This window comes from Aquila chrysaetos, chromosome 7, assembly GCF_900496995.4.
Source record: "Aquila chrysaetos chrysaetos chromosome 7, bAquChr1.4, whole genome shotgun sequence".
Lineage (NCBI taxonomy): Eukaryota > Metazoa > Chordata > Aves > Accipitriformes > Accipitridae > Aquila > Aquila chrysaetos.
This window is the reverse complement of record NC_044010.1, coordinates 3,980,732-4,189,475: the sequence shown is the minus strand read 5'-3', so window position 1 is coordinate 4,189,475 and position 208,744 is coordinate 3,980,732. Positions and strand designations below refer to the sequence as shown.

General features: G+C 45.9%; 6 protein-coding genes and 1 long non-coding RNA gene across 27 annotated transcripts; 4 read left to right on the top strand and 3 right to left on the bottom strand.

Moving 5' to 3' along the window:
- Positions 1-51,890: 51,890 nt before the first annotated feature.
- Positions 51,891-82,426, top strand: LOC115343603 (galactosylgalactosylxylosylprotein 3-beta-glucuronosyltransferase 1-like). 5 transcript variants are annotated; one of them, XM_030019761.1, is made up of 7 exons: positions 51,891-52,283; positions 70,579-70,865; positions 72,069-72,217; positions 72,543-73,081; positions 74,394-74,690; positions 75,193-75,300; positions 78,963-82,426. In XM_030019761.1, exons 3-6 carry the CDS (start codon positions 72,106-72,108, stop codon positions 75,277-75,279), a joined length of 1,035 nt encoding a protein of 344 aa, XP_029875621.1. In that variant the 5' UTR covers positions 51,891-52,283; positions 70,579-70,865; positions 72,069-72,105; the 3' UTR covers positions 75,280-75,300; positions 78,963-82,426. The 5 variants fall into 5 exon arrangements, with proteins under 5 accessions (XP_029875621.1, XP_029875620.1, XP_029875619.1 ...); XM_030019760.1 differs by lacking the exon at positions 70,579-70,865 and having other exon boundaries at positions 72,073-72,217; XM_030019759.1 differs by lacking the exon at positions 70,579-70,865 and having other exon boundaries at positions 51,894-52,283.
- A 2,174-nt stretch (positions 82,427-84,600) lies between these two features.
- On the top strand, positions 84,601-105,427 carry LOC115343600 (beta-1,4-galactosyltransferase 3-like). 4 transcript variants are annotated; one of them, XR_005932798.1, is made up of 9 exons: positions 84,957-85,324; positions 86,774-86,953; positions 93,844-94,079; positions 94,979-95,169; positions 95,361-95,483; positions 98,301-98,405; positions 99,382-99,964; positions 100,995-101,083; positions 105,362-105,427. XR_005932798.1 is itself a non-coding variant. In XM_030019747.2 (8 exons), the coding sequence occupies exons 1-8, from the start codon at positions 84,858-84,860 to the stop codon at positions 99,521-99,523; spliced, it is 1,071 nt and encodes a 356-aa protein (XP_029875607.1). In that variant the 5' UTR covers positions 84,601-84,857; the 3' UTR covers positions 99,524-100,015. The 4 variants fall into 4 exon arrangements, 3 of the variants coding, with proteins under 3 accessions (XP_029875607.1, XP_029875606.1, XP_029875608.1); XM_030019747.2 differs by lacking the exons at positions 100,995-101,083; positions 105,362-105,427 and adding an exon at positions 84,601-84,896 and having other exon boundaries at positions 85,270-85,324; positions 99,382-100,015; XM_030019746.2 differs by lacking the exons at positions 100,995-101,083; positions 105,362-105,427 and having other exon boundaries at positions 99,382-100,015.
- Positions 101,116-135,473, bottom strand: B4GALT4 (beta-1,4-galactosyltransferase 4). 9 transcript variants are annotated; one of them, XM_030019749.1, is made up of 8 exons: positions 135,380-135,473; positions 134,962-135,102; positions 116,354-116,824; positions 114,547-114,779; positions 110,824-111,011; positions 104,981-105,103; positions 102,278-102,382; positions 101,116-101,824 (listed from the first exon to the last, which is right to left on the bottom strand). In XM_030019749.1, exons 3-8 carry the CDS (start codon positions 116,610-116,612, stop codon positions 101,683-101,685), a joined length of 1,050 nt encoding a protein of 349 aa, XP_029875609.1. In that variant the 5' UTR covers positions 116,613-116,824; positions 134,962-135,102; positions 135,380-135,473; the 3' UTR covers positions 101,116-101,682. The 9 variants fall into 9 exon arrangements, with proteins under 9 accessions (XP_029875609.1, XP_040980711.1, XP_029875611.1 ...); XM_041124777.1 differs by having other exon boundaries at positions 134,962-135,112; positions 135,380-135,433; XM_030019751.2 differs by having other exon boundaries at positions 134,962-135,037; positions 135,376-135,428.
- A 6,757-nt stretch (positions 135,474-142,230) lies between these two features.
- On the top strand, positions 142,231-163,062 carry TMEM39A (transmembrane protein 39A). Of its 6 annotated transcripts, none has more exons than XM_030021037.2 (10): positions 142,233-142,499; positions 142,543-142,673; positions 154,494-154,687; positions 156,222-156,444; positions 157,844-157,927; positions 159,385-159,527; positions 160,000-160,348; positions 161,168-161,355; positions 161,878-161,998; positions 162,548-163,062. In XM_030021037.2, exons 1-10 carry the CDS (start codon positions 142,244-142,246, stop codon positions 162,779-162,781), a joined length of 1,923 nt encoding a protein of 640 aa, XP_029876897.1. In that variant the 5' UTR covers positions 142,233-142,243; the 3' UTR covers positions 162,782-163,062. The 6 variants fall into 6 exon arrangements, 5 of the variants coding, with proteins under 5 accessions (XP_029876897.1, XP_029876896.1, XP_040980906.1 ...); XM_030021036.2 differs by having other exon boundaries at positions 142,534-142,673; XR_003924437.2 differs by lacking the exons at positions 161,878-161,998; positions 162,548-163,062 and adding an exon at positions 160,468-160,529 and having other exon boundaries at positions 142,231-142,499; positions 142,534-142,673; positions 161,168-161,279.
- On the bottom strand, positions 153,108-156,279 carry LOC121233449. The gene is made up of 2 exons (XR_005932891.1): positions 156,195-156,279; positions 153,108-155,305 (listed from the first exon to the last, which is right to left on the bottom strand). It is a non-coding gene; the product is annotated as an uncharacterized LOC121233449 (long non-coding RNA).
- A 597-nt stretch (positions 163,063-163,659) lies between the features above and the next one.
- Positions 163,660-181,678, bottom strand: LOC115344123 (fatty acid amide hydrolase-like). The gene is made up of 20 exons (XM_030021042.2): positions 181,444-181,678; positions 181,305-181,361; positions 179,714-179,751; positions 178,323-178,463; positions 176,667-176,729; positions 175,372-175,492; positions 174,891-174,983; positions 173,742-173,902; positions 172,545-172,630; positions 172,244-172,327; positions 170,947-171,009; positions 170,728-170,805; positions 170,547-170,635; positions 169,764-169,800; positions 168,343-168,491; positions 168,066-168,128; positions 167,668-167,743; positions 166,941-167,025; positions 166,670-166,757; positions 163,660-166,075 (listed from the first exon to the last, which is right to left on the bottom strand). The coding sequence occupies exons 1-20, from the start codon at positions 181,597-181,599 to the stop codon at positions 165,965-165,967; spliced, it is 1,839 nt and encodes a 612-aa protein (XP_029876902.1). The 5' UTR covers positions 181,600-181,678; the 3' UTR covers positions 163,660-165,964.
- Positions 181,679-181,693: 15 nt separating this feature from the next.
- On the top strand, positions 181,694-206,933 carry CHD1L (chromodomain helicase DNA binding protein 1 like). The gene is made up of 23 exons (XM_030021035.2): positions 181,694-181,867; positions 183,476-183,588; positions 184,370-184,476; positions 185,733-185,847; positions 188,022-188,053; positions 190,194-190,275; positions 191,382-191,544; positions 191,888-192,043; positions 193,276-193,368; positions 193,833-193,929; positions 195,355-195,428; positions 196,532-196,642; positions 198,257-198,371; positions 198,814-198,967; positions 200,064-200,229; positions 201,561-201,706; positions 202,079-202,242; positions 202,954-203,162; positions 204,226-204,324; positions 205,080-205,150; positions 205,407-205,521; positions 205,771-205,879; positions 206,586-206,933. The coding sequence occupies exons 1-23, from the start codon at positions 181,771-181,773 to the stop codon at positions 206,662-206,664; spliced, it is 2,667 nt and encodes an 888-aa protein (XP_029876895.1). The 5' UTR covers positions 181,694-181,770; the 3' UTR covers positions 206,665-206,933.
- Positions 206,934-208,744: the final 1,811 nt, after the last annotated feature.

Genomic DNA, 208,744 nt, shown 5'->3' with positions numbered 1-208,744 from the left:
CTGCGCCAAGTATGGGTCTGGGTGAGAAATAAACAAATGAAAAACAGGAAATTGCAGCTTTTCACCAAAAATCAGACCAAAGACAAGGAGAGTAGTTTTGGTTTGGAGGAAAACCAGCCAGGAAACAGGGCAAAGGACTCCCTTAACTCACCTCCCTCCTCCACCCTGGGCTCTGCACCCTCACACAGCAGAGAAACCCCATCTCCTCCCACAGACATCTGCAAACTCACCACCTCACCCCTTTATTTTGACAGAGTCGTTTTTCAGAGAAATCAAGCCTCCAACTGTGATCCGACCGCTGCCAAAAGCAATTCAGGTTCTGTCTGTTGGTATGGTGACTTCTTTTTTTTCTTCTTCAAAAGCGTTGGATGTTACCACTTCACATACAAGAAAAAACACCAAGAGCCCTAGTGAAGGACCTTGAGCAATTATAACTCCTATTGTGTAGTTTATCACCGTAATTATCATCATTACCCCTGTTTTACAGCTTGCTGGCTGATGGGTTGAGGGGAAAATGATTTGCAGAAGGGTGCCAAAGAGATCTCTGGCCTGTCAGCTCCCAGCCTCCCGCTCCCACTCCCAAGCTAAGGGGGAAAACTGAGCTCTCGCTCCCAGACCGACGGTTGTTCTCAGGGACCCTCAGTGCTCATGAAACACTTAAAACTTCCTTGAATTTATTCTGGGCTTCTCACAGCACCTTGATGTCGAGCCGGCGCACGGGATCCTTCCCCGCGCCGGCGTGCCGCCAAAGCCATCGCGTGCCACAGCGCATCCTGCCTGCCTGCCAAGCGGCAGACTTCAAACGGGTCGGACAGACAACAGGACGCTCAGACCTGGATGTCTCGCCAGGCCGTCCCCCCCGCCGCCTGGGCGGCTGGCCGCCTTCTGTAGGAAGAGAAAACCCTCTCCCTGCCCCGTCGGGGAGGAGGTATGTCCTCCTGCACACGCCAGCCCTCTCCCGCGGGGCTGAGCCCCAGCACCGGACCGGTGAGGGGGAAGAGCTTCACCGCAGCGAGTAACCACACAATCTTCTTCGAAGTCCTGAAATCCCCTCTGCAGACACCTCCCTCCCTCCATGAACCAAACAGAATGTATAAACTCCCCGTGCTGGTCTCCTCCATCGCCCTACGTCAGATGGCGTCACTAGCAGGGTCTGTGTCCCCAGCCCTCGCCTGTCCCCTCTGCCTAGTGACCCACCACTCCCCCCCTCACCTCCATGCCCTCCCTCATCTTAGATACGGTTTCCCCGCTCCTCCCTCGCAAGCCTACCCAAACAGGATGTCTTTCAGAAGCGGACGGCTTCTTTTAAAAACCAATAAATTCAATCAGTAAAATCAACCCCTGTGCGTATAGAGCTTCCTCCTGTCACCGGCAAGGGAGCTACGGCCCCAGGCGCAGCAGGGAGCTCCCCGACATGGCCGCCGCGCGGCATCCCCTCCCTCACGCAGCCCCGCTCCGAGGGGCCTCGGTGGCCCGTGGGCCCGGAGCACGGGGACTCGTGCAGCCCGTCACCCTCGCCCCTTGGCGTTTCTCACAGCCTGGGAGGCATTTTCAGCTGAAAGCACCGTTTTCTGGAGTCGGCTCTGTGGCAGTTCCCTGCAGGGGGCTGAGGGAGGCGCCATCTTTGAGACCCACGGCGGTGGGTCCTGCTGGACGACGAACGCCGCAGGAATCGAGCGCTGCCGTCCGATTTTTGGCTATCTGGGGGCTGTGCTGTGCTGCCCTGACCCCAGCCAGGCTATGTGTGGGTGATGCTTGTCCAGGGCCGGGCCGCAGGACCGCCATCAGCCATTGCCACCGGGCTGCCGCAGTGAGGGAAGGGGAGAGACTGCCACCCCCGTGCCAAGAAAAAACAGCATTTGAAGCACAAGTGCAGCGAAGAGGTGCCAGAAACAAAACAGGGAGGATTCTCGCTTTATTTATAGACGCTCTTTCAGGCGCTGCAGTTTTTTGCCTGGCCACCCCGTGCCAGGTGCCCCACGGAGGGAAGGAGGACCTGGAGAAAGAAAATGGCGTGGCAGGCAGGGTGAAAGAGGCATGTGCTGCGGCGAGCGAAAGAAGGTGCGAGGAGCTCCAGGAGAGCTCTTGCCCGGCAGGCTGGGCTACGGGGGTGGCTTTCCCCGTGCCGGGACGAGGTTCAGCGAGAGGACAGAGGGGAGGTCGCTGCGGGATTGCCTGGGGAGCCCGGGACAGGGAGGAGGAGGAGGAGGAGGTCAGTCAAGGTAAGCGCGAACCAAACAAGGGAGGCTTTACAAACAAAGCGCTTCGTATCGGAGCCTGAAATCAGTGCTGAGCCAGGGGATTTTTCCGAGGGAAAGGGGCGATGTTCTGCTCCATAGAGGGAAAAATAAGAAGTGTGGATTTGTGCAGCCCAGGAGGCAGGGCAGGTCTCTGCAATAGTTAGGGTGAGCAGCAGGGCTAAGGAGTAAGCCAGCGGCCCTCCTGGAAAAGCTTTCACAGACGAGAACAGGCAAAGCCAGAGAGGAAAAGAGCTTGGGCCAGAAGTGTGGAAAGCAAAAAGGAGCTCAAAGCTGAAACAGCTGGAAAAGAATGGGGAATTTCTCTCCCTCCTAAAAAAAAAAAAAAAAAAAAAAAAACAAACCAGAAAAAGAAAAAAGTGAGTCTGCAGAATAAGAGCAACACCAAGCCAAGCCAGAGCTCTCACAGAAGCAATCTATCTGTAGAGATTACTTCCTAGTCCCCACCGCCGTACAAGCAGCATGATGGCCAGCTGCCCCACGGTACCACAGCCCAAATCAGGAAGTCATGGCCCACAACACTTAGTTTAATTCCTTCCCTTTGAACCTGTAAAAATAGGTCAGGATTTGAAGTTCGTCACAAAGGCCTCCCTGTCAGAGAGGGCCGCAGGTTCACGCAGGAAGGTAGGGCACCTTCCCATCCCGCTTCGCTGCCATGCCTCGCCCTTCGCCTTGAGAGCGGATATGGCAAGCCAGCGTTTGTGTGTTGAATGAACGTAGGACGGATAATGACTTTACAATTCTCTCTGTTCTCACAGACAAGGTATCGGTGACCCCAGAAGCAGTCAGAGAGCCTGGAGAACTGCTTTGGCCATTAGGCCTAAGTATTTCTTCCCCTTCTAAGAGCCGGGGGCCACGACGGAGGCGTCACACAGGCTATTTCTGGGCACCCATCTCTCCCCTCCCTGCTGCGTTTCCTTCATTGTGTTTGAGCTCTTTCCTATCCGTGGCTTTAAAATCTCCACCGATCTGCCAGGCGCCACTCAGCACAAAAGAGCCGGGGGGGACGGGGGGGACTGGGAGTGGAAGACCCGGAGAGGGGGAGATCTGAACCCCTAAAAATAGCCCTGCCGAGTACGACCGTTTTCCTGACACAGACGGTTCATTGTTAGACCCTGACACGCCAGTTCACCCTCCCTCCCCACCCCTCGACATACTCTCTTTCCTCTCCTGCCCCTCTCCGGTGCAGTTTCCTGCCTACTCCCATCTCCGTGGCCAAAGCTGGAGTGTATTGTGAAGCCTAAAGCCTGGCGTGGAGGCTTTTGTTTCTCGGAGTACACGTCGGACCACAGACTATGGGGCTACCCTTCAGCGTCCTTTGTCACAGGGCACCCACCACTCTTGGTTCCTCATTTCACCCGTTCCCAGCTACAAGCCCTGTCTCCCACAGCTCTCACCTCCCTTTCTGCGTTCCAGAGGACCCCCTTGCCCCGCATCATGACACACCTTCTTCTGTGTGTCTGTCTGCCCTGTCCAAGCTTTTTGTTAGCTACTTCACAGATCCCAGCACTTCGGCTACAAATGAAGGAGACAGCTCACACTTGCAAGCTGCCGAGCCTCTCTGCTGCTAGCTGCATACCCACGGTGTAACCAGGAGGTACACCAGACCTACCCCCAGAAGTACCAGGAAGGTAATTTTCTCTCACTTTGCTGGTTAGGACATAGGGCAAGGATCTACGGCCGGAGGACCTGCTGTAGTCACTGACATACTAGGAGCAGACATATACTCCTGTCCATTCTATCTCCTTGAGTATCATCCCAGATGCAGTGAAGTCTGAAGTACGAAAGTAGCCTAATATACCATGATATCCAGTTATTGACTATACACACCACAACTACAAAACATGCAACTACATTTTTAGCCAGACTGCCTTCTCCCACTGTTCACAGTCGTTTCAGAAGTGTCTTGCATACAGAAAAACAGAGGAGGAACATACCTCCCTTCCCTTACTCGGAGCACAAACTTGTCTGAACAGTAACGGCTGCTTAATCCTCTGTTTGTACAGCATCTAGCACAGAGGAACTGTAATTCTTGACTGGGGACTCCAACTGTTCTTTATTTAAACAACATAAAGAGCATTATTGAAAGGTTTTATGTCTCCCAGTGTAAAACACTATTGATAGCGCAGTAGTATATGACAGTATTATAAAACAAACATTCCGAGAAAATCTCTACCAGACAAGCCACACAGCCAGAAAAAGCTTCCTTCATCTCAGAGACATGTTCTGAACCTTCTCCAAGCATCTTACCAACAAGATGACCCATTTGGTGAGGCAGGAAGGCCACAAACCTCACACCATGGAGCCATTCCAAACTCACACAGGCCTTTTCAAGAGCATCCTGCCAGCAGCTTTTTGGATGACATGGAAGAGGCAGCTGGCAGCCCTGTGCTGAGTACAAGCAAGACAGCATGTCATAGAGAGAGAGGTAAGCCCATTGCTTCTCATGTCTTACCAGCCTGTGAACACAAGCAATAACCAGATTCTCAAGCAGAGCCAGGATCTCTAGGAGCTGAGAAAACTTAATCGGGAAGAAAATCTTGAGATCTATCTATCTATCACTTCAGACGCTTTTTGCTTAGTCACTATGTCCAGCAGCTATACTACCACAGCCTAAAAGAGAGCAGAAGACGTTCAGTATTTGTTCCTCCACATTTGCACCCCACTGGTTTTGTAGGAGTTTCCCCCACCCTTTATCCTATAAACACTGTTCTAGCAGAAATGAGAAATCTGTTGAGCCAGAGGCCTATCATCGAAAAAGAGAAACTATTTAGTCTCTCCTGCTCTCAATTCTGCCAAACAACAGCATTAGTAGTATACTATAAAGGACCCCACATATAATTTCTGACCAGCCCAGCTCACAATCATTCAGAGGACACTGACACCAACACCCACTTCACTGCCTGTATTTCCACCTTCCTATGTCCCTCTCTTATTATCCATTCTGCTAATCATGTTGCCATGGGAGAAGGAAGTTATGGGTTAACCTGACTGCGTAAGAACAGCAGTCCATTGCACTTGCATTAATTTAGTGGTGATGCAAGGCTAAGGATTGAGAAAGAATCTCTACTATAAGGACTAAGCCTGAAGGGAGGAAAGAAATTAATTTAGGGGTTCACTCAAGCAATAATCTATTTTGATCACTTTCTGCAGAAGATAAGGGCTGTTTTGTAATAATCTTTTTTGTTGAAAAAAAACCACAACAAATAGCTCAGGGGATGCTCACTATTTCAGGGATAAAAGCTGGCCTGTTACATGCTATTTTTAGAAGTCACTTAAAACCTGACTTCTTTTATTCTGGGGTCTTCTCTTGATCACTTGTGAGAATCATCTTTTCTATGAGAGAGTTATGTCTTGTTTTAGCACAAGCTTTCAACTAAGACTCCTTTTATTGTGTCTGAACGTCTAGCAGCACAAGGAAGGGTTCCTATGAAGAATCGCAAGCTATGATGATGGTCTCCAGCTAGGACAAACTGCTACTTCACCCTTTCTCTCTGTCTCTAGCAAGGCAAAGCACGATTTGGTGGCAGGAAAGGGGAAGAAAGGAAATACAAGTTTGCAAAAGCCACATGTCCCCTTCGCAAACACCTCTGCAACAGGGCTGTCAGCTGTGATGGGTAGAGTGCTAGCAGCTGTGGCAGGCAAGGCCAGGTGTTCTTGCAAGTGGCAGGCTCCGGCACATTTGTTGTTTCTTATTTCTACTCGCTGAGCTAAGTCCCTGTAAGGAAAGCACTGGTGGGTCTGCACAAATGATCTCCTATTGTCTTCCCTGCAACGCTGACCATATTCCCTCTCCCTTCTAGGCTTTCTCTTCCTGCCTTGCACCACATCCCTCTTCATGGTCAGGCATGGGCCTAGGTTAAGTGGAAAAACAACTTGCATTTCTACCATGCTCTCAAATGCTGGAGGTACCGAGCAGGGAAATCAGCTACGTAGGGAGACTCCTTCTGCCTGAGATTTGAGTGCCCCCTCTCTCAGGATGTATAATATTAAAATTCTCCACATACTCCCTCAGGGAAAGCCACATTTCTCCTTTAATATTTCCTTACCTGTGCCCTGGCTGTTCTAGCAGGAGGGGTTTTCTGTGGGGATGTGCCAGGTTGTGGGGGATTTTTTAAATTCTTTGGCACATTTGCTTTCTCTTTTCCTCTGCTTTCAGAAATGTCACCAGCCCGCAGTGCTGTCAGCAACATTACTTAGTTTGAATCCTACTGAGTCTCAACACCTCCAGGCAAAGGTGGCACAAAGTTATCTTCTTTCCATCACAGGCCAAAAGGGCTTGGCTTGCCTTCGCTCTTGACACCTCATTGTCTAAATCTGTAGTTCAGATTATTTCCTGACTCATGCTGGAGTTATATTGGGTGTGAATTATAGCAGAAAGTACTCAGAAGACTTCAGGCTGGAACCAATAATATTCTCTCTGTGCTTTGCAATTACTTGCACAGCTTAACAGGCTGCTTTCAACTTTTACGGCTAGTGTAGCGTCATTGTAGCTGGCCAATACGATTGGGACATCTGGGGACCCCTCTCCTGCGTAACTGGGGTGCCCATAGCAGAATAGGTGTCTTTTCTGTAGACAAGCAGAGGGGTTTTGTTATCTTCAGCATAAGCTTTGGCTAAGAAGCCTGGCTCCCTAATGCTGCCCTGCTATATTTAGACCCTCTTCTGGTGTGCCCACCCAGTGCTGTTCCCCTTGTTTGTTTCCTACCAAACAATGAGACCTGAAAGAATTGCTTGGAAAGGGGCCAACGCTCTTGCAAACGAAACTGTCAGGCGGCCAAGCTTTGCAACGGCCCTTTGTAACATACTGTACTGGGAAATGGGAAGCAATTGTCCCTCTTGCTTCAACCTCCAGTGTGGGCTTTTTCCCCACGCTAAGAGCTCTGTGGTGTGGCCCTGCTCCAGGGACTGTCTTTGAGGAGGTGTCAGAAGACATGGGGGGAATGCCAAGGGGCAACAAATCAGGGTGGCAAGGAGCAATGTAAGATCTGCTCTCTGTTCTCCCTCACCTCTAATCCTGTATTCCTGCCAGAGCGTGTTTTAGCAGCAGGTTGTTCCTGGAAAGGCTTTGCTATCTGCCCTGATTGTAGTAGAAGCTGCTCATGTACATATAGGGTTACAGGTGCAGTCAGATGCCCTTCTCACTCACCCCGTGTTTCTTTTCTGTGCTCTTGTGGTGCTTGGCTACCGTTTTCTACAACCTCAGCACTGTAGGGGGAGAAAAAAAGCAGCCCCAGCCCTACTGGTGAGCAGAAAAAGAACCACGTTAAGATTACTTTTGCTTGTTTTAAACAAATGGAGCCAAAGGGAAAAAAAACAAATGAGAAGGAAAAAGCCAGACAGGGAGAAGAAAGATTTCTTTAAGACAGAGGGGGCTGCTTGATTCACAGTAGCCTAAATTATGAGAGCCTGGAAATTGCAGATATGCATCCAAAACAGATTTTGTTCCATTACCTTAGGTTCCAACTTTGTTGCTTCTTTTGGCCTCCTGAGCCAAACCCTCTCTAGCCAGAAAAGGACATATGTATCCCTGAGGGAGATTCCAGGAACATCCTTCAGTTGAATCTGGTTTGGGCTTTTCTTTAGGCCTATAAGCATTAGAGAGGTCAAAGCTTGCAAACACACACACAAAAAAATAGATGCCAATGCTTCCAGCAAGGGAAAAAAGGTGCTGAGTACCAGCTGCACAATTTAGGGCAGGAGAAAGATCAGCTAAAAAGGTATTTGCCCAAATCAAGAAGGCATCTGCTGGTCCTGCCTGATAAGAGGGGTGTAAATCTCCTGTGAGGAAGAGGGGGAAGCGCACATGCCCCCAGTGCCAGAATCACTGATCACCACGTACACACTGTTCTCTGGCAAATTTAAGAGATGCTGGGACGAATCCAATGGTTTGAGTTATAGTTACGTAGCATCTTTTTTGTAACAATACCAAGTATTTGCAACTTGAAAATGGAACCAACTTTTAAGAACGGCTTAGGAGAACGCAGGCTGGCAGGAAAAATGCAGCTGGGGGAGAAATAAGTAGATAATATTTTGACACCATGGGCACACAGCAGCAATTGGCAGGCGTTGTAGGACAGCCATCTTAGGCAGAAATTGTGTAGATGAGTGGAGAGTACAGAGAGCAGTTCAAGCGTTACAGCAGGCAAATCAGGTAAAAGGGAGAAATTAATGCAGCAAGGAAAGGCTGCACTTCAGACTGACCCCTAGCAGACAGTGTCTATAGGATACAGTAAGCAGGACCCTGCACTGTTGCACTTCAACGTATCACAGAAGACAACTTGAATAACTCAAATGGCACTAAAAAAGAAGAAAGAGTCAATTGGGGATGGCCCTTGTCATAGGAAATAAGGCAGTTTCATATGCATCGGGTTTTCTGGGTTGTAATGTTATTGTCATATGTAGCAACTGTCTTAAAGTCCCAGCTCCTGGAGTCAGGGGATTTCTTGTACGAATCTCAGCTTACCAAAAAAGCAACATCCTTCATTAGTGTACAGGGAAATTTTAAAGACGCAAACCATAAAAGCTTGGAAAATTTTGGATGGTGGCCTAAAAACCAAAGGTCTGTCTCTATAGCAGCTCCTGATTTGGTGCATACAGGCTGGCCGAGAAATCTGGGATCCTCTTGGTTCAAATTGCAGTAATAAAGGGGGTTATTTCATACTTGCTGTTTATTGCAGAACACAGATCCACTGTGCTGAGTGACTAAAGATCATTTGTGGAGCCTTAATAGTCAACAGGAAATTATATTCTCATTTTGCCAAATCACTTTATCACGATGCCATTATGAAAAGACTGTTCATCTATTTTAGTGGTTGCTTAGGAGATGTGAGAGGGATTGGCCTGCAGCCATTTCCCTCTTCTGAGTCTCCCCAGGATAGTGCTGCAGCCCCTTACCTTTAAGAAAGCCACTGGGCAACTGCTTGAATGGCCAAGGAGATTTTTATATTCGGGCTCCTTTTGTGACCTGTTGTGGCAGCAAGGCCAGGTGGAGGAAGTCCTGTTCCAGCTGAACAGGAAACAGAAAAGCTTACCAGCAGGGAGAATCAGGGGAAGAACGTGGATTAATGACACCCTGAGAAGCTCAGGGATGGCAAGGAAATGGCTGCTGAGGTGGTGCTAATTCTCTGGGGAGCCCACAGCAAAAAGTTCAGTGGTTGCATGGTGGACCCTGTTCTGGGAGGAGCCTCTTGCAGAAACTTTTGTTTAGATGTTGTGAGAGGCTGAAAGAGTTAATGTCTCAAACACTGTGGTGGGGCAAGTTCTGCTTAAGGACTAACTCTGCCTAACAAGGAACCCCAGGTGAAAAGAAGCTGGGAGGCCGTGCTGGAAGGTGCACAGCTCCCTGCTCTGATGTGCTGAGCAAGGCAACTCACCGAGCAGGGAAGGAGAAGTTACTCCCCAAACGACCCCCAAGCCCAAAGGCTCACAAACCGCTCATGACACCTAACTAACCTAATGCCTGCCCGAAGGAGGGGGCAAGGATGATAAAAGGACACAAACTGAAGCCCCCTGTGCGTGCCCGCACCAGAACTGGACCCCTCGGCTGACTGAACCAACACTGGACTCAGGACCGGTGACATCTTTCTCTCCTCTCTTTCCCTTTTCCTTTTCCATAATCCCTACACCTCATCCCTTTAGTCATAAACCATTGACCAAGTCTGGGACTAAAAGCGGATCCAGCTGCCCCTGGGCCCTTCTCTGAGAAGGAGTCTAGAAAGCAAGGGGTCTGCTCTGAACCTCCTGACCCAACGGGAGGGCTCCCCTTATTTTCCCTGAACTGATTCCCAAATAAGCAAGGCCTGTAGTATATGTTTGGTGATGTATGGTTAGCACGTTACGTCATTTACTTACATAGTTTCATGCCAATTTTTGTTGTGAGCATACCAATTTTGGTGGTGAGCATGCCAATTCTTGTTGTGAGCAAATAAAAATTGAGTTTTGTGAGTTAAAGGATCCCTGGTGTGGTTTCACCTTAATCCTGACCTGGGAATCAGCAAACCTGAGTCATCGTCCTGAGAAATTGGGACATGACAGATGTGAAATGAATTAGAAGGACTGCTAGGGGAGGAATCATAGTTGACTTTTTTTTTTTAATTTTTTTTTTAGCCTTTAAAAGAAATGGATCTTCCTTTTAGAAAGTAAAGCTGTTTGAAAAAGGAATGTGAAATTTTGACACAGTGTATTAAAGGCCTAATCTCACACCAGCAAAGTGAGGCAAGTCACCAGTATAAACTCTAAAAGAAGTCTGCTGAAGTCAAAAAGCTTCTTTCCTTACAATTGGCAGCCTTTTCTGGAAGCTCTAGGAGCTTTTCTGAAATTTATTCATTATTAGTATGTTTTTGATTCAGTAACTTATGTTCTGATCAGCACTAAGAAATTCATAGCAAGTTGGGAAACTAGACTAGATTTTCTCTTTTGGTCTCACTATAAATGAGATTTGAAAGGCTGAGATCTATTAGCTCTAAAACCTTGTAAGACATATTGACCAAAAAGAAACAATTCAATTCACTACCTACAGATAACATAAGACCTTTCCTTGCTTAATCGGTTTTGATCAACTTATCTTGTATATCCTGCACAGCTACTGTGTAGCTTCATTATCTAATAAAAAGCAGAATTAAAATGCTGGCTTTCTGCATCTTAATTGAATTCCAATTCTCATCCAAAAATAGCTTGACACAAATCAAAGTAAAAAAAATAATTATCATGTAAATAAGCAAAGCCATTCACTATTTTCTAACATAACTAAATGCAAATTATGGATCTGAATAAATGTGAGGCATTAGATTGTTCTATTTACATGTGTAGAGAGCCCAGGCTAGCAAAAAGTTACCAAATTTAGTGGAAGGGCTATATTTAGTTTCAAATCAGGATGCTTTAATTACCAGCTAACAGGATGCAACCTTTTTTAGTTTAGTTTAGTTTTGTTTTCTGGTAATTTTTATGAGGTTTTGGAAATAACTACAAATGTGAAGCATAATTAAAATAGATTGCTCCAATCATCCTTTTTTGCTATCTGATATTTTTAAATCACACCATCTTGAACAGACATTATCGCACACCAGTCTTGTGGAAACTTTACAAATGCTTTTCTAGGATATCCCAGTTCATGCCAACTCACAGTTGTCTCCCTTTTAAACTATCATCTGGGCTACCCACAGCTGAGTTTGAGCTGGATCATCTCCTCTTTTCAAGTTAACTTTCGCAAAAAGTAACACAGTTTCTCATGTGTTTGCTGGTTTCACTGGCTCTTTATGGCCAGAGCAGAAGTGGATAGCAGGGGAGACCTCCAACACTTAGTAAGTGCTTAGCAGCCTCCAAGCAAAAGAAGAAAAATTAACAAAACAACACCTTTTGTGTTCACTATAGTCTAACACTACCTACTGTTTATTACAGGCATGTGAAACCACAGTCACTCAATACCTGAGAGTTAGAAAAAATTTTTTTAACTTGCTGCCTAAGCTTTGAAGGGCCACTGCATCAGAGTACAGCTCTTGCATCAGGGTTAGTTAGGCACCGCATTTCCAGAAGACCTTGGAGTCTCTGTCACCCCTCTTAGTCCTCTTGCTCTGCCCTTTCCTGGTACAATGCTTCCCGTACTTCAGCTTTTCATGCCGTCCTTGGGTTCCCAGAGCCCATTTGTAGGCTGTAGAACAATAGCAATTGCTGAAAATATGAAATGGGAGAAAAGAAAACATCTTGGTAAAACACTCACACACTGGGAGTAGGATATAAAAATAAGAAGTGACAGCTCAGCTCTGGGGCCCGAGGATCTATGGGTTGTGGATAAAAACTGCTTCTATTTTTCTTCTAGAGTCTTACCTCTTGTTCTGCTCCTGAAAAATGCCAATACGGAGACAGATCCTCTTTGTCATCAGTCCTAGGAAGCACATTCCTCCTGTGCTAATACCATCATACCTTCTATTACCGTAACATATTCTGGATCCTTCTCCCTCGTTTTATTTGGCTCCTAGATCTCAGTGAATAATTTCACAATGAATTGTTTATTCAGCAAATCTCGCTTCTTTTTCCATTTTTGAAGTATCCCAGAGCAGATTGCAATTTCCTCAGGTTCTTTATTATCTTATGTTACCTGGCAAGTTTTCTGCAGTTTCTTCCTCTCATCCATGAATCGACTGTGAACTCTGAGGGAGATACTTGGCTAGTCGTGGTTTCATGCATATGGGCCAGTTGTGATGAGTGAGACTGCACAGCTTGAGAAAAATCAAGAGCATAGTCACGTGCCAATGTTTGACTGCAAAAAGATCATCATTATCACTTTAAGTTGCTGTTAACTTTTACATCTGTATCTTCACTTAAGGAAAGTGAACATGAAAGAAGGATGCTGAAGGGAGAATCATTTAAATACAGGACTGCATGTCATTGAAGGGGAATAACTTTTTCATTATATTCAGACCAGGATATAGCCTCAGATATAAAATTCAGAGAGAGAAATGACAACTGAAAAATTATATTGTCAAGCTGCCAACAGCCACTTCATTTCATTGCTATCCTGGGGCACCCTGGTGTTTACCATGTCCCCAGCCCCTACCAATTTGTTGTTCAGTTGCAGAAGGTGACTGAAGGCAAGCGGAGCAGGTAGTCACATAGGGAAAAACCAAAATGATCCTTCCTCTAAACACCATGTGGGTGTGGGTTACCATAGTAAGGAAATCCCTTGAAAGGGTGTCCCAACATTGGTATAGTATGACGGAGGGCCCTTGAAGGGAAGTGCTTGTCTTGGTTGACCTCCTGGGTTGTGTGCTGGCCCCACCTTGATATAATGAGAGGGTTGGTGGAAAGCACAGGTTTGCTGCAGGCACCCGTCATCCCTGAACTCCTTAATTTACCTTTCCAGTGAGGGAAGGAGAGGCAAGGAGTGGAGAGGAATAGCGACGGTTTCTTTGAACAGGCACTGACTGAGAGCCAGAGTACTTTGGGGAAAAAGGAGAAAAAAAGGAACTCCACCCTTTTACCACAGAAACGTCTCAACCACATCCCAAACCCCGGCTAGCTACAGAGTCCTTCCTCGCATTGAGAAGCAGGCCAGATAGGGAGCCAGGAGAAGTGGGATGTACAGGGACCCGGAGATATTTTTAAACGTGCTGGAGGTCTGGTTGCATAGTTTTGGCCTGGTTTTGTTGGCACAAGGCCCTTTCTTCCCTGGTTTTGATAGCTCACACTTGCTGAGGAGGCCCTCCTCGTGTGTCAAGATGAAATTTTCTGGCTGACGAGATAGCTCTGGGGACAAGTAACCAGACCCAGCAGCTTTTCTAACCGTGCTTATTCTGCAGTTGGTTTGGTTGAGGAGACCCTCCTCTCAGACGTGCTGTTCCGTGCACAAAAGCAGGACTGTCAGGGAGGACCTGCTGTCAGCCTTCAGACAATATCACAGGTTTGACTGAAGGACTTCAGGCCAAGTCAGCCTTTCCTTCCCACACAGCTTTTCAGCCAGATCCTCCGTTCCCCATGCAGGAGGCAGACCACCACCATGCTGGTCACAGAAGAGGACCACAGGAGGTACTGAGGAAGCACCAACCTAATAAGGGAGACGAGCCGTGACTAAATGTTGTTTGCCTACTCAGCGTATGTAGAGGATGGACAGGGAAAGGATTGTGGCTGTATGCAGGGAGGGAGCTTGGGTGCCTTACACCTTTCGGAGGTGTAAGGCACCATTGCTAAACAAGAAGGTGAAAAAGAGGTGATGAAATCCTCCCGATTAGGCCGTGGAGGGAGCACACGCCTGTGCTGGCTCTGCACCCGGTGTACCTGGTCACCTTCCATCCACCGGGAGATGATGAGGAGGAACTGCAGGCAGGAGGGGCCCAGCCACTTCCCCACGCAAGAGAGGGCTGAGCTGATCTCAGCCCATGTCCTGCTGCGGTGATGTGGTATGTTGTGGTGATGTGGGACATCCTGTGACACAACTGGTGACAAAGCCAAGAAGGATTAAAAGTGCTAGAGAAGAGAAGCCTTGGTGTGTTTATTTTTGGTAGAAACAGGAAGGATGCTGGTGAGGCTAAAAAGAGCCCAAGCGGTGTCCTTTCAGAAGCCTACACCTAACAAACTATGTATTTTCCTACACATGGTAAAGGCAAGATCTCATCCTTTATGTAATAGCTTCCATGGAAGAGGCATTTAGTTAGATGGGAATTTCTTTGCCTCCTGCTGAGAAGAAACCCCATCTGGGTGGGAGCAGAGCTGGCATTTAACCATGAAGGTGGTGGAAAGAAGCACGCATCTGAGAAATCAAACACGTGGAAGGTAGCGAGTCCAAACTTGGCCAGAGTAACAGTGCTGTAGACCTTTCCTGAGGAAGGAAACACAGGACTTCTAATAAACACCCTTCATTAGGGACTTCAGTGTTCAGCTCTTCTGAAAGGGAGCACCTCCACCACTTCCAAAGTAAGCCACTCGAATGAATCAGCTGCTCTTGTAGGTTTTGTTGCATGCAGGGGGGATCCTTGATCCAAATGCTGATCACGACTTTTGTGCTTCACATACAAGTGCTGCTAGAGCTGCAGTCCTAAGCTAAAGGCTCCTCGTTTTTTTTTCTCCTACTGATTTTGGTTTTAAAGCAACTCCAAATGGCCAAGAGGGAACAAAGAGATAGTATAGCCTCTGTTGCTGATAAGTTAACTTTTTCTCTATGGACCTATATTAATTGCTTCTTTCATTAATGGTGTGAGCCGGTAGATTTAATTTTTGAACAAAATCATGGTTAGTAGCTGTTAGTAACATCTGAGCCTGCCTCTCTGGGCAAAGTACCCCTTTAGAAATTCCTGCGTCTGCAGTAGCTAAAGCCTTTTAAACATGTCAATCATTTTCCTCTGAGGAAAAATTAAAATCTACGCTGACGCTGTCGCTGAGATGGCTGCAGCAGGAACAGCATGTAAGGACCTCCACACTTGACACGGGAGGCATTTGTGGGATTTGGGACACAGTTTGACATCTAGTGGTAACGTGTGGTATAATCCCAGAGCTCACACTCGAAAGTGCAAAGGTCACAGTCCCAGATCAGGCAAGCTGGGGGAGGATCCCTCCATCAGCCAAGTACACACTTGTATGCTGCATATACAGCCACACACCTTGGTATTATGCATCTTCTGTCCTGCACTGACATTTGATGAAGGGAGAAAAACAGCGAAGAGGTAGGCCCAGGTCATATTTCATCCAGAAAAGCAACATCTTTTAAGATTTGTGTTTTGATCTCTTTGCTTATGATCTCTTAGATCGTTATGCATGCTTTTACCATGCTAATGAAGCAATAGCAGGAGAGTCTTAACTCAAGGAAAGCAACAGAAGTTGTCCAAATAGTTAATTCTGATGTCTGCTAGGTGGTTGAGTTTAAAGAAATTTGGGATATTTCAGCTTCAGGTTTGATTAGTGCCATTTATGATTGCAACCAGGAGAGTCTTGTGGAGCTGATCTGCTGCTGGGAACTGAATAATGAATGCACAGACAGAGCCGTCTTTATTAAAAGAAAATGTAGGGAAGAGCAAAATGATTCAGGTGACGTGAGCAGCAGCCCAACATAACACTTCTGGGGAGTTACAAAGAGATTGAAATCTTCTTTATTTTTTTACTTCTCCACATGTCCTACAGTCAGAATGGAAAAGTATCATTATCCCTTCAGAAACATGATTTTAGCCCAACCTACACTCAAAATCTCATAGGGAAATCGCATGCTCTCAAAAAGTTTGGCCTCTTTCTAGCTCTAAGAAACTCGGCTCGACTGCAAGGCTGAGCAGCTCCTCTGAACTTGCAAGATCTGCTTCTGAGCACTAAAATCAACCTGTGCAGATAGATAGGGGTCAGGCAGTTGCTCTATCTGCCTGGAAACATTAGCTTAAGTATGTATACAGGGATTAGTAAAAATTTACCAGGAATGAATTTGGTCCACTGAGTACAGCTGCCAAAACAAAAAGAATAATTAGAAATTATATTAAGAGTTCTGGAGCATTTAGGGCAATTGTTTCCTTTCTATTTATTTTTAGAGAGAGAAAATAAAAATAATGCTTAAATCAGAATAGCAATTACGGGTTAGAGCTGATGAAATGACATACCCTGTCCTCCAGATGTAGCAGAGCAGAGATACTCCATTCCCCCTCCTTCTTTGGGAAGTAACCCCTTTTTCTGTATGCATTAAGGCAGGGGTTAGTGCCCAGTCTCTGTAGTATCGTTACGTGAACCGTACGTGCTACAGTGCAAACCGCATTTGAAGTCCACTCTCTGGTGCAGTAAAATGATGTTTGCTCCCTGGGGAGCAATTTCTCAGTCTCTGGAGTGTGTTGGTGTGTGCAGTTTTAACTCCCCCCCAAGATGTAGCTCAGCTGGTCACCTGAAAATTGCCTTTTCCTCGCAGAAGCAAACCCAAGATTTGTGAGTGTCCAACAAATACATATGGGGATGTTCAACTAAAAGGGCCAAAAGCTTTGGCCCGCTTTATAGGCCTGCCTGCTTGGAAGTATTCCTCTGTTTAGTAAGTCAGGCAAAGGGTCTGGCTGGCTGAAGAGGCAGGATGGGTTGATTTCCCCTGGCAAGTGGATGGGAACCAAGCTTCTCCTCTAAGTCTCCAGGTTGCAGAAGGCTCCAGGTGCAAGAGGTAGAAAGGAGTAAGAAGCATCAGTGAGCACCGGTTTGTGGTAAGGGAAATCTACTTGCCCTGTTCTTGCTCTGTCCCATGGCCCATTCGCACACCATAAACAGCCACAAGGTCTGAGTGTAAGAGTATCTCAGTTAAGGCTTCAGACTCTCTTCACAGCCCTGTTATGCACTTCACAGCTGCTTGCTTCCTCAGACAAGCAGATGAGCTGGTATGGTTTCCCTAATGAGACCCTTAATTCTGAGGAGAGATACAGAGCACCCCCTCCCCGCGTGGAGCAGAGAAAATTTGCACAAGCAATTCCCTAAAAGCCTTGCATTTCACTCTCTTCACTCTATCATCAGGTTTCTATCATTCTTTTCTTTTTTTTTTTTTGTTTTTTTTAAACCTAGCTGCAGCCAAGAGCTCCTCAGGGCAGGAGCTATCTTTGTCTGTCTGCCAGGAGGGTGCCACAAACATTTGTGGCACAATACAAACAACATAGTAGTGTTGCCTCTAGAAACCAGCCACTGCTACAGAAAGAGGAGAAAATCTAGCAGTAACAGGACATCCAGGGCAAAAGAATCAGCATCCTGGCCAGTGGCAGCTCCAGTGTTTTCTAGCTGGTGTGGGGATCTTGAAAAAAATTTTGTAGTAGATATGTTTCTGTATGTATAATGTGATAGAGGTTTAAAGGAAGAATATCAGACAAGAACAGTGAAAGATTATTCATAATCAAGCTATTACTATAAAGGTGAAAGTAGATAGGGTTCTTTTGGGAAGTGGGGGTAAAAAACAGAAAAAATGGCCATTACTTCGTAAAAGACCTTGTAGCCTTCTCCTACATGTCCCATCCTTGCAATCAGCCTGTGTTGCTGCATGTCCATCTCCCAGCCTGGGGACAGCCACTGAAATCCCCACTGAAGACTACTGCACAGGAGCACAAATGCAGAAGAACTCTAAAATGTTTCAGCATTATTTAAAAAGTGTATTCATCTATGGGAACTCATTATGAGTACTCTTAACAAGTTTCCATGGATATATTTTTTTAAATAACACTTGATTATTTTGAAGAGTGGCAACTCAGATGAACCCAAAAAAGCCTGCGTAGGAGAAAGTTGTAAAGGTGAGTCCTTTACAAGGTAACAGCCATGTCTTCTGTCTTCCAACGTATAACAACAAAATGTTCTTGTCTTGTTAGTATTATCTTGATAATGACAACCAGTGCTGTTCTTGCTTTGTACAATGTTGTTGCCTTAAACACCTGTTGCATTGTGCTGCGACTGTATATTGCCTTAAAAAAAAATGACAAGGAAAGATTTTAGTGAAATTTATAAAATACTAGTGGGGCTGGATGCTGCTGTCCCTAAGGTAAGAACTGTCCTGGTCTTGGCCTTTAAAACAGGAGAAAGAAATAGGATTTTCATCCCTGCTTGTAGAAGTTCTCCCTTCCCCTTTCTTCTCCCATCATGTGTCCTCTAACAGCCAGATCCTATGGTCCTCTCCAGCTGGGAAGGTGAAATCCTGAATAATCAGGTGAGTGCTGGCTTCTGCTGTCCAGAGAGGGGAGGGATCCTGGTCGTGGTGTTTTACACTGCAAGTCTCTCAGCCTTCAGGGCATGCTGTATAGCCTGCGCAATATCAGGTCTCTATGCTCTTGTTCCTCAGCTGACCTCTTACAGCCTAAAAAACACAATAAGACAAACACCAGTTTATTTGTTATGGTGAAATGGCTGAAAGAAGCCATGTATCGCAGTGTGTCAGCAGCTCTGATGCCTTTTGCAGGCACAACAGAGCAGGGGCTTTTACAATCCATTTCTGGATATTGTTCCTATTTATCAGTAACGTCCCTTCAGCTTATAGCTGTGCTGGCTTCCTTTTACTGCCTCAGCCCCCCCGAGCCCACACAGACAGTGCAAGGCACAGAGCCGGGCTGGCAGGGCACACAGCAACCAGTGACCGCTACCCACTGTGCTTCCAGCATCCCCCACGACGATCCCGGCAAGAGCCCCAGCATCACCACAATTTAAACACTAACCAAACAGCCAGGTTAAACCTGCCCACGTTGTTTCTGGGCAACGGTTTCCTTCATAAACCCGGACCTCAGACACTTATTCTCCGCAGCAGTGCGGCTCACGGGCAGAGCCCACACTGGGGTACTGGAGGAGCAGAGCTTTCCGTGCACTCTGGCTGACGTTCTCCTTTACGCGATGCCTTCGCAGAAGTGCCATTATTGCGCTGGCGAGGACCTTTGCCCATCATGTGCCCGGCAATCCTTCCCCTGAGGTCCCGTCTCGCCTCCTCTTTAAAGAACTAAACTGCAGCAGCTCCAGGGCTGGAGCTCGAAACGTTTTTCCCGACAGATTTTCAAAGGAGCTGTCAGGGGAGGATTCTTCTCCCCCAGCTGTGCAATGCCTACGTCAGAGCTTGTCATCTACAGTATCTCTTTTTATGATCAGCCGAAAGGAACAGGCGCTTGAAGGGCATGGTTCATTTCTTTTTGCTGACTATAAAGGGAGTCCACGATGATGAGCTTAGCTGCAAACGTCTGCATTCAATCAAGTTGAGGGAGATGAATTCCGTGCTGGTGCCCAAAATTTTTGGAGGCTTTAAACATTTAACCCCATTGCTTAACATTCAGAAATTATTCCACATTTTTTAGGTTGGAAGCATTTCTCTTTTTTTCTGGCAAGCTCAGCCTCTCCCTTTTTGCACACTTTAAAAAAACCAAAACATCATCTTGGCATCATCTCAGACTAAAATGGTGCATGCTAGTTAATTGTCTAACAAAATTGATTGATTAATTTTTTATCTATCTATTTATAAAACTTTTAACACTATGAAGCGCTACAGAAATGCCATGTTGTTGTCAATAATTAATGAAGCAACATCTGGTGGGCGCAAAGATGGATCACTGTCCCACAAATTAAGGTACACTGTGTTAACTTGAACACTAATTTTAGGTGAGTGCAGCTTATTACAAGCCTTCACCAAACAGTTTTGCTGAAAGAACAGTCCTTGCCTCTGACAGCTTTTATTGTTGTTCTTGCTGCAGCTAAAATAAAATAGTAGCCCAACACTTTGTTTTCATCAGGATTATTATAGATATTCTTTCCTCTCACTCCATTCTGCTCAGTTTCTGGAGCCACCCCAGCGACTGGGATACCTGGTCTCCTGCCAATGTTCCACCGAGCATCTGTCCTGTGTGCCTCTCCAGCATCTTCCCCAAGAGGTAACTTCTGTGAGAGTGTGTGTGTGATGGTAATGAGAGGCATGTGGCTTCCTTTGATAAGTCCAGAGAAATGTGTTGTGCATTTGGGTTCCAACCGATCCCTCCTTTTCAAGGCTGCAGGAAGTAAATCAGTCATGTTTTAAATGATCCCACGCTCCAGCTGCTGCAGATTTGGAAATTGTTAATGAATGCTGCTCACAGCGTTATCTGCTTGTGGCCATATGGCTCTGTAGGGAGAAACTTCCATCCTGAAGTATTCTGTGCACCTTTCTGCTGTACCTGCAGTGCCGCTGGAAGGCAACTATCACCGGGCTAGAGGGTGACAAACAAATTGCGTTCAGTAGCCAGTGCATTGCAGCTGGACACAAGGGAGAATTTTTAATTTTTTTTTTACACAGGCTACCGGGGTAAATTTTGGTTTCTGTGCCAGTGTAGAGCAGACTCTAAAGGCCTTGACTCCTAATGATGTGTGGACAGCATTCTGCTTGGCATACTAATGCATGAAATTAATCCCTTCTGATCGTATATTCTGACTTAGAAACTCTGATTCCCTTCTCAAGGCTCAGCAACCTTTGGAATGAATGTCCATTCCGTCCGCCCATATTCCAGTGCCAAGTTCCTGCCCCCTGTGTGTGGCTAGTGTGGAGCTTTATCATGTTGATTGTAGACTAATAAAAAAATATGGGTTAAAAGGGACCTCAAACATTCATTTTATCTATCTCCTGCCCAAAAGAGAATTACCTGTATCTGGGCCATTCCTGGCAGATATTTATCTAAGTTTACCGTGATGGAAACTCACTCATCCCAGACAATCTACTTCAGTGCATCTGTATCCTTACCCATAAAACTTCAATGTCCAGCTTGAATTCCTCTTGCTGCAGTTCATTACGTGTCCTTTCCTCAGCACAGATATGAAAAAAGGATTACTCCCATACTTTTTGCAGTGGCCTTTTATGGGTTGAAGACTGTGCATCACAATCTCCTCCTCAACCAAATGTCATCTTCTCTAGATTAAGCTAGCCCAGTACTTTCTGTCGTTTCTCACAGATCTTGTTTTCTCCACCGTTGACCTTTGCTGGCACCCTCCTCCTAGACTCTGCCCAGTTGATCCACAAACGTTTTGAAGTGTGATGCCAGTTGTCGAGCTGCTTTCGTACCAATACTAGTGCTGAAGGATTACTTCCCAAGTCTTAACAGGAGTCTAGCCATACTTCTTAGTATGGTCTTACACATTTTCACAACAGTGTGACATTGATGATTCACAATCTTATTTTGATCTGGTGGAAACCCTTCCCACCCACCCTTTTCTCAAGTCCCTCTATACAGGTCTGTTACATAGATGGCAACAAACAGTTGCTTTTCAGTAACTAAGGGACTTGCTTCTCTTTGAATGTTACTGACTTTCCCCCTGGGAGAGATGAAATATCCCCTGTGGCTCCCAGATACACCTTAGAAGAGCAATCTCCAATATCCTCAAAATGATTACACCAATTTGCATAGCCGTTCAGATAAAGGCTTCTCCATGTGAGGTCCTTTTAACCCCTATATGAAACTTTCACCCTGTTTTGGCTGGCACTAGCTGGGTCTTGGCCCTCCCTGGCAGCAGAATGGAGCTCCCTCCAGCCATGGGCAGGTCAGGAAGGGCTTGGCTTGAGCTGCAGCATCCCATGAGTATGAGAGAGAGTTTTGTCGCCCGTCCTGCTGGAAGGGAGGACCCGGCATAGTTTAGAGGGAGAACACTTATGAGAGCCCCTTGTTAGAAAGCCAGTGGCACAGTTAGCGTATTATCTTCTCTTGCTGCTTCATCGTGCAATGGAGAGCTGCAACGGTCCCTTTAACATTTCACTGCGGCTTCGAGGAAAGGCCCCTCTGAGTGTTGTTCCAAGGGCTTCAGAGCAGGCCAACAAAAACAGGCAGGGATGATTAAACTACAGACCAGCTGAGGTGAGCTTGACACAACTGCTGATGTTCAGGTCAGCCAGTGCTTGTCTTCCATCCAGAGGCTTTTCCCTTTGACAGAGGAGGGTCCTGCCTCCAGTCGCACAGCTTGCTAGGCTGAAACAGGGAGACAGAGCTCAGAGAGGAACTCCTCAGCAGCCCAGGGGAGGCGGATAACATCCAAAGGGGCTGCTCCACCATTTTCATGATTGTTAGTGTGCGTACGTGGCTGGAGGTGAGCGCTCAGGGGAAGGTCCGTAGCAAATGCTGGCTCGATGGCTGTGTGAGGAGGACGTGGCAACGCTCTACACAAAGCAATAGGTGGGTTACTCCTCATCTCCACAGTGTCATGACACCACCGAGAACTTCCTACCTGCCTGCAGCCCCCCCCCTTCCCCTCCTCCTGGTGCTCAGCCAAGTTCTTTGTCCTCCACGCTCCCCACTCGGCTGACAAGAAAACAGCCCTGCAGCAAGGCTGAAGACAACGCAGAATTGTCAGCCTCCACTGCTGGTGTCAGGGTCAGGCCAGCTGGCAGACAAGGAATCATTTGAGCTCAATTCTTTGGCAAGCTAAATGAGCGGCGCTGGGATCGATCACACACAGGCCTGCAGATATTCATCATGGGCTGGATGCACTGTTCCCAGAGGATGGTGCTTCACACGAGGGGCATCCCTGTCTCAGCCTCTGTGGTTAAAGAGCTGGAGTTGGGGAGAAGACCTGAACTGTATGGAGAGACTTCCAGGAAAGTTAATGCCCTACTATCTTTCAAAAAAAACCTTTTTTTCTCAACAGAAAATCTCTAACTCTTTTAAAACAAAGTTAGTTGCTGATCTAATTCCAAATGCTCTCTGCTTGACTTGAAAGTGATTTCAGCAACGCTTTGATCTACACCCAAAAGCCACTGGGAATAGCACCAACTGCTCAAACAGGCCAAAGCCAAGAAAGGAAAGGACCCCTACACTTAAAAAAAAAAAGGCATCCTGGTTCCTAGGCCTCCACCAGAGTCACCCTGCACCCAGGCAGACTCACAGGCTCTTGGGAATGCTTCTGTTTGAAACCAGCAATACCCTCTGGAAGGTCGTGTGCTGTTGGGAATATTTCCCTTCTCTTTCTAGATCACTCTATCCAGCCTTCTAATTACAGCTGGCTAGATTATTTTTACAAATAAATTATCCGACTAATTCAACCCTTTATCCAGCTCATGAATCATTAGCAAACAGACTTTGCTTTTTGTTGCTCTTGGTAATTATTTCATGAATAGTTCATGCAAATAAACTTCAGTCTGTGGGAGGTGTCTGCAGCTTGCTCCCCTCTCCTGTTCAGGCCATGTAAGTGGCTCCCTCACCGATGTGCTGTGCTTTACCGCTCTCGAACTGCAAGTCAGAATGCTTTTAATTACAAGATTTCTCCTTCCTCGTGTAGAAAATACCCCTGCCACAGCTGTGTCCCAAACGTTACATGCCAGGCAGAACCCCATTCACACCAGTCTTTATGAATAAGAAACAAAAGAGAGTGGGGGAGGAGTGGAGACGAACAGCTGTGCAGAATCTGAATAAATATTCACTGATTCTCTTTTCTGCAGCATCTGCTGTCTACGTCTCCTTCTCATGTGCAAATAACACATGAAGTGTGTGCAGGGAGAGCTAGGAGACAGTGGTATGCCACATTTTTCTAGGGGCTGGCCCACAGAAGTTAACAAGTCCTAATAATGTTTCCAGACAGAAACAAAGATCCTTCTGATTATTATAATCCCTGTTGCTGCCTCATCTTCACTCCTTATGTTTTAGGCTCCACCAGCCCCATCTCCCTGGGGCATGCAGCTTGGTATATCCAAAGGAGCCAGAGGAATAGCAGAAGTTTTCATGCTAGAGCAGCTCTGTTCATCATCTATCATAGTATCCTCTCCTGAAAAATGATCAGACAGATGTGTTCTAAGATGTAGTAAAATAGCTAATGACAAATCTCATGTTTTTATGTATACTTTGGAAAGAAACGCCTTCCTGACAGTGATCCACTTAGACCTTGACACATGACAATTGGCAGCCATGGTTGTTTTCACCTACTCGGTAACCCTGCAAATTCTGCTTTTGCACAGGCTAACCTCTTCCTCTCCCCCTGCCTTTGATTCCTCCCTAATATACCTTGCTGTTCTGTGTTGAATCCAGAGCTGTTCTGCTGAGTGATGTGTATCCTTTGTGCCCATGTATTACTGCCTGCAGCCCAATGCAAAAAGAAAATGCTTTCTGCCCTTTACAAAAAAAACATCCGGTGGGTTGGGGGAGAGAATCAGAAGAGCAAAAGTGAGAAAACTTGTTGAGCTGAGATAAAGACAGTTTAATAGGTAAAGCAAAAGCCGTGCCCACAAGCATACCAAAACGAGGAATTCATTCGCTACTTCCCATCGGCAGGCAGGTGTTCAGCCATCTCCAGGAAAGCAGGGCTCCATCACACGTAAAGGTTACTTGGGAAAACAAAACGCCATCACTCCGAACATCCCCCTTTCCTTCTTCTTCCCCCAGCTTTGTATGCTGAGCATGATGTCATATGGTCTGGAATATCCCTCTGGTCAGTTGGGGTCAGCTGTCCCAGCTGTGTCCCCTCCTGACTTCTTGTGCCCCCCAGCCTCCTCGCTGGTGGGTGGTGTGACAAACACCCGTGTAAGCACTGCTCAGCAATAACTGAAAGATCCCTGTATTATCAACACTGTTTTCAGCACAAATCCAAAACACAACCCCATACTAGCTACTATGAAGAAAATTAACTCTATCCCAGCCAAAACCAGCACAACTTGGAATAATCAATTCACACTATATATAGCCCCTATATGCATTGCAGCCATTCACAGAGAGATTTCTGCCATGGTATAGGGATTTCTATTTCCCAGTAGCCCTAAGTTGGATGTGGGAGAGTGTATTGCAGAAGCCGTGTAGGGGCTTGCTGTGCCCAGTTTGTCAGTCCATAAAAAGCCATCACAGGCAGCTATCTGTTTTAAGAGGTTGTTTGGCTCTTTTTGCTTCCAGAGGGTTTCATTTATTATTGTGGTTAGAGTGAGCTGCCAGTACGTTCATCAAAGGCTTGCTTTTTTTTTTCTGGACAAAAACTGGGTTTTCAAAGGAACGGATGCTCATGAGAAATGTTTGTTCCCTTAGAGATTTTAATTCTTCAGAATAAAAAAAGCACTTGATTCTTCTCCAATTTTTTGTTTGTTTAGGCTGAGGAAGGGGTATTAAAACAAACAAACATTTTTCTATTAGAACTGAAATAGGATGAAATTGCTTGATATGACTGAAGAAAGATGGTCCACATGAAATGAAACAAATTATGATTCAGTGTTCATTCCTAAGTGAAACAAAGTTGGGGGCGGGGGAAACTTTGGATAAAAATGAAAGCTGTATATTTGTGGGGGGACTTCATGTGTGGAAAACAGCCACCATATTTTGCTAGTCCTAATGAAAGGTAAATGTATTTGGGTAAAGTGATGGGAGTTTATAGTTACTGTTCATCAATTTTAGTCCAACCTCTGGCTGTGCATTTCACAGCCACAGACTCCCTGTTGATATTCTTTTTCTAGACCTTTGGCTTCATTGAATGCAGAATGCTTTCAAAGTGTACATTGCAAGGAGTGAAACTAATAGCAAGATTGCAGACAGCTAAGAAAGCATGCCAGACTGTGAAGATGTTCTGGCATCAGAGCACTGATGTGGGACCCTGGCAACAGGATCTGTCAGATAGCTCTTACTGAGTTGTAGGCTCTTAGATATTGCAGATTACTCTTGTTCCACACACCCCCCTGCCAAAAAAAAAAAAAAGATCATAGGGTAATTTAATTCAGGTTGAAAGGGACCTCAGAAGGTCATCTTGTCCAATCCCCTGCTCAAAGCAGGATTAACTATGAGATCAGATCGAGTTGCTCAGGGCTTTGTCCAGTCTGATCTTGAAAACGTCCAAAGATGGAGACTGCACTTGACCCATCAAACTAAGGGTTAATAACCTGAACCATATCATCTTGAACCATACCATCCACTGTATGCATCTGTTCATCTACTCGTCTTCCCACCACAACAATATATCTAATCATAGCAGGAGAATGTGATGCTAAAAGAGCTGTTCAGAGAGGAACCGTCTCTAGCAGATAGCTACTCTGCCGACTGACTGCACTTCCCTGCTGTCTCACTGCAGGATTTGCATGCATTCACTGTTAAATATTCAGACTCTTTGGTGATAAACATGAGCAAGATCAAATAAAAGACTGAGCAGCTCTCCATGTCACTTTAAAATGCAGCATGTCTAGCAAACTCTCGAAGATGCTGTTTAATCCACAGGTATCTGCATGGAGTCCTAACCTCCTTAGACATTATTTTTTTAGATCCGTGTAACCACCTGTACTGCTTGCTGATAGGTAGGCTGACATCAAATACGTGCTGTGTAAAATTCAGAGGCACAACTGTTCCTAGTCCCAAAGATTCACTGAATGTTAGAGATTCATATTTCATACTTGCAAGTCCATTATAATAGCTCAATGCTTGTTATAAGCACCCGGGGAAGATCTTTGTGTATAGGAGACCTGTCTAACACGTGTGGTGTCACAAGTGAATGGTAAAGTTCTGCAAATTCCTCATGTTCATTTCTGTAGTCATGGCTATAATGGAGGCTGGCATTACTCTCCAGGCCTGGATTGGTTCTCCACCAATATCGATAACTTCAGGTGGCTTTCAATAGCCAAAAAAAGAAAATTAGGTGTGTCATTATTCACACAGCTGCCTATTTTTACTAGGACTAAATCCTGAACCAATTAGTGGACCATTCAGTATGGCTGTACACTGAGAAACTGTAGTATTGGACATGGGAGAGGACAATAGATGGAAAAGTGGATGCAAAGTCATCTTACTGCCTGTTTCATTACATGCTCTGTGAGACTGGCCTCCAGGTTGGTGAGGGTGATCCTTGTTGTCTAGAAGACACTCGGTGATAATGACAACAGTTACATTTTTCATTTATTTCTTGTCAATTGGCTCTAGCAGACAGCTTCAGCACATAGTCATATACTCTTTTATCTACACTGGCATATGCCAAGATAGATAGAGTCTAAGTGCCTGTATGTCTAGATTCTTCATCCTTAAGTCCTTACAGGAGCAGAAAAATCTCAGAGTCAGCAGGAAGGCTGCCAGCACTCAGTCCAAAGCTGCCTGTGAGGGTGTCTGCACTTCTGCTTTAGGGACACAAGGAGCCTGCTCCGCCTGCTCTTAAAGTCCAGCTGCACCTTTCAGGGATCCAGGAGCTGGAGGAGAAGAGCATGCCAAGAGGTGGCCAGAAGGAATCAGTGAGTCTTGATTTCCTAAAAGTTCTGGATTTTTTTTTCCACACGATACAGGGGCAGGGTTTCTCCCTCTCTTAAAATGATTTTTTTTTTAGGGCATAACAAACTTTTAGTCTGCTAATGTGTTTCATTCCGAGGGCTGGTATATTCACAGGGGTGATTCTTACACAGACAGAAATTTCAAAACAAAGGCCCTAAAGAAAAAGAGGTTTCTAATACCTAATCTGACTGCCTCTGTACATATTCTGGCACTGGTTTCAGGAATTCAGTGTTGGTATATATTTTTATGCCATCGTATTTATAAGACATTATGTTATGGGTGACCCATATATTTCATACGAAAAAAAAATCCTTTGTTAAAACATTTACAGAAGCCTAATGCTAAAATCCACCTACAGAAACGGTTACTGGCAAAGAAAGTCCTTTAGCATCCCCTTCTTTAACATGTCTCAGCCCAATAAAAGATATTCAATTTTCAGCTAACTGAATCCCACCTCTATAAATAAGAGACAGGTACTTTGAAAATGTGCAGTAACACAATAAATGCCAACTTTCTTGAAAGTCGCACTGAAAGTCAAAAGTTCACGTCTCTGAAAAGTCAAGATGGATGTGCACTTTCTGCAGCATAGAGGGTGTCAGATGTGTTACTTTTCCAGGGGGAAGGAAGAGATTGTACTTGAGATTTTCCATTTTAGTGCATTTGAAAGACATTTTTTATCCATTTACTCTTCTAGCATCAGTAGCAAGAAAGTGTGCATGAAAGAGATTACCGAAAATATAAAGCCATTCAATAAATCAATAGTGTGCTATCACTTGGAATATTGTGTTCAGTCCCAGTCACCAGCCATCAAGCGGTTGCAGTAGAAATGGAAGAAGTTCAGAGATGGGTGACATGAATGATTATCTGCTTGGGAGGCTGCTGCTAAAAAAAGATTGAGAAGGATGCGATCCTTTAGTTTAAAGAAGAGGCAAATAAGAATAGTTAGGTTAGGGAAATATAAAACAGCAAGTGGAACAAGAAAAGTAGAGTTAGCATTTCTTGAGACTCTTTCCATTAAGACAAACGCTGTGAAAATTCCCAGCCTGGGTCATTTTTGCAAGTGCTTTATTATATATTATTATAATAACTACTGCTTCATACAGCATCATTTAAAGCTGTGTACTTTATAGACAGACTTAAAGACAAGAAGCACCCACTCAGCATTCAGACTCGCCGTCCTGCAGGACAGTTGTAACCACTCTCGGTCAGCACAAGCCACCACAGAATGAAAACTCTGCAATCACAACCATGAGTTTCAATAAATATTTCTGCCAACATGTATGAAAGTACTGTACCCTTCTTCCTTCATCTGTTTGGTTTTGACTAACACTGCAATGAAGCACAAGTTTTCAATAACCTGATCGTCAGAGACAGCTAATCTAGGTCCCGTAACATTTAGGGCTCAGTGAGATGATTCCTTTGAACATGTCAGTGTTCAGCAGCTGAACTTTCTCTGCCACTACGGCAGTTTTTGCCTCTCTTTGTTTAGATGCTTCAAAGTCTTTCATAGTCTTTGGTCTTATATTACGTGGAGTCCAAGGGAGAGAGGGGTCAAGCCAACATAGCTACTTGGGACTTGCTTAGTTTATAGGAAGCATTGTGGTACAGTTGCTTTTGTTAGCAGGAGCTAGATTAAGTTGCTCTGGAGAAGTTTTGCATTCATATGTTCCTAAATTATTGCACATCTAGCTCCAGAATTTTCCAGCTGTCTAATTAGTAAAGTGTGTCCAATACGAAAGCCTGCAGCATTTTGCCCCCTTGCAAGCTAAACTTCTGGTCATATTCCTGGTTCTTCCTGCTGCAGGCTGAACATCTGACCCATAGGACAGTTTACTCAGTTTCCTTAAGTGTTATCTGCTATTTCTTTTATTCACGATGAATAATATCTTATTCCCTCAGCTGTTCTGCTGAAATAAAGAGAGCCACTAGTGATGGAGCAAAGTACAGCTACATGCTGGGGGAAGTGGTGGAATTTGTGAGACCTAGTTGAAAACGCAAATTTGTCATATTATCTCAGAGTCTGGTAGAATAACTCTTGACACTTCAGTCCTGAAGGCATGGAGCACATTTGCACAGGGAGGCTTGGGGTGCAAATCGCGCTTTGCTCAGAGCTTAGGCAGTATGAACTGTGGTGCCCATGTCCTGAGGTGGCTCCCTGCAAGAGCTCTCTTTGAGCACCACCGAGGCATGCTGCAATGCAACGCCGTGATTTTTTTTTTTGTCTGTAGTCTTCACTGGGACATCAGGACCCCACAGCTCTGAGGGCCAGGGAAGGTAAGAGCCACCCGACACCATATCCCCATCAGCGCAAGGTTTCACTCCAGAACCCCCCGCCACCATCAGGGAGCCCTAAGCTTTTGTGACAAATATGTTTCTCTTCAGCCACACTACTGTTAAACCTTTTTGCCTGTAGCACTGCTGACAATCCAGCCATGATTAATACTGTTCAGATGGAGCTGAGCTCCTCTTCCATTTTATCATGCAGGCAGCAGTATGAAAGGCTGAGGAAAGAGCTGATGTGCCCCTTCCTCTGATGTATTCTCTGTTAAATGCTTGACTCAGCTGAGAGGTGACCAAGCATCTCCCAAATGATTTGCATCAGAGCAGGCACCTGAGCTTTTCCTCAGCCCAGAGTGACACAAGTGCTGGTACTTGGTGACTTGATTCTCAAAATGCGTTGAATGCGACAGGGGAAGAGAGGAATCACAGGCAGGCAGAGAAAATGGTTACAATCTGGAGCAAAGAAATAAGGTACCTAAGGTACCTATCCTGACCTATGGTCAATGGCAATGAAAACTATGGCTTGCAGCAAGCTGGACAACAATATCGCACGTGGTTTTGCACAGAGGCTGTGTTGTGTACACACACTGGAATCAGATTTTAGACTAATTGCCATTTTACACACTGCATTTCCCAGATAAACCACTCATTGCCCTCCTGGGTGTTTACTGTTTGTTTGTTTATGCTGTACAAGAGCAAGCTGAGGCATATGAGCAAATAAGATCTCCGTCTGGTGTTGCACGTAGTGATAAAAATGTCAGAGATTGTGGCTGAGAGTCTAAACTAATGGTAAGCATGGACCAAGAGCAAGTTTCTGATAAAGGTATGTGTTGTGCTAGGGAGATTTTTTTTTTCTTGCTTTGGTTTGTTGCCTATTAGCCACTGCTGGAGGAACACCAAGCAGTGTAACCAATGAGTCTTTCCCTTACAGAAGAGGTGAGGACACTGGCTGGGTAGATGCTTGTCTTGCTTCAGGCAGAACCAATGCAGGCTCTCTCCCCGCAGCCTGCTCCGGGAGAACCCAACAAGCCCGCTATGGGTTGGGAAACCACTTGTCAGCTGAGTCAACTTCTCTTTCCTGGTGATCCCAAGGATTCGAAACTGATGGGTGAGATCACAACATCTGTGGGATTGAGTCTTTATAAAAACAAGAAATTTTTCAAGGCATTATACTGAAATTTTAATCTGTATTATCGCTCTCTCTCTATGTATATGACTATTAGCATTGCAAGATCTCCCGCCTCAAATTTATTATTTAGTATTTGATGTCCTCTGCTGCAAAGATCTTTCTCCCATCTAACTGTCTGTCGCCTGCTCAGCAAACGGTCCTCGTAACCCAGACCCCAGGGAGGCTACAGAAGAGACATCCTGTTATGATGGGCAGTTGCTCATCTGCCTCGGAAGCTCCTGCCTGCATGACTTAATACACCTCCCTCTGAAAACCCTTGGGAAGATGGACAGATGTCACTGATTCCCAGTCTATTGCTAAACAACTATGCATGGGACGTGGCCAGCACCACTGGCCCAATTGCAATGAACCCTGCAATATTTAACTAGAGGGAGAGCAACTCAGGCAAGCAAGACATTTAGCTGGAGCATAGAGGGAAATAATCTGACTTGCCTTATGGCTACTAGCTAAGGGACTCCCTGCCCTCCAGAGCGGTTGCACAGATTCAGCTGCGTCCTGGACTGTTTATCTCATCATCTTTGGACCAAAGTACAAGAGGTACCTTTTCCACTAACTCCCCACAAAACTCCCTGCAGCTGTAAAAATGAGAAGAAAAGACATTTTTGCCTTACTTTATTTAGTGTGTCTTGGCATTAAACATCATATCATGAGCTTAGTGAAGACAGACAGACTTGACAGGTGCCAAGTTCCAATGCAGTAGTGTTTATGGTTCTTGTAGGCAAAAGAGAAAGCCATCTCCAAAGCTAGCCTCTGGCACTGTTATAAAACAAGGATGCTGATACAATCCTGATACCAGATCACATACTCCACACCCTGAGAGTCAAGCTATAGAGCGCAGGAGTGAAAAACTGACATTGAACTCAGCTCATCACAGATAAGCTGCACTGATGTGGCAGCGTATATGGGAAGAAATGTTTCAGCTGCTCATGTTGCGGTGCAAAGAGACTCTGTAACAAGCAAAAGAAATTAGAAATTCTCATTGATATAATTGGCATTGATGAAACCTGGTGGGACAATTCGCATGACTAGAATGTTAAAATCCATGGGTTTAATCAGTTTAGGAATAAGCGAGCAGATAAAAGAAGTGGAGGTGGCAGTCTGCATTAAAGACATCATTACTTGATTTAGAGTTATTGATAATCCAGAACCAAAGGATGTTGAATGCATACGGATTAATGTGTTACCTAATAAAACCCAGGAGGCATGCTGGTACAGGGATGTTCCAGACTGCTAAATCATACCAGAAAATAAGGTGAGTTATTCTTTAAGCACCTGTCTCTTCTTCATATCTACTGCAGAAGGAAAAAAAGGAAAGCACTGTTTTAAGGAGTTTTGATTGTAAGGTTATATGCTGGAGCTGATAGAGTTTAAAGGTTTCTAAAATTACAGATGATAATGACTGTGAGATGATTACATTAAATGTGGGCAAACAGAGGGCAGTTGCAAAGAGCTAATTTCTCAACAGTAGAAGAAAAATACAAGCAAAATTGATGGGGGAAAAATTAGGCATGAAAGATGAATGAAAATTGGCAGGTCTTACAGAAGAGTTTGTTAGAAAAAAGTACAGCTTTGCAATCAACAAAAGACATGCTTTGGCTGAAAGCTCATCATCCTTATTCAGCTGCAAAGTCAAAGCAGCAATCAGGAACTGGAAAGACATGTCTGATAAATGGGTTATACTGTTTCAAGAAACAGACGGCAGTCAATATAAATTAGAAGTTATGAATATAGAAAACTGATAAAGGAAACTAAAGTTGAAAACAAGTGACTGGTAGAGCTAAGGACAATAAGGAGAATTTTAAGTGTTTTAGGAACTAAATAAATTCTATCAGTTGCATGGGTTCGTGACTAATGGAGGTAATATTTTATTATACATTGGAAAAAGGGAGACTGACTTAAGTACTTCTTCTGGTCTGTATTAAAAAAAAAAAACCATCATACGAGGATGAAGAAGTACTTTCTAGTCCATTAGTGTCTGAAGATATTAAACATCACTTACTAAGGTTAGGTATTTTAATGTTTCCACATCTGAACGACTTGTACCCAAGAGTCCTAAAGAGTTCACGGTGTTACCTATTGATTAGAGACAGCAACCTACAGTAAACAAATCTTGGCATGGAGGGAAGATCTCAGAAGACTGGAAGAATGCTAATGCCATGTTAATGTAGCAAAAGATGCAAGCAGCTTGTTCCAAGTAACGGTAGGTCAGATAGCCAGACGTCAGCTGCTGACAAAGTAATGAGCAGAAATATAATTAATGCCAATCAACATATTCTTACTGAAAGAGAACATGTCAAACCTGTTGTGATTTTCTTGGATTTGCAAGTTTAGCTGATGAAGATAACCGCACAGATTTCTGTTCACTTAGTAGCGCACGATATTCTGATTAAAAAATAGACCTGTGATGATGTTGGAACATCCGTAAAGCACATCATAAATGGATTAAGAATAAACAGCTGTAAGACCTCTAAAAAGAGTTGTCAGGAAGAACAACTCTTCAAATGGGGATGGTATCTCACACAGCTCCACAATCAGAACTGGGCCTGATGCCTAATGATCTGGAAGTAAATAAAAAATTGCAGCCAGCAAAATTTATAGAGACATAAAGCTTGGCAGAGTAGTAAATACAAGAAAAAAGACGGTCATGGACCCTGAATTGCATTCAAGAGCAAGTGGGTGCCTACAGACAAAATGCATTTTGATGCGGTTCAATGCAAAGCTAAGAAGAAAGAGCACAAGCCGTTCCTACCAAAAGTGCCTCTGCGCACACCGACTGAATAGGATGTAGTGGCTATGCCAGACAAGCAATGATCATCTTGTACCATCCTGTGATAAAGGGGACTAATATGAGCTTTGAATGCAGAAGGAAAAAATGTTTCTTACTTCTCTGGTGTAGAGAGGTTATTTTATGTTTGTGTAACAGTATTAGTGAGACTAAGCCTAAAATATGTTCAGTTCTGGCGTCCATCTCTTAAAGGATGCTGAAAAATCAAAGATGAAAGAAAATAGCCACTAAATGTTTAGAGTGCTGGAGAAAGTGCCTTACTCACTCAGTGTTTACTTGTGACTTAAAGTGCAACGTACAAGTACCTTCATGGGGAGAAAATGCCAGCTACTAAAGGAGTCTGTAATCTAGCAGAAAAAAACAGAGCAGAAGTCAGTGACTGGAAGCTGAAGCTGGACAAATTTCTGCTGTAGATGAAGCATGAATTTCAACAGGGAGGGTGGTTAACCAGGAAACAGCCACTGGCATAAGATACGGACGTCCCATCCTGTGCTGTCCTTAAATCAAAACTAAATACTCATCTAAAATAGAGATGTTTTCATCAAACACAAGTTCTTCCTGTCATTACAGTGGCAACGGAGTAAGAATGCAAAAGACCCGCGGTGCACAAAAGGTCAGACTGCTTGATCAAACTGTGATTCCTTTTAGGCTGAAACTTGGCAGACCCAGGAATTGCATTTGTGTTCACCTGGTCAAATGAGCCATGCTGTAAAAATCTGATCTCCAAGAAATAAAGAGAGGGTCTGTCCCTTTACTGACCGTCTGCCGTGGAAGCAGATGGGGAGCTTGAAGAATCACAACTAACACGGTGCTGCTCCTTCGTCTGTCTTCCTTTTTGCTGCCTTTAGAGGTTTGGGTAGCTATCCCTAAAAATCAGCAAAACATGAGCATAAGATCATCTGTGGTGTAATGTTGTGGAGAGTGTTGAACTCATTTCTCTCATCTGGAAGATTGTCTTTAACCAAAAGCCTTTGGTATTACTCGGTAATACTGCCTTGTGCTGTAGTGTAGCAGGGAAAGAATTTGTACAACGCAGGACCAGCAGAGCCACGAAACGTCTTTAATTCCCAGGACGAAACAGCACTGCAGTCCAAAATAATACTTGCAAAACAGTTTGGGGCTGTTTTAGTCATCGAGTCAGATTGGCTGCATAGCACAGACCATAGGAGGGTAAGAATTGCTTAGATTTGTGGGGGATCTCCACCACTGACAGACCACGTACTGGGGTCCACTAGCCAGAGGACACTGCAGCTCTTCTCCTATTTGAGGTATGAACGCCTGTGTACTGTTTCTCTGCCTGCCAGCCCGGGGACTGGCTCCTGCAGGTCGAACTGGCTAACTTCTCCCTGCAATCTCAGCAAAGGGAAAAGAATGGAAAAAGCCAAAGGGAAAAAAACCTCAATTCCGTCTTGCAGCTAATTATTAATCGTATGCGGTTTCCCAGCATTTCCAGAGTGGTTCCTTGGTCGCCTCAGGACTATGCCTTAGCCTTATGAATCAGAAAGAAGCTTTTCTCTTTCTCTTTCTTTTGTCACGTCTTTTCCCATTCTTTTGCCTCTTTTCCCCTCTCCATCATCATACACCTTCATTCCTTTCTCTGATCCTTCTTTCCCCAGCTCCTACTTTCCAGTTCCTATTCCTTGTATCTCCTTCTCTTCCATCACCTCTTTTGCTCCATACTGTCTTCTCTTAGTCCCTCTCTCACAGCTCTACAACCGCAGCGCCCTGACACAGAAAAAGTGATCTGTTCCTATAAGAATAATACAGCTGCAGCCCCAGCCTATTTAATGAAAGCCTTGAGTGTATGGCAAGAACGGCTTGTGAGTCCCTGAGGTAGAGGTAATATTTTGTATTAATATTTGATATCTTATTTAGGATGCTAAATCAGATGCATGAAATCTCCCGGGAAGAATTGAAGGCAGGGTTCTGTTTAAATGATATAGTGCTAAGCCAGGCTGCCGGACCACCCCTTCTTGTCTTCCAGCCAGACCTCTTTGAGCTGCCCTGGTTTTAGATGGAGCACAACCTGCTGTCAATCTGAGAACCAGGGGAATATTATTTATGAAGCCCTTATATTGCTTAGGTTAAAATTCCCTGCAACTGTGTCGTCCTCCAACTTTTGTCTTGAGTTATTTCTTTCTCTGGTGGAGTGCCTAACCCCAAATGCTGAGTCAGATCCCTTCCCACATACTTTAGATCAAGCAAAAAAGATGATTGTGCATTTTTTACTCTCTCTTTCACACACACACATGCAGAGGGGCTTCACCCCCTGTCTGCATCCACATATATGTGGCAGGAGGAATTAAAAAACCCCTGTCATTCACTGTTTCAAAATGCATAAAGCCAAAGTGATTTGGCCCCTGCTGAAGATGAAGAGTTCCCAGCTTTCCCCTCAAAGCTTCATCCAACTAATGCTTTTACCTTGCCTCGTGTTATCCCCAAAACACATATGTGCATCTTTGCCTTTCCTGCAGATGATCTGGAGTCCCCCAGCTCCAGAGCAACCTCATTCTTCCAGATCTGCTCCTGCAGCTCCTGGCTGAGCTCTTCTCTCCCCTTTCTGAAACTCTGCATCTTGAGGTGGCACCAGCAATTGCCTCTTCCCCTTCCCAAGCCTTCCCAAAAGGGAGGTAGCTCTGGGCATGTTTTTTCTCATTGCATTTTTCTGTACTTGGAGGGGTGAGAGGGAAGGTGGATCCATTCTCTATTTGTCTCTCTTCTACCCCTACCTCGAAAAATATCTCCTTTTTTCCTGAGAGAAGATGATGGGATGGGAGGGAGTAAGGAACAGGGGGCAGAGGCAGAACCTGCCTCTCATTGCGTTTTCTGCCGCAGGAGGCAGGCGAGATTGGGGAAGGTCAGTCCTTCATGCCACAGGCATGGCTTGTGTTCAGACAAGCATCCATGCTGCAGGACTTGTCTTCAGACAGGAATGACGAGGCTTGGGAAAAAAATGATTTCTCTGGCCTGGAGTTTTGGTCTCAAGAGGTCAGATCTATAAGAAGCTATGGTTTTTGTGTACTGCTTCTTGAAGCTAACATTCCCATCTACTCTGCCCCAGAGAAGCCCTAGCACAACGGCTCCTCACTGCGTGTCTACTACCCTTCACATAGGCACTTTCCAAAAATGCTGTACGTGACCGGGTTCCTTTCTTGAGGATGCAGTATCTCAGCATAAGAGCCACCTCAGCAAATGGGGCAGTGGGAGAAGGGAGGTTACCTGCCCCACAAACACCCAGAAGGGCAGTAACAGGAGTAGCGAGAAAAAAAAACATGCTTTTTTTTTTCCTTCTGGGCTTGGGCAGACTGACAGGCACAATGAAATGTGTGGGTGTCACTTGGCAGGTGTGAATCATTCAGGCAAGCTACAGTACACATATTTAGTTGTTTTAAACTGTCTTCATACATCAGACCTCGCCGCCCCTTACGCAGATTTATTGCCGCAATCTTTCATTGAAAGGATTAATGTCATCCAGACCTGGCTGCTTTGGACATTTGCATCAAGGCTGCCAGCCTGGTAGTCGACATTTCCTCCATGGCCATTTCTTTCCCAAGCCATTTAGGAGATCAATGCAGGGAAGGGGAAATTCTGGCATCCTTCAGGTGAAGCACTGTCCTGTCAGTAAAATGACTGACTTTCTGTGGCCCCTCTCTGCTAATACATAGTGCGATGCCTGGGCTGAGCACAGAAATCCCACCCAGGGTCTGGGGGCAGGTTTGGGGAAGAGGTATAGCCAGAGGTCTGGGCACGCATCCGGAAAATCACACATTCTCTTGTTAAACTCTCAGGCTGACTCACTGCGTGACCCTTGCAGGCAAATCACCTCCCTTTGCTGAGCTTGTTTTCCTGCGTGTGAGTTAGGGCTGAGGGCAGTGACATAGCTAGGTGCAAGATGGGGGGTCTAAACTTACTATTGTGAGCAAAAAAATCATTGTTGAGCAATTAGGCGTGTGTTTGTGTGTGGTGATTGGCAGAGTCTGGCATTAGAGCTGGCTTCATACGATCAGAGGATCTTTTTTTTTTTCCTGAGGAGTAGTGATCAGTTTTATCTGAAGAATAAATCGGAATAACTTTCCAGTTCTTCTCATTTCCTTATGGAAGCAACACAAATATTTTCCCACCCCAGAGGTAGCACTTCCCTCTCTCTCTCGTTCACTGCTGGCTACGCAGGAGCCGGTAGGCAATTAGCTTTCTTTTATCAGGCTGCCTGCCAGCAGTTCCTCAGCAGAACCATTACACTTTTGGGGAAGCAAAAAACCACTGCCACCGCGGACAGGCAGCCCTGCCTCCCTCGCTCTGCACGGTGCACCCGCACGGTTGCTCCCTGTATGCACGGATTATGTCCTCCCCATGATGAACCATTTTTACTGTGGCTTCTTCTTCGGTTTTTCACCTCAGGACTGCGAAACCGAGTGGCACCTTGTTATATGCGCATCCTTGTCTCTCTGTGTATTTAAGCAAGCCAGAGGATGCTGGCTTCTCACTACAACAAGCACAGACCTGAAGGCTCTGCAGAACTGTGTTACTGCCAGACAGCCTCTCTACAGTACTGTACCATAGCTCCCAAGGGCACATTTTCTTCCTGATATAAAATACACTGTTCTTCATGTCCTTCTCTTGGCTACTGCTCCCAGTCCTATTTTGGTCATATACATTTGTGCTATAAATGGTCTCCTAAAATCAGAGCTTATCAACATTGGCTCTGGGCTCAGAGCTTCTTTTATTGCATCAAAGGTGCATTGACATTCTTCCATCTAATTTACTTCTCTTCTTTTTGGCTTTTTTTCAGTAAATTGGTCAGAGGCACATGGTAATAAGCAAAAAGTTCAAAAATAGATCACTGATAATAACCTTCTACCCCTAAAATTGTCTTGCTTTTTGAAGCTAGGAATTCAGCACTTCCCCTAAAACTCCCAACTTTAGAAACTACTTGGTTTTGATTTTCCCAGTGCCCGTCGGGTACCTTAAGTATTGGCTTTCTGAACTAGCCAGCGTATGTTTAGCAGGGAAGGTAAAGAAGGCAGCAGCTGATAGTCATCCCCGCTTTGACTATTTAGTTTTTGAACTAATTTCACTGGGGTCGAACATTGCTTCCATCAGTTCTGTAAGAGATCATGTCCTCTACCTGGGCTGCCATACCCTCCACTTGGGCTGTAGAAATAAATCCATGAGGTGCTGGAAGGCTGTCTGTGGCCCCCAGAGTCCAGAGAGCAGTGTAGCCTTTTAAAGGTGGCAAAGCAGATTTGCATTTGCAACCCCTACCCCAGGGCAATCGGCCATACACACTGGCAAGGTCCAGTACGGTAATGTATCTGGCTCTGGTTTGCAGATCTAGCAGATCATTTAGGTGAAGCAGAAGGTAACTGGTGCTTCGAAGCAGAAGTTAGCTCTTGGGAAGCACCGAGTGCTGTGAAGAGACAGCAAAGGCAGTGATTCTGTTAGCTGCAGACACCAACACCTGTGCTGCTTCTTTTCTTCGCCCAAGGTTTGGAGGACTGCTGGTGGGGGGAAGCATGTCTTTCTGATATCACGCATTGCCCTGCATCGGTCTGCCTTTGCCTACGTACCAACACCTTGCTAAACTTGTTAAGGCTGGGAGCTCTTCCCGCTAGCTGTCCCTTCGGCTGCATACCCCCCATTCCCCCGATGGCTGTGTGCTTCCACCTACAAAAATTAAAAAAGGGAGGGTCTTGGTTTTTTCCACCTCTGAAGTACAGTTCAGAGCTTCCTGGGATTTCATTCAGGCCAGAGTCATAGTAAATCAATTTCCAAGATTCTCCTCCCTGCTCAGCCCAAACAGCTCTTGCCATTTTGCCAGTAGTTTATCTTCAGTTGCAGGTAGTAACAACAAAGCTCTTCCTCATTGCCAGCCCGATTAGTTTTATCAGCCAGCCTGCCTTGCTGCTTTTGTCTGAGATTTTCCCCTACAAGCTTCTCTCTCTTATCTCTAAACTGTGGTGGAAGTGTTTGGGGTTTAGCTTTGGACTGAGGTCCAGGAGGCTTTAGGCTATCAGCCATTCGATACATAAAATGGAGAAGTTCCTGCTGAATCCTGCGCAACCTCCCAGTGAACAAACAAAATGCAGGACAAAAATCACCTGAGCTCCATTCACCTGCTTACGTTTCTTCTTAGGGCCTCTCTACTAATTTGTCCATCCAGTGATGATCAAAAGACATTCAAATGGCTTTTCTTGGGGGTGGAAAACCTGGGAGTAGTCCTCTACTCCATCAGAGTTTCTCGCCTACTCAGAAATGTTTAACCAAGTCTTGCAGAGCTCTTTCTGCTGTAGTGCTGTGTAATGGAGCTCCCTCTGGCCATCAGGTCATATTATCACAGACAATCAGAGCGTATCAGTTTCACACAAAGCTCAGGCAGACAAGCAAGACAAGACAGTCTCCAATGCACCATGAATCTCTCACTCACATCACACATCATTTTGCTTTTAGCAAGACCACCCTGTCACAGCATATAATGTACAGTACCCATCTTACAGGGCAACAGTGAAAATCAGGTTATAGCTGTAAAATGTTTTATTGCTAAGGCCTATTTATTCTTTTTATCCTTATTCTGGATCAGAACATCTCAATATCTATGTTTCTGTGTTTGTTTCAGGGTTTTTTCACCGTCATGCCTCAGAAAATACTTCCTTCTGCTCAGTAACACCAGACAACAGAGTTTTTCAGACTGCAGGAGGGAAGGAACCGGTGTGCCACAGTACTGATGATCACAAGGCAAGGCAACGTGGCCAGGAACCAACACCGAGTGCGAGAGGATTCTTGCCCAAAGGGAAGTCACATGGAGGAGCAGGGTGAACCTGCACCCAGCTTCCTCTCCCTCTTTGAGACTGCAGCGAGCAAGGAAGGATCGTGTGGGATCACAGAGACGTGGTGGGATGTTACTCACAACTGGAGCCGTGGTCATGGATGAGTTACAGGTTGTTTAGGAAGAACAGGCTGGGGAGAAGAGGATAAGGAGTTCAGTCCTATGTAAAGGAGCTCCTTGACTGCACAGAGCTGCAATGAAATGGCCAGCCTCTGAATCAAGGTCAGCAGAGAAAGAAGCAGGAAGATGTTGTATTGGGGTTCCATCACAAAGCACCTGACCAAGAAGGGGAAGTGAATGGGGCTTTCTAAAAACACCTAACAGAGGTCTCCTTACTGCAGGCTCTGATCTTCACAGGGGATATCAACCACCCAGACATCCGCTGGGAGGGCAACAGGAAACCCAGGAATTTCCTAGGAAGCTCAAAATGCAACAGGGACAAAGCAATGTTCTTCTTTCTGCTCACAAACAGGGAAAAATGGTCACAGAGAGTAGTTTGGACCACAGTAACCATACAATAATTCAGTTTAAGATCTAGAGGATGGCTGGGAAGGTAAACAGCAGTTAATACTCTGGACTTTCATAGAGCAAACTTTGCCTTTTTTTAGAGACTTTCTAGGCAGAATCACTTGAGAAGCTGCCATGAGGGGTTAAGATACCCAGGAGGGCTGACTGATTCTTAAAGCAAAATTATTGAGAGCTTAGGAGCAAATGATCTTACTGGGCAGAAAGACTGGGTATTTCAGCATAAGGCCCACTTGGATAAGCAAGGAACTTCTCAATGAATTAAAATGCAAAAGGAGAGCACACAGGCAGTGGAGACAAGGAAAGACATCAAAGGAGGAGTATAGAACCATTACTTGCATCCTTGGGGATGAAATAATGAAGACCAAAGCAAATAAGGAACAGAGAGAGAGAGCCTGGAAACCTCAGCAAGAAATGTCCAGATGGGATTCATTTTAAAAAGTCAAGGCTAAAATATTGCTAGCACATACTCAGCAAGTAGAAGATATGTGAAATGTTTCTGGTAACAGCATAGGTCCTAGGGAGAGGAAGCACCAACTAAACAGAAGGTTTTAATATAAAAATTTGCTGAAAATGGTCCTTGTTGCTTTGGGTGCCTAACAAAGATGGGGAAAAATCTGACTCTGGCAAGAGTTTACATCAGCTGTTCACTTGTAGCACTTCTGGCAATTTCTGGAACCGGAGATCTGAGAAAAATGATGAGACCAGTCAGAGGGCTAGAAGGTCAAATTTACAGCAAGTATTACAGAAGTTAAATCTATATCTGTGGGATAATAGATGACCAAAAGCGAACACAGCTATTCATCAATAGCTAAAGGGCAAGGCTGCTTAAGGAGGCAGGGAGACAAGCTGGCATAAGTAGGAGCAAAAGAGGGTATTTCTGACTTGGTGTCAGGAAAGTTACGTGACCAAAGTTGCACTGGGTCATGGAAAACTTTCCTGTGGGCAGAGATGGAAGCTCTCTCTACTTCGTTTCATTTGTATGGTGGCCTCTGTGGTAGGTAACACAGAGTGATCTGTGCCAGCAGTGGGTGGGAGGTTTTGGAGTCAGGACGTGAGAGGGGCAAGGAGAAAATGGTGTCAGGTCCTGAGAAGGGAACAGTGCCACTACATTTGATTGCCCTGGGTTTCTGCCCACCATATACTCTTCCACCTTCACCTGAACCAAAACGTCCACCAAGGATTGCTGCAAGAGATCAGGGTTTGGCTCAGAATACAAACCTGATTTCTCGTAACCCTTATTTTTTGGTCTCATTGTAACAGAACTGATTTATCTCTACCCCGAATGACACAGCACAGCAGGAGCTACAAGCATCTCCCATGGACCCATTTCCCCTCTCCAGGCAAGAGCGTTAGTCAAGTCGCTGAGTTCCTTTACAGTAAAGTTCCATTCAGTCAGATGAAAGGGACACAAACAGGATTTGGATTAAGAAGGTGTTGGAAAGGAGTCGGGAAGGGTGCTGGATGTCTGGGAGAAGTGAATCCTTCCTCACTTGGGGCCATTTGGGGAGGAAAAAATCGAAGTGGGGCCATATAGACGTAGACCCCAGGAGCCAAGACCTGCACATTTGGGGTGAACTGAGAGCTACGTCAGGTAAGGAGAGGCTGCATCATGGTTCCCCAACCCCGTCCCCTCTCCCCACCACATTCACCCCCTTCCCGAGGGGGTGCCTACTAATTTTTTGCATCCTATCTCCTGGCTCTTCCACACTGGCCCTGCGACTGCAGATTTAACTCTTAACACACGCTTCAGAGAGAAGTGGCAGCTTTGGGTAGTTGCAGTCTGGTCAACTGGAAAGCTGCCCTGCCCGTGCGGATGGCAAAAGGCAGGTGATTCCCCCATCTCCCCCGGCCGGCTTCACACCTTGCGGTGCCCTGACTGAGTGTCGAGCTGCCAAGAGAGGAATCCCTCACTCGCCCCTGACATCTGCCGAGCCGTTAGAGAGAAGAGCACTTGGTAATCATGTGCACGCTTTGCTCTGTCAACACAAAGATTTGTCCCCCTGCTCCCCTCCCCAACCTCACCCCGCGGCTGGATTTCAGCCAGCGGAAGCCCTTTAGAAAATGGAAATGGATGCATCTTTCGCAGTCATTAGTGTGGATTGTGCTAATGGGATGTCATGATAAATACTGACAGTTAGCTGAGGGCAGCGGCGTTCACTGTGAGACTCCAAATGAGAGGGCAGCAGATGCTACAACGAGCTCAAAGCGTGCCTTTGGAGGGGGAGGATGCAGTGGGAAGGCAAAAGCAAGCTGGCGGGCAGGCAGGCTGGTGACGAGATAACAGAGCTTGCCGCTTCAAGGTCACCAGCCTGAGAGCGGTCCTGGGTGCTAGCAATGCTGCAAACGGAGAGCAAGGGGAGGGGGGTAAGGCCCTGCAAGGGGAGGGGATTTTGCGTATTAGAAAGGCGAGGTGCTGCTGAAGCCTCAGGAGGATCCCACGTTAACAACAGATGTTAGCACATGTGCGGGCAGCCCGGGAAAGGCTGGGCGAGGGGCTGCAGGGCAGGAGGGGATACGGGCAGGATCACGTAGGTGCTACCGAGCACCGCTAGCAAGGGTAGTTTCAGGGAAGAGATGAGATGCTGATGTTCAGGGGAGAGGATTACTTGACTTGCATTATCATTTGAGCTCACATGCACACGAAAAAATGAGCTTAGAGCTTTGGTACCTCAGGGAACTGACCAGCATAACTATAGTTAGATAATTATACCATTAAATCTATGCTAATACTACTAAGGCTGGTCATGAATTTTTTAACAAACCAGTGTTTCATTGGAAAATAGCAACTGATTTTATCAAAGATGAAACTTTTCTCAAGGACAAGCACATTTCAAAAAAAAAAAAAAAAAAAAAGAGACAGTAAGAGTCAGAACACACACTTACTATAGTGAAGTGTTTTCAGGACATTTCTCTCCAAGCATGATTTCCAGGTAAATGTCCATCCATGAATCAGACAGCCAAGGGACCTCAAATTGTGGATCCTCCACCCATGGCAGACACTGATCAGCAGGCTGCTAAGGAGCTCTTCCTCACTGCTCTGATTTATTTTCCCTAAAAAATCTCAAAAGGATCTGATTTTCATTGTGGTGCAGATCAAAAAACAATTTTTGCATCCTAAAGTTTGGTAAGGCAGGAAAAACTAGTTCAGTCTCTGTTGTTAGTATAATTCACCCTCGGGGAAATGCTGTTCTAGAATAAAAGCATTTTCTTACTTTGGAGTAATTACTCCTATTCCAGAACAGATTATGCACATGAGGGAGTTAAAATAACATAGCTAGAGCAATAACTGTTATTCTATTGCCACACTACTCAACTCCCCAGTATATTCAAGTCTTAAAGGATACAAAAGTACTTTTCTTATTGAGAGTATTAGCTCTCCTTAGATCAATGTTGCATAGAGATGCCCTATTGACAAAATTAGTCTTGCCTGACAAAATTAGACCTGCAAAGACAGGTGAAGGATGAACCATGACTTGTTCGAGGAGTTAACATCGACTTTACTTCTTGAGCAGCGCTGGGGTGCAGTATTGGTGTGCACACATGTCCACATATGGACACACATGCGTGCACACATACATGGAGCCTTTGTACATTCATGCTTATTTCATGTCCCTGGCCTGATCCTTGGCTGATTCTGAGATGGGAAGCGCAGAAATAATAACAAGGAGGCCTTTCATCACGGATGAGACTGAAATAAAGAGGGGATACAAGGTGCATGTGGTGTCAGCACATTACGTTACATCCACCCATCATTTTTCTCCCAATATTTCTCACTGGAAGTAGCTCTGAAGATACCACAATAATGACTATTGGCAGGATTTGTGTGGGCGAGGTGCTGAGAGCCAAACAAGCCCAAAGTCTGAATTGCCGTTTGAATCTCCCACGCAGAGTGGCCTCTTCAGCGCTGAGATGAGGTCAACAGATGGAGGAGGATGGAGAGGAAGGGAATTCCATATCAGTGCTCATGAGCTCATCCCATTTCTTCGCACAGAGACTATTTCCACCTGTTTGAGGTTGGGTGGGACTGCCTCTTCTTCTTAAAGGCAGCCCATCAGCATAAGTATAACCCATGCAGAGGATTGTCCAGGGGTCTGAAGGCTTTCTGAGCCCTCTTACAGCATTGTCACATCCCGTTGTCCCAGCACCACTTTGTGATGCTCTATTTCAAGCCAGAGAGTTTTATGTTGCAAAAATTACTTAATTGGCCATGCATTACAAGCACTCAAAAGTGACAGCTTAAAGGTTGAGATGCCTTTATCAAAAAGCCCAGCACAGTGGCCTTTCCATTTGCTAGTGTAGCACAATATAGCAATCACCAAGAGACCTTAGTTCATCTACAGACCCTTATATTTGCAGCCTGTTGTCCTGTTCAAGTCCTGGGTTTGCCCATGGACACATACTTCTTCACTGCTGATTGACGTGGAAACAGCATGTCTTGGCATTCGACTCTTTTCTTTTTTTTTTTTGCCACACCACTCAGCATGGCTGTAATCACCTTGGCCTGAACAGTGCTCAGGAGATTTCCAGAAAGCAAGTGAGGAATGTTAAATGCTCTGACTCAGTAATGTCCAAGCTCTCTCCCAAACAGAAACCTAAGCAGGACTACATCGGAGCGGTGGAGGCTGTCCACACTGAGGAAGAGATCGCAGGCTTAGAGGAAATCACGTTGCAAAGCAAACCGCACACCATATACTTCTCTGCCTTGACAAATTCTGCTCTCTCATCAACAGATTCAGACCTCCCATGAGGGAAGGCTCTGACCAGACTCAGCCTCGCAAGGCTGGTGTCAGTAGCTGGCATAGTCAGAGGGACCCATATACACAAGAAGACTGGATGAACAAACATCTAAGTGCATACCAGCAGAGACCAGCACGCATCTTTCTGCGTGTCCGTAACCCACAGCAGGAGGCAGATTCTGTTCTAGCAGAGGGTGATCAAAAACTTCTGTCGCATTTGTGAGCTCTCTTTGCATGCTTGTGTTGGAGGAGGCATGCGGCTGAACTCAGAGAATCCATAGGGATTCATGGCTGCCTCTCATTTAAAGACCAAAAATCGCAACTAGAGCTGTTACCCAGATCAGAACACCACCACATCAAGAGAAATTTCCCATCTGACCTCCAAGCGTCAGGCTTTCATACGGGACTTTACAGCTGCGAACTCCACCAAACCTCCGGCACGCTCAGATTCACATCCAAGCACTAACCCAGCGAGCAGGCGGCGGGGGGAAACACCAAGCACGGAAAAGTCCCGCTCGGCCGCTGGATGTTGCGCGGTCGCAGCGCTGGATGTCGCGGAGGGCAGCGCTGCCCTGGCATTTGCCTCTTTCCCCGCCTGGAGGTATGGGCTCTGCCCTCAAGTGTCCAGCGCCAGGAGGGGAGCCAGCCTTGGGGGCACATACAACTGACGGTGATTGTGTGTCTCCAGGACAAGCCCATACTGTGTGAGGCAGGTTCCAGCCTGTGCAGGCAGTGCTATTTGACCCTTACGCGGACCATTCATTCCCCCCGTACAAAAGAAAGTCTTGTTTAATTTGATGTCGATGAAAGACGGGGAGCGGAGCGAAGCTCGGAAACAGAAGCCACTTTCTCATATAGCGGAGGAGCTGGGTGACAACTGCCCTCTGTTCTCCACCCCCAGCCTCCCTCCGCCTCCCAAAGGGAATAGACAAAGGACGTGTCATGATCTGCTTTTGGAAAAAGGAGGACTTGACAGCGCTGTCAGTAGAGCGCTTGGGGAAAGCAGGGCCCTTCGCATCCTTCTGGACACGAGATTAATATTGGCTGTTAGGAATGGCGACGCAGACAGATCTGCTCGGTCGGTGTGTGTTGAGTGGCATCGTCTCCTCGGCGAGACCGGGGTCTGTACGACAAAGCTTTCAGAAGCTACTCCTGCATTAATTCAGGGTAATGACACAGAGGATCTGGCCTGTGCTTTCAACAGATAGCTCACTTAAGATGCAGTTTCTTATAAAAGCGGTTACTTTATGGAAAAGCCTTACTGAATTTAACAGAGATGAGACTGACAGAATGGCATAGAAATTATTCTTAAAGCTGACATTTTAATAGAGAGTGACTTTCTTTCTTTTTTAAGCCATCCTATAGAAATCAACCATCAGGATATAACTCTCTGCTCAACATTACAGGATGGCTCATAAATCGATTGAAAGGTAAATATATATTTTGCCTCTGCAGAACTTTTCCAGAGGGGCAGGATGCTGAAGTGCCATCCCCCAGGTGCGCATGGAGCCTGTGCCCAAACAGCTCAATAGTTCAGGGAGACCAGAAGGGCTGGCTGCCTTCAGGTGATAGCTATGTATCTTCAAGTTTCTTACCTGCTACTGAGGCTAGGGAAAAATTCAATCTGAATTTGTCGCCTGAGCTTGGGTTTCTTTAAACTTCTCCATCAGTACAACACTCTTTCTCACCACCCCGCTCCCATCCTATTCTCCCCCATCACACGGGAATATTCCCTGCTGCTGGGGTGAGTCCAAAGCTTGAGACTTTCTTTTCTCCTGCATTTCTTTGGCTGGTGGACAGGAGTGATTTAGTTTTGTGGGATCTGGGGAAAGGCAGTCACTCAAGCTCTCTCCAGCCTTTCATGGACAGACCCCATCCCTTGGGTGCAAGGTACACGCAGAGGCAGGCAATTGCTTAACCCACGCAGAAGGTGCGTGAAGGCTCCGGCGTGCACGTCAGCGACCCTTACACATGCTGCGTAACTGTAAGCCGGTTTCCAGGATTTTTTTGCAAGCTCGGAGTCCCGCCGCGGCAACAGTGCCTCACGGATGGCTAGGAAGGAGGCAGAGAGCCCTGGGAGCGCCGAGCCGAAGCCTTGTCGGAGGCTGCGAGCCCCGACCTCGCAGCGGCTCCTTGTCGTACCTTTGGAGTTGCGCTGCCGAAGGAGCCGCCTCCCAATTGAAGAATAACAGATGCGTTTACCATACATCAATCTGTCTCTGTCTGGGTCCTTACCCGGCCCCCATCATCATCCTATTCAAGAGCCTGTAAAGTATTTAAAAATAGCGTTAACACTAACAATCTCTCTTTCTTTCCTCCCCAGCTTGTAGCAGAAATAGCTTGATTAGTGTACGGTTCTGGTGCTTCAAGGGGGAGAGAAATGAAACTGCAGAGCTTGCAGAGCGGCTTTTCAGCTTTCTTCAGGCAGCAACTGCCGGCTGCTTCGCTGAAGCACAGGCTCTTCAAAGGATGGCAGGTTTTAGATCAAGGACTGCTTGTTCTGTCGCACATCTTCTGAGGCAGATTTACAACGAGGAGAGAGGCACTGCTGCAGCTTTGGACCTTGGAAGAGACATACCTGACCCCAACTCCCCACCTCCTGCCGTCACTCCTTCACCACCCCCAGAAGGCTGGGAAGAAAAGGAGTTGGGAAGGGGCTCTGTCCTGGGGACAGAGGACTGCCTAGGCAGAAGATAGCTCAGCAAGCCCTCTGAAAATACGATCAGGCCGTAGCCTGACCAGGGACTTGGCAGACAAGACCACCGGTGCGTCTCATCGCGTCCCTCAGATACGGATTTCAGTGGTGACTTTGAGGGAACCGCTTGTCTTCTCCGGGGCTCATCCTCACTCTCGGCAGAAAGGGGGTGCTACCTCCTCCGCTCCCAGGGAAGGTGTCACTCGCTTAAGTACCTGTGGTGTTTTGAGATTTGTATTTACAGAGGCAGCGTGATGCCGCTTCCTAGCAATGCTTTACGGGCCGTGTCAGCTGCGAGCACGACTCTTGACTGACCATTTCAGTAGGTTTCCCTCCTTTGCCTCCACATCCCTTCTCTGCCCTCCTCCAGGGCTGCTGGTGGCTCTTCCTCACCTTTTGTTGGTGAAATACACCACGGCAGCTGGGAACCAGCAAGGGCTCTGCTTGCTTCTCCCCTACCTCGAGTGCAATGAAGAGGCAAGTTCTCAGCACAGCTGCTACCAGACGGGTACCCACAGCCCAGCATCACACACTTGCCCACAGCAGAGGACACCATCAAGGTCCCTGCTGCAGTGTAGCCAAATCCCTTGGCAAAAGGGAGGGTGGGAAACGTGAACAACTCACTCCCCCAGTCCTATAAGGTGCCTCAGACACGCACGGTGCCACGCGTTAGTTGTAGGAGCAGCAGCAGGGGAGGGGAACCGGGAGAGCTGGGAGCAGCTGCAGCCACTCAACCCAGATGGAATAAGACCTCGGGAGGCTCATGGTGCTGAGGCACAGCTTACTCCTTTGCAGCACGAGTCAGGGAACGTTTTCCACAGCGGTTCCTCTCCTATGACTTACTGCTGCGAGACTCAGGGATGTGGTCTGTGGGTCTGCCTCAAGGCTGACGCAGCATCAGGCCCCTTAGGGCATGGCAGTGAAAAAGCAAATTGCAGGAATAAATTGCGTACAGATTGCAACAGTAAGCTACCCTCGCTGGCAGCATCTCTTCCAGGATCTCGAAGCGCTTACCGCTTGGGAAGGAGATTAGCTTTTATGGCAACCTCAGGATGGAGATTTCATGGAGCTCTTCGCATCACGTTGTGACACCCGGAGCACTGGTGTGCGGGTACCTGGATTTGTCTGGGCTGGACACAGCAGTGGAGGCGGTGGAAGGAGGAAGATCTTACCAGTGCAGCAACTCCACTCCCGTGTGACTGGGAACACAGACTGCCCCAGGCAGTGCTTTCAGGAGGGATAAAGAAGGTTATGGCACACTGGATCCCCCACTGTCCCCTCCAATAAATCTAATCTACTCTGGCTGTTCTAGCCAAGAGAAATGGCTCTGTACTGACACACCCCCCCCCCCCCCCCAGACCTGAGTCTCAGTTCAGACTCTTTTTGGCAGGAGCCAGCTCTGACCAGGTGGGGGGAGCATATTCCTGCAGGGCTGACCCTCAGCCCAACCATGGGATGCACTGCCCAAACTGTGGCTCTGTGTGCAGCAGTGAAACAGTCGTGTCAAAGGTTGTGGACACAAAAAGGGAGAGCCTGGAGCATGAATAAGCAAAGCCTGAGTGGTTTGGACTTCCAGAGTTGCTGGCAGCCTTGGAACTGATCTCTTCTTCCCGCCTGTGCACTCGGGAGAGATCCTCAGGAGTCAAAGTCCTTCTTAACCAACCTTTCCTAGAGAGGTCCTGGGGTTAGGGTGTTCACCCAAGGATCGTCTCCAACTCACTGACCACACAAGATATCTGTGGCTAATCGTGAGTCAATTATCTCCTCCGCAAGTCCCTTCCCCAGCCACGGAAGGAGGATAAAGTCTCTGTCCTGTCTTGGGGGATGCTGAGACTCAGTGCCTCGCAGGGGTAGGCAATCAATTTCTTTGGTGCAGTTTGCCTAAAATCAAAATCTGCAGAGCCAGAGCACCCCAGCTAGCTAATTCCTGGAGCAGGGTAATGCTTCTGCCGGTATTGCCTGAGTAATTCAGGCTTCTGCTGAGCCATCTGCGGGGAAGCGTCTCACCATTTCCTGACACCCACACGCTGGCTTTCAGCCCTGAGCGCACAGGACTCTTCTGGGCCGACCGTACAACCTGGGGACTTTATACCTCCAACATTGAGGACGGCTGGGTGGGTGGATGGATGCCTTCCTCCCAGTGAGGGCAACCTGGGATGCCAGGGCAGGATAGTGCCAGCCCTCAACACACTCGGTGAAGGAGAGCGGCGATTCATGCCGCACAGCCACGAGCACGGCGGCGGTGAGCGTGGCCGTAGGTCCTGCCGGGCGCCGAACCCGTCCGGCTCAGAGCATCCCTTTGGCAAGGGGAGAATCAGGTGAGGGAAGGCACTGGCACACACGCGCCTGCTGCTTCGCCCGTGTTGGGTTCGCCTCTGTGTTGCACTTTGTAAATGTCATTTGGGCTGTAAAATGTCACTTGATGTCTTTCTTTCCGGGGTGTTTTCAGCAACGTCTGCTCCAGAAACGTGGCCGAGACCTGCCAGCTAACCCGAGAAGACAGACTTCTCTTGTTCTTCTCCAAGAGCACTTTCCAGCCAAGGATCTCAAAACATTTTGCCCTGCTCAGTGCATCCCACAGCGGGAGCCTTGTTACCTGAAGCCAAACTTGATCAACAAGTCCCAGCCTGAGCCTGGGACTGTGCTACCTTCTGCGCCTCGTGGTTTGCTGAAAGCTGTGGCAACCTCTTCAGGAGAAACTCCTGGGATGTGGCAGTCACAACCCTCAGGAGAATAAGTGGGGGAAAGATGTGTGCTGCCCAGCTCTATGGGAGAAGGCTGGAAAGAAGTCTTTTAGAGCAGGGCTGAGGTTTGACAGCCCTCACTTCTTCTTCTGCCCTCTGTGCATTCAGCCCCAGCTGAGAGGCTGAAGAATTGCTTCACGCACCCCCCTTCAAGCAGCGTGGTGACTTTATGACCAGGAGAAACAGCTCATAAGAGAGGCAGGCAGGGGAAAACCGAAGCGGGCCTGTCTTCTGCTCCCACATAACCTGCTCCTAGGCAGAAGCTGCCGGACAAAGCGTTGGCCGTGGCTGCTCACGCGGCCAAAGCAAGAAATCACCCAGCGGCCGCCGCAGTGGGAAGCGGTTGCCCTAACTAACACTCCTTGCCTAGCCCAGAGCTAGAAGGGAAACTGAGGCACGCAGCAGTGATGTGAGCCATCAAGCAGCAAGCGGGGAGGCCAAAGCCCAGAAGCATTGTGGCCCCCCCGGCCCCGTAGGTTGCCATATCGTTCGTCAACCCTCACTGTCTGTAGCGATGGCAGGTGGCTTCTCCTTAGGGCGGCTGGAGCCTCGGTGGGGAGCGAGAAATCAACCCAGCACCCTTTTAACAGCAAAACGAGCCACCCGGGGATGGGGAGAAAAAAAAAAAAAAAAAAAAAAAAATCCCACCCCCTCGCTTTCACCGGCCCGGGGAAGGCAAACCTCCTCCTTCGAGGGAAAAGGCCCCCTTCGCCTTCCTCCCCTCCATCATCTTCATCTTCATCCCCATCCCCATCCCCATCCCCGTCGCCCCTTCCCGCCTGGGCTCGCCTTGTCGCCCCTTCCCCTTTTAAGGTGGCCCCGCGGGATCCGCGGCGCGCAGCAGCCGGCTACGGGCGGCCCTCGGCTCTTTCCCCCCCCCCTCCCGCCCAGGGTGGCCTTAAATCGGCTCCGCGCCGCCCGTAGCCGCATCGCAGGCGCCGTCCGAAGGCGGGCGCTGCCATCCGCCGACGGTCCCGGTCCCGGTCCCGGTCCCGGTCCCGGTTCCAGGGCGACAAGGAGGACACACCTCCTGCCCGGCTGTGGGTGATGCTTCCCCGGCAGCCCCCGGTGCGGTGCCGCCCCGCTTTCGGTGCTCCGGCATCTCCGCCGTGATCGGTGCATCTCGCCAGGTAAGAGGGAACCCTTCGCGTTCGGGTACCGGCTTGGTTTTTTGGTTTGGTTTTTTTTTTTTTTTTTTTGGGGGGGGGGGGGAACAACGCCAGGGATGCAGGGGTGACCTTGCGGTCCCATGGGTGCCCAGCGGTTGGCGCTGGGAAGGGGGGGGGGGGGTACCCTGCCCCGCCACCCGGGTCCCCAAACTTCATCTGCGCTTCACCGGGACCCCCCCGTCCTCGCACACCCTCCCCCGGGCACCTTCCAAAGGAGCACCATCCCATTCCCAGACTGGAATTTTCCAGCTGGGGGGAGATGCCCCCAGTCCTGGTGTCTGTCCCCCCGTGGCTGCAGCAGCCACCGAGTCAACGCTTGCCGGCATCTCCGACCAGGTTACCAAAAAAAAAGGGTCCCGGGCAAACCGCTGCCCGCCCCCAGTCCCCCTCCCCGGAGAGGTTTTATGGCTTCTCTTCGTGATAGATACCGGGGAAAACGAAGTAGAGAAGGGCAACGGGGTTTGTGTGCAGGCACACGCAACCCCCGTGGGAACCGACCGCGGGTGGGCATCCCCCGTGAGGAGCTCTGGAGAGATGGGCTGGGGAAGGTCTCCGTCCCTTTTCACCCCTGCCTGGCACACGGGGTGGCTGCCCAAGGGATGCGCTTGCTGGTTTTCTGGAGCAGAGTTTGGGGTGGATGTTCCTAGGTGAGTTGGAAAGTACTTTTTTTTTTTTTTTTTTTTTTGCCCTCCTGTTCCTGCCACTCGCTCGCCCAAGCCGGGGACAGGAGAGGAGGAATAGGCTCAGCAGGCAGTGAATGAGAGGGAGAAACCCCCAGGTGCTGCAAACTGGAGAGAAGCACCTGGTTCGTCAGTAACAACTCCTTAGGCAAACCTGCCAAGGGGCAATTTCTGTTTGCGCTTGGGAGAAGGGGTGTTCGGTTCAGCGGGGCAGCACCAAGCATCTCTGTAGCAGAGCAATAATGACGAGCAATAAATACCCATCCAGCAACTTGAAGCCCGCACAGCTCAGCGAGTGAGTGGGGGAGCATGAACGACGCAGCCTCTGCAGGTGCTTTCAGCTCTTTTCCTGGACCCGGAGGCCTCCTTGTGCAAAGCACGTATGCAGAGAGCATAGCAGGGTACAGCGGCTTCACGCACGAGTCCGATCATCCACCTCCGCTCGGGCTTAAATCTCATCTGGTGCAAAAAGGGAAAAATAGATGGTGAGGTTCATGCCTTGCATCCCCGGACCGCCAAACAGCCTCAGACAGGGCTAGGAACAGGGACCGTATAGCAAATTGGGAGATGGGTGCACAGAGACAGCAGGACGGGATCCTCGCAGAAGGGAGGCCATCGTTACTCCGAAATGAGATACCTTGGTAGGAGATTATGGGCAGATCGGTCTCAGGTAATGGAGAGGGTTACAGGGCAGGAGGGGGCCGCTGGCAGAGCTGCGTGTGACAGCCTGTGTCACATCTGCTTGCAGCCGCGCACGCCGCCAAACCCCTTCTCTCCGTGCCTGGAAGCGGGATGCGGGGGACGGGATCACATTCGGTCCCTGGCTTGCTCCATGGTTTCCTGGAAGCTATCTGTTAGCGGGCACACCTGGGACACGGACCGTACGTGAGTGCCGGCGGCCGAGCGCACGCCGTGCCGGCCCGGCGTGAGGCCAGGAGCTCGGTGGCTGTGATTCCTCGTCTCCCTCCCTCCCTCCTGGGAGCGACTTCAGTATCGCTTTTCGGGGCACTTCAGTCTGCACTGAGTTAAGGCTCCGCAGGGCAGTTAATGTACAGAGGTAGGTGCGCTGAGCAGCTAATGCATAGTATCGGATATTTCAGGAATTGGATGAGATCAAATCAAAGCTCTTGGCTTCTTTGACATTTTCAGTGTAGTAATAATAATAATTACAATAACTGATAAACCGTTTAGGCAACCTTGCAATCCCAAAGCAATTCAGCCAGCTGACACAGAGCACAGCTGATATGTGGCCACCTTTACAGCGAAGGGCCTCAGCCTGACTTGCAAGACACTTAGTAGCCACGGGATAGAAAGTAAAGCAGTTGGGCTGAGGACACTTGCTCCCACGGCAAGGATTTTTAATGAACGAGGCTCCCGCACCTCTGGGCTTTGTTACGGTGTCATTTGGGAAGACTGTTGCCTAGGGAGCTGCACAGAGCTATAGAGCAGCTAAATGTATGCGAGAGAGAATTTACTTCCACGACGTACAGCCCTTAAATTCACACTCTTTCCATGGTTTGGGAACGTCTTTGTGAGTAGTGCTTGTGTCCTCTAACCGCATCTTCCCTGCAGAGCATCCGAGGTGGTACTGGACAGCTCAAGGCTGTGTCTCCTGCGTACCCAGCATCCCTTCTTCTTGCCTGGTGCTTTCTGGCAGGCAACTTTTCCCTCCGCTTCAGCGGCAGGCCAGGAGATGTCCTTAGTATCAGAGAGCAAAGTCGTACCTAGCAGGCAGCCTGCTGGCAGGAGCCTGGAGTGGATTCACTCCGGCCGTACCCCCGGATGGCTTTCTTCCCCTCTTCGCCACGGTAATCACCTGCCAGCGGCACTGCCCTGCACAGACCCCTGTTTCTCAGTGCCTTCGCGGCTCTAGCCCCCCGCTGCCCCTCTGCCTCGGGGGGCTGGTGCTGCAGGCACGGTCACCTCCAGCTTCCCACCGATGCCTCGGGAGGCAACGTTGCTGTCCCAGCCGTGAGAGGCCACCTCACAACCCCATCCGTCTCCCAGAGCTTCTTCCAAGGTCTCTTCTTCCTCCTTTTCAGCACTCTCAATTGTCTTTCCTATTCCCAATATTTGGGAGCAATAAAGAGATCTCCTGACGTATGCTGCAAGCCTTCGTATGTATGCCTAGGAGGGATAAGATATTTAATAGGCTCCAAAGATGCCCTTTACTGAGCATGCAAAATTGCTCTGGGAAAGCTCTGCAATTATTCTGCAGGATGTACACAGGAAAGATGATATCTGTCCCCTTCCTCCTTGTACTTAATTGTTCCTAATAAAAGAAGAAGCCTAAAAAGGTGGTAATAAGCCAGACTGGAAGCCGGGTCCCACACGCCTGCAGGGCCCTGGAGAAGTCTAGAAGCGCTCTGCCCTTTTTGCTCCTGGCCTTTCTGTCTAATAATAAGCATTATGCTCGTCTGCGCCGCTTCCCATCCCGAGATCTCAAAGTACTCCGCATACGTGATTAAGAGCACTCCCTGCCCACATACAGAGCTGTTTGTCAGGATGACTACCCCCACTTTACAAGGGAGACACTGCAGCTGATAGCGTCAGAGCTGAGACAGCCCCAGATCGTCTGTCTCCCAGGCAAGGCCCCTGTATCTCTGAAAAGCACTTGCTGGGAAGCAGCTCAGCCTAACAGGACTGCGATTTAAAATCTACCGGTACCATAAGAGACCAATAAATACAGCGCGCGGATGAGATCTGTGGCTACCGACGTCCTCCTCTCGGGCGCAGGCACGAGTGCCTGAAGCCCGCTCTTTGAAAGGGACGGTGGTCAGACCCTACCGATTTCTCTGGGTCGGGGTATGTTTCCAAACTGCAACGCGACCCGTGGTGAGCACGCTTATAAAAACTTGGTCCTTTATCCTTTCATGCTGTTTTAAGCTGTGCAGGCTCGTAATTAAGAGCTTGAAGTCTCTTCTAGCTCACTCTCATGTGACATCAGTGCTCCCGAAGGTCCTTCCTTAAGAGCTCGAATTTATCTACTTTGCCAATGTTCCCAAGCGTTCAGTCAACTGCCTGGCTGGCTTCCCCTGCCGCGCAGTGGGGGGGGCTGAGATCCTTCTCCCCGAGATAGATAAAAAATATTGCACTCCGCAAATTCCTCAGATTTATAAAATGTGAGCTAAGTTTCCTCAGGAGACACGGCTTCCCAGGGCTGTGACACAGAACTGGGATCCACAGCCTCAGCACAGGGACCTTTAGATTTTGTTTGCTGGTCATCCCTCCTCTGAGCAGGTAATCCCACTAATGCCTGATGCACGTAGAGAGATTCGTTAAGATGGGGCTAGTTAGCTCGGGGAGACAAACGAGGAGGGACATCGGGGTGAAAAACAAAGCAATCAACAACATAGAAGAGGGAGAATGAATGCTTCTCTACATGGCTTTTCTTAGTAGAGGAACTGGATCGCGTTCAGGAAAATGTGAAAGGTAGCAATTTGATGATAAAAGTAAGTATTTTCACATGCTGTGCATACTGGCATATGGAACTCGCTGCTACAAGATGCTGCTGGTGCTGAGTGTAGGATTCAGGAAAATCGGAGACATTTTGATGGGTAATAGATCATTCATCACTGGACAGGACAGTCCATCTGAAATAGATCTAAATCTTCAGGCTTCAACCTCTCGCAATTGTCTAGCATAGGATTTCTTGTACCTTCCGAAACCCACAACATCGATCAATGTAAGAGAAAAAGGACAAAAGGAGACAGACATGTTTGAGTGAAGATCACTGGGGCATATTTTCATTTCCATGCAGAAGCAAAAAATATGTGTTTTGCAGCCTGTGTGCTGACACTTAGCTCTCACAGGTTTGGTTTCTGTCAGCTGGAGCAGGTTCAGGTTAAGTTCTGATGAGATTTGAGCTGGTCCAGTGGTGCTTACGCTGCCGTTTCCCCTGCCTGTGCTGTTGATTTTAATAGACTGCCAGCATCCTGGCAACTTTGTGTGGTGCTGGTTTATGAATACTGCTGCATTACAAAAGAAAATTGTATTGTCCTATTCTTTGGATGTTACCCCTTGGCAATGAGAGCAAGGGCATTTATTCCCAGGACAGTCAGCCTCTAGCCAAGCAAAGTGCTGGGATTACTTAGAGCTGAACAGGGTTAGCAGTCAGACAATCTCGGCTCCGGATAAAAGATTTTAGAGCAGCAACGTTGCCTCGTTCTGTAAGTTCACGTTTGTGGGTTTGTGTGTGGGAGTACGGGCACATGGGAACCGCGTTTTGCTAGCAAAGCAGGATTGCTCCTCGGCAGCCCTTGTGTGGGAGAACTTGGAGAAAAAGCCAAGGACCGGGCAGGCAGCAGCAGCTTGCAGACCCTGCTTCCCCTGAGCTGATGCTCCCCGTGCGGCACTGCAGGGCAGCCTGGCTCCTAAGGACAGTGTCTCTAAGGGCAGGGGTAGAGATGCGGTTTTAGCAAGGTCCTCTGTGACCGACTAAAATCTCCCGGTACCTCTTGCTAGAAAGAGCACAGTTGATCCTTGCCTGGCAGGAGCAGAGGTTGCCGGCTCCTCTCCCGCTCCGTGCCCCAGTCGTTAAATTAAGATAGTTAATATTCATCTCTGCCTGAGCCTTCCTCATTCCGAAAGCATGCTAAAAAACCAGCTGTAAGGGGATATTTCTCCTCTGACCGGCAGATTGAATTATTACGGTTATGTCCATAGCTAGGGGTCAGGCAACAGTGAAAGCCCTGGCTGTGACCACAGCTATTGCTGCCATGTATTACTGCCATTCATCGGGGCAAAACTGCGCAAAGTGCCACCTCGGAGACCAGTGCTGGGCGAGCCTGGGTGCCAGCAAGGGATCTTGTCCTCTCTGCGGTGCTGGGGTGCCTTCCTCACGGGAGGTGGTCCAGCCTGGCGCGCTCGTTGCGTCCTCCCCTCCACTTTCTCCCCGCCACGGTGATCTTAGCTTTCTCCCTCCTGCTACCCCGTCCCCTGGATCCTTCCCTCCCGCGGCCCTTCCCCCAGCCCAGATCCACACAAAGGTGAAAAGGAAGGAGGCACCGATGACTTTCCTGTATCTGCCAGCTTCCCTCTCCACCTCTGACGTGAATGAGGCCCTTCATGTGCTCCTCTTGAGCAAACACAGATGCTTTTGTTTTATGGGCTGGTGGGACGGGATGGAATTAATAAATCAGAGCGCCAGTGCTGTGCTGCCACATTCCTGCAATTTTAAGGCCAGATCACACACAAAAAAAGGCAGAAGCAAAATAGGCAATCTCTTCAGAGAGAGCTCAGATGCTTTGACTGTGCCTCCTGCTTGCTGTCCCACTTGGTCCCGTGCTCCCTCACCCTTGTTCATTCCTCCTTCTCCTTTCTCCCGCTCTCTCATTCCCATTAACCTCATCTCTTCTGTTCCCTCTCCCTCCCGCAGGAGCCACTTTCAGTCATACCTTAGTATCCCACCTACACCCATTTTTCTTCCCTCACCTCCCTTTCATCTAGCTTCCCTTACCCCCACCCCACACCAAGGTCTGCCCAAAGCTTGGGAATTCAGGTATGAAGTTCAATGTTCTGCACGCAAGCCCAAGAGCCAGGAAAGCTTCGGCTCTTATACCATGGACCGAAATATCTCTTTTTATACCTGCTTCCTCCACCCCGCTTCATGAGTTTCTCCTCATAAGGCAAATGGTGCTGCCTGAGAGATTCAATGAATGACTCTGGGAATAAACTACACAAATTATTACTGTTCTCCTCTCAGACACGGTATTTAACAGTGTTCCCGTGAGGAAAATTAGATCCCGCTCCAGAACTGGCGGGCCTTCTTTCTCCTTGAAGGGTAACCAGAAATACTTTGCCAGGCTTTGCCCAAAATTAATTTTTTTGAGCCAGATAGCAAATTTTTAACATCGCTACTTGGCTACCATCAGGTGGCAAGGGGCTAGGAGAAGATCTTTTTCCTCCCCTATAATTAGCTAACTGTATTTCGGGCTTCAGGAAGGCAGTGCGAACCGCGTGGTTAGTATAAGCTACTGTCAAGGGGCTGAGACACTTTTTATTCACTGCAAGGGTTGTTTTTTCTCTAATGAGCTTAGGCACTTGAAAGTCATTTCCCCAGAGTGCTTATACATTGTTGTGCTTATCTTACCTGTGGGGGAACTGAGGCACTGAAGCAGGTGAAATGATTTGCCCAGATCCACATACTTACGCATAGTTGAAGCCAGAAAAAGAACGAAGAAATCTTGTTTCACAGCTGAGTGCTTTATCCTCTGGCCTCGGAGGAGGCCAGCAAAGACCTTTATCTTGTTTAGATGAGGGGATAGTCATTCCAAGAGGATGCCGGGGCAAGGGTATATTTCTGTACTAATACGTGTCTTAATGAGTCCTGTTGCTAAGCGGCTTCAATGATAGATCATGCATCTTCTTCACTAAGCATTGAAATAATTTTTTCATCATTAAAGCTAATACAGAATCCTCAGAAACATCCAAAACTCACAGCAGGGGCTCAAATTAGCAAGCAAACAGAAACCAAATCCTGATTATCCCTGTGCACCTCTACACAGCCCACAGGCAGCATCTGCTGAAGTCAAACAGGAGCCCGGCTGAGCCGTATCTCGGGGCTGGGCTGGGCAGTCAGAGGCAAGCTGGCAAATCCTACCGCTCGCAAGGTCCACAGCAAGTTTCTTTCCTCCCTCAGACATGCGTGCCAGCTCCTTATCTCTGTGGAAAGGAGGTAGGGGTGCTAACCACTGACTCCAGGTAGCTGAGTTGTCCCCTGGCAGATCTTTAGAAAGGAGAAATTATTTGCATTTTGGCACATCTCAGCCTGGCCAGCATTTCTCCCCCACCCTGTTTGTTTTTTTCGCCCCCCCCTTGGAACCGCCTCCTCCATCCTACTCCCATCAACCTTTTGCAGCCTCTGTTTTGTCAACAACTAGATATTTCAGGTGTCCTCTCCAATCCAGCCCCCTGCTCTGCCTTCACTCGCACGTCTTCCATCCACGGTGGGATACCAGCATCTCTTGCGCTGTAGCAGCCCATAGGCTTCTCCATAGCTCCTCCAGTAATCCCAGTCCATTTCCCATTCTGGTTAGCAACTCTCATCCCATTTTCCATTTTCCTCAAACCTACGGCGCTTGGCAGCACGTTATCAAATGATAACAGGAGCTTTCTTTACAACAGAAATTATGTTTCTAGCTTCTATCTTAGAACAGGACTCTTGGAGCATTAAGGGAAACATAACAAACCTCTTATTACTCGATAGGCATCAGCAGCTCCATTACAAGGGAAGGCACAGGACACTGCTGAGCACTTTGCTAAGATCCAGTCATCACTGCTGACCTCTATGCTAAGAAGACTTTTGTGGGTGAATATAGTTTACCCCAAAGGATAATTAAAAGGATAATTAAAGGAAATTAAAAATTGCTCTTACCACCCCCACGAGCCTTCATGTATGGTGCTCCCTTCTCTTGTCACCCTCTTGACAACAAATCCAGTACTGCTCACGTATCATGACCAGTGTCCCCACTTGCGCTCCCAGTCACGTTAGCTTGCACGCTTCATCCCTCCTAGCAGCCTCTTCTGGAGGTGCTGCAGAGGACCCTTGTGACTCTCCTGTCAGCACCTACTCCCATTCAGCGGTAGATAAGCTGCCATCAGCAAGTTTTGTTCATAGTCCAGCAAGTCAAGCCACGCTTGGATTGTAGCTCCCTGGAAGTCAAACCAAGTCCTGTAGCTGTTGAACACTGGTGCAAAATAGTCACTAGGCATGATGTCTGCTCTTTTGTACTCCCTTCTGCATCGCACTTACCAGACAGCTAAAATCTGATACTAGGTATTTCTCTCCTAACCCTAATGTGGGTCCTGACCTGAGCATCAGGACAAACCCAAATGGCCTGGAAATTAGTTACAGCAGCAGAACCGGGAAGCCAGTTTCTTCCTTCTTCCTCCCCAAGAGGTTTTGGGATGTTTCCCCTGCCTAGGAGCTGTTGCTGGCCCTTCGGGGGTATGTTTTGCAGAGCTGGTAAGGGATGGAAATAGTTCACACATGCATGTGGGAAGCTGGGAATGCCTCACTTGGCTTGTTGACCTCCACAAACGTCTTCACAGAGAACTGCTGTTGGCCTTGTCCTGCTGTAGCTCAGAAACACCAAGGCGTCTGTCACGCTGAGGACACACTTACAAGACGGCCGATGACCGGCATGCCAGGCTCCAGCCAGAGATGCAGGATGTGTGCACGCTTGCAGGGGTTTGGGAAAGAAGAGGGTAGGATCAACCTTAGTAACATCATCCTAAGGTTAGCCCAGTTTGGGTAACACCCAACATCCCTTTGCTGGGAGAGAGTTAATAAGTTGAAGAAGGAGACTTGACTGCAGAAAGAGAGAAAAGACTGTTCACCAGACACATAATACACTGAATCTGTTTAAGGACAGAGACTGGGAAAAGCAACCAGAAGTGTGCTCCGTGGGTGGGAGATCATTGTCCAGCAAGGACAAATCAGACCCCTGTTTTAAGAGATTCCTGAGTTTCTAGAGATCCAGTTTCTAGTTCTGCAGCTGCCACTTTTACCAGCATTGCTGTCTGTGGGGAGACAACGCGCTGACCCAATGCTCAGAAAGCTTTTCGATAACCAGAGGGTGCTTTTCTCCCCCCAACACAAGAAGAGAGCCAGATACACCCCCAGAATCAGGAAAGATTCAGATCCACTTCTAAGATTTATAGCGGGAGCCCATTTCTTGTTTCAAGGAGAGACTGCTCTTTGTCTGCCCTGATGTTTCAGACCAACCTGATCTGCCTTTGAAGCGAGCTCAAAAGGGCTCTCAAAGTGCAGAGAAGGGTTCAAAAAAAGCCCGGTTCATCTTTGCCCTCCAAGCAGAAGTATCTGTCCCTCCCCAGCAGCCCTGACCGCAGAGATGTAAGAGCTGAGGAGAGGCATCTCCCAGTATTTTCTTGCTGGTATTTGTGCAAAGATGACACTCCAAGCTCAAGGGGCAGACAGAGCAGACAACTTACCAGCTTGGAGGGTAGCATCAACCCCTAATTGCATCCAGGTCTTGAGCAGCCTGAAGCACAGGCTTATTCACAGGTAAGCCCACGAGTACAATACAGCATAGGCTGACCTCCCTCCCAAGAGAAGCTTTATAGACACCACGTGCAAAGACCACTTTCAGCCCAGGTTACCTTCATGCGCAATCAAGGACCACAGCAGAGAGCAAGCCCTATACAAGCAAGCCCTATGCACTCTTAAGAGAGAGAGCAGAGTTTGTTTCTCGTGCTGTGAGCTAGTCTGCTCTCAATTCCCTCACAGCCTTCCTTGCCTTCCCAACAGACAAGCCTCTTCCATTTTAACGTGAGAGACGTGGAAAACCAGAAACCAAAACCTACACCTTTCCTTCCTGGTAGGACCGGATTGTTGTCAGAAAGGGGCGTTTGGCTTTTGCTACTCCTCAGCTCCATCCCTTCGCCCCAATGCATCCACCGTGTACTTTTCCTACAAAGAAAAGCTTTTTTCTACCATGATGTAGGGTTATCTTCTGGCAGCTGCTGCCGGTGCCTAAGATATTTCATCTATTGCACTGACTGCTCCCCTGCCATTCCCAGAAGGTGGGAATTGCATATGGGTCTCTTGATCTCAGATGCCCTGGCACCTAATTTGGATGTGGCCTGCCTGTGGTCCGGAGTCAACAGCTTCCCTGTTAGGACAGGGAAGGACAGCAGGACAGCCTCAGCAGGGCACCGGCCATCACCTTCCTGCCCCTTCTTTCCTTCGCTCCCTTCCTCCCTTTTCATTTCATATGCAGCAGGCAGAAGAATAAACACTGTAGTCTTCTGACTCTCTAATTTTCATTCCGGTGTTTCTTTTAATCAAGCCCAAGCTATACAGATCAGCTGTGGCATTTAAGGTACAAATCAAGCAGCGGACCATAACGTATATCTATTGCAAAAGACAATTCTCTAGGCGCCACTTTATTTCTCAATTCTACATTTGTTTTCAGAAGTGTCTGCACGACACTTGGATGCCGCACAGCAAGTGGCAAATCTAATGAGTGCTGATGATTTATTCGGAGGAAGAAATCAGAATTAGCATTTTGGACCATCTCAGCTTGTTACGGAGTGAGCGTATTTCACACAGCTCAGAGAGCTGCAACAGCAAAAATGTCCATCAAGGAGACCAAAGTGGTGTTTCTCCTCTTTCCACTTCTCACTTAACCAACGCCTGCATGATGTGGTGGCAACTCATCAGTGCTGGCCAGCTGTTAATCTATGGAGCGGCCACCCATGAAAACATTCTGCCCAAATTTGTTGTTTGCATGAGGCTTTTATTGATCACAAAATTCAGCCAGCATTCCCAAATAAAAACTCCAGGGGGTTGTTGCCCGTAAACCGCACGCACCCTCTGCCCACAGTCGTTTCCGTGCAATAAGGGGCCTGGACTCGGATTCTTCAGGGTGCCAGCACACACGTGTAACCATTAAAATGTCAGTATTTCCACAGGTTTTGGGAAGCTAGTAGACATCTTTAGCTATGTCTGTGTCTTAAATGGCATAATTGCTATTCCACTCATTTGCAGTGTGATTTCAGCCAGAGCAGCTTCTCCTTCGGTTTCTTTTGCCCTCCCTGGGAGTAACCGGGAAGTCGAGCAGGGAAGAGCATTTCAACATTGCCTTTGAAAAGTAGGAGGAAAACAAGCTGTCTAAATCAATCAAGAGTGTGCATTAGTGATAGTATGTTCCTCTGGAGGTCTGCATCTGATGTCATATTGACACATAGCTAAGATCAAAGCCCATCTCTGCACCCTGGCTGCTACCAGAGGAACAGCGTTGGCCTTTGGGCCCCGGACCTTTACAAGGAGCTTGTGATCAATGTGATTTCTTTTGGTTTTTTCCCCAAACAAGCACCTGTGAAATGTAATTATCCATCAAATAATGCCTAATGCTTTTTTCTCTGAAAAAGTAATTCTTCTCTGTCTTTGAAAATGTTCTGGAAGCAAATAGTATGGGTTCTTCCTTTCTGCTTTTGTAAGAAACCTGTAAAATGACAGCTCCCACTCCCACCGAACAGGCATCAGCTGTTAACTCAGTAGGGAAAGCTCTGGATGAAATGTACAGATACTTTGGAACAATCCGGTATTGTTTTTGCTTCCTTAGAATTATTTTGCCTCCTCGGAAGAAAGAAAGCTTTTTTTTCTTTTTTTCTTTTTTTTTTTGGGATAATGCAGATATTGGGCTGATTCACGCTGATACGTTTGGAATGATTATTCTGTAATAGTCATCAGCATCTAAAAAGGACCTCGGTTCTGCCAGAGCTTGGCAGCAGGGGAGAGAAGCTGATGTTTGAATAAGTCCCCGACTTCCCTTTCAAGAGAGGGTAACTTGAAGCAGAGAGGTCTCTCAGGAGAGAGCTGGCTTTCTCAGGAGACATCTGGTACCTCCTGCTTCTGTTTGGGCCTGAGCTGCCAATCTTTCTCCGGGTATTTCTGGCACCCCTGGATTACGGCTCTGCAGCGCAGGAAAATTGGGACGGGGCGGAGGGCTGTGTCCCTCTGAGTCACAGCCCACCCTTGCCAAAACTCAGGGGGATGGGAAGGCGGTGATGGGTCGCGTGGGTCAATCGGGAAGGACGTTTGGGTCCGGGCTGGTTAAAAATAGCCTGGTTTAGACCTCCTTTTCCAGGCTCTGGAAGGCTCCCTGCATAGCTGGGCTTTGCAGCCAAGTTCAAGGTCTAGTCTATATCCGAACTGGGTTATCTCCGTTCCTGCTGATAGCCCAGATAGTGCCTGGATACCCTTGATCTACCTGGGGATAGCGGGCTGAGCCATACACTGTCTCAAAAGTATTGGCTCCCACGGGACCTAGCCAGCAGATTTAATTAGCTTCGTCAACGTTTCTTTTTTGTTTTCTGTAGGGGTTTTTTTGCTTTTTTTTTTTTTTAACTTGGGAACAAAGCACTGTATAAAGCATCACCCTCCCCCACTCCGTGCTGCTCAGACACAAGCCACACGTCTGGGATAAGGATGCTCTCGGGAAAGGTGCCGTGTTGAGCTGTTTATGGACCAAGGTTGGAGGAAGATGCTCGACTTGGGTTCACGCGGGCGGTGGAGGGATGGGGGGGGGGTGTGTGCACGGCGCATTCCGCAAGGATGAGCCTGGTTTCTGGGCTGAAGGAACTGCAGTCCCATATGGCGAAGGGATCGGAGCTGGCAGGGAGAGGATGAAGCCTTTCTTTACATCTGAGGAAGAAGCACGGGGGCTTGGGAAGGACGGCTGTTTCACTGGGAGTGACTCACTTCCCAGGGAAGTTTTCCCCGCAGGAGCCCGCGCACCGAGCGACAGAGCGTAGATGGGGCTGAGCCTTGAAACCCCACAGCTGCTGATAGCTCCGCTCTTCCTGCCCTGGGGAAGGACCTGGCCATCCTTCCCCATATTGTTTTATTATTTGTAGTTCTCTGGTTTTTGTCTCTCCGGGGGGCTCGGTTAATTTTGCCTTCTTGCCCTCTGTCCCCACAAGCGGTAGGGAAGTGCTCGCCTCATTCAGACGGCAGGCTTCGCTTGCCCAGAGCCGTTCACGAGGTCTGCGGCAGAGGGACGATCAAAAACCCCAGCAGAAGAGCACCCTTCCACCTTCGGACAGGACCGCAGCGGTCTGCACTGCCTGTGCTACTGGGAGGTCAAGATCCCAGTTGTGCGTTTAGGAAAGAGCCTTTCCCTTCCCTGTTCCGTCATTAAAATTTCCCTTCCTAGAAAAAAATACTCTTCCTTCTTTTTTTTTCCTTTGCATTTCAGCCACCCAGTTCCAGCAGAGTTTAGGGGAGAAATTGCTATTTATTGAGCAGAAAACCAAACCTCCCTTTTCCTCTTCTGTTTCCCACCCCCACAAGAAATACAGCTGGATGGGAACCCTCGGGCACTGTCATTTAGATCTAGCCTCTCCTTTCCTACATCGATGCCATTCCTGCAGACCTGTGTCGGAGTCAGAGGAGTCCCTGCTGCTGAGAAATGTCCTGTTGTGGCTGTGTTTGCACAGTAATTACCCCTGCTTATCCCAGAGCAATAACCCATTCCACCCACTTCTGTGGTTCCTTGAATCCGTCCTCCCACTTTATTCTGCACGTCTCGAACAGGCAGGAGACTGCCCGGTGAGGGGAAGCGCTGCAGCATCTTAGCCTGTCTCAATTTTAAACAGTATTGAAGTTTCGGCTGAAGGCTCTGATGGGCCCGAGGGAATGGAGGGAGAGGGGACAGCCGCTTCCCGTGGTTTTCAGCAAAGCAGAGACAGAGCCGTTGCTGATCACCACAAATACTGGCGCTGCCATGAATTATGCATTCCTTGTTTAAAGAGAGGTCGCTCTCATCAATAATTGAAAGCTCCCTGCTCTGCCTTCAGCATCACGTCTCCCACACCGGGAGTTAGGGAACTCATGAAATCTGCATGGACTTCCTCAAGGTGGCTAGGGGCTGATGGAGAGAGGCAGCAAAACGCAGGCAAAACAAACCAAAAACCTTGCTGACGGTTTCGGTGCGTGAAATTAAGAGTCATCTGCACCTGCCGGCAGCTCTGCTTCAGTTCTGCCCCTCGCACCCCCTCTCTCCTCCCCTCTCCACGCCTCTCCCCTCCCAGGGTACGCACAGAACGGTAGGTTTGCAAACATGGTACAAACCAAGATTAGAGGGTGTTTCTTGAAGCTTTTGGCTCCATTAGCTGAGACTAGTTTGCTTTGGGTGCTTGCCTAGAAAATCTCTACACTGGATGGCGGGATGTTCCCAGGGGACGGTTTGAACAGTGAAATTTGTCCCTCTGGGAAGATAATGATCTTTAGAGTCTGTGTCTCAGACTACAGACATACAGTCCTGAGGCTGGGGTTGGTCCAACAGTCAGGGTCTTCTAAGCCTGGCTCAGACAGGCTGGCTGCCCTGATCCGGAGGCTGCAGAATCATCTTTCTTGCAGAGCAAACTTTTCAAAAGGTTTCGTTCTCGTGCTGAATCAGGCAGGTGGAGGGCAGAACTGAAACCTCAGAACAGAACTACCAAAGCCCATGTGATTCTAACCGTTTCTGAGTTATCAAAGAAGACGTAAATTGAGCAGTGTTTCGACAGGGCTCTAGGAAAATCACAGGCACCTGAACTCACACGTCAGCCGTATAAAACCCAGTCAGTTGGACCTTTCCCCAACTTTCACCTTTCTCTACCATTCACCCAACATGTCCTTTCAAACTGTTCTGCAACTCAGGGAGAAAGTCACATATGTGACCTCTTAAAGTTGTACCTTAACGGTGAGGCCGGCTGGGATGTTCTCCAGCCTGGGAATCCTTACCCCTCTCCCAACATCTGAGCTGCCCTGCCTGGAACAAATCGGACCCTGTTGGTAATTTGTCAACAGCAGATGAAGGGATCGGTCACATGCGATGCTCTGAGCCTCAGCCAGATCTTGCTTCTCCTCAACATCAATCTGGGGCATCCGGGCTGGGGCTGGGCTCTTCCCCCCATGTGTTTCTTTCGTTCTCTTCTCCCGTATCCTTTCGGATTAATGCCCCCTGCACGAGCACATGAGCTTAAACAGAGACGGGATGGCGTTGTGTCCCGGGAATTGAGAAATCTGACAAAGCAGCGTGAAGCGACAGTAGTACAAGAAACATTTTGTCCCTATCATACTCAGCTTTGTGCTCTGTGTGTGTGTGTTTGTTTATTTTTTAATGGAGAACAGAAGATTGATGGATGAAATTAAGAAGAGGGATGTGTAATTGGAAAACAGCTCAAGAAGGCTACAGGCAGCATATTGAAGGCATCCATCAAACATTCAGCTAATGTTGTTAAGGGTGTGTAGCACAAACAAGGGCTGCAGGAGACACTGGGAAAAAAAGAAAAGGGAAGAGAAAGTAGAATAGGCAGGACAGGGGAAATAGCAAGGGAGGAGAAGAGCCAGCAAGAGACTACAATCAATAATATTTGTATTGCAATCGCATCCAGAGACTCCTCCTGTTGGGATCAGTGCAGGACCATACAAGCACATTAAGAGACAGTCCCTGCCCTCTACAGCTAAAACCCAGGAATTACGGGATGATCGCTGGAGATGCATTTAGATGATCACAAAATTTTCTTCTGATCTTGAATCTCATTTAATAGCATCTACTCTGAACGGGTTTAAAGGCAGAAGGAAGGTAGCTGCTTGTGCCAAGAATACACACAGTAATGCCTGCCAGCCAGGCATGCAATTAATCTGAGCCACTTAGGGGACTTTGTTTTTAATTATAAAAAGTAGGTAAAATATGTGCAGTAAACCTCTGTAAGCCCCATTGGGGCCATCAGCAGGCTACCCGGAGGCATTGACATGTGATGGGTTTGGATGCTGTGTTTTCAAAAGGATGGGCTGATGTTTTAATGGACCACTTTGTGGGAAATATTCCATGCAGGGTAGACATTAAGAAAATGCAAAGGGCCTTTGTGTGGGGAAGGAGAGAAGACAAAGGCTAAAATTATTAGTAGGCCAGGGGATTCCTCTAGTCCTGGAGACAGGGAAGAAGAGAGACTTTTAAGGACTGAGAAAAGGCAGGTGAAAAATGTAAAGGAACAGAGAAAAGCAGAAGCATGATGGATGCAGGGGGTGGCAGTGGGGGAGAGAAGGTAACGTTTTAAAGAGAAAATAAAGTATTCCAGGACAGATCTTCTGAAAATGGGGCTAAAGCCAGCTCCTCTGTGAGGTTCACAAGTGACCTGGTGCTTTATGTGGGGTTTAACTTCTTCAGCATTGCATGCTTCGGAAAAGCAATAGAGAGAAGGTGCATGTAGAAATAAATGAGCAAGGAGCACCAGGGGTATTGCACACGCAGACAGCATCTCCACTTGTTTGCAGCGTTCGGGAAGCATGAACAGGGCTGGCTGTGAGGAGGAGGAGGAGAAAGAACTAGAAAGGGAATTCATTAAAGCTTTTCTAACTCTGATCCGCTCTCCTCTGTGCTCTCTTGGTAACACAGCTGCCACCGCCGCCTCCTCCTCTCCTTCCCTCCAGAAGCGACCTGAGTTTGCAGCAGTGGCAGGCCCGCTGCATAGAAACTGTGCAGGTATAATTAAGGCCTTTTATTAAAGGCAGAAAACACTGGCTGCCTGATTCTAGTGCAGGGACGCTTGTAATTGCAAGCGTCCTAGAGGAAGGAAGGAGCTGCGATGACCCTGGACCAAGGTGCCTGCTGCCGTTACGAGGCAGCGCAGAGCCCTCCTTGGATTTCTTTGGTGGCTCCGTTCTCACGGTCCCGACTGATGGGAAGCTTTGCTCTGTGCTGCTACGCTGCTAAGGGAAGGGATTTCCCGGAGGGCAAGCAGCCCCTGGTGTGGGTAACACCATCCTGCCCTGCGTCCAGCCTAGATCTGGAGCTTACCAAACACTTACGCCTTCGGCACTAAAGCTTGAAGGTGACTCTTGTACCTGCCCTGGACCCAGCCATCAGAAAGCAACGCAGTTATGCAGAGCCAGCCTGTTTGCTGCACAAGGCTCCTGCTGGCATCACCAAAACTCAGCCACACAGGTTCCCTGGCCCACTTCTTCGTCGGTTTTTCCGTAGCTTGAAAGTAGAGGAATGGGCACCGCAGTGTTCCCTGCGCGAGGAGGTAAGAAGCGTTAGAGATTATCGCCATGAACGGTTGGTTTGGGGAGCAGTAGAGATAGGTTCCCTTGAGGGATTGCTCCAGCGTGGTACTATCGGTGTCTAACAAGGAATGAGCTCGTGTTGCAGCAATTTCCTTTATAGGGCTTGTGAGTATCTGCTTGCCTGCCAGAAGACTTGCTGAGACATTCTAGTCTTCTGTCAGATTTGGCTGAAATGGGTTTGATGGTTATTGGTGGCGGTAGGGCACTGATGAGCCCTGCAATCACATAATCCTTGGCTTTTTCAGGACACCAAGGTAAAATGTCAGGGAAAAAATTAAAGACAGGTCTTAAGAAGGTCCCAGAGGATGAATTTAGAATAGCATCCCCTGATATCTTCCAGGAGTACCATGCGGCTGCTGTCACTGCAAAGCAGAGCCCTTTCGGACCAGTCGTCTGGTCTCACACAATTCTCTAAGGCTGAAGCAAGGCAATCCTTCCCCTTTGGACAGATGAGGAGCTGCTGGGCGCAAATCCCGGGCAAGCAGTTTCCTTTGCACAAAATGTGCCTATGTCCCTTTGAGGACCTTGGTTTTAGGCAACTGGCCTTCAGTACACCTAGAAAATCCCCGGCAGAGCAGGGATTTAGAGCCAACCAATTTAAACCTCCTTTCCGTCCTTTGTATCGGTGCGATGCCATCGCTCTCTTCCCTCAAACTGGCTTCAGCCTAGGAGAGCAAGAGGGCCTGGTGGGCTGTGCCGTTCAGCAGCTCTCCGGTTCCCAGGGCGTGCGACTGTAGTTTCCCAACAGAAATCTCTCTGCAGGAGGTTAATGAAAGTTTTATGCTCCCTTTCAGCCTCCTAATGAGCATCGCTGTGGTAGCAAGGAAGGAGAAGTATTTGGCATCAGAAAGGTAATCCCAGAGGAAACGGATTACAGATGTTACCAGGAGGGAGAGGGGAATAAAATCCAGCTATCAAACACCAGGCAGCCTGCTTGGAGCGATAGCAGAAAGTCCTCAGATGGTAACAAGTGACTTTGCTCTGTACCCTTCAGTGTTTCCGTGAGCTGCTGTTCTCCAGCAGCAGAAGTGGATCCCTCTTGCTGGAGCACTGCTTTTGTTGCTGGTGTGTAATAACAGTATCGGGAGATTTCATACGCAGAGAGGGACCAAAGCAGAAGCTAGAAGTTGGAGGAAAATGTTCCTGACTGTGCCAGAGCCATACAGAAGGCAGCACGTGCACTAGGCAAGCCCATTTGATGTTGGACTTCCAGAAGTCATCTCTGGGATCTCTTGCTTGAATGACTTACTGCACACAGGCTGTTAAGGGTCGTTCAAACAGGTGAGCCAGGACTGGGATCTCATCACACTATGACTTAAAACAGGAGTGAGTTATGTCCCTGAACAAGTGGTCTGCAATAGACGCCCAAATACATCTGTATTTTCCAAACTGATCATTAATGTTGGGTACTTTGTTGAAGGCATGGCTACCTTGAGAAGCCAAGGATCTGATTTCCAGACAGACTGACTGCTCATTAATTGTATTAACTAGTGGGAGCTGAAAGCGCTCAACAATTGTGAAAAATCAAGCACAGGACTACTGTAGCTTGGGCCATCTGTAAATAAGCCACCCCCTGTTGTCAATTATTCCTGATACCTTTGTCTTTTATTTGTCTTTATTTTCTTTTAGTTCCTCTCACCTTATAGAAGGAGTTTCGAAAACAAAGGTTAAATGTTGCAATTCCTCAGATATCATGATCATGTACATTACAGAAATGCTAAGAAAGAAATTTAAGTATTCTGAAGTCTGTGATTTAAACTAAATGCTGCAGTGACCAAACACTGCAAGCCAGGAGTAGAAAGGGATGTGGAATAATTAAACTTTCAGCGGGCATCACCAGTACTGTGGAATGACTGAGGCAGGGATTTTGTGGAAAAATTAGTAGGTGTGCATCCTAGCATGCATCCCTGATTGCCTCAATGCGTCTGCAAAAGGAGGATGAACTAAAACTGCAGGAGTGAAAGAAATGCTGGCTGTCTTGAGGATGCCTAACATTTTCTGTTTTGTCCACTTGCATATGCAGGAACACAAATCTTGCACACAGTTTTAAAAAATTCTACAAAAGAAGCAAATTAAATGGTCACCACAAAGCTCAGGATGAATACCAGCCCCGGAGAGGGGGCAACTAAAAGTCCTCTCTGGCTTCAGAATCAGCAACATGAACAGCCCTAAGTCAAGGACAGTGGGTTCATCACGGGGCAGCGGGAGGTTCTTTATAGCAACATAAATAGATAAAAGCTTCTATTCAATAGCACAGGAATTGGCCGGGGCAGCTGGACAATGATTCGGGCCTGCAATGTTAATGGGGCTCCTTGTAAGCTTATACTTAGACAAACGCTTTGCTGGATCGGGGCCCAACACTTATCATGCCTCCATCCAAGCAAGCCGAACTCAGTCCATTAACTTGGCCTCTAGACTTACTGTCCTAATGTTCGTGGTGACCGATATTTCGGAGGCCTTACTCTTTTTTTTCTGCTCTGAAAGGTAGAGAGATGCCTGGGCATTGGAAGCTCTCTGCAGCATGCTGAGGAGACGTAACCTACTGACCACGCTCCTGATTGCCTTGCCATGGGCTCTTCTCCTAACCTTGTGGCACCAGTACCCAACCACCCACTACCTCAGCCTGCTGAGAAGTAAGTGCAAGAGTTCTGCTGTCAGTGTGCTGGTGGTTGTGATAATGCCGGTGCGAACCCTCGGCAGGAGATGCTCTCTTATGGGACGGGTTAAACAAAGACAAACTTGCCTGAAGGACCCCTCAGGGTTTGCCTACAGCAGGCACACGAACTGTTCGTAAGAGCGCGTTAAACACGCACCTTAGGCTGGCTTTGGGGAGAGGATGCTGATGTGCTGAGCACTGACTCCAGATAGATGTGTCCCCAGCACTCCCTGGAGAGGAGGCAGCCCGGCAGTGATTAGTTCTCTAACATCTTTCTTCTTCCTTCCTTCCTTTTGTCCCAGAAGAGACAGATGAGAACGTGACTTCTAAAGCTCTCCTCAACGGTACATCTGCACTGAGAGAAGAAGGCCTCCCATCATGCATTCGGCAGCAGCAAAGCATCGGGGCAACGCCTAAAGTCATCCAGAATTACGTGTACTCCAGGCCCCCCCCATGGTCAGACACCCTGCCGACCATCTTCGTTATCACCCCTACCTACACCCGGCCAGTGCAAAAAGCTGAGCTGACCCGTCTGGCCAACACCTTCCTACACGTCCAGAACCTGCACTGGGTGGTGGTGGAGGACTCGCCCCGGAGGACCAACCTGGTATCCAACCTGCTGGAGAAGGCAGGGCTCAACTTCACCCACCTCAATGTGGAGACGCCCAAAAGTCTGAAGCTGGGGCTGTCCTGGATCCCATCCCACACCCCGAGGGGGACGCTACAGAGGAACCTGGGGCTGCACTGGCTGAGGGACAGCTTCAGCAGCACCCCACCACCAGAAGGGGTAGTGTATTTTGCCGATGATGATAACACCTACAGCCTGGAACTCTTCGAAGAGGTAAGAGCCGTAAAATTACACGGGACAGAAAAGCAGGACGCGGCCGCAAAGCCTCTTAAGGCCAGGTGCGCTTGCAAAGACCTCTAAGATAGGGCTGCCATGTGGACTTTTACCATCAGCTGGGAGAGAAGGGCTCTGGCAGGTTGCCTAGAGGCTTCCTCGCCCGCCCTGCACTCAGTGGGAGCTGGATATAGGCAAGATGCAAGCCTATAGTTATGCCAACCCAGCAGCCATGCTCTAAAGGGCTGAAAGAGCAAAGAGCACATCTGCCACGGTATGGGCTGCAGGCGGGAATAGCCACTCACGCACCATTGCGGCAGCTTGAGCCCCTTTTGCCAGGGGCCAGAGGATATATACTCCAGAATTTATACCTCTCCTCAGGGAGAGCTGACCTGATTTAAATAAGCACCGAAGACAAACTTCTGGCAAAGCATAAATCTGCACTGTTGTAGGGGTGTGATGGGTAGAGGATGTTAGAAAAGTTGACTGACTTTCTAATCCACCTTTTCTCCTTGGCTGCCCTTCTGTACTCTGAGTTCCAGCCACCACAACAGGGCTGTGCCCCTGGGATCACTGAAGCTTGCCCAGACTTCTGCTGGAAACCTGGCTTTTGTGAAATGCCAAGCCTATTGTAAACTTGCAAAAATTCAGTAAACTCCCTTGTCACCAATTTAAGCCAAACGGTACAGACGTATGCATCAGAACATATTTCCAGTTTTCAGAATTTTTTAGATCTCTGCTAAGCTTATCCTTTCTTACTTCTTGCCAGGTCCTTTCTGACAATTTCAATAAAACCCCACTCTTTTAGGCAGTAGCCATGGATGGAAGAACAAGGGTGGGGAGAATTTGCAATAAATGAGGACAAAGACGCACCAGTCAGGGAGGGAGATTACTTGCATGAGGGTGAAATTGGACTGAGTGGAGTTGATAATACGGAGCTAGAGGCCTGGTAGAAGTTGTGTTGGGCATTTACAAAAATGATAACATTTTACAAAAAAATTATAAAAGTTCAGAGGAGAACAGAAAACCAAAGGGGTTCCTTCTTCTGAAGGACTGAACGTGGGCACGGAAAAGCGGTGAGTTTGGTGTTCAGGGAAGAACGTGCTGAAACAGCCTTGTGGCTTTGCAAGCTGTAGCTCTTCAAGCAGTAGCACAGGTGAACAAGCGCTTGTGCTGCCCAGAGCTACGCGATTGTGTGGGAAGTCAACGGGGGAGGACAGGTGCCCATGAAAGCAGACGATGGTGCACTAACGAGCTGGGACAAACGCGGCGGGGTTGCATTCTCACAGCACCGTTTCTTTCTGGCACACAGATGCGCTACACAAGGAGGGTGTCAGTCTGGCCGGTGGCTTTCGTTGGGGGGCTGCGATATGAATCCCCAAAAGTGAGCCCAGCAGGGAAGGTGGTGGGCTGGAAAACTGTCTTTGACCCTAACCGTCCCTTTGCTATTGACATGGCTGGATTTGCTATAAGCATCAAGCTGATTTTGGAGAAGCCTCAGGCCAGTTTCAAGCTGGAGGGAGTTAAAGGAGGCTACCAAGAAACCAGTCTGCTGAAGGATCTAGTGACTATGGATGGGCTGGAGCCCAAAGCAGCCAACTGCACAAAGGTGAGTAGGACAAGAGACCTTGAAGAGACATTCTCCTTGCTGCGTCCTGGCTGCTTTTACAGCCTCCTGCCATGCTCCTCCACCTTCCACTGTGCCTGCCCTGTGCTGGCACGTGTCAGTGCTGAACAGTGCTGGGACAGACGGGCAGAGCCTGCCAAATTCTTCACAGGCGCAAAGCTCAGAGAGCGCTGAGGAACAGTTAGTGCTATGCACTCTATGTTAATAAAGAGCCCCAGATGTATAATTCGTGCCCAGATTGCTTCTCCAAAATCCAGGAGGATTGGAAGAGGGTCGAGTCTGGCATTTCAGTCCAGAATGATCCCTCCTCCTTGTCACTGATTCATGCATCTGTGAAGACTCTCCCAGGTTCAACCCCTTTGAATCATGATGTCCTTCAAACAGCTGCGAGTCCTGGGTTGCTAAGGTTCCCACCCGATGGATGCACTGCTCTCAGCGTTTCTGTCGCATCCAGAGCCCCTGAAATCTTTGTGATTCCCTCTAGGTGTTGGTCTGGCACACAAGAACTGAGAGGCCCACTCTGGTTAACGAAGGCAAGCGTGGATTTACAGACCCCAGAGTAGAGGTGTAAGCAGAGAGCCAGCTCCAGGGTGTGAGTACCTTTGTCTTTATTTGTTTTGGCAAGGTAAATAATCTGTACCTGTTTCCTTATTTATGCTATTATTTCCTCAAAGACTGCGTATATGACTGTCCCAGTAACTCCTCTCCCATGCCACCCTTTGCACAAGAAGTAGATCCTCATCTTTACCTACTTATGGTCTGCATTTCATACTTATTCAAGCCTCCTTGCAGTCCACATGGAAGCTTTGCCTGCACAGATTGAGAGAGAAAAGTGGCAGAAGAATCCCATGGTTTCACTCAGTAATAATGACAAGCCAAATTCCTTGCTCCCCCATTTCTGCCAGCTCGAAACTCTCTTTAGTGTGGGAGTTGTCCTACAGTGTGTAGAAAGAGATCGCACTCCTGCAGAGGAGCTTTTCCCCCAGCAGCCCTGCCACCCCTGCCATGCTCCATGCATCCACCTCCAGCTTTTATCCTGCAGGAACAACTGTGGTGTGGGTGCAGCAGGGAAAGGCTGATGGGACACTTAGACCACCTCAAAACAGGAACCAGCAAAGCGCAACCTGCACAGACTCTCACAGAGTTTGAGGGGCTTGGTACCAACATTACCAGAGCTAGGAATGCATCTGCTGGTGAGGAGAAATAGTGAAGGCACCAGCAGTACCTCTGTGGTCCACAGAGCCAGCGATCAGCGTTATGATCAGAGATCAGCGATATGTTCTCAGAAGTAGAGCTTGATGAAGAACAGGCTTCAGAGTAGCTGTGACCTCCTCCGCCAGCTGCCCTCTGATCCCAATGTCTGCCCTTGGCAGGTTCCTAGCCCCAAAAGAATAAAGGTCTCCAATTTGGGAGTACCCAGTTCTTTCTGGAATGACTCATACCTGTGGCAGGATACAGGGTGATGAATGATTTACTCCTACTTTGGAAGGTATTCCTGATCCCAATATACACCTCAGCTCAGCTCTACCAGTGGAAACAAAACTGACAGCTTTTTATACAGGCAGTCATGAGTATTTCAACTTCTGCACTGCTCTGCTGTGTGCATTACTAGTAGCTGCATACAGCATTTCCACGTCATCTCATCGTCTCTGAGTGACAGCCGTACAAAGAGTGCAAAGCAATCCCAGCAGCTGCACACCCAGCAGCAGACGGGAGGGACAGGAGTCACGTTGCCTCAACACAGACACCTCATGCCACCGCAGGGACCCTGGGGTAGTCTACCCATAGGGCACAAACCCTGTACTCTATCTGCCAGCTTTTCATTAATATCTCAGATAACCTAGCAACCCATAAATGATGCTAGACACCTATGCTTAGGCAGCAGCCCCTCTTTTAACCTGTGCTTCTGTGAAATCCACTAGCGGTGGATCCTTTTACATACCCACCCATGCTGGCTCTGCAGTAGGCTAAAGCTATAATTGCCCAAACTCAGCTCATAAGGACTCAGAATCCGGTTAACTGGTCTGGAGGTACCACCTACTTTGTAAAGGATGAGCAGGCTTATGAAAACTCAGACAAATTAGTCCTGCCTTGCCTACTTGAGGGGTTGGCTGCTCCACTACAGGTGCAGAGTGTGGATGTGACGTTTTCATAAATGTGCCGTTTATGTATCGGCACTTTTGCCCTCACCCTCTCTCCCCAGCCAAACACTCAGCCATCCTCCACAAGAAATGCAACGCACCTCCTATGGATTCTCATGGGAATGGCTCCCCATAAGTCATTTCTTGTGGGAAAGGGAAGCGCCCGGTCTGAGAGATCAAGACACAGCCGCTCATTCACCAGCAGGACTTGCACCCTTATCTAGAGCCATCCTCTCTGGTGCTTTCAAGCCAGAGTGTCGGCTGGGCCAGCTCTGTAGATTTTGAAGGAGCTTTCCACTTGCATTAGCAGAGAATTTGACCACAATCCCTTCTGCACCACCGTCTGCCATGTGGGCAGCTGCTCTGACCTGCCAAGTGGGCAGGTGGCATCCACTCCGGGAGACACCTGCAAGGTAAATTGCTTGACCGGGCAGTCAAGGAAATCATTAGATTCTCCCCCTTAAAGTTTTAAATTGAGATCTCTGCTGACGGTTACAGTGTTTTGGAGGTCCTTACTATCAAGGCTGCTGAGCTTCAGAACCTTGACAGACATGATCTAGATAAGCCACCACTGAGAAAAAAAAAGAAAAGAGGTAAAATTGCTCCCCTGAGGATGTTCTGTTCTTAGACACAACAGGGAGAATATATCTGTCTTTCCCTCCTGGCAATTAGCCCTCACTGAGGGTCAGATCGAGCCAGTCAAGTCCCAGACCTCCCAGAGGCCACTTTCCCCTTTAACGCCTGCAGATGTGAGCCAGGCAGACGTTGCCTGGTGCGGGATTTGGTGCTCTTGTTAATCTCTAGTTGGACCGCTTGCACGGCTGCTTGGCACACGTGCCTACTCGGTGGATTGCCACAGACACCGTGTAGAGGCACCCTCTGATCATGAGAACTGTGAAGATCGGGCTTCAACAGGTGCTGCGTAAATAGCAGTTATTTTGTCCCAGCTGGAATCCACTCTCTTCCTTGCCCGCGTTTCCTCCACCCTTAGCTGTGTCCAGCTGAGTCTGGGGGAGAAAACTCTGTGCACCAAATCAGAGCAGGTCTGCAAAGGGGGAGCAATAAGACACATCAGGGTTTTGCTTTTCACGAGAGACAACAAAAAGAAGAGCTCAACATTTAAAAAAGGAAAGTGTTTTTCTTTTCTGCAGTAGAAATTCTGCTTTTTTTGCTGCCCTGAGAACCACCGGGCAGGATCTGAGATGTGCTGGGATTGAGGATCGGGGGTGAGAGCCTCAGCTACTTCTCCAGCCTCTTCGTGCCACGTGGAGGAGGAGGAGGGACAAAAAGGGGGTCTCTGAGCCCATCTTCAGCTGGACAAAGGCTTTCACTGTGGAGATGCTGTGGAAAATGGCCGTAAGCCTGGTCTCTGCGAAACACTGTGGGGACATGCAGAGTAGGAAGGGGAATGTGGAGGATGGGGAAAATCCTTGGGATTGTCTGTATTGCAACAGAGGCCACAGAGCAGCCAAAAGCTGTCACAGCATACGTCCCTGCCGACTGTATTGAAACCTCCTCAAAACACAGGCTTTGGCTTCTGAGAGCAGGAGACAGAAATTAATTTCGCTTCATATTTTTCTTTGTTAAAGCCCTGAAAACTATCACTCAAGACTGGTGTTATACAACCTACCTATTCTTATTGCTAACATCTATTTACAGGCATCGGAAAGAGAAAAGTTTGCTTAGGTCAGCACAGGACTTTTGCTGCCTTGTGATATTTGGAAACAGGGAAAGTTCATCTGCATTTCAGAGCTTCCAGACAGACTGAACAGGGATCCTCAGATCTCACCCTCCTGCTCTTTCTTTAAAAAATCATCAGAGAGGTTAAAATAATGATTCTAGGGGGAGAAAACAAAAATCCTTCAAAACCTTTTTCCAATTCAGAAATAAAATCTCCCAGCTAGGACTCTGCAGTGCGGATAGAACAGGCAGCTCTTCAGCCATACCCCAGCCCAAAGCTGTGCGTGGTGTGGTTGAGGTTACCGATGCCTCCCTAGCGTCTACCCGAGCCGGGGGACAGCCTTGTTGGAAACGCATCTCCTGCCCTGTGGTACTGGATGTGGTATCGACATCTCTATCTCCTTCTTACCTCGTCTTGTGTTTGTTTTGACAGCGGCAGCGGGCAGCGATCGTTCCCGAAGTTCGTCAGCAACCACAGCAGCTGCGCGCCCTGCCTGTTCTGCCCAGCGCTCTGCTCCATCGCTGGAGGATGATAAACACCCCCAAAACGTCGCCACGCCGATCGGCTCCCACTGCCCAAAAAGGTGGTAACAAGCAGGGACAGAGCTGACGTGGTGCCCTGCGACCCTACCGCTCTTCACCCTTGACTTCGTGCACTGGCTCCGTTCCCCACCTGGGAGAGGAGTGCTTCCCTTCCCCTGCGGGCTCTGTGTTTTTAACCGTTCGTTAAAATTTATTAGACGCGCTCTCCATGCTCGGCTGTGCCAGCACCGTGGCTGAAATCCAGGATGGGTGCCTCTGAAGGTCTCTCCTGGCATATCGTAAAACCTGAGCTTCGGTACAGCAGCTGCGAGCTGCGGCGGTTCAAGGACAGCAGTTGTCGCAAAAGCACAAACGCGGACCTGTCGGCCTGAGGCTGGTATGCTCTCAAAACAGCTTTAAAACAAAGCTAGCCTGAGAGAGGCTCTCCCTCTGAAGGATGCACTCAGATACCTACGCGGATCAGCCTTCAGCGTTGGAGAGGGAGCTGTGCTGAAGCGCTTCATTTGGGGTTTGGAAGTTCAGATGGGATCCGGTGCCTACTGAGAACTCGAACTGCCCTCACATAAGGTTGTTTTGGAGAATAAGGTTGTTTTGGAAAATGCTGGCCCAGAGCCCTCTGGATAAAGTTCCTCTCCTGCTCAGGGAGACCCGGCAGGTACTGTACCTCAAAGACCGTGCCTCCATGTCTCGCTGCAGAGACCAGAAAGCAGGGGAAAAGATGGGTGGACTCGAAAGCATCGCTCCTAGCCTGGAACCCTGCTGCAGCACCATCAGGCGCTCCAGTAGCGTCAAATCACATATGCAGATTTGCTTCCTAGACCTCCAGAGAGGAAAACACCTCTCTGAGGTGGAGGTGGGTGAGAAGTGCTCAGAGAAGAGGAACCCTCAGCCTGCACCCATCTCCTGTGAGAACGTCGAGGAATGTGGAGAGGCACCGTCGGGAAACGTATCTTGAGCACATAGATGACAACTGAAACAGCAAACGTGACGAGGTTTTCCAGCTGAACTTTGGAAGGCATGTGTGGCACTGTGAAGAGAGAGGAGACAGTGTCATGTGGATGGGTTTCCCTTTCCCTCAATAAAACAGGGAGACAGCCAGGTGGAAGGCAGCCCACAAAGGAGGAGGTGGCAAATGAGGACCGAAGGAAGGATGCACTGGATTAAAAGCACAAGTGTTGGTACCATGTGTGTGCGTGGGGAGTGGTGTCGCTGTGACTTTTCCAGGAAGATTCCTTGAATGACCCAGAAACCCCTCTGAGCCTACCTTGAAAACCATCTTCACTCAGGCCGTGAGAAACAAGGCTTTAGGCATTCAAAACACATCGAGGATTTCACAGCTGGGGGAAAGTTATGAGCAATTGAATCATCCCCTGCCCAAGAAATTCTGGGCTGGCAGGAAACTTATTTATTTGTTGATTTATTTATACTAGAGTTGTTCTCTGCCTATTCCTTGTTTAGTTTTGGTTTTTAGCTTAGATCACCTGACATGTTCATGAAGAAAGAATATTTCCCCCCTCGCCCCGGAACAGTAGAGCATGGCGTTGATCGATGAATGTCCTATGTTCTGCTCTCCCTGGGGTTTCTTTAAAATGGTGTCTTAAACTGGCAAAATAATCAGAAACACAGCAAGGAGGGGAGTACGGCGAAGGGAATTAAAGTTCCTTTATGCGAGAGACGTGGGTGGCACTAAGTTTCTGGCTCCCGAGCAATGATAGCGAGGTAAAAACATGTGCAAAGGAGTGCCTCACTCAGCAGATAGTCCTCATGGGATCTCAGGAAGCCTCCGTGAAGGGGGGTCTTTGAAGGGTATCTGAGTCGGTCCGTGTTCCCTCAAATGGGAAACGAGCGATGGGAAATAGGAAAAATGCTATGGGAGGGGGGCTAAAGTACAGGAGGGGGCAAAGGGGATGAGATGCCTCCTATCAGGGAGGGAGGCAGGGGAAATCAAAGAATAGGCAGCAAATAGAGAAATGGAGACTGTGTTTAGTGAGGCTTAGACCAGGGTCTTTCTGGACGAACACACCCAGCACTACAAGGCCACCCTGCCAGCCGTCCCAGCGTGAAGAAATACTGAACGGGCCATGAAAACGGTGTCTTCTCTGGGCCCTAGAGAGGTCCTTACACAGCAAGGATCTGGCATGCTGGCACGGGATAGCATGAAGGAAGCCCGGCGTCCGCAAAACACTTTTAATTCTCCATTTGTCAGAGCTTTCTGTCCCGTTCTCTGCAGGAGGTAACAGGCCTTGCACTCCAGTGGGCTTTGCCAACCCATCCTGCCACCAGGCAGGTGGGCTCAATGCTTCCACCCAGTATTAAACCAAGCTTAAGTCCCCTTCATTGTGGTTTCGATGAATGAGCAAGAGCGAGGGAATAAAGGAGCTGATTTATCATCCTCCATTTTCTCCTCTGAGATGGGCAGGGTTTCTGCCCGAATGAACAGGAGGGGATATGGTGATAGATTCCCTGGCCTTTAATCTCGCGCGGGTCCTACATAGGGTTTTGGCACTGACGGTGGGCATTTGTAGCAAGGATCTATTCCCATTGCAAAGGATAGCCCCCCTCCCCCCCCCCCCCCCCCCCCGTGTTTTTAGAGAGTTCTTCTCTCTGCGTCCCTATAAGAAAGCAAAATTATTATTCCTGTTTTTCCCACTGGGGACCTGGATTCCAGTGATACGTACTACGCTGCTCATTCGGTGCCGGTCGGAGTCTGCTCTCAAGACCAGCCCTATCACACCATCTCCATTCTTGCCCCAGCCTGACCCTGTGGAGGAGAGTTTCTGTGAATCAAGAAATTCTGTCGGTCACGAAATTGTGCAGGACCAAGACCTTGTATGGACAGCGTGGGTGTACGCGGCTGATATTCCAGGCTAGCAGATGTTTGGACCTGTTCAGCACAAACACTCTTTTCCCTGTAGAGCAGCCTAAGGACAGCAAGGACTGCTGCTGGCCAAGGTGTATCAGCTAAGGGTGGGTGAGTAACACACACCACAAGTTACGACGGCTGTTTGTTAGCAGAGCTAGGTGGGAGAGCCCAGGAGGGGAGCAGCGCTCAGAGTTACAGGCTTCAGGCAAAGTGAACGCAGTGAATGCAATAAGGAGGGAAGCTGCAGATCAAGCCTGAAGTATCTGAAGAAGAGAAGGCATCCCAGCGCCTGGTTTTTACTAGCATATTAGTATCTGATATTCATGTTCTCTGAGATTCATCCAATTCACCAACCAATGAATATTACTAACATTTCCTGTTGCAGAAAATACTATTGACGAAGGAAAGAGAATGTCAAGAAAGTACTTTTTAATGGTTATTTATTTATATTGAATGGTACTAGAGCGTAATTAAATATGATGTGAATAGTACGATATTGCACCATTGTCTTGTCTTGCAGCGTTAGTGCTTACTCCTCTTACAGGAAAACACAGTGGACTCTGTAATGGAGAATGTATCAGTTTTAGTTGTTCTCATTTTAAGGGTACTCGCTTCAGTCTTCATCTGACCCAAATGCTACAATAGAAATTCAAGCAAAAACATTCCAGGTCCCTGACACTGGTACCTGCATTATGGAGATAGAGAGAAGGAGACAGGAGAATATAGCCTAAACTCTGTAGTCTCATGGCACCTCTAGATGTCATTTTGGTGACATGGTGACCATCCCTACTGAGATATTGCTCTGCAAAGGCGCTGACCACGACTCAGAAGTGAGTGGTGGCCAAAACGTAGGGCAGGCAGTCAGCTCTCCATCACAAGGGAGAGGGGAAAGGTGCCACAAGCTGTCTGCTGGGTGATGTTATCGAGGTCTGCTCTGCAGGGTGCACCGTATCCCCTCCAGCTCTGCTGGGCCAGGCAGCTCCTGCGCCCTGTCCTCCCCCCTGGGAAGAGCCAGGACAAGCTCTCCTGGCAGCACTATGGGAAGACATAAGGGATCTCCTGCAGGAATGCGGTGCCATAGTCTCTCCCAGTCGGTTCTGGGGGTCAAGAGACCTTTTTCAACTTCCTCCTGGAGGAGGATCAGTTGCTTAGGACAGCATGTGATGGGAAAGAGGCGAGGGCAGTAGCTCGTGGTCCTCTGCAATACAGCCCACTGCATCTTCTGGGCAAGGGGGGGACACCCAGGAGCAGCACCAACAGGGTAAGGAAGCGCAGGCTAAGTCCTTACAAGGTCCAGTCTAACCAACTGCACGCCGTTTCAGTCCCTGCTTCTGCCAGTCCCTGTAAGCTACAATCCACTGGGAAAAATGTATGAACTGTCATTGGGACAGTAGATGTCAGTGCAATGGGATCAGGTAGGGAAACAACTCTAAGTCTCTTGGTTCTTCCTTCTCTCTCTCCAGACCGGAGGAGAGTGGATGGACCTATTCGACAGGAGCCCACTGTTGGCTAATCCACAAGCCTGGGAGAAGCTAGTAGACCCAGGTCCTGTTTCTAATGCTCTCACTGATTTACTCTGCCATTTGGCCAAGGTACGTGACATCAGCTATCTGGGTTTTTTTAACAACAAGGGACCCACCTCCCAGAAACATGGAAGCACTTTTAAGACTCTTTTAAGGAAGCACTGCTAAAAATTTAGCATGCTAGAGTACAAGCCAAATCCATACCTCTGTAATAAAAAAATCACATTCACAAAAGTGTTGCTTAAAGTGCAATGTGAAGTTTACGAGCCAAGATCCTGCGAAAGGCTGAGAAAGAACTGCCGTGGCCAACGGTACCTGAAACATCCACCCCACTAGAAAACACAGTCACCCCCCAAAAAAGAGGGACAGCTCTGCTTGGCTGTGGTGGCTGGAAGCTTCTACAATGCCTGTACGAGGTCTAGTGCTACCTTCCTCTTCCCTTGATAGAAACCCTGGGGACTGGGAGGGCAGTGGATAAGACACATCGGCCGACACTGCACGAGCACCCTGCTTGATATCACTCTGTAACACCAGCACACGGTTCCTCCCCTCCTTGGGCACTGCATTTTCAAGGCCAAGCTTTCCCAGCCGCCCTGCTGCAGGCCCCAGGAGACAAAGGAGGAGGATGGGAAAAAGAAAGAGCAAGCAAGAATGAATCTTATTAAATGGAGCGAGGTACTTCTCTCTGTCTCTCATCATGTTCGGGGCTGATTGGAGATGAAATTGCACTTCGAGGGAGGGGAAGCCCCCTCCCCTGGGACAATCCAGAGGCTCTCGCACAAACTTAATTTCAAGCTCTGTTGAAGACGGTGTTTGTCTTTTTTTTTTTTTTCTTTATGCATTCAATTTAATTTCTCAGGCAGACGTGTGAAAATGAGAAAGGCAGACCTTTGACTGTGAAGACAGCCCAGTGCCTGCTTCTTACAGATCCAGTCTCACATTGTTTTCCTCCATCACTGCCCTCAATAAGTCTGTGCACAGAGGTTGCTAAAATGCCCGCCACCTCCCTTCCACGCTTCGGTGGAGACAGTTAAATTATTTTTTTTGCATTTAAGCAATATCTGATTCATTTTTAATTCAGAACACACCCCAGCTTTCCACACCTCTGTTTAAAAACAGGAGAGCTGTGACCTTGAAAAGGCTCGGGCCTGCTGGCACCATGAAGTTCTGATCTGAACTCTGCTCTCCAGTCCATGCTTGCTTGCTCTCTTGCGAGAAAAAGGCTCGTGGTGGTTTCTGATCCACCCATTTTGGTGACGATGGCTTGAAGGGGAAGGAGAGGAACTGCATTTGGTTTTGGAAGGCTCCTGAGGGAGACGATCCTGGAGATTCAGCTCTCCCAGCCCACACAAACACGTGCTCTTTGGCTCCTCTGCAGCCAGTTGATCTGGCTAATTGTATGTTAGTTTTCCAGTCTCAAGAGCATATACACACACAGGTAAGAATACAGGTCGGGGTAGGCTGTTGCCTTTCCAGCTGACCTGCTGCTCCTGCCCAGGATCTGACAAAGGGAGACAATTTTTTACAACTAAGCCCTGACTGCAGGGAATTTAGCAGAGCTGCCGGTGCAGGATGGTTCCAGTGGGTCCGGCTTCTCCCTGCCTCCGAGAGAGATGGAGGCAGACAGGCCTTGCCCAAGTTGTTCCTACATCGTGATTTCCTACTGTGACCCACGGGAGGATCGCAACCAAAGCATAAAGCATAAAGCATAACGCATAAAGCAGTACCGGGCCCTAAAACAATTGCTGTCTGCGACCCCAGGTCATGCCATGAAAATCTTGGTTCCTCTGTTTGTTTCATGGTTGACGCAGGGATTAATTCTTTCCTGTCCGTGGCATTGTACTCGCTGGAGATTTCGGCAGAACAGTAAGCGTTGCTTTGTTTTACGGAGGGGAAGACGAGCAGGGTGGGTTTGCGGTGGTCACGGAGGGAATGGCACAGGGAGAAGGTAAACGGTAGAGACTCGCAGCAGCGTGCAAGAAAAGCAACCTTTGCAGCAGCAGCATTGGGGGGGGACGGTTTCAGTAAAGCAAGACTTTGATACATTTTTTTTTAATTTTAAAAACCAATTAAGTTAAAATTAAATGTGAAATGACGACAATCCCGCTTCGCCCGGTTTGGGAGCCGAGCACCCAGCCAGCAGCTACGCCTCGGAGCGGGACGGGAGGCTGAGCTAAGGGGTGTAAAATTGCCTTTTTACAACTCCCCGCAGTGCAAACCCAGCCGCTGACTTTTCTTTGAAAGCCTGTAGGAATTTGTTATCTGCGAGACTTCTTTCCCTCTGCCAAATTTCAGTGAAAACGGGCGACGCGTTAAGAACCCGTTCGGAGAGCGGGCAGGCGGATGGAGGCACAGTCCCGTAAGCCCCAGCTCATTAAGAAATCAGCCAGTAAAGGGATGGGTGTAAAAGCCAAAATTTTTATGGGCGGTGAGGCCATGTGAGGAGGCCCCTCGCTGTGGAGGCTACGCTGCCGTAGTCCCTTCTGGCGTAGGTAGCGAGCAGCGTATTAATTAGCCACCTCTGCCCAGTTCAATAACGAATTTAGAGTCGGGGCAGCGGCTGTGGGTTGGGAGAGGAGAAGGGCCGCGGCACGGCTCGGGACTACAACTCCCAGCATGCCCCGCGGGGAGCACAGCCCGGCTGGGCTCCGCCCTGCCCCGCTTTGCATGCTGGGAGCTGTAGTCTCGCCGGAAGGCGGGCGAACGGCGTGGGGGCGGCCGCCTGATGGTTGGGTCGAAACGACCGCGGCGTCGGGCTGGGGGGGGCGGAGCGGAAGGCTGGGCTGCTGCGAGCCTTTGGGAGGCGGTCACAGCTGAGCCTGTTCCCCCCCCCCCCCCCCCCCCGCCCCGCCTTACGTGGGCCGTCCCGCCGGGCCGCACCGGCCGCCTGCCGCTCGGTCGGTTCTCTCAGGGGGCGCGTTTCCCGCCCTTGGCTCTGCCTCAGGGAGCCTGTCCGGCGGGGGTAGGCGTCAGGGTGCGCCGCCGCCGGTGGCTCTTCTGCCCTGAGGTGGCCTTGAGCGGCTGCTTCTACTCCCGCAGCCCGCCGTGAGGAGGTCGTAGCGGGTGGGTTGGCGCCGAGCCGCCTGACGAAGCCGTGCTGGAAGAGCGGGCTGCCGCCTCGGAAAGTGTGAGGAGGAGGAGGAGGAGGAGGAGGTGGTCTGGTGTGCCCGGCGATGTAGCCCTGAACGTAGAACGGCAGCTCGTGGAAGGCGGTTAAACTCCTCACCGGTCTGGTTCCAGAGCATGGGCTAAAAGCTATGTCCCTCTCTCGTGTCGAAAATCCTTGCTTTCTGCTGTTTCTGTTCGTCTTCCAAGCCATATTTATCCTGATACTCTACCGAGGTGGGCCTTCGAATGTGTTTCGTGGGTTTTTAGACTCGCATCGGGTTCTGGATTACTCCAAAACTCATGATGTGTATACAAACCTCAGCTTGTTCACCCAAGCTCCCAATGAAGAAGCTATGCCGTACTGCTCAGCGCAGTCACCAATATTTGGTAGGTATGAACCGGTAAGTGTTTGAAATAACTGCTTTGCTGCATGATAACGTTGAACAGTTTGCAAGTTGTACGTTTTTCAGACTTTTCCGCTTTTTTAAAGTGGTATCCTGATGTAATACTTACTCTGGCAAAACTTTCTTGTGTTAATTAACTCATTTTTATGGGTTATACAAGGAAAAGTATTTTACTGATCTAAAAACTAACAATATTAAGGATTTGGCTGCATAGAGATTGTAGAACGAGTGAAAACAGTGCATGGTCTTAATACCAAGTTAGTAACACTTTTTTTTTCTTTTTCTTGGCGGTGCTGTATAAAATATGCTAAAACTTGTACTTTGGTAAGTGCATAGTTTTGACGTCTGACTCGCTGTAACTTCTGAGTTCTTTGTCTCTGCCTTATATCAAGCTCATAGTTCAATATAAATTGATTAACTGATTAAGTTGGCTTTAAATATCGTTTGTATGAGCATGTAGCTTGGCACCTTGCTCTTCATGGTGATCTTTTTGGTCTATGATTGTTTCACATCCTTTAGACTTAGAAACTTCTCCTTTAAGGTCTGGTCACAGGTTAATTTGTATTTACACTAGGACCAAATTAGAGCTGATCTTAGAGGCAGCATTCATCCAGCTACTGCATTAAGTAAATACAGAGTCAAACCTGTAAAGCATGCTTGTTGATAGTAAAGTGGTGCATCTCTGGTAATAGTGAATCAGTTCGACTGAGCCACCCAAGAATGGATGAGTTCTGTAAGCATGTGCTTACCGCTGGTTTGGGGACACCTGCTTCTTAGAGTACTGTGTAGTAAGTTACCCTCATCTGGTTTTCCATACTACACAGGTTTCTGCATGTGTAAGTCTTGCATATAACTAGTCTTGGAGCACTAAGTAGTTGCCCTGCTGTTCTAGGAAAGCTGATCACCACATGTGGAGCACAGTTAAGAGCAAATGGCTGACCTTGGTTCACAGGTGGAAGCATTTTGGAAAGCCAGTGCTGTGGTTACTCTTGTGTCAAGTTGCTTAATTCAGTTAGAGGACTCTGCTGGGATGCTTTGGATGAGCCTTTTAAGACTGCAGTCTTCATAATGATGCTTGTTCTTTTGGGAAGTTTTCTTCCTTCCTCTGTTGCTGAAGTTAAATGAAATACATGCAATATGTCTGATGAAATTGTGTGATAACTTTTGGGTATATGCCTCAGCATTTCCCTTGGAAACAGCTCTACTAAGTAACTACTGAGATACTAATAGGACAGAGCCTTTTTGCACAGGTGCCAGTTCTAATGGTCTTAGTCTCTGTTCATCACTAGCTACAGCCCATCAGTTCTTTTGGGAAGCTACAATTCTGTGTTTCTGCCTTAATTGTTTTATTTGAAAAAGAACAGCAGAAATGTGCCTGTACCCTGCTTGTCTCCACTACTGATGAGAATCCACTGTCCTGAAAAGAGTCAAATGATAAAGCTGTGGTCTCTAAAAAAAAAAAAAACCAAAAACAAACAAACAAAAAACCAACCAAAAAAAAACCCCAAACCCAAAACTAGGTGCAATTCTGTGCAGCTTGCAGGCAAACCATCAGATAAGCAAGAGTAGTGACGTATATGGAGGCGGCAGACGCAGGGTAAAACTACACTAATCAATGCTCTTAGAGCTGTGAAATCTTTAATCTTTTTAAGACCTCTTCTTCTGCCCATCCCTGAGACTGCTGAGAACAGAGGGGATTGGCCTGTATGTCATACTTTAGAGCTAAAATGAGAATGTAGTGTTACTTATAGACAGAAACCAACAGTAAGTTCACTGGGAGGAAAAAAAGAAAATGAAGCAAAGTAATTGTGGAAGTTTTGCTGCATAAAAAATTAGAGTTGAGCATATGAAGCATTGTTGCTGTGAAGCACAAATTATTTGGAGCATTGATACAGATTCAGCTTAAGAAAAATGAGCGGTCTGCTACAACTTAACTTTTACTCAGTGATATTCCCCTTTAAATATGAAGTAAATTATTCCTTCTGGTATTACTATATACCAGCCTCTTCTGGGTGGTTTGGGTTTTTTTAACCCGAGAAATGCATGCTACTCTGCAAGGTAGTTGCCCTTTGTTTTGTATGTGATGGGCCCATATGAATAGATGTATAAATACTTTATAAATGTCTTGATTGGTTGTTATCATCTTCTCTCATGGGACTGATCTCTCTTGGAAGCGTTATATCAGAGATAATAATGTCTTTTAATTTTAATTTCACAAATTCCATTACGTGAGATTTCAAATCAATTCTTGAGGATTCCAATCTCCAATTCAGAGCTGGTAATAAGTCACTGTGTCCACTCCAAAGTGTGTTAAAGTAGCTGGAAGAATGCCAAATGGCTTAAATGGTTTCTTCATCAGGGCTTTTATGAAGTGCAGCACTTTTTCCACTTATATATATATAGTAGATCATTTCAATAACTGTTGGAATGTAAGATTAGCTTGCAGTTCATCTGTCTTTTTCCTACCTCCTGAATCTACAGCATGTTGGTTCTTCCAGGGCTGTGGAGCAGGAAAGTGTAATTGCTAAACACCTCTGCCTTGGACGAACTAGACACTTGCTGACTAATGTTACTTTTTTAATGCTTAGTGGTGTCCATTGAACCTTTTGTGACCAACAACTTGAAAAGCATTGTACTAGATATTCAGTGTCTTCATTAATATTGTGAATAAATTAGTCAAAGGTGAATAAATTACGAAAAGGTTAAAGTTTCTACACAAATATCCAGTTGCCTGTTTCTTCCTCCTTTGTTTTTGGAAAAAGCAAAGCGTTTATATGCTGACTTATATGCAAAACTTAACAAAGTAGCATTTAAATTCAAAATCTGACTTTCTCACATTGCACGCAAGATGTGTTGTTTTGGTTCATCTTTTCCTCTTACCAGGAAGTAGCTTGATGGTAGACGACTCAGATTTAAAGAGGTACCTTACTTTATGCATGGTATGTGCTGAATGAGTTGGTTTGGCCCTTGAGGACTTTAATAGTTGAAAGTTCTGACTGTAACTCTGCTGTTTATCATTTGCTCATGTTATGGAAGCATTTTTTTTCTAAGCCCTTCTTATAGTAGTTACTCCCTTTCACTCCCATCTGTCATAACCTTTTAATGACTGTGACCATCTGTTGTGGTAACGAGTAGCTCCTGCTACATTTTCTGAGGGATGCTCTTCTGCTAGAGTTTCTTCTCTCAGATTTAAAGAGAAGTAAAAAGGTGGTAATGCTGAGACTTATTTTCAGCTGCAGTTGAGGCAGCCTTGTATTCTGTCATTAGAAACTGGTGCTTAAATTAAGGCTGTTGGTCTGGTGGGTTTTTTTTTACCTTTCATTCAAACAGTGGTAAAAATATACAAATACGACTCTATTAATGTAGTGTGTGGTGCTGCACTTTCTCAGTGAGGTATTCATCCATGGTACTGTTCCTGTTCGTTTAGCTTTTGTAAGTTCTGCTTATTCTGGTTGAACTCAGTAATTATAGCTGCTAACTCTAAATGTGTAGCAAGTTATTTAGAAGTCATGTAGTTTCTTTCTTAGGATGGGATAGATCTGGTCAAAATCAATAGATCCCCCTGATAGTCAAATATCTTGCCTACAAAGTAAAGCAAGCAGGGAGTATGCTGTCACTGGCACCAGCTAACAATACAGACAGGGAATTGTGAGTTTTAAATCTACACACTAAAGTTTCATATTAATTAAACACCCTCCATGTGATGGTACAGGCACAGAAAGAGCGTAGGAACCAGGCTATGGAGAAGTTGCTTGGGCGTGTCAGGGTGTTGATTCTGTACCTTGTCTGAACTGGGATCCTGTGCTTTCTAGAACATCTAAGACAGGGTTTTCCTCCTTTCCCAAAGCTGTGCGTTAGCAGTTTTGTTTTTCCCTATTTGGTTCAGCCTGCAATGGTTCTGTTCACATCTGGGATTTAATTGGATTACAGTGCATTAGCCTTTTGTTAGTTGGGCAGGAAGGAGATCTGAGAGCCAGAATTTAGCTTGTAGCAAAGGATGTAGGGCAGCCAGAGGTTTGGGGCTATGTCACAGACTAACTTCTTTTTTTCCGTGGCATATACTAGATTGAATTTCTGAGCTGAGTTTGAGGTATGGAGCCAGGCAGGTTGGGAGAACATGGCATCTTGAAAAACCTGAAAAATGCAAATTTTACCCTCATGAATCATATGCTTGGGTATGGAAGGAGACAACAGGAGTGAAACCATTGCACATTATCTTACTCATACCCTTATGTCCAAATTTAGATTTCATTTTTTGGAATTTAAGGATTATCGCTACAGAATCTTACTCTGCAATACAAAGAGCCCCAATTGCATTATAGAAAACAAAACCATGCTTTTGTGGGAGAACAAAAGGGGTTAATTCCCTTTCTTATACCTTCCTTGGAGCAATGATCTGTAGTTGAAATCCAATCTGAATGTAACATTTCTTTAGCAAGCTCCAGTTGTCATCAAATCGGTGGTTAATGGTGCTTTAGTTAAAAGATCTGATAATCAGGCAGTTCATAAATCTAAAAAGCAACATAAACTACAGGTTAAAAACAATGTTGGACTGAAACATGGTGGTCTTAAAGGCAGAAGAGGAAACTGTCTGCATAGAAGTAGGTAATAACATCATAAAATGTTAATCATAAGTGTGACCTAGATTCATGGGCCCACAACGTGATTCTCTGAAGAACTACTCTTCTGTTTCAGGCACAAAGGTATGGCAATGCACTCCAGTTCCCTACTGAGGGTAACACAGTCAAAAATCAAATACCCCCTGCGTTTCAGATACCTGGGGAAGGACTGAAAAGTGATACTTAAAAGTCAGCTATTGCAAGATCTTGCTGACAAGCAAAATTCAGGTTTTCCTTTTAAAAACAAATGAACCAAAGCCAACCAACCAACAAAAACAAACCATGAAGTGGGATTCACAGTGGCTAGACCTTCTGTTCAGACCAACCTTCAGGAAATGCCATTATGTGTGTTCCTTGAGGAAGAAAAGGAGACACTTACTGAGTATAGGTTTACCTATCACAAATGTGAGGTATACCAACATCCACATACTAGCAAAATGTTTCCCAATTCTGAATGGACAGCTTGAATCTTATGCCAAATTTAGTCCCTAAAGGGCTCAAAAAACCCCAACCCCCCAAACCAGCGGAGGAATGTTGCTTCCTTCTGTGTCAGTTAAACAGGATGTGGGTGAACGCAGGCTCAATTTTCTTCGTTACAATTGTGGCAGAGACTTGAATGCAAAATGGGCTGGAAGAAGTATCTTCTGGACTCACCTGCTTAAATACTTAATTAGATGTAAGACACACCCATACCTTTCCCTGCTCAAATGAAAGCTATGAAACACCAGGCCTAAATATTTGCTCTTTCTCTCTCAGGCTTCATTATCAGAAGTTTTTTGAGAGAAGAATTTATTTCAGTGGTTTATGAGGGAGTCTGACTTCCAAGATACTGAAAACTTAATCTTTAAGACAGCCATAGCAATAACTATGAGCTTGGAAGGAAAAGAAAATCTTATTTGTATCTATTTAAAAAACAAAACCATCAACAATAAAACCCCAACAACTTGCCTCACAGGCTTCTGGTGCAAAAAAATATTTTGTCTTTGGGTAGCGTGGCCTGCAGAGAATTGTTGGTCCTACTTAAAACTGTCATTTGAAATTGTCACCTTTTAATTGTGATTTAGGTGAAGGTTTCTTCCTAGTTCATTTAAGTCATAGATTTTAATCTTGTTCTGCATTTGTGCTTTATTTTCTTAGAAATTGACAGTGGTTGGAAACCAGTAAGACACACTGATCTGTGTATAAATATAACTCTTCTGCTAGTTCTGGAACCTTTTCTCACTACCCAGAAGGACAGGCATTTAAATAATTGTAGAATTTGTTTATTCCTATTGTAACAATATGAGACTTGTGTTGAAATTGTGATTGACACTTAATATTGATTCTTTCTTACTTGTGACTTGTCAAGCTTTTTCCATCTGAAGAACGGAAGTATTCATATAAAAACACAAATTTTTTTTTTTTTTTTTGATTAGGTAAAAACTGTTGAACATACCCAGTATGTTTTGTATTTAAAATTGAGGTGCTGAGTAGAGGAACTGTCATACATAGTTTCTTTTGCTACCCTGTGCCTGTTCCTGAAAATGTAACATCTCTCTTCTTCCTTCTCAGTTCTGTCATCTGCTTTTCCCAAAATTTTGAAGTACTGCCTGCTTATCACAGCGTATATAATTAAATAATATAGCCAATACAGAACTTGTGGCATGTGATTATACAATCAACTTGAAACGTTTTTTAAGATAAAGCTAACATTTCCTAAAGCATTTGTATTCATCCAGGCTTTAAACTATTTCTCCCCCAACCTGCTGAATATCCTTTTGGACATCTTTGTCCTTGAATCTCCTCTGAAAGAGGCTTAGAGACTTTCTCCATATGGGTGGTAAAAGCAGATACGTCTGTTCATCTTGATTCCTTTTCAATGCTATTCTTACAGTGAATACATTTATTCAAGGATCCCATCTAAGCAACACAAGACAGAAGGTTTGCTTGTGTAGTAGGGAGCCAATACCAGAAAAAAGCAAACTATGCAGGAGCTTGGTGAGACTTGCTGGCTGTGCTGGGACTCGGGATGCCTCTGGCAGGGTGCCTGCCGTCCTGGTGCTGAGCCCGGCACCCCTCGGTGTGGAGCCGTGGGGAGGTGACCAGCAGGCAGTGGTGGAATTCATCGTGTGGGCACATCTGTGTGGTCGTGTTAACTGTTCTGTGGTGGAGCTGGTTTCTTCAGTAGTAAACATATATATAGGTTTGAATGAAGATTGAGAAACATCACTGATCTTTTTTTTTTTTTTTCTTTTTTTTGTGTCTCTCCTTACAGTTGGTCCATTAACCATCACCTTCAGGGTGCTCCCTAGTGAAAGAATGATCATAAAAAAAAATCCTTTTGTTCAGTCAGGTGGCCGCTACAGGCCACCTCACTGCTTGGCACGCTACAAATCAGCCATCCTTGTAGCATACAAGAACCAGGAGAAGTACCTTCACCATCTTCTCTACTATATTCATCCTTTCTTGCAGCGCCAGCAGCTCAGTTACAGTATCTACTTGATTCAGCAGGTAAATCTAAATCAGATGTGCCTGATGGTGTAGCTGAACTTCCCAGTTAAGGGTTAGGTTCTGAACAAGAAATGGGAATCTTCTAATGTGGAAGTACCATTTTACACATGGGTTTAGAGCAGGTTGGTTACGTGCTGTCCCATCTCCATGGCTGCTAATGATTGAAATATCATACCACTTGTTAAGATCATCTTTCTGCTATTGATTTGTTTTGCCTTTTTTTTTTTTTCTTCTAGAGGGATAAAGTTGTCATTAAGTGGTAACTTGTATTTTCAGCTGTTCAAGAGTTGGATGTGGTTTGTCTTGTAGCTTGTCAGTGTGGCTACTGAGCAAAACTGTTGAGACTAAATGCTAAAGTGAAGTTGGCTATTTTTAGTCTGTATCAGATAAAAACATCTGGCTTGACTCTGCTGTGGGGCAGCCTATGCAGTTCAAACAGCCGTTTTGAACTGACGTGGACTGGTGCTGCAAAAGATCAGTGGTGTGAGAGCAAGTTTTTGATTCATTAATTGAAACTGATGGTTGATTGGGAGGGAGGAGAAGCTTTTTTGTTTGACCAAGATCATTTTTTTTCTCATTTCTAAGCTTTAATAAGCAGTAGTCAGGGCAAAAGTGTTGATGTGCAGATGTACAGGGAAGGATTGACTTACTGGTCTCTTAAAAGTCAGCCTTCTTCAGGAGCCTGCAGTATATAGCCCCTGACCCAGCAAAGCTTACAATTGCTGAGAATATTGTGAAGAGAATGGATGAAATTTTCAGAGTCCGGGGCATGGAATTTGTAGCCAGTATTGATTCATTCCAGTGTCATTCATTTGAATAAGGCTTTTTGATTAACATAAATTTTAATTGAGTTATCCTCTTTGTTGTTTTGGTGAAGAAATGTAGGTTTTCTTTTCCAGGTGGGGAATGGTACATTTAACCGAGCAAAGCTGCTTAATGTTGGTGTCCGGGAAGCCCTGAAGGATGAAGACTGGGACTGCCTTCTTCTGCATGATGTCGACCTAGTACCTGAGAATGATTATAATCTCTATGTTTGCGATGAATACTATCCCAAGCATATGGCTAGTGCCATGGATAAGTTTCAGTACACGTAAGTGCCTCTATGTGCTTTGGATGTACGTATCCCAACTGGTTCACTTTCTGCATAGAAAGTATGAATGGGGACAGTGAAAGATACAACCTTTAAGAGGTTTTCTGTTAGTTTTGCAGTAGTGACTTCACCAGAAAAGGGTATTCTTGCCTTCAGTATTGAAGCTTTTTTTTTTTCTCCTTCTCTTTTAGTCTGCCATATAAGTCCTTTTTTGGGGGTGTATCTGCTCTGACTCCAGAACATTACATGAAGATGAATGGGTTTCCAAACACATACTGGGGCAGTGGTGGTGAAAATGACGACATTGCTACAAGGTACTAATGCACAGGACAGGCTTAAAATAGAAGGGAGCTGGCTAGTTAAACATGTAGCATTACCCTAAGAAAGGAACTAAGATGTTCCTTAAGAAGCTTGCAGTATCATTATAATCCAGAATGCTGTTGGCATTGGGAATGGTTAATGTCAGAAGATGTTCAGAATCTATGAATCCACTCGTTGTGTGCTGGGAGGACAGAATGTTACTTCACATCCTTGTGCCTTCACTCGCTCTGGAGTGCGTCCAAGGGGTTATAACCGCACGTGGTTGACAAGTGACTCCATTGACATTAACAGCCCCAAGGGAAGGGAGGAATCTGCAAGCTTGACAAATAAGAAAACCAAGAAGGTACTTACTAATTTTCAGACAGTTGGGAATGTAAGTTATGTTAAGGGCACCTAGGTTGCTCCAAGTATTACCTAATCACCAATATGTGGAATTAAGGAACACAAGGAATTCTAACTTCTGTCTTCAGTGCTGGGTGATGGAGAAGCCTGTGTACTACTGTGAGTCAGTGACAGCAAGATCTGATGTTTTTTCTTATACTTGAGTTGCCATGGCAGCAGCATGCTATAGAAGTGAATACAAAGAGTTTAGTTCCAGGTACTCAGCCTAATGCAAATTCTTCAAGTACAAAATCACAGCTGTAGCTTCTTTATTCAGCTTTGTAGTTGCACTGTGCACCTTCATCATCCTGCATTGAGGCAAGCTCACGGGCAGTTCATAAAACTAAACTGATGATAAAGGCCTTGTGTGTTTTTTGGTCTTGCACAGCATGACAAGTTATACAGTTTCAGTGGAATGTTCTCTTTGAGGACTGCAGGAGTTTTTACAAAGCACTATTCTGGGAATTGAAAGTCAGATTTTCTAACATACAATTCCTCCTTTTCCTTTCAGAGAAACCTAAGTAAAAGGGTGTATGATTGTTTAGAGATTCAGCATTTACTAAAGGAATAGAATGCCAGGAAAATAGATTTTTTACATCAAACACTACAATGCTGGGTCTATTCAGCTGTTCTTAGTACAGCTTAGGCATCTATTGGGGTTTTCAGTAGCTGTGGTAGAGAGTCATGCCAGTTATGCATAGGAGCGCACTTCCTTACAGAAATCTCCTAAGGCAAGTAGGTTATGTAGATCCCAAAATAGCCCTTTCTTGAAGGGACGTAAATCATGTGTCGTTTCTCCGAAAACTTATGCTAATGATTAGCAGTGTTCTGGCCCATAGGTACATGGAGGCCATGGACAGTGCCTGCTCATGATTTAATCACACACTGATGTCTAAACCTGCAGAAATTAGGAATGGGCTGACTGTTTTTGAATGGCCAGGTTGATGCACCTACTGGGATTTGGATTTTAGGAGGTGCTCAAGCGCTTCTTACCATGTAGCAACAAAATTAATTAGTATTTGAAATTGGACATTGAAATGTCAAAAAAAACCATCCTGTGTAAAGATTTTTTGCTGGGATACTGCTTATTAAAGCAGAGTTAGTGAAAAAACATGCTGGCTGCTATTTATATTATACAGTACTGCAGCCTGACAACTATTAGTCCTAGCAAACACCAGGATCTACCTTTTATTAGAAGAAAATACTAATTGGAACTACTTACGTGTTAACATTATCAACTACAGGAAGGTCTGTTGTTTTTTTCTTAACAGTAAATGAATGTATTAACTGTTTCATAATATGCTTTTAGTTTAATCTTGTAATGCAAAATCTGTAACAGCAAAGCTAGTTTAGTGTTCTTGCTTTTTCTTGTCTTTTTGACTGAATGTGCAATAAGCTTATGTTCAGAAAACAAACCTTGTCTAAAACTCAATCTGAAATAATAGTATGTCATACTGTCAATGAAGTGTTGTAATCATTTGATGGCTCTAGACTAGCAAATATTTTCAGTTCTGTAGCCTCTTTCAGCTTTTTAACATTCCTGCTTCAGCGCAGCTTGCCGCTGTACCAGATCTCCGTGGAAGGCAATCACACGTTGCAAATGTGCAGGTTAGATAACTGCAGTTGAGCAAACATTGATTCTTACATTCACAGGAATTTTCTCTGTGTAAGAGCTGCCCTGTGATAACAGAGGTTTGCTAGCCCTAGCACTATTACAGGCACTTTGGTAAACTAACATAGATGCCATCAGCAATGAGTTGCTTGAAAGTCACTCAGAATGCTGTTTTTAGGAGCTCTGTTCTGGAATTCTGAGCCTTCAGTTCACTTTTATCGAACTGTCCTGCAGCTGATCAGCTCACATTTGTTTGTCTGGTGCCTGTATTTATCACTAATCTCTTATGAAGCCAGTCCTCTAATCAGGCCAACTGAATGAATGGCACTTCTCAAAGAACAGAGAGAGGCTTAATCTGGATCTGAAACTCAGGACTGACTTCCTTTCAGAAACTGCAAGTTTGGTGGTTTGTTGGGGGTTTTTTTGTTCTGTTTTTTTTTTTTAAGTCTAGGTGATGGACCTCTAGGCAGTAAAAGCTCTGCTCTTACAAGGAAGTGAAAATAATGCCCAATTGTCAGATTCATGGGAATTGCTCTTGAATGCTCTGTATGCTGTTGTTCTTTCCCTGCTTGCTATAATCCTCTTTACCCTGTTGAAACATACTGCAGCTGGGAGCTTTCTAGCGCAAGCCCGGTTAGAACCTGCTAGAGAAGATAATGCGGCACTGCGGTGGTGTTAAACTTGCTCCCTTTGGCTTCTGCATTTTGCTTTGATTGCATTAACACTGAAAACGATCTCTGACTTTGAACTTCCCTATAACTAAGCCTAGAAATGGCATCTTTATGCCTAAGCAAATATTTTGTTTCTTTTTTTAAAGGATTCAGCTAGCAGGAATGAAAATAGTCCGGACATCACCTCACCTTGGACGCTACAAAGTGATGGACTACAATGAAGAGACAGAGACTCAAGAGCCTTGGAGAAGGTAAGTGTTTGGGGGGGCAGTTAGGAGGCTGCTCTTTGCCTTGTGGCAGGTTGACTGTTACCATCATCTTCCTCAGAACAGGTAGTAAGTATACCTAATGCCACTGCTTGTTTTTCTGCTTTAAAATGTGGCTATTTAAAGAAGGCTCCCAGTCAGTTTCAGCTAAATCATTCTGTATCTGTCTCTGCATTTGAAGGGTTCCACCCAGTCTCCTACTGCTAAGGACATGTGTTAGCTAGGAAGCTAACACATATCAGACTTAAGCATCAAATTATACAGGGAATAAAACTTAAAAAAAACCCACCACTGCCTGCCTCGTGAATAGGTAGAGTTCAGTTTGAAGAGGCACTTTGCTACAACTTCCTGTAATAAAAACTTGCTCTTCAATCGGTGTGGATTTACAATGTGCCATTAAAATAGCGGAAGGCAGTATTCTAGCTTGAAGACATGAGGAAGGTGCTGTGAGACCTTAGCAAAGACTCGGTTTTATATAAAAGAGCTGGAGGAGGGTGTTGGGTCAAGTGTGGCGCTTCTCATACTGACAGTGCAGACTTCCCTCTGTCACCTCAAAACCCAGGTTTCCATAACAACCCTGTATTAAAACCTACCTACAGCAGCTTATGTACACCATTGCTGCAAGCCTCGGTGTTGCACTCCCAGGTCTCTCTAAGCTGCTGACAGTTTCTTGGTTTTTTGTGGACTGTAGTTGCCATCTCCCTCGTCTCCCTGACAGGTTCCAGTGCAAATTGTCCTCCTTGTTTAGAATAGTCAGCATGAACTTACTCTAATCTGTTTAGTCTTATAAAATGCCTTCTCTCTCTAGTGTGTATGATGTGAGAAGAATTTTCTTGGGGCTTTTCTGCTAGCAGTTTTCATCTGCTAAGTACATGCCACCTCTGGAAGACTATTTCTTCTGCAGCTTCAGCTGCAGACATCACCTCTGTTGTTCTAACTGCAGGTATTGTTCCTTTTTCAGGCCTACTTCTCGACACAACACCAGAAAAACATGGAAAGATGATGGAATGAATTCATTAGAGTTCAAGCTCCTTTCCAGGACAAAGCATCCTCTTTATACCAACATCACTGTGGACATTGGATATGTTCCCCCATTTTCTTAAGAGAATGAAAACAAAAGCAGAGTTTGGGCTCAGCGTGGCAGCATGTGTATGGGCATTCAGCCTCTACCTCCTGTTGTGGTGTGGAGTCTGCACCACCTGAGACTAATCCTTTTGTCTTTCATGAATTTCACTTTTCTTCTCACTGTTTTAGAAGAAAAGGCCTCAAGAATAAGGTACGATAGCAAATAAACAGGCTGTGGCTTACTGTAAAAATTGTCAAAGCACTGTAAAACTAACTACTGAGCCAGACCCACCTCCCAGCCTTGGGGATCAAGGTCTCCTTGACAGTAAGCTGACCCAAGTTTTCTGGAACTGTTGTTCCATAGCTGGATAGCTCTGTACTGCTTTGTACTGAAGTGTTAATTGGGATGCAAGCCATTCTGTCAGATGGGCTTCTGAAGTGCTGTACTTGGAGAAAGTGTTGAAGCCAGTTACTGTTCTGTAAGTATCTTTTGTGAATCTGAGTAGAATAAATTGAGTTATGTGTTTGGATTAAGATTTTCTAGAATATTTATTACACTCTTACTAAAGGAGAAAGTTGCTCTGAAATGAGGCAACACCAGAGCTTAAGTCTTTGTTTTTTCTGGCCTGATCCACCTGTGTTTAAATGCTTCTCTTGTAGCTGTAAGTAATTCAGGCTGAATGGGACCTGAGGCTGTCACCTAGTCTAACCTCCTGCTCAGAGTAGGGAAATTAATCTGGTATTATTTCAGCTGTTGCTCAAACACTAATTATCTTTCAAGGTTGATCTGTCTTCAACATAAAATACTAGTTTTTCCTCTAAGTCAGGCAAACATGTCAGCAGTGGAGCTGTGACCCTGGCAGGTATGCAGTTGTACTTACCTGACTGTGAGACTGACACAGTCTGCTGAAGACTTTGCCCTTTCTGTAATCTTGCCTTCCCTATTAAGTCAGTCAGTAGCACTGCCTACCAGGTCCAGTTATTTTGCAAGCATGACCGGGTATTTTTGCTTGGTACTTGTAGGTACTAAAATTCCCTGTTCACTGAAAAGCTGCATCTATCCCACTAACACCTAAGGACTTATTTAAAGCTTCAGTCTTCTCTACAGTTGGAATGATGTGTCAACCAGCTAGAGAATCATCCTTCAATATTACAGTAAGCAGAAGTTGCTTTTTGTAATGTAATTAATGTATTGTGTCCTAAAAGAAACTCTCTCAAACCTGGCTTCATATTTACCTGCAAGGGATGCATAACTGACAAGCAGGTGTAAGGACAGTTAAGTATAATGCAGTAAAGAAAGTGATTTAATTAAGATTTTAGCAGAAATGCTGTAGCATAGTGGAACAGTTAGTTATCCACAGACTTTCACCAGTCTCCTAAAACAAGAATCACAAATAATAATGGCCTGGGTACGTATACAAATATGCACTCTGCTAACAGTGTGGTCCAAAGCATTAAACACCACAGACAGGAATTTCTGACACACCTGGCCACTGCATTTCCTTCCAGATCTCTCCAGAATAACACACAGCCTGCAGCCTACTGCAGAACCGAGACTTTTGTTTTGCCACAGGACACCTCAGCAGTCCTGCAGCAGGGTGAGCTGAGCTCATGAAGGACAAGAGAAGCCTTTTGAATGCAATGGAGTGTATTTATTGAGAGAGTTTTAACATCTCATCCATTACCATTATTGCCCTTCCCTCCCCCATAAGCAGTTTTTCCTCAGGCTGGAAAAAATTAGCCTTTCTCAGCAAGTTTGTAGTTGGTGAAGAATTCTTCTGCTTTTAATGAGAAAAGACTGGCCTGGTCCTTTTGAAGTCATGGGAGTGTTGGCAGTGCTAGGCAGCCTTCCCCCTACAACAAATAGGAAGTTTAAGAACAGTTGCAAGAACAAATGTTTTTTCAGGAGAGTTAGTTCAAGTCCTTCCACTGGACCAGCCCAAACAAGGACACTTTTGCAAATGTCCCAGCAGAAAGTGCATAGAAGAACGTGAGGACCTGTCCCTCGGGTCAGTCCATAGCCCCAGTCCTCACAAAAGGAAATGACCAATCAATTAGATGCTGTCAGGAAAAAAAACCACCTTTCTTCTGTGCTATTGAAGTACTCGTTCAAGCAGAGTGACAGGAGTCATCTGCTGTAACAGCAACCACAAACGAGATCTGTTGCCATTTCCTATAACCTGGGTGGTGCTCACCCTTATGAGATCTTGGGCTGCGTGCTGAAATCCACCGTGATGTTGACATATAAAGGGTTATGTTCCACTGAGAGCAGTTTATATGAACATGAGTTCAGCCCATCTGTTTTCCACGTTCTCGATACCTGACGTAGAAGCTTCATCCTGAGGACAAAGAGGAGAAAAATCTTCATTGACAAGCGTAAGAGAGGATTTTTTGAGCTCTTTCTCACTACTAGTAAACTTGGAGGCAGAGCTACTGCCTGTCTGTATCTACTGGGAACATAAAGTCATGCTTTTCCTGTCCTCAGCATGGACAATTGGACATGGGGAAAAAAGTCCTTTGGTTTAATCTCTGAAATCATATGCTCAAATCATATCCATGTAACTGTAACTTTGGAAGTTTCTCAGGAACATCACCCAGTCAGTTCTAGGCAGATCTCACGTACAGAACAGCAGCCGCCAGCTGTGAACAGTGGTGTCACAGGGCTGTCCCCCACAGCCCTCTAGGTACCACAAAACACCCGTTTGGCCTGGAGCAAAGAACATGGCCCCCAGGTGCCTGGCTCCTACCCACACACCAAGACAGTGCAAGGTGGAACACTGTTCCTGACTCACCTCTCTCCATTCTCCTCATTACCGTGGTCTCGTTTGTGGAAGATCATCGTGTACCTGGCTACATCAGCAGACGGCCTCACCACTCTCATCTTCTGCATCTCAACCCTGGAAAAAGCAATAGTGCATGAGCAAGATGTCAACTATAAACAAGCTCTTAAGGAAAAAACCAACATTTGGAGACTCATCTCTTGTGGATGCCGTGGAAGCAAGCACAGAGAACTGTAGGAAGCTCATCTGCATCTCCTCCACAACCCATTTTCCAGAGAAATGGGGCTCAGAGTTGTGTTTCTGGAGAACAGGTCCAGTAGGGTGACAGATACCCCTTTCTTTGAACAGAAGCAGGTAGCTACTACAGCAGAGGTCATGTAGAGCTTTAAGTACACATTATACAACAGAGTACATTTAGATTAGTATTGTCTGGTCTAGTTTGTACTGCCCTGTATTAAGCTAGGAGGTCTGTAGCAAGATTCCACATGTTTTGCAACAAGTTCATCTCAACTACTGCAGTAAAGCACCTATACTTGATAGTTCTCCACTTAAAAAAAAAAAGAAAAACCAACAACAAAAAAAACCAAGCTTGTTTTCTTTTTTAACAGTTGGCAGTCAGCTGCAAAATTTTTACTTGTTCACATAAAGAAAAATTTCTTTCTGAGAACAGTGCCAGAAACACTAAGCCCCATGCAGACATCAGGCACTTGACTGGAGCTTTTGGCCTTAAACGTATCTGTGGAGCACAACAGTTTTGCTCTGTCAGCAGAAATGGTTAACTTCATGACAATGGAATTAAGGAATAACCCAGGTCTTTGCTAGTCACATCAGCAGCTGAAAAGAGCAATAGGAAGCAGAGAACTGAAGAAACTGAGCCCCTTACAGATTTCCTGTGACTACTTGTAGCAGTAAATTATCAAAGAAATACAACAGACGATCTGAAAAATCTCTTTGATGCGCACCTTAGGAAGGGGCCCAAAAGAGACAATCAATCACATTTAGCATAGAGGCAAAACAGCAGGACCTAAGAGCACTCCGGCCCGAGTTCTTGAAGATACTGAAGGGGATGCTGCCATCTGCCGTCTTCGCCGAGGAAGGCTGCAAGGATCTGTCCGTACAACAACCCACCGAGACAGCAAGCCTCCCATTACCCACCACTGCAGCCTCTGTAACCAGCCCAGTCCAAGGTCCACCCGAGAGGGAAAGGCGTGAGCCCAGTCCAGTTGCAGCGTGCACTCTGGGTCATACAAATTGGTTGCCACACCAAGACCTCAGCAGCTGCAAAGTTACGAGGTGCCACGCACAAGCAAGCATCGCTTTTGATTCCAACCGTTTGCAAACATTGTAGAGACCCTCAGTAAATCCTGCGGATCTGCTGCCCACAGGAACATTTGAAAGAACACCACTACCACCTTTGCTCATTAACCATGACGCTTCTCGGGAAGCTGGGGAATAAGACGGTACCAAGCTATCCCCTACCACAATAAAAGCTATCTTCCCAAGAGGTCACAGGGAAGTTGGTGTCTCTAGCTAGGGGTAGGGAGGAAAAAAAAAGTTATGATTAAGAAGGGACAGAAATCCATGTCTCCAGCAGAGATTTTAGATTTCTTGAGGTACAGCTGACTGATCTGCTGAACTGACACAGAGAAAAAGTTTCATTTGGAAGTTCCTAATTTTAACAGACTTGATTTCACCAGTGTAATTATTTACCATTACCAAGGATAGGAATTTTATGTAAACAAACATTTGGGGGACATATTTAAGCAACTGAAAAGGACAAACACTTAAGAATGACAGAGCATACCCAAGTGACAAATTGACAGGCTCTGCCAGCAGAGCTTGCAGGGTTGTGGGTTTTTTCTGTTGGTTTTGTTGGTTTTTTTTCCCTTCCTTCACTAACAGCAATGCAGGATTAGAGGTTTCTTCCTGGGCAAAAGATCAACATAAAAGTTTTGTTGACTACTTTGTCCCACTAAACCTCTCAAACTATCAAGTTTCTCCTACTTTGACAGGCATGTCTGCAAAACAAGTTTTAACAAGAGCAAAGGGCATATGCATATATATGCAGTCTTTCTAAAACTAAAGTTATTCACTATCTTAACTATAATCAATACCACCTACATACAAACTAAGCCCTGCTTGGACTAAATCATGGGAGTCAATGAATGCAAAAAACCCAATCCCACCAAAACACACCCACACTCTTGCAAAGTATTGGAACACAATACATTTGTGTCTCTGGTTCGCTTGTTTTGTTTTTGTCTCAGCCACACAGTATTTGTATTCTTGCTTAGAAGCTGGTTATAACAGAAACGGCAAGATTGAAGTCTGGCATGCGATTTGCCAAAAAAAACCCCAAAACATAACAAAAAAAAACCAAAAAACAAACCAAAACCCACCAAACCACAAAAAAACCCCACCACCCTAACAAAACCCACACCCAACCAACAAGCTGTCAGGAGGAGGAGCAGGTCTCATGCGTGCCTAACCTTTGCAAAGAGGAAACTGTTCACAGAACTGCATCTGGCACTCCAAACCCCCACTGCAATACTGTTCTGAATTAAAGGCTCCTGTAGTGCTCCACCTTTGGAGGCTAGGTGTGAAGTCATGCCCATTTTTTTTTATGTATTTACTTTTTTTAAACCAATTCCTCCACCCTTTAACATCCATTTCCCTCTAGCTTTTTTTTTTTTATTATTATTATTTATTTTTTACCTGATTCGAAGGTCATCATCTTCTCCACCCCAACCCCAGTACTTGTTAGAGAATCCATTCACCTTGGAAAACTGATCTCTTGTTAGAGCAGTTACACCTCCAAAATATCCCCGGTACCGTAACCTAGAAGTACACAAGAAGAGAGAATGAAGAATTAAAAGTCAAATTCTACCAACAATGAAAGTATCACCCTGAAACTCTGGATCTAGACTTGTCTATCATAGAGTTCAGGGCGCAGAAATCCATGAGGTTGGTCTTGTTCACTTCCTCTTTTCACAAAAAGATGATTTGCTTTAGGCCAGAAAAAGTCAGCTCTCCAACTGAGAACACGGAGCCTTCTTCAACAGTTTCTCTCTCTCTTTACACAATTCCCCTTGCCAGCCAAAAAGATGCTTCACCTCAAGGACTCTGATGAGTAGAAAAGCAACAAAGCTACGCACTAATATAGTGGAAGCTTTGCAATAATGACAGCAAGCCACCATCTATCTTAAGAGCTGAATCTGAAAATCTTGGAATGAAATCAGATCCCAGCAAGGGGGCATGTGCTATGGGATATTGCAGGACTAATTCCAAGGTAAGGTACAGTGCAAGTTACTTAGTAACCTAATGTAATGGAGCTCAGCTCTAAAGGAGATTAATTTCTAACTTCTACCTTCCCTGTCCTAGAAACCGCATCTACTTTAAAAAGTTATTGACATACCATGCTTATTTATCTTCTTATACCATTTTGCTAATTGCTTTTCATGATAACCTCCTCTTTCTTGGCATTACAACACAGCTTCTACTACGTTGCCACTGCCAGCTTCAGAGGTGATGTGCACATGGCTGCAGATCACATTTTGATTTCTAGATGTATGTGAATCTAAACAGATGGACAAATTGCCAGGGCTAGAAAGTATCCATTATGGCAGTTTACATGCCAGACAAGCGAAGGTGCAATGCTTCTTATTATTTCTGTTTTACCATGAATCTAATTTAAAAACACCAAAAAAAATCCCCCCAAACACCACACACAACCTCCCTCAGACTTCTTCCTGGCTGATTTTTGCTCCCGTCATAGCATCCCAGGAGAACTGCAGAGGTTGAAGCGGCCTCTGGGGATCAAGCAGTCCAACCCCTCTGCTCAGAGCAGGGTCTGCTAGAGCAAGTTGCTGAGGACCTTGTCCTTTCAGGTTCTGAGCATCTCCAAGGATGGAGACTTCACAACCTCCATGGGCAACATGTTCCAGTATTTGACCACCCTCACAGTAAAAAAAGCTTTTTCGTATGTTTAAATGGAATTTCCTGTATTTCCATTTGTGCCCATTGCCTCTTGCCTTTCACTGGGAATGGTCCGCCTCCACCTTCTTCACTCCCTTCCATCAGGTATGTACACACATTGACAAGATCCCCCTCTGCCTTCTCTGCTCCGGGCTGGTAGAGCCTGTCCCAGCACTCAGCTTCTCTTCACATGTCAGATGCTGCAGTCCCTTAGTCATCTTTGTGGCTCTCCTCTGGACTTGCTCCAGTATGTCCACGTTTTTATTGTACTGGGGAACCCAGAACTGGACACAGCACTCCAGGTATTGTCTCAATGGTGCTGAGTAGAAGGGAACAAACACGTCCCTCAACCTGCTGACAACACCCCTCCTAATGCAGCCCAAGATGCTGCTGGCCTTTGTCACGAGGGCACATCGCTGGCCCAGATCCTCTTCTATAAAGCTGCTTTCCAGACAGATGGCCTCCAGCACATACTGGTGCATGGAGTTACTCCTCTCCAGGTGCAGGACTCTGCATTTCCCTGTGTTGAACTTTAGATTCCTGTTGGCCACATTCTCCAGCATGACACAGTTCTCCCTGGTACATCAATGACCCCTCCAAGATTTCTATCTTCTAAAGACTTGCTGAGGGTGCAGTCTGCCCTATCATCCAGGTTACTAATGAAGATACTAACTAGTACCAGCCCCAGCACCAAACTCTGGAGTAAACCACTAGTGACTGGCCTCCAGCTGGACTTTGCTCCACTGATCAGAACCCTTTGAGCCCAACAGTTCTGCCAGTTTTCAGTCCTCCCCACTGTCCACTTACTAGTCCATACTTCATCACTTTCTCAATGGGGATGTTATGGGAGACAGTGTTGAAAGCCTTCTTAAGTCAAGATAAACATTATCCAATACTCCTCCCTCATCCACCAAGCTAGTAAAATCAGAGAAGGCTATCAAGTTGGTCAGGCATGACTTGTGAAGAGACTGGCTTAATCACCTTCCCAGGGATTAAAAGGTGAGGTTGACCAGCCTGTAGTTCCTCAGATCCTCTTTCTTGCCTGTCCTGAAGATGGAAGTGACATTTGTTTTCTTCCAGTCCTCAGGAACCTCCCCCAATCATCATGACCTTTCAAAGAGAACAGAATGGCCTCACAGTGACAGCAATCAGTTCCCTTCGCACTCATGGTTACATCCCATCAGGTAACATGGTTTTACGGTGTACACCCAGTTCAAGTATTCCTTAACTTGATCCTCCTCTACCAAGGGTAAGTCTTGGTAAGTCCAGACTTTTCCACTGGTATCAGATACCTGGGACTCCTGAAGGCAAATCTTGCCAATAAGGACCAAGGCAGATAAGGCATTGAATATCTTGGCCTTTTTCTTGTCTTTTGTCGCCAAGTCCCCTGCCACACAGCAGGTACATGTTTTCCCTAGTCTTCCCAGCAGCTGACGTACCTGTAGAAGCCCTTCACGTTGCCTTTCATGTTGCTTGTGAGACTCAACTCCAGAGGGGCTTTGGTTTTCCTAACCCCATCCCTGCATGCTTAGACTGCATCTTGTGTGTCCTCACAAGTCACCTGACTCTGCTTCCACCTCTTTCATGCTTCCTTTTTCTGTTTTTCTTCCTCAGGAGCTCCTTGTTGCTCCATGCAGGCCTCCATTCACCTTTGCCTGACTTCCTGCAGGTGGGAATGGACCATTATTGAGCATGAAGGAGGCAACCCCTGAAGATCCACCAGCTCTCCTGAACCCTTTGTCTCTCCAGGTTCATCTCCCAAGTGATTCTTCCAAGCAGATCCCTGAACAGGAAGACAAGGGTTGTGATCCTGCTATCTGCCTCATTCCCTCCTTGTTTCTGACCTTCACATCCCTGACCAGTTCTTCCTTGTTTCTAAGTATAAAGTTTAGCAGAAGACCTCCCTTCATCAGCTCTGATCACCGGTGTCATGAAGTTATCACCAATTCACTTCAGAAATCTCCTTGATTACTTGTGCCCTGTAGTGTTGTCCTTCCAGCAGATACCAGGATGATTAAAGTTTTCCACGAGGACCAGGGCCTGTGTACATGAGCTTCAACTGTCATTTGCTGGGACTGTGATATTACTTCCCAAAAGATGGTGTTATCTATATAAACATACAAAAAAGATTGTTCTAGGCAGATGCAGTATCTTGTGCTCTACCTGTGGTTTCTTCTACCTCTGGAATGTTTACTCTTCCTTGCTCTCTCCCCTTTATCTCCTCTCCTAGAGGGGACTAACGATAAGGTAGGGGAGGTCCTATCAAGTTTTAATTATGCATTACTACCTTGAGAATTCTGCTATAGGTGCTGTAGAGAAATGCAGTGAACAGGTGGAATGGACAGCAAGGAGGTCCCATAAGCAGCAACAGCAGGGAAGTGCCCTCCCCAGCCGTGCTTTCAGGCTGCACTGCCAGTCACCAACAGTACCACATCCCCCTGCTCCAGCAGCCTGGTAGGGTTTGGGAACCGACTGCCCACCCACACATCCACATGTGCACCCCGCTGCTTGCTTATGCACCCCATTATTCCCCTACACCACTGGAGAGGCAGACACCGAAGGAGCCAGAGCTGTAACCAGGACAGTGCTGCCCACTCAACCCTCCTCAGGCAGAGCAGAACTGGCAGGGCCCAGGCATATCTTGCTCCTAGGTGACATCGTCTGCAAAAAATGCACCTCTCTAACACTGTTCAACCACCTCTTGCCTGAGGACAAGAGAATATCAGCTCCTTTGGGATTTTAAATATGGGACTGAAGAAACCATACAATAGAAACAGTCATTAGGAAAGGATGTAGTGCTGGTCTCAAGGAAATAGCTTAGCTAAGAGAAAGTTTTCCCACCCTTACCTCCAAAGTTTTAATAATATAAACCTTTTTTCTAAAGAATCTAAAACTGAGTTGTAGTTTATGTAACTAAACATAAGGTACTTGCTCTCCAAAGGAGCATGGCCGCTAAGATTATCACGCACTGCATCACCATAGAAAATATCCCCCTGGAAGAAAAAAACAAACAAACAAAAACCTCCAGGAAACCCACAAAACCCCCACATTCCCACCCAGGATATTTTGTGTTAATGCAGAACACGTATGACTTCAGTTTTCTCAACCTTGTCTGAGTGACATGTCTTAGTACGCTCACCTCAGCCTAAGCAAAACACTGAGGTCACCCAACTGGGATTTCAACCTGTGGTCTCAGCTCAGTTTAGGTATCATTCTTGAGCTCAGGCTCTGAATTCCTTCAGACGTACCCAGGAATTCCCTTGGAAGTAGAGCATTATTATCCCCACTTCCTGGATGCATAAACAGAGGCAGTGGACACAGAAAAAGTATGAATCAAATTCAAACCACCAGTGTCCTAGTGAATACTGGTGCCGGGCATTCACAACAAAAACATTTTGTCCGTACTCTTTAAAGCCAAAGCTTAAAGCTGACCTCTAACTAACAGCTCCTTTCCACAAACAGGAGAAACCTGAGGAAATTAATAGTAAGAAGATCCCTTAGTAAAAGCAAGAATCCATCTGCATGCTTAACTAAGCAAAACACTTGCAGTTACTAAGGCACAGGAGGTTAAGTAAAGCACCTCAAGCTGTATGCCATGTTATTAGCCTGGATTCTACACACCTGTCAATTAACAAAAGCAGCATTTCTGTTGCTTTGGTGTACTGATGATCCTGGAGGCCTCGGTGTTCTCTCTGCAAGACACAGCGCTCCAAAAGCCTGTCAATGAGCCTAGTTCATTTGTGCTTGTTCCAGTTTTCACTAAATGACTGGGAAGTGAATATTATTCTGTATAAGAATTTGCACATCCCACCTCTTTCTCATATATTTAACAAAGGAAACCCAGAAGTGAAGCAGAGCTTTACTTCAATGTACTTTGAGATCAGCTTTTGAAAAGCCCACTTCTAATTAATATTTAGACTGACATGACATAAGAGGTGAATCTTCAAAGAAACAAGTTCAATGAAAACACTCTAAGTCATTAAATTCACCAAGCTCAGAAGCCCTTTTTCTCTGAGGTGGACTGAACCTGACTTTTCACTTTAAATTATTTATATCATACTGGCACTTAGGGTACCCATTTAAAAATCGGAACAATCCTGTATTAGACACTGTCCAGCCAAATAATTAAAGGACAACCCTATCCCTTGGCAAATTCTCATACTTGAGTTCTCAATATCAGCCGTTACCTCTTCAACAGCAAAAGGTAAGTGGCAAGTTTTATTATAGTAAGATCACACCCTCAAATCACAGGACCAGGAGACTGCAAATGCATTTCTAGCTCTGACAGAAGGTCTCTGCACAACCTCTGGCATGTTGTTTTCCTCTCAGAACACCCTCTACCTCACCCCAGGAACCAGAACGATGACAATGATCATTTGTACAGGTGACCACGGGGCTGACTTCAGAGATGTCCATACAGTTCTCTTTTGTCAGAAGGCACTCCAGAGGGCAAAGCATTACCACCAGAAACCTGGTGCCAGGAGAGAGGGTAGATACCAGCATATGGCTCCATCAGAAGAGGAACTTTATCAGTAACATGGCATTGCCCAGTTGGTATTCTTTCCATATTCCTGGTTTCCTACCTGTATCCAGTATTGTTCCTGCCAACTACAAGGTGCTTTGGTTGTCTGTCACACATGTAAATGTTAAAGTCATTTTCTGGCACCAGATCCACATCATGGAAAATGAAACAGTCCCAGTTTGCTTCTTTTAGGGCCTCTAGGTATCCTACATTCAGCAGTTTAGCTCGATTAAATTTGGTGCTGCCAGCCTGTGGAAGAGAATGGAAAAAACCTCTGAAGAAGGTGTCAAACCTTTTGAACCAGAACTGCTCTGGGGCATTTGTCCTGATCACGTAGTTTGCAACCACGTTCATGCGTCACAGCCTTTACAGACATTGGGTACAGCATCAGAGTGGCCAACGATGCAAAGTGTTTCTTCAGTTACTACTTGTCATGAACAAACACAGCCAAGGCCAGGAGAGCCTACGGTTATCTGGGCACCAGAAGTATGCATGCTGCAATTTCACTACTATTTCTGCTCCCGTCCTGGAGTTCCCATCAGGCTACTTAACAAATGAGGCATCAGCAAGCAGTTTAGAAACTGGTGCTCCATACGACTGTGTCAGTAAGGCTTATAGAAGTTTTTTAAAACAAAAGCCAAAACCAAACAAAAAAACCCCCACCAAAAAAACATTATTCCCATACTAATTAGTTTATAGATGTCAGAGCACCTGCCACAGATGATTTATGCTTGTCCACTCAGTTTAAAGGACAGCAATGCTTAAAGAGTTCACTGTATTTCCTCAGGTCACACAGTAGGTGGCAGACTGGGAAATAAAAAGCAGGTCTCTTCATTATTAACTCCTATCTATAACCTAATTATTATGCTGCACAGGGACTCCCCCTAGCACAGAGCTTCACTTGACTTTTACTAGTCTTCATTGTTTGCTTTTGCTATAAGTTAGTGTGTCTTTGCTTTTCAAAAATAGCCTTTTTCACCTTTGAGATATACATATATACACACACACCTGGCAGTTTTGTAAGCTTACCGTGTCACCATTCACTCTGGAGCACGTGTCACACTTCACTATGGTGTGCTTATCTTGCTAGGTATTTTTTACTGGGCTGTACACACGTGCCAGCCTGTAGAAGGCTTTCTGCTCCTTGAGGACAAACAAGGTGGTGAGTTGCCTCAAGTTCCCACTTGGGAGTCAGAGGGCCAAGCTCTGCGCTCCCAGAAACTGTCAGGACAGACATTTTCCAGAGCTAGGAACCTGATGTACTTGAAAGAATAAAAAAGAAATTTTCAAGAGAAAGGGGTCATTTGCTAGAAGGTGCCTGGACTGAAAGAGGCTCCATGGAAGATGAGAAAGAAGCTGGCCTTCCCAGACTGAGGGAAGGTTAGGTGTAGGGAAAAGCAGTTGTATACAAAGCATTTTTTATTATTCTAAAAAGTAACGCTTTGCTCTGAAGCAGCAATTTGTTCACCATCACTAACAGCCATCTGCTCCTGCACAAAGAAGATTCATGGGATTTATGGCTCCATATCTGCAGTTAGGGAAATACAGCCCAGTGCCCACTCTGAAAAAATTGTGAGGGATAATCAGTTGCTTCCATTCTCAGTCAGAGAAGGACTTTTCCAAGAAAAACTTAGATGCAATTCACCCAAAATCTAGGATGTCAAATTTCTAAGTGGGTTTGGGTTTTTTTTTTGTGGTGGCGGTTTGTGGTGGTGGTGTTTTGTGTTTTTTTAAAAGTGTCCTGTATATGAAGATACCTGTCAGATAATCTTCTCCTGATGATGAAAACACAGGTTATTGAGTGAACAGAACAATTCAGGTGACTGGTAAAAAAACATGCGAAGAACTTCAGTTGTATTGGGTATCAAACCCAGCCTAGCTCAGCAGCAGCGCCTACCATCTGCTGCAGTTGTCTCCCCCTATCAGTACAGTCAGCCACCACAGCCCACCTCCTGCACGGAAGTAGGCAAACAGCAGCTAAATTGCTTTCCAGGAAGGGCAGTTTTCAATGTTAGACCATATACTGAACAAATAGCAAAGTTTACTCTCATCTTTTATTGAGGAGAGAATTGTCGTCCTCTGTTTCTATGGAAGAACACCACTGACCACAAGACAAGCTTATGTTGGGAAAGAAATTATTCACCCTTTAGGGATTACAAACTCACTTTTTTTCAGCACTGCACTCACGTATGCACACATTTGTGCAGAGAAACACGATTTTCAAGATGTTACAAGCAGACCATAAAGAAGAGATCTGGAGTATGCCCTTCAATGGCTCACAGAGAAAAACATAAAAGGCCCACTTCTTAACCTTCCTCCAAAGTAAACTCTAAATTTTAATAGTTAAATCCTGGTTTTAACTATTTATTTCCTCAAAAGATACTTAAAACAAGTAACAACATCACAAATGCAGAGTGAAGATGGATTTGCCATTGAAGAGTTTTGGTAGACCCACTTTCAGTCTTTGGGTATGCCTGTCCACATGGAAAGGCTAAGCAAAAGCTTCCAATCTTCAAGTAAAAACTCTGATAGAACAAGTCCCGTCTCAACATTGCTGCTCCCATCAAACAAAACTTTCATCCTTCTGTATTCTGTATTACCCATGCTAACATGACAACAGCCGTTCTCCACCTCACCTTTCAATAAATAAAGAGCGTATGCCCATTCTCCCAGTGATTTATTGCTAACCACCGCTTCCTAGCTCAAGTGAGCCATTATACGTATGGTTACAGTACATACCAATGCAGAAAAAAAGCCTCAGTTTTTCCACTCTACAGGCCACATGATGACTCTAAACAACGAAAGAACAGTCTATTCCAACTGAAAGTATATATCCTGCCATGACTTTTGTTGCTATTCTGCTGTGCCACTGAGGAAAAGTGTAAGCTGTCACCTAGAATGCACTGCCTCATACTGGTTAATTGACTCTGGCCTCTTTAAACAGAAGGGACGAGAAACTATTATTAATTTATCACCTTCTCCTCCTGCTGTCTGAAAAGTCTGTTTAGAGTTAAAGCAGAACACATAAGTAAATGATAGTAAAAGAAAGCAAACACAATAAAAGATCAAGAAAAAGACAAATCTACACTGCTTTTAGCTCATGTGACTAGAACATAAGCACCTTAGATGAAAGACAACATAACACAAGTCTGTATGTGCAAATTTTAGCTACTGTCTCAGCAGAGCTAGAAAGAATGCAAATAAAGAAATTAATAAATTTTTCAGGAACCAAGTGCTCTGCCATGACTACTTCTTCCCACGGCTGTTGCTGAGCAAGTAAAGCACCTACAAGCAGTAGCTGTTGTGTTTAGTTTGAGACAGCAGAAGTAAGTACAACCACATGATACACACAGCTTACGAAGCACGACAGCCAGCAAGCAGATGGGAGGGAAGAGCTAGATACAAACTGAGGCCTTTGATCCAAACAACTCCAAATTTAAAGACAGAAAGCATGTCAGCCTAGTTACGCTTCTGTATACTGCAAGAAAAGCAAGTTGCATTAGTAATGCAAAAGATGCTAACTCAGAAATAGTAAGTTAACTAGACTGAGAAATGGATACCAGTTAAAGACACTGTTAATACTTCCCAGCTTTGCTAACAGCAGCTGAGATCCTGTAGTGCTACCAGCAACGGCTGCAGGCACCGCTGCATCCCTCAAGAAGTAGAAGTGTTCGAAGCAGGCTTGGAGGACTGATGCTAGACAGGAGAGGCAGCAGCATGCCTCTCCTCGGACTGCAGAGCACTGACATCCCCACCCAAACATGTCTCTGCACAGTTGCCTCACCTGGTGAATAACGTAGATGCCATAGTCCAGCTGCTGCCTTTGTAGGAAAGGGTGGAGGTGCTCCAGGAGGTACAGCAGATGCTTCTCTCGATTGCGGTGTGGGATGAGGATGGCCACGTGCTGCAATGCTGAGCACTCCGTAGGGTGATACCGGCCCTTGACTACCTGAGGGTTCTCCTTTTGCACTTCTTCTAGTGTGAGAGTTGCTTTGAAGGTCAGTTTGCTGGCACCTCCTGTAGGAGAAGCACAAGAAGCTTTCCTGAGTCATTGCTGGTTGTGGCTAGTCCACTCACCTAATGAGGCACTCTGTAACCAGCATAAGAAACCCAGGTTCAAGCCCCAGCTGGTTTCCCTGCCTTTCCCAGAGAAAAGTACAACTACAAGGATATTATGTGGGCAGTGGAAGGAGAGGGTATTGAGCATTTAGTTGCTTAAACTGATTATAGAGTAGTGATGATAAAAAAATACATTAAAAAAAAAAAAATCAAGATAAGTGCCACCACACTGCAGGAGGATCGGCCAGAAACAGCTGCCAGGACAAAGCAGAGGAGGGGGAAGTGGAAAGAGACAGGACTGTGGCCATGAGAAGTCATCTCTACTTAAAGATTTAACAAAAGCATCACAGGCTTAAGGCTATACATTTGTAAGATAAAACGTACCAAGGCTTTCTGTAGCCAAATGAAATTTTCATCACTTCTCTTGCACTGAGCTATTGTTCCAGACCCTCCAGACTTGGCAAAACCATGAAAGAGAACAATGCAGGCAACTGTGATAGCTATGGCCACAGTGCGTTTACTTAAAAAAATATGTCTTGGGGGCAGGGGTGGGGGTGTGCAGCTAGACAGCAGCTTTTCGGACTACATCAGGAAAGAAGGAGGAATCCAGCTTCCCCAACAAATCCCTGATCAGGTTCACAAAAAGGAAGAGGAAGAAGACAATGACATGATACTGCAAAGCAGAAGCCTGGTGCTGCTACCAATACCAAGACCAAAAAAAAAGTGGACAATTAAAATGGCCAAACCAAGGAAAGAGTCACCTATTTGGACCTTCATCATAACTAGTGCTAACCCCAACGCAGCTGTGCAGTCCTTCAACTGTCAAGATAGAGAGATGAAAGTACATCTAAAATTGAAAGGGCAAAAAATTAAGGAAAGGTGAAAAAACTTGTGGTTGAGATAAAGACAGTTTAATAAAAAAGCAAATGCTGCACATGCGAGCAAGGCAAAAAGAGAAATTCATTCATTACTTCCCATTGGCAGGCAGATGTCCAGCCACGTCCTGGGAAGCAGGGCTTCAGGACGTATAGCAGTTGTTGAGAAGACAAACACTGTAACCATGAACATCCCCCCTTCCTCCTTTCCCTGAGCTTTTATTGCTGAGCATGATAAATGCTATGGTCATATGGTCTGGAACATCCCTTTGGTCAGTTTGGGTCAGCTGTCCCAGCTGTGTCCACTCCCAGCCTCTTGCCTACCAGATTTTAGGGGGCTGGGAATGAGAAAGACAAAGCCTCAACAGTGTGCAAACACTGTTCAGCAGTAGCCAAGTCACTGGTGCGTTACCAAAGCTGGTTTAGGCACAAAGACAAAGCACAGCACCATACGGGCTGCTATACCAGCCAGACCCAGCACAAGCACTCTGTGCCACAAGTCGCTTCCTCACCCAGAAGTGCTTACTGCAACTGGTTGCGTTATACTTGTTTCACAAGAAAAGTGTCTAACTGTAAAATGGCTAGGAAGAAAACCAAGTCAGCAGTACCAAAGCAGATGTAACTTGTTAGAAAAGAGAGGAAAGCACCATCACTTACGCAGGTACGGAGACAGAGCGGGGCAGTGACCCTGAAGTGACTTCACCGTGGGAACTGATTCAATCTCCTCTTCCTTTTGACTGTCCTCCAGGCTAGTTACCTTTCTGAAATCCTCCACCATGCTCTTAGCTTTAGAAATTTCATGTCTGGAGTCCACAAAGTAACTGAATGTGGCCCATAGCACCATCAAACACAAAGTGACAAGCACCAACACTTTGAACTTATAGAAGAGGTGAAAGACATACAAGCTCAAGGCCATGGCGCTCTCTGATCCACAAACTGCTTCCTCTGCTCTGATGCTGAGGCAGGCCACTGTGCACCCAGTGGGGATGAAACCAAAGGTCCTGAGAAGAACGTCACAGTAAGGAAGAAAAGCTGGAGGTAGGGAGGGCTGCCACACTTCCTGGGGTTTTGCAATTCATGGAGCTATGGTGCTGCTTGCTCTTCAAATGTCAGAAAATACAACTTAACCTGGACCAAAAAAAAAAAAAAAAAAAAAAAAAAAAAAAAAAAAAAAAGTGTTAGTTTCTACCACTCTCCACTCCTGTACCTTCACAGATTTCATGAAAATAGCTTATGACAAAACATGAAAGGAACAGCAAGTATGAACTACTGGTCAGAAACTAAGACACTGAGCTTTGGTCCTAGCTCAGCCACAAAACAGCTGCATGATTTTAGGCAAATTACTTTCCTGCTTTGTTCTCCACTCCCAGTCTTTTTCTCTCTCTCTCTCTCTTTTTTTTTCCCCCCAGACCAGAAAGTGCAACCGCTGCCCCATATTATGTCTGTGTACAGTGCCTAGCAATACACAGGATTTACTACTACTATTCCCACCAAAATTAACAAAAGTTGCAAGGCAAGAGGTTCTGCTGGCTATGAGTAAAGTTAGCTCCCCCCCATCAAAATGAAAACCACATCAATCTCTGCAGAATTAAACTGTTTTCTTCTGAAAGAGAGTATTATTGATGCTGTGCTGCTCTGCACAACACAGTGTGAGCCCCACAATACCTGACTGGCATCAGAAATCATTCCTCCGTATTTGCTGCCTGCCAGTACCACTTTACCCAGTATGCCCTCTCACATGCTGCTGCAGGAGGCAAATATTCCTGTCTTTCAAGGGGAAGGTTCGGTTTTTCAGTGTTAGGTCTGTGATGATCCAATCCTTTGTTCTGTTCCCTGCCTTCTTTCAAGAGCTCCACTTTCATACAGCCTTTCACTGTCATCATACTACGAAGTTACCATGCTAATACTTTTGTCTGTTATTATCATCTCACAGCAGAGAAAGAATGAAACTTCAATAACAGAGAGCTTTGATATGGAAAACACACAAGAAAATTGCCACCTGTGAGAAGAACAAGGACTGAGGCTAAGTGAAGCAAAGGCAGTGATTAAAGACAATGCACACGAAACAGACTGGATCAAAGAGAAGAAACACAAGAATGTGGAAAGTTATTTTATACCAGCTTTCAAAATATACATGAGACCCTGGAGAGATATCACAGGCAGAAGGAATACAGTAACTCCACATTCCCACTAGTTTAGCCAAGGTGTCTTCTGGGAAAGTTTGCTGATTGACAGGGATGTATGTGGGAGCCAGACCTAGGACTGACAACACGAACTACTCGATGTACTGCCCGAACTTCTCGAGGTTCATTGCGAATGACAAGCTGCTGTCCCTCCTGGCAAGCACTACACAGAGTGGCTAACCTGCTCTCTCCATCCACATGCAATGCACAGTGCTGCTCTAAGGAAGCGACAGAAGAGTTTTCAGTGCCCTTACCACTAACAGTGAAGATTCTCCACATCCACTTCAACCTCAAACAAAGAGAACAAAACCAAAACAAACAACAAAAAGAGATGCTACAGCAGAGAAGATAATTTTACTTACAAGGAAAGGGGGCAGAGGGGACAGGGGGGACAAAAAGAGGGAAGGGGAAAAAAAAAAAAAAAAAAAAAAGAGGGGAGAGGTTCTTGGGAAGGAAAAAAAAAAAATTTAGTATGCAGCCATACTAATAACCTCAGTTTTTTGAGGGGTTTTGCTGGGATTTTTTTCCCCATCTGGTCTTCAAGAACACAAGGCCAGAATCACCAAAACAAACAAGAAGGGAAGCCTGAGTTCCTCTTAGTCCTCCCCTCCTTGTCTCCCAACCCTCAAGACCACATTTTCCAATGAATTCTTTCTGTTCTTAGATAAATTACACTGGAGACCACATGGGCGTCTGCCTCATTGTTTTAAAAGACACAGAAAAGTTAGCTTAGTGCTCTCACTTACATCCTTTCCCCAGATTTTCCACACATGAAATCATCAGAGTAGTCTGTAAGGTATTGACAGCATGGGTCTCTACTACTCTCTACAGGAAACCTGAGAATGAACAGAACTAGTTTTTCTTCTGTTGATACCCATCAGCTCTGTTGTCAGAACAGGAAAGAAAACACCAGCAACAGAGCAACACCTAACATCCAACTGACCTACAAAATAAGGAAACTACACAGTTCAGGACAGCTATATACATCTAAAAAACAAACAAACAAACAAAAAAAGAGTATCAGCAAATCTAAGTTGCATGCTGACAGCACACACTACTTTCTACTGTCAGCTTGTAATAAACAACTGGAAAGCAATTCTGAGGGGCAGTCGGTAACACATTTCACAGATACAGTAAGCTTGACTACTTGACTACTTGTTTCTGAAGGTAATTCATTTTATAATACTAAGAGGAGTAAACCAGTATCCAGCTTCTGTTGTTCTGTCCAACAGAACAAACACAGACTTCAGATCCAAACACAAACAAGTCTCAGCCTCAGTTATAAAAATCTTCACACTCACTTAGCACACCTCTTTGGTGTATTTACATACATACTGGGGTAAAACCATACCTCCATCACTTCTCTCTCCTATACAGCCAACACTGACAACAGAAAAGAGAACTAGAAACTTTTTCTCCTTCTGTACCACGAGAGCTGTTCAACAAATTCTTACTACAGAATTAGCTGGCAGAGGTCTCACATACCTGTAGAAGAGCACTGCTCTCACTGCTGACAGCTACCCCAACAAGCCATGTTTCTGCAAACACTCAATACCCCTTTCACCACAACCCTGGGACAAGCAACATTCAGCCTCAATATCATGCTATGTACCACCACCGCTCCGGCAGGCGCCATACAGTCTTGTATTAAAAATACACATACGAAATAGTAATGTCTCAGAACCACCACACACCCCCCAGAGGAAGCCCACCCCAAGTATTTTGGGGCATCCTTTTTGACAATCTGCTACAGATGCCAGATGATGCTAACCCTGAGCAGCATGCATGGTGAGCCCGTCTGCACCAGCTCACCCAGCAGCCTAATTCTCTTTCTGGTACCTGTCACACAACCTTTGTTACTTACAGCACAGGGCAGACATGCTGACTGAGCGCTGGGGAGGGTACCACCGCCACTGTAAAACCAATTCTCAAGTCTCCGATCTTTCTGCAGCGCTCAGCAACTTCATCCTGAGTATTACAAACAAACCTGGACCAGAACGCAACCAGATGGAGAGATTAATGGTGATTAATACAGTCACATAGCTATCTCAAAGCTTGGAGATCAATGCAAGAACAGCAAGGATTTGTCCCCCTTACTATTTTCCCCCTCAAAAGGGCACACAAACCTTCTTTTGACCTGGTAGCCTTCCTACTGGTTCTGGGGTTTGTGAACAACTGTCCTAACACAGCCTTGGTGGTATTCAGAACAGAATTCATTAATCCAGAGAGATAAGGAAGATGGCCGCAATGGACAGGGATTCTCCACCTTCTACCCTTCAAGGGGGAGATGTGACAGATCTGTTCTACAAAAGCTCCATCACATTTTAAAAAGCGTGGTGGTCCTGCGTATTTTAAAACCAGAGGTTGAAATGGACCCCTCACTCCACTCTTTTCCCTACTAAGACCGACTACAGTCAATCATTAGTCTAGGGTCCTGCAAGATCAGAATCTCCATAAACTCCAAGTACTAGTTTGTTTTAACCACTTTTTTTTTTTTTGTTAAGTATTCCTGCAGTTTCTGTCACTAACCAATACTATTTATTCTGACAGTCTTTATTTTCCTTTTCCTCACAATAGCTGTAGGCTATAGCTGAAGTACTGACACAATATACAAAACACACTACTGGGAATGCAGGCAGATGGGGGCAAGGGGACTAAGATGTGAAAAAGCAACAGGAAAAGAGGGAAGAGGAAAATCTCAATTAAGGAGAGAGAGAGAAAAAGCACAGGGGCATTCACTTTCCAGCAAACAGGACCCTCCAGTTTGCCCAGGAAAACAGATGAGAGTTATCACTGTTTTACAGTTAAGAAAAATTAATCAAAAAGTTTGAAGTGGGCTCAAGCAGAAAATGGATTAAACCCAGTTAAAAATCTCCCCATGTTTCTAGAGTCTCAATTCAATCAGTCTCTGCAACAGGTATAGAGGAAAAGTCCCCTAACTAAACAGGAAAATAAAAGTAAGTAGAAGGAAATTAAATGGGAAAACTACATGAATGGAAGGGAAGACAAATGTTGAGATTTTCAATGAATATATTTTGTTTCAGCAATTAATTTTACTTCTTACATTTTGCTGAGTCTTGCTGGCAGACATGCCGTAATAATATAAAATTAGTAGCCATGGTGCCCTAAGAGGTGACAGTAGAAATATCATATTGATACACTTTGAGTTAAATAGTTCCAGTTTTTAGCTCAACTAATGAGCAGTAAACAGGATAACATTTGGTTTTGACTATTGCCAGCTGAAACATCAGTGCGTGCCTTTCAGCCCAGCATTACTTCCTAGTTTGCTGTCATTAGCTGTCATACCAGGGAAAGACTTTTGCAGGACAGAAGTGATTCTGAACCGCAGCTTTGTTCAAATTTCAGATCGGTTGCTTAGGACTCCAATTCACAACTGCAGCAACTGAGGACATAATGGTCCAAAATGCTTTATGCTATTATCCCACCGTATATCATCACCAAAACAATAGGGATTCAAATAAAAATGTCCACCACCACCCACCAGTTTATAGTCTGCAATACTTGCATACACGAAATCAGTGATAAGCTATATAAATGATCTAAGAACAGTAAATACTGTGGACCCCATGGGTAATATCAACACGTAATAATTAAATCGAAGACCTTGTAATTTGCTCATTGCAGGTTTCTATGGAATAATCTAAATTGCTGCCTTTCATAACTTCTCAGTTAGTGTGCAGTGTTCAGCAGGTGAAGCACTTCCCCTAAGGCAGGTAATCTCTCCACAATAAATCAAGGGTATCGTTGCATAAAGTGCGTGCATGAGGAGGGAATTTCCTTCTCCACCACCCAATCTAAATGTGTTCCAGATTAATCTGGGCTGAAAAGGACAACATAAAGTTAAGATACTGAATGACTATCAACAGATGTTTGCTAAAAATCAATTTCTTAAATTCATAGCCTCCCACTTTATCAGAAGTGGACTGCATCCTTAAAGTTAAGACAGTTGCTTGCCTCTGATGCACAGACTAGTGCAAATGGGCTATCCCCATAAGAAGTTATTTTTTTCCACAAATAAAATAAAAAAATAAAAATTAACTATCCATGGAAAAAGACATAATGAAATATCAGGAAGCAATCAGCAGTATTAGTCAGAAGAACAAGCTTCCAAAATACCTTTTTTTAAATATCAGGAAGAGCACACAGGTGTAAAATTGCTAAGGTACAAGATGTTAAAACTATGAACATAAACTCTGAACTTACTGCACTAACCTTGTTTCTACCCTCCTCCCCTACTATTCAGTTCGGTGATATCTCACACATACCAGTTTCCTTTGTCAGCTTTGCAAGATTCCTTTATAAACAGATGTTACTAAAAGTTCACAGTACTGGCCTCTGACAAATATTCAGACCGTACTGCTGTCAGCATGAATTACTTCCCATGATAACTAAAACCACATCTCCACTGAGTTCTATGGCAGTGACAGAATGTTGCTCTTGCTTAAAATACACTTGAGCACTTCAACAGAGCAGCATAAATACACATGCACAATCACAACAATTAGTCACTTTCAACTCATCACAACACACACCCAGAAGGGCATAATTCATGTTTCATAAACTTGCAGTTTGGTATTTTGATGTTTTCTATGTAGAATATAGTACGTATTTCAAAATTTGGAAAGCATCAAGATATTTTGGGTATCTTAAATGGAAAAACATACATGAATCAATTTACCCATCAATTTACCTTACATTATTACTTCATAGGTTAAAAGGTATTGTTTTTTTCCCTGAGACACAAGAATGGCATGTGCACAGAAAGGCATGTCTGTATCTACTAACAAACGATGAAGATCTGTACCCTCATGAATGAAGGCGACTGAGAAACACAGTGAAGAGCTGGCACTTCTACAACTCCTGCGAAAGATGGAGAACTCGTGAACTCAAAAGGACAGTAACTGGAAATAAAAGGACAAGCAAGAGGTTAAGCCTCAATAAAATTTGTCTGTCAGAGAAACATAAGGAAAGCTTGATCATTGCCCCTCTGGAGGGTCTACACTTGGGGAAGTAGTATAAAAGCCAGCATTGTAATACATCCATAAAATCATTATTAATGGAATAGTCTTAATAAAATACTGACTAGAATAGTCATGCATAACCTACTCCAACCTTAATAAAACCAAACAGCCATTCTGCAATTCAAAGGAAATAACGGAGCAGATGCTTTGCACTTTGTAACTTCCACTTAGATAAGATTAAACCCTTACCAATTAAGTACAGGTTGAGGACAGGCAAATCACAACCACAAAATGGTTGAGGTTAGAAGGGACCTCTAGAGCTCGTCTAGTCCAACCCCCCTGCTCAAGCAGGGCCACCTACAGCCAGTTGCGCATGACCGTGTCCAGATGGCTTTTGGATATCTCCAAAGATGGGGACTCCACAGCCTCCCTGGGCAACCTGTGCCAGGGCTCAGTGATCCTCACAGTAAGAAAAGTGTTTCCTGATGTTCAGATAGAACCTCTGGTGTTTCAGTTGTGCCCATTGCTTCTGGTCCTGGCACTGGGCACCACTAAGAAGAGCTTGGGTCCATCCTCTTTACACCCTCCCTTCAGGTATTTATACACATTGAGAAGTTCTTCCCTGAGCCTTCTCTGCTCCAGGCTGAACAGTCCCAGCTCTCTCAGCCCTTCCTCACAGGAGAGATGCTTCTGTCCCTTCATCATCTTCACAGCCTTTCATGGGCTCTCTTCAGCATGTCCATCTCTCTTGTACTAGGGAGCCCAGAAATGGACATAGGACTCCAGGCGTGGCCTCACCAGTGCTGAGGAGAAGGGAAGAATCACCTCCCTCGACCTGCTGGCAATACTTTGCCTATGTAGCCCAGAATACCATGTGCCACCTTTGCTGCAAGGGCACACTGCTGGCTCATGTTCAGCTTGATGCCACCACCCTTAGGTCCTTTTCTGCCAAGCTGCTCTCCAGCTGGGTGGTCCCCAGCATGTAATGGTAAGTGGGATTGTTCCTCCGACCCTCTGGCGTATCTGCCACTCTTCACAACGTGGTCCAGTCTGCAAATGTGCTGAGGGCACACTCTGCCCCATCATCCAGATCATTAATGATGATGTTAAACAGGACTGGACCCAGTATTGACCCCTGGGGTACAGCACTAGTTACCAGCCTCCAACTAGAATTCACGCTGCTGATAACCACCTTTCCGGTCCTGGCTGTTCAGCCAGTTTTCAATCCACCTCACTGTCTGCTTATCCAGCCCATACATCAACAGCTTGTCTGTGAGGATCTTACAGGAGAGAATGTCAATGGCCTTCCTGAAGTCCAGGTAGACAATATGCACTGCTCTCCCCTCATCTACCATCCCAGTCATTTCACTGTAGAAGTTTATCAAGTTGGTCAGCATGACTTCCCCTTGACAAATCCACACTGACTACTCCTGATGGTTTTGTTGTCCTTTATGTGCCTGGAAATGGCTTCCAGGATTAGCTGTTCCACCACCTTCCAAGGTATCAAGGTGAGGCTGACCAGCCTATAGTTCCCAAGGTTGTACTTCCTGCCCTTCCTAAAGGCAGTAGTGACATTTGCTTTCCTCCAGTCTTCAGGCACTTCTCCCAGTCACCATTATCGACCAAGATTATCAAGAGTGGAGTCGCAATAACATCAGCCAGCTCCCTCAGCACTCATGGGTGCACCCCATCATGGCCCACGGACTGTCCAATTTGCTTAAGCATTCCCTGACCTCTTAAGTAATCCTCTTGCACCAAGGGTACAGATTCCTTACTCCAGCCCTTCGCCCTGGTCTCTGGGACCTGGGATTCCTGAATCCCAGCCCTGCTAGTAAAGACTGAGGCAAAGAAGGCATTCAGTAGCTCAGCCTTTCCCACAACCTGCGTAACCAAGTCCACCATCTCACTGAGCAACAGGCCCACGTTTTCCCTCATCTTCCTTTTGTTACCTATGTACTTAGAGAAACCCTTCTTGTCATCTTTGATATCCCTAAATCATGGCTGATATATTGGTTGGTGGGTGAAAAAAGACCACCCAGTCAGACATTAAAACATGCAAATAATAATTCAACCAAAAATTCAGTACTAAACAAATCTTGTTATAAACAATAATCTGCAAGACACTGGAAATGTGGTTCTTCCTTCTTCTGGACCTTGTAATTCAGGGTGACTAACCCTCAAATATGGGTGGTAAAATGTCTGTGGTGCAACTAAACTCTTCTCATAGCTCTCAAACCTGACTCTAGCTAGATCTGACCTTCATCAAAGGTACCAGGAAACTTTCATCGGAATGTAAAGCGCAGCTCTTCTTGTGAAGTAAATTCTCAGTGAAGCATAACCAAACCTAGTTTAGAAAGTTATAGCTGACTAGAAGGGCACAGCACTTCAGGCCACAAGGTTAAAAACACCATGATACCCATTTCAAAATCCATGAAAAAAAAATTAAACAGAAAAAAACCAGTTATCCAAATATCAGCCAGAATTCCAAAATCAATGAAAAATGAGAAAGGTCTCCATCTATATGTAGACATACTCATATCTAGACAAGACACTTCAAATGCACTTCTAAACATATCCATGATCATATTGAGGCACATAAATACTGCATGATCTCCACTCTCCAACATCGTATCTGTACCAATAACTGCCCCTGTGCTTTGCAGCTTGTCTGCCAGCTCAAGTTCTGTAGCCTGCTACATTTTTTGAAATCCATGCCAAATCCTCTTTGCTTGCTCCAAGATTCCTAGCACTGTTCAGAACAGGCTACCTGTAGGAACTGATGAGAAACGCAGTGCTGTATGACTCCTCCATGAACAGGGGTGTTCAGTTCTGATCCTTGAGCCTGCTGGCACGAACACAAAGCCCTAACTTGCCCCTCTCCATCCAGGAAGGCCAAAATAGTAAGCGAGGTTCTAGCACGGACAAGACTTCTTCCAAAGCAAACTAGGAAGATCAGAACCCCATCCATTTTCATTCAAGGTTTTCCCCAACAGAAATACATGTGCGTTGGAGTCTGACACGCTGTGCAAGCACAGAGCAAGGGAGCAACGTAGGTGCAAGCTGGTTCCCCACGTAAGGACTGCAAGGTCAATCTACCCATCTGCCTAGCAGCCTGATTGAAGCCACTAGCATTACCAAGCTCAGAGATACCCAGAAATTCTAGACTAAAGGCCATTCTTTTTCATCTAAGCAAAACTTCTAGGTAGACAAAGACAATATCAGCAGGAAGACTGATTACTGGTAGCCCTTATCTAGATATTAGTGAAGGAAAGTAATCTTATAAACAGAATTTAATATGTAATTGGAGTTGATAAACACTCATTATTTTCCAAACACTTATTTTTCCCTGATACATTTTTAGATAAAAATTGTCATTATAACTATGCTAAAGCCTAGATTCACATGATTACTTATCAAAACAAGTTAACATTTAACAGTATAACTAATCAGTGAGAACACACTGCCTAAATTTTATTTTTCATGTGTTTGTACTTAAAACAATTCACCCTATATGGAACATCTGCAGGACAGCTCCAGAGAGATACTTTAATTTGATGCATGGAAAATTAATTTTTGATTTACACAAACTAACTTTCTGACTCTACCTGTTTCACAGTGCCCAGGAAGGACAAGTTTCTTATCATGCAGGATTTTCCAGAAGCCTCTGCAACCTCCTCAAGCTCACGCACAAATTCCACAGACAGCAGAACAGGTTCAGCAGCGAAAACAACTTTCAACAACTTTAAAAACCCTTATAAATTCAAGCAGGAAATGAAGCATGAAAAGAGTTCCTGGGGACTGCATTTATGAGCTCTGTACTATGCAGACTACTATTTAGTATTTTATCTAGGCCAAAACCAAAAGCAGCAATAGGTTAGCTCTGGGAGTATCTGAAGAAGTATACCAATCTTCATTAAGCCTTCCAAGAAAAAATTCAATTCTTTACAGCTGACAAGGTACAAAGATCACTGTACAGCATCAGCTGTTCTACGCAAGACCTTCAAGTTCTCAAGTTTTACAAGAGTCTAAAGCTGCTCCTTTCACAGGCATTTCCTTCTTTTCAGCAGATTAGTTTTTCAGTAGGGCATTAAGCTAATAGTTTTTAACACCTCTTTTATACAACACTTATAATCCTATTACCTCTTCCTATTAAAAAAACCACCAACTGCACTGCAAAATGGTGAAGTCATGGGCTATTAAAAAAAAAAAAAACAAACAAAACAACAAACAAAAGAAACCCAACCCTCAAACACCCTTTCCACTTCTCAGGATTTCAAGCCAAATGAAGCAAGCGCATTAAACCACTCACTGCTGCTGCCACCTCCCTCCTTCCTGTAGAGCAGTCACTCCAAAAAGTATGGAGAGTGCTACGCAAGCAGCAGGCACTTTTCATCCAGGAAACCCCACACCATAAAGAAACCTCTGTTACCTCTCACATGCTGCAGGAAAGAGTCAGCTCAAAACTCGCAGGATGACGGGGAAAAAAAAAAAAAGAAAAGAGCCAACACATCCCGCTTTTCCCCAGCCCTAAGAGGCTCCCCAGTGCCATCCCACACGCCGCTCCCTCGGCTCATGTCCCAGCCCGGGATGGCTGACAGCCTCTCTCCTTTCCTCCTAGCACAGCAGAACCAGGCATATCTTGACAGTGCACTGTGCCAGAAGCAATACTGCATACAAATAATTACTGTAACGAACCATCCGACTGGAAACAAAGGCTCAAGACTTTGCTCCTAAAAGCAAACCACAATTTCTAGTGCAGCCCTTTTGGTATCTGCTCCATTTGGAGATTTTTAACAATAGAGATGCCGTTCTTCTTACGTAGATCAAGCTGCCCACCCTCTTGTCCATACCTGTGGAGAAGCCCAAGCACTCCCACTGTACTCCTCTCTGTTATCACCCAGACATACCTGCCGATGACAGCGACGTGTACTTTTGCAAGGGTGTTTCAACCAGCCTGGCTCACCGACCAGTCTTTTCACAAAAGGTAACTTAACTATTACAAGGCTGTCCCTCACTGGTGCTTTTTCCACCACTCTGCCTCATAACACTCCTCTAGCAACCTCACAGAATCAGCAGGATGGAACCAACGGAGGGTGTCTCTTTGCCATCGTGCTCATCTGGGGCTCTCCCAGGCTACCAGGGCAGCAGCTCTGCAATGGTAGCTGTCTTTACTGAGCTCTGGTCTGGTACACAGCTGCCTGGAAAAGTTTTGCTGCCAGCCTACCTAAGCCTCCTCCCTAGCTGCTATATATTAAGCTAACAAACACACTTCCTTCAGTAGAGTTGCATCTACATTAGAGTAATTTATGAGCACACCTATGCCAGGTAAGGGTGGGATTTTCTCATGCTTCCAGTCAACATTACTGATAATGACAAAACACCATAAAAAGGATGAGGCCTGAGTACACACAGGCTACATGGCTAAGATGGATTGTCTTAGAGGTGGGGAGAGAAAGGATAGGTACAGCCTCGTGACAAGTGTTAATCTCCTGTAACTCAAACCTGTTTGAACTCTTTGTGCAATACGTACATTCCAAGCAGGCAGGTGTTTCAAAGCTTCCCCAGTAAGCCGCCTCTATGCCACAAAGATCTTACTTATTATTAGGACTGCACAAGAGTTTTGGGGAAAAACTTCCCTGTTTCAGACACCTAGTAGCATAGAAAAAAACTTCAGGACTACCGTGTGTCTTAACTGGTCAGCCACAAAGTCAGACCAGTCTGGATCTCGACCATCACTGTCTCACCTTCCTCTCTGCTCCAGTCCCCAAACTATACTTTCTCTGCACCGGCATCGGCTCTCACGCAAACATGGGGTTAGCCAGATCAGGAGGCAAGCAGTATTTCTAGTAGCCTTCTGTGATCCTCTGCCTACCCCTCCCACTGAAGAATGTCAGAAGACCTGGTTCTGTGATTCTATGACTACCAGTAGAAAAACAGTAGCTCAGCTTTCAGTTGAACAGGAAGGGTTATTTTGGGAAGATAACAATATACATTTCCAGGCACTAACGGGTAGCATTCTACAAACTGCCTCGAACCAGACAATTTTAAAGAGGAAAGGTACGAGTTAAAAAGAAACAGACCAAGGTGCATTTGTGGGGCCTGATCAGAATAACAGCCACTGCCAGCTAAAACATTCCAGTTGTGTTGAGAATACAAACAGATGAGCTGGCTCCACACTTTGTCTTGCTATTTATTACTTGATAACTGCTTGATACTCAATGTAAAAGAACAAAAGTACTGGCAGCTCCAACTCCCTGAATTACAAACTAAAAAAAAGATAAAGAACACATAACACACCAGGAAATAACCTAGATATTTAGCTTACATAACTTATTGTCTCCATGCGTGTGGGCATCACAGAAGAAGTGACTGCAACAGATGTAAATGAGGAAAGGCTTGGCAGGCAAATACAATAAATCCATTTCCTACAAAAGGAACATCATGGCAGAAAAGCACTGAAAGAGGACTCTCCATACAGCTTTAACTCAAACATGCAGGACAGAGAAGAAAAATAGGAGCATCTCAGAATCTCACCTATCCCTAACAGGGATGCCATTGTTCTTCCACCCAACATTACCACAAACAAGGAGCACTATTCCTGTGTTCCAACCTGCTCTGGTTTATGATCAAAGAGCTGAACAACTTGCTCCACAGGGAACACACTGGACAAAAGCAGCAGTCCCTGAGCACTGGTATGTGTGAAGCCCATTGTCCTTTGAATGTGTGTCACTGATTTTCCAGCTGCCAGACACCCACCCAGCCACTCTCTCACTTCCCCCCTCCCCATTAGGACAGGGGGAGACAATACGATGAAAAAGCTCATGGGTTGAGATAAAGACAGGGAGATCACTTACCAATTAGTGTCACAGGCAAGACAGACTTGACTTGGGGAAAATGAATTTATTGCCAATTAAAAGTAGAGTAGGATAGCAAGACACAAAAACTACACTTCCCCTCCACTCCCTTTTTCCCAGGCTCAACTTCACCCCCTCATTTCCACCTTCTCTACTCTCCACCCCACAACAGTGCAGGGGGATGGGGAATGGGGGGTCAGTCCATAACAGCTCCTCTCTGTCACTCTTTTCTCCTCACATTTTTCCCCTGCTTCAGCATGGGTCCTTCCCATGGGGTACAGTCCTTCACAAATTGCTCCAGCATGGCTCCCTTCCATGGGCCACAGTTTCTACCAGAAAATCTGCTCCTGCGTGGGCTCCTCTCCACAGGCTGCGGTCCCCGCCAGGAGCCTGCTCTGGCGTGGGCTTTCCATGGGCTGCAAAGTAGGCACCTGCTCCAGCATGGTCCTCGCCACGGGCTGCAGGGTGGACATCTGCCCCGCACGAGGAGTGCCTCCTCCTTCTCTGGACCTTGGTGTTCACAGAGCTGTTTCTCACTTTTTTTTTTGGTTTTTTTTTTCCTCTCTCTCTCTTCACCCCTCTCAGAGCTGCTGGGCAGCATTTTGCCCTTTCTTAAATACATTTCCCCCAAGGCACCACCAGCTTGGCTGGTGGGCTCAGTCTTGGCCAGCAGTGGGTCCATTTTGGGGCTAGCTGGAACTGGCTGTGTTCAGCACGGGTGCAGCCCCGGTCTCTTCTCACAGAGACCAGCCCTGCACCAACACCACTGCCAACACCTTGCCACCTACACCCAATACAGTATTTCATTAGCTGAAGTGAAATACCAACTTAAAAGTGGTTTAAAAGATCCAGTGCATTGCTTGATATGTAGGGCTTCTCAATAACTCATACCTATCTACTCAGAATATACATCATTTTCTGACTAGTACACCCAGGTGACAGAGTCCTCTCTACCCTGTACCTCCAGCCACAGCACGCACACACCTGTGATCTATACCTCTGAGCTTCGTTGTCCTCTACTGATGTCCAGAATAGTAACTACTTACTTCTACTGCCTCAGATTAACTGACTGACACTTTTTGACTGTTAATCTAGACAGTCATTCTACATGGCATAAGTATCCTGCCATAGCTATGCTAATCTATCTTCAGGCAGACAAACTTGAGGCAACAATTTCACCAATCCAGAAGAAATTTCAGTTCACTTAATATAGGGCCCTAGAAGAATCTTGGCTTTAGCATTACTCTTGTTGCAGTGCTTTACATCTATCTCAAATATTAGTGGATATACTTTTAACATATCCAGACAATCTGGTGAACAAGGAGCAGACATTTTTATATAGCCACATTTCACTTCTAAAACAGAGGCCCAACTCTTGGCAAACACCCAGTGCCTAAAACATCACATTAAGATTTCTGAGATTACCAAAGGAAAAGCATGTGCTTTCTTTACTAAGCAAGTACAGAGCCTTTGCTGCAAATGACTCAACATCATTATCAAGCACAGGACAATCGAGCAGGTGCTACTCCAATACTCCAGTACAGTTTTCAGTTTGCTAAGATGTAATGAACTCTTATTTTATGCTAGGAAATGCAATCTAACATCTCCAGGCCAAGACACACATTTATGAATGGCCTCTCTTGTTACACAACTACAGCTGAGCCACTGATCTCACTGTAAAAGACACAGCACTGTCAGACTGAGTGCAGTCAAAGAGATGGAGCAAGGCATACAGCAAACAGTACTGGCACAGCCTGTAACTACCTAACTGCTTACCACGTAAGTTGTCTTTTAAAAAAAATACAGCACAATTTAAAAACATCTTCCCCCCAAGGTCAGTGGAATATCCTGAAAAAGCACATGGTAAAACAGTTTTCTGTGAACACAGGAATCTCATGTATAATGGAAAGCTAAGGTCATGATTCAACTCAGCAATACCCTATCTTTTTCTGGCAGCTGCTGCCTTGCTGGAGTGGATGCCAGATGTCAGAGAACTTGTCACTTTACAAAAAAACCCCAACCAAACAGAAAAAAAAAAATTCAACGCATTTCTGGCCAAATTCCTCACTCACCTCTCTGCTGCACAAAAAATAACATCTGAGAGAAATACTATATTAAAACAGCACACATTCTTACTTTAGCTTTAAGTACTTCACAATGAATTTTTTTAACCAAAGTGTCAACCACCAATAGCTAAAGCAATACAGGACAGAAGTTGAAGTAAGCGTATAGACCTGTGGCTACTTAACACATTTATATTTTTCAGTTTACAAGTGTCTACAAACAAAACTGTAAATAAATGAAAACTAATAAAGTTGTAAATGTATTATGAATGCATAACTAAGAATAGAATCCCATTATTTGTTTCTTATGGAGGTACTTCAGCATGAGAACTGCACCAAAGACATTCCAGTTGAAGCTTCCTTAGGCATGAAGAGATTTTACTTTTTTTTTTTTATTTTATTTTTACAGTCTTATCTCAGTAAGGATTACAAATTGTCAGTGCCTACTGCAAAGACAGCTATCAAGACACTGTGTAGGCGGCATGATTTTGTTAAGCTATTAAATGTACGGGACCTTTTCAATGTTAAAGCACAGTTTACATCTATGCAGATTTTCAACCAATCTGCAGATGGATTTTTATGCAGGAGGAAAGTTTCAAACATACAATTTAAGAGCTCTAACTCACATCCTTTGGAAGCGTTATGGCCTAGAACAGCATTTGACAGAATTCAAAACTGTTCCAACAATTCTAGTTCAACCCAGCAACAAGCAATTTTAATCAAATGCTTGTGGAACTAATTCTAAAAACATATCCTCTGAGAATCAGGATACTATAAAACCTTTTGGACAAGCAGCGCAGTAAAATTCCAGGCAGTGGGAGATAGTGTATCACTCTTCCTCACACTCAGTTACTAATCTCTTTTCCCCATCTCACTGGATCTTGCTGGGGAGTCCAGAGAACTAAAGGTGAGATGTGATATGGACTCCTACTCTCCAACTCCCTCAGGGTTAAAGAGCTCCTGTTCCTCTACAACCCTCCTCCTCTTCACTCAAGCAGCAGCCAGGCTTTAGCTCTTTCCAGGAACAAGAGAAGGTCAAGGGGGATTGATACTTCACTCAGAAGCAGAGTAGGGGAAAGTGGCTCCTTTCCAACCCTTCACTTCTCATTACTGTGCAGGTGTTACCCCTCCCCATCTCACTGAACTAGCTGGAAGAGTTCAGAAGTCAGCTACAGGACTGAAGACTGAGGGGGACACAAGATTAGTGCTGCAGATGCCCCAGCAACATCGGATCCAAAAAATTTGCTATTATTTATAATTGCGTACATTTAGAATCATCATGGTATCAGTTTAAAAGGATTATCTGAATTATAATGCATGATAACTTTATCCCACAATTCACTGCCTGATGAATAAATATTACCCAGTTGTTGCTCCCAGCAGCAGCACTGCATATATGCTAAAAAAAAATATTTAAGGACACCAAGATGACATAATCATAGCTGTAAGGCATGTTACTTGTAGGTATGCCAAAGCACTTCCAACAGAAGAAAGAAAAGCACAGAGACACAATACTTATAAAAACCCCTAGATATGTCAAAAACTATAAAGAAAAAAGTGATGGAAGCTCTCTCCCATTGTTTTACAGTATTTTCAAGGTCCCATTTATACACAGTGCAAAAAACACAGCCTCTGAAGCAAAAAAACAGCTAGCCCAGTCGCACACCTGCTGGGTGTCTTTTGGACTAAGTATTTGCCTAAACAAGTAGGTTTTTAACGGAACTCTTTCATCAAAGCAGGCAATCATTCGACCAGGCTTCAGAATCCCCAGGCATACCACCTTCAAACTAGCAAAACATAAGTTCACCAAACTCATTCATGCAACTTAGATTTAGGATCATATAATAAAAAATAGAAATCAAGCACCCCTCAACTTCTCTTTTAAATGATATGTAGGAAAAAAATAGAAGAACATGGCAACTCAAACCAGAGCAAAAAAGAAAAATGCAAGCCTTCCTAAGTTGAAGTAACCAATTTCTTACTTCTAACTGAAAAGTATTTGTGAAAATGAAATACAGCTGTTACAAAAATGACAAGGAAATAACTACACAAATCAAGAACAAGATCGATCACACTTAAAGCATTTATCAAGAAAACTCATTTACAGTATCTTGGATGAAAGGTGATATAATTCAGTGTTAAAGAAAGGTTCATGAAACATTATCGAAGTTGAATAGTGACAGAGACTAATACGAAACCCCAAAGCCGTGCTTTTCAGTATTCTAAATTTAATCAGAGTATTTGTAATTAACAGAAGACTTACAGAGTCCTCACTGAGTTGCAAAGAAAAAAAAAATCTTTAGAGAAAGAACATCTCACATAACTACCAACCTTACTGATAAAAAGTGTAAATATTTAAAGAATGTGAGCAGATCCTAAAGTTTATTTCTTTGTTTGGTTTTTTGTTTGGTTTGTTTTTTTTTTTATGTTAGCCATCTCAAAGACATCAAACTTTCACCTTCCTTTTCTCTAAAACCCTCTGTTGAAAACTGAGCTCTTCTAAACCAACTCTGATGTCCTTTGGGAACTTCCTTAGCTGCTAAGTGAAAGGGTGGAAAGAATGTTAAATCCACACGAGATCTTCACTGTTAACTCTTTGACACAAGCAGGTATTAGTAAGGTATTCCCCTTTTTGATTATTGCTATCATAGTGCTGTGAAAGTCTTAAGTCCTATCAGAGCTATACCTTAAAGGCATTTGTATTACGACTCAGAAACCAAACCTTCTCAAACACTCTCACTAGTAGCCCCATTTCTGCTTCCCCTCAAGACCTGCAAACACATTTCCATCATCACCTGCAGCATTGTCATCAAATAAGGGCCCTCATGAACCTGTGCAAGTCCCCTCTCAAGCCCTCTGATCACTATTCTTGTCCAAAATAACACCTAGAGCAATGAGTGAAGAAGTTTATGTCTCATCAGTGAGAAAATTATAGTGAACAGAATCACTTGCCTGTGCTCCAGGTTTCTCCACATGTGAAATGGAGAAAATAATACCAAGTACTGAATTTACTTTGCCACAAAACCGTTCAAAAGCTTTTGTTAAAGTGAAAACACCAGTGCGCTACATCTGGCCTCCTGACTTAGGATCTCTGAGCCCGATAGAGTAAGTACTTCCACCTGGTATGTAATTTCTAGATAGGGAACTGTTCCCACTTAGTAACCCTACAATGAAATTATGTACCGGCAGGCTTATTTGCAGGATCGCAACCTCAGGTCCTGCCTTCGATGTTCACAAGAGATGACTGCAGAGGGATTCCCTGCGTACACAGTGGACTGCCTACGAAGCGATGAGCTGCAGAAATCGAGCCAAATTTTCCTCCACCTACCAGATGCTCAAAAGTACGAGGCACAATTAACCACACACACACACCGCCCTCTGCTCTTTCGCTAAGGGTTTAAAACTGAAACACCGTCCGGAAATTCGTTATCCCCACCACTCACTTCCACCTCCTCACCCCTCTCACCACAGTTTAACCCGGCCCCAACACCCCCAGCTCCCGCACCTCTCGCCGCCTGTTGGGGACAGGCCCTCACCTCACCGCCCGGCAGCTTCCCCCCGGCCCCAAACCGCTTATTTTTAACCGAAACTCGGTACTTACGAGGCCGGGACGCCTCTCACCCCCGGCGCCACACAGACGGACGGACAGACTGACTGACGAAACGCCCGCTCCCCGCGCGCGCCGCCCCCCTCCCCCCCGCCCCGGCACAACCGCCGCCCCCGCGCGCAGGCGCCCTGCCGCGCCCGCGCGCCCCCCTCCCCTCCCCTCCCCTCAGCGCCGCGTGCCGGGGGCGGGGCGCGACGGCCCGGCGGCTGAGGGAGCGGCGGGCCCGGGGCGTGAGGCGGCGGGGCCTGCCTTCCTTCCTTCCTTCTTTTCCTTCCTTCCTTCCTCCTTTTCCTTCCTTCCTCCTTTTCCTTCCTTCCTCTCTTCCGGAAGGGAGCGGGGCGAGGGGCCGCGGCTCAGCCCTTACCTGCCGGCCCGCCCTCCGCACCGCGCCGGTACCGCCGTCGACCCCCAGCCCCCGCCCAACCATAGAGCGCGGGGGATAGAGCGGCCGCCTCCCGCCATAGAGACACCCTCCCCCTCGCCGGTGGGATAGAGCGACCCCGCTGTGGACGTCGTGCGTCGTCGTCCCCTTCCCCGCCATGGCAGCCGCTCGGCGGGGCTGGGAGGAGCGGGCCTTACCATCCCTTTGCTTCGGGATTTCAGAGCAAAGTCGGGAAGCGTAACTGTATCGGCACAGATCAGAGGGTTGCCGGCGGCTCGGCACGCCCGGGGTGGTCGTGGCTGGGCGCCGGAACTCTCCCCAGGTCTTGCCGTTTGCGGGAATGCAGACATGCCTGGGGTAGAAGTGCCTGGGTTTTGGAAGCTGCGGGGGAGTTTTGAGGGCCGTGGGCATCGCAGCATTTGCATCGCTGGTACCTGTTGAGAGTTCCGCTTCCTCTCAAAGCGTATCCTATTTAGCGCTTATTTACAGGGAAATTAGATGGGGTTTGGCAGGAGTTCTTAGAATCTCAGAAATAGGAACTTAGAAGATGCCTGCGTCCAAAACCTGATCGCTCAGGAAAGAGAACGGTGTGCCCCTTCCCAAAGTCGAATCACAAAAGGGCTTTCTGCGTTGAACCCTAATGGAGTGCAAACAAAACCCCTTCAAATGTGCGTGGCCACATGCAGATGGCTGAAAGGTTTTAGCGTGTTATTAGTAAGTTTTCTTAATATTTGAAAAAAGCCTCAAAGGTATTTTTGCCTACAGTACAAATTAGTTCACTGTATAGATCAACCAAAGTTCGTATTGCTATAACACAACATTTGTTGTTTCTCCATGCAAAACTTCCCAGCGTAACTGCCCCTGCCCTCAAAAAAGGAACAATTAATTTAAATTATTTCGTCAAAGTATCAAAGCCATTTTGCTGATAACGGCAAGAAAAGCAAAAGGGGAGCAGTAGGGATGGCCACAGTGCTTCCCTGCTGAGTCTGCTTGGCTCTAGGGTAAGGCTGCATGCATGCCCGTCGGGAGCTAGAATATTCCACCCAGACCTCGTAACATTGCACGCAAGAGGGATCTGCTGTCAAGCACTAAAAAAGCCCGTCAAGAAAAAAGCAAAATTCATCTTTTGTGGGGAGAAATTACTTCTGTTAAAAGAACCAGAGAGGAGAAAACATATGTTTAAAAGTGTAAAAAATTAAATGAAGCAAAACGTTGCAAATGTTTTTGCAATAAAAAAATAGCCTCCGCTGACACTGTCAGAAATTGAATCTGAGGGAGAATGAAGTATAGTCTTAAATTCCTTCTGTTTGTAAATAGCGAAGTATGTTGAAAATACAAAATTAAAAGATGTATGAGTAGTTGTCCAGTAAAAACTGTATGAGTGACCCCTTTTCCAATGGTATCAGTCACACCTGTTGAGAGTTTCAAGTCAGGTTTTATAATGTTGCGTAATTGTCAAATCCAGATGCTACTTGCTGATTGTAATCAAATCTGTCAAAGCGGCATCCATCTCAAAGATAGTATCTGTCAGTGCTGTGAGAATCAGAGCTATAGAAGACACTCCACTGAGAGAGTGACAGCATTAGTCATCGTTTGACCCAGCCGAGACTGTACTGGCATTATCTGGCTTGTCAGTCCACGCGCATACCGCAGATTTAATTAGCGTGTATCTTCAGTCCCAACGCACACAGCAAGTGACATTCTCGCTCATCTTACAGGCCAACAAAGATAGGTAAGCAAACAGTGAGACATGAAGCTCTTATGGCGGTGGTCTCGCAGGATAGATAAGGGGAGAGAAGAGGTGGCCAAAGGTATGTCTGAAGATGCTAGAAGCAAATCGGGATATGCAGGGGATCTGCAAGTGCTGTGTGGACTTGGAGGTATCGGGGATACTGTGTTGCAGCGTATAAAGGATGTGGGAGAAACTTGGGCTACTGCAGTAAAGGCATCGTGGGGGATGTGGGAAAGAAATGCACTGAGAACAGCAGTTAACTCCATTTATGGCCCATGGAACACTGTGTTAAACTGATAAAAGCACTTCTATGGCTACACTTCTTTTATAACAGTCCCTCTGCATGTTTTCCTGCACAAGCGTTCTTATCTGGCAAATTTAACATTTGCCAGACTTTCCTGAATCAGGTTTCTTTCCTCTGGAATAAATGTTATGCTTGTTCCAAAAAATAAAACCCTCTCGTGGATCTCATGAGAACAGTCTGTATTGAGAAGGGTCCTGAGTCTGGGATCTCCTTTAGTGATCTATCTTTAATTTTTTATTAAGCAAAGCCTTACATTTTCCCCTGCCTCAGAAATTCAGGTTGTCCTAGGTGAGATCTTTAGCTGTTGATTTTAATCTCACTTGTAGAATATGACCAGAACTGAACTTAAGCTACCCAGAATATCAGCCATGCATCACTGGGCCCTATGCCACATGCAAATGTAGGACAAGCTATTTTTTCCCCAAATGTCCCAGTGACTCAAGGTTTTCAAAGTGTAAAATGATATTTTTTAAATCTTTGAAAAAGACCAAAGATCATTCATTAGTTGTGGAAATAATGCCATCCAATAAATAATTATCTGTAAACTTAGGAGTAGGTATTTGAGTGGAATGCCACATCTCCAGTTTGGAGAAGGACACACAGTGTATGGCATGTTGAGTAACATTATTACATTGAGGTGATGAACGGACATATTTTTTTCCTCTCTGGGAAGAGGCAGTGACATCAGACACCAAACCTGATACCTCATCAGTTTCCTTAGCACAGCACAAAAGGTTTCCCTCAGAAATCAACTCCATACCAGCAGGTTCTTTGTGCTACTCAAAAATTACCAATGAAGCGATCCTGGATGTAGTTTATCTCAGTACAGTGTCATAGAAACAGCGGAATTTCTGAGCAAACAGAATCAGAACATGGGTCATTTGGGTCTGTTTCTGTTAGTGTTGCTATTTGCTGAGCAGAAGTAGATTTTAAAGCCCTGCAAGTTAGTTTCCTATTCACATAGACATCAGTGACCTGAAGTAAAATTGTTCCATAAACAGGACTTGCAGAAGATATGTCGTCCACATTGGACGCATTTCCCTGCAGCAAGTGTGAAAGCAGCCTTTCTTTTAATCTCTGTTCTTCAATCTCACAGTTTAAACAAAGGCCTTTTACCTGATAAATCTTTTGGATGAAAGCCATTTGCCTGATGCAGTGCGGCCTTGAAAGGTGAACAACAGCAGTGACCCTTTCTTGCATGCCGATGTGATACAGAGGAAACTTTGGAAGGGAGATTTGACTTCCCAGGCAGTGGTTTGCACACAAAATCCGACTGGTGTTTGTGCGGGCACAAGAGGAAGTTCCGCCTCAAGTGTTTAGACATCAGTGACTCGCGATCCCCCTGACACTAGTATTTTCTGTAAGAGTGTTGATATAGTTAAATCCAGCGTTCTGTGCTCCTATTTTTACTGTGTCTTATACAGCTACACCCTATTTTAAACCTCGGAGCCCAATCCTAGCACACACTAAGTAAACATTCTGCAGCACAAAATCACTTCCATGGAAACACGCCCTGACGGTGATGACTTACTGTCACGGTTGTACAAGTCAGCACAACAGAGCTCACTTTAACATGGTCTAGGTGCTGGTAACAGCGTGGTGTCAGCAGCAGGGAGTTTACAGCGGGCTTCAAAAGTCATCCCCACAACTGGTGGATGTTCAAGCGATTGGTTCGTGCTGAATTTCATGTCACTACAGCTACACTGTTAGTGGTACCCAACCTCATCTGGATATGTGTACACAGGAGGGCAATTAACGCCTTGGCTTTGTCAAGGTAAGGCTTTGACTCTCTGAGTGAAGTAACAGCTGTATCCCAGGGTAAATTTACAGGACTGTTCAGGGTCACACCCGTTTATGTCCCACAGATTGTGGGGCAATAGCCCTGAAGTAAAAGGATAGAGGAGACGTTTGATAAAATGAAAAAAGGAAGGAGTTAAACCAGAAAGGGATTTGAAACAGGAGGGAGAGCGAGTGACAAAGAAAAAGGCTTTAGGTCTTCTAAGGGACAGCGGAAAAGAGACACGAAGCATGGCAGAAGTGAGAAGCAGATGAAAAGGGCATTAACCTGAAATACCAGAAAGGAAATGAGAGAAGAAAACAGGAACAGAGGTAAAGACAGGCAAAATCAAGTGTGCTACTAGCTGAGAGTGTAAGAAGTTTTATACCGTTAGTGTTTGCTGGTATACCATCTGGTGGGGAAAGTAGTGGTACGGTGACTCAGTATGAGTGTTTTACCAAAGTTCCTGTAGCAGTTACACATTTAATCAGAGAGGAAGGGTCTTTTTGAATGTGGGCCTCTGTACTTTCCTGGGCTTCTCACAGATGTAATCCAGTGTTTCACATGATAAAGTCCCACGCAAGGATCAGTTAAAACACTGGGGGATTTCACAAAATGTAGCAAGGATGGTCTCGTCTTTCACATTCTGCGTGAGCTGCTCCTTGTTCCTTAGCTCAGTCTGCATTACAGTTTCCTTGCAAATATGAGGAGAGCAAGGACCAAAGGTTCACGCAGCTGTCTGATGAATTCCGTCATAAAAATACAACATGCCATGGATTGGCCACAAGGACCCTGGCAGATAAATGCAAGGTATTTCTGAAATAGCACTATCAAGGATAGATGGGAGTAAATTGTCACTCCGCAATTGTCCCGGGCTCATACCATTTCCATGTGAGAATGAGAAAGGAAAAGATGAGGCGCCCAAGTCTCTATACCATTTCAGTGAATTCTATAGGCATACCATTAATAAGTAGTGTGCTAGGGAGGAGGGTGTGTAAACCTTAAAACATCCAGCCAGAGTTGTTGTCAGGTCATTAGCCTAACTTTTATAAGTAACACAAAGTTACTTCTTCGAGTCAAAATGCATAGCAGCTGTAAGATTCTTCTGCATGTATCCAGACTTAAACTGGTGTTCGGATTTGCAGCTGAGAAGGAATTTCCCACCTGTTGAATTACCAGAGCCCTCCGTCACCTACCTTACTGTGCCCCATTGCACAGCTCCATCAGCTAAGATCTCCTGGGCATATTTTACACAAAGACCAGCTTTCCCTTGGAGCAGGGGCCTCGTGCCTCAGAGACACCTGGGCTGAGGTTGAGAACAATTTATTTTTTGAAAGGTTTCACATTTTAGTTTGGTTTGTTGTTTTTTTGGTTTTTGTTTTTTTTTTTTTCCCCAGCTGATCCAGAACAATAGAATGCTTTGGCAGATTTCCTAGTACAAGGTGTGTATTACAGACGTGCAGACACAGGACTACAGCCACAGTCTGCTGGTACAACTGAAACGTCACTGGTCATTTCTGTGGCTACAGGGAGAAGGATGAGCAAAGCTGAGGTGCGAGGGCAGCGAGGCAGGCATATGCGGTCTGTTAAGAGTGCAGCAGCTGTGGTCCAGTTCATAGACATGAAAATTATCTGAAGATGCTGCTGAGGCTGAAGGAAGGAAAGCGAATGCGTGAAGGACAGACCCTGATCTGCTGGCAGGGAATGAGGAGGGAACATTCTGTTATCAGAAACAAGCCCAACCACACTGATAAGCCACTGAGACTTTACCAGAGCCCCTTCCAGACCATCGCTTTCAAAGTAAAACAGAACAGCGGGGAGGGTCGGTCAGGCCAGCTCCCTCCCATTTATTATAGACTTGCCTGGCCCGAGTTACCAGGTTCTGAGAGTAAAACTGTTAAGCGGTGCATGCCCACACAGAATTGTCTGTTGCTCCCACGCAAGATTGTTTTTTTTCCTCCAGTATTTCCTCTCGCTCCCTGGAACAGCTTTCTTGTTGCGACTGTGAAAGCTAATCACGCTCAAGGAGATACCTTTGCACCAGTACAGCTCCCCAGCTTTGGGCTGGCACCTACAAGCTGGCCCAGAAGTCACTTGCCGAAAGCAGCTCAAGAAACCCTCGGGTTGGTTTCGTGTCAACCACCGCCAACCTTTGATTATTTGCTGCCGCTCGGTGGTTATTGCAGATAATAGCTGATGTCCCTACCGCACCGCTGGCTCCTCACCGGGTCTTTCGGGACCCGGTGTCCCGGGTACCTGTGGCTACCTTCGAACGCATTCAGGTGGCCCAGGTCTCCTCCGGTGAGGTGCCCGCACCGCACCTCAGCTGAGGGTGGCAATGGCAGCAGGACTTTTCAGCTGTCGATGTTCCGTCGTGGGAGAAAGAGCTTTTGCTGGCGGAGCATCTCCCCCCGGAGGCTCCTGCCTGCCTCCACCCACCGTGCCGGTAACGCGCGGCTTTAAAAAAAACCAACAATCCCCTCAAAAAAGACGAACCGGCGGCAGAACGCACCGAGCCCGCCCGCCCGCCTGCCCGCCACTACCAAGATGGCGGCGCGGCCGTCCCGCCCCTCCGCGGCGCCCTTCCCTCCCTGGGCCGGCCGGGGCCGGCGGCCGCCGCGGTGGCTGCCGCGGCCGCCTCCGCCGCCGCCTGTCGCCCTGTGATGAGAGCATCAGCCCTCACTGCCACGTCTCCCGGGCAGCTGCGGCGGCGGCGGTGCGGGCAGCCGGCGGTGCGTAGGGCCGCTCCGAGGTCGGGCTCGCCCGCCCTCTTCTTTCCCTTCTGTTCCTTTTTTTTTTTTTTTTTTTTTCCTTCAACCCACAGGGCGGCCGCGGCCGCCCCGTCCCTGCTCCCGTCCCGCCGCGGCGGGGCAGCGGCGAAGCGGGGCTGCCCGGCGGGAGGAGGGACGCTCCGCGGGGGTACCCGCCGCACCAGCAGCACCAGCACCACCAGCAGCACCAGCACCACCAGCAGCCTTCTCGTCCCGGGGCGGGGGGGGGATCGGAGGGGCCGGCCGCCGGGCCGCTACCGCCGGTAAAGGGACCCCGCTGCCGGCCGATGTCCGAGCCGCGCCGCCGCCCGCGCTTGGATGTGTGAGTACCGGCCCCGGTTCGCTCCCTCGGGGCAGCTCCGATCCGGGAAAGCTCGAACGACCGAAGAGGGTGGTGGGTTCAGCCGGGTCGGGTCGGGCCGGGGGACGCGGACCCAGCCCCGGGTGTGCGGGGCCGCCTCCCGCCTGTCTGTGTCTCTGTGTGTGTGTGTGTGTCTCTCGGGGAGGCTTCTGCTGGCTTTGTTTCGTCCTGCTGGTAAAAGTTAATGGCCTTGGGTCCCGGGCTTCTCGTTTTAGACGTTTCCCGATGTGTCTGGGTTAAAGCGAGAGGTCCGAGCACGTTGCTCGAGAGGTGGGTGCTCCCCGATACGAGGGGTTGAGGATTAAAGTTGGTCTGGGGTCACGGGTAGGTTTGCTTCGGGCTTTTAAAACGCCGACCCTACGTAATCAGTCCTGCGAGGGAGGTGGGAGAGGGCACCGGCCTCTGGAAGATGAAGAGCTGAGACAATTCTCTGTAAGTCCAGGCAAATCCGACCCGCCGTAAGGAACCGTTTCCAGAAGGGATGTGGGCGCACACCTCTACGGCCGTTCTTTTTTGTACCACTAAGAAAACAGTGTATCGGTCATCCTCCACTATGTGGGATAGCAGTTACACCGATGATTTTCCTTATTACACGAGGTACCTCCTTCACTACTCCAGCATCACTTTAACACACGAACGTGTAGCGGAAACAGAGGCGGCTTTGTCTGCAATTTATGATCGCTCTCGTGCATGCTTTTTCGTTGTGAATAACGGGCCCCTCATGGCGCTGGCATCTGTTACGGCTGTAAGTGAAGGAATGAGATGTCTATGTCACAAAGCGGTGAGTCGTAAAGTTTTTGGAGACGAGGCATCCCTTCTGTAACCAGCTCAGGTCTGTTAACTCGCTGCGATCAGAAGAGATTTTCCGGGAGAGGGATACGGTGTACGGGGACGGGAGTGGAATGGCTCAGCTCCAGTTTCGCGGGATGCTGAGAGCAGAGCGGGACACCAGCCCTTTAACCCGCAGTCTGCTCCTTTACTCACCTCCCGGCCGCTCGCGTTGTTGGAGTGGCTTTTTCTGACGCTCGTTTCTCCTTCCAGCCGCTCCTCTGGAGAACCAGCTCCTTCAGCCAAGGTGCTTGATATTGCCATGAGATGATGCTCTGCTGGTAAAAACTGGGCCCACTGGTGCCAAAGTAGTAGCCAGGCGATGCTGACCTCTCTGAAACTTCACCCGCTCCTTGTTGTCCCTTATCGAACTAGAATTTTTTCAGGTGTAGATGCAGCTACTCCTTGTTTCTGTTCTTGAGTATCTTTGACTCAGGTTTTGCAGTGCAAACCAGCACGTAGGGTGGGAATGCTGTCCAGGTCTGATTTATTTGGAACGACAGAGGAGCTCAGGTAATATCACTGACACGGTTAACTGTGTCCAGCGTGACGTGTACTCCTAATCTCGAGACCATAGAACATCTGTGTGCCTCCCATACAGCTCACTCCTGGCTGTCTCTTTGCAGACGCAGGACTTGCAGGCATTTGAGACCTGATTTTCAGAAGGTCTGGGTATCCACACTTCTACTGATAGAGGTGTCTGTATTGCCTCAACCTGAGCATCCAAAATCATAGATAATTCAGAAAAGGCAGGCCTTTTATCTTTATTTTTTACTTTAATTTTTTACAGTCTTTCTGACTGCAAAAGGGGGATAAAACATTTTGCTTCCTACTTTTGCAGAGTATGTTTCTATTCTGCTTGAAAGAAGGTAAGTTCTTTTAAAAACCTCTTGCAATGTACAGGTTAGCACCTTGCTGAATTATTCTTCTAACAGAGACGCTAATGGTGTCCTGCAGTAGCTAAGGAGATAAAGCTATTCTTATCTTAGCGGCCCACCTATATTAGCAATATTTGTGCTGATGTAACATTGCCAATATAGTTACACTGTTATGTATTACTCAAAAGCAGACAGGCCTAATCACTTTTTTGTCTATGCTTTCTTCAGACACTGCTTTTTGGTTTGAAATTTTAGAGAGAATCGAATTACGTATGTAGTATTTGAGGAGGAGAAAACCTACGCATTTCTGCTGGTTTTGGAATTGAGCAGCACTGAACTCAAATCTTTCTCTGAAAGTGTCCGTATTGCAAATTGAGTTGGGCAACTCAAGTCTGGATATCATAAAACTAATTTTTTTTTTCTTCTGCAGGCATCAAATCTGGATGTTTGAGAATACAGAAAGAGCGTATATGCTAGAAACGTTTTTTAAAGTGGCTTCCAATTTCCATGAGTGTTCAGTTCAGAAGCCAGTCGGGCCACTCAGTACGACTCTGTAGAGTTACAGCTCCTAAAGATGGATGTGGTGCAAAGCAACAAGATAGTACTGATTATGAGACCGTCCTGCTCCTCAGTCTCAGTGCTTTCCCTGTGCCTCAGTATCATGAAATCCTAGAAAAAAAGTTTTCTTCTGGCAGTTGCAAGCATGTGGTTCCATTTTAGTTTACAGATGTGAAACTCTTGAGTTGGAGGGGTTGGATTTGTACTCTGGATTTAAAGAAGAGATATTTTGTCAATATGAAGATGGATGTGCTTGTTAGCACTGGTGAAAATCAGTTAGAGATTTGGCTGAATTTGTTTACTATTAGAATGTTTGGTCTTAAAAATATTACTGATTTCCAACCATTCTTTTGTTTGTCCATTGTGAAATTTCATGTCCTGGCATGTTTATGGACTGAGAAATACATGAGGAGGGTTGAATTTGGCTTGCAGAATCTACTTACATGCTTGGGATCTTTAGACTTTAGTATTACTTGATCTGTCGTACTTACTTGTGCAGTATGATATTCTGTTACACATATTTTCCTTTTTGAGGCCCAATTTTTGTTCTCCTTGCACTGCCATTCCGTTGGAGAACTGATACGGTTTGATGACAGTACTGCAGGGCTAGCTTATGCACGAGAAACTGTAGGGGAGATAGAAAATTATGACAGTTGACCTTCCTCATCTTTTGGTGGTCCCTTCTCTTTGCCATCTCCTTAATCCACTCTCTGCAGAGCGTGGCCTGTCGCGGTAATGGATGGTGCCATGAAGTTAGTGCTCTCCTCTTCTTTGTTCACCTACTCGCAGCATGTCTCTTGTGCTGATGGAAACTTTAGTCCATTGATTTCTAACTGTACCACAGTTAGATAAGCAGTACAGTTTTTAGCAGGTGGATTTTTAAAATCAGAGGTAAATCTCTGGTAGTTGTGTGACTTGGGCAAATAGTTCACGAGTTCACGAAAAATAGTTCACGAGCTATCACAAACTTGCCTGAAAGATTTCCTGCCATTCTTCATGGGGTGTAGTCATTGGAGAGTTATTTCCAACCTTTTTTTGACTTTTGGGGCTGAATGTGTTGCAAGCGGAAAATGAGACTTCTGGTGGGAAGTGAGTATTATGCAAGCTAGTCAGAAAAGCCATGCTAGCTAACATGGTGCAGCGGCATCTGTGTATGCTGGCAGGTTTGAAATGGTTGATTTAAACCAACCAAGTAGACGTCTGTGGCCCAGAAATACTTATAAGGGAGCGTGTATGCAGTTTCAGACAGCTAAATTAGTCTTGGTATAATTAATTGTACCAGGGATTAATGTATCCTATTGCATTTTCCCGATCTGCGACATTAGTTGCTCTGTAAATGGTTATACAAGGTTCTGAGTGCTGCCTACCGGAGTAATGCAAGTTGAAGACCTTCACTGTTTTGCAGGGAACTTGTATAGCTGTTATTTAAGAGGCAAGTAGAGGGGAGTTGATGTATTCTCTCATACGTGTTTTATATTTTAATGCAGATTTATGATTTATGCAAATTACAATTTATTTAGAATTCCTTGCAATAATTTTGCTTTTCCGCAGTGTCAGGGATATGCAAATCGTTGTTGCACTGGTATTTTCTGATATGAATCCCAGTGCGATGACTTGGGGTAAGGCTCAAGGAAGTGTTTCTTCCTTGTGTTTTACTCTGTGCCTTCAAACTCATTGCTACAGATGGCAGATGCCTGCCTTATTTTTAGCTATGTGAGGACAAAATAGAAAAATCCTAGTGACTCCCCATGATTTGTCATCATGGCTGATCTCCATTAAATTAAACATAGGGATTGGCAGAGGAGCAAAAACAGCAGGAAAGCTGCTTCTGTTTGTTTTAAAAAAAGCTTGTCTAAAGCACTAAAATAATACTGTAAAAAGTATTCACTACTACATACAGAGACCCCTGGGAGGAGAAATACTTGCTGAACAGTTTATCCTGTTTGGGATAAGGAAATTGAGGTCTAAATCAGTAAAACAACTTCCCTGGAAGTCAGTTGAAGAGAAGAGATTAAAAGCAAGGAGTTCCTGGCTTGCAGTCCTGTACTCAGGCCATGAGACCATGTGTATGTATTCAGGGTTTTGGAGGAGAATGCGTATTTTGGTGGCTTGCTTGGCTGAAAATTATAAGATGGGCTCTTAAGGCAAGAGCATCTTTTCTTCTTTTTGTAACACCCCTTCCTCCCCCAGTAGCGGTCTGTTTTGTTGCGTGTTTGCCCCTGTAAGTTGGAAAAGCATATCTCAGTGGCCATAGCTAAAATTCCTCTCCTTCCCCGGTCACCGGGCATTGCACTGTGTAACAGGGCGGTATCTCTGCTTTCCGGCAGTGGCTGTGTTTTAGCAGCGCCGTGTGTGCAGTGTTTACTGAAGAGCTTTGGTGCAAGATGTGTGTGGGAGTGTGTGTTGATAAACTGTATTAACGGCCAGCTTTGATGGCTTTGCCCGTGTTGTGTCTGCTAATACATCGTCTTTGTGATTTAGCATTATTTCCCAACCAGCGTCCCTTTCTAAAGTGAACTTTTGTTTCTGTCTCTAACAGCCACATGGAGTTGGAGCTTAAAACTTTTGTGTTGTTGCATATCCAAATCCTGTTTTGGATCCGAAGCTGAAACTCTCCCGAGCTTTCAGACGACAATGCAGGCTGTCTTTGAGAACCATACGTCTACCTCAGTAATTCCCACCAGCTCTTTAGTGTGAGCCTCTTGCTCTGGATGAGGCTGGACTTGCTGTCCCTCTCCCCACACGATTTAGAAGCATGGGAACTGTAGGACCAAAAATAGGCCATGACCCAGCTGTTCAGGCCTGCATTTCCCTCTGCTGCTGGAAAAGCTCAACTTTGCAATTCTGTGTTGCTCTCACACAAGAACAAGCCAATGCTTTCTTTATTCCCAGATCCAGTATTTGGCTGTGAGTGTTGCTGTATACATCAGAAGAAGCCAAAGAAAATGTTAATGTCTTGCTAACTGTGTGATACTGTTGTCTTGGTGAGAAGTGTGTTATCGGCCACTTGTAGCTGCTGAGCCCCGAGGACTTTGTGTTGTGGTTTTTTGGTTTGGTTTTTTTTCTCCACATTTTGGAAGATAATTTCACTTATCTTCATTCATAAAATTATTGTAGTCATTCATTAAAGTCTTACTAAGCTGTTTGCTCTGACCTCCTGCAGCAGTTAGTTGCACAAGGTAATTATATGGTTATGAGGTATTATTTTATTACTCCAGGAATCGCAGCTTTGTTGTTGTACTCATGCTCTTAATGAACCTCCGGCTTAGTGTGTGTATCTCCTTTCCTCCAACTCACAAAGACTTGAACTCATCTGTGTTCTGAAGAGGACCGTATCACCTGCATACCTCTGGAAATTTCTTCCTTACGCCCCCTAAAGTAAGGTCTTTGAGGGGATTTTTAAGGAATGTGTAGGATTTGGGTTGGGAATCCCTTTCTGTTTTTAAAAATTGCTTTTTCAAACTCTTGGATAATTTTCTTGGTCTAGAGTATTAACAACTTAAATCTATGTCCCATCCTTAAAAGAGCACGTCTGCAAAATGAGCTGAACTGAGCTCACTGCACTTTAAGGTGGAGAGGCTTTTCCTGGAAAACTTTTCTTTCCTGTTCCCACTTTTGTCCATGGGTATTTGAAATACTCTGGCAGCTACAAATGGCAAGTGCTGCCTTCACCTTGTCTTTAGCTAGAACTTTTGTTTTCCCCACTTATCTGTCTGCTTAGCTCTAGCCTTCCTTGCTGAAGATGCCTGAAATGAATCATACAGTGTATATGCCGTTTGTGAAATCTTGCCGCCTTCTTGCTACTTTCACCCTCCGGTTTTGGCACGTGTGTAGAGGACTGATAGATGAAGCCTCTTCGGCCAGGGTTGTGCTGTATCAGAAAAGCCTACGCTGACTTGGTCTTGCTGGGTTGGTTTTGTTATTAGAGTAGGTTCTTGGTTCTTAGTCACTGAGCAAAAATTAGTCTTGCTGGCGCATCACCTGACGGCAGTGATTCACCGCCTGGCTCTTGTCCTCCTTGCCCGACCCTGGGCTGTGCTTCAGGGGGGTTTCTGTCTCTCTCCGCACCAAATCTCCTTCTTAATCCGTCGCTCCGTACGGCGTGAGGACGTGGAAAATGTGCTGACCTGGGAGACCTCCCTCCTAACCGGTTTTGCCTCCCAGACCGGGGCCGGGGCTGAGCTCTGGGCCGGGTGCCTGGTGTGTGCCTTTAGAGCCAGCCCGAGTTGAAAGGTTGTGTTGACTTAGCGCCGGGGGAGCTCTGTGCAAGCCAAATATTTAGCTTTCCATCTGATAACCTGTTGGTTGTTTCCTCCCCTGCAACAACCAAATGCTTTTTTTATTCCCAAACCAAGCTAGGGCTTCCACAGAAGTTTTGCAGCTTCTCGGCTTTCGGCGTGGCAGATGTGAGGGTGTTGACAAGGTGGCCTCGTGACCGAGGCATGGGTGCAGCCATCGCTGTTCCTAGGCTCTCTTCTCGATTTTTTTTTTTTTTTTGGTGTTGGGTGAATCAGTTACCAGCTTTCTGTCTCAGTTTCTCCAGCTGTCAAAATGTTTTTGTTTAAATAAATAAATAAAAGGCTCATGCTAAAAGGAAGTAAAAATAAGCCATAGTAACTAGGACTCACAGCAGTTCAAAAGAAAACTTGCCTATACGGTGAACTTGCTGATAATCTGCAAAGACATTAGGATTGCTGGACAACTGCAAATTGGGATTCGGTTGACCAGCTACAGCGACTTGAAGTGAGGACATGAGTAACCAGGAGACCTCTTTACATGGCTTGTTTCAATTTCAGAGATTGATGGGGGTGGGAGGGAGGAAGAGGAGAAAGAGCCGTTTGTCTGCCAGCTGAAAGTCACGACTGCTATGGTATATATTTAATCCCAAAGGTTAGAGAATCCTACCCTATTTTCCTCTTCCCATCCTTCCAGAAATGGTTCCACCAGGGGCTAGTAACTGTCTTTTGCAGCCTTGCAAACAAGGTTTTATAAATAAGCCACTGTCGGGGACACGGTGAGTTGTTGTAGAAGGTGTACAGGTGCTGGCTGCGCTCTTCAGTGGGGACAGAGCCTTTCACCCAGGCCAGGGTGAACCGTCCAGGTCTTAAACGGTCCCTTGCCTTTGTGGTCTGGGAGCTCATGCCTCGGAGCTTATCCACACAGTCCAGTTCCAGGATCTATGTTTCTTTTGGAAGCAAAATGATGTAGAAGCCAGTGCCCCTGACAGCAGGAGGACAGGCGGCTGCTGCAGCGGAGGGAGGAATTGCCAGATACCTGGATGCAGGAATGCTCCGGAGATGGCGATGCTGCTTGCCGTGGCACGGAATGGCTGCTTCTGGCACTGCTGCTTCCACGCTCCTTCCCGCACCATTCCCAGTTCGTTTATCCTTTTGTCCCGCACTTGATGCTAGCTGTGGTTCAGAGCATTACCGCTAGCACCCAGAGGGGCTGGCAATGTCGACGGTGTTTTGTCAGCGCTGGTAGTTCCCCGTGCTTCGTGTCAGGGCTCTGCAGCCGTGTCGCGGGGGTGGCCTGCTGCATTTCCCTGCAAGGGAGCACTGCGCAGGTGGCAGATGTGTTTCCGTGCCTGCGTAGCCGTAAAGCACGGGCACCCCGAATGGAAAATCTTGCTAGCAACGCAGACAATGCTGGGAGCTCCTGTGTTGCTGAGGAGGAGGAGGAGGTAGGCAGGGCTCCCTTGCGAACAGCCACAGAGGCAACGTGTTGCTTCACCCCAAGACATCACGTGCTTTCTCAGCAGGAAGAAGGCTGCTTTGATCAAGATGGAGAGTTGCGACAAGGGACCTGTGGTCTTCTCGGGCCACGTTGCCGCAAGCGAGGATGACCACATTTCCCTTTCTGCTCTTGAGAGTATCTGGTTGTAGGACTTGTGGAGCCAAGGAGAGCGTCTTGAAAGTTTTCCAGGCTCTGAGAGTTCTCACGCCTCGGTGCAGCGAGCTTCCCGAGAGGATTGGAGGCTCCGAGTTTTCTCCAATTAAAAAACGTTAATGCCATCAAAATAACTGGCTGAGCATTGTAGCGTTTCCAGCAGAGAGATGGGGAACCAGGCAGACTTTTCATTCTGATGAGTCACTGACTCTCTCCTGATTTGCCTCTCCTAAGAGCTGTTTGGGCAGCTGCTGATGCAGGAACATGATTCTGAGTGATGGTCCCTGGGGAGCAGGGCAGGGCTGCATGCTGCTTCACCTCTGAACTGGTGGATAGTTTGTCTGCCTAGCTCTTCATCAGTAAAGCCTTGCTCACAGCTGTGGTTCTTGCCTGCCTTGATCCTGCCTCATCAGAATAGCTGGAGAGCTGGTGGGGAGGAGGGGTGTTGGTGCAGAGAGACAAAATGCCCAAGTGCTTTCTGTAGTCCTTAAAGCATGAATTGGAAATCAGAGTGTCTGATTCCTGACGTTCCTGGATCTTCTTAGAACCATGTCACAGGTGAAGGTTCTGTCTCTGCCCCAAAGAAAGAGCGTGGTCCCTCTGGAGGACCCAAGAGCCGTTCCCTGTGCGCGGACAGGACCCTGTCCGCTGCTCCGCAGCTGGTCCCCAGATCCTTCTTGTGTGTTTTTATGATGCCCACATCTGCCTGAGAAGGGAGATCTTGGAAGCTAGGCCGTTTCTATTCTGGGGATGCTGAGGATGGAGGGACTACAAGTACGTGACTCATTTTTGAGGGAAATTACAGGTGAATGGGGAAGAACAATGTGGAATCATGTTAATGGGCTAAAGAGTCTTGTCAGGAACAGCTTTTAGCTTCCATTACTCACTTTTTGTGCCTGCAGCTATATATAAAATAAGATCGCTGATGGGGTGGGGACTCTGCAAACAGAGAAGGGAGCCTGGTACACTCCCAGCTCGCTCTGCGAGCTCTTTATTAATACTTAATATGACTTGGATGCACACAGGAATCTTATCTGTTGGAGTAATGGGTCATGGCTACTTTTTTTTTCTTGTTAGCATATTTTTCACAGTAGAATCATGCCTTTGTTTATTAATTGAAAAGTATAAAAAGGCTTTTTCCCATGTCTCCCTCCTCAAAAAGGAGGGCTGTTGATTGGTTCAGGGCCAAAAAAAGCAGACTTGGAGTCAACTGATCTGTAATCTCACTGCTTCCTTTATCTGGGGAGCTTCAGTTTTGTGTGGCTAGTTTTAGAAAAGAAAAACAAACAAAAAAAGAATAGTTCTTTTTCAGAGGCAGATTTTGCTCTAACAGACACCTACCTAATTTGATGAGACTCCAGTGCGGTTATTTAAAGCTTGGCTTGAGGAACTGCCCAGTCTATATGTTCATGGCTCACTGTGAAAGGGCTTATTCAAGTGCATTTAAAATAGGGTGCACTGACGTTAAGGAGGGCTCCTTTCCACAGGCATTCTTTTTTACTGGTAGAAACCTGCATTTTACTGGTTGCAAAAACCAGAGGGTGGAAGTGCGATTACTCAGTGTCTAACTGTCTACGTTGGTGAGCATGTGAAGCATACTAATGGGATAATACTAATGAGAGCTGTTAAATTATTTACATGAATTATTGAATGTGGCATAAAATACCTTCCACTGTTAATACCACTAATTAGACCACCAACGTATTGCATCCGTTATCATAAATATCCTGTAGGTTGAATCAGGCCAACTGTTTTAGCTTCCACAGTCCCTGCACTAGTTTAATTTGGCTTAAAATGGCTTTCAAAGTTGCTCCTTTTAGAGGTTTTTCTCATTTTTTTTCTTCACCTTAGCTGCTTATGTGAAGTGTCTGGATGCCCTAAATGAATTCTGCATTTTCTGTTGCTGCCCCTGCTCATCTTGTGCCTGCAGGAGAATTTTCTTCAGTTTATATTTAATTCCTGAAATATAAATATTCCCAAATAAAACTCTAGAACATCCTAGGGAAAGCCCTCTGAAAACTTTAGAGTCTTGACTAGAAAGGTAAGGAAGGCTTGAATTACCTGTTGTGTTGTCATTGGAATTATAATGAGAGTTTTGAACTCTGCCAAAACACATTATTTTCCTGCAAACCGAAATTGTCCAATGTTTGCTCTCTCCTTTCATGCAATTTCACAACTCTTTTTTTTTTTTTTTTTTTTTCAAGTGACCTTCATGTGGCTATGTGGAAAGCATTTGTCTCTAGAAACACTTTGATTTTTGTTGAAATTCTGAGAATTGGTTATTGGAATAGAGAAAAAGGATGGGAAATTTTAATAGAAAGGATGATTCTTTGAGGGAGTTTTTTAGAATAGTCCTCCTGCACAGTGTTTATGGTGACAGTGGTGTGACTCACTGAGCAAACTTCCTGGCATTTCTGCCAGCTGTGATTTCTCAGGATTTTAAAGGAGGTGATAACTGAATTATAAATGGACAATAGGTTCCATCTGTAAATTTCAAAGATAGATCCAGAGACTCCCAGAAGGTAGGGGTGCTTTTTTGGACCCTGGGTTGGTTCTGGCTGTGATATTTTGCCAAAAGGGCAGCTGACTAGTCTCCAGACATGCAGACACACCAGAGTCCTTGTAGCGAGATGCTTGCTCAGTGTCTTGATTCTGTACAGCACACATGCTTGGAATGACTTCCAGATTCACACTCCAGTTCAGCCCCTCGCTCTCTTATGTCTGCTAGCCATCAGAAACTTACCTGACTGCTGAAATTCTTGCAGTGTCATGTGGGAGACCAATGAAATAAAAGCAAAATTGTATGGGAAGTGATAAAGTCTGTGCCAGAGAATCCACCTTTGTCACTGGTATTCCGAGTTGCCCAGCCTCTCTCATACTAGTTCATTTTAAGGAACCGATTACTTTATATATGTCATTTAAAATAAATAAATATTTACAGGCTTACTTTTTACATTTTTTTTTTTTTTCCGAGGGCTGGGATATGGGATTGCCTATATGTGCCATTTGAAGTACATGCATACATGTGTGTTTTGCTGCAACTACTCTGCTAGCTAGAACCACTTTTAAACGGACCTCCTCCCATCGTGTCAGTCAGGCTTTCTTAGCACGGAAGGGAGCTGAACCGTGCAGTTAACTTCAGGGAGACCAGTCTGTCCGTTCAGACCTCTGGCAGAGGGTTCCAAATTACCTTTCAGCATCAGAGCCTGTCAAGCGACGCGGCGGGTGGTTAAAAAGACCTGCGCAGCTGTAGGAGCTCCTTGCACCAAACCGGGGAGAGGGCTCTCCCCGGGCTTGCTTTTGAACCGAGGCACGCAGTTGCGTGGTCTCCGGCACTGGAGATGCTCGGTGACACTTTCCAGCCGACAGGAAGTGTTAGCAGTCACTGATGGCTAATTTAAGCAGGCGCTTTTTAAAGACACAGTGTCAGTAGCGTCCGTTCTGTGTACGCAAGCGGACGCCGATCCGGTGCCGTTGAAATGGCGCAGTCTTTTAGGGTGGTGGTGGGTGTCCCGCAGGGCTCCGAGCGTACGAGAGCGGCTTCCTTTCGCGTGAACTCGCTCGGCTGGGGTGCGGACTAGGCGACCAGCGGTTTGCAGCTTCGGTGATGTTTCTGCCTCCTTTGCAGACCTGGGAAGGCTTCGGGATCGTTGTCTGGGTCTCAGGGCACAGCCTGCTGCAGGCACTGGAAGTGGATTCGTTCCTGGTCATGCCCGGTGGAAGGAGGGGACCCAGCCGGCAGCAGCTAAGCCGTTCAGCTTTGCCTTCTCTCCAGACGCTGGTTGGCGGGAGCTGCGGAAACGGTACCGGTTTGAGAAACAGGTGAGGGCAAAGGTAGGGTCGTTGAGACACCTGCGGCTACGATAGCACTAAAAGCTGGGAGCCATGATCCACTCTGAACTCTGCGCGGGAGCGTGGCTTCGTGGTTAAAGCAGGGAACTGGGAGATGGGAACCTCGAACCCTCTGCTGTGGCATTAGGAGATGAGCCATCCAAGAGGGAACATGCCCCGCGTAACAAAACCTATTCCAGCTTCTCTTCTCAGCTCTGCTGTGGCACCTGCTTCCCTCTGCGGCCCCTCTCTTGACTTCATTTATTAAAATCAGCCTGTGGGAAGTGGTCTCAGCCACTCTTCACCGCTCACCATCGTCACAGTGGCCAGGGGTAGAAATCGCACAGTGCTCAGTTTGTCTTTCCCTGCAGCAGTTCCCAGAGCAGCGAGTCCTAGCAGACCATGAGTCCTTGTTTCTCTTGCTCACTTCCCTGCAATGCCACAGGGAGTTAGCGTGACATGTCAGAGCTCAGTTGTGAGTCCCCTTCCTATGTGATGGAAAGGCAGGGCAGGAGGATGCCTATATTCTGTTTCAGCCCTGCTGGTTGCAGATGAAACTAATTCTCAGAGTTGGCAAAGCTCATCTCCATTTTCTGGGGAAGTTGGGGGCTGAAAAAGGAACACACAGTGACATTTCGATCTCCACATTTGGCATAAAGACTAAAAGGGCCCAGCATTGCTTCTTCCATACAGAAGTCAGCAGACTGGAGAAGCTATTTGCTGCATGTTGAAGGCCCGATCTACTTGGTATAGGTTCATCCTTGCAGAGTAGAGAGATCCAAGCCACTTAGCTTTGGCATTTAGAGACTTCTCTGGCTGGGACAGATAGATGGATGGCACAGTCTAAGATTCCTGAGGAACAAGTGACTGTTGAGACCACGGAGTCAGTGGGTCCTGATTTCAGTCAGACATAGCATAGTTTATGTCTGAACTTCCTCCATCAGTTCAGTCTGCTGGAGCTTTTAGTTGTCCTAGCCTCTCCTGAGGGCTAGGAAAGAAGGAAGCGTGAGAACACTTGAGAGGTCAGCCTCTAGGAAGTGGCTGAACTCCTCTGTTCCATTTTTCATTACCCCTCTTTCTAAGAGAGGAACTGTGAGCAGAAAGACGATGGGCACTTAGCAATACTGGAGGAGGAGGCTGGGTGCTGCTGTAATGTCTTAGTGATGGGTGGAAGGAGCCAACATTAAGCATTCAGTCTGGCACAGTCCTCAATGATTTTTGCTTGGAGTTGCTTCCTTGTTCTGTACCTCTGTTCCTCCACCTACAAGTTTACTGAAATATTGCTGGGCATGTCACAGTAGACCAATCTTGTTTAGAGAAAATGCTGGATAAGGGTTTTGTCTGAGCCAAGAAGATGATGAAGCTCGCCACCAGTCTTGCACCAGAAAAATGAACGCAAGACTGCTGCCAACTCTCCTCTAGCAATGCCCAGTCCCAAATTCACAACCTCAAGCACTCCCTGTCCTGGAAAACGGTAGAGATAGCGTAGAATGCTTACCAAGTGAGTCGTATCTGTCTGCTTCAGGAATGGTAGTGCCATCAGCCTCTCTGCGCCTCCGATCACAGCGCTGATTACTCCAGAGCCTGTACGTCACTGCCGGATCCCTGAACTGCCATTGGATGGGAGCCTTCTCTTTGAATTCCTGTTCTTCATCTACCTACTGGTAGCCCTCTTCATTCAGTACATCAACATCTACAAGACTGTCTGGTGGTACCCATACAATCACCCTGCTTCCTGCACCTCACTGGTGAGTTCCCCAGCAAGTGCCATCACTTGTGCTTTTTCATTACACAGCTTCTTTTCATGCTTCTTCAGTCCAGGAATCACCAAGCATTTGACATTAAGGGAGTGAAGGCGAGTTCACATGCACCCCCATCAGCCAGGGCCATGTCATCCCCCATTTTACAGGGGAGAAAATACGTGGAAGGTGAGAGAGAGGTGTCAGCAGGACTCATTCGGTGGAAATTTCTTGCAGATACTCGCATGGCCTAGCTAGCTGCTAGGGTTTGAAATGGAGTTAAGACTCCAGGAGCCTGCTCTCTCCTGCTGTGGTTGCCCCTTCCCAGTGGAAACAACAGAGCCTGAGAGAAGGGAGATAATGCAAGTTTTCATTAGGATCTCACAGCAGGTCAGCAGCAGAGGAGTTGGGGAGGGGGTCAGATCCTCAGCTTATGTAAACCTCCCAGTCTCCTCAGTTTCAGTCTTCTTCCTGGCCCAATAAGGTGGACAACCTGGCAGTGACCTGTACCTGAGTCAGCAAACCTCATCTGATTGAAGCTAGCCTCTGAAGTGGTCCTTCTATATTGTGTCCTTGCCGCTTGGAAGCATGAGGTGGTTCCTTAGTTAACAATGCCGACAGGTGGTGCTGGTGTTCCAGTTATCCGTTTCAAGTTCAGCTATGCGATGCTGGACACAGCTTGCTTTGAAGAAAAAGCATTCTGTTTTAGGCTCCCTACCTGAAAGGATTTAATGGTCATTTGTTTGTTCCCATCAGAAGTCAAGCATTCTTTTTTACTCAAAATGTCCTTGAAGTCCCACACAGCAGTATTCAGAGTCTGCTAATTGTTCTAGCCGGAACACATTTGATGGCTTCACTGAAAAGTCATAGCGGGTCCAAGAGCTGTATCTAACTTGACGCAGCCAGAGCCAACATTAAACTTCTAATACAGATCTATGGCCTGTGAAGATGACATTTCTCAGATCAGCTTGATTATCAGGGAGCACTGGTCACTACAGACCATTTCTGAGACCAAGAGCTAAAGTGAGCTGGTGTGCTCACTCTGGACTCCATTTTGGCTGCCCTTGCTCTGGTTGCTCAGTGGCTTTTCCCGGGAGAACTTGCAAGCTGTTCTCCATAGTAAGATCCTGGTCCTAGATGTCCCTCTGACCCCAGGAATACCTGCCTGAAGGGTGGGTTTGTTTTGTTCTCAGTGGGAGGAACCCCCATGTGTGGAAGATCTTGCTTTGGGAGACATTCCCGTGTTACTGATGTTTATCCCTTCTCCCTCATCCCTAATAAAGAGCTTTGGGGAATGCTTACACAAGGTCCTAATGCGCTCTCAGCAGCCAGCTTTCTAGTCCCACCCCAGCTGGGTGGTTTCAGAGTCCCTTCCCCTGGTGAAGACCTTTTTTCTTTCCTCCTTCAGAATTTTCACCTCATTGACTACCACCTGGCGGCGTTCATCACAGTGATGCTGGCGCGGAGGCTGGTGTGGGCCCTCATCTCTGAGGTAACATTCCCACTGTTCCCTCTCCTGCCTGTAGTACTGACTGCAGAGCATGACCATCCATGGCCCGAGAAAGTTCTGCGAGTTGGGTAGCTGAAGGGTTTCTTCCTCCAGAACAAGCCTGGGTGTGAAGGACTAAGATTTCGGGGATGCCCTTCTGCCTTGGAGTTTTCTCCTTGAGCCCATTCATGTCCTGCAGTATTGGGTAGCTCTGTTGCCTCTGCATCTTGAAGATGATGAAATGGTCCCACTTGCCTCTTTATCCCTGCAGGCGCAGTATTGTACCTCACTATCTTGTGCCAGAGAAGTGGCTGAGAGAATTGCAAGTCAGGTAGCAGAAAGGCAAATAGAGAAGTTGGCTAGCCAAGACTGGAAAAATGGACAGGAGATGAGAGGCGAAAGGTCAGGAGGAGGATGTCTGAGTACACTAAAGTGAAATAAGAATAGCTAGAAGAACTGTTTTTCCAGTCCTGGTTACTCAGTAACTCTGAGACTCTGGTCATGTCACCTCAGACTTTGAGACCCTGTCTGTGTTTGTGAGAGCAGAACCAGGCCAAATAAATGTTTGAGAAAGGTCATTTTGAGACAAATAGAAGTTCTGTCCACTGAAACAGTTAATCCAACTCCAGGCTAAGCAACTAAGCAATAAGTTTAAAAATAAGTAAATAAAGGAACAGTTATGTCCTGTTGAATAGGTGAATGGAGAAGACGGGATCTCTGAAGTTCTCTTTTCATCTCTGATTCCTGCCATCTTCATTTATGTTCACATCCTCCGTAAAACTTCCCATAGACTGAAATTTCTGCACTGAAACCTTCCATGCAAGTTCTTGCGCATCCCATCTATTGGCTCTAACCCCTAAGAATCTTTTCATAGTTCAGTTGCCTTCTCCCCTCTGGAGATTGGAACAAGCTTTCTTGCTGTCCTTTTGAAGGTGGTGCCTCCTCAGTGGACTGCAGCCTGTACATCCAGTAGAGATGAGTGGTGGAAATTAGTTTGGGGATTGCCAAGGTGCACCATCTTCTCTTCCCTCGGCTGAGAACTGTGACATTCCAGTTCTTGAGGAAAATGAGTGCCGAGACCTGGTCTTTCTAAAGGAAAGAGCAAGGGGAAATGTGTCTCAGGCTGTCCTGGACTATCATCAGAGCAATACAGGACTTGAGCAAAAATATTTTTCTCCTTTGCAGCTCTGAATTTTTTTTGTTTTAAGGCCCTATTTTAGTCATGCCCTACAGCTTGCGCTTATTTGAATCTTTTGGATTCTATCAGTCATGAATAAAATCAAAGGTGTTCACCTTTTGTAAGAGAGTCAGTCTCCTACTTCTGGGAAGGAAGAGGGCAGCCATCCCTCTTACAGTGCCTCCCGGCACCCCTCTCCCCGCTCCTTCTCCACAGGCACCCCCATGCTCCCGTTCCAGCACTAATGTTACAGGGCTGCTGAATGTTTCTTCTCCGTTTGCAGGCCTCTCAGGTGGGTGCAACATCAGTGATTCACTACATGGTGCGCCTGGTGCTGCTCACCCTCTGTGGATGGGTGCTCTGCTGGACTTTGGTCAACCTCTTCCGCAGCCATTCTGTTCTCAACCTTCTCTTCCTGGGCTACCCGTGAGTGACACCCCCTTGTACCTTCAGCGCAGGGGGAGCGTAGCAGCTTGGGGGTGGCATGAGCCACCGTGGGAAGCAGAGCTGTTGACTGTAATCTGTCTCCTCATTAAAGGAGATCCTCACGATTAAAGGAGAAGTAGGAGTAGCTGGGGGATGAAGCGAGGACGTGGTGCTGAGCTGATGAAGCAAATTGCTTCAGTACGCTGTTTGCGTGAGGGGTCTTTACTGTGACTGAAGACTGAGCTGTTGGGATCGTTGGTTCTACAAATGGGACTTAAAGAAGCTTCTCTGCAGTTGTTGAAGCTGCAGCCTCTAACCTTTTATAGGGGAGAAGAGTTGGCCACTAGCTTCTGGAGCGAGGGTTCCTGCGTGGTGTCCCTCTCATAAGGGCCAACATCTGTTGAGAAGGTGCCCCCTGCTTCATGTTGGGATGGTTGTCATTTCAGCCCTTTTTTTCTTTCTTTCCCTGCAGGTTTGGTGTCTACGTTCCTCTGTGCTGCTTCCACCAGGACAGCAGAGCACAGCCCCTACCTGCAGACTGTGGTTACTTGGTACAGGACCAGATGGTGGATGATGGGGCTTCAGCTGTCAACAGCCTGGTCAAACCCAAAGATTTCCTTTCGCTTCTGTGGGAATCCTTGAGAGAACAGTTCAATAATCCTACGTCTATCCCCACCCACAGCTGCCCCCTTTCCCCAGATCTCATCCGCAACGAGGTGGAGTGCCTAAAAGCAGACTTCAACCGCAGGATCAAGGAAGTTCTCTTCAACTCTCTCTTCAGTGCCTACTACGTGGCATTCCTGCCACTGTGTTTTGTGAAGGTAGCTCTTGTCTGGCTCTTTCTGTGCCCCTGCCCGCCGTCTCCTTTTGAATGCTGTGTGAATTGCTGCCAGGCCAGATTCCTGGTTAATTCCCCTTTTCTCTGTCTCCCCTTTGGCAGCCCGGATAGCGGAGCATGGCTGCATCCGGAGTGCACTAGTACTGCTCCTGGTTGGCGGATAGGTATTGCCATAAATGTGATGCACCTCTAGTCCCATCACCCCACTTACTAACTCCCCTTCTCCCACCCCCTGTCCTAGGCAGATGGATAGCTGTGTTCTTCCTAGAAAAGGGAACCTGTTGTTACCCGTCTCAGATCCAACATCCTGGCTTTCGAGTGCTTGGATTAGAGGCTTTGGTGGTCAGCCTGTTAGAAAACAGAGCCAACTAGGATGCTTGGCAAGCTAAATCCAGGAACCTCTTGTCAATGTGGGGGTTGTATTTTTCAATCTGTTGTTTTTCTAACTTGAATGAGCTCCAGTTGGTGTAGTGAAATGGGCAGGGCTCCACAATCCATGTAGCAGTCTTGGTGCAATTGGTGCTCCTAGGGCAGTTCTGTGGCAGGCAAACCCCCTTGTTATCTGCTGCTGGAGGAGGAGATGCACCAGCTGCAGCCGAATCCCCTGCCCTTTCTCCTTCAGGTCGAGGAGAAGGGAGTCTTGAGTGTTTCCTAAGCTGTAACCCTCTGAAATCACCGGTCCAAAAGCGCATGCCTGTAATGTGTGGTGTGGGTCTGCTGGATGCACACGCAGTACGTCCCTTGTCATTCCTTCCTGTGTTTTGTGACAGCGGTGCCAAGTTCTTGCCTGGTCTCTTTCCAGAGCACCCAGTACTACGACATGCGCTGGTCCTGTGAGCACCTCATCATGGTGTGGATCAATGCCTTTGTCATGCTCACCACTCAACTGCTGCCTCCCAAGTACTGTGACCTGCTCCACAGATCAGCTGCCCACCTCGGCAAGTGGCAGAAACTAGAACATGGTTCCTACAGCAATGCTCCACAGCATATGTGAGTGTGGGGACGAGGAGGGGTTGGCATGCCTACCAAGGGGCTGAGAAGACATTCTAGTAGATAAGCAAGTATTAGCAGTGCTTATCTACTGAGGACACTTATCCATTCCCCACAGTGCCAGGGGTCACAGATGCAACTCTCCTGGTCTTTCTGTTCCCTAGAAACGGAATCGTCTGCTCTAGAGAGCTGTCTGAGCTCCTCCGGTCAGTGCTGGTTCTTTCCCAGAAACAAATGCTGAGATTCTTCTTGGCCACTGGAGAAGTAGCTTGTGCAGGGGCAGGGGGTGGCCCCCTCTGATGCAGCGGGCTAGGTTCTTGCGGTGGGAGCCATTTGTTCACGTTACTCAGTCTGAGTCCATCTGGTGGGCTTGTGATCACCTCTCTGCTTTTCCAGTGGGAGCTACAACATGTCCTTGTGGCAGAGGCTTTGATATTTTTTAAGTTACAGTCCATTCCTGTGAACCCACGTTCAGGGAGTTGGGAGCACAGATGCTAATGCTCTGGCATTCTTTCCCCACAGCTGGTCAGAAAACACAATATGGCCACAAGGAGTTCTGGTGCGACGTAGCCGATGCCTGTATAAAGCAGTTGGGCCTTACAACGTAGCAGTGCCTTCAGATGTGTCCCATGCCCGCTTTTATGCAAGTATCTCTTCTCTTGCTTGACGTGTTACGATTGTGGGAGGGAGGAGAGGCTCAAACCTAGCTGCAGCAGAGCAGATTATGCGGAACAGAGTTCAGTGCTGCGCAACAGCCTGTTGCTGCTGAACAAAATACCTCTTTGCAGCAGAGAGGCTTTCCCGTTGCAGCGATGTCTGGGCAAGATGGAAGCCACGGCTGCCTTGTCAGTGCTTTCTCATCATGGTGACGCAGCTCTCCCATCAGGCAGTGGCATATTCTTAAGGGGGTTCTGGTTAACATCTTCCAGGGAAATGGGAAAGTATGCCAGCTGGCCAATAGGTTATTTCACCAGCCTCCCCTTCTCAAGCAAAATCACGCTTCTACATGCCTTGTTTCTTATGCTGCTTCCCCTAAGTAACAGCTAGGAGTGGTTGGAGTACAAACATTTCTTCTGCGCAGCACAGTGGTCGCTAGCTCAGTGGTGCCTGACAGTATTATGTACGTACCCCTCCCCACTGTAACACTGCAACAAATTAAAGAAATCTGTCCTTTTTAACTGTTTCCCTGCAGTTCCTTTTTCACCGTCCATTACGGCTGCTCAACCTGCTGATTCTCATCGAAGGCAGTGTGGTCTGCTACCAGCTCTACTCACTGCTGCGCTCAGAGAAGTGGAACCATACCCTCTCCATGGCCCTCATCCTTTTCTGCAATTACTATGTCTTATTTAAGCTCCTCCGGGACCGGATAGTATTAGGCAGGGCATACTCCTACCCACTTAACAACTATGGACTCAAGGCACACTAGGCCGGCCAAACGTGTACCGCTTCTCTTTCCCTTCCCCCAGGGCAGGGAGGGAACCTCAGAAAAAAAAAATATTTTCGTACAGTTCTATTTTTTTCTTGCGGCGTTTATAAATATTTAAAATATTTTATATTTTGTATACTATTGTTTTTGTGGGGCGGGAAGGGAACCAGTGGCAATTAAATGTCGCTTTATAAACAAGGTGTTATTTTATATATATCTAAAAAAAAATCAGTGTGTATATACCGTATATCTATACCCATACATATATCTATGTGAAGCAACAGGATTGTGTGTGTGGTCACTGTGTCCGCTTTGCTCACACAACTGCCTTGCTATTGCATACTGTAGGGATAGAACTGCCATTAATTAGGAACTGGTCTGCTGTAGAGAACTTGGATAAACTAACAGCCAGGGGAAGAAAGGAAACACAGGGGCCTTTCACCAGGATGAGTAAAGTTTATCTTAGTAACCTCAGTACCAGGGAAGTCTTGCACTGGAAATGTGCACTGATGTGATACTGGTTTAGGGGAAGGGAGGAAGCAGTGTGCGGAGAGACAGGCTAAGTTACTGTCAGTCAGTAACAGCTCTCAGTTCCTTCTTCTTCCCACTGGTATCAGGATGCAAGTATTATTTTTACAAAATAAACTCTTTACTTTAGCTGCTATTTAGCCTCCTAGTAACTTGAGCTCCCTCGCTCTACCCAGAGAATGAACTAAAGATTGAAATTGATAATTTCAAGGTAGTGTATTATTTAGGAAGATTTTTGAAATAAATAGCATCATCTAGCAGGATGGTAATTGATTATTTTAAACATCCATCTCTAATCCCTTGAGTAATAGCATTAAATTAGGGAACATTCAACCATTTCCTTCAAGCAGTAATGTTCCTGGCAGAAATTTATTCTTGTCAAACACTTACCAACTCTCTTATTGCTATACAATGCATTTCAGCGGTGTTTCACTCTAAGGTATGTTGGTAAAGTTTAATAACTTATCATTAGTAACAGAGGAAATACTTTGCTTTTAAACTGTGCTTCATAAAGCTGAACTATACTAGAATCCAGTGAAAAAAGTTGTGGCAGTATCACATGGAAGAATTGAAAAGACAGTTATCAACCATATAATTAATTTAACTGTGGATGCTGGTGACGGCTGATGGTAGGAGTTCATGCTTTAACTCCAGTAATTAAGGAGGACACAGCAATGCAACATTCTTCCATTCAGATGCCATCTGACTTAACTTTACTAATGGCTAAAGTGCTAGCTCTCTTTAAAGAGTGGGTATGTATGGGGGGAAAAAAACCCCCAAACTATACAGAGTTTGGGAGAAACTGCAACTACTTTCTGTTCCTTCTTTCCTTCCAAGCTAAGAATACAGCGATCTTCTCTGCTCCTGTCTGTAGGACAGCTTCTCCAGCAGCCTGATCACAAGCCCAGGATACCTGATAAGGTAGGCAACAGGAGATGCCTCTGAGCATCCTAAGCTACTCCAAAACAAACACAAATGCTTAGCTTTAGTTACTCCTAGGCCTTTTCTTATCTTTCATGTGGCCCTAGTGCTGCTGGCAGGACACAGGTACTTGGCAGTTTACAGTCAGGGGCCTTCCAGTGAAACACAATACTGTGGCTTAGAGCCTATTCTTGTAGGAGTATAGTCTTTAGCTTTTTCTCTTGTAATGTCATGCTTTATGTAGTATACCCTCACCTTTAATGCGCGTCTTAATTCTACCTTGATTGCTTCAGGAAGCACATTTGGGATAAGAAGCCAATCCCCCTCTAATCTAGAGCAGGCTCTCTGCTGCACATGGCTTTGTGCGACACCTTTCTTGCACCCAGCTTCAACTCTTGGAATCATAGAATAGTTTGGGTTGGAATGGATCTTTAAAGGTCATCTAGTCCAAGCCCTCTGCAGTGAGCAGGGACATCTTCAACAAAATTGGGTTGCTCAGAGCCCCATCCAACCTGACCTTGAATGTTTCCAGGGATGGGACATCTACCACCTCTCTGGGCAACCTGTTCCAGTGTTTTACCAAAAAATTTTGTCCTTGTATCTAGTGTAAATCTACCCTCTTTTAGTTTAAAACCATTACCCCTTGTCCTATTACAACAGGCCTTCCTAAAAGGTTTGTCCCCATCTTTCTTATAAGCCCCCTTTAAGTACTGAAAGGCCACAATAAGGTGTCCCTGAGCTCTTGCAGTAGCTCAGTAGCATTTCCTACTTTCAGTACCACACAAATTTCACCTGTTTGTAATAGCTGTCTTAGCACCCCTTAAGCAATACTTCACAGCATTACCAGATAATTTCTTCCATTTACACACCTAAATGATAGTAGGCTTATACTTAAGCAACCAGTGGGACAAAAGAGGCTCTCCAAGGCTTAGCTTGGGAAATAGAGATGTGCAACAGAATGCCAGAACCCTGAACCAGGGCTTTGGGTCACAGAGTTGATGAAGGTTCATGCTGTACTTTTTCCTCCCCTTGCATGTAAGGCTGAAGTTAGGTAGGACTACTCATGCAGTGAGCACAACCAGACCTTGTGCAACGGTTAGACTGACCTTACACTGTTTGCAGCGTAAGGGACAGAAGCACAGTGACACTTCCATAGCTCTAGGCTTTCTATTTTGCTTTGAGGGACTAAGTAAGGGGCCACAACACACACTACCTAATTGGCAGGTGTGTTAAGATCCTCCTCTTTCCAAGGGAGCTAGGCATTATTTCTTAAGGGAAGCTGCCTCTCCCCTTCAAAATAGTACCTTTGTTATATCCTGGAGGAGTTCTGTGAGGTATAAGGGCTAGGGATTGTACCTTTCCATGCACAGTAGTACAAACTGCCCACATACAGTCCTGTAGATGCGGCTGTATTCCATGTTTACACAGGACCGCTACACAGAAAGAAGTCACAGAAGATAGTTGCAGCTTCCCCTTATTGGCGAAAACACAGCAAGGAACTAGCTAGCATGGTTGGTCTCCCCAGTGTAAACTGGGCCATCCAGTAACGAACAGGGAGCAGAAAGGATGCCTGCTCAGCATCAGTGGCTGCTTAGATCAGTGTTCCTCCCCATTCCTCAAATGGGGCTGCTACTAAGCCTTATTCAGATGAACATTGAAAACAAGTCCACTCTAATACTTGGTCAGGTCAGACTAGGAAAAAAAAAAAAATTAGTCCCTATCTTAGCCACTCTATCATGCAAGGATGTCATAATAAATGGATGGTTTTTTTGTCTGGTAACGAAACTGCTCTAGCTTCAGGCCAATTCTCAGAAGAACAGCTTCATCCCACCATTTTGCCATGACCTGGGAGATGAGAGAGACAGAGAGAAAGAAAAGGGGGGAAAAAAAAAAAAAGAAAGAGAGAAAAGTAGCATCATCACATACAGATGCTCTGCAAAGCCCTGCAAAACTAATTTCCACGCCCCACCACCCCCCCCCAACAGCACCAAAAGAACACATGCTTTTCCCTTTTACCCCAGTAAGTATGGCATCAGTGCAATTGGGATAAAGGCAGCTGTATGACTTAATTAAAAGACACGGACCTTTCATTTACATGAGACCCATTTCAAGAGGGAGGACAGCAAGGAAGGACTTAAAGAAGTTACAGAACTGAGAAATAAGGAAAAGAAAGGAAACAGCAGTGACAAATAGTGGGTACTGATGCAAGTAGACAGGGAGACAGAGAAATCTATCTCCCAGATACCTGAAGAGTCCCTCTGCCATTCAGGAGTGTTACTCTGAGGCAAGTCTCTTCACCCACAACTTAAAACTTTATTACCAGTACCTGCCAACTCCTCGAGTGTGCTGTGTGGAACAGCAGGAACCTGGTTATAGCGATTCAGGACAAAGCCAGCTGGGGATTTTGTGACCCAGCATTCACAAAGAGCCAATACTCACCTGGAAGCTGATAGGAAGCCCAGCAGTAGAATATCCAATGGGGACCACAAGGCATGGAATCCCAGTGAAGTTACCAAGCTGCATGAACCTGGGGGAAAAGTTGTCATCAGCATTCCTGCCCTAGGATAGGACAGCAGTAAAGTCATCCTTTTTTGGGAGAGGCAGCTAGGATCAATCTCTCCTGCTCTACAGCCTTTCCTTCAGTTAGTACAGCTAGTCTCCAGCTGTTCCCAAACTTTTGCTTCCGTAGTGCAAGCAGCACTCTTCTTACCTCATGGACCGGACTGTGAATGATGAATCGCTGCTCCCAGTCGAGAGGTCAGATTCATAGATTCTTGGGGCAGTGGAAGCAACAGCTGTGGAGGAATCACAGAATGATTGAGATGATTGAAAGGGACCTCAGGAGGTCATCTTGTCTAACCCTCTGTCTCAAGGATGGTCAGCTAGAGCAGGTTGCCCTGGACCATGTCCAGATGGCTTTTGAATATCCCCAGGGATGGAGATTCCACAGCCTCTCTGGGCAAACTGATCCAGTGCTTGAAGAGCAAAGGAAGAGTCAGGCAGTGGGCAATCTTCAAGGAACAGCGCAGTTCATTAAAGCCACATGTTTGATATACATTGGTGATGCAAACTCATGCCCCTAGAACACAATCAATTTGCTGGGATTTATGAATTAAGCAGTTAGTTTCTATTTAGAGCAAGAACATCTTCATACATAAGCAGATGTCCAGTCCCTCCAGTGTAAACATGCTGGCTCTGCAGCTCCTGTTTCAAGTACCAAGGAGTTTCTCATTGCCATGGATATAGGCAATAAGTCTAGAAATACATAGCAGTCTTTCTAACCAGGCTGCATTTTCTTCTAAAGGCTTGAGGCACAGCAAAGTCTTTGCAAAAAGTCATGCTCTTAAAATTGGGAAGGGAAAGTTAATGGAGTGACTGTTCTTAAAATGCACCACAGAGCTGTTGGGGACCAGCTCTTTGGCCAAGGCTGCCAATACCTGGTGTAAGGATACAGTTCACAGTGGTGAAGATCTCTCGCAAAAATCTCATGCTCCGAGTTCTCTGTCGATTTGCCTGCAAGCAGAGAGACTACTGTCTGACCGGGCCCTCTTGGTTCACAAGGCTCACGTTTGATGATGACGGACTCTGCCCATCAGAACCTATGCCTTTGCAAAAGACGACACAATTGCTGCGGTTTGGAATCAAGGCGCAGGACACCACTCCAGGTGGCATGTCCTCTGTGGTGCCCCACCATTCAGCATGTTTTCACAGGAGAGGGCAGTACAGCTGGATCATACCTTTTGGCATGTATGTGGACATTAAGAGAATCCTCTACCTCACCTTTACAGTTTCACTAAGTGTCTCCCTTCAGCATTCACCACAGTATGTTCCTTACCGTAATATAATCCAGAGCTGTGAACTGAGAAGCCAAGGCCAGGTTAGCCCGAGTGTCCAAATTCTGAAAGAGAAAACATCGATCATGTCTCTGCTTGCAAGAAACTGAGTGCGACAGCCCAGGACGTCTTCCAGGTCTGCTCTCCTATATCAGTAGTCATCCAACAGGTGGTTTGTCATAGAAAAACCAGGAGAACCTCACGTTTCTCACTGATGTGACACTTGTTCTGTATCAGCCGGGACAACTACTGGCACTGATCCAAGCTGCTGGTACTTACCATTTCGTGGAAGTGTTTATTGAAGTCAGGCTGCAGGAAATCCCTCATCTCACTGAGAATGCAGATTACATGTGCTACTCGCACTTCCTCCATCTCTGGAAGAGACACGTCAACCACACTGGCTCCCAAACTCTGCAGGTGCTCCACAGCTGTGTACAGAACAAGTAAAGCACAGACAGCATCCCTGAGTTCACCAAACTTTATAGAAGGGCTGCAAATCCCCACCCCCTTGAGAAGCTAAGAGACCCCAGAGGCCATTACAATGCCAGCATCTTCAGTGCGTCATGTGCCATGCAGACTGCTGCAGCTGCTTCTCGTAGGTAAAAGCCTTCAGTCTAACTAGATCTCAGTATTCCAACAGGGCAGGGATAGGGGCTTGCAGACCGGTTCCTAACTTACCTGCTACATTTCCAGCATGTTCATCTCCTCCCTCTAGCCCCCCCCAGTTAACCCAAAGAGTAAAGGTGGACAGACAATGCTTCCCCACACATTTGACTTGACCAGTATTCTATCAGCATGAAGTGATTATTTAGCATCATGAGATTCCTATTCAAAGCCTCTTCTGAACCATAACGGTAGAGAACTCGGGGGATACTCAAGAGACCAGGTCAACAGTACAGGTTCACTAAATCCTGGTGCACTTTAGCAAGGCTGAACACCAAGACTTTGGGATAAGTGAATCTTTTGCTGTCTGAAAAGACTCCCCTTCTTTGTTTGACCCCAGCTTCTTCATAAATACCCAAGCTTGCCTGTTTCACTGGCTTATGGTGCATCTCTCCTAAGAAAACTCTAGGCATGTATAAGCGTGAGTGTCTGTGGAAATGAGGAGGCTGAAGAAAATCCAGGCAAACAGCCAGAATAACGTGAACTATCTTGGCTCCAATGCATAGGAGGCCAACTACTATACCAGGCATTGTAGAGTCTTTCTGCCCCAGCCCCAAGCACTCACCAGGGTCAATTTTTCTTAGTCTAAAATCTGACAAAGCCACCCCAAAGGCACCATTTGGCTGATTTCAAGGAAATACCAGAGGACTGGATACATCACAAAGATCTAGCCTTGTCTTTCCTACTGAACATTATATTGTGAAACAAGTCCCTCCCTTAGAAGTCTTTTACCATTAAAGCTTGCACAGTAAGTATTACTGAACACAGATCTGTCTTTATACAGACAGAGGCTTAGCACACTGGACTGCATTCTTCCATTGTAACCCAACAAGCCTACAACTGCAGAGCTTTTTAACCCTCAGCAGTCAGGAGGCCTTCCCCAATACAAAGCTACTGCTGTTTGTCCAGCCAGACCTCTTTAAGCATCTGCCTTTAAGGACTTCAGGCGAGATCTTTTTAATGCATACATAAGAGGAGCACCAAGTGATACCATGACATCACGCAGAATAAGAGACTTACAGACTTTTCCTCCTTACCTTTCTCACAGATGGACAGGACTTCAGCATCACATGCCTAGAGAATAAGAGGAAAGAACTAAGCAGACTTTAGTAACTGCTCTCCTCTCCTCGGTGAGCACACTCACCAGGACTTTGGTCCTCATGGAGCTTTCCTTGTTCCTGTCCCTAATGGTAGTGAAACACAGCCCTCCAGGACTGCCTTAGGCCACCTACTCCAAAAGAACAGCTTGCAGGTCATACCGCTAAAGAAAAGGGAAGGTTGTCTTTTCCAGAGGAGAGGATATTCCTCCTCTGCACTGGGGCAGAGCCAGAAAGAGTCCTTGTTTTCCTCCAGGGAAGAAATTCTGAGCACGTTTGTGGGGTTGCATTACAATTGCCAAGCGGTACTAGCTTGCAAGCCCAGTTTCTACATTGGAATGATGAAATACCACTCAGCAGTTACAGCATCGTCAACAAATGGATAAATTAATTTTCCTCATTTGATTTTAAACTAACTGTCTTTTGTAATCAGTTCAGAAGCATTGCTTCCAATAGAAACAGCACTATGAGGAAGCATACTGCCATCAACTGTACAGTTGTTACCTTTCCTTGTGCCTCCAACAGACTTTTACTCAAAAGGCTGCCTTAGGGAAAAAAAAAATCTATCCCTGTAGATGTTTTCAACCAGGCTATATTCTCTTCCAATTATAGGACTAAATATGAGAAGCTCTAATGATGACAGGCAAGAGAACAGTGAATGCACTGAATTCCTTTAGAATCTAATTTTGCAAAGCAGCGGAAAGAGAGAGATAGAACAGGCACCTTAAAAAACGTCCAGTCCACTCCCAGTTTTAAGCCTTTCAGGTCAGGAGCACACATACCAGATAGGGTTGCTTTGGGCTGTTTTAGTCCTGCAGGGAACAAACAAGAGTTCCTCCTTTTATCTAGGATGCCTCTAGGAAGGCAGAGCACCTGGGCTCAGGGAGGGAGCGGGCTCACCTACCATATGGATAGAGCGGATCTGGCTCAGCAAGGATACTGTAAACAATGGCTGCATCTGCCACTGAGGTACAAATAGGGCCTGTAAAAGAGAGATCAGTTGTAAAAATCTGACAAGGGGTAAATAGTACCTTCCTCCCAAGGTCTTTTGCAGGCACACATTGCCTCCCCTATGAGACCACCACACAGCAAGGTCCCTGAAGTGGAGCACAAGTCCTCTTACCTACGCTGACTGTGGAGTAGGAGAGTGGCAAGCTGCCTTGAGAACTGATCCGCCCAAACGTACCTAGAGAAAAAGAAATGCATTATTAGTTAGATATCAGCTAATGCATTATTAGCTAGATATCAGCAGTCGCTGGCAAGATCTGACCTAGATGGCTCTGGTGCACCCAGTCAGTAAGCAACATACCCCTGTGCCAGTTACTTTTATGTCTGCCATTTCAGAGCCCAGTCACTCATCTTTCAATACCCTGTTCTGCTGACCACAATCTGTCTCATCAGTGAAACAGATGCATTCAACAGTGAAACTGTTTTCCCCCATAAAAAATTATTTAGTTGAGGGGAAATATTTGCAGGGATGTTTTGAAATACATGCATTTAAATATGCAGAAGCAGCATATGGTATGGAGGATGGAGAGGCAGGAGCAGGATTATCAACAGCAGGGAGATGCCACCCCCTGGGAGATCTCACACACTTTGCCAGTGAGACTTCATGCCTACACCAGTTGTCTTCTGTGAGTACTTGTATCACCTTTCTGACCAGTTACATTTTTGTCATCATCATTATCATCTTCCTCAGGTGAATCAAGATTAATCAAGTTGATCACATGTGAAGGATGGAAAAAGAGTAATGGCTGAGTATCTGGTCTCAGATGAAGCAGCTGAGATCCTTTGGAATGATAAACCATTCCCAAAAGCCAGCATCTCTTCCAAGTGACAATCCTGCCTTGCCACCTTCCACGCTGTAAACACTGCCCTGTGCATTTCTTATGTCCTCTGCACATTCTCCTTGATTACATTCTTACTGCAAAAACTGCGTTGCTACTTCTTGTAATACTGAGATAAGAGGGAATGGCTACATCCTGGTTTCATACAAGCCTATTACCAGGTTTAACTTACCAGATACAAATCTGAGCAGCATCAGCCTCTCCGTATAATTGGGATGATGGCGAACCATCGTGGGTGGAGATGCTTTTCACCAGCTCACTACAGATGCCCAACTATGTTGGGAACACGTCCCAGCAAAGAAGGAAGATTGAAGAGGGACCAATAGGTAGAAAGAAAAGCAGCACGCACGTTTTGTTTAGCAGTTGACTCAAGTAAGTTAGGGTTTTTTGCACATCTGTTCAATAACTGGTACTGAGAATACTTCCACTCTGCCAGTGCAACCCACGTGACTCTCAGGGTGTTAGACAAGTTTTGCTTGACAGGAATTAATGGACTATGCCTGACTTGTTTGTGGCATTCTATCTGATACAGCAAACAAGACACACATCCCCTCCATGATTAAAGGGCTCTACCTTTCAGGCCCACCACACCACAGAACGAAGCAGGAATCCTCACAGAGCCACCTCCATCTGTGCCAATAGCCACTGGGCAGAGACCTACAAAAAAACCCCACATGTTGGCTTGTGATCAGAAAGACATCGTGTTGCCCTGTCCATTCTACCAGCAGCTGTAGCCAAGACAGCACAGAGAGTGCTCTGTTCAGCTAGGAGTTCCTTCCAGCTTCTAAACCCCCTCATAAAAACTAAATACCTAAGGTACTTTGGCTCAGGACCTTCCTCCCACCACCCCTGAACTCCATTTAGGACCACCTACCTGCTGCTACAGCTGCTGCTGACCCACTGGAGCTCCCACCTGTGAAGTGGTTAGGCTTGTAGGGATTCCTAGGGATCTTGTGGTACCTGAAGCAGACAAATAGTGTTGAATCTTTTCCTAGGAAGGACCACGTGCACTACAGGGCAGGAAAAGATCCAGAAACACAGCTCAGGGATTCTGATCTCTTAGTAAAGAGATACCATTAAATCCCAGATAGTGCTATGTCCGTAGAAAACAAGGTGCAAAAAAGACTTCTGCCTCAGAGTCCAATCTCTTGTTACCATAAGCAGCTTATCCAAAAGAGACAGACTCAAAGCAAGAGAAAGGACACCACTCCAGCTCTTCTGTCTGTGACAGCACTGTGCCATTACTTCATGCCACAGGGCATTACGCAACTCCAAAAGGTGGAGCAGTTGGTGGTCAGCAATTCTTACAGACAAGCAAGTCAGCATCCCCAGCTCTGCCCTTTATGCCAGAGCAGCAGCTCCCAATGTCTCCAGTCTGACCACAGTCCCCAGACACCAAAGAGACCTGCCAGGTGGCAGGGTATCCAGCTGACCTCACACAGTGAAGAAATGCCCTGGCACGTTGTTGCAGCTGAGGGGGAGCCCCAGTTCTATCCAGCTGCACGGGCACAAAGCGTGGCTCTACACATGGCTTATCAAGGTTGTGAGGACCACGGGTCTGGAATAGCAGTTCTCAGCTTGGTTATAGCTGGAGAATTTACAACAGTAAAGCAAATTCCAACGAGCCTGGTTTAGCTAGGAAATAAAAATACTATGTTTTCCTGAGATGACTGTACTTTTTCTCACTCTTCTGGGCCTTCAGCCATTACTGTGACTGAGCATTAGATTACTATTTATTTGTTTTCTGTCACCGCTTTTGTCTACCACTCATCCTGTAAACATTCACACCTCCAGGCCTATAAGGCCCAGCAAACCAAGTTCCTTACTCAGCAGATGCCACTTGGATCCTCTCCTTCCTTTGGTTTCAGGAGCCTTCAGGCTTCCATGACTACTCTGACCCTCAAATATACAATGCTGGGTTTTCATACCCCCAGGGTTCTCCCTGCACAAGATGCCTCCATCAGTTTTATTCTCACATGCTTGCTCTATTTTTGTACCCTTCCCTGTCAGTTCTGGACAGACTTTTAGGTACTTCTAGACCAGGGGAAAGAGAGGGGAAAGGGATTTTTACCTGTTAGGGTTGCATCCAGTTGTTCCAGTCCCTAGTTCGTGCATGTTTGAGACCCCAATAATGATAGCCCCAGCCTCTCGCAGCTTCTTGGTCACAGTAGCATCTTCTGTTTCGGGCTCCGTCCCAAGATACACTGTTCCCACTCGGTGATGGTAAGGTACCTTAGCAAGAAGACACCTTATTACTCATCCTAAAACCCTGGCAAGGTAGGCAGGCAGAAGTGCATGCTCCGCGTGCACACTTTAACTCCACAACAGATCCCAGACGTTAGGACCCACAGAAGTAAGTAAGGGCTAGGAAGCTTCACTCTTTAACTTGTCCTGTGTTGGTTTCTATTAGGAGAGACACTTAACCCTTGAATATTTGGTCCTTCTCCCATTCAGAGGAGTCCTTTTAATACCACGATACAAAGGAGCAGAAACATGTAGATGGTCAAAAAGTCTGCCTCCCTGCAGCTCTCTTTTCGATTTTTCTACAGACAGAGCTGCAGCGTTTCAGATCTGCAGTGTTTTGAAGCAAGGCACCAAGATTAGATGAATGCCAAAATACCAGATGGACTCATTTTCAGGGTATGCTAAGTATTCTTCACTTTGAGGCAGCAATGGAAGGATCTGTACATAAACAGGACTCCCACCCTATGGGTAGGTCTCTGCAGAGCCTATGACAGCTTGACGGTACTGCCAGGAGTATTTAATGGTAACTGTTGTTTGGCCACAGGCAAAACTCCTTGTGAGTGGGGCTTTTCAAAGTAACTTCCGTATTTCTGACACATGTCCTTTAAGGTAAGGAGAGAGGGATGCTTTGCCAGTGGAGCAGAGTCAGTGCCTGAGAAATACAGTTATACCCACTGCTACAGATGCTTTTATACATTCTCATTTCATCACAAGAGGGACTGTTTCTCACCCCCACCCTCTACTCCTCATGGATTAAAGTGATCAGTACGAGTTACAGAACACGTCTGTTGTACCCAACATCTGTCTTCACCTGGCAAAACTTGTTAATCCTACTCATTACAAACCCACATACTACCCCTTATTACAAACATATTCTCAGGATTCTGCTGAGGAGTTGGCCTTAAAACCTTGTCGCAGTGAGTTGTCTAGGTTGACCACCTGCAGCATGAACCGACAGCTAGACAAGGAAACTCACCACTTTGAACTCTTCTTTCAGACACACTGGGATGCCATCCAGATAAGACAGCGTACACTTATTTCTGTAACGAGCAGTGGAGGCCTCAGCCATCTGCACAGAGAAAAAAAAAGTGTATGTTATATATATTTAGTTGAGCTGAAGGTCATTACCAGTATCAGAAGAAATACCAAAAACAGTTTTCTCAGGCTGCTACTAAGCCAAACTATAAAAGTTTCCTTCTCCTTCCACCATATGCTGATGGGAAACTACTACTTGGAAGCATCTATGCTAACGGATGCCACATAAGCACACAAGTCCCATTTTAAACATAGTCGTCCAGCAGGAAACAGATTGCTTTAATGCTACCTCTCTTTGCAGGAAGGAAAGCAAACTTGTTTGTAGTTGTCTACACAAGGAGGGAGGAAAAGCATACATATTTTTCTGTGCAATATATCAGCAGAAGAGCCTCTGCTCGTTTTCTACCAGAGGCAGACATTACCAGCATTATTTGCTCCTGGTCCCATTGCACTATCGCTCTGAGTGGGGGCGTGGATTTGTCGCAGTCCTCCAACATGGCAATGATGTTCTTTGCTACCTGAGATGGCGTCAGCTTCTCACTCCTACAGGACAGAAGTTGGGACCTTGTTACAAGACGCCCACACCACACCAACACACAGGTTTTGTCTCTCATGAAGCAAGATGGCAGCTGTCACAGCTGTAAGTAAGAACTAGATAGGAATCTGTGTGTGGTGACAATTTCAACACAGTTGACACCATCAAGACAGGACACTCCCTTCCTTAAGGGGAGAATTTGCCTACACAGCACACCCCCAACCCTTAAAGTAGGGGCAGGAGCTAGGAGAGTTACCCAGATATTCTTGAACCACCAGATAAACAGGGAAGGACAGCTGACAGCTTTACGGAGAGTCCTCAAGCTCCTGAAAGCCTGAGGCTATAAAACTCCCAGTATCATGAGCTGAGACCAAGAGGCCAGCCCCCTTTATACAGGCCTTCCATTACAGAGAAGGGGCTACCAGCAGTACCATCATAACTCACCTTCAACAAACAGGCCTTCCCTCCCTCCTGGCAAAAGGCTAAGTTACACCACAAACACATCTACCTCTGGCTGACACAAAAGCCTCACAGTCAGGATGCACCTGTAACACCAGACTGCAGTGTCCGCCTTTTGCTCCAAGGCCACAGCCTGCTGGCAGAGGTTGTCCTTGACGAACAAGGGCCAGGAGCACCAGAGGATTTATCTGAGCGTTCCACACCTGGCACATGTCCCAGAGGCAGCCAGGAGTTACTGAGCAGCCAAAAGCTCACAAAACCTCAGAGTCAGGGATGTGCTTCCAGCTCTTTCCAAGCTGGACACATTTACTGGGTGAAAGCAGGGAAACTGCTCACAGGAGCACAAGCAGCTGGGGAACCAAGGGATTCTTCAGAGACCCACAGTATGCGCAACTCACATCATCCAGATGAACCTTCCTCTCCTTCTCACTCACATGTCTGGGTAAACAAGGTACGTAGAAATCTCTCCCAGTGAAGACTGACAATAAGCCAAGGAAAGCAGCATTTAAATATCCTTGCAGGGCTTGTAAAAGTTGTGCCAGCTCTCCCAGTTGGCTTTCCTTCATTATTCTATTAGGGCGAAAGGACTGCAGAGGCTGACGGTAAACATTGGTGCCTCAAGGACAATCCTAACAAAGAGACACCTGAGAGCTTGTGGAACAGTACTAGCCACAGCAGGGGAACATGCGAGACAGGTTGCTTCCAGACCATAATTTCACCTACCGGTAGCAGTCCAGGTAGTCTTTGATCCCTTTGAAGCTAAACCCATCGCTAGCAGAATCAGACCTGCAAAGAAAGAATTAAAAGGGCAATTGTGAACCGTCAAAGCCACCTCTGTGTAGACCTGTAGACTTCAGCATCACAGTCCGATGCAGGTTTGGGCATCACTCACTCACAGTAAACCTGCTGGTCACCGTTTGGACCGCTAGCCTATGGATTTCAGCTCGCGCTCTGTCAGACTCCTTGCACCCATGCCAGACACCAGGTACACTAAGGGTGCCAAAGAAATATGGGGTCAGTCTTGCTGACATGTTCTAGTTGCTTCATATTTCTACTGCAACACAGCAGTCATTAAACTGTTCAAAATTTATTCCAGGTTTACATTTGCTACTCACCACTGCAACTTTACAGAATAGCTAGAATATACTCATAAACCTACTCCCAGGATCTCTGTCACAAGTTCAATCCAGAGATATCCAGCAGCATATACAGTGTGTGGTGCAGGAGGGGGAAAAGGCACTATAGAGCACACACAAGGATACACATCAGCAAACTGCTTAAAAACTAAGTCAATGGCTCTAGCACATAAGAAATAGACTATTTCTCATCACAACAGGATGATTGCAAGATCTTCTGAAGAGCTAGCTACAATTACTACTCCTGTGATGTCTCCATATCATCACCCAAACTAGAAGCCATATCCTGGAATAGGACAGCGTACGGCACCATGATGTGCTATGCAGGGAAGAGGTAAGGCTCCAGTAACCTGCCCTGTAGTACTCAATGTATCACTGGTGGAGCTGGGGACACAAGAACCAGAAGGCTGCACTCACCCTGACCAATGCCTAGAGGAAATACATCCCTCCCTCTAAAGTGAAGGAGCTGAAAGTTTTTCCTTGCTCTAGCTTAAGAACTCAAGCAGGGGGCAAGCTTAGTCCTGCTAAAAGCCCAGGTACATACAGAGAACCCACCCTCTGCAACGCTGATGAAGTGCAGCTTATAGACATTTTCAGTAACTATTGGATAGGGCCACAACTAAGAACCAAAACCAGATGGGGAGAGCATTCATAGCAGCCCAGCTGCTCCCACCTCAGCATCAGACCACAGCGAGACATGCGAGTCTGAGTAACATTCTGCCTGGAATCTAGTGGGATTTAATCAAGTACAGGCTGCAATCAAGAAGGTGAACCAGCTTTTATCCAAGCAACCTGACTAACAAAGCCTAATTTCTTGTGGATTGTTTTCTTTATAACCTGTGTTCCTTCTCTCCTCCACGCAACCCCTGTGTTCTCTTTGAGATTCCTTGCAGGCAAGAAACAGCACATCTGCAAACTCACTTAAAGGGATGTATGCACTTACTAGCCAACCACTAAGTGCATCTGTTCTAATAGCGCAACCAGAGCCCTGGCAAGGGCAGAATTTGGTCTCTCCACAATAAACAGACTCCCTGAAGCTTGTAGAAACTTCACATTGCTTGTAACTACCAGTGATTTATAAGTTACAACAGGAAAGATGACTGACAGCACTGTTTGTTTTGTAAAGCAGGTGGGCGTGGAAAAAGATTTTTAATCCAGATTACTGACAACAACAGCTTCCCACTAACATAATAGTGCCAACACATGTTTTCTTTCACTCCACTCTTACCTATCACATACTAACCTTGCATCTATCAGCTGCTCGATAATATCCGGAGTGCTTTTAGCTTCAGACTTGTCTTCTGTAACCTCCGCAGCAACCTCTGGGATAAACGTGGGATCTTCATGAATGTCAAGTGAACGCATGAGCGAGAAGTTGTTCAGCCTGAAAGAGAGTCACTGCTAGAGTTTGCAAGCTCTACCATGACTAATTTTTCAGACTGTTCACAGGGAAACTTACCCAAGAACATTTTGTCTTAGCAGTCTGCTCTCACAGCAGGGAGTTGCAACAGTTACAAGATAATCTCTCACACCTTTTCTAAAGGCAGCATCAAATCTACTCTGCTTGCTTAACAAAGCCTCCTACCACTTGACATAAGGCCAGCCAACCTCCGTAAACCCAAACTAGGAAAGAAATGGTGAGAGTTTTCAATTCACTTTAATTAGTCATATCACCCACAGACCAATAAAGACAGGACTGGAGAGGAAAAGAAAAGGAGAAAGTAGTATAAGCCATACGTTCAAGCACTAACCCTGTTAAAACAAGCACCTCTTCAGACTTTTCCATGATTTGCTTCAACACAGCTCATTTGCAACCAAATACAACAGGGATTGCAGTGCAAGTCCGGGGCTTAGAACATGTAAAGCAAGGAAATCAAGACCCTGTCATAGGTGTCACGGAATAATCTGGTGTATAACAGCAGTAACACTTATCTGGGTTTGATTCACTGAAAAAGCCCATGCCCCAAGTAAAAATTCACAGGTACCAGTTGTCTGTAAGGCATTTCTCCACATCCTGGGATCTGCATAGCTGACCCATCAAATAACAGGCAAACCATGTGAGCCAAGCATGAGGCTAAGGTTCCTGACACCTCTTACCTGAGCGGCTGTCAGTGCAATGTATGCTTGAAAGCACAGTTTCTAAACAACAACATAAGTGAGAGAGAAGGAGAAAAGGCTGACGTAAAATAGTATCTTTAAAAAGAACATACTAAAAACTCTGAACTTCACGTTTGTCCTCATTTCCCCACTACTACTATTCTTTTACCACTACTGGTGTTAAACACAGCAAATTTGCCCATCAACAAGCTTTGAAAGAAAGACTGCTCTTTCGCAAAGGAACAGAAAGCCAAAGAGGCAAGCTGGCAAATTTGATTTCTCAGCACCTGCCTGAATGTGAAAAAAGGTTAATTTCTTCCGATAGAGACCCATTCAAACCAGAGTAGTTAAAAAAAAAAAAATCCAGTAAACAACATCTATGAAATAATCTTGCTCATTCTCCAATCAAGTTATGCAGCTTCCCTCTTAGAAAAGGTCATTTCAGACAACCTGTAAGTGGTGTGCAATGCAAGCACCTTTAAAAAAAACCCAAAAAACAAAAGAAACTTGGAGGGGAAGAAAACTCCCCACTCTTACCTTATTAACAGCGGCAGTAAGCAGAGCTGCCCAAAAGCCTAGAAGAAAGTAAGCAGAAACATTGGTTTGCAGTAACTTTGACCCAAACACCTTCCTCACTAGACAAGGAATGCTGAATGTGCTCACAATTGCTGTAGTTTCAGAGCACCCTAGAGAGCATGCAATGCTATGTAGTAAAAAAATAGAACAAATACTTGTATTTCAGGCCACAAAATTGGCCCAAAATGCTTTCCCCCCACCTCTCCTTTATATAATTATAAAGAGAGTATTCTTCTGGCTCTCCTGCCTTTGTCCATCCCTGACTTGGCGCAGAAAGCCTGCAGCTACAGGCTGCAACCCTGTTAGGAGGCATCTACATAGCTCCCATCCCTTACTTTCTTCGTGTTCTGCGGATTATGCAAACATTGGATAAGGTAGAAGCTTATTATTATTTTGCTCATTCGACTGCTAGGATCTCTCCTGTCGTTCAATGAGCTCCTGCAGTAAACCGAGTCAACTTGGAAAAGCATGAGAAGTTTAGAGACTCCATGGTAGCAGTCATCTGAAAACACTCTTTGAATACCTTGGTTCCCAGTGTAGCAACATCAGAGGTCTGAAAGAGACCAGCCTTGTTCTAGCCTGTCTTAATAGCTCAACAATGGACTTCAAAACCATGTTAAGGGATGCACAAATACAGTAAAGTCTGAAGCAAGGCTCACACCCCCAGATCCAAGAAATGATATGTTGCCTCACACATTGCGTAAGAATTACAGTTCTCTTTTTGAACAGGCATTGCTCCTAATCTACATCTAATCTTAGACAACACAGTCCCGTAGGAGATTGAGAATCTCACGTCCCCCCTTCAAGGGGGATGTCAGGAAAGGAAACAAGCCTAGGGCCATGCACCAGAAGCGGCTGCAAAGCAAAGGATAAAAAGGTATTCTGGTTGTTATATCCTGGAAGAATGCCACTTGCAAGGTATTCTCACAAATAAACACAGCCCATTGCTAGCTTTCACTCCAAGCCCAACCAGCCACCAAGCTCTGTAACAGGTCACGCTGTTGAAATGAGACTTTTCGTGCCTAACCTTGACACTGACTCAAAAGCAAAGGCCAAGCAGCAGCAACAAAATCCACCTGCTTTCGGGCGGACGATGCCGCAAGGCGCTCACCGCCAAGGGGACGCAGGCTTTTCTCCCCCCAGCACCCTGCCATAACAGGACTCGCACCTCCTCCACGCCAGCCCCAGCGGGAATCAACCCGCAGGCTCGCTGGCACGCCAAAGCCCACCCGAGGAGAGCAGTGGCAGGACAGCTGCCTTTAGCCCCTTCCCAAAAACCCCACTCAGAGGGCTGAAGGACCCGAATCCCTTCGTGTCCGAGGAAAGCCGGCGGCAGCCGTATTCTGTATTTGATGCCGGCTTCGGGCCCTCCGTGCCCAAAAACACTCGTGACACCCTCAACCAGAGGCCAGCTCCCTCCCTCCCCACAGCATCCCACCCTGGGGTGACGGGGTGAACCCGAAAGCACGCAGAGACCCGCAACCTGCCTACAATTTCCCAAGCAACCCCGGCTTTTACTGCCTTGTTTACCCGGCCCCTCGCCCCTACTCACCGTATTAGCCACATGGACGAAGAGGCGCAGCCCGGAGCCGCACAGCCGCGGGGCCCACTGTGGACAAAAGGCGTGAGGTGAGCGCCGGGCCCCGCTTCCCGCCGCCCGCCCGCCCGCCCGCTCCGTCCCCGGCGCTCACGGGATCCCGAGGCGGGCTGCGGCCCCTCGCCTCGGCCCGGCCCGGTTGCCGGCGATGCAGCACGGTCCCAGCGCTGCCCGTGTGCCGCCTCACGCAGCACAGGTAAGCGGCGGCCGGCAGCAACGTGAGGAGGAACAGCAGCAGCAACGGCGCCATGACGACCCCTTCCTTCCACCGAGCCCGGCGGCAGCGAGTCCTCCCGTTACCGGGGCGGTGCTCGGGTCTCGCCCCGCCTGTGGGCCGGCCCTGCGGGCGCCTGCGCCCTTCCCGGAGCTGGAGGCGGGGAAGAAGCGCGGTGTTTGCCGGTGCCTGACAGGCTGCCCCGCCATGTCTCGCTTCTTCCAAGCGCTTCGCCGCGCCGCCAGCGCCCGGGTGGCGGGTCCGGGAGTGGAGGAGGCGGACATTTACCGATGGGGTCTGACAGGTTAGCGGGCTGCCGCCGGTAGCCGGTCAGGCTCCGGGCTACCCGGGGGAAGGGGGTAGTGAGGGAGCGGTAACGCGCGTCGGGGACGGGAGGCGGCTTGTTGTGAGAGGATGGCGGGAGGCGGCTTGTTGTGAGAGGATGGCGGGAGGCGGTTTGCTGTGAGAGGATGGCGGGAGGCGGCTTGTTGTGAGAGGATGGCGGGAGGCGGCTTGTTGTGAGAGGATGGCGGGAGGCGGCTTGTTGTGAGAGGATGGCGGGAGGCGGCTTGTTGTGAGAGGATGGCGGGAGGCGGCTTGTTGTGAGAGGATGGCGGGAGGCGGCTTGTTGTGAGAGGATGGCGGGAGGCGGTTTGCTGTGAGAGGATGGCGGGAGGCGGCTTGTTGTGAGAGGATGGCGGGAGGCGGCGGAGGGGCCCTGCGGCTGCCCGGTGCTGTGCAGCTGTAATGGGCTGGGTTCCGTGTTAACAACCCCCAGGTCTGAAATAAATAAAGGTGTAAATAAGGGTGGCTCCCGGGCCTGTAAAAGCGGGCTACAGCTGCCGCAAACAGCGGTAATTGCTCGCTGCTCTGTGTAAATCTTCCCTGGCTGCTTCAGTCACGCTCTACCTCAGCTTTGCGGTGAGGTGGGTGGTTAAGGCCAGGGGCTCGCTCCCTGAGCCCTGCTTTTCCCGCTCCCGTGTCTCTGCACAGCCTTAGACAGCCCTGTGCTGCAGGAACAGATCAACGGGGCAACGTTCATTCCCCTCAAAGTGGGTCGACGTTGAGCGTGAATGCTTTAAAGCGCTTTCCACTGCCTGAAGGGTGGATGCTAAAGGGGAGTGCCTGGGCTATCCAGCCTGCTCCTGTGTTTTCCTTAGCTGTGGGGAGCCCACATTTCAATCCCTGTGCTGGTTTGGGGTTTCTGTTTCCCGAGGGCTGGTGAGTTACTTCACACGCTCAGTGTGCGCACTTCCCCGGGGAGGAGAGGGCAGCAATGGTGTAACGCTATTAACAATACACAGCATTTGATTCTGGGTATGAGGAAAGATCTTAAGAACTCCTACTTGGCTTGTTTTGTAATTGTTTTGATATATTGTGCCCCATAATAAGGATTGCAATGGTGGTAGTAGCTACAGTGACCTGCACTTGAGGTCTGTCCTAGCTGAAGCATAGGAAAGCTGCAAAACATCTTGCTGAGAAATTATTATTATACAATAGTAGAGCGTTACAGGCATTTTCAGTAGCCTAAAGTGCATCCCTAGATGTAGTACTTACGTATTTTTTAAAAGTGGCTGGAGCTGAAAATCAAGCCATCTTTTAGGAATGCAAAGTAGTGGCTTAATTATTGGATTAGGTTTCTTGTACAGGCCTTTGTAATGAGTCGGGGCATTTTTTGTGTGTACGCGTTCCTGAATATGGTTTAATTTAACGGACTTGCTATAGCACTGGTGTCTCTGCTCTCCAGCCGGGTAAACCAACTTCTGCTGAAAACTGGTGTGCTTTTCCTGTAAGGCAGATGCTTGGGAAGGCCTGTTCTGGGCAGGACCTGTTTCTGGTGGCTTCAAGCTATAACTGTGTATAGAGTGTATTGAATGATTGTGTAAATGTAACAAAGTGCTTTTATTCCCAGGCATCCAGCTTCGCCCTTATCAAATAGAAGGTGTAAACTGGCTGGTGCAATGCTATGAAGTCCAGCATGGCTGTATCCTGGGTGATGAGATGGGTCTTGGGAAGACTTGTCAGGTGTGTCATCTTCTTCTGGAAAATGATCTTTACCTACCTGTGTTTTTTAGCCCAGCGTTTCTGCAGAAGAAAAAAGAAACAACACCCTAATGTTTGGTCAGTTAAGCAGCCCCTTTCTGAAGTCCATGCTCAAAAGAGAGAGCTCATTGTTTCTTTCATTCCTTAATCACTTAAAACAACTGTTAAGTTTTGAGTAACACTCTAAAAAGGTTTCAGGGTTTTGTAAAAAGATGAGTGGTCATGTTATACAGACACCTTAACGCATAATTCATAGTGCGCAGAGTTGAAGGCACAGCACACAGCCAGTACAGAGAGGATGATGTTGTTTTGATGCACCTGCAGCAAGATGATTTTTGAGTTTGTCAACACATGGATTAAAATTTACAGGTGTAAATTTTTCAGAGGTTTTTTTTTTTGTTAAGTTTTTCGTAGGTTTCAGTTTTGTTGGAAAATGACTGTGTTTTGGTTCAGTGGGTGGTATTCAATGGGTCTTAAATAACAAACTGGTAGTTTTAGAAAGTGATGTATGGTAGATTTTTTTTATGACTGTGGGAGAAAGGTCTTTGGAAAGGGGCTCCAGATATCGAGGTCATGTTTTGGGATCTAAACTTTTTTGTCATTGATGGTGGATCTCATTTGATATTCTGTTAGCTCTGCTTTGTGCTAGAGAACCTGTGGGAACTAGGTACAAAGCTCAACAAGGAGACAGTTTATGTAGGTTCAGGCTATTGGGTTGAACCCTTTCCTTGTTATCAAAAAATTTATTTTCTTTGCTTTCTAGACTATTTCTCTACTTCTTTATTTGGCAAAAAAAATAACAAACAAAGAGAGATTTCTCATACTTTGTCCTCTGTCCGTTCTGAGCAACTGGAAGGAGGAACTGGAGAGGTAAGTTTCAAGTTGTCTGGCTCATCATATTCTTGCACAGCAAGTTACAAAGATTCTCTTCAAATGTGCTCAGTCCAACCGTTTTCTTCCTTTCAAAAGGAAAAAAGTAAAAAAGGAAGCTACTAAACCAACAAATCAATGCAAACTATACCGTTAATGCATAGTCTTTACAATGCTGTGGTATACATTAATTCATCCAACTTGCATTGGCTGACTTTCAGTCCAAATGCCCCCATTAGCTCCTTGCTTTTTATTGATTTGTAACCCTCCATGCTCAGCCTCTCTTAGGCAAAATCTGCTGAAGACAACCAGGATTCTGTATGATGAAAGGTAAGACCCAAGTTGAATAGTATCTTTCTCGGCATGCTCACATATGCATGCAAAATACATTACATCTGTGCATGCAAGCCGTCGTCACTGGGGTGCAATGACTGTGCTGATGGCACATTTGCTATGCCCGGAATATGTACATTTTTAAACTGGAGCCCAAAGATTCCTTTTAAGAGGGAGAGCAGAAAGTTAAAGATTAGAACAGAAGCCTGTCTGTGTGGCTGTCAGGCAATGCTGTCTCTCAGCATCTGAAGTCATCCAGGTTACGTTCTGAACTGAGCTGGCCTGATTTGGATACACTTGCAGTTGGAATAGTTGGGGGAAAGTGCATTCCTTCATAGATCAGCAGTGAACAGCTATCCAGGAGGAACATTAGGCAAATATCAGTGGTGGGATTAAATGAGGAAGAATTTTATGGTCCCAACTCTTCCTCCATGGAACTGGTTTTATCTGCTTTTTGACTAAGAGGATAGATTTTTGAGGCCCTGACTTGGACCTGTTTGCTGCAGACATTGTTTGCCTTTATTTTAGCATGATTTAGGCCAGTTCTTTAGTCCCAACTGGGCAAACTGTATTCATTCACCTGCTTCTAATGAGCTTTTTCAGTTCAGAATAGCAGATGGGCTATGAGACTGGTTTTCAATCATCTGCTTTGGACTTTGAGACCTAGGAGAACACAGTTTATTTGGGACTTGTCCAAACCAGAACCGGCAGCTGAGGTGCCAACCTGAGATGCAAATTAATCAGGAAGGGGTTAGATTCAAAAGCTGAGATCCAACCACATCTCCCAGGAGGGTAGGGTGTTTGGATAGGAGATTCTCATTATCTGTGCAGTAGCTATGTTTGATAATGGGGTCCAGGGTCATAAACATATGAAAGACTTAGCTTGGCTCACTGTTTTTGCTCTGTCTTTCTCCTGACAACAGGTTTGCTCCAGGTCTTTCCTTTGTGACATACATAGGCAACAAGGAGGAGCGACCCAAACTGCAGCAGAACCTGAAAGAGCAGTCTCACTTCCACGCGCTCCTGACAACGTATGAGGTACATGATGTCTTTGTGACTTGAAAGGAGGGCTCAAGTTTTTCCTCACCTTTTCCATTCCTCTGTGCTGCCCAGCTCATGCCTTGTCCTCCATAGTCATCTCTGACCTTCTTCAGTGATTTTCTACTCTGTAACCCATTTCACCAACTTACCTAAGTTGCTGCAGTTTTTGTGTCCCTAAGATAAGCTACTTTAACTCCAGCCTTACTGCATAGCTCTATCGCACCTTGAGTAAAGAAAACAGACACATCCATCCCTAACTAATGCTAATGGTATCTGCATTGTCTTTGTATGGTGCCTTACAGACCTTTAACATTTAACAGAAGTGTACGCACATGTGACGTTTATTAAGATTCTATTAATCAGGCAACGCAAGAACACTTAGAAAGAGTTTGCCTTTTTTGTGCCCTCTTCAGCGTGCCCTCCTCAGACAACTCATTTCTGGACTGCAAAATGGTGAGGTTCCTGTTACAATTGATAGGACTTTGGGCTGAATCTGATCAGAGCTCACCTAAGAAGGTCCTGTCCTGCTCTAAATGGAATCAACCAGAAAGGGATGCTTCCTTGGTTCACTGCTTTGGACTTCGCATGATCTGATGCTTAATTATCTGGAGTGGGGAAAAAGCCCTTATTTTTCTCTTATGAGTCAGTCCCACTTGGGTGTTACTTCATATCGGCACTTTGCTTTTATTTTAACAATCTCTTGACAAACACACCAACTTGAAATTAGATGTAAAGCACTGCTTACAGCTACTGGTGGTTCCCCCCCCACCCCCCCCATCTCCCTTTCCCTTTGCCCTTTTGCATTCCTTCTCTTCAAGTATTTCACTGTCTCCTGCTGGGAGCTGTGTGACCTGTGCTGACCACTCTGAACCTGCATCTTGTTCCGTGTTGCACAAGTAGGAATGGGTAGCAGTGAAAACCCTTGTCTTGATTGTGATAAATGGAGGTGCTCATACTGAAACAAGACGAAGAAAGTGATCAACTCTATCGAGATACTCACTTACCTAGTATTTTTCTTGTCTCTGTTGCTTTTGGGGATAAAATTCTGTGTTAGGGATTTCTTGAGTGACCTGATTTCTCTTCCTCTTTGAATCTGAAGTTGGGCAAACAATGTTTGCACTTTAGGATATTAGCAAGTCATTGTAATAGCTTAGATTATCCACTGAAGCATGTGTTTGCTTAGAGTCAAAAAGATTGTGATGCTTGTGCTGGTTTTGGCTGGCATAGAGTTAAATTTCTTCACAGTAGCTAGTATAGGGCTATGTTTTGGATTTGTGCTGGAAATAGTGTTGATAATACAGGGATGTTTTCCTTATTGCTGAGCAGTGCTTACACAGGTGCTTCTCACACCACCCACCAGTGAGGAGGCTGGGGGTACACAAGAAGTTGGGAGGGGACACAGCTGGGACAGCTGACCCTAACTGACCAGAGGGATATTCCAGACCATATGACATCAAGCTCAGCAATAAAACTAGGGGGAAGTTGGGAGGGGAGGAGCTGCTGCTCGGGAACTGGCTGGGCATCGGTAGGTTGGTGGTGAGCAATTTTTTTCATTTGTATCACTTGTCTTTCTTGGGTTTTATTTCTCTGTACTGTAGTCCAAAGCATAGCCCCATGCTAGCTGCTAGGAAGAAAATTAATTCTGTCCCAGCCAAAACCAGCACATTCTCTCTTTGTTATTTTCTGTTTCATTACAATTTTTTTTTTAATTCCAATTATTAGACTGGTTTTATCTCAACCCACAAGTTTTCTCGCTTTTACCCTTCCAATCTCTTTGTCCATCCTGCTGAGAGGGGGGAGTGAGCAAGCAGCTGTGTAGCACTTAGTTGCCAGGAGGGGTTAAACCACAACATGCTGAAGGCGCATGGTGTTTCATACTGAAAGAGAAGGATATGAACAAACTTTAGAGGTGAAGAGCGTTTATGGTGTCTGTAAATTTCCATTAATTCTCTGAGGTTTTACTGCTTGTGCTTTGCCAGAGAAAAGTTAAAAAGTAGGATCACAACAGCTTGTGGTTACAGTAACTGTCATGTTACTTTCCTCAGGTAGTAAGTGGCTTCATGCCACTCTGCTCCATTCCACCATAGTTTGCAAGTAGACAAAAAGATGCTCTGTTTCTTAACTGGTGTATTTACTTGTCATAAATCATGGTTCCTTTTCTTTCGTTGCAGATTTGTCTGAAAGATGCAACATTTCTAAAATTGTGAGTCTGGTTTTAATTTTTTCAAATTTGATTCTGCACGTCTGTCAGTGATTTCTTAATTGTATATTTGTATGTGTGTGAGATCCCATGCTTGTTTCACAAGAGCCAAGGATGTTCTTTGCTTGTGATTAGAGCTTTGCCTTTACCAACTTTCAGTGAAGAATCTTTAAGGTCAGCTAATACGTATGTGAACTTCCTCCAAGGACAGTTTTCAAGCCAGTTAACTCAAAATAATATGATACATAGTGACTTACAGCAGTACACTAAATATCAATCCAGAAGCCTGATAGTTAGAACAGAGATCTTCAAGAGCTTCAGATTATAAAGGTGAATTTGCTGAAATTGACCTGCATTATACTATGGTGATCCTGTGCTATTACCATCTCCTAAAGTTTATTGCCTCTTGCCACCAGTCAGAACTGTAGAGGGCTTCTGGAGCATTATGCTTTCTAGCAAGACTGATTATACAGGTGAAATTCAGCCTGTAGGAAGTACTGTAATGTTCATGCAGGATTTTACAGAAGCCTACACTTGAAATGGGGAGGAATTTTCATATTTTTTAGTAATAGTGCCAATGCCTTGCAATAGTGGTAAGTGCTTTGACAAATGCTGGGGGCAGCCAGCTATCATGAATGGCTGAGGATCTTTGCAGGAGCAGAAACCCAGTGGCCTCAGTGGTGCAATTTTGGATCTCCCAGAACTAGTCAGGCCTCCTATGGGCACCCTGTTGTCTTTCAGGAAAGCACCTGTCCTTGGTCGCTGCTGGAAATAGCAGGTTTTGCTGGATGAATGCATCATGGTAGAAGCCAGGCCTAACAACAGGTAGCTGTAGCCATACCGTCCTTACAGTTCCACATCATGTCCTGCTCTGCTGCATATGATTCTGCTTATTTTGCAGTTTAGCCCTGGTACATAGTACCCAGGGAGAGCAAGTAACTAGCCCTGGTATGACAGAAATGTCAGCTCCAGTGTAGTTTCCTACTTCTAAGGCTAGCACATAACATCAGAGCCATGTCAATCAAGTTTGGTTGTTTTTGCCCTCTAGTCTTCCTTCTGAAAAAAGTGGTTGCTAATCATTTGTACCTTGTCCTGTGTAGGAGCACTTGAAGCACTTTGTAAAGGTGGGTCACAGTTATCAGATGTCCCTCCAACACCACTCCTTACGAGCAGTGTGACAGCACAGATGAGTTGAGCAAGAGCCCCGCTCTAATGTAATGCATGAGAGATCAGACTCTGCTCTGTGCATGAGCTTCTGCAATGCTTCACGCTGCAGCGTCCCCTCTGCATTTCAGCTGCTGAGCCTGTAGAATAAGTATAATGGTATTTGACTGTCCTGGCAATGGAGAACCACTCTTAAATAGCAGAGGGGAATCAAGGCAAACAAAAAGGCTGTGGGGAGAATGTAGGTCACTGTGATTCCAGCCCTTGTATTCCACTGGGAAGAGAAGTGTGTGGGTAAGAAAAGCTGGAGGGTCATGCTTTCCCTCCCTTGCCTACTGATCAGCCAGACTTAACTGTGTGGAAATCACTCTGGGATGTGGGAGTTGAAACCCTAGTGATAAGCAGGCACAAAGACTGAGGTTGAAAAGATCTGGAGTTTGTATTAAGCCTAGTGGATCTACTAGATCACCACTGATTCTGCAGCCTGCTTGAGCTAAGCCTACTGCATATAGCTGTACGAACCCAGAGTAAGTTGAAGCTCCTGTGTTGGGTGATTTACAAAAGACTTGTAATCACTCTGCCATCACTACCTAATGATAGTTGGGTTTTTGCACAGATGCTAGGGCCTAGTTTCATGTCTCTTTTTCCAAATCATAGACCTTGAATGTTTGACTAACTTGTGCTTATGTCATTTTCCCCATAGTAATGGGGGAGGAGAGAAAAGCAACAAATTGAAGTGAATTTACTTACTTTTGATTTCAGAAAAACTCATCCAGGCTATAGTTAAGAAGCTGTGTTGGCTCTTGAAAACCAGTACCTGTGAATTCCTCCCACCCTGCTCGTGATGTTTGCTTGTTGTTCATGGGGTGGGACCATCTCAAGTTCAGCCAAGCAGAGCCACCATTTATTTCAGTCTTTTTGTATTTATAAGAATGAATTGTCAGCCCCTATCTGAAGATGCTGTTTTGTGTTTGTTCAGCTTTAACTGGGCTGCCTTGGTTGTAGATGAAGCTCACAGACTGAAAAACCAAAGTTCTCTGCTTTACAAGACACTTTCTGAGGTAAAATAACTCATCTGTCTTCTGGAGTCTCAAGGCTTTTTCCTCTTCAATATAGCATACAGATTCTCTGTTTGTTCCTCTGAGTAGTTATCAGGCTCTGGGCCACAACCAGTTTCCATCAGAGTTTGTGAACAGGTTCCCATATTTAGTGGCAGACAGATAAAGGCCTATCTTGTTGGCTTTGCATGGAGGTGGACAGTATTTGGAGCTTATCTCTCATTCTGAACTCATGTTCATGGGACCTCAAGTCATGAACTTCTGACTTCCATTGTCCCATTTAAGGGAGCCACCCTTGTTTATTGAAATTAGTAGAATCGCTCCAGCTTCCAAAGCACCCTGCCAGAGTACAATGAATGCCTGAGTGAAGGCTGCGCTTCTTGTCATGGCAGTGAAACATGGGCATTAGGTGTGGGTTGGCATCAGCAACAATGAGCTACAGTACCTTGGAAAATAGTTTTTTTATTAAATTCCTGAAAGTCTTATATCTTCTGAACATATTGTCCATGATGTCTGTATCTCAGTAGCTTTGGCTGTAGTCACAAAGAAATAGGCATGATTTACCTTAGCTCTCCTTCTAACATATTTTCTATTACCAAAGTTGAGAGAAGACTTGTATTTTTTCAAAGGCAACCATATTCCCCAAGTCTCTTTACAAGGATTGCTGTAAGCAACTTGGACCAGATAATGTTGCTGTGTTTGTCAGTTAGCCAGCAAATAGAAATGGAACATAGGCTTTTGCAGTTTCATTTCACTGTCCTTTTCTGACAGCATTTTCCAGTCATGTCTCATTACCTAACACTGAGTATGCAGTATTGGACCATAGAGTGCATGGATCTGACAATTTTAATAGTGGTGGTTTTGCATTTTGTTCTTATTTTGCTTACACTGGTGCCGTCCTAGTCAGTTTGGTGGAGCTGTTTGACTGCCACACCATGCCTTATGTTGGATGGTTTGGGCAGACATTTGCAGCATTCTGCAGGCAGTTCTGTGCCAGCTGTCATCTTTAAGTTAAGCTTAGGAGGGGTGTGGGCGGAGTTACATATTAAGTAACTTTTCATTCCAGATATTTTCTCCTACTAATTTTGTTTTGTTGCTGGTTCTTTCAGTTTTCAGTAGGCTTCAGCCTGCTACTCACAGGCACTCCAATCCAGAACAGCCTTCAGGAACTGTACTCCTTACTCAGCCTTATTGAGCCTGACATCTTTCCTAGGGAACAAGTGAAAGAGTTTGTTGAGTATTACCAAGCGATCGAAAAGGAGAGTGAGCCAGGTCAGTAATAAGCAATGTTGTACTTGAATCAGAACCAGCTGTTATCTTGACTAGGAAGCAGAAATGTTGTGTCCCCTTTATTTGCCTTTTTTTTTTTTTTAATGCTGACTAGCTTTAAAACAAAGCCACTAAAAGTAATGATTACTTACCTTAATGTAGCTCTTATGTATTTAAAGTATGCAGCTGTGTTTTGGTTTTTCTGTAAAATTGGGCTTGAATCGTTCCACTAATAGATGTAAAGTTCCTTATACATTTATTTTGAAAGTATAGTTTTGAAGGTACTGTATAAATTCCTTACATTTAATGCAGTAATTTGCTCTTTTTTTCCCCTGCCTCTGCGTAGCCAAGGAATTGCACAATCTTCTGCAGCCATTTTTGCTTCGAAGAGTCAAGTCTGAGGTGGCTGCAGAGCTGCCAAAGAAGGTGGAAGTGGTTCTGTACCATGGAATGTCAGCTCTGCAAAGGAAGTACTACAAGGCCATTTTGATGAAAGATCTAGGTAACTGAGGGGTTTGAACCCTATCAGCTAATTTTAAAACCAAAATTAATTCCTTTTGTAAATTCATGCTCTGTTGTGAAGGAGAAGATACTTTGGTCTGCAGAATATGCATAGAACGAACATGCCAAATTCAGTGCTTTGGGCTGCTTGATTTGTGATTTTTAGCTTGTGATAACATAAGAGACATATGAATCTAGAGCTGAGCTTTTGCAGAGCTGGGGACAGTCAGCTTCAGGATTCAGCTTTGGGCCAGCCTATAATTAAAAATACTTATTATCAAGTAAGTCCGCTCCTATTCCATGTTTTTGTATTCAGACAAAAGAGTAGTACAGGAAATTTTGGATCTGTGGATTTTTGCAAATTTTCCGATAGTAGTACAGATGCCATACAAGAAATTTAAATGTACTGGATGTAGATATGAGTTTCTTGGGAAAACACAGGGCCATATAGACAATGCATCCACAGACTCTTACTGTTATAGCTCACTCCTTGTCACTTCACGTATGAACTAACTGTAACAAAGCATTCTGAGGTATGAGAGAGAAAGTATTTGGTTCTCTCTCAAATCCTCCTTTTCTATCGAGGCGTGCCACATCATATGGCTTGCCAGTGCTTATGTGTTGTAGGGCAAGTAAAACTGGGGGGATGGAGACCTTTTCTTCTAGGGCTAATGCCTGGTGCATCAAGGAGCCAATGGCACTTTGCATGCACATCACCAGGCAGGCTGAACCTTCTTCTTCTAAAGTCAGCATATGTGTACATATCTTCTTTTCCTCCTCACAACAGTGCAACCCTTCTTAACTTCCTGGTTGCCCGGTAGATCTTGACTCTGCTGCATTACTGTTTTTTGTTGGAAAATTCAAATGAACTGCACCAAATTTCTTTCACTATTTTTGATGATTTCTAGATCTATAATTCACTTTTAGAAAAATGACAGTGACTCTTTCCAGGGAGTCCAGAAAGTTTCAGGGAATTTGACAAGGCAGAGTAGTTTTCATCAGGGTCTTTTTCTAAAGGCTTGTCCAAAAACTGTGAGGGAAACTGTTTGGTCCATGAAAACAGATGTGTTACTCTTGAGATGGAAATTCAAATGCAGATGTGATATGCAGAGAGAGATACTCCAGTGCTGAAGCACTGCAGAGCAGTGCTTGGTGCCCAGGCATTCCTAGTCACACGCATTGATGGAGCATGGGCTTTCCTGCTCAGATCCCTTTCTGTGCTCTTTGTTCCAGATGCATTTGAAAGTGAAACAGGAAGGAAGGTTACACTTCAGAATGTCCTAATTCAGCTTCGGAAGTGTGTTGCCCACCCATACCTTTTCAATGGTAAGGAAGCACTCCTCTCTCTTGAAATAGAAATAAGTTTCTTGTTTTACACAATGGTTTTTTATTATTGCTTGGCAGTGTAATACTTAGAAGCAGCAAGTAATAAACAATGTTGTACTTGAATCAGAACCAGCTGTGAGTTTCTGACCAGTTCCAACTTATGACAGCTCATCAATAATGAGGAATAAAGTAGGGGACTGTGTGAAGTCTGAGTTTCTTACTGCAGCTCTCCACTTGCTTTCTCATCAATGCATCTACTCTCACCTAAACAATGAAATAACAATGCTTTATGAACTACTGAGGGTGTTCTTTAGAGACAGAGAAGGACCATCACTTCTCAAGCAAGCATCATGGGGATCTGCTTGGCGATAGTTGGCAGTGCAGACACACTAAGGTTGACCACTGTTGTTGAGTTGTTACTTGCATGGTATTAGGTCTGCTTCTGAAACTCCTTTCTGTTCTAGGTGTTGAGCCAGAACCGTTTGAGATTGGAGACCATATTGTTGAAGCCAGCGGCAAGCTGTGTTTGTTGGATAAACTCCTTTCATTCTTGTATGCTGGGTATGTCATGTTGGGGTGAAGAAGATAGGGGAGGGTTGACATAGGCAGACGAGGTAAACTGGGAGGTCAAACTACCTTATTTAGCCATAGATTGAACAGATATTCATCACAACGCAAGCACTGCCCTATTTGTTGCACATTACTGACTATCTGAAAGAAGTCATTTCAGTATAAGGAGCTGCATTAGAGATGGTAGAGGAACCTCAAGGATTTTTGTAGCTTCCCTTTAAACATTTCTCAAAACATTTCATTAACTCTCTCACATGTTCTCATATTTGGGAACCTGGGAGAATAACCATCTGACATGGTATTCAGCATATCTGGTTTAACTGTGGGTTTCCTGAGAGTAGCCTCCAATGCATCAGTTTTGTTCCTTTGTGCTACCATGCCTGTGTTAGCCTGGGAGGCAGAATGCATAGCAAATGTGAAAAAGAAATTTGACTGGACCAAAAACCAAGAAGAAGCTGAAACTTTAGCTTTGGGAATGGCATTCAGAACTCCTGGTGCTGGGCTCTGGTGACTTCAGAACCTGGAACCAAAGGATCTTGGATATTCACTTCCAGCTCTCAGATGAGAGGCAAATGAAACTGCGGTTTACATTCTTATGCAGTATGTGAAGCAGTGCCTCCTGCATGATGCAAATTCAACCTTCTCTCTTAATTGGGCTACGATTTCCCTTTGACTACTTCCAAAGGACAGAGCTTCAACAGACCTTTGGAAGTTCTGATATGGTTGTGGAGGTCTTTGTCCTTCTGCTGTGTAGCACCTTGTGAGTGGGTGTCTCTCCCTTGAATGCCTTTGCCACAGGAGCAGCCCTGTGCAAATTCTGGACTTGAAAACGCCTGTGTTCTGCTCTACAGCGAAGTCTGATTTAAACAGAGCACTGAGGCCTAGAGCTGGGAGGGAGGAGAGTTGATTTCTCACTTATACGTGATTGTAGGCAGAGTTTGATCTCTGAGGATCATTTGCTGGAGGAGAAAATGCTCCACTGTCACAGAGATGCTGATACTACATTTTCCCAGCATTTAAGATGCTTTGTAGTGTGTGATTTGAGAGCAGTCTGGTGTGGTAGGTCACGTGGTGAGGAAGATGTCGTGATGCTAGGTTGAGCTGAGGAACCTTTTAGACAGGCTGCTTTGGATCCTCGCCAGGCTGCATCCAGCCAGCAGTGGAGCTGTGCCAGAGCCTTGTTACGTCTCTGCGACTCTAGGCATGGCAGCTGATGATGGCAGATGAGGCTGACTGCTTGCATCTGGATGTGGGGCTGAAAATGTGGTGAGGGAATGGGCCATGGCACTAGCGTACAGAGCTGATGAGGCCTTGCTATGTAACAGTGACTGGTTAAGCTATTGTAACCCCTCTACCACTCTGTGAAATGCTGTCACAGTATGTTGAGGCTCTTGGTGTCTCATGTTCTTCTTCCAGTGGCCACCGTGTCTTGCTGTTTTCTCAGATGACTCAACTGCTTGATATCCTGCAAGACTACATGGACTATAGAGGTATGCTCTGTATGCTTTGGCAGCAGAGGGCTTATCCTAATGATCTCTGCCATATATTGTTCCTCTGATTTGGTTGATCTGCCTGGGATGGAGAAGGGACTGTGATGAGGACTTATTGCTTCTTAGTAGCTAGAAACCATATTCTTGCAGTGGTGCTGTGAGTTGGAAGGTCTTGAGTTCAGTTCTTTGCTGTGTTACCACCTGCCTGAAATGAGCTGGCACTTAAATGTTCTTCAAAGTAGTTTCAGCTTTGGTTCCTCAATAAAATGGAGCTAAACAGATGGCAAGGTAGCAATGTTTCATTATATACCTGTGTTCAATTATGTACCGGAGTGCAGAAGTAATAGCACTGAAGGCAATAGACTTGCTCTAGATTCAGTTTGTCCAGCACAAACCGCAAATTGGGCCGCATTCATACCAGTAGATTAATTTTTGATTAAAAAAGTTGTTGGCAGTGGGGCCCCAACATGTCTGCGAGGACAGGTTGGATCAGACCATTTTTGGCAAGGTTACCAAAGTGTTCTTGGGACACTTTCTTTTGTTTCAATCCACATGGCTCCATGCCTATGTAGGATTTCCCATGAAAGAGGCTTTTGTTTGGTGTTTATGGTTTTGGACAACTAATAACGCAGGATAAAGCCAAATGTAGGGCCATATCCCATACTGCTTGCTCACAGGAAAGCACACATTGAAGGCTGTGGGAGTTTGCATAAGGAGGATCCAATGGTTGTTGGCCTGTTTTGTGGGGCCAACAGCCAGCACAGCATAGTCTGAAATGGAACTGTGTGCTAATGTTCTTTTGCTTTGGCTCTGAATTTTCCTGTTGTGTTTCCAAGCAGTAAATTAAATGCTAAGAGTCTCTGCTTCAGACTTAGCTAAATTACCCTTTGCCAACAGTCAATCTGGAAGTCAGGGTCACTATTTCAGTTCATACGAGGTTTAACTGGGAAAGAATGAAGGAGTTGAAGGCAATAAAATGAGAATCAGGGCGGGAGGATTTGGCATAAAAAGATTCAGGACAGCAGTGAGACAACAGAGAATGAGGTAAGAAGGTAAGAGCATAGGCAGAATTTCAGAAACATACATGTTGCTTGTTTGAAAAGGCTACAGTTACGAGCGGCTGGACGGTTCTGTTAGGGGTGAAGAGAGACACCTTGCCATTAAGAACTTTGGTCAACAGCCCATCTTCATCTTCCTGCTGAGCACCAGAGCAGGTAAGTAAGGAAAGGTGAGACAAACAACCCGTCTTGCTTCTTTTGCTCGCTCTGGCAAGATTTCAGGGAGTTCTGAATCCTGCAGAGCCTGTTCATGTGGGGGATTTTTGAGGGAGACAAGACACATCCTGAACTTGGGTCTCTCAGCTAGGATATCTGGTTTCTGTGCTTTCCTTTTGGCAGCTGATGTTAAGATGCTTTTCATATTGCAGCCACCTGAGTTACTTTTTTTTTTTTTTTTTTTTTTTTTAAATTGCAAGTCCCATAATGCCTGTTCCTGTATCAGGTTGAGCTTAAGGAATCTCACTAGCATCTTATTTCTGCAAGGACCAGACTTTAGGCAGGAACAGACTTCCTTTAAGTAAGCTGGTGGAATTGCTTCTCAAGTTTGCTGAACATGGACATGCTCTCTAGCTGGCAGACACACTCAAATGAGAGCCTTTTACTGTCTGAGACTGCAGAGAACACCATGGGACTGCCATCTGTGCTTCTTCCCCTCTTAGTTCCTCAGGCAGATCTGTGTCTTCCACACAGTTTCAAACTTCCCTGTCTCTCTATTCAAACAAGCACAGAGGCAGGCTTGTCTCCAGAGGAGGGATCCACACTGCTTGATCTCAAGCATCAAACTTGAACTAAGTTTTCCTTTGGGCTTCTGGTCAGACTTTCCTGGATGACCCTGGCTCCAGTGATACTGCAGTGCATTGAGGGGAGTATGCAGAGAGACTGAAGAGAAGCGCCTAATGCTAGATAGTAGGAATAAGTGTGTCTCTTGCCACATTGCCTGAACTCTCCCTGCCCATGTCAGCCATACTTACATTTGTTTTTTACTGCACATTGCTATGTCTGGCCAAAGCATCTTGTATTCAGCTGGGAACGGGTGTGCTAACAGTATTTCCATCAGTGTTAAGGACAGAGATTTTTCAGGTGCATGACTGTCTCCACTTGCAGGGATGTTCTGATTGCTGTGAAGAGGTGCTTGGCATTAGCTGGGAGAAGTGTAAGGCAGCAGGTTCCCTCTTCTTTAACTACAGTGTGTAGTCACAATAGTGGGTATTAAAAAAACCATAATTAACTGTAGGGTTTGGGGGTTTTTTCATTCCATGAGAGCCCAAAATCTAACCTCAAAAACTTTTAAATCATGTAAAAACCTAGGCTCTGGTTATTGTATAGTTGGGCCTAGTGTTTTCCACTGTTTCAGCAGTGTATTTATGTGTTGCTTCTGTGCTGCAGCCAAGTCATGACTTGGGCAGTCCCTTATAGCCTCAGTGAAGCCAGTCCTTGCTGGGTTGATCTGCCTGTCAGCAGAAGAATATGTCTGTGCTCATCAGTCTTGACAACCAGTCCCCTTTGCATTGGTTCACTTACACCCTATATTTTTTTTATTACATTGCCCAGTACATCTTGGGTTTGGGATGTTGCAGAAAGCTAGAAGCTGGAAATGGAAGGCTTACCCATCTTTTTAGATCCTTATGAGACTTAGATTTGGGCTTGAGAGATGGATTGAATTGGATACAGTTGATCAGATCTGACAGAACCTTGCATAACATAAATTTTCCAGCTTCTCCTTTATTTTCTGCTGGTGACTTATTCTGTGACCTTGTTCTTTGTTTGTAGGTGGAGTTGGCATGAACCTGACAGCAGCAGATACAGTTATTTTTACTGATAGTGATTTTAATCCACAAAATGACTTGCAAGCAATAGCACGAGCTCACCGAATTGGGCAGCACAAGTGAGAAATGTTGCTACTTCTGGTTTGATTGCTGACTCTCTTGGTCTCTCAGTATTGCTTTCCCTGCCCATAGGCAATGGAGGGTTAAAGGACAATAGGTGGAAGATCAAAGAAGGAGGGCAGAGAGAATTTTATGTCTTCATTTTTCTGTTGCAGCCTCATACAGTCTTGTCCTTGTCTTGTGTCTAGGGTGGAAGCTTTGTAGATTTGGAGGAGGAGAGGGAATCTGGAGGTTTGCTTGCACTTCTGCAGTGAGCATTTCTTCTGTGTCAGGAAGCAATTGTTATCAGAATTACATTTCTGCTGACTATTTTTGTTGATTTTGTTCTTGCCTTTTTTTCACTACCAAAGGAGTGTGTGAGGGCATAGTGCTCCATGCAAGAAAGCAGCTTTAGTGCACCTCAAAAAAGAAAAATAATAAGATTTTCTTAAACTTTTCAAGGCCTGTCAAAATTATCCGCTTGATTGGGCGAGATACAATTGAAGAAATAATCTACCGAAGAGCTGCTTCTAAGCTTCGGCTGACAAATGCCATTGTAGAAGGGGGTCAGTTTGCTCTGGGAGCACCCAAGCCTCAGGGAGCAGCAGAGTTACAGGTAAAGTAGAGCTATATCCTCAATTTGACTCTAGTAACGTCTTCAGAAACAATCTGGGACATTTCTATATTTATGTCTGATATGAACCTAGCCAAACACTTATGTTTTGGGGGAGTTGTGCATTGACACGTCAGCTTTTGCATGTCTCAGGAACCAAATGACATCCCAGGTCTAGACAAGATCTGAAGTTTGAAGACAGGTTTTATGATTTTGAGACTCATCCATTGGTGAAAAAGGGTTTGTTTTCTTGGAGAAGAGGGGAAGGCAGAACCTCTCCTTGTTTTACTTGTTTATTTTTAATTATAACAGGTCTACAGTGGAGACTGACTCATTGTTTCTAGAACTTACCTGTCTTTGTGCTTTTCTCTCACAAAGAGAGCTGATAAGTACTCAGTCAGCTTTTGGTTGCTAGTCTGAAACTCGGTCAGCCTTCTGTTGACCTCTTGGCAAATTGAGTGTCTCAGGAGTCAGGGCATGATTTATAATTCTGACCTGAAAGCTGAGGTTTGTGCTGAGAACTTGGGTTGAAAACCTCAAGCAAAGTGACATTTTGGGGAATATATCCCCTGTATGCAGCTAAACCTGGGAGAAGTTTGGAATTAGTGTATCCTTTCCCCTGCCGCCTCCCTTCCCCGCCCTGTCAGCATGTATCTCAGCAATTGTAGTTTCTATGGGAGAAGTGGAACTGAGCCCATAGGAAATTCCATGCTGATATTTTTCTCCCCATGGATTTTTGTGGTATTTAAGGTTTTGTTTTAAAGGAGTTGGGGGCAAAACCAAGCCTGGTCTTTCTGGCTACGAAGAAAGCTGCTTGAATGCAGTCAGTACAATGCTGTTTTGTCATTTAGCCCTGAAAAAAAATGACTGTTCAAGTCTGGATGAGTTATGTTTGAGGGAGACATGTTGTAGGGGCCTGTCCCATCAGGTGTTGGAAGAACTAAGCATGTTAAAGCATAAGTATTTTGACAGGTAACATTAAGGCTTGCATTTCTTCACTCATATATCCTTTGCATTTAAGCCTGAGTAGCTTGAGACACTGGGATTGGCATGGTATTAGGAGTTATTAATATGGAACTTCCCCTTCTCTTTGTTAAAGCTGAGTGAAATCTTGAAATTTGGCTTGGATAAATTGCTCTCCTCTGAAGGGAGTACTATACAGGATGTGGAGCTAGAAGACATCCTTGGAGAGACAGAAGGAGGGAAGTGGGTCATGGATGTTGTGCTGCCACGCAAAGAAGAGAGTGAAGAGGAGGATACAGAGAGTAAGTTAATAATCTAAATACCTATGAAATACATGACACTTGGGTGCACTTAGAGAAGGCTTCCCAGGCAGGTGTGGTATTTCTCAGGCAACAAGAAGAAAAGTGGACTTGTAATTGAGTGAGTGACTTGGATTTTGTCTGTGGCCTATCCACAGACTTTATTTCCAAGCCTTTATTGGTCTTTTTCTTCTTTTTGTGTCCTTATTTGCCTATTTGTAAGATAATAGTAGCAATACTTTCCCAGTTTAGTGGCTGGGGGGATGAATTCCTTCATGTACTTCCAATATTTTGAGACCTCAGGTGAACTTCATGAGAAAAGGGGAAATGTTCGAATTGCAGATGCTGTTTTTCCCACAGAGAACCATTAAGACAGCTCTACAGTTTTAGACATATAAGGGTAACTTAAGGAAAGACCATGTAGCAGGTGTGTTGTATTTATCTCCAAACAAAAGATTATTGGCCATGAAAATCATAAGTTAAAATGACCTTAAATTCCAAAATGTGAGATAAGAAATGCGGAGTCATGGAGTCTAAGCAACTAGAACAAACCTACTCTGTCTTCAGTACTCTACCTTCCAGTCCACATGTCACACAATTGCGGTTAGTTTTTCATAGCCCCATACTATATGAGAATAAATTCTAAGGATACTTTCCCTCTTCTAGTGTCAAATTCAGTGAGAAAGACTGAATTTCTGTTTTGAGTACACGGTAGTACTTAAATATAGATCTGTGACTGAAGTAGAAATACAGCCCTGCAGGTTAGGTATTGCCTGTCCTGCAGCAGTTGCCAGCAACCAGTAATTATTTGCTGAGAGCTAAAGAGTGGTATTTTCTGTTGGTAACTTAAAGAGGAGCAGCAGTACCACACTGTGTAATAGTTATTGGGAAAATAGCTCACCCGATGAGCAGTAACTCTGGGCTGCCAGAGTTCTGTGCTTTTATTTTGTTTGGGAGCTCAAAAGCGGAAGTTTACTGTCCTTTTACAAAAGTTGCCTGTAACTAGATAGCAAAGCTAAATGGATTCACTGCTGACAGAGATGGAATGACCAAAAAGAACGGTGATGGAGCCACAACATAAAATAGTTAATTGACCAAAATAAGAAGAGAGGTTCTTTGCCAATATGACTTAAATTAAAAGCTTTTGCCTAAGGAAGTTAATCTTGATTCTCTTGTTTCTACATGGTGCTGACACTGGTCATACAAAAAAATGATGAGAGAGAACATCTTTTTCTCTGTGTTACAGAGAAGCCAAATTTCTTTTGATCTCACTGTACATTTTAGGTGTTAGTGGCTTTCAGTTCCTTTTTACACTTTCTAATCATTTTTTAAAGATCACATGTACGTGTATGAAGGCAAAGATTATTCAAAAGAACCCAGCAGAGAAGATAGAAAAGCATTTGATCAGCTTTTGGATCTTCAGAAAGCCTTGACTGAAGAGACCAGTAAGGAAGGGAGAGCTCTCCGGAACAAAGCAAACGTAAGACAAAAGACTTGACAAGGCACATGGTGCTCTTTCATTTGCTTGTGGAGAACAAGGCTGATGGTTTTCTCTCTTTACCTATGGCTTGCAGAAGGCACGTTAAAAGATTTGGATGTCAATGTAGTAAAGTTGGCTCTTGAATGTGAGGGCTTGACAATTCAGCAATTCTGATAACAGAGCAGAGATACAATGTGCAGGGCACTCATATAAATTTAGGTCACAAAACCACATATTACGTGACAATTGGGATCTGATGATTAAGATCTGTGGACAAGTACACAAATGGGAAAGGAGCGTAGGTTAAGGTGGGCACCAGACATGGCTTTAAGATGAGCAATTTGTTTCCATGATACTTCTTTCTTTCTCCAGGCCCTTCTCACAGGCCTCCGGGAACAGTCAACCAGGAGGAAGCACTTGTTGAGCCCAGAGGAGCTGGAGGCTAGGAGAAAGAAGCGTCAAGAAGCAGCAGCAAAGAGAGCAAGGCTCATGGAGGAAAAGGCGGCGGCAAAAGCAGAGGCAGAACACAAGAAAAAGTATGGTTTGTACTGCATCTACTACTTGTAAGCTGATGTCTGTTACACTATACTTTAGAAATGCATGTCTGAGGAAAACAAGTCGTGCTCTGTACCCACTCTGGCAGGTGGGCCTGGGGATGAGGGAAGGAGAAGATGACAAAATGGCTGCAGGCCACCCTCATGAGAGAGTTGACTTCATACATCAGGATGTTCCTCTCTGTGTGCTCAAACTGCATAATGTAGGGATGTGCAGGTGGAAAGATGGCTTGAGCCCCTAGGAAGGGTTCTTTTCCCCTGAATACACTGCCTGACTTCACATCAAATTTAACTCCTAGAGTGTGGCCTGAGTAAGAACCCCATATCTGAATGTACAATGAGCTTTTGGTAGAAGCTCTCTGAAATGTCACAGTTGGCTGCTATGTATTGGTCTGACATCTGTGACTGTCTGGCATGTGTCTCAACTTTCCCCTCCTTGTTTCCCAGATGTTCTTCCTTTTCACTACTATGCTCACTTTTTCCATGCCTGCAATTGGCTTATGACACTGGCATGTGGCTCTTAGTGTCACAGATAACAACTATGGTAAACTTTCTTCCGGTCTAAAATAGGGGAGGGGAGCAGAGGAAATGTAAGTCTGGGTCTCCTGTGTTTCAGTGCAATGATGTAAAACAAGGTGTGTGCCCCCCACCTTTGATTTTTGTTGAACATCATCTTCTCTTGTTTTGTTTCAGGATGGCCTGGTGGGAGGCAAATCATTACACATCTACTTGCCTTCCTTCAGAGGAAAGTGACTCTGAGGAAGAATTTGAGGAGGATGAGGCTGGGCTGAACATGGATTTAGATTACAAAGATGCAGACCTGAACTGTATCAAGTACGTCATGGGAGATGTCACCCACCCCAAAGCAGAAGAGGAGGATGCCATCATTGTCCACTGCCTAGGTGGGACTTAAAACAGTAATGTTGGGGGAGGTGGACAAGGGGGCTGAATTGTCCCTACTAGCTCAATAGTTTCTAATTTCCATCCAGACTGAAATAACTGGGATTTGAGTCTGACTTATTCTTGGGTGGCACAGAGGCAATACAGCCTCTACTCCATTATGTATAAGCCACAGAAGTGCTAGCAGGGTGTACATCAGTCTCTTCATGCCCTCTCTGGATTTATGGGTGAGCCTCTTGAAAGGTGCCTGTATGGCTTGAAATTTTATGCCTGTGGCGAAGTGAGGACAGTTCTGCCTGAGAGCAGGGCCTTTTCTTCATCCCATGGAAGCTGTAGGGATTGAATTGAGATATTGAAAATCTTCTCCCTTATGCAGTCAGCAGAGAGAGACAGGCACTTCCAGAGGCTCAGGACAGAGTTTCTATATCTCAGTGCTCATATCTCAACACTGACAATACAGAGGCTCTAGGCTAGTCTCTAATTTAAGGACCTCTGTTAAGACACTAAAGCTGAGGGAGAGAAATTCACATTACCAAGTTCCTCCTGAATGGGTGTTGGAGCTGCCCTCTGACCAGGGATACAGCAGAATGTTATAATCTGCTTTGGCTTATGTTAAACTCGGCACGAAACCTCATGTTTAAAGTGGAAATACCAACTCAAAGTGAAAGCCCACAAATAACAAACATCTAGTTGTGGGAAGCCCAAGGCACTGGGGACATACTAGGTGCATGCTCTATACACCTATATGCACATATGTGAGGATACCAACAGGTTTATATGCTCAGTGACATGGTTAGTGCTTGTTCGAGCATCCTCGATGGACAGTAAGAAGGAATTCTTCCTGCAGAGTTTTTCAGGGAACTGTGACAAGTTTGTTTTTCTCAAGGGCTGAGGTTTATCCTCTAGGATGGTCCCTTGAGTACTGGCTGACTTCAGTTTGTGTGTGGTTCCCATATCTGTTTTTGATAATCATTCATTGCATTTGTGTGGAGTAGGTCCCTTTCCTGCAGGGGTGGTCTTCAACTTCACTTTCTAAAAAGAGCCTAACTTGTCATTTCATTCTAGATGACTCCGGCCGCTGGGGAAGGGGTGGTTTATTTACAGCTCTGGAGGCTCGTTCTGATCAGCCAAGGAAAATATATGAGATGGCAGGAAAGATGAAAGGTAAGAGATTAAAACTTGACCCTAGGCCAAGATACTTGAAAGAGCTTAAATCCCACTGATGTTGCAGGAGTGAGGTGCCTGGATACCTTGATACTACTCATGGTTTTTTGTCTTTCTCTAGATATGTGTATCCCTAGCTCTGAAAGTAGTGATACAGTGGGTGCTTTGACGTGACTTGTTTGGAGTGTGAGAACTCTGCATAGGGGTTGGTCATTCCAATCCTTGCTGCAAGTCCATAAAAAAAGAAAAAAAACCCCGAACTTGTTCATTATTCACAGGATGTTTTTCACTATATAAGACAGAGCACTGCATCTTCTGTTGAAGTGCTTTTAAGGAGGAAAGTCACCTCAGGTGGTACTCAGCTGAGCCTTTGGTTCCCTCCAAGCACTAACCTTCTCCTGAGCGTGTATTAGCTGTTTTGAGCTACCTGCAGCTGGTGAGGAATGCATGTGTTGCTGTAAGGTGGACCTGTTGGTTTTTCTAATTTCCTGGGAGATGCTTTCTTCTTGTTCCAGTGTCTCTCTTTCCATTTGTGGTCTTTAACTGGGATGTGTGTGTCTGTGTGTCTTGGGGAGGGTAACATCTGTCTTCCTTCCCTGGGCAAAGGGTCTGACTGCTGAAACCATCATGAGGAGATAAAGAAAGCCAAGGGGAATAATACAGAACGTGACAGCGAAATCACTGCTGCATTGACTGCCCGTTGACTCTTCAGGACTGATTTTTTTGGTTTTGTTCTGTTCTTGTTTTCTGGACAGACCTGGAGTTAGGAGGAACCCTGTTATTCCCCATTGATGATAAAAAGTCCAGGAAAAAAGGACAAGACTTGGTGAGAATGAGAAGCTCCTTTTTGTGTTGCTCTGTCCGCATGTTTTTGAAGCTGTGTGAAATGAATGTTATGTCTTTCCCAATAATAATGACACTGAATACTGAACATGGCTAAGTTGCAGTTAAACGTTAGAGAAAAGGAGATCTTTTTCTCATTTATTGAAGCTAATAGTAATGCAGTTTTCCAGCAGCTATCACTCCATCTCTTAGCACTGTATATAGACTCCATTTCATTTTTTTGTGTGTTTTCTCCTTAGCTGGCCTTGATTGTAGCTCAGCACCGGGATCGGTCCAACAACTTGTCTGGCATTAAGCTGTCTGCTTTGGAAAAGGGCCTGAAGAAGATTTATTTAGCAGCCAAGAAAAGGAATGGTAAGTGTCTGTGCAGTAGAACAGTGAGTCATTACATGTGTGATTGCACCTAAAGATGATGACCAATTTCCACCCCTCCTGTACTGTTTTTTCTGAAGTGAAGTAAGAGTGAGATCTCCATGGCAGATATGTTGTGTTCTAAAATATTTCTTCTGTTCTTGTTGGGTAGCTTGAAGTCCTTATCTAGATTGCTTTCTATATGTGTATCTTGTCCTAAAGAGTGTGCACTCTCTGTTCCCTCCTCCTCAGCAACAGTGCATCTTCCACGTATTGGGTATGCAACAAAAGGTTTCAACTGGTATGGTACCGAGCGGCTCATCCGAAAATATTTGGCAACACGGGGTATCCCCACTCTCATGTATCCTTTTGGAGTATGTCTTACTTTGTTCACAATCTTAATATTGAAATGATCCCCTAAATATCTTGGTGAATGCGAAGTGAGGAAGCAAAGCAAGGCACAGGCGCCACAGTCCAGCTAAAAACTTGGTTTCTCTGACTTTGCTGTCATCCAGGTACTCATTCCACAGTGAGGACTTACCATTTTAGGTGATAATGACAGATAAGTGTGATTCAGTATGCCTGTCAGAATTTGTTAGAAGTAGGTGCTAGTCTTCTGTTGACAGCCATCAACTTACCTGTATGTGCCATGTCTGTGGGGGAGATGACTGGAATTGCAGAATAACGGAAGTGACTCAGAAAGCAGCAAAAGTGAGAATGTGAAAAAAGCATTACAATGTTCCAAGCAAGTGATAACCTGCTTCCTTGGCTGAACGTGGTGGAGTTGGTGTGTGTTAGGGCAGGCTCCTGTAACAAAACAGCTCACTGCTCTCACCTTCCAGGAAAGGAAACAGAGGTTTACAAGGAGGCTCTGTTTTGTCACTTCTCTAGGAAGACAGGGATTTGCTATACTGCCACTGTCAGCAATTCTGTGAAACTGAAAACCTGAAACAGAGACAACAGTATTCAGAGCATTCTGCCTCCTTCCTTGGTGAATCTCTTGGTGGACATGTTGTTGTCTGGCATTCCTTGACACTTGACAGTATTTCCTTGACACTTTTTATTAGATACTACTTCCCTAGGAATAAAGGCTTTTCCTCTGCTTCACAACCATATTCATCTTCCATGACAGCCTCAAAGCCATGAAGATGCAGTAATTTTATTGAGAAACATGCGCCAAAATCTTCTCAACATCACGCAGACAGTCTCTATGCATCCCCTTAAGAAGCATGGCTTACACGGCCATTATTCGCCCCTGTATCTCTCTCCCTTTATTGGCCAGAACGTTTACATATTGTCAGTGGCTCTGGAGCGGAATGAGACTGCGTCAGAGTTCAAAGAGTCTTTGGATAAGGATGTTGGCGCAATCCCAGATCTGTTTTGGAGGTGGATAATTAAACTTCCACTGATGGTCAGTTGTTATCGCTTACATTAAGTTATTGCTAGGGCTTGGAATTACAGTATTGTTTGGCCTTATATCCCTCACCCCCCCCCCCCGACGCCCCCCTTCAAATTTCATCCCTTGTCTCAATATAACTCTTTTCAGGCAGCTTTTTAGAGGTTACCTGGGACTTCTGTGTATGTGCCCATATAGACGTCTCAGTGGAAAGGAAGCTGTCAACCGCATGACAACCACATAGTATAAACTGTTTATACTGTTCCAGTTTCCCAGAAGTCCATTTGACTTGCATTTGTTCAAATATAAAATTTAGCCACATAATCACGTGCCTACAATCTAGCAAAATCCTGACCAGTATTCTTGGCAAAGGCATGCAAGGCTGCCAAAATTTGAGACTTTATAAATTACACCTTTCCTTCTCCCACAACTGCTTTTTCATTACACAGTTCTTTGTTGCAGCTGTTGGGCAAAACGAGTACCTTATTGCTATCCAAAAAGCTGTGTGAAAGGTTCCATGACCCTTTTATTCACTTTAAGGAAATCTTAATGCAGAGTTTCTGATGTTGGCTTTGCTCTATTGGAAGCAAACTTTCCTGGTTTTTGCATTGTTGGCACTGTTCGCTTTAGCATATTTTTAGGGTATTTTTAGTACAGCCAGGCAATAGCAGCTCTCCTAATAAGTGTTTTGACTATAGAGACTGTGAGGTGCCAAGCTTAATTCAATTTAAAGTTCAGCTTCCAATAGGAAATCACCCCACAAGCAGTGGAACGTTCGTCTTTATCTAATTGCCAACACACATCTCATTGGCTGCATTTACACGGCCTCTGTAGCACCATCTGGTTACTTAGTAATTTCAGGCCCGATTCTGACATGGCTCGTCAGGTTGACTGGTGTGCTGTGCACTAGAAGAAGGCTTCCTGAGTTGGATATTCTGTCATTCACTCTTAACTCTACCAGAAAACCCCAAGTGATTCATTATCTCCTTTGACCCTGCTGAATCTTAGGTAAGCTAGTGCTGCATAGCACCGCTGTGGGTAAGACCTTGCTTGCTGCTGCTCTCAGGAGCAGCCCCCATGGATTTGCCAAAGGGCTTGCAGGATCAGAGTCTGACTGTGAAGACTTTCTGGGGTGAAAGGTTACCTTGTTTTCCCCGAGTCATGCGAACTGGCACTCTTCCAGCAGGCCGGCTGGTGGCACTGTTAATCAGCTGGAGCAGCACATGTTGCTCTTCAGCCTGCTTTCAGAGAGCAGGGCAGTGATCTCCAGCCTGGAAAAACACTCCATCTCTGCCAGAATTCAAACACCAATTATGCTTTTTTCTTTGCCAGCTTGACTGAACATGTAATTTCAGTCTGCAGATTCAAGGCTCTGTTCCTCCACCTATTCTTTTCCTGTATGTTTATTGCCCTTTAAAAGGTTTCATTCCCAAGTGTTCCAGTGTGTGCAGTCTTTTCCTCAGCTTCACACACACCTATGGCCAAATCCCAGCCCACCTACAGGTTCTTGGCCACCATGCAGTTGCACATGGACAGGATTTGTCTTGCGGCTGAGTTGCCCCAGGATAGGTTGAAGTAGTGCATCTACCACCACTATGCCCAGGTATTCCTATTTGAGGCCTTATGCTTTCCTTTGTTTCTACAAGAAGATGGGGCTCTGCCTCTGTCCTGTGCCCCCCACCCTGCTAGAACTCTGACTGGACTTATAAAGGAGAGGAGGGCATGACTACCTACCTGTTAATATCCATTACCCTCTAAGATAAGGTCCACAGGGGGCTGCAAGGTTCCTGGCACACACGGAGGAAAGGTCATATAGATTCTAGCCCTCTA

Bases quoted from the DNA above. Each gene is read 5' to 3' on its own strand.
- LOC115343603 (XM_030019760.1), top strand. From the start codon at position 72,106: ATGCTGAGGAGACGTAACCTACTGACCACGCTCCTGATTGCCTTGCCA. The intron at 72,218-72,542 runs GTAAGTGCAAGA...CTTTTGTCCCAG, and splicing joins CTACCTCAGCCTGCTGAGAA to AAGAGACAGATGAGAACGTG. The intron at 73,082-74,393 runs GTAAGAGCCGTA...TCTGGCACACAG, and splicing joins GCCTGGAACTCTTCGAAGAG to ATGCGCTACACAAGGAGGGT.
- LOC115343600 (XM_030019746.2), top strand. From the start codon at position 85,228: ATGAAAATCTTGGTTCCTCTGTTTGTTTCATGGTTGACGCAGGGATTA. The intron at 94,080-94,978 runs GTAAATCTAAAT...TTTCTTTTCCAG, and splicing joins GTATCTACTTGATTCAGCAG to GTGGGGAATGGTACATTTAA. The intron at 95,170-95,360 runs GTAAGTGCCTCT...CTTCTCTTTTAG, and splicing joins ATGGATAAGTTTCAGTACAC to TCTGCCATATAAGTCCTTTT.
- B4GALT4 (XM_030019749.1), bottom strand. From the start codon at position 116,612: ATGGCCTTGAGCTTGTATGTCTTTCACCTCTTCTATAAGTTCAAAGTG. The intron at 111,012-114,546 runs GTGAGGCAACTG...TCTCTTCCACAG, and splicing joins GCATCTACGTTATTCACCAG to GCTGGCAGCACCAAATTTAA. The intron at 102,383-104,980 runs GTAAAAAATAAA...TGCTTTTTCCAG, and splicing joins GATGATGACCTTCGAATCAG to GGTTGAGATGCAGAAGATGA.
- TMEM39A (XM_030021036.2), top strand. From the start codon at position 142,244: ATGAGAGCATCAGCCCTCACTGCCACGTCTCCCGGGCAGCTGCGGCGG. The intron at 157,928-159,384 runs GTAACATTCCCA...CTCCGTTTGCAG, and splicing joins TGTGGGCCCTCATCTCTGAG to GCCTCTCAGGTGGGTGCAAC. The intron at 161,999-162,547 runs GCAAGTATCTCT...GTTTCCCTGCAG, and splicing joins TGTCCCATGCCCGCTTTTAT to TTCCTTTTTCACCGTCCATT.
- LOC115344123 (XM_030021042.2), bottom strand. From the start codon at position 181,599: ATGGCGCCGTTGCTGCTGCTGTTCCTCCTCACGTTGCTGCCGGCCGCC. The intron at 172,631-173,741 runs GTAAAAATCCCT...TGTCTGCTTCAG, and splicing joins ACTGGATGCAACCCTAACAG to GTACCACAAGATCCCTAGGA. The intron at 166,076-166,669 runs GTGAGTATTGGC...CTCATCTCCCAG, and splicing joins GGCTTCCTATCAGCTTCCAG to GTCATGGCAAAATGGTGGGA.
- CHD1L (XM_030021035.2), top strand. From the start codon at position 181,771: ATGTCTCGCTTCTTCCAAGCGCTTCGCCGCGCCGCCAGCGCCCGGGTG. The intron at 198,372-198,813 runs GTGAGAAATGTT...AAACTTTTCAAG, and splicing joins CACCGAATTGGGCAGCACAA to GCCTGTCAAAATTATCCGCT. The intron at 198,968-200,063 runs GTAAAGTAGAGC...TCTTTGTTAAAG, and splicing joins AGGGAGCAGCAGAGTTACAG to CTGAGTGAAATCTTGAAATT.